Here is a 243,793-nt window from a genome sequence, read left to right on the forward strand (position 1 = left end):
CACAGCCACACCTACCTCACTCCTCTCTAGCAAATCTCTAATCCCTGGCAAGCACAAATCTGTTTCCCAATTCCATAATTTTTAGTCAATTTTAACAAAAGGCACAAGGATAAATCTATGTGAAAGAAAAAATAAGCTTCTAAAGTAGCAAACAGTATTGTACATTATTGATCTTTTGGTATATGGAATTCATATTCCTCTAGACTTTATATTTTAGTTTTTAGATCATCTATCAATATAGACAAATTGAAGCCCACCTATGATTAATTTTCTTGTGCAAGGGCAGAATCCCCAAGAAGAAATTTGATCTTACGAAAAAAGGAGTTGGCTGTCTTCATTTTAATACCACTTCAGGGATTGTAAATTTCAGAGCTTAAATGTTATGATGTGTATTACTCACATTTGTGCCTTGGAATGCCCCCTTCTTTCATGCCCCCACCCCTCCCTACATGAATTAATATCTGGGTCTAAGGGGAAAAGAAGGTTGTGAACAAAATTGTAAAGGAGCTATTCCACTGAAAGCTCTTTGAGATATTCATGCACTCATCCATTCAAAAATAGCACCTAATATATACCAGGCACTTTTCCACATGCTGGGAATATAGCAGTAAACAAAAAGAAAAAATCCCTTCCCTTTTGGAGCTAACATTCATAACATCACAAAAGCAGAGATATTTTGGTAGCAGTGTGGAGGAAGAGCAATACTAAGGAAGAAAAAAATACTATTTTTCAACTCTACAGGGACACAAAATGACTTCAATATTTTGGTAGACACTACCAAGCACAAGTCCATTGCTATCGCTATTGGACATAGTGATTTGTTGGAAATGTTATGACACTTAGGGGAAACATGGGCAATGCCAGGCAAGTGTTCTTCATGAGCTTAGCAATAAGCTAACAGAATAATTGCCTAATAAAGGGAATTTTAACCACAGGGCATAGCTGAAGTGACTCAGTGCTTCATGAAGCCAGCAGTGCCTAATAATCAGAGCGAAAGCAAAGTATGAGGATGAAGTAGAATTTTAACAAATTTGGGTACTACCAGGTAACTGCTGCATCTTGGGAACACACACAAAAGATTCTTTAAGAGCTCCCCGAACTATCTGGAAGTCCTTTGGTGTTGCCACACTATTGGTAACCACAGCACATCATCTTGGATCACAACTAACTTTAGCTCAAGCTGCCATGAATAAGTCTTGTGATTGCAGGACCCTTCCACTATAACTACAGCAGCTCTCAGCTTTCTGCTTCTGGACCTTGCAATTCCTGGAAGCCTGGTCAACCTGTCCCTAGAATTTTGAGTGTTAACATCACCAATCAATGAAGGATGTGAGTCAATGGATAAATATTCCAGCCTCTCAGCTTTCAGAGAAACCATTCTGAAGTGCACTCTAAATGCCTCCTGACAGGTTCCTCATCATAACAGAGTCCCGGTTGCCCATAGGGGTAATCAACCAATACTGTATCCTAGTCCATATTTATTCCTTGTTCCCTATCTAATTCTCCTCACTCCTTCATGTCAACTTCCTGATATAATCTTGTAATAAACGCTACTGGCTCTGGGGAACCTAAATGAGGGTTCGAATTTCACATTAAAGAGTCAATAAGATACTAGTTGCACATATATTCATGCTCTGAGTCCATTAATGTTCTAGTTTCAAACCATAACAACTTAGGAGTTGCTATTAACAACTCTGAATGAAGAAAAGAGATATAAATTATGGGCAAATAAGCAACTATAAAGCAAGATTGTTTATAACATACAGTTAATGAGATCATATATAACATTCCTTATGTTATTTATCTAACAATAATTGTTTTCTTGATCATGAGCTCACATGTTCAACTAACAAAGGTGGCAAATATTGCTTGAAATTGGAACTGAGGGTAAATCACTTGGAATTCACTGAGCATATTTTTATTAAGTATAGCCTATGTACTAAGAACTAGGAGGAAATAAGTAACATGATTCCTATATTTCATACAGTAGAGATACACATTATATATGTGAAAATATTAAGTCAAGTTAGCAGTAATATATCCTATGAAGGATGTAACTAGACATTTGGAAGTCAAAAATGGGAAAGTTCAGTTCTAATTTCAAAGAAGGTATGGTGAAGAATGAATCTTTTGTGATGAATATTTGTTGGCATGGGAAGCAGTATGAGTTAAAGTTCCAAGTTATAACAAATCCTCAGGAAATGGTGAATCAATCAGGTTAATTGGAATAATATACTTCTTTGGAAATGAATATAAAAGTGGTTTGGGAGAGAATGTGAAATCCTAAAAAAAAAAATTATGGATACATTACCTTATTTCAAAAGTAATAGAAAACAATTAAATAGATTTTGATTAATTTATCCTTAGATTTTGATCTCTGTATGGCTAGCCCTAGGGTCTAAAAGAGGAATGGTTTGAGATTGGAATGAACTTTCGGTTATGGGACTCAGTGGAGAAAGAGTACTAGGTATAAGCAGGAAATAATGACAATCTAGACTTGGATTAAAAACTAAAAATAAAGAGTAGAATTGTTGTGTGAATATAGGAGAATAGATCTGTTATGGAGCCTTGCACATTTCCATATAAGCTAGACATAGGTAAGGCTTATCTACAGTCTGATTCAAGTCTTGACATAATGTTCCAAGATCATCCTTGGAAAATGGTGGGAGCAATGTACAAGTCACCTCCCTATCTTGTAGATGTTATCTTGAGGAAGGCTGCAACAAGGATATTTCCCTTTGACTTTCCTTCCCTTTCTGTCCCATCCTGCTTTGGGGTATGAAATTGCCTGGCTGTAATCTAGACCTGACTACTCAATGATAAAGTAACCCACTACTCATGTCATCTGTAATCTGGCCCATCTGATTTGGTGTCATTCTGTGGCACTAGGGTTACAGAGAGCTGACAACATGCTGGTCTTGCTTTTCTACATATGCAGTAAACCCAATTTTTTTAAGGAAGAGGAGAAAGTCACCTTCAAATATATATAGAGTTAATGATTTAAAAGGGAGAATGGAAACAGTTGATGATGGAAATGACTCTACATTGAGGACTGTCAAACTGGAACATACTGTACAATTTTTGGAGTTATGTGAGTGGAACTGCAAGAATAGCTACTCATGTCTCCCACTTAGAAAACTGATGTGACCATCCTGCAGTGTAGATGTCTAAAAGACTGAATACTGGGGGAGGGCAATCAAATTACTAAATATTATCTTGAAGATCAATAAAAATGTATCAGAGTGACAAATAAGAAGGCTTGCAAGTAAAGGAAGCTGAGTATGAAAGCTGCAAAATAAGAAAAACTAAATGAGCTACAAGACCCTACTGAACATCTTAGTCATCTTTTTATCCTCCTGCATGCTGCAAAGTAGATGATCAACATATAATTGCAAAATCATATGTCACAGATTTTATAATTCTTTTATAAAGTTATACATAAGGTAAGAAATGCTTTCTTAAACTTTGTTTACATTTTGTCACTCTATTCCTTCTCTAATACACACAAAACAAAACTATTGCTTTTTCTGTTGTAATATGTTCTGTGTATTTTGATAGATCCATCAAAAAAACTAAGTATGGAATAAAAATTATACATAATATTAGTATCATGAAATATTCTGTTAAAATAAATGCATTTTACAGCAGTTATTTGTAATGGCTGCTATAATCAGAGACCTTTTTGCGATCTTTATTTTTCACAATGAGTAACATCTTTAATGAGGTTTAGGAAAAACTTTAAATCATGTTGTTTTAACACTCAGGTATTGTATGTTTGGGAGCACTTTCAAGCATTTGCTGATCAATACACATTGTTACTACTGTTAGCAAGAGAACATAAACTCTTCAATAAGTAAAGTTACCTTCACCACACTTTCTTGTTGGTGATAAATATGATAACATTCTAACAAGCGTGGAGAAAAGGGAAGGGAACTTTCATACACTGTTGATAGGAAAGTAAATTGATGTAACCACTGTGGAAAACGCTATGGAGGCTTCTCAAAAACCTAAAAATAGAACTACTATAGGATCCAACAATTTCACTCCTGGGTACATATCCAAAATAAAACCTAAAACACTAATTTGAAAAGATACATGCATTCCAATGCTCATAGCAACATTATTTACAATAGCAAAGACATGGAAGCAACCTAAGTATCCATCAACAGATGAATAAAGATGACATATATACACACATATACATGGATATATGCATACATATATACACACATACATATACATACTACAATGAAATGCTACTCAGCTATAAAAAAGAATGAAATTTTGCCATTTACAACAACATGGATGGACTTGGAGGGTATTATGCAAAGTGAGATAAATCATACAAAGAAAGACAAATACTGTATGATATCACTTACACATGGAATATAAAAAATAAAACAGTGAATACAACAAAAAAGAAACACTTACAGATACAGAGAACAAACTAGTGGTACCAGTGGGGAAAGGGAAGGGGGGTAGGGAAGAGCAAGATAGGGGTAGGGGATTAAGAGGTACAAACTACTGCAATGTATGAAACGAGCTACAAGTATATATTGTATAACATGGAATATAGCCAATATTTTACAACTGTAAATGGAGTACAAACTTTAAAAATTGTGAATCACTATGTTGTACACCTGAAACTTATATAACATTGTATATCAACTATACCTCAATTTTAAAAAAAATTGAGCTTCAGATTTTTGTTTTTACTAAAATATTTAATACATGTTAATTATTACCTTTAACTGCTGAATATATTACCGTGTGTCTAGGTAGTTGATGCCTATCCAAAGAACCTTTACATTCAAGTGCCAAAGTGAAAACAAGTAAGTCGGTAACAAAGCCTGCAAGGTGACAGTGCACTTTGGTGTATGAGAGGACTTCAAGGAAAAAAACATTCATTCTTTCAGTAAGGCAAAATCTGAAAGTCAGTTTTTCTTACTTGACAGTAGGTCAGTATACTCAAAGTAAAGTCCTTTTTGGAGAATTGTGAACAAAATAAAAAAGAAAGTCATGTATTTACCATGCTGTAACAGAATATTTTCTTAATAATACTCATTTTGAAGCATTGCCAAGGCTTTTGTAAGAAGTAAAGGAAATGCTGCATTACTATGAATAAGAAAAGATGATTCTCTCTGGCAATAAAATGAATGATAGCATTCTTTACTACCATTGCCAGAAAATTTATACTGACAAGTATACCCATATAATTCATGGCATGACATAGAACACTATATTGTCTTGTCAAATAAGGGAGAATTTTAATTTAAGACAAATTGCACTTTATGAGTTGGTACAGTCTTCATAGATCATTGATCAAAGGCCTAATCATTAAGATTGATTTTTTAAGTTAAAAATGAGTTCTCAAATACTCTGATTATGAAAAATAAAGTTTCAACTATAGCCATGTTTTAAAGATTATAATCTGGAGAATTTAGAAAGTGAGATTCTTTATGAAAAAATAGGTTTCTTTGGTAACATTAGTTTCTAAATATTAAGGATTTCTCATGTATTGCTTAGTTTATGGAGGAAAAATAATTTTAACATGCTCCACTTCACAAGAGCTTCACAAACTGTACATGAAAATTATGGAGTTTGTGGAGACATTTTAAGCAATTTTTTTCCTGAATCACGTAATAAATGCTATTAATAGAAGTGACTTATTCAGAGGTCTCACTCTGATTCAGTAAGTATGAATCAGCAATGCATGGATTAAAATAATAATATGCTGAAATAGATTGATTTTCATGTTTTTTCTGTAAGAACATTGCAATGAGATATTCCATGATAAACAGTATCTTACAACTAGCTACAACTACTCTGTAATAAGTTTCATTTCAACTTTAAAGTATTTTTGGGGTAACAGGTAGTAATCAGAAAGAAAAATGGATTAAAGCTCCAAAAAATCAACTTGAGAATTGTATTAATATCAGTAAATTAGTAAGGAAAATTTGATAATCTGTTAAGCTACCTAGCTCTTACATTTAAAAAAAAGGATTATTTTATTTTCTATTTAAGTTCTTATTTGATAAATGTTGACTTTTATAACCATGTACCACATTTTGCTATCAAAATTTAATGATAGACAAAAATATATTATTCAAGATATCAAATCATGAATTCATGAATTGGAAGACTCAGTATTGTTAGCTGTCATCTTAATCTATTGATTCAATATAATCCCAAACAAAACCCACTAAGCTATATTGTAGCTACGAGAAATTAATTTCAAAGTTTATATGGAAAGACAAAATATTTAGCACAGACAACACAATACTGAAAAAGAAGAAAAAACTGGTTACAGTAATTTTAAGTGTAACTAATAAAGGTACAGTAATAAAGATGGTGTGGTATGTCTAAAGAATAGACACACAGATCAATACAGCATATGCAAAAGCCCAGAAAAGATCCACAAAATGTAGTCAACTGATTTTTGACAAAGGGGCAAAGGAGAAATGATAACCTGATAATCTTTAAAACAAATGGTAGGGAAAGAATTGAATGTCCATGTGCCAAAAAGAAAAAAAATAGAGAACTTACACTTTTCCCAACAATTAAATCATTAAATCAAAATAGATTATAGACTTGTATGTAAAATGTAATATGAAAACTTCTAGAATAAAACAAGAGAAAGTCTACATGACCCTGGGTTTGGTGATGAGTTTTAGATACAATACCAAAAGCACAATCCATGGGAGAAATTACTGATAAATTGGACTTTATTAATTTTATATCCATATTTTACTTCAGGTAGTTATTCATAAAATTATCTATTTTCAATAGGTATAATGTAAATTTTACATAGTATGTATTGTATGTTTCCACTAATAATGCGTATTTTTCTATATCATAGAAACAGTCTTTATGGGCATCACTGATGTCATTTTAAAAAGTGTTTTTGTAATTTAATTACTTTAAATGAAAATGTAGAAAAATACTTAACTGCTAGATGAAAACATGATTAATATGCTATATGTAAATAAGACTCGAGAGAACTGTAATTCTAAAACTGTGGTGATTTTGATATTATAGGATATAATATCCTACTCTAGTATGTATGACATATATGAGTAGTTCAAAATTAATGACTGCAACCGTCTTGCTATGTGTTATCAAATAACGATTAGAAGCACACTTTTGTAAGACTAAAAAATGTTTCCTTAGACAGCAAAGGTAACTGTGAAATCACAGATGTAAATACAAAAGTGGTGTTAGATAATATTTTATGCTGCAGAGGGGTTTTATCCCAAGAGAAAAATGAAGAGACTCTAAACATCTGTTGGATTTTAGGAATGATTCCAAATATGTCTCAAGTGAGACACACGTTGAGATGTAGTGGCAGTGGGGCACTGTTGTAAACAGCATGGGCTGTTCATGATACTTGGGGTCACATCCAAGTTCTGTCATGTGCTAGCCGGGTGACATTCTTTCTGTGCCTCAATTTCCTCATTTTCAAAATAAGAGTTATTTATAGTACCTTTTTCAAGAGGATGATGCTTTGAACTAAAAAAAGGAATGTGTGTTGTGTAGACAATAAATATTAACTACTAGAACCATCTTTATGATCATCTGCAATATATTTACATGTTATATAAAATGCACACCCATGTGAACTTAGTCAAAATTTATTAATTCATGGTTCTCTAAAAAAAATAAGAGCAGCTCATTTCACACACACTCACCTCTCATTAAAAAGCAAAATAGCCTCAATATTATACTGATTATAAATAGACTAGCATTTTCCATTGCAATTTAACACCTACATATACTACTGATAAAGCAATGTATTTAAATTGGCAAATAACAAGAATATAGCATTCTCCAGAAGATAACTCAATCTTCTAAGATTACCATGTTAAAATAGTAAATTAGAATTTTAGTGACACACAACTAGATTATTGACCATTGACGAAAACATTCTAAGTACTTTAAATATATATGCATATTTTAAATTGTGGTCTTTGCGACTTAAAAAATTTTTATTAAGACTTTATATTTTTAGTGAAGTTTACGGTTCACAGCAAAATTGAAAGGTAGGTACAGAGGCTTCCCATCTGTTCTCTGCCCTCACATATGCACAGCATCCCCCATTATCAGCATCTCCTCCCAGAGGGTACATTTGTTATAACTGATGAACCCACACTGATACACGGCCATCAGTCAATGTCCATAGCTTACATTATGATTCTTTATTGGTTTTGTACATTCTATGAGCTTGGACAAGTGTATAATGACATGTATCCATCATTACAGTATCAAGAGAGTATTTTCACAGCCCTCAAAGTCCTCTGTATTCTACCTATTTATCCCCTTTCCCCCAGGGCAATTTCTGGCAACTCCTGATTTTTTTAACTGTCTGTACAGTTTTGGCTTTTCCAGAATATCACATAGTTGGAATCATACAGTATGTGGCCTTTTCAGATTATTTTCCTTCATTTCCATGTATCTTTATGGCTTGACAGCTTATTTCTTTTTAGTGCTGAATGATATTCCATTGTCTGGATGTACCAAAGTTTATCTATTCACATACTGAAGTACTTTTTGGTGGCTTCCAGGATTTGGCAATTATGAATAAACAAGATACAAACATCCATGTGTAGATTTCTATGTGGACATAGGTTTTAAACTCCTTTGTGTAAATACAAAGGAGTGTGATTACAAGATCATATAGTAATAGTATATGATTTGGTTTTGGTTTTGTAAGAAATGACAGAACTCTTCCAAAGTGGCTATACCAGTTTACATTCCCCACTAGCAATGAGAGTTTCTGTTGCTCCACATCAAAACAAGCCATGGGTGTTCTCAGTGTTCTGGACTTGACAGTTCTAATTGGTGCGTAGTGGCATTTCATTGTTGTTTTAATTTGTATTTCCCTGGTGGATATGATGCGAAGCATCTTTTCATATGATTTGCCATCTGTGTATCTTTTTTGGTGAGATATCTCTATTAGTCTGTTTAGGCTGCTTTTGGAAAAATATTATAGACTGGGTTGCATAAACAAGTATGTATGTTGTACAATGTTGTTCACACAACCCAGTCTACAGTATTAGGCTGGGAAGGCTAAGATCAATGTTCCAGAAGCTTCAGTGTCTGGTGAGGGTCCAATTCCTAGTTCACAGATAATTGTCTTCTCACTGTGTCCTCACGTAGGACCCCCCCATGGAGTTCTCTGGGGACTCTCGTACAAGGGCTCTAATTCCATTCAGGAGGGCTCCATACTCCATGAACTAATCACCTCCCAAAAGTCTCACATTCAAATACCATCACATTGGAGATCAGATTTCAACATATGAATCGGGAGCGGGGAGGTCACAAACATTTAGTCTATCATAGTGGCTGTTAAAGTCTTTGACCCATTTTTAAATTACATCGCTTGTTTTCTAATTGTTGAGCTTCTAGAGTTTTTTGTATATTTTAGATAATAGACCTTTATCATTTATCAGTTAACTATTTTGTAAATATTTCTCCCACTGTGTGGCTTGACTTTTCATTCTAATGACATTCTTTTTGCAGAGAAGACATTTTTAAATCTTAATAAATCCAACTTGTCAGTTCTTTCTTTCATAGATCTTATCTTTGGTCTTATTTCTAAAAAATTACCACTATATCCAAGGTCATCTAGGTTTTCTCCTATGTTATCTTATAGTAGTTTTATAGTTTTGGGTTTTTCATTCAGATCTATGATCCATTTTGGTCAACTAATCTTTGACAAAGGAGGCAAGAATATACAATGGAATAAAGACAGTCTCTTCAGCAAATGGTTTTGGGAAAACTGGACAGCAGCATATAAAGCAATGAAGCTAGAACACTCCCTTACACCATACACAAAAATAAACTCAAAATGGGTCAAAGACTTAAATATAAGACAAGATACAATAAACCTCCTAGAAGAAAATATAGGCAAAACATTACCTCACATACATCTCAAAAATATTCTCCTAGGACAGTATACCCCAGCAATAGAAATAAAAGCAAGAACAAACAAATGGGACCTGATTAAACTTACAAGCTTCTGCACAGCAAAGGAAACCATAAGTAAAACAAAAAGACAACCTACAGAATGGGAGAAAATTTTTGCCAATGAAACCGACAAATGCTTGATCTCCAGAATATATAAGCAGCTCACATGATTTAATAAGAAAAAAAACAAACAACCCAATCCAAAAATACGCAGAAGACCTAAACAAACAATTCTCCAAGGAAGAAATACAAATGATCAACAGGCACATGAAAAAATGCTCCATATCACTAATTACCAGAGAAATGTAAATCAAAACTACAATGAGGTATCAGCTCACACCAGTCAGAATGGCCATCATTCAAAAGTCCACAAATGACAAATGCTGGAGAGGCTGTGGAGAAAAGGGAACCCTCCTACGCTGTTGGTGGAATGCAGTTTGGTGCAGCCACTGTGGAAAACAGTATGGAGATTCCTCAAAAGACTATGAATAGACTTCCCATATGACCCAGAATCCTGCTCCTGGGCATATATCCAGAAGGAACCCTACTTCAAAATGACACCTGCACCTCAATGCTCATAGCAGCACTATTTACAATAGCCAAGACATGGAAACAGCCGAAGTGTCCATCAACAGATGACTGGATAAAGAAGAGGTGGTGTATTTATACAATGGAATACTATTCAGCCATTTTGAGTAAATTTTTGTGATAAGTGTAAGGTTTATGTCTAGATTCATTTTTTTCTTGCATGTGGATGTCCAGTTGTTCCAACATCATTTGCTGAAGAAACTGTCTTTGCTTTACTGCATTGCTTTTGCTTCTCCATCAAAATCAGTTGACTATATTTATGTGGGTCTAATTCTGGGCTCTCTATTCTTATCCACTGATCTATTTGCCAATTCTTTCACCCAATGCCACACTGTCAATTATTATAGCTTTATAGTAACTCTTGAAGCTGCACAGAATCAGTCTTTGAACTTTGTTCTACTTTAATATTGCATTGGTTATTCTGGGTCTTTTGCCCACAAATATTTTTAATGTATTATTTATAAAAATATTTCCAGATAGAATATGTAATTATATCACTGCAATGAGTTTTATATTTTATTATATCAAACAATACCCAGTTTCAATGTAAATGATTTGCATAGTTATTTATTCTCTTTTCTTCTGACTCTCACTTTAGTGCTTACTCTCTTTCCCTCTCAATCAATTAGGCAGGCCGAAAATGATTTATTAGGACAGATCATGTGAGGAACAGTAATTTTGGGGTCATTTAAATTTAACAACTAACACTTATGAAATACTATCAGGACTGATTAAACAAATAAATATGTTTCTCTACAGAGAAAGACTGGCTTTCTAGGTGTGTATGTGCTCAGACACACAAAAAGATGTAGTCTGAAAGAAAGGTAACTCTATACTTTCCTGATCTCAGTCCAATGCTTGTGTTATGAGGTTGAGCAATAGAAAACAGGAGATAAAGCTGTATCTTACAGTCTGCTCTCTCTCATGCTCTTTCTCTCTAAAACAGGAAGTAAATTTTCCCCTTTGTCAGAATGCTTACCTGAGTAAGACTTTATTTAATAACCAAAGTTATTAAATATTGTATTTGTATGAGTGATTAGGTAAGATCACTAGGGAGTAAGCTAATCAAATTGTGATAGTGGTGCCTCCCACCTTTGTATGACCACCTTGTTTTCCGAAATGTAACAGTCCTACAAAGTAAAGTCTGAGTTTTAAAAACACATAAGCCCCATATCAACAATCTGGTTGCAAACATTTAATTGGTGCTTTAGTGAGATTCTTTGCTCCTTTACACTTTATATATATATATATAAATATACACACACACACACACACACACACACACAGATCAGTTAAAGGCTGATGAGACGATAAAAAAACAAATAAATCACATGGTTTAAACTGCACATGAGATTTATATTTTGAATAAAGCTAGTCACATTTATGTAGATTTAAACTGGCTAGAGAAAAACTGAAATTTTTACTTGACAAACAGCTATTGCCCCAAGAAATGTGGAGATTAGTCCAAGGTTGCTCATAGAACATTCATGCATCAGATGCCATAACATTTTCCAAGGCAGAAGAAAACTTCCAAAAATAATAATAACTACATATAAAGAGGATAATCAATTAAGAGGGACTTATAGACCTTCAAAATAGTGTAAGGATATTAATTATTCAGGCAAATATAACCAGATAAATTAAGAAGGAATAGTGTGTCTTTAATGAGCAACATTTTCCTGCTATAAAATGTGGGATTGGTTTCAATAATTAACTAAAATTTCCTTCTGATAAGTAAAATTTTCATGTTTAGTTGATGTTACTGTTTAAGGGAGGTGGGGGGGAGGAGAAAAGAAAATACTGGTTTTTTTTTTTCATGATAGGGAACCACTAAATAATTTATTGAAAGAAAAAATAAAATATCAGGAACTGTATACCATTATATTTTTGTTTTGAAAGAATCTTTATACAGAGTGAAATAGAGAAAGCCCTATAAATTTAAAACCATAGTAATTGTTTCCCAATAGCAAGTTTAGGCATAAAAAATAATTTCTCAGTAACAAAACACCCTAGTTTAAAGTACAACTGCAATGGAAATTATTCTAGTGTTTTATTTATTTAATTTATATTCATACTTTTCTTTGGATGGCCAGTTGTATGAGAGATTAGACTGTTTGCTGTGAAATTTGACTTAGAAGTTATTTTTAAAACTGGGGTTTTTAAACATTATCATGAAAGATTTAAAAAGTAATTTAAACAAATTAAAATGTCCTCGCAACTGTTATCAATGCCTCTCAGAGGCCAAATGTGCTCTCCCTTCCCAGTATCTGTCCTCCAGTCATAGCTTTAGGGAATTTTCTGCAAGATAACTCAAGTTGATGAGAGCTTCTGCTTTAGAATCTCACACAGTGTTTTCTGTGTGTATGTGCGTGTGTGTATGTGTGTTTTGCTGTAAATAATTGATGGGTCTAAGTGATTCGAGATAGGCAACATGCAATGTGAGAGTCACTATCTTAATCTTCTTAGATTAAGAAGAGTATGTCCCATGGGGAATCTGGCCCCTGTAAACTAAGCATAATAATGCACATGGAAATTGCTTACTTAGTAGTCTCAGAGAGGACTTTGAAAGTTAATACCATAAAATCTTAAGAAGGTTATTATTATGACTTTGTTAGAGATATGGCTAAAGCCTCACACATTGACCAAATTTATAGTTACAAAACAAAATAGAAATTGGAAAGTGATACTTTGCTTTGCTTGTATTAATGATACACTGAAAATTAAATTTGTAGTTTTTTATTCTGATTGTGGTAAAATCACAATGCCAATGGTTTTGTTTTTGGGTTTTTTTTTTTTTGGTTTGTATGTTTGTTGTTTGTTTTATAATATGTAGACCTCTATAAGACTGTCTTAACCCTGCAAATAATGAAAGAGGATAAACTGGATATAGTGGAGGAAAAGAACTGAAACAAATCAGACTGTACTGAATATTAGCTCCTGCACCAACATTAGGTCCTGGGGAGAGAGCAACGATTCTAAGTCAGGTGTATTGGACGAAAACTATACACGCTACACTTTTCTCTGTGTGTAGAGGTAGGGGATTTGTGTAAAATATTTATTTTCAAGCCTATGGAAAGACGACTTAAAGAGAGATTATCACAGACAATGGTAACATATTAGTGTAAAGTCTAAATCTAAATTATAGTTTACTTAGAGTGAAAGATAATATATTGAGCTTACTTGAAACCATAAATCTTTAATTATGTAAAAGGGTTGGTAAGGGTCAACTGGCAGAACTGCCTCACATCATTTTATCAGCAGGGGAAAGAAGGGAATTTTTTTACTCAGAAATGCAAGAGAAATTAAATACGTAAGAATAATTCTGATGCAAATGTTAATAAAACTGAGGTAGAGATGTAATGACAGGATTTTAGCATATATTATTTTAGATTTAATATTATACTGAAATGGAATCCATAAAATATCACTCATCAAGCAATTCTTAGATTTTCCTTTACTGCTCTTTATGTCTAAACATAGCTTTGTAAAACTGATAGCTTATTTATAAACTCAGTATACTCTATTATTGTTCAACATATTTCAGAAAATACATATTGCTTGAATTGACAAATTCTATAATCTGTCCTGACGTAAAGGTCAGACATTAAAGAGTACTGCTAAAGGTATTTAAGCACCTAGTTAAGTTTTTCTTCCTAATATATCATGAAAATTTAAATATCATTGGAAATGAAAAAGTTCTTTATGAAAATTACTTTTAACAGTATGTGTCAAAAAAACTATTGTATATTCTCTATTTAAACCCTCCATAGAAGTTTTCTCTGCTAAATATGAAGGGTAATCTGTACCTCAATATTAAGTTAGATTTGTTTTGGAAAATATATGGTTGGGCAGGATTACAGAAGTAAATGTGTTGATGTAAGTTTGGCCTAGTTTCACATTTGAGTTATTTCACTTAAAATAAGCATAGTAAATTATACAGAAAACATTTTTACTGCATAATATAAGAATACTGAAAAGTCTCCAAACATTTTGTCAAATACTTTAAACATATAAGTCATTATTGCATATAATCTAGAAAATTTGTGAACTCCTCTCTCAAATAGTTTTATAGGTTTTCTGAGGTCATCAGAAAAAATTTGGTACTGATTACCCGAAGTTATCCAGGGAAGTTAAGATTTCATGAGCTTGCATGGGGAAGCTTTTCCTGTGATAACAGTAAAGTGTGGATCACAGAAAAGAGATTAATAATCTAAAGCCATGCAAATTATGATATCAGTTTTCATGCTCTGTTTTTAAAAAGGTACTGAGAGACACATGAATAAGGAAGTCATATTCTACATAGAGTGACTCTATGTGTATTCCTTGTCCTCACCCCTCCTACCCTCCAATTTATCAACATTTAGTGGAGTGCAAGTCTAGATATGTAGTAGATGAGACTGAATAAATGATTAAAACTGCATGATAGACCTGGTAATTTCACCCTAGGGGAAAAAATGGGAAATAATTTCCATCAGTGGAATAAATACAGGGATGAACTCCTTAAAGAACAAACATTTTCACATTTGTTTTAGACTTACATATAACTAAATATTCAGCATGTCTGAATAGCATCTAAATTAACTACTTTTGCTGGTGAGAAGTGATTCATTTTTATCTCTAAAAAAATTGTTTATTCCACTTTATAGATTTTCACCTATAAAGTTTTATTTCAAGAAGTACTTGATGAATAAAAAACAAGAAAATAATGATTCTGAAATGAAAGTATTAGCTCCATTTTCTTCCAAATTTGGGGTTTGAAACTAACCCACTTGCTTATTGTCAGTTTAGAAGATAAACTTTTCTCTCTCTTGTGAAAGTCTGTCATAGTAATTCAGATGCCATGGAGAAACACATTAGTCCTTTTATCACACAATGATAGTCTTCAATGCACTGCTATTATAAACATTCATAAATTTTTGCTATCTGGGATAAATGATTTGGTGGTGGGAAGGGTTAGAATAAAAACAAAAGCAATCATGAACTGTAGGTTGCAACTATAATTTAGTAAAATCTTAAAGCAAAGATCTTAAATCAAGAAGTGTCTCTTTTTGATTACTGTAATAACCAGAACTACATTTATGAACATTTTCCCTTACGAACAGCTTTCAACAATCTATTCATTTTCTTTCCTCTTACAGTTTGGTAATATTATTCCCACATTCCCAACAAGCAGTGAAAAGTAAAGAACTTTAAAGCAACCTATTGCCATTCTGAAGACAAAGTATTGGCTGGAATGGTATATATGTGGACAGACATAACTATGATATTAAAGGAGACAGGCCATGCCTGACCTGCTGTTGATATAACCATAGGCTGGCAACACATTCCTCAAGAGCTGCACAACCTTCCATCATTCAAGATTCGTGGAGAACAGATGTTTTCCATCAGAGTGATAGTATTTTTACACTGCTTTCATTAAACTGTCATCTCTTAAACTGCTTCAATTTCAGGTCCCTTTTATCGCTTCGTTAGTTTTAACGCATCTTTCTGTACCTTGGATGACAGGGAGGTAGCCCTGACTTTAATTGTGTGTGTACTTGGCAAAGACTGGGCTCCACAATCTCTCAGTAGCCCTCTCTGGAACTGTACCTAATCGCAAAGGGAAAGTGATACTGGAACAAGCAGCAGCATAAAGATCACTGGTTATTCATGGCATGGTGACAGAAGTATTATGTATGTATGAAAATGCTTTGAAGTGAAACATTTATGCAACCCACTTTGAAAGAATCAATAACTTTGATATATTAGCGCAGTTCAAAATATTGTTCATTTAACACAAAATGGATGTAAGATAGAAATAAAATGGATGTTCAAACCCCAGCAGCTATCTGGCAAACTCAGAAAACACCCCCAGCACAACTGAACTAAATGATTCTTTCTAAATGTTCTTCCTTAATGCAAAAGTTTAAAGGTGTAAGTTGTACACCATTTTTTATATTAAATAGCAATATTTACTTGAATTTCTTGAATTTTTTATTTAGATGTTTCTTATTTCATTTTACTTATTTTTTGTTTGCATGACTTGTGAGGTACAACTATCAAGACCTTGTTCAAACATAAGCTTAAAAAGGGGGAATTTATTCCTAAACTATAATTTTAATGAAATGGTGGCTGTATCACCCATAATGTACAAGAGCCAATTGATGAGAGAATCTGTAACACGTTAGCTCGTTCTAATTCTTTTTTTGTGCTGTTTTCTCCCCACACCATTGTGAGAAAATATTTTAGGAATAAAAATTCTCAGAAGGCTGTTTTAGAATGAAGTAAAAAATCCCCCACATTTGTGATCTGGTTGTACATATTTTAGAGAATCATAAAAGATCAAAATTAAGAGAAGACAATGTTTAAATGTTAAAAGTTATGCATTTAGAATTCCTGAAATTTATATAAAGATACTAAATTATACTCTAGATCACTGGAAAGAGTCATTATCCAGGAATTTGTTTCTACTGACACCCTATGTTTCCTTGCAAATCACAGTTTTGGGTTATTATCACAAAAATTAGTGTAGTTTTTAATGTGGTCTCTTATCTTTCAGTAATAAATTTATATTGCATTAAAAGGAACAGCCAGTAAATTAAAGGTCAGTTAGATATTGTCACAATATGAATAGGGCTCTTTGAAAATCACTTGTAGGTTATATTTTGGCTGTACTGAATGTTTGTTTCTGAAAAGCAAATAAAATTTTGTGATGCTTATGTGTTTGCTAAATAAGACACTAAATAATCAAGAAATCATCCCTATGAAAAAAGATGCATTGTTCTCCACGCATACTAATATACACCTCATAATATGTAATTTAATTAGCCAAACTCAGTAATTCACAAAGCAAAGAATGGTAATGGACAATCGCAGCCTAAGTATAGGGACATGATGTAGAGATATATTTCATTAATGGAATTAATTTAGAATTGTAATTAAATAGACTACTTACTAGCCCATACTATAATTTCATTAAGCTAAATGATAACGCTTCGTCACAGGGCATCGCTGAAAGAATATGCCCAATTTTGGCATACATTGTACAGTTTCACACATTCAAAATAGTCCATCAGATTTAAAAAAAAAATTGATCCTGTTTTAACTAGGCTCAGGGAGCTTTTTTGCAAGACAATAAATCAAAAACACATCATTTCACACAAAAATAATTAATAAAACCACTTAAATTTTATAAAACTATTCTAACCAGGAAGTATACAAAGATTTAAAAAATACTCTTCAGTGGACTCTCTGTTCAAACCTAACACCATTTTGTGTGTGTGCATTTGAAAATATGTAAGACTAGATAAAGGTGATTTCTGACTTGTATATTTCCTTCATTCATTGACATTTACTGAGTGTCTACTATGTGTCAAGTCTTGTGCTAGATTTAATAAGTGGTTAGAAGACAGATATAATGCCTGTCCTCATAGAACTCACTAATTAGGATTCTGCAGAAAATTTGTGAAGATCACTAAGTTTTTGTGAATTTTTATGGTCATGTAATTATTTTTCCCTTGCATTAACTTTAAGCTTTTTGTATTTTCACTCATAATTTTAGTTAAAATATTTTATTTTATGCAATTTGCATATATACTTTATGCTGTGGTAGAGAGATTATGTTATCATTTGTATTATAAGTGAATCAATTAAAACAGAATATTATACTTGCATAGTACCAAATTTTTATGTAAAAATGGAGAAATTTTAATACAACATAGATTTAAAGTGTAAGGATAGAGTCTACGTAATATTTTCTAGGTATACATTAATTTAATTGGGTATTGGTCATTAAAGTATACAGGCCATTTTATTCAGACACTGTTATTTTGAACTTTTATATTTGATTTAACTGGAGAAGGACTAAATTTTTCATGCAACCCAGGACTAAATGCCTTAGATAAATGAAAACTTTCATCACTGAGTCCTACTTCAAGTGAATTGTAAGAAATTATTTTTCTTGACAGATTACAAGAAATGAAATAAACTGATGGATAAAAGCCAATTTCTTTCACATCAAAGAATACACATGTGCTAATATTTTATCATTCTTATTCAATCTATTTAATATTTTGATATTGAGTTTTTAAAATTGTATATAGGTAATTTACCAAAATAACATTTAATTCCATTCTTACAGTTATAACATCTAGGTAAAACATTATTTTAAATAATTTTCTTTAAAAACTACCAATGAATGATTTACTTTCATTTATCTAAGCTCTAACTACCATATACTATACATCTGACATGATGCAGAATTTTTACTTATGTAAAACAATTTTTAAACTATTTACAAAGTGGACCATGACCATTCTTTTACTTTTTATACAAATGATGCTATTTGGTTCACATCCATTGTTAGTTATATTTAACCATACATTTACACTAATCACATTTAAATACAGGTCTTAATGTAGATAAAAAAAAGTAAATCACATGTATCCAACAACTTCAAATCCCTTGAAATTATTTTTAGGCATCATATTATAAAGGAAGTTCCAACATGTTTTTCACTACAAATTAAGCCTAAAAGAAGAAACGTCTCAGGGATAACTCCAATAATTTTATTCGAGAGAGAACGTGTGACCCTTTTGAAATATAAGACAAATAGGCTACCTTAAAATGTACTTGTCTTTTAGTTTTTGGAACTTGTCCTATTCCGAAAGTTTAACTCACTGTTAAAAGCTTTTTGGAAAGCACTCAAAAATAATGCACGTAAGAAAATATTATCCATCACTCATTAAATTCCCACTTATGTCTAGCATTCAAAACTAGCCAGGGGTTTGGACATTTCTTTTTCTTATCTTCATTTTCAAATGATGATATAAGTAATCCTTTCATCTTAAATACTGCAGATTAAAATGCATTTTTGTTGTCATCTCCTATCATATTCTATCTGAAGATTATGCATTTAGAGTCTGTTTATGAAATATCATAAATTAATTTTGTTGCCAACACTGTGGTTATGTGGTTGTATGTGATGAAAAATGGAAGCTTTGCTTATTACCAAAATGAAACATTTAAAAAGATTTTTAAAGTTCTGCATCTAGATCATGAATAGGCCTCATTATTTGTATTTTATGGGTATACACAGTGCACATATAGGTTATATCATATACTAGACAGAGTATTTATTAGCCAGAACATTTTCCTTCAATATCAGAAGCACCTACCTCAGGAACAAAATCTAAAGACTAAAACTAACAACATTTGGTGAAAACATAGCTATAGAATCAAGTTTTGTTTTTTTTAAATAGGACTAGATGTGATATTGCTCTCAAATACCACATGCTAGAAAACCTGATCCCAAATTCTAGGCTAACATGAAATATTCACTCCTTCTATGTTTTAAATTACATTCTTAACCCCCTGATTGCCTGACAAGTCACTTAAAAAATCTGCTAATACCTTGGATAGAACTGAAAAAAAAATTTTTATCAGACAGAACATGTACAATTTCAATAGAGTTCTAAATATGAGAGAATAAAATTTCTAAAAGTAGATTTTCAATCTATTGTAACTGCCATAAAAATCTGTTTACAGAACTGGGTTGCACTAAGTGAAAAGGAAAGAGAGTATGTTTGAAGGCAGACGCAGACATGATTCCCAACTCTGTCACCGCCTGGCTTGACAATTAGCAAGTCTCTGTTAGCCTCAGCACGGAAGTTGGAAGAGTGAAATCCACTCCACCTGATGGTCATATTTAAAATACATCTAATGAACTTATCTACAAAACAGACACAGACTCACAGACATAGTAAACAAATTTATGGTTACCAGGGGGAAAAGGGGTGGAAAGGGGTACATTAGGAGTTTGAGATTTTCAAATATTAACTACTATATATAAAACAGATAAAAAAAAACAAATTTCTTCTGTATAGCATAGTGAACTACATTCAATGTCTTGTTGTGACCGACAATGAAAAGGAATATATGCATGTACATGTCCTCATAGAATTAACTATTTAGGATTTGGTAGAAAATTTGTGAAGATCACTAAGTTTGTATGACTGAAACATTATGTTGTATATCAGAAACTGACACATTGTAACTGACTATACTTCAATAAAAGTAAATAAATAAATAAGGAAAATGCACCTGGATTTTAGACTTTCAAAAATGTTAGATCTCTTAAATTAGTTGATAAAGTTCATCAGCGTGACATCAGCATATGAATTCAGTAGATATCAAATAAAACTAAGACTTTAGCAAAGAACTTCCATAGGCTACAAGTCTGTCTCTATACACCATCTACATTTGAATTTGTTTGAACAAATACAGCAAACTATAGTGGACAAACAACAAATACCCATAGACCAAGAATTAGCAAACACTAATATTTTGTGATTTACCCTTATGCATTCTAAATAAAATAATAATAATTACAACATTAAAAATAACTTTATTCTATTTCCTAGACCTCTCCCTCCTCTTCTCAGGGATATCTACATCATTATTCTATATGTGTCATTTAATAAAGAGTTTCACATATTCACTACATATATATGTGTCAGATAACGTATAGCATTGCTTTGTTTTGTTTTACATAAATGCTACTTAATTGTATACATTTCTGTTGATATATTTTACTGCTGCATAGTATTTCATTTTGATAGAAGCCAGTATTTATAGAACATTTTCAAGTTTTCTAGGTAATCTAGGTGTACCTTCACAAAAACCCTATAGAGGGGACTTTTATTGTTTTTATATTTTATAATTCATTTTATGTTAAACATTGCATTCATATTTTATAATGATGATCCAAATGGAGCACAGAGAAGTTAAGTAACTTGCACAATGCTATGTAGACAGTATACTGTAGAGCTGGCATTTGAACCCAGACGTCTGGATCCAGAGTCTACATATTAACCACATTTCCCTGCACTCAAAATCAAAGAATAGACCATAGGTTTGCATTTATTTTCCTATTGATGAACAAATCAGTTGTTTCTACTTGCTTATCCCTGCAAACAATGTTGCAGCAAATGTCCTTGAATATGTCTCCTGGTTTCCATACAAGAGATTTTCCAGGGCAGAAGCTCAGATGGGTTATTTGGAAGTCTCAGGGTACCCACGTATCCAACAGAGACCAGGCTTGTACTTGCCTTTCTAGATCCATATATGGGGACTCAAAAAGACCAGGCTATAACTGACAATATTTCTTTCTAGTTAAAGACCTCAGTTTTTCGGTTTTCTATGCTTTGTATGTTTGGTATTCCTTGCTCATCTTGTGTTGATGCATGCTTCTACAAGTGGACAAAATCTATGCCTATTTAAGGCTTCTAATATCCTAATAAGGAATTGTTAGATAAAACATAGGATGTCCAATTAAACTACAATTTCTGATAAGCAATGACTACTTTAGTATATTGCACAGGATATACTGTACTTAAACTTATTTTTCAGCAAGTACCCTTATTTTGATTTGCTAAGTTTGGCAACCCTACAACTAAGCCATCTACTGGATGGCTAATAAACAAAAGATCACCCCTGCATGGTGGGAGGCCCACTGATGGGAAGTCACTGATCCAGCGCCACACGATCTAGCTCCACGGCAAATGGGACTGCAAACTTTGTCTCTCAGAACTCATGTTTTACTCAAGTGCAAGTAGAATGAACATGTATACAGTTTACACAACTTTTTTCCTATGAAGAGTTAGCAGAAACCTTTCCACAGTTGTTTTGTGTTAAGTGCTGCAATGCCTTCCTCAACTCAGGGTGTCTTGCCTCTTTTATCTCCTCGTATAGTAACACGCTAAAGTACATTTTTTAAAATATCATATTCTTGAAGAAATAACTAGAAGGCTCATTACCACACAGCAAAGCTTGTCTGTTTTGCCTCTCCAACCCCATGCCCGCATTCACTTCCTCTGTTCTATGCTGTAAAAATTACTCTAGTGGAATAAAACTGGGTGGCAGAACACAAAGGGTGCTGCCAGTAAGCTAAACTGACATTACATTAAATAATGAGGAATTTGCAAGTGGGAGAACCCTCTATGATCCAGCCAACACCTCATTTTATAATAAAAAAAAAAAAGGAGAGGAATTTTATCCAAATTGAATCATCGTCCCTAGAAAATGAGACTCTGAATAGGCAGGAACAAAGGACAGCCGGTGGGTCTTAGGTACTGCAGCTGCCAAAGATGAAGTTCTGCTTCAGGGCATATTCATTTCACTAGTTAAGTGCTACTTGAACTAATAGCAATTTCTTAGGTGAAAAGAATTTTGATCCTTTTCTTATTTTTCCATTACGGACTTTGGCATTTCATCAACTGGCACACCCTGCCACACTGTGCTGAAATGTTTCAGGGATTTTGCTGAGAATATGGAGGGATGCTTTTGTCTACAAAGTAAACCATCGGTTCAGACTGGAAATTTCTTCCAAAAGAAGTAAAGTAGATTACTTGGCATCAATCCTTCATCACAGATACTACCGTAGGAAAAAAAGAAGTGAAAAAAACTGAAGGACGTGAAACCCGCGGGGAAATAACGAAGTATAAGTGCTGCAGAGAGCAGCCAGAAATGGAATAATATTTCTTCTGTGAGGACCTTAGTAATAACAACCCATGAGTGATGAGACTTGTTGCAAATGGCAAGGGTGCTGTGAGAGAACAAAAAAACTACACTGTGAAGGATACCGTTTCACATGCCCTATCTCCTTCCCTTTCTTCACAGATCATTTGCGTTCTCTTTTTCATTACTACTCTTTCCAAACATCAATAAATATTCATGGAGGGCCAAACATGTGCCAAGGACTAGGAGGCACAGCTATGAAAAAGACATAATGTCTGATCTCAGAAAGATCAAAATTTAATGTAAAAATAAATAAGCCACTACAAAGCAAAAATATATACAACAATAATGCTGATATGTGAGGGATCCACAGAAAAAGGAGGAAGTAATTGTAACCGTGGACTTGGCTAGGGGAATACTCACATAGAAGTGACATTTATGTATGTTGCAATAGAGGAATAGGGTTTTGTCGGGCTAGAAGTGGGGAGAGGAAATTCCTACTAACTGGGTCAGCCAAAGCAATATGTAACAAACAATCTGACTGTTAGGAGGATTTGCTGTTCATAGTGCTAAAACTGGAAAAACATGCTGTGGCAAGATTCTGGGCAGCCTTAAAGTCCTTCCAGAGGAATATGGATGTTACATGAATATAGGGACTAGGAAGCAAACGCGGGTGTGTAAGAAAGGAACGCAACGTGATTCAGCACGTATCTTTCGTGGCAGAATAGGTAAGAGGAAAAGAAAAGTTAGAGACAATTATATAAATCAGGAAATTATTATAATTATCCAAGTGAAAGACACGACAAAAATTCAAATAAGACAGTGGCAGCACAGAGAATGGAAGGTAGACGGAATTAGGAAGTAGATTTGATGGGATTTGGTGAGAGGTTGGGTGAGACAGGCAATGGAGACTCTAAGATTTAGCTCTTGTATGAATGAGTATATCTTGATTCCTTAGAAGGAGATTTTGGCAGATGTGGGAAGAGATGAAGGCTAACTTCTGAATCTAGAAGAGAAGCTTCCAGAATCACATCAATTCATTACTCAGTATATGTGTACCACAAATTTAAATCAATATCCTTCAAAGAAAGAGAAGAATGAGCTATGATACAGGAAATCAATTAATTGGACATATCATAGATATTTTTCTTAAGTGTTCATAATTTTAGGCTTAATGTCTAGATCGCCTGAAAATTTTTAAATAGTTCCGATCATAGTTACTAGACCTATGTAGCTGACTAACAGATGTTAGTGCACCAGACTGTCAGTTCTGAACATAACTCAACAGAGTGGAACATTTAGGGCACAAGCTGGATTCTGTCCTTGAACAACTTATAAAACTTTACTAATGACTGAGAACAACATATGCCTACAAAATTTTAAGTCAATTTTAATTAACCAATTGTTGAAGAAATACAAATTTAATTATGCAAAAAAGAAACCCCAAGTATCATCTGAATACTTACCGTGCAATTTTATACCCAAGTAAGCATAATAGTAATTGAGACTTTGAAATTTGTACTATAAAAGCCCTTTTACAAACATTATTTATTTTAAAATCATTTAACTAATCTCACATGAACTTGGCAGTACTCATACAATTGCTGTTTTGTAGATAAGGAAACTGAAAATTAAAAATTTTACAGTCTCAGAAGGGTGACTCAGTTTTATCAAAAATCATACTGCTTTAAGTAATGGAGTCAGGACACAAACAAATTCTCTAACTCCAATCCACTCACTAAGTCTGTAATAGCACCCTGAGGCAATTCAGAACAACGAATATTTGTTGAATTCCTATGTTAGTTCTTCTTGTAACACCTTTCAACAAGGGAATCTGGTAAGATTTCATGTAAATAAGACGACTACGAAAGACATTCCTGGCAGAAAACAAGAGAATAAAAGCAAGAAATAATGACCATGAAAAAAGAACAGGAAATATGGTTTAGATTTATGGCACACATTTGTATTGATGAGAGACTCTAAATATAGTATGTGGTCATACTGCAGAGAACATTGTAATTATCAGGTTAAGGTGTGACTAAATTAATAAAAAGTGGCAGAGTTTTTTTAATGTTTATGAAAATAAATAATATTTTCAATCAAAATCTTACATGGAACCCTAAAATAGAAGATATACTAAGTTAGAGACACCCCAAGGGCAGCTGGAGCGAGGGGGGACAGTTTCATCTGCTTACTATGACAAATGCTGACTATATTAAAATTAAAATTGTATGCCACAAAAGTCCCTAAAAAGTGAAAATGCTCTATTAATGTAAAGAATATAAAATATTTGCTGCAAACATGGTAAACATAAGGCTACTTATTTAACAAATAAACATGATATGAATTTATAAGAGAAAAAGAGCAATTACCAAAAGCATAAATGAATAAAAGCACATAATGAGAATTTTTACACAAAACATACACTCGTGAAAAAGCATTCAAGATAATTAATGAAATTCAAAGAAGAGCCACGTTAAAATAAAATTTGCTTCATCAGATGAAGAACTACTAAAAAATGTTAAGGCACAATAAGGATGTGGATAAATAAGCACTGGTATACACTGCAGGCAAGAGAGTAAATCTCTGACTTGACAGGGTAACTGGGTAATTACTTAAATTTAAAATGCATCTGTTTTTTTAACCTAGTAATTCTTCTTAAAATATTTATCACACGTGTATGTTTTTATTGATACAAAGTTACGTGTCTCAGTTTAGTAATTATATCATTGTTTACTATTGTAAAATCCTGCAGACAGCATACTAGACAGCATTACATTTTTGTGTAATTATGTACATCAAAACCATGAAATACAGGGTTGTCTTTAAAAAACTAATCAGTGCTTTATTTTGGAAAATTCTCCGTGATACACACAACGGAAAACAAAAAAGTAACCACTGTGCATCATACTCTGTTTGCTTGTGTACTTATCATTGTATGAAGAGCTGCTTATTGCAGTTGTATTTTAATACATTAGCTATCAGCACACATCGGATTTTTATCAACTTATGTATTGTTATGAAGAAACAGTTTTAAATACATAAGTAGAAGTAGAACGAATAAGGCATAAAGAATACCAGCTGTTCCAAAGAAAGATAAACAATAATTTAAATGCACGTTAACCTAGTTTAGAGTAAAACCAAAGAGAATATAGATCTTTACCCAGGCCTTATGATACAGATCAGAATCTAAAGATTTCCTCTACTAAAAGTTTCCAGAGCTGCGGGCAGGAGAGGTGGAGAAGAGGTAGCAAAGGAGGCAAGCGAGAACCACAAGAAGAAAGTTGAACATTTTTTTGGTTTGGTTGTTTTGTTTTTTGGTCCAAAACAGTGTTGATCTAAGAAATCACTGAATGTGGAAAAAGCCAGGATTGTCATCTAGAACAGTTCATCATCTTAAATAATACATAGATTTTAGCTTTGGGCCCTTGAAGTTTTCCCAGAAAGTACAACTGTAATAGTTTCTTTGCCTGTAAATTCACATATATTATGAAGTACTCTTCAGCCTGCCTAGGATGATTATTAAGAATTCCTTGTCTTCTAATAATCATTTCCATTCAGCAAGGACTTACTAATAACATCATACTTCAGTGAATACCTGAATGTGGCCTCAGACTGTCCAAGCTAGTAAGAAGCTAGGGAAATTCTTCCTCTCTCTTTAAAACATTATCTTCCCAAAGAAAGCCCAAGAAAGGAAGAAATTCATTCACATTATCTCTTTCTCTCTCACTCCTCACCCCGACTCCCCATCTCTCAGTTCTTTTCTGAAGTGGAGGTTCCCTATTACCCGCTCCCTGCTGCTATCCCTGGCTAGGTACACCAGGATACTTTCCATCCTTGATAGGATTCATAAAACAGCTTTGTGAATCAGGAAACTAATTTAGCTCTCCAGACCTTTTTCTGTTCTGAAGGCCACATGGTAAAAGGGAAAGACACAGCAAGGCTTTCTCTTGGTAAAGATAAGGAGACCTACCCTTTGTTGCATATACCAACTGATATAAATCAGTCGCTGTATGTGAGATCACTTAATGAATATTAAAGCATTGGCCAGTGTAATATAGAACTATTTGGTTCAGTGGTAATAAGATTGGCTGCAATGCACTGAGTGAGCACAGCCTTGTCTTAATCTGTTTACTCCCTTTTGCATTATTGTGCCCATATCAGGCCTTGGCTGTATTTTCCAATGGATATGACTTTTTGTCTTCGACTTTTCCAAACATCAGCTTCCTCTCCAGAAAACGCAATCTGTTCAGCAGCTAACTTGGGGAGATTCACTATTAATAAGGGGTGGTTAGACCCTTCCAGGAGGCAATTATCACCGATAGAGCTGAATTCTCTCAATTAAGGGCTAACCATTCACATTCATTTTTACAGTTACTTTACAATAGTTTTGGTGATCTTAAGTCTTGTAATGGCTTCATGTTAATCAAAAATGAGACTAAACATTTTGAGTCTCTGACAACTAGTTTCCATTTGGCATTCTTGTAAGTCAAGGGAGAGAAAAATGGAGATGTCTGATTTCAAATAACTGAAGAAACTTAATCTAGTATATGTTCCAGAAAGAAATAGGGTTAATAACTGACACCAACTCATTGAGTAGGTGCCAAGAATATCAGATACTGTTTTTTATTTAATTGTCATTTCCCCCCACTCTGATATATTCAAAATTGATCAATATTATCAAACTTAACCACATTTAAACTTTCTTGCAAAGGTAATATCAAGGCAATTGAACTCCATTTTCCCCCAAGTACTAAAGTATAAAGGCAAAAAAACCCCCAAAAAACAAAAAACTCCACTTAGCACCATCGGGACTTAGCAAAGTAATTTTAAGATTTAAATTCATGCATCATTGTGCTGAAGAGTTCCCATGGATTACTAGCTGAGCTAATTCCCAGCATGAGAGAGCCAAGCCAGGAGAACTATCTAAGATTCTTTAGCTCAAAAAAGGGAGTGTGTTTATTTTTTAAGCCAGGAGGTTTGTCCCATAGCATGGTTTTACTCTACACTGTGTTTATTTTGGAACCAGACATGTGAATTTTCATAGAATATTCAAGAAAAATATCATATGAATCCAACTGATTCTGATAAGTTGACATTCCATCTATTAACATGATAAAATAAGGATAAATTAGAAAAAAAAAAGAAAAAAGAATGTTCAGCTAGAAAAAGAGAAGTCCCTAGATGTTAAAAAAGAAGAGAGAAAGCAAAACCAGAGTGTTCAGGGGAAGCTGGCTTTGAGGGCCAGCAAAGTTTTCAACTGAAAATTTCCTCTAAAGTTTGAGCCTAGTGTCTATCAGAGAACAAAAATTATGTTTAAAAATCTGCATATGTTAGGCACAAGCCTCCTTCATAAGCGCTTAACATTGAAACGTTTCCTAGCTTACAGAAAATCCAGGGATACAACATTAAAGATTAGGCTCTTTGGACGTTTTGGAGGAAAAAGGAGCACTCAAGACAGAGAAAAATCTCAACCTTGTGTTCAGTGTGAGTGTATGGTCCACATTTATTCTACCTGCATGGTCCAGGAACTGAACTGTGAGATGCTAAATGCATATTAAAATCTTGGTACCATTAACACAGGAAGTTGACTGCTAAAAGATACAGATGAGAACCTATTCAGTAAAAATAAGCTTTCTAGGATTTTCTTCTTTTCTCATCAAGCATCAAGCCCTAGAGCCATGGCCCAAGTATGTGTTCCCAAGTATTTCATTTGTACTTGATCCATCTCAGAGCTTCCTGTCTTTGGAAAGGGCTTGAAATCTCCTGGAATTTAAAATGAATAATTTTTGAAGTCTCTTATATCCTACCTGTATATGGTAACTGTATTCAGGTTACACATGAGAGAATTCACTCTCAGTACAATTAAGTACAAAGGAGGTAATAAGTATATAAGAAATCTTCATGAAGCTAAAGGGCAGAAATATGACTGCCCTTTAGGAAAAAAATAGGTCTATTTATTTAAGTTTATAAGAAATTCAAGAAGTATCCTCTCTGTTCACTTGGCCACTTCTCTGTATCTCAGTTTTATTTACCTTTTTTCTGTGTACATTTTTCCCCCTCAAACCAGTCCATATCACAGAAAACCTAGCTAGTACAGAGTTTATACAATTTTATATTATTTCTATTAAAAAAAAAAAACCAAGGCTGGGAGATTCTGGGTTCTTGGTAGTGTAAACATATTATAGTCCATAACTCATACTGATTAAAAGTAAAACTATGGATAAAATACAAAACCAAAAATGACTAACGAAGGACTCTGAAAAGTAAATAAGACCTGTGGCCGACAATTAAACATTGTGGGAGTGAAACACAGAAGGGCAGAGAGTCCTGTGGTATCTAAATTCTTTTCTTCCTGTGGCTTTGCCCAGAGCGTAGTCGTAGTCACAGACTGTCATGAAACAAGAAGCCAAGGCAGATGAGACTTTGACAGAAACCTCATCTGTCTGGACACAGGGGAAATGGGGACCCTGTGGGCTACAGAATATTCACAGTCACAGAGGGGAGATAATTCAACAAAACACATCCTGTAATTCAGGTTATGAACCCTCCAGCCTTAACCACACATGCCCAGGAGAGACCAAAAACAAGGGAGCAAAAGCTAAGAGTTCTGAGTTCTTGCCTGAACCACTCCCACAAATCTCAGACTAACACCTGACAAAGGCATAAAGATTCCCAAGTATAGTCAAGAGGTAGCGGAAGAAACTGAGATTTGAACCAATACCTACAGAAGGTGAGCTACAGCTTAGCTTAAAGATGTTGACTGGTTTCAGTTTAAATTCACGGTCCAAATAAAGTGTCACCAGGCCTTTCAAGGACAGACCCTACCATGTCCTCTGCCTGCCTCTTATCTGTAGAAAAACTTTAGCCTCTGAGGCCCTCCCCGAGTTTCAAAGAAAAAAATGCATTCAGAGAAATTAGAAAATGCCGCGAGAAAGGAAAATAGTCAAGCAATACAAAATAGTAACAGTTTACCCAGTAAACAAAGTCAAGGACCTTTAGTTCCTCCTCAAGGGCTATAGACAATATTCTGAGCCGCATCCTTTGAGCTGTTCTGCTAAAGTCTCACCAGGTGTTACAAGTTAATGAATGCTGCCCACAAACCCCAGGCCAGTGGGAACCAGATGAGAATGTTGACTCCCATTTACCTCACTGCCCACTAGTGAGATGAACGGCCGTGAGCCGATCCCACCCGTGCCATCTCCTGGGCACACAGCCCCTTCCTCTCCCCGCTATTATCTCCCAGCAAAGCCTGGGAATTGGCTCTTTCAGGCTTGAGTCCACTTCCTCCCTAGGATTGCTGGCTCCCTCAATAAAGTTTTCCTTTTACCCAATAGTCATCTCTCAGTATTGGATTTTTGAGCAACGAACCGCCCAGCCTGAGTTCAGTAACAAAAGCTCCTGGTGATTCAGAGTAATCATACTATAATTTTTGTAATCCACTCACAGTCCCAAACACCTACTTTTTCTTCACAGTTTAGATCTCCAACACCTCCTCCCTCATCCTCAGTCACATTATAACCTGGCTGCATAATTCGCTGAGAAAACTGATAAAACCAGGAGAGAAATTCCACAAGCTTCCAGAACAGAACTGCTTCCACAACCTACTTGTGGCACCTGGAAAGCCCATTAGCAATTCTCCGGAAATAAAAACAGATTCTAGGTAATAAAGTCTAACCTTGTTTTTCCTCCACTCTGTGCTTCCTCCGGTTTCACTTGCTCATAGGGTGTCCCCTGCAGAGGCCTCGCACCCGCCGCTTCAAGCCAGAGACCCTGGTGCGCAATGGCTGCGCTGACCCGCAGCTCCGCCGGCAGCGCGCAGACAAGCCGCACCTGCGCTTCCGTCCCCAGCGTGAACTGCGCAGCTGCGCCGAGAACTCCGCCCCCTCCCTCCCCCCTCCCTCCCCCGCAACAAGAACCCTATAAAGCAGCACGCCGGAGGCCTTGCTGGGAACGTGTGTACTCCAGAGGGTGAGAGCTTCCTCCTCTCCGTCCTTTGATCTGAGAATAAAGATTTTCTTTGCTTCCTAACCAAACCCCATCATGTTCTATTTGATCTAAAGATACCGGGCAGAAGGACCCTTATTGGGGACTGACTCCCGAGGGTAGGTTAACACTTCTATATAACGACATATGCTTTCCCCTCTTACCCATGACTGGGGAAAAACTGCTTGTCCATCTAAGCCGTTACCTCCCTCTGTGCACTAGGCTCCATCATCCTTATCAAGAAAATAATATGGCAATTCTCTCCTCTCATTCTTTCATCACACACTTTTCCCTCTCTTTTTTCTTTTCCACCAGCATACAACCAATCTTCCATTTCTTCCATCTTAAACAAACCCTTTCTGAACATTACCTTTCTCTTAACTCACTGTTCATTTCCCGTTTTTCCATTGAAAACTAAATAAACTTTTAAAACGTTTATTAAATCTGCTGTCTAAAATTTTCTCTCCTTTCTTGAACCTACTTTAATCAGACTTTTTATATCATATCTTATTTCACACTGCAAAAATTGTTCTTACCAAGGTCACTGCAGATTTTCACATTGGTTCTCACGTGGTAAATTATACCCACTGAAGGAAGCATTTGACAGAGTTGGTCACGTTCTCTTCCTCAAAGCATTTTCTTCATTTGATATCCAGGATAAAAACACTTCATCTGGTTTTACTCCTACTTAACTGGATACTTCTCAATCTCCCTTTTAGATTCTTCTCAGGTTCTCCTCAACTTCTGTCCTGGGATCCCTCCTTTTCTGTGTGTCTCTACTGGTGACCTTACCAGTCTCATGGATGTAATTTCACTGAGCATATGCTGAGGACGCCCAAATTTATTATTTCAATCTGAATCTTTCTCTGAACTTTCTCCTTGCATTTATCTCCCTAATTGGGATACAGAATTGAAAGTCTACTAAGCATCTCAAATTTAAAAACTCCAGAATGAACTCATGGTCTTCCTCCAACAAAACGTCTGTCCATGGTTGTCCTTATCTCCTTAAAATGTCAATCCATCTTTCTGGTTATACAGGAGAAGGACCTTGGAGTCTTCCCTGACTTCTTTCTCTGAAACCCAATATGCAATCTGTTGTCAAAAATTAATTTTTTTAAACACCATAACAGAGAATGTTAATAATAATTATTAATAATTCTTGCTGTACCCATAAGTACCAAGCTGGCTCATGTCACTTATGTCTCTTCTTTCAATAACTTTCTAATTTATTTTTTTCTACTCATGTGCTTATGTTAGGCAGTTAGATAGAGGTGAGCACTGGGCAGGGGGAATGGTGGGGGAGAGGAACAACCCACAACACAAGGAACTTTAGCTGTCAGTCAACCAGAGCACAGGGAAACTGAGCTGTCAATCAATCAATAAATCATGAAACCAGGATATAAAAACAGGAAAAACAAAGGAACGGTGCCATTTTTCCTCTCTTGGATTGGCCCGCTCCCAATTCTCAGGAGTGTACTAGCTTTTACTATTTTTTTTTACTTCACTAATAAAAATTTTGCTTATATCACGCTTTCTGTCATCAAAAATTCTTTTTTTTAGGGGGGGGTGACTAAGAACCGAGGTAGTTCTTATTTCCCTTTTCCCGGTAACACAGAGCTCTTTCATACAAATCATAAAACAGCTACCAAAATTAGCCTGGTACAACATAAGTTGGGTCATAATACCCCTTTGATCACAAAATTTTAATGACTTTCTATCTCACCCATGTTAAAACCCAGTCTTACCAATGGTCCACAAAGCTTTCTAAGATTTCTGACGTTATCTTCTACTGTACTCCTTTCTCATTACTCGCAATCACATTGACTTCCTTAATTGTTCTCATATATACTGGGCATATTTCTACATCATGGACTCATGGCTCACCCTCTCTGTGCATTCTTTTCTCTTCACTGTAGAATGTAAGCTTTGTAAGGGCAAGGGGTTTTGTTTGCTTCATTAATTGCTGTAATCTAGTATCTGGCATTGCCTGTTTCATAGTCAGCACTAAATAAACAGTAGCTGAATGGGTGAGTCAACATTTTCTCTGATGATTTAATCACACGCACAGAGGAACACTAAACCCAGAATCGATGAGCCTCAGTCCACTTGCAAACACAATTTAAGTCACTTATTCTTTCTTGTTCTCAGTGTTCTCATGAATAGTGTTTTTCAGTTTGGTTTTGGTTTGTGAGTGTGTGTGCAACAGTTAAGAAAGAAATTATAAAACACCAAAAATGCATACAGTATTATACACAAGTAGGTTTATCATTATTTCATCCTGTGATTCCTAATTGATGTTAAATATAAAAATAATATTGCCATCAGTACCCTATATCTAAAAGTCTACCTAAAAAATGTGCTAGATCAATTATTCCATTTACTAAAATATGGGAAATTGAATCTCACAACTGTTAAAACAACAACCCCAATGTCACAGAGTACTTACTGGAGTGCTTGAAGTAGTAGTTATCAAATGTTATCCTTGGGCCATTTGGGTCAGATTTCCATTTTTATAATGTATGCTCCCTAATGTATGAGTCCCATTCTAGACTGGTATTTGGAATCTCTGAGATTGAAGACAAGGGACACACACTTTGACCAAACACCTTGTGTCACTCATATATATTCATGTTTAAGAAAAACTGGATTGTAGAAAAACAAAAGAAAACAAAATCAGCACTTCGTGAGCAGCACGCCAGCACTTACGGATGCCAATACTGAAAGTGTTTGCATTTAAGGGAAACTAGGTATTATATTTTACCTGTAAATATTAAGTTTCCTATCTAGCCTAGAGCAGTATCTCTCTTTTTATTTTTGTTTTTATTTTTATTTATTTTTTTTTTTGGTCAGCCTGCTTAAAAAGGTAAGTTCACTTGACTTGGGTATCTATTTTTTTAAATGTGTATACCTCTAATTAGCATTCTGTTTATAAATCATTGCTCAGGGAATTTAAACACAGCCACCAAAGTTTATAAGTAGAGTAAGACACCTCTATTACAGTACTTTAGCGACTCTTACCAGACTTTGTATTATTTCCAGAAACTGCAGAAAGGCTTAAAATAATGCAAATGCCTCTTGTAGGGGCGCTTTGAGGAGTAGGCATGTGATGTCATTAAAGCAACATGTATATGGTAATTTCTCTTATTAATATTTACAATTATTCTTTGCAAAATACACAATTTTAGAATAAGTATTATTATATTATACACACTTTCCTCTTGGAAATCAAGTCAAATGTAAAATCTTATTAAATAATGTCCCCAATGTTGAGGCACAGAAAAGAAAAACCAATGTAGTTTTTAAAATTGTGTTGTATAATTACCAATAACAGAATGAACCAGAAGACAATCCTCTCGTGTCTAAAAGTAACAGCTGCATTGTAGACTTGCTAACTTAAACATAAGTTTAGAAAAGTGTTCCATGGAGCACTAAAATTGTGAATTGGAATAGAATGTTTTATACTTATTTGATCTGTCATTCTCATGCTTTCTATTAAGTATTCAGTGTTCAAATTCAATTTCCATGGCTTTTATGCCTCTCAGAAATTCTGAAGGCTCTAACTTAAGGTTCATGAGACTCAGAGATTTTGAGATCTCCACAGAATTTTCACAGTAGACACACAACTATTTTGGATAAAAACTAAAAACTTACAAGCAAATGAAAGCACACTGCCCTGTCAGATGAACAGGCGCTCCTAATACACCAGAAATGACACAGATAGTCTCTAATGCTGATCCGTGTATCATGGTAGACTACCTGCCTGTGCAACAATATTGCAAACACGGGAGCAGAGCAGAATGTTTAACTGTATTCTATCATCTATCCTAAGATACAGAGTTGATATATTCATATTCGAAGTATCTTTGTGTCATAATTATATAAAGCTAAAAATGGAAGGCCACCTAAAACAAAAAAATCAACGAAGAAGTGAATTATTCTAAGACAGTGTGAAGAGGGAATCGTGTTGGCTCACTGGAGGGTGACCTGCATGCATCTGCAGTATTTTGATCATAAGAGAACAAGCAGGTGCAGAGCCAGTGAAAAGCTTTTGGAGCTGCCTCTCACAATTCCTATGGGAGAATGAAAGTTTACAGTGTTAGGAGAAAGTCTGACTGTATGAGGAGAAGAACTTAACCTACTGCTGTTTGACAGGGAATGAAGCAGCAGCTGAACCAACAGATACCGTCCAGACGTCCAGATACAGAAAGGAACTTCCCATGTCTGATTATAATCTACATCCTGGGGAAAATGGCTAATCTTGCCCTTTCCACGGGAATGCAGAAGAAAATCCTTTCACCAACAAAACTTGAAGTTGCAGTCATGATCTAGAAGCTAGTATCAGGCTTGTTCCCTCAATATAAAGCAATACCCTCCCAACAAAAACAGGAAATAACTATTTTTAAAACTGACAAAATATATAAAGGAACTCTTTGTAGGTGTTGAGCAATAACCAATTGAGAGCCACCATCTATGAGAGAAGGTAAACACAGAAGATGAGGCCAACATTCCTACAGCTTTCTTTCTGAAAGAACTGCCCAAATCACAGCATGGGGAAAGAGAGCCCAGGAAGAGAAAGGAGATCTCAAAGGGCAGAGGGGACAGAGATCGGGAACTGAAGTTGCACCTGAGGGCACAAAGTGCCGGAGAGGAGAAGGCCTCAGAGAGAGTTCCTGGCATCTTGCATGCCTTGCAGAATACAGCCATTTGGAGGCCAGGGAAACATGCAAAGATTTTAGAAGCAAGATAAAGCTGAGAGATGAAGTTTGCAATTCAAGCCCAGTCAGAATGGAGTGATCTTGGTGAACATCCTAGACCTTTAACTGAAACTTCGGGAAGACCATGAAGTATGGGTAAAAAGCACCCAGGGAGTGGCACTTTCAACTTGGGGATAAAAGAGACCCTGAAATAAACTTGCCCTGAAAATATTAAATAAAGCCTTTAGAAGAAGGTAAGCTATGAGGAATTTTAAGTACATGACAGAAGACAATTTAACAATTTTTTGAAAAATAAAACATACCTAGGCTTCTATAATAAACAATACTTAAATCTAGAAAACAAAACCTACTAATTACGGACTTTTGGTGAGCCACGTTCTGGCATCTGGCACCGGACCTCCAGGGCCCAGCTAGCTAGTTGGGGCCTGGGGGGCGGCGGGCGCAAGCAGCAGCTGGATGAGGCATGCCTTGCAGCGTCGGGTGCCTCTGCTGCCCACCATGAGTGAGCTGTCCCTGCACGGGCGACCTCACCTGAGGCAGAACTCTAGCTGTGTTAGTGTGTTACGATGCTCTCTCCTACCAGCCTGGCTAGTGAGATGACCAGCAGTAAAGTGAAATATTTAAGGCTCTCCAGCACAGATGATGGCTACAGCGACCTTCAGTTTAAGAAAAGCCCTCCTGAGTTCCCACCTAAAGCCCCGCTGAGCTTGCTACAATGCTGTTTTTCATTGGTGCTTTGCTCATTAAGACAGGCTCCCTTTGGTTTGTGTGCCCAGCAGCAAAGGGCGCGCACACCTGCCATTCTAGTCCTGATCACTGGCATTCTGGTGTTCCTGCTGGGCTCTTTCCACTTGTGCATCCAAAGGCTACAGGGCCTGCTCCTAGGATGACACTCCACATTCCAGATTTGAGGACTAGCACCCACCTTAGCCTTGAGGAGGAATCACAGGTGGGGCTGAACCCAGTTTTAAAATACTGAGCAGAAACTGTGGTTAAACTGCTAATTCTGCAATTGGCAGATACTTAATTAAACAATGTCCAGATTTTATTGGTCCATCCTAAAGGTGTTAACCAAGCTTACAATTATCTAATTAGGACATGCTTGATTTTTCATCTCCTGACCCTGGTAAAAGCTCCTGACAAGTTTTTCCACATGAATATATATCACAGAAGAGTAGCAATGTTACGTGTATGGGAAATGGTAGGGTGGAGGGAAGGTGACGTTACTGTGTTGTGAAAAGTGGCAACCACCTTTCTCAGATTTGAGCACTTCTTTTAAATAGTCCTCATTGTCAAGTTGTTCTCTTGGCAAATGGAAAAATGCAGTATGTTGACTTTCTTTTTGCTCAGTAGTTTATTTTGAAAGCACTTGAGTATCTTATCCTCTACACTTATCTCTAACTTAGTGTTCCAGTGGAAGATCTTAGCAAAATCAATTATAAGTGTGGGTACATTTTTAACATTTTTTACTTGCTTTCTTATTAAGTGACCAGAAATTTGTTTGGACCTCAAATCAATTTTTCACAATGTAAGTACTTTCTCTGTTCATCAATCCTTGGCCAGCTCTGACCTGGTTCATCAATAGGTAAGCCAGCATATAATTTGGGCCATTCTGTCCTTTGAAAATCAAGTAGCACTATCATGCCTTTAAGGACTGGACTTTTGGCTGTTTCCTAAGGAAAAATGTAGGTAAGTGGTTATTATTTAGAGTTTAAACCCCATTGTTAGCATTGTATTATGTCATTCTGCTTAAGATCACAAGATTTGGCTTAGATCCCTAAAGAACTAAATGTCTTTATTTTGATTCTGTTACCGAGTTTGCAAAAAGTGACATATTCAAAAGACATTAAGATGTCAAAATCATAAAATAAAGTACTAGTTATGTTTATTAGTCAATAGCAGCAGAACCAGAGATGATTCATATACTGGATGCAGTAGGCAAAGATTTCCAAATAGTGTAGTTAGTACATTAAATAAAATGGAATAAAATATGGGCAAAATGGATGGAAAGAGAAATAATTTCAAAATATATTTGGAATCAATAAAAATAAGAATCTAATTTACATTTTATAAATGCAACATACAAGTACCTAAGTTAAGGACTTGATGGATGGGTTCAACAGAAGTCTATAACAAACAGAAGATAACATTAGTGATTTTAAAAAGAGATCAAGAGAAAATATACAAACTGAACCTAATAGGAAAAAAAAAGGGAAAAAAGAGGAAGAATAGAAGGTACAGGTGAAACAGCTCAAAATATTTAACATATATGTAATTGGGCTACAATAAGGAGACAAGAAGAGAATATTGAAAGAAATACTGAGGAAAAATAATTAAGAATTCACTAAATCTGATGAAAGATATAAAACCACAGTTTTAAACAGTTTAGTGAACATAAAACTGGGTAACTACAAAGAAAATCACAGAAAAATGCACTATAGTAAAACTGATAAAAAAAAAATCCAGATAGAAAACATGTTAAGAGCAGATGAAGGAATAAAAAGACAAATTACTTTAAAAGTAACAGTGAAAGCTAGCTTTTCAATATAAGCTACAAAAGGCAGAATGCAATAGAATTATACGTTTAAAGTGTTGAAAGTTATAAATGCCAATAAAATATTGTTCAAAAACAAGAGTAAAAAAAAAAGTTTTATAAAAAGAGAAAGAAAAGCTGATATAATTTGTCTCCAGCAGGTCTGAGCAATAAGAAAAACTAATGGTAGTTATTTATGCTGAAAGTAAGGCATCCCAGATAAAACCATAAAACTGCAATAAAGACCAAAAATTTCTAAATGCGTAAATAATCTGTTAAATACAATGAATATTGACATATTAAAATAACACTAAGAATTGACTGTGTAATTTATAATGTAAATGAAAGTAAAACATAAGATACCAGTAGAACAAATGGCATGTGAAAGGTAAATGGAGTCTACCTGTGGCATCATTTGGGAAGTGGCTCATGTATTGGTTTAATGCAGTTTTTAATAAATTTAGAAATGAATATTATAATCTCTAGAGTAATAATCAACAGAACAATAAAACTAGGTAAAACCAAAAGCTAAAAGATAAAATATATTAAGTGATTTGAAAATTGATTAAATGAAAGACAATAAGGACTGACAGATCTGTAGATTGGTTAAAATTAGATATATATATTTATTATAGTATAAAATATAATTACATATTATGATATATAATAACATATATACTATATAATCCAATACACACACACACCCCCTACTCTAAAAATGAGGGCACAATTAACTTAAAAGTAAATGAATGAAAAAATATCCACCATGTGAACACTGTGGAAACAAAAGTGGCTGGTGCTAATATTAATGTCAGATAACACAGACCTTAGGGCAAGAAATTCATGTGATATAAAGAAATATTTCATAAAGATAAATGGCTTAATTCAACACAAAGACATACAAATGCTATTTTGATATGCACCAGGACATACAATTTCAATAAAGGAAACAGAATTTAGAGAGAGAGAAAGAAACGAATAATCCTGCCTGATATTTTAACACATATCTCTCAGTACAAGGGATGGCACAAATGAAAAATATTGGTAAGAAATATTCGAACAATATAATTCACTAACTTATCTGACAGATGCTTGTAGAACATTATACCTAAATTTGCAGAAAAAAAACTTTTATTTTAAAGTATATATAGAACATATACCAAATTAGATCTTAACCTGAACCACAAAGAAATTCTCAGCAGTTAAAAAATGTATAACGAAAAACACACAAGCAGAGTAACTACTGTATCTTTCTGCAGTTGTTTAGAAATTAAGGAAACTGCTTCTAATGAACCAAAAAAGAAAACAGTAGAATGTATTATGAAACACATAATTCAAAAGAAAACTATAATTCAAAAAAGACACTTGCACCCCAATGTTCATAGCAGCACTATTTACAATAGCCAAGACATGGAAACAGCCTTAATGTCCATCAACAGATGACAGGATAAAGAAGTTATGGTATATTATACAACAGAATACTATTCAGTCTTATAAAAGAATAAAATAACGCCATGTGCAGCAACAAGAATGGACCTGGAGATTGTCATTCTAAATGAAGTAAGCCAGAAAGAGAAAGAAAAATACCATATAATATCACTCATATGTAGAATCTAAAAAAAAGACATGAACTTATTTAAAAAACAGAAACAGACTCACAGACAAAGAAAACAAACTTATAGTTACGGGGGTAAGGGATAGGAGGGGATAAACTGGGAGTTCTAGATTTGCAGATACTAACTACTATATATAAAATAGATAAACAAGTTTCTTCTGTATAGCACGGGGAGCTACATTCAATATGTTGTAGTAACCTATAATGAAAAAGGACATGAAAAGGAATATATGTATGTCATTGTAAACTGACTGTATTTCAATGAAAAAAAGAAATACTTAAGAGCTGAATAATAAAAATTCAACATATCAAAACCTGTATAATGTACTTAGAGCACTATTCATATGGAAATTTAGAGCTTCAAAGGCAAGTATTATAAAAGAAGAAAGGTTAAGAAATAAATTCTCTAGGCTTCCAACTCAAGGAGTTAGAAAAAGATCAGGAAATAAAAAGCAGAGTAAAAAAAGACGAAAAGAGTAATTTTTTAAAATGAGGAAATACCAAAGATCAAAAATAAACCTACAATAGACAAAGTCAGTATAGCCAAATGGTGGATCTTTGAAAAGTACAATAAAGTCAATAAACACCCAGCAGAAGAGATAAAAAATAAATGAGTATTCATAAATTACCAGTATCAAGGAGTAACATAGGGACATCACAATATTTACTATAAATACTAAAAATATAACAGGCTAATATATACAAAATTATGCTGATAATAACTTAGAATTTTTAACAGACAAATTTCTTACAAATTCAATTTACCAATACTGATAGAAAACGAATATAAAATCTGAATAATCCTATATCTGTAAGTGAAATCAAACCCATGTATAGAATCCTTGTCAAAAAGAAAAGCACAGATTCAGATGCTTCCACGGATGCATTCTTCAAACTATTTAAGGAATAAATAATATCGAATGTTCCTCCAAACCTCCTATAAAGTAGAAGAACAAGCATTACTTTCAACTTCATTCTATGCCACCAGCATCATGCTGATAATAAAACCTGACAAGGAAACTACATAAAAAAAGAGTTGCCCAGCAAAGCCCCCGGCTTCTTCAGTCACGTGCTACCCCGAGTCCACCCACCACCTGACTGCAATTGCAAGAGAGACTTGAAGTCAGACTGTGCTGCCAGGACATTCCCAAATTCCTGACCCACAGATACTGTGAGAAAGAATAAAATGATTGTTGTTGCTTTAAGCCCTTAAGCTTTGGAGTCAATTTTTACGTAGCAATAATAACTAGAATAGTACTCCACTAAAAATAAAACTCAAATAAATTTTCCATTTATTTTTATATTCAAGCCTTATTTTTGTCCACATGACAAACTAAATAAAAAAATTTAAGAAAAATAGGCATACTGTGAATCCACATGTACGCAGGTATCCATTTACATGAGTGAAGAATTTCTATGGACTCCCTGACCACAATAATTTTTGCTCTATATATGTATGTATTCTTTAATTTAAAAACTTAAATATATTAGTTGTATAATTTTAAATAAACTTACTTTTAATAAGAAAATCCGTTGGTACAAACTACAACATGAAAGTTAAACAGGAACATCTATAGCAATAGAGAAGGCTTTATAAGGAAAAGGTATAAAATAAAATTTCCATCTTAAACATATGTTTTCTTGATTGTATAATGGAAATAAAATAATGAATGAGATATTTGGCAATTTATCATTGTGATATTTTTTGCTTATAATCAGTATAAATTAACTAGTTCTCATGATTAAGCTAAACAACAATTTAGGCAATCACAAATTTTTTTCTCTAAATCTTTCACTGATTCTCAGTTGATAAGTACATGAGTTAAACATTAAAATATTAGTTTATTAGTGAATCTCTATTTTCTTCAGAAATGACCAACAATCTTCAAACTGAAGAAATATTAAAGTAGAAAATAATAATACAGTATATAGTAGATTTAGAAGTGCATACCCCCAAAATACTTCTCCATTAACATTAAATGTAATAATTTATATAATTCATTATCAGTTTCACATTTAATGCATTAATATCAAAGTGTTTTGCATTGTTTTAATAACATTTATGCTTTATGAATGAATGTTCTTTACACATAACTTTATAATGGTTCAATAAAATACCTATGTTCAGAAAGAAAACAGAGGGATATTGTTTTCACATGTTGACCAAATTCTGGACACAGTCTTCATCACCACTTTCACGTGAGGATACAGTAGAATGGCAGCGTTAGGGAGAGAAGGACTTGAGTGGAAAAGAGGAGGTAATCCACAACGGTTCCTCTGACAAACAGTGACAATTTTCGGAGGAAGAGGACCTGAGTTACCTAGAAAGAAACAATAATAAAGATGACATTTTAAATACAAAGCTTTGGAAACCTTTTGAGTATGCATCAAACATAAATGAGATCAGCTGAATAAACTGCCAACATTAGTCACGGTTTGCTACCCTCCTCTGTACAATTCCCAAACTGTACAAATCAAGACAGAAAACAATAAGCTACCATTTCAAGTAATTCATGCTCTCCTAAATATTTTAATTATTTTATGTCTAATGTGGAACATCTAAGCCCCCTACTTACAACAGATCATAGATGTTTTAGCAAAATAGCATAAAAATTACACTCTCCAGGTGCAAGTTATTATAAATTTAAACATTACACTCACTGCTTCCTCTCTCATTCTAATTCATTGGTGGAGTTGACTCTGAAATAGACTTGATTTCCATTGTACCTGGAAGGGGAAGAAAATTGCTTACTGACTGAAGAAAACTCATCACTGAATGGAAAAAAAAATCCTTTTATTATATCAAAGTTATTTAAAAGCCAATAAATGTGCAGATTATATTATTGTTTGCACATTTCCTTTTCATGCAATATATGTTTTGCTAATAAACATTTTATCAATTTGTCAATTAATATGTTTTAAAACAAAGTTTTCGAAAAAGATTCTGTCATAACAGTCAACACAGTACTAATCAGAAGCATTTTGTTACACCTTTGGCTTTACAAGGGAACCTGAAAACATCTGGAGACTGAAATAAAAGTGATCCCTCTCAAATTTTTTAAAGTGTGACTCACCTCCACCCTGCTGAGACTTTCTCCTCCCTAACTCCAGTTTTAGTCTCCATGCTTATTTTCTTATCTCTTATAAAGCATTATACGAAGTGTCAGAGCTATTAGGACCCAGGACTAGTTTTCAAGACAGCTTGGTTGTAAGAAACAGCTGTCAGAAGTGACAAGATACAATTGTTAAAATGTCTGAAATAAAGGCTAAATAAATGCCTACATATAAAGCGGTATTTTTCTGCTATGTCTAAACAAAGCACTTTTTCTCCATTCATGTTGCTGGACTCAATGTGTCACCTGTCTCATTCTTATTAAAATGAAGTACCAGTGCAATGCTGCACATTATCAATGAAATCCTGGGGAAATTACCTACACTACTTAAGACACAGCAGAATTACTTTATGACTTTAGTATTGCTAAAAAAATACAAAGCGATCATCTTACTGGCTGAACATATTAGGCTTTATTTGGGCAAATAACTATACTTTTCAGTAGGTTTTGACTCATATTCACATTCAATATTTAATTCTAGTTTAGGGGTTTAATATATAAATAATAAATTTTATTCCAGTTTGAGAACTCACAGAGGAGCATAACGCATAAATAAAATTTGAGAGAGGTGGTTGATAAATAGAAAAAATTAAAATTAAATTATTGGGACAGAACAGGGACAAACTAAAGGAATTCAATGGAAACTTCTGGCACTATCTTCAAGTAATCTTGGTAGGCAAAATGGTATGGAAAACATAAATAAATGCCAAAATAACATAAGAATAAAAAAAAGTGTTCTGTCTTAGAGCTCACGCTTTAGCAGATGAAGTCCCTGAGAAAAATCCATTATTCATGAAAATAATTACAGACAAGTAGTCATAACCAAAAGCAAATGAGAAGCAGATGGATAAACCCATCCATAGTTCTAGACTAGAGAACAGAGATCCTGTTTCTCAGGGAACACAGCTCCCACAGAATAAACATCTGTGGTTTCCAAGGAATATCTCGAGCTGGAGACAAAGCCACCTTCTACTTGCAACGATGGGAGGGGAAGTACCCCTCTGGCAGGGTCTTCTTGGGATGGAGCACTAATGGTTCCTTATGCCTAGGAAATGCAGAAGAAACTGGAGCAACTTCAAGAGTAAGAGGTCTTTGAGAGACTGGATGCAAAGTTCTCCCTACCACCGAGTCAACAACCTTGTCATTATCTCGCATCACATCTATACTTAGTGGGTACAGCTCAGGGGCAGAGCATTTGATGGCATATCTATACTCGAAGAGTGACAGCATTTGGAGGGATAATCCATACTAAGGAAACACAGCTGCATTTCAAGTCTAATTATCTTCATTTTAGTAAAACTTTTATCTGCGACCTGAATCCTGAATATTATTTTCTTTTTCCTTTTAGTATTATCTCTTCTCCATTTCTTATATATACACAACTCAATATCATCAATATCACTTTGTCCTGTTCTTCAAACTCCAAAAACAAAATTCTGTTTATGCAAGTGAATTAGCAAGCAACATATAAATTACTTAATACTTTGCAGATGACACAGAGGAAACTTTCTGGTTGTATACACAGAACAAACTAATCAAATCCAACAACCCTTCTTTAACATCACCGCCATCCGGAAGCTTTCTGCTGTCTGTCCACCCATTCCTTGCACTGTGCCCTGGCCTCCCACTCCTTTCTGTACTATCAGGTCCTTTCCTCCTTCCCCTGGGCCCCTTTCACCCACCATTCTGAGTACTGCAGTCTATTGGCATTTGTCCCATAGCAAAGCAATTTTCGTATCACTGGTAAAAACACAAACATTGTCTCTGTAATTCAGATGAAAGATTTTTGATAATTATGCTACAATAAAGTTCAAATCTTCATTCTGCATATATCAGAAATGGCTATTTTTACATCTTACAAAGATGCATAGTTATTTGGTTCTTCTAACAATAAGTTCAGATAAAAGGACTTTGGAGTACCTCAGCAGTCAAATTTGATAATGGTACGAACTGCACTGGCATTATATGAGGATACTTTTTAAAGCTGTCCCACAGTGGACTATTCAGTAAAACAAACTTTTAAGACAACTTACACTCATTTATATATATTTTTGAAAACCTGTATTTCCACGCAGAATGCTACATTAAATTGGAACATACCTATAGCTAAGTATAAAACAGGTGGGGACAATGGAAAAAGTACAGAGAAGAGGCTCCTCTTTCTGGGATCGTATCCTGGTGCTTTTGCCCCCTGCACCTTCCTACAATATTCCACCTACCATATGAATCTGTGCTTATGATGTGTGTTCTTTAAAAGCTTTCTATGAACAGCTCTTCCTTTTCGTCTTTCATGATAGGACCTTTTACAACCTTTCCAGGAACAGCTAAATAAATGAAAAGTTTTTCATTTCTTCTTTGGTCTACAAAAATAGCTTTTGTTGATGATGAAAAGTGCAACCTCCCAAATTTCTCATTTTCCATGAAGCAAAGGTTTACTTTCTGAAGGTTTCACAAGTACTATGAATCACTATATTTATCTTCCCTCTAGATGTAGAAAAATGGGTGGCAATTTAAGCCCATGCCTGGCATGTTTCTCAAAATATGGACCCATGATCATGCCCAGATTTACTTATTTTGACCAAGACTCTAATGCTATTTTATAAAAAATAAAAAAGCACTCTTAATTGTAGTTACAACTATATATTCTTCTTGTCAAAAGAAACAGTAGATGATAGAGTTTAGCAAGTCTAGTCTCCAGATATGAAAAACCTAATAGCTCCAACTAAAAGTGAGTCTATTTTTAAAAATATGCTAACTTATACCTCTGATTTATTGAAATAGTACCTTTTACGTTTAAGACAATTGATGTTCAATAATATATTCTCAACCAGTGATATAATTATATATAATAGCAAGGTTCTTCAAATAGGTATTTCCTTATAAAGTTTCAGGAAAATACTACAAAATAGGTTTGCGTCCCAATAATTTATCACAATTTCACTGATATACTCATAATCTTCTGAAATATTTTTAGAGGTACAGAGCCTTAAAGAGGGAACACGACAATATACATGTGGCTTTTCATTTTGATATCATAAAAATGAAACTTTTTAAAGTGTTTAATATTATTGTCATTCATTACTAGCTCCTATTATGTATCTTTAAAACGGTGGGCTGTTGTTTAAGCTATGAAATCATCACTTGTTTATAATAAGCCCTGTACTTATGGAAAAAAGTCTATAATTGTTATGAAGTATGCAAATATTCATAAATCCATTTATAATGGATGTTTTAACACAAGTGCTAAACTAGTATTTTAAAAGTCCGTTCTATGCACAAATATGTGTCCCCTCATAAGTAAGAATAATTAGCACATTAATTCACCACATTGTTTATACTTCAATTATAAAGGCAAATAAAAAACTGTTCATGTTCTGCTTGAATAAATTTGCAGCTCTGTGCAAGGATGGTCTGACCTTAGTTTCCTTTTAGAAATTGAGGATTTTTAAAACCAAAACATTTTGGAAGGCAATTATACATTCAATTGAGACCAAAGTGAAGAAATTATACATTAGGCAAACTATTAAAAAAGTTAGTGTAAACCAAAAGCCTGGATATTTGACCACTTATGTTTGCCAGTGGAAATGAGTCACAATACGGTAAACTGGAGTTTACACACAAACACACACATGGGTCAGTTGTATATACAAATGTATTAAGACCTGTGGTAACACAACTATTGCTCTATATTAGGCTAAATATATTGTGTTATTCGTTTTAAAAGAAGATTTTTAAATTAAAGTTATTGGATAACAAATGGGTTATTCATGAATTCATGAATTCAATAACAAGTTGCACTTTCTTTAGCATCCTACTTACAAAAGCAGTTTTGCCCTCGGGGTCTACTTGAAGAGTGAACACCCATATTTGTCTTAATTCACCATCTTAGCAAAGGTGTCAGGCTCCAGTATTTTAAGGCACATTAAAATACTTACTGATTTTAGAAAGACATCCCAATGGAACCAGGCACTGTAATTTCAGGCTTTTCAGGCCTTTGTCAAACACACACACACGCACACACACACACATCCAAATTAATTTTGTATGATTTTCAGTTCTAGTTAGAGCCTCTGTCCCCAGGGCTTGTTAATCTTGTATCCCATTCCTGCCCTGTTAGAATTTAAAGATTGTCACAAGAAGGATAAATTTCATGCCATTTTCTGTTCTCATTACAATCTTCAGATTGTTATGAGAACGGATTAATTTTGCTCAATTTTCTGCCCTTGTTACAGACTGTTATGAGAATGGATTAATTTTATGACATTTTCTTCTTTCATTATAATCTTTGTTATGGGAATGAGAATATGTAATGAGAAGGAGAGCATATCAAGCATTAAAAGGCCTGTGAGAGCTCATGACAAAGACTGTAACAAGAAGAGAAAACGGCACCCAATCCATTCTTGTGACAATTTTAAGATTGCCAAGCGAACCCAGAGTGACACCGCATTTATCCACTCTGAAGACAAAGATTGTTGAGAAAATGCGAATGAGAGCAAAATTAATCAGTTCTCCTGACAATCTTGAGATTGTACTTAAGCTCACAGTATTTTTCCTGTTATACAGTACTTACATGAAACCATGTGCATTGCCATGAAATGTTATTTATTGGAAAATGTCATTTTCATATTTTACTTTTCCTATTATTTCCTTTTTCTTTTACTTTCAATTTCCTTCTCCTTTCCACTCTCTCTCCTTCCTTCTTTCCAGTCCTCCTTCCTTCCTTCCTTCCTTCCTCTTTTTTTATCTTCAATGCATATCATGGCTTATACTTTTAAAATATTATTACATTTAAATGGAAATTAGCCATCTTATAAAATGTCAATAAAAACAAAACAATACCAAAACAAAAACAAAACAATACCCACAGTAACATAAGGGGCAGGATATCCACCAACCACTGTTTCCGAAATTTCAAATTATTTAGTTGAGTCAATTGTCTCCACATGCCCAGAAAGAAAAATTATCTTCGCTTTTGTAGAAGTTACCAATCAACATGATGAAATCATCCTAGGTCTGCACATGCATATTATTTAATAGTTTTATTTTTTATAAATACTTCAGGGCTGTCTAATATGCCCCTCCTAAACTTGAGGGAGGTATACCTATTACTGCATCTGAATATCATCAATGTTCCCATTTCATGAAGAACAATCCAGTAGTGTGAATGTACCTTTGTTTCCTCTTCATTCTATTAGAAAGTTCCCAGTTGAACCTTTCTTCTTTTTTTTTTCTCCCATGTACTCCCCTCCAGCTGGTAGCTCAGAGCTGTTGAGGGCCAGGGATCCAGCTAAACCTCTTTTTAAAAAACTGCTGTCTTTTACAGAATATCTTTATTTGAAAATATCTGCTATTTGAAAAAAAACCTGCCAATATCTTGAGTATATGTGAGTATATACACACACATGAGTATGTATGAATGTATATGAAGGTATGTGTATATATGTTTACACAAACCCCTATCTGTTCATATGTGTGTATGTGATGTTGTAACATCTTTCAGTATTGTATACCAGATGAAGGGCACTTGGGAAAAAAATTAGTCTGGTATAATCAAAGCACTACCAAAATGATGTCTGCAGTGTTACTGAATATTAATAAGATAAAATAGTCAACAATATCACATAATTCACTTTGTCACTATTTCAGGATGATATACTTAATTTTTTTATATGTGCTTTTTATCTTAACTTTTCTATTAAAGCCAGGAGGTAAAGTTTTTTTTACAGAATCCTGAGATTATTAATCCTGAAATCATTAAGCTATGTCTTTTACTGCAAAGCGTTATACAGCACAAACATCAACAGAAACTAACGTACATTGAGTGGTTGAGAAAATAAATGTTTAGCATTGATCAAAATGTATTATAATACCAATGAAAGCTTCTTGACCACGTGCTAAAATGACTTCTCTATGTGTTTTTGATGAATGAGTCTCATTTTCAGTATCAGTGCAACATTAATGATTTCCATTATCAACTCACTTCATCCTAATTCTTTTATTCTTTTTTTTTTTCTCATGACACAACTAATTCTTAGCTTCTTTCTTCTCTACTTGGGACTTCCATTGTTTACAAATTTCATGCATATTTATGTTTGTGCGCATGTGTAACATGGTCGTCAAGCAATGTTCTCCAGCATACGGAGCTAATCAGACAGACGTAGTGGGGTGATGAAACCTGGGAGGGGCTGGAGATGGTGAGTCACTAAGGGAAGATCAATTTGGCTTGAAAGAAGCAGGAGGAGAGTCAAAAGATGGAGAATGAAAGTGCTAAAAAATAAAAAAAAGGGAGCCAAGGTCCCCTGAAAACTGAGACCCAAAAAGCTGTACTGAACAGTGGGTGTGGGAGCTTTCCCCCACAACTCTGCACCCCACAAAGAGCAGACCCCAGGGCTGTGTTTATTGTATAACCGACGTGAACCCGGCCAGCTGGCTATGCACATCTCAATGTATACAATCGAAACCACAATAAATACTATTTCACACCCCTCCCGCCCGCAAAAGGGGAAAACGACGTCTCCTATTTTCTGGCTTGAAATTCCCTCATTAAATCAAAAAATACCTTGTTGACATTAGCTGGCATTTTAGCAGATGTTTCCACATCGTTAACATTCCAGTGACTGGCTCTGGTTTTCGCCTCCTTTACATAAACCTTCGTTTTATCTCCTAAATCTGATTTGTAACCAACCAGCAAAAATGAAACATTCTCATCTTCTTTCACTCTGAACATCTGCTCCCTGAGACCAGCTGTGGCTGCAAAAGATTCAATTTCTGTAATAGAGAAAACACAGAGGAAACCCTCCCACTGTGGAAGAAGTTGTCTCTAATTGCAGAGTAGTCCTCCTGCCCAGGTGAGTCAGGTTTAAATACTGTCCTATCAATGCAGTTCAAGAGTCTGACAATTTTGTTTAAGAAAAGCTCATTTTCTCGCAGTGGCATCACTGAAACCAGTTAATTATGGAGGTGGTTTGGGGTACAGTGGTAACAGCATCTGATGGGTAGGAGAAGTCATGGAATATGTCTTGTGAGAGAAGGGGACACCTCTATCATTTCCCCTCAAATAATGGTCTTGACACACTAATGTAAACTCTTTACTTGACTCAGGTTCTTCACCTAAATCATCTTCTGCTGCAAAGATTAAGGACCAGGCCTAAACCGGTCTCAGAGGCCCTTGTAAATGCATCCTTTCCATTGTTGCTAGAGTTTTCTATTTCAAATGCAAAGTTTGACTACATCTTTTTGCTGCTTGCCGGCCACCTATCATCCAGAAAACAATGTCAGAGCATCTTAACAGGACATTCAAGGTCTTCAGTGACTGGCCCTTGTGATTCTCTCCAGCTTTCATCCTTTGCATTCCCTGTCTCATGCTTTTCATTACACTATGCCATTTCCACCTCTGTGCATTTGATCATGCTAATAGCCTGTCGTGAATACTTCCAAGTCAGTGTCCCTGATGAATACATAACCCCTCATCATCTGTGATGAAGACTGTCATTGCATGTCTTAGGAAAGGCTAGGGACCCAGGTCACTTTGGGTGTCCTTCCTTGATATTGCCAGAATACTTAATGAAGCTCTCCATTGATGCTGGTGTGTGTGTGTGTGTGTGTGTGTGTGTGTGCACGCACATCACTCTTCTTTACCTCATCCCAAACTCTTTGTTCCTGATTTGTCTTAGTTTGTAATCTAAGCACCCAGCATACTGCTGGCTCATACTATGCTGGCTCATAGTACGCACCCAAGAAAACATTAATGAATAAGTCATTAATTAGTATTAAATTGGTTCCTACAGAGCTAGCTATTGAAGCCATATGTGTGTAGATCAAGAATATACATGCTTGATCATTGTATCACCCTTATTTTTAAAGCACATTACTCTTTTTGTTTTTTGAAAGGCAGTTTGCATGTAAGGAAGAATATACATCTCAATGCAACATAAATATTTTAGGAAGGGCTTACTATAAACGAGTACTTTCCCTAAGTTTTTTTTTATTATGGAAACAATAAAAAAAAGCAGCTTTTAACTTTTTGAGTTTGTGTTTCCAAAGTAATGGTGAAATTATATTGGGACAAACATCAACCTTAAGATAGATCATTTGGTGGCTGAAGTAAAATAATAATTTAAAGGGTCTTTCAGGGGAAAGTGGAGGGATTTTAAATAGTACAGATTAGTCTACTTTACTGATATAATTGATCAGATATTCACTTGGTTCCATAATTCACATTATATATATATATATTCACTATGTATGTCACTCTGCCAATTAAATTTCAGTATGTGATGACTACTGTAGAGGCACCTATATTAGGGGACAATTTCATGTGAATAAAAATATCTTGCACTCAGTAGTATGAGTGGACTCATTTAACTCCATTTTCAGATGTTTAGGGCCACTGAAGACTATCTTACGGAATTTAGGGGGTTGGTAATTATGGGAGAGAGAAATCTGCTCCAAAATGGTGATTGGAGAAAATCTTTTGTCTGTTAATTACAAACTTGCTCAATTTTTAGTCTCATTTGGAGACTACCTAGTATCAATGATGTTCTCCTTTGTTTATAGAAGTCATTGGCTTAAATGAAGTGCTTAGAATTTCTGTGACATGCCTTGAACTACTGATAACACACAAACATGTGCACACACACACAAAACACATTCTGTTACGGGGAAGGGGGGTGGTGTGCAGGCACACAAAAGCATCTCAACAAACCCTGGAAAAAAGATAAAACTTACTCTGTTTTCTCTCTGTCTGATGTCAGATGTAAAATGAATAGGTCTGTTCTGAGGTCAGAATGAGAAGAAAAAGATCAACGTGCCCTCTGGGAAATAAAGGTTATTTGACATTTTTGGGATTATCTGCTAAAGGCATTGACCACGTTTCAGAGTAAAGGCTTGACAGGCAGGGTAAGACTTCATTTTCCCTGAAGTTAAATAGAAAGCCAGAAGCTAAGCCCACACCTCCCTCAGCTCAAGCAGTTGCTGAAATCAGTAGCCTTGATCGATGATGCATTTTCAAAATCAAAACAAGCATCAGTGTCTCCAATCTAATCACATCTCCTAAAGCTGCTGCTTCCTGTGGGAATTTAATTGCTGCGACATTAGACTCCAGACAACAGGCACTTCTCAAGGCTACCCATCAGGGCAGGGACAAAAATCAGTGGGAGAGTGTCAAAGCTGTTAGACACAAAACCTGTTAAAGAACCCCATGTGTGTAATTTTCCTCCCTCAATTTCAGCAGTAAAATTTAATGGATCCTCTAAAACAAGTTTAAAAATGCCCTAGTATTGTACTAACCACAAAAAAGATTAAAAATATTTTGTCTTGTAAAAACTCAGCCTTATTTTTTCCATGCTCTGAAATGTGTTCTGATGCACAAAATATTAGGGCTTTCTGTTCTTTTATAGTGGTTTGTTTTAATTAGTATTTCTGTAGGAATACCTGGAAGTGAGAAGGTTGACCTTTTTAATTGAACTTTTCATAATTCAGTATTTCTGCATATTAGCCAAACAGAATAGTAAGAAAGAATTTTCATAACCAAAAAAAAAAATCCTCAAAACTAACTGATTTCAGACCTCATGTGCATTAAATCCCCTTAATACACAACATTCCCATTTTTACTATTCTCTCAAAAACCCTTTTGCCAAGGGAATCACTTTTTTCTTATGTTATCACAGGAGCTTGAAGCTGTGTGTTCGTTTCTGAGCTATCCTCTTTACATTACCCTCACAGAGAAAATGAACCAAAAAATAGGAAAACTAAGGCGAATTTAATGGTAAGAGCAAAGTAAACTTTGAAACTTTAAAATGGTAAAATGAAAGGGCCACAGTAAAATGTAATATGGAGGATTCTCACAAGGTCTAAAATAATACTATGGGGTCTCAGTGAACGTGAAAGGATATTTCTCCACATTGTGCAAAGGACCTTAGTGCGCCTGGCAAAGCTGGAAATAAGATTTGCTGCATTTCTTCCCTATTGGGATAGAAGTCAAATGATTTTACTAATAAACTATCATGTAAACCAACTGAAAACTTTTACCTCTATCTAAACTGCCCCTTTTTAATAAGATTCATCCCATAAACAAGCATACTGTTATATTTAAAGTTTAATAACAGGATAACTGATCTGTTCATTTATGATTGATAAAGTAACACTAACCTGTATTAATGTAGTACTCCATGTTTTAAAGATTTTTCATATGTATTACTCGACAATTCCCCAAATTTGTAAGGTATTGTAATCTCCAGTTTATTGATAAGGAGATAAGAGTACGTGATTTGCTACAAATTCCTCAGCTAGCAAATGAGGATCTGGAACTTAAAATCAGCAGAGATTGCAAGTCCAATACTCTATCACACACAATATTTAATTTTTAAACACTTCCTTCTGAGTAGTTGCTGATCTTTTGTCACTCATTGTCCCAACTATCTACTGCTGCAGAATAAACCATCCTGAAACTTGGAGAATTAAAACAATAGTCACCATTAATTACCTTTCATGATTCTGTGGATGGACCAAGCTGTTCTTTTCACTTAATGTGGTATCATCTGGGGTACAGTAATGGCTGAAGTTTCCAAAACGGCCTCATTTACAAGACTGTCAATCTAGACTAACTCACTGGGAGGTCAGCTGAGGCTGTGGCCTGGGGCCTTTGTTCTCCCCGATGTGGGCCTCCTATTATGGCTTCTTCCATGTCCTCCCAGCATGGCGACTAGGTCTAAGAAGAGTATTTCAGGTAGTGAAGACAAGTTACAGATCCCTTAAAGCCCAGTTTCAGAAGTTACAGATAATTATGCTGTATTCCACCGGTCAAAACATCATAGGCATGGCTAGGGTCACTTTGCTTGGAAGCAAAGTATTTCTTGGGACACAGAACTTTCATTGCTAAAATCTGACCATACCTGAGCAAATCTGGAAGGCTGGTAAACCTAGACAGCCCAAATTCGGGTGGATAAAATATATTCCACCTTTGATATGGGAAAAAAAGGTCACATTACAAAAAAGCAGAGACAGTGGAAAATGTTGCCTTTGGAAATGCAATCTTTGGAAATGCAATCTACTATAATCATTGAGCTTTGGGGGAATTCCATTCCTATTAGTTACAATTGGGTTAGTAAATAAATCCATAAATCTAATCAGATTGAATTATATACTGGATTATTCACTGCTTTGTTGTATAAGTATCTTTAAAGTTGGAGATTTGCCAATAAGGATATACAGTCTCACTCCTTCTAACAAACTTCTGCCAAAAACCTGTAAGCGACAGAGGGACTTGAAAGTCCTGCTATTGATGGTTAATGCAGTTCAATGACTATTAGAGTTAAACAGACTTTGTGGATTAGACTAAGACTCTAACCTACATGGATAACCTTTGCTTCTGTCTTTGTGTATTTTTTTTTTCTAACACTTCAAACACCAATGTAACTTCCCTTCACATATGTTGCTTCTTTATTGGAAAATAACCATAAAAAGTATAACCTGGATTGGTTAGGAGTGATCATATAGCTTCATACAGTAGTGCTTTCAGCATAAAATCTTTCTGTGCCAACACTGTCCTGTAGAACTTTCTAGTGTGATGGAAATGTTCTGCAGGATAGCCTCTAGCCAAATGTCACTATTGAGCACTTGAAATTCGGCTAATGTGACTTAGGAACTGAATTTTTAATTGTATCTGATTTTAATTAATTTAATTTAAAAAGTCAAATGTGGTTAAGGGTTACCATACTGGGTTGTACAATTTTGACATCATGATTCTCTTTAGTCAAAAGTAAAAGGAGAAAATGGAACATATATAATATTGTTAAATCATATGTCAGGAAGATTTAAAGCTTGAAGATAATTTGTGTTTTAGATGTGATAGCATAAAGTCAGTGCTTGGACTGCTAAATCAATTTTTGCTTTATGATTAGGACAACAAGCAGTGCTTTGAAGACAGGTGAATATACATCTACAAGCACACATACATAGATTACTTCTTGACTAATTTTATCTGTAAGTATCATGCATTGGCCTCTCCCTGACTTCATTTCTTTTGGTCTAGGCCATATAAAATTTAGAAGGCTCAGGTGGTAAGGTGAAAATGATAATAAGGAATAATTTAGTATTGAAAACTCAGATTCCCAAGGACACTGACAGAAAAATCATTCCCTACTTCCCCAAAAGACTGCATTTGTACAGTTCATTCTGTTTTGACAATGCTAAGCAGGGTTTTATTCCACATCTTCTTTGTTTCAGAATCTTCATTCTCACAGTAACTAAATCCTTGGAATTGATTTCTCTACAAAATAGTCAATTATCTACTGAGTAAGATAGACATTCACGTTCCTGAACTTTTGTTTATTTTGAGAAAAATTAAGTAAATCTCTATATATGTTCAACCACCTGAAGCTGCTGAAAGTAAACATATATCTCATAACTTCTGTCTTTCTAAAGGAGATCGGAATCGTTTATCTCAGCAAGGGATTTCTCTTGGAGAACACTGAAAGGATTGAGATGAAAATGGTATCTATTTACACTGATACTACCTATCTGTCAAAAGCAAGATTGGTTAGGAGGTGAAAGAGCCCCCATTTAATTTTGTTATAGAACAGGGATCTTTGGTTCCCTAAAATATCAATGATACTTTAAAAATTTGTGGTCCACAAAATACCTTTGTTGGTTGATTTTTTTTTTGATCAGATAATATACTGAAAAATTTTATTATCTAAATAAAAGTAAGTCTATGGTTGATCAAGCCAAGAAAGCCCTATATTTTTTTTCTTTTTAACCCAGGATTAAGATAAAAGTGGAGATATTTATAATGATAGTGCATTTGTCTTAAGAGGACAATTTCTACGTTAAAATAGTCCTCCACTTAGGCGCCAACTGTTTGGCCTAAATGTCAAGTAAGTAGAAGAAGAGATGTTGGACATTTGTCATTTCTCACCCACTTAAAGTTTTGAATAGTGTTGGCCCTGTTGATGTTGAGTCCACTTCTCAATTTTGCTGTTTGGAAAGTAAACCTGATAGCAAGGCTTATTTTGCATCCTGGTTACTTCCAAGAAATTAAGTTTTATGCACAGTGCCAGTACAGTTCTCTGCAGGTGCCAACACAAGATCATACATTTACTCTTATTTAAAAAAAAAAAAAACTCACAGCAGAACAGCAGCAATGCTTTCTCCAAATTGTTCGTTCAAATACTCCTAAATGCTATTTTGGATTCAGGAAGACATTTAATTCATTTCTCCACTTCCCCCTGCCTCCACTTCCTTTGCTATCTAGTTTAGATTCATAAGCTATCTCTTCAACCACTATTGACAAGCAGCGTAAACTTCCTAGCCTCGGGGAGAGCAAAATCCTCAGAAATGAATTCTCAACTAAAACAATTACTTCCCTACAAATCATATTCAAATCCCTAGGTAAATTCTACCCTTCTCATCTTGGAGATATGTTATCATTTTATGGAGAAGAAAACTGATGTCCCCTTCATGTGCCTTATTTCCACATGTTAACTAGAACCTCCACATGGATATCACACAGGCATCATGTGTAAAACTATTTTTCCCTAAACTGTCACTTTTATCTTAATTCTCTAAGTAGCTACGACCACCCTTGATGCCACAATCTCCCATATTTATCACATCTAATCAATAACTAACGTCTATGTTTCTAAGCTAATTCATGAATATACCCACATTTCTCACAACAGCTCTGCTATCTTACTCATCTGGAGCACCATTTGATCTCAGCTAGATAATCTTTACAGGGTTTTGAATCATCTTTTCCAGTGGATTTGGCCCCTCCAAGGTATCTTCCACTGAGCAGCCAGAGTCATTTTTCTGAAATGCTATTTGATGATATAATTATGTGAATCTTCTGTTTAGATTATTTCAGTATGTTCTAATCATCTTACAAACCCTTGAGACTCTGGTCATCATTCTCACTTAGTAATAGTGAACATTTTCCCTCTATATTCACTCACATTTAATCCTTCGTATTTTCTCGTCTCTCTGTCACCTTGAACCAAAGACACTGTGCCAGACCTCTTTGTCTGCCAAACTCTTTTATTCATCTGTCATTTATTATTTTTTGGACTTCCTACATATGTCAGACATGTAGTATACTGGGGGCCGAGAGATGCTACGTGAATAAAATAAAAATCATTTACTAAATCATAATGGTCATACTTAGTGTATTTTAGTTCTCAGCTTAAAACTTCGAATGTCTTGTCAAGTAGGTGAGTTACAGTTTTGTTTTCTGATAACACTGTGTACTTTTTTCCATCATAGCACTTACTACACTTCATATATATAATTGTTTATTCCACCTCTTTCATAAGAATTAGAAACCAACTCTGAGAGGGTAGAAATGAGAGCTGTATTGCTTATGACTGTATACACAGCATCTGGCACAATTTTCTAGCACATAGTTGACAATAGGAAATATTTTTTTAATATTAAAATGAAAAGACATATGGGGATACAGTTGAATAAATCATGCCAAGATACAGCTACAAGTGATTGGCTCATGACATTATATCTGTCATTACTAACAGTCCTAGAAACATTGAAAATATATCAGAAAAACTTTGTCAAAAACAGAATTTAATAAAATCTAAAGGAATGTATGTATGTGTGTGTGTATAACTGCTTAAAATCAGAATGTCAGCTTAAAAAATAAGCTTAAATGTTTCACATATTCATAGAATATAAAAATAGTATCAGCTTTAAAAACAAGTCATTCATATATTTAAATATACTGTGAAAACGAACAGAACAATCAAGCAGTTAACAGAAACAAATTTTGGAGATGAAATTCTATGAAAACATAAGGTGTTCATGTTTTGGTAAATGCAATTTTCACTGTGAAAATAGCACTAGAAAATAGACTTGGTTGAGAGGGAAGAAAAACTGTGTTCTAGAAAACCATTCAAAGAGGTTCTCCATGTATATATCTTTTGTTTTAAGTAAATTTACATTTTCACACTGTCTCTGATGTGTATCTGATTCTGCTGCATTATGGGTATGAGGTATGAGACCAGATTTAGTAGAATTATCTTTTTACCACATAATCTCAATAAGTTAGGTATCATACATTCTGGAAATATTTCCAAGGGAGGGATCTGCTGACACATGGTCCCTTAAATTCACCCAGGAGTTCACTTAAATCCGAGAGACTACACTCTCACAAAACAAAGTGAAAAAGTACAGAGGAAACAGAGTAGGAAGAAAAAACATAGGATCCATTTCCGGATAATAACAGAGCATCAGAGCATCAAGGCAAAGCGCCATGTTTACCATACTGCATGTAGTGTTATGAGAAAACTCAATGGGAACTCACCTAGTCTACAGCTCATCTGTGGTTTTAAGCTGAGACCTGAAGTATGCTAGAGTATAAACAGTAACAGTATGATTTAATGAATAATATGAGTGATTCAATTATCCAACTTAAAGATTGGTAAAAATAAGTACATTATGGATATTTTTGATTTAAGGAAATAACATATTGCTTTTGTACTTAAGAAAGATATTTTCCCACTCTAGATAATTTTACATTGTAAAAGTATTCTCATATAATTTTATTACTATTAATTTTTAAAATTTCCCCACTGTCTATTCACTACTTAAGAGTAATTTTGGGATAGTACCTTATTGAGGCATTTAGAGTGTCATTAATTTCCTAATACATTACAATCTATTGCTATATATTCAATTTCCTCAGCTTGGTATCAGGGAAGAACACTTGCCATAGGAAAATCAAACTTATTGTGAAAAAGGCAAAAGAAATTTAACCAGTCAATTTGCTTCTGAAAATGTTTGGATGGATTGAACTCCAGCCTTTCTATAGAGTAATTTATTCCAGAACTAATGTTTTAGCTGATTATTAAAAAAGAAGTTGGTTGGCCAGATCTTTGAAAGTGTGCTTTAATTTAAACATATTAAACTAGATTGATCTTTTCAAGAATTTCTTGAAAGCTTTTAAAACAAAAATCTTATCACTTAGGTCCTTAACCTGTACCATTTTTAGAATTCTTGGGAACTGAGTTCAAATGTGGAGAAGTTATTATTCATAATAGCCTAATTCATAAATTTCAGGTGAAGAAAAATGAAGTGGAAAAATAGTGGACCTATTATGTGAGATCAAACAGACCTTTAGAAACGTGAAGAAAACTTGTATTGATTATTTATATCCTTTTTTTTTAAAGGATGTATTTAATCATCTGTGACTATTATGCAAGTTACATCAAGAGTTGCTTTTTTGCAGATCAAAACTACAATGAGGTATCACCTCACACCAGTCAGAATGGCCATCATTAAAAAGTCTACAAACAATAAATGCTGGAGAGGGTGTGGAGAAAAGGGAACCTACCCTGTTGGTGGGAATCTAATTTGGTGCAGTCATTATGGAAAATAGTATGGAAACTCCTTAAAAAACTAAAAATAGACTCACCATATGATCCAGCAATCCCACTCCTGGGCATATACCCAGAGTGAACTCTAATTCAAGAAGATACATGCACACCAATGTTCATAAGCAGCACTCTTTACAATAGCCAAGGCATGGAAACAACCTAAATGTCCATCAACATAGGGCTGGACAAAGAAGTTGTGGTGTATATATTTACAATGGAATACTACTCAGCCATAAAAAGAATAAAATAATTTCATTTGCAGCAACATGGATGGACCTGGAGATTGTTATTCTAAGTGAAGTAAGCCAGAAAAAGAAAGAAAAATACCATATGGTATCGTGTGTATGTGGAATCTAAAAAAAAAAGGACACAAATGAACTTTTACAAAACAGAAATAGACTCAGAGACATAAAAGACAAACATGGTTACTGGGACAGGGAGGGGAAGGGAGGTGAGAAGGGGTAAATTGGGAGTTTGAGATTTGCAGATATTAACTACTATATCTATTACCAAATAGATAAACAACAGGTTTCTTCTGTATAGCACAGGGAACTATATTCAATATCTTCTAGTAGCCTATAATGAAAAAAGAATCTGAAAATGAACATATGTATGTATACGTGTGACTGAAACATTATGCTGTACACAAGAAATTGTTGCAACATTGTAAACTGACTATACTTCAATAAAAAAGAACTGCTTTTCTTTCCCACTAATAAAAATTTTTATATTGAAAACAAGGACTACTTCAAGTTGCCAAATTAATATGAAAAGTTTCTTTGTCCAGAAACTATCTTTATAAGATCTAACATGCTTCTATTGGAGAATAGAGAAACCTGATTATCAGTGTCCCAAAGAGGTAACCAAATAGAAGTTAATCGTCACTATTAACACTAACTCCAACAGTATAAGGATGTTCAGACTGTCTGAACCTATGGGCCCATCATTTCCACCCTAAGTGAAGTAACAAAGGAAGTCAGAACAACTCCCCGCATTGGAAGTCTCCACATCACCCATTTGTCCTAGTGATCCAAGACAGAGATTCAATAACTACTTAGACAGTATTCATACATCAATATTTTCTTAGCACTTAACCTTGTACCTTACTGTTTAAGATACTAAAGATACATCAGTGAATTGAACAGACAAAACTGCCTGCTTTCAAGAGTTCTGAGCAGATCATGGGACTCTGTGGGCCATTATAAGGACTCTGGCACTTAAACTGAGAAAAATGTGAGGCTCTATAAGGTCTTGAACAAAAAGGCATGATCTAACTTATGTTACAGTTCATGATCTGGTTTCTGTGTGGATATTAAACAGTGGGGGGGAAAATGAGAGTAGGGAGACTAGTTAAGAGGATATGTAATAATCCCAGTGAGAGAAAATCAGGAGAATAAGCAGTGAGGAATAGTCATCAGATGGCGTACACTTGGAAAAAACAGCCAAAAGGATTTTCTAACACACTACATGAAAGGTGTACGGGAAGGAAAGAGGGAGAGAAGGAGGGGAAGAGAAAGGAGCTGAGGAAAGCAGCGTGGCTGATATTTACATGATATTTAAACGTGGCAGACCACAGGACTAGAGAGAAAATGGACAGTCAAAATCCTCTGACTGGTCTTCTCAGGACTTCAATATTTCAACTACATTTTTTAAATGAAAATCAAAGCAAATCCTGCAGCAGAAAGAAGGCTGACTCAAAATTTTCTGTTTTAAGATAAGATCGTATCTATAATCACCACAGAGAGGACCCTTAAATCCCGACAAAGATAACTATAAGCAACTTTTAGACAGAGTAGTGCACTGGCAGCAGAATGAAACTGATTGGGTATTTTATGAGTAAGGAAGCTCTTATGCATTCTGCCTACCAAATTCCGATATAGGGGAGGTCCCCCTCCCACCACCAAGGAATTCTCAGGGCACCAACTGGGTGTCCTATAATTTAACTCAATTCTGACACTATCTACTAGGAGATTACATCAGATTCCACAGGTTAAGGGTTCAGTCCTACAGGACTGCCCCCATCCCTCATTTCACACACCAGTCTCAAGCTCAGGTTGTCACCTGTGCTTCTGACTGACTGGCTATAGATTCTGAGGTAACCACGACATCTCCTTGGATTCAATTAATTTGCTAGAGCCATCCACAGAATTCAGAAAAAAAAAATTTACTTACTACATCATCAGTTTATTATAAAAGGATATAGAAGACATGCATCTCAGAAATTCCAGAAAAATTATGCTGACACTATTTATGTAGCATGTATACTGAATAGATGTTCCCCTACTTCTGTTTAAGTATATCAGTCTCTCCATTTTCAGAATCATAAAAATGCACTGTTACTTTCTGAAACATTGCTTAGCCCTAAAAATTTATCATTATGTCTAAGTGCAGAATTAATAGTCATTATTTCAACCATATTTTTAAAATAAAATCCAGTTACGACTGTAAAACTATTTACATTGATGACTCTCCTATCATTTGGATAACTCAAAGTACTTGACACAAGAAGCCAATAAAATCCAAATATCTTAGCTATGTAGTCTACAATTAAATAATTTGAGATAAAATTTGGTTGGCTCTGGAGAATGGTGGAACTGAGAGGGGGTTTAGGGAAAATTTATAATCCTACTTCCCCATGTAATAGATGAGAAAATCAAAACCAAAAGTGGTTTTGGTATGGACTTAAGGACACTGAGTAGTTAATAATATCACAATTACTTGAACTCAGGTATCTTTCTGTTATATACTTGCTGCTTACCTGGAATAGTATTTATACACGCATATGACTGTCTAACAGAAAAGAAACGTATATGACACAAAGTTCCTGAAGACACCATGGAAAAGATATGCAGGAGGAACTAGAAAACTAGTCCTCTCTTTTCAGTTTCTGTTTCCCCTGGACTCCTCCTGCATACCTCCCCTTTCCTCAAGAAATGAAAGCACGGTTTGTATTCCTCTTGAAAGTGAACACAGACAACGTTCGATAGAGTCCATCCAGTCCCACTCTTCTGATATTCTGATTGCCTCATTCCTAATTCCTAAAGAGGTACTAAGTACCAGTCTGAATTTGAACATCTTTTCTTAGCAACTGAGTTTTGATTATGCAGGGCCATGCTACCATTACTTCTGTTCAGTTGTTGCTCCATCTCAGGTTGATGATGGTAATAAGAAAATCAGACTGTCAAACACTCAAACACACTATGATGAAACAAGTGCTAATCCCTTTTTGAGTCTTCCCACTGCTGAAAAGAAATATTAATGTGGCAGACATAAGGCACAACACCCTGGCTCGTCATCTAACTGCTGATGTGCCAGGCCTATGAGAAATGAATAAATGAAATTAAAACTGTGCCAGAATAGACAAGTCATCAGTGTCTGGAGTAAAGCACAAGCCTTGTGAGTGCTGATGCCGCACACTCTCAGCTGGTAACCCAAGGACAGAGAGAAGGGGCGGAACACTGCCCATCCCAATCACGTGATACGTAGTCACTTCTTGGGGATCCCTCCACTGCCATGTCACCCACATCAATGCTGGCCTTATTCTTTTTCATATCATGGCTACTTAACACCCACTAAGAACCAAGATCTTACTCAGCAAAACAATTTTTACTATCAAGGGAAATCGGAATCTTTACTGATTATACCCCAAAGATAACATTTAACGTGGTACCTTAGGTTCAATTTACTTTTTACGTAGAGAATGATTAGTTGGAGTAAAAGAAAAATATGATTGTTATGCAAAACCTAGATCACACAGAACCTTGGATAATATGTGGTATCAAACAAACTTGAATTCAGTGGCTAGTAATTCTGAATGTCTGCCATTAGGTCTGTAACTTGACACTAAAAATAAATTACATAATCTTGTAAAAACAGTCCCTTTTTTTGGCTCTTGGGTTTAGAAGAAGGGGACGGATAATTAGCTTTGAAGTTGCATTGGGAGAGAAAATAAAGCTATTTAACCAATATTCAAAAAGTTTTCAGTTTTTTAATTTGTTCTAATGACTTTAAAATGACTCTAGAGAACATCGCATTATACATAGCAAAATATTTTCTGTGAAATATGGGCAAATAATTATTCACATGTATTAGTATCACTATAAACCAAATCTGATTACTTTGACCCTTTGGTGATGTGATTGGGTTAAAGTGTTACTAGCTCCATTAGCCAGTTATTTCTGCAATAATGTTGTTTAATAAACAACCCTCAACTTTCAGTGGCTTTATGACAGCCCATGGCTTCTGTCCTCGCTCCTGTGCTGTCTGAGGTAGCTCAGCTTCAAGGTACAGACTAGGTTCAGGTCTTGTCTGCGCATTTCTCATTCTGAGACCAGTGACCATTTCTCAAAGTAGGCAGCAGAAGAATCACGGGGGTGATCAAAAATATATGCTCTTGAGGAGGGAGCGACTGAAGTTTCCATGATAGTAAAAAAAAAAATTCACAAAGAAATAGTATTGACAATACTTAATCTGAATCTTGAAGGATACATATAATATTACAGAAAGAGAGAAAAGTATATTCAAAACTTTGAGTATACGAACTATCTCATATCATTTGGATAGTTCTTCCTTGATTTTTCAGACATTCAGTTTAAATTCTGAATCATTCATTAATGTATTAATTAAGTCAAGGATGATTTATTGACAATTTTATGCCAGGCAGTGTACTAATGAAATGAATTAAATAAAGAAAAATAAATAGACACGGTCCTTCTTCTCTCAGACTAAGAGAGAGAAATAATCACATTAAGGAATATCCAAATACAGACTCAGATAAGGGTTCTGAAGGAAATTATTACAGCTCTATGAAAGTACTCAGTGAAGAGTCTGGTGTAGTCTAGGGGTAGCAGACACAATGTCCTCAAGGAAGTGATGCCTCAGGCCGAAATATGAAAGAGTTAACTGGAGGAGAAGCAAAGTTGAAAGCTGATAGGAAATATGTGCAGAAGCCATGGGACTGAGAAATGATTGGAAACGGCATGAGGGAATAAAGAGAAAGGAGATTTCTGTTTTATGCTATTTTGCATCTTTTCTCTGGTTTTTTTTCCCTCTCTTCTCAGTGGTAAGTACATAGTCTTTCAATTGGTCAACACAAGATGAAGAGATTAGACAAATCATCTCCTGAACAAAGGATGTGTTGCTTTTATTTCATAGCTCTTATTAACAACTGTTTCTGGAGGACAGCAGAATACAGAATCTTGATTTACTAAGGGTCTTCAAACATGCAAATACTTAACTATAGTTGTGTTTTTCCTTCTCCATAAGCATTATGATGTGGATGTAATTAATGTCTGAAAAAGGGAATATTTATTCTTTTGAACATACAGGTGATAGCACTTTTTAATTTATTTCCTGTGCCACATTCTTTATCACATTTCATTTATATATAATTTAATACATGAGTTAAGATGTACTGTAATAGACAATATTTAGACCAACAAATGAATGAATGATGGTGTACCATATCATTATAAATAATCTCTTCTACAATAAAATGAACTGTCTCAAAAATGTCCACTTTATTTAACTTAGTATTCTGGAAAAAAAAAAAAGAAAAAACAAGACATTTCCCTGGGCCATGGTTTATGAGTCTTGTCTGTGTGTCTGTTATAACAGAGCATCTCAGTCATATGTCTCTCAGCACGTACACACCTGACATTCACAGTAGTGAAAAGTATACAGCTGTATGTATTCATTATATAAGTTATTCCCATGTTCTATCTAGTAACTATTTTTCATGGCTAAACAGTATTATGCAAATATAATGTTGATTCCAAATGTTTTTTTTTCTTGTCAGTTGTTAAAGCCAGTGTTCAAATATACTTGACTGCACCATGTTCTTTTAAGCAACTGATTTTTCTAATGTCTAATCTTGACACATATGATACAGCAGAGGCATCGTCAGGCTTATCTAAAGTTAAGCAGAACTTCAGTGAAAGAAATTAATAACATTCAAAAAATTATTAAAGATTTGATAAGAACTAATTTTGATATGAGTGCAAGCCCCCTTAATAAGCCTAGACCCAGAACTTTAGACATAGGAAGTCCTATAAGCCTAGAGCCCTTCTGCTCCAATGAGCCCTGAAAGTTATTAGAATTAAAACTGTAAAGTTGCCAGAAAAGCAGAATGGCACAGCGGCTTTGGTATCAGAAAAAACCTGCATTCAAATTTCTGCTGTCCTACCTACTACTAACCTCGACCCCGAGTAAATGTCTTAACTGGTCTTAGTGTCAACTTCACAACTTCTAAGTTGAGTACTGTATTGCCCTGCACAGGAAGTCGTTGTAAAGAATACAAAATGTAATGTGTAAAGCATTTAACACAGTGTCTGTAGTTGAATGCATATTCAATAATAATAGCTAGTATTATTGAAACAACATAACAGAAATTCAAATGTGCTCCAGTGGAGGACTAGCTAATCCTCAACCTTAATTCTGAGTACTTTGATTTCTCTAGGGATCTTGTGGCTACTGACGACCCGGACATTATGCAGTTTATCTGACAGTACAATGAGATTTCAAATACAAATATTCTTATAGATTTATATAAGATATCTCTGCAGTCATGTCTTAACAGCAACTGCTTGATTCTGGCAACCACAACTGTCAGCCTGGCAACGGGCATCCTCGCCTACAGCCTCGTGGGAGTCTTCTGGCCCTCCTGCACTCCATAGTGCTTGCCTAGGCAGGGACATACTGTTGCCAGTGGACCTCTGGGCTTTCTGGCATGGCAGATGCTCAACGATTACTCCAACAGAGCCCAAGGCTGTGGCTCCCAAAGCCCTATAAATTGGTAGAGTCTTTTGCCAAGAGCCCCAGTGTTATGGCAGACAGTGAGCCCTGACTATCAAGGGACATGTTTAAGGGGCTGTGTGCTGAAACCTGGCAGCCAGCCACTTCAAAAGGTTTTTCAGTCCAGATTGTTGTATTCTCCCAGAATTAAAGAAATACCCACATACCCACAGTCTGAAAACCATTTTTTTCAGTCATGTTCCTTTTCAAAATATGCTTTGTCACATGGGTTTAATGATACAAATACCTGAGACCTAAAAATAGTTTGGTTTTTATAAAGAGAGGAAAAAAGAAAAAGGAAAAAACTAACCTAGTTCTAAATTCAGCTTTCTTTGAGAAAGAAAGAAGACTAAGAATAGAGGCAAAAATATAATTCCTAACTACAGAAATAGCAGAGAAATACTGACACATTATTGTGGACTAAATCAGAGTTTTATAGCAGATATTTGGCTTCATGTTTCTTTGAAAATAGCATTCCTGTCCATTCTTATTAAGTTTGGATTGCTCCCAAGAGTTCCTTTGTGGCTAATTTAACACCTGTGAAGTCATGGTGATATTAAGTATAAATTCATTGCCTACTGCATGGATAATTTTATTTTACTCCAAAGTTATTGCAATAATTAGTGAAATTTCATAAAAGTTCATATGGGTTTAAATCACATTATTCATTTTTTCCATCAATTAATTAAAGAATAACTTTATGGTTAAAAAAAAAAGAACCTCTTTGATTTCATGTATTACAAAGCTAGGTTAGAAACAGAACTGTTTAACCAAGTAAAAAACACTTAAAATAATGTCTTGAAAGCATTGAGTTCAAATCAAAACATTGTGTGAAGTCAAGTTAAAACCTAATGGCTTCTGCCAGTCTTCTTTTTTCACCTTTCACCTCCTTCCATCTTATCTAATGTATTTTGTGAAACATTGTTGGGATGGGTTTTGCAAAAATTACCGATTTAGTTGTATAAACCCATCAGGATACATGATTACATGGCAATATATATTGAGTTATATAGACTAGATTATTTTTCTTGTAGGTTATTTTACATGTGTAATATTTTGGACTGGGAGTGGAGATCAGCAAGATAGAACCTGGTTATAGCCTAAATAATAGAGTAAAATCAAGTTGGGAAAAGCTAAATGCAATATATGTTGAAAATGCAGTTATTCTAGTTTATGGAATTTTAAGTACATTCAAAGGATTTTAAAAATATGTTCTTATTAGAAGCAAACTAGAGTTAATAATACACCTCTAATGCATGTTTAATATGTTAAAATCTTTAACTAGGAGCAATATTCATACAAATTAGAAATTGCAGTTAAAAATAAAATGTCAAGCATTAAGCATTGTGCAGTATACCATAAGCTTTTTTTTTGGAAAATTAAACCCATTTATCTCTGTGCATCTAGAATTCAAGTAGTAGTATACGCTATCAAAGTTTTCTTTACTTTTAAGAAAAACAAATAAAATTTAAATGAATGTTATTTACAATTAATATTTCTTTTGTGCCCACTGTGTCTCAGGCCAAATATAAGTATCATCTAAACTGAAATTATTAGATTATATCAAGAATCTCAAACTCAAATACTGACAAGGGCCATAGAGGTAATAATGTAAATGAAGGAAAGAAGGACTCAACTGAAAAATTAGGGACTGGTAAGAACTTCTGAGAGTATGAGTTCATCTACAAGCATTCAGCCTCACCCAAAAAAGTATAAATACTGTGTGGATTAAAACCAATATACTTTGAAGCCAACTTTAGTTAAAAAGACAGGAAAGAGCTTCTTTTCAAAAAGGAAATTATACAGTATTGTTACTTATTAGGAAAGTAAAATACAGTTATTCATGAACAAGCATTTGGAAGCTATGCAGCCAAACTTAGAAATAAAGGAGGACAAATTGAAACACTCTATATATTTATTCAAAATACCTTTCAGTGATTTCTGTGGGCTAGACATGGAACAGAAAAGACAGATTTGGTCCTTAACACTTTAAAGGTAATAGTTAGTTGACATGGATGCAAAAGAGTGTGTGGCATCCTTAAGTAGGGAAACAGTTGCAAATGATTGTCACCATTTGCATGAGGTGGATCTGTGGATTACCCGTGTCCCTGCACCAGTAGTTTTCACCTGGGAGGTACCTCAGGCAAGCTTGGGAAATATGTTAGGGTATTTAGTTATTGCAATGGAAAGATACTTCTGACATTTAGGGTGCAGAGGCCAGGGAAGGTAGATATTCTATAATGTACTGGTAATTTACACACAATGGAGAATTCTTCACCCTAAATTCCAGTAGTGTCCTTTTGATAATTATTATCTCTAATAGTAATATCATATTCAAAATCTTTATCACAATTCTGCCCCTTCTTCCTATTTTTCTGACCACAACTTCATGTTTTTAGAGCATTTTACTGCCACTATTATATTCAATCTTTGAACGCATCAGTATGTAATGATGCCACAATTTTTTCTTTGTCCAGCACTCCCTTCATGTTCTCATTTCCTTCTTATCTTGATTACTTTTCATTTCAAAACATCCTTTACATATACACTTCATTCTCCTACACCTCTCTTCCCTGACTGCACTCTGTCAGCAAAGCCAATTCTGGTTTAACCAGATTTTTCTCTGATTCCCTGCCTACGCCATATAGGAGAACATGCAAGTAAGAGGACTATTTTCACTTTATTTTATGCTCCTCAATTTCAAATTGGTCCTCAGCACTAGCTGACAATACTAGTAGAGTTCCCCTGGAAATGTTGCATCTAAACAGAATACTTTTTAAATGTCTTTTCTTCTGTCATTAAGCTTTCAAATCCCTATCTACTTGTTTCTCTCAAATGATGACTTTGTTTCCTTAGAAAGTGAAAGTGATCGAAAGATATTATCTTCTTTTCTCGCCAAAAAGGGTACACCTATGTCCCTCTTTAAGCCGAATTTTTCTCTGGTTAAAACTGACCAACAGTCCTGTCTCCTAGTCTAAACTCTAACTTGTATTCCAGATCTGACTCCAATTAGTCTGAGCAGAAGCTTCTTTATCCTCCTAATGTTCACCTTTTAAAACTACTAACAATATTCTTACTCTGATGGATCATATGTGCTGTCCCCAGTTGCTATTTCACTTCTGTGCAGCCCTTTACAGAGGGCCTTTCTCAGTCTCGCCTCCTATTTTCTCTTAAACACATTCCAATTAGGTGTTTTTCCTCAGGACTCTTAAATTCACCCTGCAAGGTCACCAGTATTCAAAGTGCCAAATTCAATGATACCTGGTCCTCATTTTAATAAATTTTCAGCAACTCGTCATGTTTTGTCTCCTTCCTTAGTAAAACATTTCCTGTTTGTCTTATAGCATACCACAATCTCTTGGTTTTTCTCATATTTTAAATATTTGAGTGACCCAGGATTTAGTCTTGGTCTTCTGGTCTTCATCCCAGAACTCTGTGTGAATTCATTTTATCCAGCCCTGTTACTGTAAATAGTATCTATATGCTGATGACTGTTAAGTTAATAACTTCAGATCAGAATTCTCCCCTGAGCTCCAGACACACATATCCAATTTTCTACTCAAGGTCTCCTTTTCTATGACAGTTAAGTATCTCAAACTTAATGTAAAATAACTTGCAATCCCTACTTCAACTCCATTTCCCAAACTTGTTCCTCCTTATCTTATCCATTTCAGTTAATAATCTTTTCGTTTACTCAACTGCTCAATCCCAAACCCAGGACATGAGTTCTCTTTCATGTCCACATTTAATTCATTAGAGAGCTTTGCAACTCTCCTTTAATTCTTACCTTTTCCAGCCTTCATTTAGACCATTTTAAGGATCTTACATATAAATTATTGAAATCCTTGCTCAAAAGTCATCATTCAAAATGTCTATTCACTGTCCTTTCTATCCAATGTATTCCCTGCCATAAGTACTCTGTTTAATTGCCTTGTAATATTCAACACTATTTGAAATTAGCTTAATCATTTTTTTTAGTTTACTTGTTTATCTTCACCACCTCTAGCTTAAAGATCCATTAAAAAAAGCAAAGATCTTATCTTTTGTGTCAATAATATATGTCAAGTGTTAATAACAACACCAGCAATGAATGAGTAAAGAGCTGTAGACAATCATAATGGATTGATCCGTAAAACAACTGTTACACGAATCAGAGATCTTAGCTATTATCAAGCCTTATCAATACTTTCAAGGACATAAGCTATCAAGAGATTCAGCCAAGCAGAGGTCTGGAATATTGATGCTGGCTCCCCAAATTCCCCATCCCTGCATTAGATATGCATATGCACTTTTTCGCCCAGTGTAGACAAAGTCACTAAATGAGTTTACATAGGTTATTAACCCACAATATGAGGAGAGGTTAGTTTAAAAAAAGCTTCATTTTATACTCTAGCTTAGACGAACTTTTCCAGGGAGCATGAGTCCTAAAATCACACATTCTAAGTGTATTGATGACTATAAGCATATTAATGACTATAAGGACTTTGTTTAAATGAAGACTTCCTGTTAAGAACATTTCATGGATAAAAACCCTCCTCTTTATAAATATTATTTGATTATTTACCTGGAGGTCCAGTAATCATGTTGGTAAGAAGATTAGACTGACTTGTCTGTCTTATTTACTTTCCACTGGCATTGTACCCTAGGAGAAGTGGATCACAATCCAGTTGCTTTGACTTCCTTCTTAGAAGACATGGCTAGTTCATAGGGAATGAGGATTTAATTAGAGGGTCAAGAGAGGTAAATAATTACCAGATCATGAAGGGCATTGTACAGCAGGCTAAGGAGCTTAACGTTTATCCACTAAAAGGTTTTGAACAAGGAAATTATTTAATCAGATTAGGATTTTTTTTTAAAAGAAAAAAGAGAGATCACTCAGAGCCTTCATGTCTGTTTTTTAGCCTTTAATCTCATCCCTCTGTGTCATGTTACCAAGGTCTCCGGGCATGCTCAACACAACTGAGGTCTAAGTGCATTCTGGTCTCAGTCCCAGGGAGGGAAAGATCACAGAGTAGAATGCTATAAATTGGTGAGGGTACTCCATCACATTCAGAAATTTTTCTTTTATTTTTAGTTTTCTAGGAGCTTTGTTTTATCATGAATGAGTACTGAATACTATGATATAAATTTTCTTTATATAAAAAGATCACCTGACTCTCTTTACCCTAACTCTGTAAATGTGAAGAGTGAAATCAATGTTTCAAATGGTAAATTAGTATCATGTTTCAGTAATAAAATTTAACTTGATTTGAGGCATTTTCCTTTTCCTACATTGTTGAATTCAAATGACTTATTTTAAAAGACCTTTTGCATTTCTTTCCTGAAAGATATTGGCCTGTAATTTTTTGTTCTTATACACTATTTTCAAGACTTGGGATCAAGGTTATGGCGGCCTTATAAAATTAATTATTAAATGTTTCTTCTTTTCTCCCCCCTAAATTAGCATTATTTCTTCATTATTTGTGAATTCAGAGTCACCTGGATTTAGGATTATATGTTGGGAATACTGCACTGAAAAACTCATCTTTATTTATGTAGATGTCTTCTATTACGTATTTCATAGCTTTTATAAGTATATGACTATATAAATTTCTCATTTCTGTTTAAGTCTGTTTCGGGAAGTTGAGTCTATCAAAGAGTTTTCTATTTCATCTAAATTCTAGTTAATTGGTATAATTTTTTTTATAATCTATTTTCCTTCTTGATACCTATGAGTTCTGTAGTGATATCTCTTTGTCATTATAAGGGTTTATCAGTTTCATTAATTAAAAAAACCAGCTTTAGGCATTGTAGATTTTCTACATTGTGTATTTGTTTTCTGTTTTATTCATTTTCACTTATTTTTTAATTAGTTCTTATTTTTAATGTTCCCTTATATTCTGGAGAAAGGTGGTTTATTAGCTTTTTTAACTTACTAAGAAATAAATTTGGATCATTGATTTTTACCATTTCTGTTTCCAATAAAGCCACTTAACAATATATATTTCCTTGAAGTATGGTGTGAATTCATTTCACTAATTTTGATGTGTAATAATATGTGACTACGTTAAACATATATATGTATGTATCTATATACTATTCATATATTATACATGTTTAGTTCTCATAATTTCTACTTTAACTCAAGTCATTTGAGTCATTATTTAATATCTAAATATTTGTGAATTTTCTACATATGTAGATTTTCTTATGTCTCAGTTTTCAACAATTTTAAACATTTACTATAAACAGCATACTATTTTTTAGAGGGCTAGCAGTATTTGCTTTTTTACTGGCATAGTTAGTACATCTGTATTTGTTGTAATTACTGGTTTTACTGCTATTGGTTTACTATTTGCTTTTTGCTTATCCTAGCTATTCTGTGTTCTGTTTTTCTTCTATCTTGGCTTCTTTTGGTTTAAATTTTTTAATCTTTCTTATCTGTTAGATTTTAGTAATATATAGTTCATTATCCTTTCAGTGGTTAGCAAAGAGATTACAACCTATGTCCTTGACATATTAACATTTATTCTAAATTAGAACTTTCACCATTTCTAAAACATTGCAAAACCTTCGAGCATTTTACATATATCTACCACTTTTTTCAGGAAATAAATGGACTTGATTGTACATATATTTAAATTTCATGAGATGTTATTAAGACTTTTACAGTCTGCAAATATTTTTGGTTAACCTTCTTACGTGCCTTTTTTAAGGCTGTCTATCTGATTCTGTATTTTTATGCTTCTTTCTAGGAATATCTCCCTTCTTCCTGAAGTGTACTCATGGGCAACTTTTTTAGTACTAGTTGGTTGTGACAAATTCTCTCAATTAGTGCTCGTCAGACAATGTTTCTCTTTTATCTCAGTTTTGAAAGAATTTTTCACTCAACGCAGAATTCATTGCTAATGGTTATCTTCTTTCAGAACTCTGAATGGTACCTCACTTCCTTCTACTATTACTTTGTGGAAAAATTATCTAGTCACTTTTTTCTATTGCATCTTTACAGCTAATTTGTGTTCTTTCCCTTTGGCTGCTGCTATGATTTTCTCTTCATGTTCAGTTTCCAGTCACTTTATCACAAGGAACCTGGTTTTCTTCCTCCTATTTTACACTTACCAAGAGTGTAGCACACATAGGTTGCTTGCGTGTATGTGTACTTTTGTCCATGAATTCTACATCTTTTCTATTGTTTTCTCTAGTTTCTATATTTTTTTTCTACCTTGCCTTAGCCTAGATAACTTTTACTGACATATGTTCCAGTCACTAATCGTCTCTTTTCTTGTTTCTCCTGTTACAAAGCCCATGTATTGCTCACTAAATTTCACTGTTTCATTTTCCCAGTTCTTTTCTAAAACATTTAATTTTGTCATATACTTTCTGAAATATATTCAATACCTTTATTTCAGTGCCATTACTGTATAACGTGAATCTGTGTATTTACTACAGATCTGTTTTAAAATTTTTTCTTATTTTCTCCTTTTTTTTTCAGTCATGTCTTTCTGCCTCCTATTACATCTAATAATTTTGTTTGAATGTTGGACACTGTGTATAAAATATTATAGAGGCTCTGGATTATGATATCCTCTTCCAGAAATAAACTGATTTTTATTCTATCAGAAAGTTAGAAGACAGGCATTGTGATCAGTTTCTTATCTACTGTGAAGCTGTACCAACACTTTCAAGGATGCAGGCAATCAAGAGGCTCAGTGAAACAGAGAGGCCTGGGATATTGGTGGTGACTCCCCAGATTCTTCATCCCTGCATTGGCATGCACTATTTAAATTAAATTTTTAAAAAATGATTGTCCTTTTTAAGAAAGGCTTCTTTTGAGGTCTCTACTTGGAAAAGGTCTTCTCATGAATAACAATTTTTTATCATAGCACTTAATATAACTCTAATGTAATAAATATTTTTACAACCATTTGTCTCTTCTGCTAGACCTCAAGCATCTTTATGGTATGCAGGATTCATTCCTTTCCTAACGGAGAATTCTACATCTTAGATTAACTTTATATATAAAACCCCTTTCTAAAGCAATCTATTCAACTAGATTAGCATTTAGAATATAGACATTCAACTACTGGTCTGTATGTCAGCACCAATTAAAGACTTTTCCCGGGACTAGAAATTACTCTGAAGAGAGGGAAGATGGACAGACACTGGCAGTAAAAATGCTCCTGAATAGAAATTTCTCTAGTGAGCAGAAGGCCAAGGATATAAAAGAGAGTATTTAAATGCATGTTGTCTTCACAAAGCTGAAATGTGGGCAGACAGCTTATTGCTGTTTTAATGGCACCTTGCAGAGATGAAATTAACATTTGATTTACACGAGTGTCCTTGGGCAGAGGCGATTGTGACTACTCATATCCACTGATAGGAGCTGAATTAGTTTTAACCTCTCAAAGAAATAATCTAGAAGTAATAATGAAAAGCTAAATGCAGATGTCCACTTAATACACAGTGGTACTTCAAGCAGTAAGAAAGAGATTGAAGCATAATAGTATTTTATACCTATTAAATAGCTGTCCTTTAAGGAGTCAAATGAATTTATAACATTTTCAAAGGTGATAAACTAGTTACAGAATGAAACTTTATCATTTTGAAAGTAATCTATGACTTAGACAGAAATCATGAGACTACAAGTTATAAAACTGTGGGACCAGAAACTCATATGCCTTCCGGGGGATCACTAGGTTCTAAATATAAAGTAGTCAACATGACATTTTAAGAAGGGATAAGGATTGTGATGAACTGGAAAGTAAAAATCTTGCATAAAGGCAATCAAATTCATTGTTTTAAATTATTCTGCTAGTCAAATAAGATATGTATATAGATCAAACTAACCCATAGGCTACTGGTTTTTGATCTATGACTCTAGTTCAACTTCTTTATGTATGAATCACGCAGTCTTTAGATAGGCAGGAAACTTGCCCAAGGTCACACAACAACTTACTAGCAGCCATAATAATAGTTTTTATTCTAAAAATATTAAGTTACTGAATATCCTTAGTCCAAAATAGTTATACATTTCTGTATTGCATGATCTTATTAAGATATACAATGAATATGGGAATATTATCCTCCATGTTTATAAACAGAAACATTGATACTCTAAATTAAGTGAATTAATAGGTATATCCCAGGATACAGAATAACACATTTAATTAACTAAGCACCAAATTCCACATGAAAAAACTCTCTAATAGAAAGCCTGAGTGGGTTCAATGGTGTTCCCTCAAAATATATGTCTACTCAGAACCTCAGAATGTGATCTTATTTGGAAACATGACCTTGGCAAATGTAGTCAATTAGGATGAAGTCATATTGGATTAGAGCAGACCCTAAATTCAAGGACTAGCATCCATACAACAAGAGGACAGACACATGGAGACAAAAAGGAGGAAGGCCATGTTACAATGGAAGCAGAGACTGGAGTGACGTAAGTCAACAAATGTCAAAGTCTGCCAGTAACCACCACAACCTAGAAGAGTCATGGGACAGGTTTTCACTCAGAGCCTCCAGTAGGAACCAACCCTGACGACATCTTGCTTACAGACTTATGGCCTCCTGGACCATCACAGAAAAAAAAAATCCCATTATTCTAAGCTACCAGTTTGTGATACTTTGTTATGGTAGAACAGGGAAACTAACACATTGTGGAAAAACACAGTTTATTTTACTAATAGAAGTACTGAATAAAAACATTGTATCAATAGCCTTAGTTAATTCAGGAATCTCAGAAATACATGTCAGAATGAAAAAGCAATATGGATTCAAAGACCACAAATTTACTTTTTCATCATATTAAATTTTTCTCTATGTTAAAAGAGTTATATTTTACATTGATTTCAAAACCATCTTCATTAATTTTAAGTTTGTAGTTCGAACACTATTTCCGGAGAAATACCGCTTACTAAAATAAAAGAAATGTTTGCATATTAAGCATCTTAAAAATTCTCACAATCTACAATCATGGTCTCGCTCCACTAGTGTGCACACATTGGTATGCTACCAAAGCAAAATCACATTTCCCTCTATTTTCAAACACTAAGAAGTTAGTCTAGTAGGAAGATAAAAGACTTAATGTGAAGGACAGCTAATAGAGTCTCCGTCAAGTCAAGTAAGAGGAACTTTGATTTCTGAAACTGAGGAATCCAAGCTCTGGATGAGCTGGCATTCTTCCTATGTGCATTTCACCTGAAAATGGTGATATCTGCATGTAAAAACAGAAGTGATCCAGGAAAAGACAACATGTATTTAAAAAATGTGTAAAAATATTTTCAGTGAAAGAGAAAAGGAAACAGCTGAACACATATGATGGTGACTGAAATTGAATATATGAAGGGGGGCTGGAGGAAAGATCTTACTAAATCTTTCAATTAAAAGGGGAAATACTACCATTCAGTATGTGATTATAGCAATTTAAAAATATATAAAGTAAATATTAAATTATTAATTATAGTTAGTAGACAAATACACACATCAGGTTTTTTTAAATCTACAATGATACACTATTATTTGCAAAGCCCACATATAAAGTAAGTATTCTGATTACCAAATATACTATGAAATCATGTTCACTCATTTATAAATCTTCAGCCTATATATATTGATCTTTTTAAATAACTGATTTGATTAAAAACAATCTGAATTTCAAAAACTGGACTCATTTTTGTTCAGGAAAGAGGAATTTCTATTTTAAATGTAGATTATCTAGTTTTTATGAGAGAGGTCACATTTTATATACAAAATAACTGCTATTATTATTAATACTCCAAACATGGACAGACTCCACCTTGGGAACAAATTCAAAACATGATTTGTAACTCACTTAGAACTATAAAGATTATTCATAGGATCCAACTTAATTCACAATGCAGACAAAATATAGAATACATAATGGTATGAAAACTCCTAGAGTTACACTTTCTTGGGAAAAATCACTTCGTGTTTTTAGATGAAAAACTTGTCCCTTGCCCAAAGCAGTGTCCATGGTAGGTATTGCCCCTGGAAGACTTCCTTTCCCATTCTTACCCATATTAAAGTCTCCTCAAGTCTCTTGCTGTGTGCAGGGTCTGAGAAAAACTAGAATTAGGGCAGCTATCAGAATGGGGAATTGGGGGATTTGCTTAATAATAATTATTACTATAATTATAATAACAACAGTGACCTTTATTAAACAAATAACTTCCCACACAGATCCTTTTACAATAAGTTATAAACCAATGTTATCAAAACATTAACCATCAGGGACATTCATTTTTTGGCTTTGGCCTAATGCTAGTACTTTTTATAGGATAAATGTTAATTCTAACATCATACATCATTACTAGGTGATGCTTGAAATCATCATACTGGTTTGGCTACTTTCAGATTTGTCCAATAATCCCTGAATAAGCATATGTCCTATGGCTTTATCTAGAATTTCAACTGGATGTAAAAGTTCAGATACTTGGTTGGTGGAAATATTGATTAAAATAGTCAATGAGCTATCTTAGCTGAGAGGATTATTTCAGAAAAAAATAAGGCGAATGACTATTTTGTATATTAAAAAAAAAAACCCAAATAATCTTAAAGGACACTAGCCAAGTCTTGGAGGCTGTAAAATGTGATATTCCAGAAAAAAGTATAGTGCCCTCACACTTATCCACGGTTTTGCTTTACAGTTTCAGTTACCTGAGGTCAACTGGAGCCTGAAAATATTAAATGGAAAATCCTAGAAAGGAACAATTCAGACGTTTTAAATTAGGTGCCTAGTAGTGTGATGAAATCAAGATCCTTCACTTCCTAGATCCACAACCATCTACATCATCTGCTCCTGACATCCAACCATGGGAACAGTCCTCGCTCCATCATCCAGGCTCACCAAAAGCAGATGATCTTCTTTCTGATGTATTGTCAGGTTAGTAGTAGCCTAACGCAACATCAGAACGCCTGCGTCATTCATCTCAGTTCATCTCATGTCATCATAAGAAGAAGAATGGTAAGTATGTACAGCAGGATATGTTAAGAGAGATAGAGAGACCACATTCACATAACTTTTATTACAGTATACTGTTATACTTGTTCTCTTTTATTATTAGTTACTGTTGTTAATCTCTTACTATGCCTGACTTATCATAGGTATGTGTGTACAGGAAAAAACAGTATATATAGAGCTCAGTATTATCCATGGTTTCAGGCAACTACTGGGGGTCTGGGGTAAGGAGGAACTACTGTGTATCCTGTTAGGAAAATTCATATTTATATAATTTCATTATTTTAAATTTGAGATTTCCAAGTTAAAAAAATATAATCCACTTTCCTTCTTTGCATATAATCCTGAACAAACTGCTGTTATGTCAACTATCTGTTTTCTCAAAACATCTTTTTCAGCCATCTTCTGCCACAGGCATCTAATAGATGATTGTGGAATCAAATCATTATAGCAGAATGAAAAGAAAAGAAGACAAACAAAAAATTTTAGTGAAATCTCTAGTGGGGCAATTATTTTAGTGGTCATGGGAGAGAACTGTGACATCAGATGTTCTCGAATGAAACCTAGGGTAAACTAATAAGTAACTATATGACTATAAGCAAATTCATTACCTAAGATCATTTCCCCTTTTTTAAGCAGAAAAAATAATACTATCTGTAGCTTCATTTAAGAAAAACTCAGATGATCCACGTTATATTCTTAGAAGTACTCCTATTACATATTGCTAACTAGTGTATTACATGGTAAATGATTTTATTGAAGAGGAGAGTAAAAGATATTTCAATATTTCAAGTCTTAGTGCCATTAACACAGATATGGAAGTGTACGAGGATAAGTTTACTTTTTAGTGTTCTTAGTATATCTTAGAGGTGAAGCAAATGAGTAGAATCTATTGAGAGATAAAATTGGAAATTCAAAATTAAAGTTCAGCTGAAAGTACAGTAAAATATTAAACACCCATAGGGTGGAAGAATGAGCACTATGCTAGAAATGAGACAATTGCTCTGGTTGCGTTAATCATTTTTCGTTCTTGAACCACAATTTTTTTCAACCAAAAAAGAAAACTTTATAAACTAAATAATCTCTGAGATCTTTGTTAGCTTTAAAATTCCATGCTAATGTAGAGCTCTATAGCCATGTAAGAACAATATTCTATGCTTTGTAGGAATCTTCAAGCTTTTTAACTCAGTGAACTATTTTACTTGTGCTAACAGCATAAAATTAACTTTAATATAATAACAGCAAAGGTGTGATTCACTGCAATTATATCTATGAAATTATTGCTTGGGGGACCAAATCTTAAAAAATTAATGTCTTTGCCAAGAGGTTATAGAATTCAGTTCAAATTATTACTGTTGAACCAAAGTCTGTAGAGGCATCATCAAAATTAACTTAATTAAAGAAAAGAAAAAAGATGGTTGGAATAAGTTTTGAGAAATAAATTACATTTGAGTTTTGGTGTTTTAAATGGTGAGTTACAGATATATTAGATTTTAGAAAATACTTCACTCACATTATCTTTAATGGGTCCAGGGCATTATAAGAATCTAGCTGCTTTCAAAGAAACTGTAAGGACAAAGAGATGAATCCAAGTTTCACATACTTAAAAGATAAATTTATTTCTCATCTCACTATGAAGGGGAAGATTTTTTTCCTTGTTTCATATAACTTTTTCTAATTAAAAAGAAAATTTTATTACTGATAGTCTTGAAAACTCCAAAATAGAAATGGAGAACAAATCACTTGAGCCTATGACATTTAATATACTAATGATAACAGTTAGATAATTGAAACAGAATGCAAACTTACAGACATCTCATTTGATTTTAGATTTTTAAATTCATTTTGTCATTTATTCTCGAAATGATTAACTCAATTAATATCAAGGTTCACATATGTTGTGTAATATTTATACTAAATAAGGTTTGATACAGAGGTGGAGAATCATTGAAAATAAGTGCAAATACTTACAAAATTAAACAATTTCAAATGTTGTTAAAATTTTATAGAAAATGTTCTAAAATCATTTTTTAAGCAAGCTGGTCAGGTATAATTTTGCATTGTATCCTAATACTGCGACAAAGTTGTATAAGGCCTCTAATTCTTATACGTTAATTCACTGACATTTTTGTGAATAGAATTTAAAACTCCAGCAAGAAAATTATTTCCTAAAGTATAAGCCACAATATACAAAAGGCCAATAGATTTTTCAGTGTGTTACTGAAAGCCTTTCTTATGTGATTAGGATCTTATGATTTATCAAATTATCTATGTTTTTAATGGTAGTATGCTTCTTTGTTTTTGGTTTGTTTTTGTTTTTCCAGTTCACTTCGAGTACAATTGTTAGGAATAAGGAGTCACAGTATCATCACATACAGACAAAGAAGGTCAAAACCTCTTCCTTTCTAAACAACCTAAATGTCTATCAACAGATGACTGGATAAGGAAGTTGTGGTATATTTCTACAATGGAATACTATTCAGCCATATAAAAGAATAAAATAATGCTATTTGCAGCAACATGAATGGACATGAAAATCCTCATTTCTAAGTGAAGTAACCAGAAAGATAAAGAAAAATACCATACGATATCACTCATATGTGGAATCTTAAAAAAAAGAAAAAGAAAAAGAAAAAGAAAAAGAAAAAGAAAAAGAAAAAGAAAAAGAAAAAGAAAAAGAAAAAGAAAAAAGAGGACACTAATGAACTCATCTACAAAACAGACTCACAGATTATAGTAAACAATTTTATGGTTACTAGGGGGAAGGGATAAATTTGAGAGTTTGAAATTTGCAAATGTAAACCACTATATATAAAAATAGATAAAAAACAGATTTCTTCTGTATAGCACAGGGAACTATATTCAGTATCTTATAATAACCTTAAATGAAAAAGAATATGAAAATGGATCTATAGATACATATATACACACACATGACTGGGACATTATGCTGTACACCAGAAATTGACACACTGTAAGTGACTATACTTCAATTAAAAAAAAATCTTCCTTTCTGTTTATAATACAAAGAATGGTTTTCACCATTGCTAGTTTAAATCTACTTTTTATATGTTTTTATACAAAAGCAAATTGATAAACACAACAAAAGAGCCAGAGCATGATTTTCCAAAAGAATCAGTTCTAATGAATAGAAAAGGTACTAACACACACAAATTTAAATACATATACCCTTGTTATAATATAACACTAATATATTTACTTGTTCAATTCAATCTATGAATATTTAATGAGTGCTCAGGCAATGGGATTGGGATTGGGAACATGTGAAGTTGAATCAGTGATGAAACCTGCCTTGTGAAGCTAACACTTTAGTAGGGAAGAGAGACAAATGAATTAGAGATTACTGACCATTGTAATAAACTATATGATAAAATCAGACATACAATTAATTCAAAGAAGCCTCTTGGGAGTATAGTTTTAAATTGCCACAACTTATTTTGCATTTTCAATTTGGCTTAAACATTTCTACTATTTACTATTTAAGGTCATATATAAAAGCTATAAAACTTTTGTTCATTTTTCTTACTGCAGTTTCTTTTCTTTTCTTTTCTTTTTTCCTTCTCTCTCCCTCTCTCTCTCTCTCTCTCTGAATCTACTCTCAGAGAATTCCTTCCAAGATTGTCAATGGAATATACTCAACATTGCAAAGTCCCCCTCATGCTGCTGTAATTGTCACACATCTGTATGCCACCTTTTCATCTCAGGAAAGTCACAAAAATCTTTTTAATAACAACTCAATCCATTATCTGAGGATTAAAAAGAAAAAGCTGTAGAAGCGATGAAATGTACACAGAAAAATACAAGGATAGCAACATGTACATCAATTATTTGATCTTATCCATTGTCACTTTTGGATAGTCAGTGATGGGACAACATGACCTCAAAAGCTTATTGCATATTCTTGCTGAGGCAGAGTAGTAGGTTTGCTTTGTTTTTTGTTTTCTATGACAATTCCATTAGTTTAAAAAAATTAAAGATGACTTATGTGTAGCCTTAATGCTTATTTAACACACTGCCTAAAAAAAGCACGACTACCTTTTTATTACATTAGATAAGGATATTTCCCCTTTATACTTGACTGCACTGACTTAGAACTTATGGTAATTTAGGTAGAGTATGAACTGCAGTTTTATACTTTCATAATGCTTGAAGAAATAGTAGGTTTGTGCTACTTTAGTACATACTAAAGTTATTTTAAGCACAAAATATATCTTCATTTTTTTGCTTTCAAAACTTTGGTCAACATAAATTAAGAATCTTGAAGTCCACTTTATCAAATAATTTCATAATACTGGTATGATGTAACATGTCCATTTAGAAGTCCTGGCAGAAAGCCTTTACTGACAAAACTTTGCTAATATATTTGAACTATGTGATAAAACCGTCTTTTAGGTTAAAAATAGTTAAAAATACTAGCTTTTTGCCTAATATACTGGCAAAGTATCTATTATTTGTATAGGATGCTAAAAAAACAAATATCTGTTTACTGCATGTTTATTTAATAAGGATATACGATGTTTTGATCTTCTGGTATATTCTTTATGTAATTCAAAATATTTTAAAATCTAAATATTTTATTGCTATCTTAAAAAATAATTAGCGATTTAGTGTTTGCAGTTCGTGGCATTTGGTTTATTGACAATAACTCCTGGAATGTTTACTCGTGGGCTATGAAAAACATACACATCATGTATTTCTGGACCAGAGATCTACCAAAAAGTATTATGACTGCATTATGAATCACCACATCATAGCTAAACAGCTATTTTGTCAATAGTTCAAAGACCTCAAAATCTAAGATCAACCACTTAACTGCTTACCAATCTCCAAAAGCAAGGACAGCATTTCACACTTTATGTAAAAACACTTATTCAAAGGTCAGACTACAGAGAACCTGAGGAGGCTGAGGCTGAGCAAAATCTGTATCTTCTTTTCAGAAGGACAACCCTCGTGCTAACAGCCAAACTGGGGAAACTGCACCTGATGCACAGGTACTGTTCAATTCCCCTGTCTAAAGGAAAGAGCACATCATTTCTATTGATAGTGGTGACGTACAGACCTGTTAACACAAAAGAAATTTACTTAGAGGAGCAGAAGCTACATCAATTGATTCTGCATTCTGGGAAAGAAAGTGGCCTCAAACCTAAAGTAATGTTTTAGAGAATCACTGGGGGCATCACAATGAAGGTACTGAGGAGCAGCTCCCAGGTCTAAGGACAAATGCTTTAGTAGCATCCTCTTTGTATAATAAAGATACAGTAGCTTCATAGGTGCTTCATTGCCATTGCACATGCATCTGCCATCAAACTACAATGAAAAGTAATTGCTCCTCAGAAACATCTCCAGTTTGTGTCTGCTTGATGCCATCAAGTTTTGATGAAAAGAAGAAACAGCATTTACATAGGATACCTGATGTATTGTACATTCACTTCTTTAAATCAGTCTGCAACATAGGAGAGGTACCCAAGACGGGACAGGAAGAAAATGCAGGAATTTCTATTTTTTTCTATTTCATCCTACTTAATTTATACTTCTGTGCTTGATGGGATAAGGAGAAAATGTTAGAATTTCACTTTTTCTATCTCATCCTATTTAATTTATATTTCTAAGCATGATTTATAAGGTAAAAATAATTAGTAGAGTTATGCATGCATAAAATTTCTCAAGTTTAACACACTTAAAATTGAGACGAGGGCTCAACTCTAAGTATCGCATTCTTACTGAAAGAGATACAGTATAAACAATGCTTGAAATCATCTGTTCTAGTGCTATAAAATCTAACGTGGTTTAAGTTAGGCCACTAGTACTTGAGTATCTGCCCATCACATTATGCTGTTAATGGACTTTGTTTTGGGATCACATCACTTACTATTAGGAAGGACACTATACACAAGCACAGCATCCCATCTCCTAGTCTGCTACTTGTGTCTCAACTTTTTTTTTCAGAGTATTTACTCTCCTATGATGGATGGAGAATGGGTGGGCTCTGTCCTTCAAGTTTTCTTGCCCTTTCCTGGTTGAAGAGTGGGCACATGACCAATATGAACCAGATTCTCTCTCCCTTGTGACTATAAATCTTGGATAGAAAAATAACAAAGCCCAAAGACAGCTGCAGCTGACCCATCCAGAGAGCAACCTGCTGAAGAGCTTACCCAGCAGGTCTCTGATTCAAAGGATTTGCTCTATACACAGGATAAAATCACTTTATTAATAATTAATAATAAAATTATTTCTACCTGACATAAGATGTAATATCAGAACTTGAATGGATAACAGTGATTGAGAAATATATGTATCAGTTCTTCCCACTTGGAGGGTGGTGATTTCTCTAAATGAGAAAAGTGCTGAATTTCCTTAGAGGATAAACATTTCTCAGAAGTAAGTAAATCCACATATTCATCCCATAACTTCTTCATCAACTGAATAAGATAACAAACAAAAAAATCAATGGTAGCAGGTCCAGGGCTCTTTCAAATGACATAAGTGTGCATCAGCATTTGATTAATAATAAAACAAGCTGACGTTTATCATATTATCACATTCCCAAACACAATTTGAAGTTTTGTATGTAGATTAATTCAGTTGATCCTTGTAGTAAACCTATAAATTAGTTACAATAATATCCTTATTTTGCACATATTGTAATTGAGGCAACTATTTATGATATTTATAAAGGGTTGCACAGCTCGGAGGGCAGTAGACGTGCATAAACCCAGACACTGTGTATCCAGGATCTGTCCCCTTCTTCCTTCACACTGACTTTCATGTGCCACCGGAAGTTAAACCTTTTGAATTTTGTTTATTGGTACAAACAATTCAACTAACTTTAAGTATAATTTCCGTGTTTCTTCATCTCTCCCTTTCTGATCACACAAGTCAAGCAAAACAAAATTTACACGTGCACAAGAAAGGACTAAGTCAGTAAACCTGGGTTGTCAAAACCTGAGTGTTCAAAAAAAAAGGTTTGACCCTTGCCCAGCTCCTGGAAGAGACCCTTTAGCTGCTGGAATGTCCTATGTAATAAGAGTGTCCTGAGGCCTTGGGCCATGCCAGGATATTTTATGCTAATAATGTGATTTATCATGAGAACCGTGGGCTACAAAATATTAATTTGAAGTTGAGGGGTTGGAATTGAGAAACTGAAGTCAGCCAGGTGGGTGGTCAGTTGCAGCTACTGACAGAGGCCCAGTAAAAAGCCTGGACACCAAGGTTTTCAGCTGACAGGCTGAGTTTTCCTGATAGGCAAAACTGTATGCATATTGTCACACAATGTCACTGAAGAATGAAGTGCTGACTGCGGAACACTGAGAGAAGACACGTGTAAGCCTCACCTGCTCTCCCCTGGACGCTGCCCTAAGTGCCTTTCACCTCTACTGATCCTAATCTGACCCCTGCACTGAAATAAACCACACCCATGAGTTTTACAGCTTTCCCGAGCATGGTGAGTACTTATTCCAAGTTACTGAAACTGAAGCTGGTCTTGGGGACCGCCAAATACAACATGATATCTTTTTTTTTTTTTTTTTACCATTTAAACATGGAAAGAAAAACAAGTACTTCTGAAGAAGATTAGGAGGTACTGATAAAAACTTACAAGTGTGGAATTCTCTGAATCCTCCAGATGATTAAATTAAACATTGCTTATTTATCTTTCTTACTCTGATAACATAAGCCAGATAGTCATGTTCTTTTGGCAGAAAATGTAGGAAAAAACTGGGGGAAAAAAGCATGATGAAAACCAACATCACTCACAATACAGCAATCAGGGAAAAGCACTATTTTAATATGGTGTATATGCTCCTTTCTTCACTTCTCCCTTTATGTATTTAATTTTAATCTTTATTTAGTACTCATTTTCTACTGGGGGTATCACCTATTTTATCTGGTAATGTGCAATAAGGAAATGTCAAAGAATGTTAGGAGAGGAGTGGTGATGTGTTCTAGGGTTTTGAACCCCAAGGAGACAAAAATCACTCTTGCTTTTACTCTTTTAGAACAACTCTGTGGGGCAAAGACACTGGTCACAATTTCAAGGTCTTTAAATCTTCAACAAAATAGTTCCATTCGAGAAGGCAGCCTGCCTAGATTGCAATCTACCAACCCTAAGGTTTTGGAGGGGCTGAGGTGAAGAGACAGTGCTCCCACTAGTAGATCAGTCAGAGAGGTTTTACTGCAGCAGATGCCTACGCTGTGCTTATGTCCTTATGAGAAGCAGGTGATCATTACCACCAGAAACAATCAGACTTTAAAATCATTCCTGCAATCAGATTCTCTGGTCAAACTCCACCTCAGGTTTCACACACACGCCCCTTCCCTATGCACACACACATACCTGCATGCACTCACAAACACACACCAGTTCAAGCCTGTATCCAGATTGATCTGGTTTGGTTTAGTACTTCAAATCAGTGTTTTCTATTTCTGTATTTTCTCTGATGATGATCGTGAGAAAGGCAGTCAGGATTTAAAACGTACTTTGGTTCTCAACATTGTCAGGAACATATAATTTATAAATATATTTTTATATATACATATATTTACAATCAGAATTGTGGTAATGTTATATTTTGATTTTCCTCCAAATAACAATATGTAAAATTATCTCCATATCTTTAAATACTCTAAAAGAAAATTTTCTCATTGATTTCATCATAATATATGGTATGACTACAATGAACAATTCTCTATTTTTGGATTTTTTTTGTTCCCTTTTTCATAGTTACAAAAGTGACCCAATTAGCATGTTTATAATTAGTTAATGATGCAGTTGTTTGCTTAAATATTTTGAGTAAATTCCTATAATGAGAATTATGATTCAGTGAATATGAACAGTTTATTTCTTCATCAAGTATTTTAAGAAATTTTTAGTAGCTTCAAAATAGTACATTCTGTATGTTCTTTAACTTTTATAAACAAATACTTTCAGAATACCATTTTACAAAATCCTTTTGAGTGCATCTATATATAATTTAATGTAAACAAACTTAAAACTTACTAAATTCATAGTAGTTAAATGGTATAAAACCTTTTTAAGGTATTTGATCTATTTTCTCAGCTTGCCCACCAGAAATATTAAATTTGCGATCTCACCAACAAAAATTCAATTCATTCCTAAAGTCTAGTTGACATAACTTGGAGAATTTACACATTTAAGTTAATAATGGTAATAAATAATATTTAGTGTACATTTAGCACTTACTTTTTTTTAATGTCCTGTCACATTTGATCCCTATAATAATCCTAAGAGATAGTGTTACAGCAAAGTGTCACAGCTTAGTGTTACAGCAACTTGGATCTTGGCGAGAGACCAAGCAGCACTCAGAGGGTTGGAGAACTCAGGTTTATTTCGCCAGCGGGCCCAGAGGAGTTAACACTCCAAGCTCTGGACCCTGCCTGTAGGTTTACACAGGTTTTATAGACAACCAGTCAAGACTTTGCACCATTTTGCAACATCATATGCAGGGTAGGTGTAACAAATGGACCAGTCAGGAGTGAGCTAGGTTTGCACCACATGCAAATGAGGTGTGACAAATGTAACAATCAGGAGTGAGCTCTGGGAACCAACAGAATCTTAGGGTATGTTTTGCTTTCCTAGAAGCAAGCCATTTTACAGAAGCACAAAAGTGAGATAATGCCACCAGACCAGGGAACCGGATGGCGCCACCGGGAAAGTAGTGGTCCTACCTGGGGGTCCTGCCAGTCTTTTCATAGGGCTTCCCATCTTTATAGGTATGATATTATTCCCATTTTAGAGATGAGAAAACTGGTTTAGGGGTATTACTTAACTTTTCAAATTCCCACAGCTAGAAAATGAAATAAATGTAATATACATCACATTCTGCCTCTCAGGTGTGTCTGGAGTCATCTGAACTACTAACAGGACAATATTTAACAATCTAATGTTAACATTGTAGAAAAAATAAGTTCAACAGTTAAATATATTTAAAATCACATGTGAATGTCTGTGGAAAACAGTATGGAGGTTTCTCAAAAAAGTAGAAATAGAACTACCATATGACCCAGCAAATTCATTACTGGGTATGTATTAGAAAAAAACCAAAAACACTGATTTGAAAAGATACATGCACCCCAATGTTCATAGCAGCATTACTTACAGTACTGAAGATACGAAAACAACTTAAGTGTCCATTAATAGATGATTGGATTAAGAATTAAATATACACAATGAAACACTACTCAGCCATAAAAAAAGACTGAAATTTTGCCATCCTCAGTGTCATGGACTAAGTTGGAGGGCATTATGCTAAGTAAAATAAACAAGTGAATATATCAAAAAAAGAAGCAGGCTCATAGATATAGAGAACAAACTAGTAGTTACTAGTGGGGAGAGGATCAATATAGGGGTGAGGAAGTACAAACTCTTGGGTGTAAAACAGGCTGAAATATCATACAATATGAGGAATATAGCTAATATTTTGTAACAACTGTAAATGGAAAGTCACCTTTAAAAATTGTGTACAAAATAAAAATAAATGAGAAAGATAATTAAAAAAGAAAAATAAATAAAACTGTGAGTGTAGGTATCCAGCAAATCTTCCTTGGAATTCACAAAATTAATAATAAAAGGATATAAAATCTATTTTAAAAGTAACATTTATCCAGTGAGTTACTACAAATAAACAGGATTATAAAAGAATGACAAATAAATGTATCTTCTAATCTAAAAATACAGACTTGACAGTTTTATAATTCTTTATATGTATCTTAGCCTAGCAATTTTTATTAGTCCTGTATTGTTAAAAATTTATACTTTTCACACTTTCCATTTCATTTTTTTGCAAGAATCTGTTTTGATGTTAATGTAATGTCTTTTCTACCATAAATTATATTTGTCTTTTGTTTTGTAGAAGCAGACTGAGACATAAAGCAAGTACCAAATGTAAAGTGCTCCCATGTGAAGCACTGCCAGTGGATTCTAGCATGATGAAGGACATCTATACACAGATAAATGCCATTACAAAACCTACAATTAAAAAAAAGCACCAAATATCAGATAATAACATGTAATTTATTCTTGTAATGTCACACTCTCTTCCTACTCATACAAATAATCTATAATTTATATAAATTTTTTTGAAATAATACACAGTTTTACTACAGAAAGAATGGAAAACTGACCTAGAAAGCACATTCAATGCTTATTTCTGCTACTTATTACTTGTGTTATCAGGCACACAAATTAGCCTCTTTGGTTTTCTATACATGAAGCAAAGTGATGGTTACATTACACTATCTAATTCTATATGGTCTTTCTAGCTTCCAAATACCTATAAATATATTATTCAGCTAGTGATTTATTTTCATTTTCACTTGGTTTTTCTTACTGAGAGTTATGACAAGTTGTAACAAGAATCAGCCACTTTCACTATAACTTAAACACAAGAATCTGGGGGAATATAATGGCCTTTGGAATTTGTGGACTAGAAACCATTACAGAAACTGTTTTTAATCCTAGTATATGAAAGACATGTTTAAAGATTTAAACATAATTACCACAGGTTAAAGGTGGAAGAGAGGTCATATTTTGTTTCAGAATATAATCATATAAATATCTATCTCAGAAAATAGTTTTAGAGGTGATCTAGCATTATAATCCTATTCATCCTGGATGCATTAAAATAACCTTTTTCTTAGGGCTCCTCCATGTTTTGATTTTAGGCCAGATTTTTTTTATCATGATTTTAGCTATTTATTAAATACATGTATGACCTAGACACTGACTTAAATTTTCTCTATGTAATATTTCACTGCCTTTATATCAAGCCTAAAAGGTATACAATTTTTCATTTCTATTTCACAGAAAAGATAGTAGAGAATTAGAGATTAGAAAGTCAAAATGACTTGTCCAAAGTCACAAAGCTAATAAAGCTAAATATCCAGACCCAAGTCAGCTGGACCCAAAGCCCATGCTTTGAAACACATTGTATTTCCTTTAACAGAAAGAAAAGAAAACATGTATCTTAACAGGCATAAGCTGATGAATCAGTCTTCTCCAGCTTTTAGCCCATGCCATGGTGTCCAGGTTCACAGTCATGACCCCTTATAGAAAATGAAAAGTAATGTTAAGAACAAAACAACACTAAGACTGAGATTTTTCTTAACATGAGCATTAGACTTGAATTACATTCTAGTTATCCTAAATGAAATACCTGAGGCAGATGTGTCAGAATACGGATTCACTAGAATTTCAGAAATACAATAAGGCATTTATTACTATTTATTACTTAATACCTTAATGTTTCATCAGCAAAACTTATGACGCTCACATTAAGTGTGATAAACAAAAACTCTAAACAGCCTGTTTAATTCAGGTTGGGGTTTATAACAAAACAAATTATGAAAGCACTTTCCTTTAGAGCTCTATGCACTTTAGAATTTTGGATAAGAAACCATGAACCTATAGTTCTTTTTTTTTCTTTAAATTAAAAAAAAGAAGCAATATGATCTTGAATTACTAACACATTCTATTTTCATTTTACTTTTTATTTAGTTCATTTTGTATGCAACTGTGTAGGCTCTCCTCCTGACTACATGCTGTGTAACTAGGAAAAAAGAGAAGTAAAAGTCAGGAGTTTCATTGAAAAAATTATACCTTTGTTTTACTTCATATAATTTTGGGTTTGTTCAAAAATTGTGACCTAATAGTATTCTGAGTTGTGTCGGTCCCTCCACTAATTTATAGATCTTTGCCTCATTATGGATTTCCAAAGGCCTTATGCTAATTTATATTAGGATTTGTATTTTCTCATAAGGCCTCCTAAAAAAATCAAAAATGTCTTAAGAAAAGGAAATATATTCATTTTTTTAAATTTCATCATGAATGTTGAGACCCCTTTGCAAAATAAATTATTAACCATTTAAAAGTCTTTAACTTTATGATTACTTCAGATAATTTTGAAACTATGTATGCAATCATCTTTGTTTTGATGAGCTATTTTACAATGTGAGCCAAAAACCCAATTTTTTTAACTTACATTGCTCCATTATTTTGAATAGCTTAGAATAACTAAAGAGTAAAATCAAAGTTGAAGATGTAAAATTGTCTTCTCCTGAAATTACCTGAATTGCATCTCTTTTCTTTGAACTATGGCCAAAGAATCAGATCACTGTCTTTTAAATTCCCTTCTAAATATGAACATACTTTTGAAATTCAATTTTGCCATAAAATCATGGGCTACCACTAATTTACTTATGGGAAAAAAAGTTGCTTTGCTAATAGAAGGGGGATTTTATGAAAATCTCCAAGTTTTTGGTTAGTCATCAAATTCTCCCAACATAAATTATATGTACATGCTGCCAAAAGTACCAAGACAAATTCTGCTTCAAGAAGGAAACAGAACAAGAGAAAAAGGAAATATACCATTTCAGTGGGCTAAACCACATAATGGTGGTATTTTATGTCAATGGCTCATGCCAGCTCCATATTATGACATATCATACATCAACATTATAAGATGGAAGGAGAGAGTAATCGTAGCAAAGCCATCTGATGCCATTTTGAGCTATTGAATAGTTTAGGATCTCATTTTTGACATCTTATACCTAAGACATCTTTATGCTCCCTCTCCCCAGTTTCATTTATTTCAACAGATTTGCTATCCAAAATAGCCACTGGAATCTCAAAGAGGCACTAACATTTCTAAGAGCATCAAAGCCTTAAGGTGAAACCTAAGAAAAAAATTTCTTTAATATTCAAGATAGGTAATTAGAGTCTTGTTTAAGATTGGCAAAGGTGTAAAACATAGCTCTCAAACATCCATCTATTTTGTGGAACTAAAAGATGACATCATATGTTGAAGAGATACCTCATAAACAAACTTAAGGTATCTAACCAAGTGCTGACCACAATACGTGAAATATTTAAATATGCAAAAAAGAAAAAGAATGACTTAAGTGGATACAAAAATGTTTTGTGGGGTTCAGTTATTTGAAAACGATGGAAATAGTAGTAGTCACCTCAAATATTCACCATAGACAATAGAAACTACAAATGCAGCTTCTCTAGAGAAGAAACCTGTGTAGTCTGCAAGGATCAGTTTAAGTATTTTTAAATGGTTTCCTGTCAGAGCTTAGCTTAACTAATATGAAAAAATATAATTACATGTCACCTAAATGTCTTTAAAAATCTGCAGGATGGTTTTCATAATTGGTATTAAATTTCTCGTAAATAAGAAAGCAATGGTATGAAAATTACAGAAAGAGCTATCAAGTTACATGTTCATAAATAATGCTGTTCCACTTGAGAAATAAGCTTCCCAAAGCATTGATTCTATCTCAGCACAAATAACTCATCGCAAAATACTACACACTTGCCAGGCCTGTTTTCAGAGCCTTTGGAAACAGAACGCTTAATAACTAGACTCATTAATGCTAATGGTAAATCAGTGAGATTAAATATTTCTATAAATCATTTCATTAATAAAACAGAGGGCCCATTAAAGAACTATTGAACTGTTAAGCTGCAGTATTTCAGAATCAGCATTTTATAAACATTTCAATTAGCACAGGTTGCCAACAAGCATAAAAGGCACAGCATACCAATGCCACCAGATAGAAAAGTGTGCACTAGCCAAGTAAATCACGAAGAACCGAATTTTCTTTAGAATATCGTAACGTAGAACAGCTATGAACATAAATATAATGGATAAGTATTCACTTCAGATATAATGAATTTTACATACAAATGTGAGTGTCCACATATATAACCTATCAATCTAACCGTATTCTGTATTCTGTCTCATGTAGCTTTCAAGAACCCTCTGAAGGATGGTATGCTATAACATTCACTAGCACACTCTATCATTTTACTATTGTCCTTACTTAGATGGATCATGGACAAAATGAATGATATCTGAGCAGTTAAGATTACAGGAGTGAATACTTAAATACAAAAAGAATAATGATAGTTTGCTATAGCCCTCAGTAAGAATGTTCACCAAATATAAGAGCTGAAAAATGAGACTGGAGAGTATGCATTTCAAATAGAGCTACCAAGGCACAATGTGGGAATGACCACAGACTAAGTGATACGTAGGAGTAGACTCTTTAGGGTCTCTCGTACATAAAAACTCTACTTTTTCTTTAGCTTTATTTCTTTTTAAACTGACAGCCAAATACACACACACACACACACACACAGAGTTAAGCCTCCAACTGCACATTTTGGTGAACAGGAGAAACTATTCAGTTGGAAGAATTAATTTTCCCCTCAAGCCACAATCTCTGCTCCAGTCCAAAATGCTTCTAATTTGCCAGGAAGTACATATTAGTTTAGGAGAGGTGGGGAGCCAAAGTGTAAGAAAAACAGCAGAAATCCTGGCAGAGGACTGAGGAAAAAAGAGCCCAGGATTCAGAGAAGCTGGGTAAATATCTAAATTCAAATCCCTTGTTTACTATAATGTTTTCTGTACTGGGAAAACAAGTCCATGCAGTGTAGGTTCTGTGTAGCAAAGAGAGGAATTCAGGTGACTTTTTGCCAGACTAGTGTTTGTACTGGCATTTGAGGATTGAGCTTTTTGAAGCTTTCTCATTAGAAAAGTGTATAGTGGGCCATATGTTAACCAATGCAGCACTGGTTTGAAATAGAGAATGCACAATTAAAAATTAAAAAAAAAAATTTCAGAAGTGTCTTTTTTTAACAATTTATGTCTCAGATTATAAGATTGCCACAAACCCTTTGACTCTTCTCCTACAAACTGTCGGGGGGTCTATTTTTCTCCTCCCCTTAAATCTGGGCTCGATTGAGACTGCTTTGACCAATGGAATGTGGCAGATGGGACACAATACCATATCCTGTTTTAGGAATTCAGACGACTGGTAGATTTCGCCTTGGTATCTGGGGGCCTTGAGCCACACTCTATGAAATCCAAATATCCTGAAAACTCAGGCCTTGTTTAAGAAGCCTAATCTAGAGAAGGGGCCTTAGAGATTAATTTATCTTGTGGAAAATGAGAGAAAAAGACTAAAGATCATGAAGAAGCCAATCCTGCAAGGTGATTCGCTAGGACCAGTCGATTCTCTAGGACTGAGTTACAATTGTCAGAGACTAAGCACCCAGCCAAACTCATCCCAAAGTCCTCACTCATAAAGTCATTAGCAAAATGAAATGGTTGTTTTAGGTCATGTGGTTTCAGGGCAGCTTGTTACATGGCAATAGATAGACAAAACATGATGTTAGCCTGAGAATCCTTAGATTTCCACAATTCTGAACTTACTAAGAAAATCAATGCATCAAAGTTCTTTTTCCCCCTCCAGACTGACTGATATGTTTTTGCTGTTTTTAGTAAGAATCACTATTTATAGCAAGATATCCAAAGTCACCCAAATTGTGTGGCTTCCAAAAAATAAACCATGCAATATTGGCACTTATGCTAGTAAAATATTTCTGGGTGGTGAATTTTACCAGCTATGAAAATCACTTTCTAAATACCTGCTCACGCTTTAAAAAATAAGTCTAAAAAATTTGTCTATATCTCAGGAAAGACTTTAATAAAATATAGTGCTTCTCTAGCTTAGGAATTTCTCAATCTTTTATAACGAATTACATTTTTTAATGGAACCAGCTATATTTAATTGTAACACATATTCTGTGAAGGATTATGCTATATTTCAATATGGGCTTGTGTTTCTTAAAGGATGTTGTGGGCATAGGTAATCCTATTAGCTTTATTAATATGGAATATTCGTGCTCAGTGAAATATTTATTTCAAAGGATTGTGCAGTGATTAATTCTCAGTTTGCCACCACACAGACTAATTGTGCACATACTGTATTTATGAAATGCATTTCAACATTAGGGAAAAAGAAAACTGTGGAATATATCAAGAAGCATTTTTGGGTTAAGGATTTTCTATCTGAAAATATACCAAAGCTTTTTCAATTATTAAATTTAAAGAAGATAAAATGTTTCAGCTGGGTAGAGGGATAACGTTTGTAACATAGTTAATTAAGTAAAATGCAGATGCCAGATGTCATAAGAATTAAAAAAAAAATGATCTTTTTTTAATTGAAGTATAGTTGACTTAGTAGTCACTCCTGAGGGCTGCCTAAATTGCTGCAGCATTTTTCAGCTATCCTTCATTATTAAGGTTTAATTTTCTAAGTTTATGATACATTTCATTAAAAAGTAAACATATTGATCAATATAAAGGTGTCATTATTTTAATTATATTTTATTGGTTAAGATAGGATGATCTGATACCAGGCCTCCTGGGTTCAAAGATTAATTCACTGCTTCTTAGCTATAAGATTTTGAAGAAGTTACTTTCTTCACAAGTAAAATAATTTTGACAATACTTCTTCAAAGAGTAACTGTGGAGATTAAACAAATACTTTGAAAGCACTTTAAAACAGTTCCTGGACAAGAATAAGACTTCTGTAAATATTACATCATCATCATTACTATGATGATCATGTAAATCACAGCCAAGGCCACCTTACCCAGAGGCAGAGTTGCCACTTGTCTCAGAAGCCTGCTTGAAGTCGTCCCACAAACTCCTCTGTCTTAACTTACATTCCTGCCTGAAATTCCTTCAGCAGTAGTAATAAGATTCTGAAGAGATATTTTCTGGTATCTCAGAATTTTAGCTATAGCCCCTACAGCTGACAACAAGCGCCAAGGATATCCCCATATTTACAAGAGGAAGGGAAGAAAGACATTCCCTGTAGATTTAGTAAGACGTGATTCAACTCTGTAATGACATCAACAGACCTACCTCACGGTCTGAATGAACAGACACTTGGGAAACAGGAAAAACTATTAGGACATTTATAGACAGTGAGTCCTGACTAAGGGTTTTCCCTTCCTTCTTTTGAGATCCATGGAAAATACAGACTCGATGGGAAGAAGCATCTACAGGGGGTGGAGTTAAGCACCTGACGGGGGCAAAACCAGAGGGAAGGTGAAGTCCATAGGAAGCATTTGTAGAAACTGAGGCTACCTGCTGGAAGGGGAGGCTGGCATCGTTTGTCTTATTTTATTAGTTAGACACTGCTCTTATAACCGCTGTTATTTGAGCAGGGGGAAGTGAATATAAGAGAAGTAAACAAAGTGTGTAGACTGGAAGAACATTCTGTAGTGGGGCAGGCTCTTCTGCCTTTTGGCTCAGCAAGGCTGTAAGATTTCCTGTGGCCCAGTGGTTCCTGCAGATGACTGGTAAGGACGGCTTGTCAGGACCTGTCAACATGGCTACTGAGCAGGCAAGAAGACCCCAGGTGAAGAGGATTTGGGACTCCAGCAGAATGTAACCGAAGACTTCTAAACTACTGTGGCACACAATCAAGGCTACTTTTGGATGCCTGAAACTCAAATTTCCTTGAGGGAGGCACAAGAACAATTAAATAAAGGGTTGATGTTTATTATTTTTTCCTCCATTATGTTCAGACAGTGAAACAGACAGTTAAATTTTCCTTTTTATAGATTAATTGTATATGAAGCACTTTTACAAAGAGTCTCATAAAATCCTCCCAACAAGCTAGAGAATTTATACTCTATTTTGCAAGACAAAAAGGAGAGGCTCTATATTTCTTTGAATAATGAAGGTAAGCTGATGTCACAAATGCATCTCGTTTTTCTCTCAGCCAAGTTCAGCCACTGGTATGTACTAGTTAAGCTAACAGGGTGGGCCATCAGGGACTGAGCCTCAAGTCACGTTAAGTATTGACCAGAACAGCAAAACCATCACAGATATAGAGAACCATTTCATGAGGGGTAGGAAGCCAAGAGACAAAGAAGGGCAGTGGTCCCCTGAAACTTTCATGTAAAGGGGCACTAAATAAGCATATGATTGGGCAACAAAGATAAAATTAATTTTCGTCCATTTTAATTTGCCTAGGTCCTGGAGTGGTTCTTATCTGTTTCAACATAGGAGACATTTTTCAATATCAATGTCCAATTGCTGAAATTAAGAATGCTAAAAATAATAGTAGTAGTTAATGGAGAATCCAAGGAATCATCTGTGTCACAAGTAGACCTCTAGTCCGTAGTTCTTACTTAACAGTGTAGGAGTGGCTGTGAAGTGCTATTTTATGATAGTTACAAAAAATACAAGACAAAGAAATTACATGGTCTTCTTTTGAGTTCTCTTGGAAAGACAAACAACTAAATGCTCCAAGGTTTTAGTTATGATTTAGGCAACATAAATTAGCTTTGTAAAAATAATCTACTATTTTTATTTTTTCTGTTGTTCTTTTGCATATAAATCTTTAAAGAAAAAAAAAGTACTCAAAATGCAGCAAGAAAAAATACAAAGTCAAATAGCAAACTGACATTAGACTTGACACTATTTGCTGCAAAAGGCCAATCTAAAGCAGAACAAAAATCACAAGAAAACAAAGTACTTTTCTTCAACCTATGTTTAATTACATAACATTTATGGAAGAAAGCAATGAAAGAGAAAACTGCCAGAAAATACATTAAAAATTCTTAAGGATCAGAAAGGGACTAGTGAGAAGGCTTTCAAATTCAGTAGCTAGAAAAAGTTAAGTAAGAAAACTAATACAAAATCTAGGTGTTGAAATCATAGGGGTGGAACTTGCCAATATGGAGGCAAAAATATTCTTTTGAATTTTAATGTATATATTCATGTGAACAGATGAAAACAAGTATTTTCCAATAAGGCTGCTTTCTCAGGGGAATTATATGAAAGGAAGCTTTGGACTTCTGGCATCCAAATGACAAATGAAATTGAGAAGATGGCAGTTTCAACTTATAAAATGTGCCATTAAACATTCAGTATGAAACCATTAAAATGCATGATGTTATTTAAGAGGAAGAGACTAGTCAACTGCAACTGAGTTCTGCTATCACATTCCAAACGCCACATCAGCTGCCACCTGGCTTTCATTCCCTCCCAGATCTGGGTAGTTGTGTGTGAGACAGTTTTTGTCCTGCAGGTCCAGTTCTTCTGCTGACCACATTTTCTATTTTATCCTTGGGCTTACTGTCCTCAGCCTGCCTTTCTGGTGATTCAATATCCACTAAAACTGTCTTCCCAATGCCAACAATATATACTTGCCAACACAGAGAATGCAGGTGAACAACTCTGAATGGTTAAATATTCATTAACTGAAATGCTCAGGAAATGAGGTACCATGCATGAGTTACTGAATGGTATTGTTACGATGCTATGGAAAATACTTAAGTAGCACTTACCATGTATCAGACATAACTGCAAGGGCTTTACTTTTGTTAAATCATTTGACCCTACCAACTACCTTGTAAGTTGAGGACAATTATCTATGTTTGTGGATGAAGAAACTGAGACAAAAAGAGGTTAGTAATCTAACTAAAGTCATATCCAGCAGAAGGCAGAGGCAGGACGTAAACACTGACAATCTAGTTGTGGAGTCTGGGCTCCCAAATACACAAATTCTACTGCGTCTCAGTCTCACTAAACATCTTTTTCAAGTATTTGTTTATTTACTGCTGTAGTGAGTCAATGAACTGTTTAATTCTATTTAGCTACCTTGATAATCATGCAGTATTTTGGGATCGTTATGCTGACAATGAATTCTCATTATATAATTCAATAAATGCTGGAAAGAAAATATAGGATATTGAACACGCACTTATTCATGTTCTGAATAAACTCTCAGTTGTATCATCTAGGATGATAGGATATGAAATAATAGAAATGTAGTCACTGCTCCCAAAATACACAATCACTACAATACTGTGATACAAATGCTGATAGAGGATAAACAAAATATGAGAAAACCAAGAATAAAGCAACAAACTATTAGAGGGCTGATGAGGGAAGTCTCCAAAGAAAAGGCACATTTGTTCTGACTAAAATGATGGATATCTTCAAAAGTTGCTGGAACATACAGGATAATTTTAAATGAAATCCTCGTAAGTTAATCAATCAACAGATATCTGTTAAGAGTCTGCTACTGCAAAATAGGCAAAAGACACCAATAAAGAATATAAATAATTGTTCTTGCTCTGCAAAGGCAATTTCTTAAATTCCAAATCATATTGCTGAATCAAGAAAAAATCCTGAAAAGCTACGCAATACTGTAGGTGTTACACTTGTATCTTTTTCTCCTAAAATGTTGAGGGTAATTAAGCAAATATATTAGACAACTGCTACGATGGCAAAGCATTACTGGCAAATCGTAGACGAAGGAGACAAAGCCTGTTCCATAAGCGCTCATAACCTCATGAAGACAACACATACAGACACATAACCCACAATAAAAGGCAAACTCTGATAAGCCCCTTAACAGAGCTTTGGCAAAGCACTATGTGAGATTCAGTCGGGAGGAAATTAATTCTAAATGGAGATATATGTGGTTAATTAGGGTAAGATAATTCTAGGCAGAAAGCATAATAACAGCTAAGATTTATCAAGTGTTCATGTTCTAAGAACTTATTTAACACTTAGAAATGCCATGATGTCGAGCCCACTAAAGTCTCTTTTTACAGACGAGGAAACTCCAAAACACAGAAATTTCAGTACCCTACCCAAACCTCACACAGCCTGGGGAAACGCGGAAGCTTCCCTTCATTGCCTCACTCCTGACTGCTAGCTTTGCTCCATCACTAATGCAGTGAAAGCAAGATGAGAAAGTGTAAATCATGTCTGCATTCAGCAGGAACAAAATGACTACACTGTATTTGGTAGTAATGATCAGAAAAGAAATCTGTAACACAGTAATTATTATAGTAGGTTAATAAGCAATAGGTACATAAAATACATTTCTTCAGAAAGTTTGTTACTGCACAATAGCATGGGTCTGTATACTATTCACTATATTGGTAGAATAAAGTATGCCACGTCAGAGCACTCTACAACATTCCAAGCATAATGAAGAGGCTGCTGACAGTTCTCTTTCTCCTCCTCCTTCTTCTTCTTTTTTTTTTATTTTTTTGGAGGGATTTGCCCTACCTAAGTTTTTATTCTTATGATTAGAAGAATGAAGTGAGCTAAGATCTCAGCTGGAATTCAAGAGCCTCATTTTCATGTTAGTAAGAGCCACATGGAAATGAAGTAACTACTAATTGGGAATAGATGAGAGCTATATTCATTTCAGGTAACTCCACCTGAGAGGGAATTCTCAGGTAGAATTTCTGAAGGATTTAAGTGGAGGACATAAATAAAAAGCATGTGAGGAATGACTGCATAGTAAATAATTGTTCTTATCTGCTCTACCATGCAAGTTGGAAAGAAACCCTGGACAAGAAAGAAGTTAAATTTTTATGAATGTCTGAATTACAGAAAGATTGGCAATTTCTTTTCTCCCTGTTTGGCCTGATCTTTCATGCCCTCTAGGAAAACTGTCTCCACGGGAAGGAGTTAAGATGTATAGACACGGAGTCCAGAGGACAAGGCAGAGATGGTACAGAGTGAAGGAGCTGTGTTTTTCACGTCAATACTCATTCTCCCTTTCAGTAACAATCTTGACTTTTAGCGTGGTCCACGCACTTGCACTGAAGACTAAGTTTCTAAGTCTCCTTTCAGTTAGGCATGCTGTTGTGCCTGAGGCCTAGCTAAAGGAACAGAAGTAGAAACGTTGTGTGACAGCATGTTCTCCCTTCTTCCTTCCTCCTTCTGCGGTATTCTACTTAGAACATAGATACCAACCAACGGTTGAGCTTCATTTTGGATTATTAGGATGAAGGCCACACTTTAGGGATGACAAAGCACAGAGCTGGAAAGAGCTCAGGTCCCACATAAACCATTACCTGATTACTTGCCTCGAGAATTGTACATGAAAGATAAATAAAATTTAGTCTTCTTTCACTCACTGTTATTTTGGGCCTCTGCCGTTCTGAAATAAAACCTAGTCCTAATTTATACAATTTGTATACTATGGAAATGTTGAAAAGGTGAATTAATCACTGGCATGTCAGAAAGAGTTTTGATTGCTAAACTTACACTTCCAGTATTTGTGTCCTGGAGAATCATTATTACGAAGACAACTAATTGGGATTAATGGGGAGGATCAAGTAGCCAGCCAAGAGGCTATTGTAATAGACAAGGAAGAATATAGTAACCACTTAGACTATGGAAATTAGATGTTATATATAACATAACGTTATACTAAAAATCTCTCTTCTCCTTCTCCACCCTTCTCTTCGAATCTTGATTTTAGTTTATTTACCTCAATAATTTATTCTAAGTCCAAATATCTAAAAGTAATTTCTGAAAAGTACCAAGTCCATTTCTGTTTCGAAGTAGAATTTACTCCAGTTTCTTCTCAGATTGAACTTTATCTTTTTTTATTTCAAAGACAAGCCTAACTTGTCCAGCATGCTAGACTGAAGAAGAGTGGCAAAGACAGTTGCGTATTTGTGTACAGGACTGGTAAATCTTGGGCAAGCTTAAGGGCTTAATACCCTATTTAAAATTCAAGGTTGCTTTGTGTAAGAACAGTTCACAAATATAAAGAACTAAGGGTTGCTTTTTACTACAACATGTTCCCATAGATCTGTACTACTGTTAGTTTATGTTATTGAGAACTTATAAAAGAGATACCATTATTTAGGAAATCTTTTTCCTTAACTTTTTCCTTTAAATGAAATTTCCCTATAACAAGAACATAATTTTGATTTCCAGAATAGTTACTAACATACTGCAGATTTTTTGAAAAATTTAGTTGACTATATAAAATGTATTCCAAAAACTTCATGTAGAAAAAAACATTTCCCCAGTTTATAAAGCACACACATTGTGATATTTTATGTTTTAACCTAATTTTTTTACTATATTATATTTAATGTTTTATACAATTCTATGAAAAGGTACATTATTCTTTTTTATTGAAGTATAGCTGATGTATAATATTATATATGTTATAGGAATACATACATAGTGATTCACAGGTCTTAAAGGTTATACTCCATTTATAGTTGTTATAAAATAACAGCTATATTCCTTGTGTTGTACAATATATCCTTGTAGCTTATTTTATACATAATAACTTGCACCTCTTAATCCTCTACCTCCATAGTGCCCCTCCCCCTTCCTTCGCCCCAAGGGTAATCAATAGTTTGTTCTCTGTATCTGTCAGTTTCTTTTTTGTGATATTCATTAGCCTGTTTTATTTTTAGATTCTACACAAAGGTGATATCATATAGTATTTGTCTTTCTCTGCCTGACTTAATTCACCTAGCATAATACTCTCCAAATTCATCCATTTTGCAAATGGCAAATTTTCATTCTTTTTTATGGCTGAGTAGTATTCCATTGTATATATATGATATCTTCTTAATCCAACCATCTGTTGACGGGCATTTAGGTTGTTTCCATATCTTAAGAATTATAAATAACGCTCCTATGAACATTGAGATGCATGTATCTTTTTGAATTTGTGGGTTGTTTTTTTCTGGGTATATACCCAGGAGTAGAATTGCTGGGTCATATAAAAGTTGTATTTTTAATTCTTTGATTTGTATAATTATTCCTTTATAGTTTTAGGTGAGGAAATGTTAGTCTTGCACATCAAATTTAATAAATAAGGTACTTACTTGTTTCTTCAGCAAATGCTTTCTACGTGCATGGCTCTATGTTAGAATTATGAAAATGGATTACTAGGATTTGCTTCCTTCTTTCTAAGGTTTCATAATGTAGAAAGAAATAGATCACATAATGGAGGTAGGAATACCGTGCTGTGTCAAGTCTTAAGAAGGAAGAGAGAGGAATTTTAGGAAAAATTCATAGTCATCTGCTGGTGTCTAAAGTAGACTTTGTTTTGAGAGTGGGAATAGAAAATAAGGGTTAGCTTGGCAAGAGTTCTGCTCCAGAGTTTTGACTTGAGAGATAGAAAGAGAGAGACACAGAGAGAGAGAGAGAGAAATGGCTGCAGTGTGGGGAATGAACTGATAGGGGAATAGCTGAAAAACTAAAAGAAGAGTCAAGAAGCTATTTCAACTCTTCATTTGAAAAAAGGATGACCTCATGAACAAGGACAGCTGAGAGAGTCTGCACAGGGGATGAGACAGATGGGAAAGAGATGGAGGTGAAGTCAAAAGAACTTAAGCTCAGCTGAATGATCACATTGTACACCTCAGGAACTGGAGAAGTAAACAATATTATCAAGATTTCTACTTGTGATAAAAGAATAGATGTCATATCATTAATGGAAATATAAAATTAAGGAAAGGAAGCACTTTTGAAGATTAGATGGAGGATGGAAATTTAATGAGTTGTTTTGTTTTTTAAGACATGTTGAGATAGATGCAAACATCCACATGGACATATCTAGTAGGCTGGTAGGTATACATGGATCTCATATAGGGAAAAAGTCTGTCCTAGGAATATACTCATTCAGATAGCTTAAAGTTACTGTGTTTCTCCTTTCTAGTTTTCCATGAGCCCAAGCTCACTAGATTTTATTCTATAGCTCTAACTTCTCAGTTATCTAAGTTTTTTACTCCATGATATACTTCTTGAAATATTAATATGACTTAATATTCTATTCTAAGCTGGAGTAACTCTCTTATACCCAATATAATACATATATTTACCCAGTACTCTCTCTTCAAGAACTGAGCTGCATTTATTATTTAAAAATTATTATCACAGAGATAACATCAGGTTAAACTTAACAATATTTACTATTTTTCACCTACAAAAATGGCAATTACATATAGTTATTCTAATACATAATACAGCATTCAAACCAACTGTAAAATGCATAAATTAGGCATTAGAATTATTCATAATCTCACTGATTCAAGACTACAATGTCAAATGTTTGATGATATATTTCAGGTGTTTGTCTATTAATACATATATTTACCAAAGTGGTATTTCACCATACATACTATTGCTTTTTTAACCCAGTATCTTATAGCCATCTTCTCTTATTTATACCTACCATTTAATTTTTGTAAGTAATTCCAATATTTTTTCCTTCATTATTATAAAAATGCATCAAAGTTATTTTATACATTTATATTTTATGCATCTGTCCACTTATTTTTTAGGATAAATTCCATCCTATTAATGAACTTTAGGCGAATTCATCTACTTGCAGAGCTTCAACATGCTGAAAACTTGCATACAGGTACATCTGTTCTAAGTACACCTGACATCTGAACTATGCTCCAAATATTCTACTTTTATTTTACTTCTCCACTTTGGTGTCTCAAAGTTCCTCCAGTGTAATGTGCCCTAAAGAGAACTTTCTCTCTTTCCTTCTTCACTTCTATTTCCTTCTCAATTTTGCTGAACATCATCCTCTTGAAAACAATTTTTAACAAAAAAGAACAACCAAAATAAAAAAAAAAAAAAACACCTGGGAATCATCCAAGAACACTCCTTTTCCTTTAGCTGCCCCATATCCAAATTATGTCTTTCTTGACCAGTTTCTGTATATTGTACATCTTTGAATTTTCATTAAGTGATGTCCCTTATCCACAACCCTGCTGTCTTACAAGTGACTGATCAGATCCTTGCTGTCCTCTCACTCCATCCACAGATTTATCTTTCTCAATGCTGTCAAAGTGATTTTTGTATATTTAAAACATTTGTTGACACCTTATTTGTTAGGATAAAACCCAATTCTTTCAAATTCTAGGCAGGATCTCACATTCCTTCTTGGATCTGGCTTATCTTTCTGTTCTATTTCTTGCATCATGACTCTTTTCTCTTCATTCCAGTCTTATTAGACTATCTTACTGGACTATTACACATTCCCACATGCTGTCATTTTTTCTCTGTTCAATTTCATGTGAATCCCAACTCTTCTTGGCCACCAAGCTAACACATATAATTGTCCCTCAAAAATCAGCATAATTAAAAAATAATCTATGTATCCAGTCCTTTACCTTCCTGGTAGAATTACTTCCCCCTTAGTGCCCAGCACCCTTCATATACTATTTTATATCAAACAGCTATCACGTATATTTAATGGCCTTTGTATGTATATGTATGATATTTTCCCCCACTTTTCTAGGACATGGAAGGAACTACATCTAACTTATATTCTTAACACCTAACTAAGTGTAGGTTCTGAATGAATCTTGGATGAATGAATGGACAGATGGATGATAAGATGGATGGAGGAAGAAAAAATAATTCATGAGAAGTTGCCTGAGGATGAAATGTAAGTGATTATCTACATTTAAAGGTCTGTAATGGAAAAAAAAAGGAAGGGAATTAATTAAGGGGCTTTGTCAGAATACGAAAAAAACACACATGGGTGGTATGTCACAGAAAGGAAGAATAAAATTTTCAAAGAGAAAACGGTCAGCAATTTAGATTACTACACAGAGGCCAATGAGGATGGCAAAAAAGAGACTTTTCTAAGTGGTCATTAGAGACTAATGTCGTGAATTAGACATCTGTAGTAAATGAGTATTCTATCACGAGTTTTAATGAATATTTTAATCAATTGGTAAGATTAAAAGACTGTCATAGATATTGTCTCACTTTGGTCAAAGAAGGTAACAAAATTTTGATCAACATGTAAATATTTTATAAGTATTACTTTAAATGTATATTACCAGATACCCACAACATTTCTATTCTTTAGAAGTAAGGTAATTATTTAATTTCAACTATAGAGACTCTTTCTAAATCACAATATGTATTCTCCTGTATAAAAATAAAATTTTGGCTTTGGAAATTACTGCATTCTTAGGTATAGTAATTTAGTATTTTAATAAATGTAGTACTTTAAGTATATACTTAAGTATCTACATATCTATATATATCCATTGGTCAGTTTATCTACTTTTATATCATGTATCCATTCAATCCTTTATTATATTTTATCTATCTGTACTTTTAAAATATTATTTTCACTGTGCATATTACACTAGGTTTTCAGTCTTAGAGGGGATTCCTCTGAACCTCAGCACTGTGTGTTATTAAATATTCTACTGCTTCTCAATAACATTCTATGTGCTCTAGGCAAATCTGACTTTTACATAACAGGAGTTCAGGCAGACATTAATTCTCTGTTGATTCTCAACCCTATACCAGAAAAGATTACATTATTCCACAATAACATATTTAAATGATTTAATATGGAAGTTTTTCAATTTATTTAACTTTTTTGCTAAGTAGCTTATAACTGAATTGAAATAGAAACAGTACTTTATCTTATGAATGAAATTCTCCTTCAAATAATTAAAAATACAGGTAATCTTTCTCTATATCTATTTTGAGCACTAAATGAAAATTCACAGGATAATCCATAGGTTACTGTCCTCCACAATATAGAAAGCTATCTAAAAAAGCCAGTATACTACATAATTCAGAGGCTGACTGAGACATGTAAAAATTCATGTTTTGCACTTTATTTTTAACACACACACACGTGTGTGTGTGTGTTATTAAATTGGTATCCACATTTTGCACTGGAAAGATGAACAAAGGTCACAAGACAAGTGTGACCTTCTCCTTAGGTCACTGATTTTCAAATATTTAAACTTTCACATTGAACTGAATTTAGGCACAATAAAATGTCTCTTTTCCTTCAGCAAAACTTTAGTGATTAAGACAGAACACTGAAAAAAAAAAAAAGCCCAAGAGAAAAAAATAAATCAAAAATTTTTTTCATTATTTTCCTTTTTTGGTCTTTTCCCTGGCAATAGGTAAAGGTTTTCACTTTGAAATTCCTTAACAGCTTTAATTTGGTGATCATGGTCATGCTGAGGGGATAAGATAATTTTTTCTACACTGCTCTCATTTCTGTTTACCTCTTGGCTTACACATCATTGTCATTCTGATTACAACATCACAGAAAATTTACCTTTGCTGCTTTTAGTTTCCATTTTCCTGTCTCTTTCTTTCCTGACATAAACAAATCAATGTTGGAAAAAATATAAGACTAGTGGTAAAGAAAAGGATTGATGTAGGGAGGGAATAAGAGCACATTCTCATATATTTTTCCACTTCCTGAATGTGTGACCTGATATATATATACATATATATATATATGTATATATATATATATATATATATGACACACACATACACACAAGCATACATCTCTTGTGCTGCAGTGTCCAGATCTAAAAATTTAGCTGTTAAAGCACCTGGCTGTGATAGACAGACAATCAAAATTTCCTACATAACTTTTAAATTCAATCTTTAGTACTTCTTTAATAGGCTTTCTAATAATTGCAGATGCTTGGTTTTTGATACCAGGCTCAATAATCCTGACCTGGAAACCTTGCTTAAGTATATGAATAACATTTATACTTTGAAAGATACAGTGAAAATAAGTTATCAGGAAACACTTCAGTTTCATTTTTTATTCTCTCAACATCAAATGTCCTTACCTTTTTCTGCTTCTAGATTCTGACTTAAAAAAGAATGTTTCAAAATGCAAAGTTCAAAAAATTCTAGTTATTTACAAATTACTTTGTAAACAAGCTAATGTGTCAATCACATAGATTTATAACACTGCTGGATTTCTTAGACCTCTTACAAACCATGATTGACTCAGAGCCACTGCTCATTTGTAGGGGGATGATTGCTTACTGTCTACCTGCATGTAGCATTTTAATATAGTTTAAAGATCCGGTGGGGAACTTTTCTTTCTATTTTAAAACCTTCCAAGAGAGCTCTCCTTGATGATCTAGTTATCTTGGATCCAGCAATGAGCTGATTAGACACAAAAATGGTGAAGAGGAAGGGATCGAAGAAAAGAACAGAAAAAGGAAAGAAGAAGGAAAACTGATTTCCATTGTGTCCCTATTTTATATCTGGTAGTAATTATGAAGCAAGTAACAGGTAGACAGATAAAGAGATTAAAGCTCCTAAAATCTCAGAATGGCAGTCTGCCATCCCATCAAAATTCACATAACAGGAGACCAGGAACAATCAGATTTGAAGCCTGGCTGATTATGAACTAGGTCTTTCAAGTAAAAAAAAGAGAACAAAATCTTTCTTGTAAGACACTGCAGATATTTTCTATAGTAAACTTTAAAACCTGCAACCCTTCTGTTTTGCCATACAGTTTAATCATTGACTCTGATTTCTAAACTACAAAAGAGAGCAATGATTAAAATCGGCATGAAACAATAGCATTGAAGCTTCTTTTTTCTAAAGTGCATTGATCACACCTCCACTATGTCCCAGTCTCTCCTCTCACTTTTACCCTAATGATTTAAAATGAAAAAGGTCAAGTCCTCACCTTCAGCTTTTGAGCTATATGCTAAAAAGCACAATATGCTTCACAAGATTTATTCTCCTGTGAACATTTTCATTATGTTGTTCTATGGAGTAAATAAGCCTACTAGTTTCTCAAAAAGAAAGGTAAGTCATCTCCATGATAATAAAAGCTGTGGCAGCTTTTTGTTTCTTAATTTATTTTGTAAACATGACCGATTATGATAGTGTATGGGCATGTGACATCACCTGGCCCAGCCATACTGCAACAGAGAGAATTAGGCAGTCCTTCAAATACTCTTGTCCTTTTGTTTTGTAATGTGGAGAGTAAATCCTTAAACAATAGCTTTTCACAGCAGCCAAGTGAAAAATATCCTTTGCCCACTGTACTCTGGGGAAATAATAGAAACTTTCTATTGAACCTAATTAAATTCTGCACTAATATGTTACTGACATTCAGGAAGGGGCAATACATCTCCTTTAACTTGTTTGATTTTTCATTTCATTATATAAATAATTTGGGGGGAATTATTTTCTAAAGAGCCATTTAAAAAATGTGTGGCAATTTATTTTAGCTTTTAGTTTGTACACATCAGTCTAATTTGCAAACTTTAGGTACAAAGCTATGACACAGCTATTTTGTTTTTACTCCCATAATCCCATCTGTTAGAAAAAGTATAAGATATTATTCTAGCATTTTTCTCGGGATTTAGATGTCAGTAGCACTCTGACAAAAGAGGCAAGGTAAATAAGAACCAGTATAAAGAAGGGGTATATATTTCTAGGAGTTACATGAGATACTCTGCAGATATAAACATTTTTATTTATGTAGGAAATATTCTTTATGAAACTCACGAACAGAGACACAGAAACAATTTAACACTGGATTCAAAATGTATTACAGTAAATATAACATTGAACCTGTATTTTATGTTTATCATACATAAAAGAAATCATGAAAGTATCCATAGAATATTTGTAGAGCTATGAAAGATATGTCATAAAATCACTATTAAATTAATGTAACCATTAGTATGTTGATATATCTCCTTTTATTATTTACTTAAATGCCCACATATTTGTTAGCGATGTGGAAAATTTGAATTTATGTTACGTATATTAAGTTTCTATTTTCATTATGACAAATTATCCTTCAAAAATCACCATTTAAATAGCTGCATAAGATTCTGTCATATAAATGTGTCATAATGTATTTACCCATTCTCTTTCTTTTTGGCCACTTACGTTGTTTACAACGGTCATAATTATAACTCACATGAAAAGAAGCATATTTATGTAAATCTGCCTGTGTTTCCCCCTTGTTCAGTTACAGAGTGCTAATTGTGTTTTCATTGTAGAAATTAATAAATTGTTTCTAGGATCTGCAAGATTATCACATATTATTTCAGTTTTCAGTGGCACTGAAGTCTGAAAATATCTCTTACATAATTTCATGAATATTTCAATAGGAACATGAGGGAGTACAAATTAGGGGCAGCTAGCCAATATCTTCGTTGTAAATCAATCTCTGTAATATCAGACAACCTGTACTCATTGACTTTGTTCTAGTCACAATATCACCTTATTCTTGCAGCATATGCCACAAGTTCCTACACAGAGAAGAACATCCTTACATATAACTTAAAAAGCACTCTCCTGCAGTTTCTAACAGTTGGCAGTCTTTTGGTAACAGTAACTTTGACAAATGTGACACTGACAATATGAATGCATTAATGTCATCCATATCAATCATATCTAGCTTGAAGGGTCATTTTCAAAGTTAATCGCTTAAGGCAAAGTCACCAACTATTAATGTGCCTAAATAGTAACCGTTCAGAACACTGTGGACTTGTGCCACCTTTAATCATATTTTAAGCAGTTTTGGAAAATATTTAATACGATTGTTCCAAAATACTTCCCAAATGAATAAATATATTTGCATATGCACATTATTACTATTTTCTTAATTACACTTAAACCAATTCTGAATGTTAATTTGATTCTCTTTTTTAAATGTATTATTACTATGTCCACATTTCCACAAAAACCCATTTTTATATGCAACATGCTATTGTTTCTAAATAATTGTCAATTTTCAAATACTAAGTGGTAACAGAAAACAATAATTTGATGTAACATATAACCTAGCTGTGCATAAAAAGCAGTTATATGAAAGACACATTTTAAAAAGAATACAAGGCATCAAAATAAATTACTTAGTAAATTGTATCATTGCAACTTATATTCTATGGAATTAAGCTAGTTTTAAATGTTATTGATTGGGTTTTATAAACCAGTTTTTACTAAAACTTTTGGATAAGAATTTAAAAGTTGGAAACGTGAATGACGGTTTAAAAAGGAGAGCGTCAATATGTAGAAACCAAATTAAATCTACTTAGAAAAATGTTGAAATCCAAGTAATTTGGATCCCCTAAATCATCAGTGGTTCACATCCTGTTCCAAATGAGAAGTCCTCCTTTCAGCCAATCACTGCTGTAAAACTGAACGAGCTCAGTGTCAGATCAGCTCTGTGTATTCTTGCCACAACTTAAATAGGTTTAGCTTTCAAGCATAGATTGAGAGAAAAATTATATGCGCGGAAAAAAAAACCACTTATGAATAACTTCAAAGCATTACAACTTTTGTTTTATAACATAATGATAAAAACTGCCTGGGGTGAAATCCTGCACTGCTACTTACTAGCTCTGGGACCTTGTGAAAATTACTTAAATCCTCTGTGCCTCAGGTTTTTCATATGTAAAATGGTGATAACAGTGATCATTCAGGGTTGTTAAGATAATTAAATGTCATCATATACAGGAAGCCACACATATTACTATACCACAATTTTTAAATTATTTTGATAACTATATAAAATAATAATATACAGGAAGCATTTAGAACAGTTTGTGGCAGAGTAAGGGCTATATTAGTGTTACATATGATTATTATCATGTGGATGGCTTTCCACTATGCTCCTTCTTACAGTCTGCTGCTGTGTACCAACTGCATCCAACAGCACAGGAAAAGAATATGCATACGTGAAGCTTATATTAACAACATCTATAATTGATGTCAATGGGAGGTAAAACAGTTGTGAAAAACTCAAGTTCCCTAACATGGAGGAGACATTTAATATTTTTTATTCATAATCTCTATGTTACTCCTTATTTACTCCTCCTGTCACCCAATCTTTTGCACCCAGTCCCATCCATAACTGCTCACAGTGCTGCCTTCAGGAATGTATGGGCCGAGGTGCTCCGTTTTTATTTACTAACTACTTTGGTTTTCATTTGCTCTTTTTCTAGTTTCTTAAGTTAGAGGTTTACATTACTGGTTTGAGACCTTTCTCCTATTCTTATAAAAGCATTTAATGCTACAAATTTTACGCTCAGCAGTGCTTTGGCTGCCTTTCATAAATTTTGAAATGATTCCTTTTCTGATTCAGTTCAAAATAGTTTAAAATTTTTCTTGAGACTTTTTATGTGACCCATGGGATATCTGCAATTATTCTGTTTAATCTCCCAATACTGAGGAGTTTTCTAAATATAAATTCTAAATATAATTCTGTCATTGATTTCTGTTATAATTTGGGAACATAATTTGAATGATTTCTATTCTTTTAAATTTATTGAGGCTTGTTTTGTGGCCTGGAATATGATATATATATATATATATATATAAATATGTTACATATATATAAAACTTCATGTGCATTTTAAAATAACATGTATTTGGCTATTTTTGAATGGAGTGTTCTATGAACATCAATTTGGCCTACTGGGTAGATAATGTTGGCCAATTCTTCTATGGTATATTGATTTACTGTCCATTTTTTGAGAGAGTAGTATTCAAGTCTCCAACTATCGAATTAGTTTCTCAATTTTTCCTTTCAATTCTATCACATTTTTCTTCATGTATTTTGAAGCTCTGTTGTTAGGATTAGTATGTGTATTGGTGAACTGACCCCTTTTTATCGTTATGAAATGATCCTATTACTAGTCTTATTTCATAATCTGAAATCTAGCCTCTCTTATATTAATATAGACACTCTGACTATGAATTTTGCAGATGATCCAAATTCTCATTGTTAATTTTGGAGTGATATACTATTGTGACCTCTTACATCCTATGTGGAAACAGAACCTCTGACACTGTTTTTTATCAACCACAGTATCTGAAATTCCATTTTCTGGGATGTCCTCTCAGATTTGGATAATTTTTGTCTGTTAAGCTTGGTTTCTTTTGATGCCGTGAGCACTGTCTTTTTTTCTGGGTATGTGCAGATCTTTTAGTGGAAAATGAAGATCTGACTTAGGAGTTATTTCATTTTAAAACAGAAGCCTGACAATTGACCTTTAACTTAATTCTCATTAGAACTTGATTTTGATGACATATCTTCATTTCATGAAGCATATTGCCATTTTACAAAAGGAATAAATGTGAGTCACAAAAAACTGAACATATTAGAGTGACCTTTCACAATAAGTTGCACATGAGTATAGTTAAAAAAATAAAGATTATCAAATGTGTCTGGCTTTAATGCTTATAAATAAAATAATTTAAGGGTCTACTTAAATTGCAGCATAGCATAAATGTAAGAGCACAGAACTGGAAATGAGAAGACTTAAATTTGAGACCTGCTTTCAAAGTTACCAATAACCTTAAAGAAGATATTTAGCAGCAAAAAGCCACAGCTTCTCAGAGATAAGAAATGGATACAGTAAAACTACCTGATTAAACTATCAAGAGATTTATGATGAGGCACAAATTAAATACCTAAAGTGAGAGCACTTTAAAGGGTTACACAATTATTTGCTTTTATTATTAAGTTGATTTAGTTTTAGGTTGTTTGACAAAAGCTCTGAAGTAGCAACTTCATCCAGTTAGGCACTAGAGTTTTGAAACTGTAATCACATACTGAGGTATAAACTAATATCTTAAGAGTAATGAGAAGCGTTGGCAACCTCTATTTCTGAACCCATGAATTTAGAAACGTGTTACTTGTTTGTTTTCCTTATGGGGATAGTATCAAGATCAAGTGTTGATAGAGATTTTCCACAATATCTACATTTCAATATTTTGTAATCCCCTTGTCTCCCTTAGGATGTTGTAACTTATAATTTGACACTGATGAGCAGTATTCAGATCAGGAAATAGCTTGGTTAGCTTTCTGGCAGCTTCATGCTGTCAGTCTCATCAGTTAATCTCTTTTCCACATGCCAGCTTAACATTGCCCAGTCATTTGAAAGCTCTATGTAGGAGTCTCCCACCTCCTTTTCTTGTTATAAGGAAGTTCCCTGAGTTTCTCTGTCATTATACATTCTTTAACCTGTTTTAAAGTAACATGACCCACTGCATGGTGTTCCCTTTATTTATGCAAATGTTCCAGACAATATCCTTAAATGTCCAGAATTAAACATTTTCTGTCAATTTCAGAAGATGGAGCTCTGTTCAAAAAATGAGAATGCTACTACAGTCCTTGCTTTAATTGCTGCCTTATAATCTCCAGACCTGAATAGCCCTGGAGACTCTGACACATAAAATGGCCTTCAGCTACACAGGTGTGGAGTTCATTACAAGTGTGTTTTAAGCTGGGAATATATCTCGAACTCACTGAAGGAGTATCAATGCCCTTGGGGTATTTGATAACTTGAACTATTATTTAAAGTGTAACAATAATAATACATTAAGAGAGAATAAAAAAGTAAGAAAAATGTAATTATAACTATGAGGACACATACATGCACACATCTTTAAGATAAATAAATACCATCAGATCTTTACAAAGAACAGGGCAAAATGAAATTTCTCTGGAAAACAAAAATCATTATCAGTAAAATAACATTATTTTAACATGGCTGATTAATTGTAAAGAAAAAAATGAAGTTTCTATCTAGTATAATATTAGTGGCCCACGTTATTATAAACTTAAGTTTTAAATGAATTTTTTAAAAGGAAAATATAAATGTTGTCTCATAATATAATCCTATAATGTAAGTGAAACTCATTTATATATCAAACCTTAACAAGCTTTTCTCCTCAAAATACCTTTATCATGAACATAAAAATGTAAACTTGGTTTTGAGGTCTCTAGGCATTATATTTATAGCTAAATCAATGGCAAATGCACATCTTGCATCAATCAACAGATTAAAGAATAAAGTTCACACATTTCAACAATAACAATAGTACACCCTGTAGTACAGTTTTCTCATTTCATTGAATCATGCTGAAAATAATTTCTGAGGCCAATGTACAGGCAGTCTTACATTAGGTTTTTCTCACGCGTGTGTGCGCCTTTTTTTCCTTAGTCACATATTAAATATTTGTCCTCTAAATTAACTGCATGGGTCAGGATTAAAGAAAGAAGAATGAGCACAATCCATGTCACTGAGTATTATTAATTGGCCTCTGTGCATTATTTTTTCTTTGATGACTTAATTTAAAACTATTTTTGCTGAGAAATCTTTTGAAAGGGAACATGCAATTTTCAAAGAAAAGTTGTGAGACGAGCTGATCAAAGTGCCCATCAGCTCGAATAACATTTAACTGTGGGTGACCTGAAAATCCTCATAATGGAGCTTAATCACATAAGATGGAAAAACAAAATGAACAGCAAGCATGGACATGGTGAGATAACCCTACGTTGCCAATCAAGCAAACAGTGTCTTAATGCTTCAGAGAAAAGACATCCATCAGTCTGCTGAAATGATGGCCAACTTGGTACTAGTGTTGACCTCCTTATCTCCTACAGAGAAGAGGTCTGAGAACAAAGTATGGCCCCTTAAATAAAATAGCAGTAGACACAGTATTGCCAAGATCTTCCTAATGCTTACATTTATGTGGACATACAAGAATACAAAAAATAGAAATATTACATTGAGCATGATCCATTTCTAGGAAGCAGAAAAAGCACACATCACCATTTGAAATGTACAAAAATGGTTATCAAATTCATTTATTTTTACGTTACAGCATTTCATAAGTTATCATAAAATATTCACAACTGCAAGATTTTATTCCAAGTGTTTTCCCCTTAGCTTTGTGTTTCTATGTAGGAAGTTCCAAAATTGAAGTTATTCTTTAAGCCCCTAAATTCAGAAAGAGAAGGCATTCCCTAGTGTTTCCCCCTTAGTATGTTCTGTATATAGTTGGAAGACATTAACTGGCTTCTTTGAGAGAACTCTATCAGTATTTTTGTGTCTCAACTGCAGAATATTGATGGAAAAAACACAGACACAATATATCCGCTTGCCTCAATAAGCTCTACATAATGGATTATGCAGAAACTGCACAATGCTGCCCCTGTGTCCTTACTTTTTGCTCAATCAGAACACCTCAATTTTTTTCATAACTTATCTGACTATATTATTTGATTTCTATACAAACAATATTATATGGGCAAGTTGGTTTCTGTCTAAAAGTCAGAATTTTTTTTTTTTTTAATAAAGAGAAAGCTTCCCCATTTCCAAAGACTTGGTTCCATAAGAGTCAAGTGACTTGCTCAGAGTCTCCTGAGCAGTTACAGGTTTCCCGCCAGGTCACTGCTACGGGTTAATCAAGAGGAAATATTACCACACACATCCACTTGCACAGTCTCGCAGAGAATCAAAACCATCAGCGACATGGATATTTAGTAGGTCTAGATTCTGATTAAATTTTTACTGTATAACAGAACTGTAAAACAAATTTAGAAAGGAAAAATACTAATTGTAGAAGTGCCTTAGTGACTGAGAGTTTTAAATTAAATTAGACTTCAGATACTGAGTTGTTCATATAGGTAAAATAATCCTCTCAGTATTTATTAGTAAGTTTTCTTACATCAAAGAATGTTGAAGGATAGAATTTGTTTTAAATAAAATTTAAGTATTAATTTGAGATCTCCATAATCTGCAAAATGAGTTCAGTTTTTAATAAAATCCAAGAAAATATAATCAACAGAAGTAATGTTTAAATGCCCATTCATCAGAAGGACATTCTACTCCTATTCTTTAAGGAAAAAAGAACAAAATCACAGAAATAAGCATTGATTTGAGGCATCTTATGGGAGGGGGAGGACTTCTTGCATGTGGCTGCGGGATCCAAAAGGTGAAGTCTCCATGCCATGGTGACTTTTTTTAGTTGGTTTCCTTTATGAAGAGAGCCTGTTTCATATTTTATGCTCACAGACTAGAGAAAGCAGGCTTGTGGTAAAGCCATAGCAGTGGGAAGTAGTTTATGTTCTGAGCTTATGTGGGAATAACAAATCAAAACCAGACATATGTTTGGTTTAAAAAGTAAGGTTTTGTTACAGAAGATTTACTTAACGTTTGAAATACTGAAGTGCTATTAGCCTGGGGTTTGGATAGGAATAGAGAAAAGTTAACAGGTTATATTTTTGCCAAAGTATTGATTTACATTTCACTGAAAACTTCTTGCTTATTTTACATTTTTCTCATATTCATGGAAACAGGAATCTGTACTCAGTATAAATATCAAGTTATAGTACAAATGATTAATAAAGGATGTTAAAAGTCTGAATTTCTAAGAAAACTTGAATTTATTTCAGTTCTGAGACTAAGATACTTCTAAAATATGTCATATTTTAGACATTCTAGGCATAATTCAAATTAGCAATATTCAACTTAAAAGTTCACCTGTATCCTGTAGACTCAAATCAAAATGGTTTGTATTCCATCTACAGAGTTTCAAAACTGATATTACTGGATGCAAAGCAAAACTAAATCAAGAATAACATGAACTGCTTTTGTTCAAAAATAGCACAGGGATCTATATTCAATATCTCACAGTACCCTATACTGAAAAATTATATATGTATGACTGAACTATTATGCTGTACACCAGAAACTGACACAACATTGTAAACTGACTATATTTCAACAAAAAAATTTAAAAATAGCAAATAAAGTACAATCCAAAAAAACTTCCTATTCTGTCCTCCTGATGTTAACACCTGCTTTACAGGTTAGAATTAGTAAACTGTCTCCCTCTCTTGCTTGATATTTTACCTTTTTTTAAAAAAGATTTCCTAAACAAATTAAGTATAGCAACATTTTTTTAATTATTGAGAAAAATTCACTATTTTATTTCTTTTTGGTGTAAATCCTTCATTATATCCCCCATTTTTCATGTATGAAAAACATATGTGAATCACTTCTCCCTATACCAGTCACTGGATTATGCAAGGTAAAATGTGAATACAATATTTGTTTTATTTTCATTCAGTGAGAAATGCTATAATCACATTTCCCCTTGTGTGGACAATTTCCTGATATGGCACCAGCTTGGTCTCATATTGTTGAATTTAAAAATCTAATTTGGAAATGATTCCTGTTGATCTCCTTTTTACTGTGTTTTTCCAATACACTCATCCATCGGTACTGATTCTTGTGGTATAACTATTTCCCTTTATGTGGGTTTTTATGTAGAAGTCACCAGATATGTTCTTTAAATATTTCATTACCTAGACTTTGCATACTGATGTGACTCAAAGTCATCTCATTTGCAATTCATCTTTTACTATCATCAGGCAATACTAATAAATTTGACCTAAAGATAATTGAAACATAATGAATTTTCACTCAACAAATCTTTAAAAGAGGAACAGTTAAGTTATCTTAATAATTTATTGAGAAAGGAAAAGACAATTATCTAGATATGAAAATTGTATGGGAAACTGAAACTGTTAAGAATAATTGTAATATTTAAAAATATAAAGTTCTTATATATAGATAGGTATAGTGTCACACAAATAAAGGCAATCCTTACAGGCTTTTCTCATATAAAAAACATACAGATTTAGATACATTAAATGTGAGAAAAAATATTCTCGGTTTGTTGTGTCATTTCAAAAGAATGCTGCTATTTTGAATGCTTTTAAGGAAATCATTGGCTAGCAAAGTGAACCGACAATATATTGATTCAAAATTGGGTAATCTTAATTCAAATGTTTATGTTCCATCAGAATAAAATCCATTCACTAATAGAGATTTAAATTTTATCTACTAATTTAAATCCTAAAATGTCCTAAAATGATGTATTTTTGAAATATAAAGTAAATAATTTTTATAACATTTTACATTCTTTATATTTTCTTACTTTTCTATGGCAGGTTTTATAATCTGGGTGAACTATCATTGAACTGAAAAAATAAAACTACTGTTGATCTAAGGCTCCAGCAAAGGTTTGAAAATGGTGATGTAAGAATTTGATATATTGTTTATAAAAATTTTGATGTGTTGCTTGATGGAGCTGTTGATGTTAACTTTCCTAAGAATTCCTATGAAACTTCACACAAAAACATGATTTGTTTGGGTATAGTGCTGTCTTTGAACACACAATTGTAATTACAAATAAAAACAGAAGCTATGGTCTGAATGCTTGCATTTCCCACCCCCTACCATTAAATTCATATGTTGAAAACCTAATAACCAAGATGATAGGAGGTGGGGATCCTATCCAAGGTGATTAGGTGTGAGAGTGTAACCCTCATGAATGAGATTAATGCCTTTATAAAAGAGGTACAAGAAAGTCCCTTGGCCCTTCTACAATGTCAGCGTTAATTAGTAGTCTGTAACCTAAAGAGTGTGTTCACCAGAACCTACTACACTGGAATCCTGATCTTGGAATTCCAGCCTCCAGAACAATGAAAAGTGTTTCTACTAATTTTAAGCTACCCAGTCTGTGTTATTCTGTTATAGTAGCCAAAATGGACTGAGCCAATGAGCTAGACATATATCACTTCAAAAAGAAAAAATATATAGTTTCATGTAGTTGAAGACTGACAAGCTGACTCACGAAAAATATTTTTTTATTTTAACTTCATAAAATCTTTAGATATTTTATATTGTGCACATATCTCAAAGAGTTACATAGTTTTTCAAATAATGTAATGTCATTGTTGATGTCTGTCTCAAACTATTTTACTACTCATCAAATATTTAACAAAATATGTAAGTTTGAAATTCTTTTTATTTGTAGAAGGGATCTAGTCTAAGCTTTTACTTAAAGACTATCTGTTGGATACACTGGTTTTCTAGAGATCAATAGTAGTCCACCAAGAGGGTCAATTCGTCAGTCAGATCATCTAGGTTTCAGAGAAAGCATGAATTTACAGTATGCTTTCTCAGATTTCATAGGAGACTGCATACGTAATTGGAGAAGTGGAGCTACTATGTTAAAAAATATTACCTTTAGTTAATTTTTCATAGGATACTTTTTATTATCATGAATACTTGAAAAAAATCTTATTGCCTTTTACACATCTACATAGTACTACATTTCTTTGTATTTTAAAATGAGTAAATGCCAGTTTGGGGGTGTGCTTATTTATTGGTTTTACAATAAATAGTAGAAAGGCAAAGATAGTGGTAGCTTATTTTTTTGATACAAAATTAAGAAGCATACTTCTATGTAAATGCTCAGGATAGTCTGTGTATTACAGTGATTAATACTGTACACATAATCAAGTTGACCTCTGGCTACAGGGGAAACATCATTCAGATTTTAATGCTTATACTTATTTTTTCTAAAATATAAATATTAAGAAGTGCCAGGAAATATAAAATACAAATTATATAATAAACCATATTATTATGTTAATATATTTTAAGGAAAAAAAAGGCAAGGGCAAACATGTTTGAGAAATTAACAGCAAAGGAGAAAGTTTACTCAGCTCTAACCCAAGTTTTAATTAAAGCCATGATTGATGACAAATGCCATCTTGCAATGTGACCTCTAGAAAGATCTACAGCTGTTGAATCAATTGTGAAGATGGTCTCCACTCTTTTCAAAGTAAAACACAAAGAAGATAAATCACACTTAAAATTATTAATCACATAAACATGTTATTAATGATATGGAAATCCGGAGACAGGCAAAAAAGTAGTCCTAAAAAATGAAGCAAAGGGGTTTTGGGGATGCTTTATTTGGGAAGCCATAATTTCCAGATTATTAACTTATTCATTTAAAAAGAACTTTTCACTGCATTAATCCCATTTAAACTTAAAATGGAAACACTGAGCAGAGATGAAGCTCTATTAGCTGCACAATGTGAATCAAATGGGACTACAGACAGGGCTGGAGATAAAAAATAGGGCTGTAAGCAGACTTTCAAAAGACATCATTAGCCAATAAATAGCGAGTTAGGAGGGTATTTGAGCTCCAGAAAGTCCTTATCCACCAAGAGTGGTTGTATCCATACTTACACACGATTAAGTTTTTAAAAGAAAGCAAGTGATTGGATTAGAATCACAAAAAGGGGGGGAAAACAACTACAAGAAGGGCTCATAGTGTTTTGACATTGTTGATGAAGACCACAGGGCAGCTGTGGATTTTTTTTTAAAAAGAGATTTAAGCAAAGGTCTAAAAAAGTCAGCAAAACCAAGGTCAAACACCCTCTAGAACTCCCTGATCTGAGCCCATTAACACAAAAAGAAGGAAGATAACTCTAGTGCCAGAAATAAAGTAAAAGATAAATCATGTTGTTGAAGAATGTGTTTTTAACAAAAGTTAAAGGCATGTGAATTATATAGTTTGAAGAAGAGACATTTTCGAACCCATCTTTGAGTAAAGGAAATTCTGTTATTTAGACATCACTCTGTGTTCTCAGGAAGCAGAGCAAAAGGCAACATACTTAAATAGCAGAGTGGGATTTATGCCATAAAAAAAGATGAGATTTCCTGCACTAGGAGTTGTTAAATCCAGGAATAAGAGACAGAAGGAAGCTGTACTTTTCTCTTGAAGGGGTAGAGAATTAAGGTAGCTCTTCATCTGTCAGGAAAGTTTAAGGCAGGGTGAATGGATTAGGTGACCTTTCAAAATTACTTCCATCCCAGGATTTATGATGTCAATATAAACCAGCAGCCCCAAATGGAACCCTGGGCAGGAACCACAGCCTATTGCACTTGTTGTGCTGCTCCTCGGACACAGGCATAGGCAGGTTACTTGCTAGAGGAACTTATGGTCAACAGTGCAAGCCTGGAGTCAGACAGCTTGGGTTCAAAGACTGAGTTTCCACTTCTTCAGTTACAAAAGGTGGGTAACTATTGTACTTGTTTCACTGAATTGTTGAGATGACCAAATGAGATCATGCACATAAAGAAGACAGCACAGAAGAGGAATAAAATAAAAATTAGTCTCATTAAACTCTTCTGCCACTACATCAACCCTTGGTACAAAATGATGCTACTGCAGTGACAGTGCTGCCCTTCTTTCTTGTCTATTTCCCTTTATATTTTTTGTTCTTCCCCACCTCTACTCTCAATAAAAAAAGCCCTATGTGTATCACAAAAAAACTTGTAACTACTAAATTTCATCACTGGATACCGGCAACAGACTGCTGACATATGAGGGGTAGATGAAGTGAACAGCTACACAGATCACTGAAATATTCAAAACTGTTTCTCAACTAAACTAAACTATGGTTTCTTTTGAATGAAATTGTATGCAACTATTAAAATACTTGGTAAAAATATTTAATGACGAGAGAAATTGCTTTCTTGTAAGCAGATAAAGTAGTGTAAGATATAAAAATAATATAAAACACATAAATCCACACAAAGGATTTTGGAAGGTAAAGTACTCCAAAATATCACAGTATATACTTCTATATACCTCTCTGTATGCCAGCAACTTGAGTTTTCTCCTACAGTGTATTCTTCCTAGGTTGCAGGCTTCATTATTAGAAAAAAAGTAAAGTTTCTGTTTTATTTTGTAAAATCTGGCTTTTTAAACTTTCTCTTGTTTTTAAAGGTTTTCTCAAAAAGTTATCAGCTATTAGTTCTGATTCTTTTAGAAAGGAACTGGTTCTTGCATTTTTTGACATGTAATTTAGACATGACTTGTAAGTATACATAATTAATAATTGTAAATGTTTACAAATATAGCATCTATTCATACATATGTAAGTATCCTTTGCAGATGCTATGACAAGATGGTGGTGGTGAAATAACCATAAACCTGAGCTTGATTCTCTTTCATCAGGCTTTTACTATAGTTCAGTATAAATAAATCAATCTTCATTCCCTTCTATACCCTTCTTTTGGATGAAATCCTACACTTCATTCAGAATTTTGCAAAATCAGTGATATTTTATTAAATAAATGAATGAATACATGAATATAGATATAAAAGATACATAAAGTTCCAAAACTAATGTTTTAAAATAATCTACTTTTGGTCACTATTCTGAATAAACTCATTCATCTCCTGCTTACATGTACATTGCTCCCAAAGACGGTCAACATTTACTTATTTCTTTACTTACTAATTATTTATTGCTCAGTAGGTAATCTCATTAAGAATATTTTCTTCTCTGTGTCAACTATTTTAAAAGTGAATCATGTAAGTTTCTCTACACTCATCTTCCACTGATATCCAGATACCTCAGAAAAACACTATAAAAATCATACCGATACAACATGAGTGAAGATAAGAAAAGATGCAGCAAGCAATACCAAGGGTCTCTTTTTCTTTTTTTTCCACCTTGAATACAACATCACTAAAGTTTATTCGCTGCTTCCTTCATTCCAGGCACCACTAGGTTGAGAACACAAAGCCAAATATGATTTCTGAATTTCCAGAGCACATTGTATCTTTTTTTGTATTTCCAAATTTTATTATATTTTTCCCAAATAGACTATAAGCTACTGGATGACAAACGCTATATTGACTTCTTATATTTGTATTTCTATTGCCTGACAAAACATTCAGCTTTCTGAGTAACTGCGTCAATGAATGGACATTGAACAAAACGAGTCTACCTCCAAGAGAATTGTTCTCTATTTTCATAATAGACACCAAAGCCTTAGGTAAAAATATTAAATTTCCTATTCTCTATAGGAGTATCAGACCTCACTTTCTTTTAGCCATTGCCTCTACCTAAAAAAATTGAGGCAAACTTAAATGAGAGAGGCACAGCTACCTCTTGTTTAATTTTCATGTATAAGTTAATTGTATCTTTTTTATATTAAGCAACTTTGGAACAATCATCAAATCATTTAAATTGTCCTCGAATTACTTTGTCCTTTCTGGGTTTTTGTTTGTTTCTGTCTGTCTTTGTTTGTATTAAATAAACTCCAAGTAAATACTGTTGAACCATGTACCCACATCTCTATCGGATGTTAATTTGTAAAAAAACATGTGCTTTAAGGGAGATAGAGACAATTCATCAAGTAAATCTTGTAATGTCCCTCCTCTAGTTAATCAGTTCCCCAGTTAACCATATCGTTATTGCTGTTTTCACAAGGAGACTAACACAGTGGAGGAAGCCACATGAATACAACTAACTGATAATAAAAGAACTGATAAGAAAAAAACAAAACAATTCCGTCAGTCACCTTCAGAAATACCACCCCCAGGAAAATCAAATTGAGCATGTAGTGTGAACTGCATATATCTTCTTACATCCCCTGGGCCAAAAAAATACCTCTTATTTATGTCTTTCACGGCTCTGGCTTACTGATCTTCTCTGGACCTCTTGACTGTCAATATTTTTGTTTGGGGGGAATACTTTTTCTCTTTCCAAGCTGAAAGAAAAATACAAGCTTGTTTTCTCCTTGCCTCCAGGATATAAAAGAAGAAAAACAGCAGTTAAAAAGAAACTCTTTAAAAAAGCAACTGCCATAAAAACAGGAAGCAGACACATGGCATGGGAAGAATTCAAATGTTTGCTTAGTTCATGAAAAAGTTAATTCCTCAAAATGTTGACTGCCTTCACCAAACTACGCTTGCTTTTATTTATCATAAAAATGAATCTTCTCTGATTAAAAAGGTAAAGGAAACCCCACGATTTTAGTAGATGGTATTAAACAGAACCATCTCATATACGTATAATGACTTGAGTCTGATTTTCAGAAAGAGATGACAGCGACTTGGATGAGGGCTGCGCTAAGGACACCTGCTGATTGGTGTGGTACTATCTTCTCTCCTCTCCAATCCAAACCAATTAAGGCTGTGGAATTGCCAGTCTGACATCTTTAGCAATTGTAAGTGCATCACCGTATTGCGGATTCGCAAGTTTCCACATACCAATTCACTTCTAATCCGCAGAAAAATGTTATTTTAAATCTCTATCCATTCTAGATTAACATCTTGTTTGCCTACTGATTCCATTTTTATAATGTTTGACACATTCTATATAATCAAAAGAACTGAGTCCGTTTACTCTGCTGCCTAAAATTCAACTAGCCAACTCATAAAAATGTAATTTCTGATCTTGCTTCTCCTTGATTCAAATACCTGGAAGTTGAAAAATATTCCAAATAAATACACATGAATCTGCCATGCAAAATAATAGGCGCATCCATGCTTCCATTTTTTGAAACCGGCAGGCATGCTCGACTAATCAACCAGAATTCCCTGTGCTATGCATTCATATATAATATATTTTAGACACCACTAGGTTCAAAAGGTGTTTTTTTCCACTCGTCTCAAAATGTCACAAAGCTAGAGAGAAGCTCTGTGATTTGAAATACAAAACATTTTTAGTGTGCCTCTTCCCTTAATCCACCATATTGTATGAAAGTTTTTACATTTCTTACATTACCTAAAGTGTACAGCAAAAGCCAGCACATTTGAGTACATTTCCATCTTATGCACATGTGTACTACTCTGAATTAAAAACAAATTACATACTTTAAATGTGAAAACCTGCTACCCCAGGAAAGATTTTTTTAAATGCTGTGGTTTTTTTTGTTTGTTTGTTTAATCCCACAGTATACTTGCTAACAAGTCAGAGTCTAAATTCTCCTGATAGAGAACATGAATGATGAAGAAAACAAAGTACAGTAGCATTTAATTGAATACTTTGGTCTTAATGAAGCAAACACAAATATCCTACATTTAGCTCTCCACATCTATTCAAATAAAAATTGATTTAGAAATTTTATGAAAAAAGTTCAAATCGCAGAGGAACAATTATAGCTGAATAAGATGAGACATGGCTGGAGCTCTGTACCTGTTGAAATTATTGCTAGGGTTTAATGGACCAAGATGGATAGCTTTCATGGTAAAAATATTTTGGTCAGGAGTTTAATGAGCTCAATGAGATTCTTACATGCCCAAAAAAGCACATAGAACATCTGGCACTGGTTATTACAATAATTCAAGGATTGTTCTGAATGTTATGCAAAAAAGCCAGCAACCTAATCATATCCACTTAAACTGATAATTACAGAAGATGTTTGAGGTGTGGGGTGGATACTGCTCCCAATTTAGAGTCCATACTTTCATTTTCAAAAAAAAAAAAAAAGGTTATTTCCCCTAAATTCTCCAATTCAGAAGCTCTCTTACAACGACCAAAAAAAAAAAAAAGTAGGTAGACAAAGCAATCTGACATTTCTTAGCCTCTGGTAGCTTACATTTACACACAGTAGTCATTGAAAGAATCATTTGTTTTTTTTAAAAAAAACCCACCATTAAGCGTGAAATTATGAGGCACAACAATAAAAGTGAAAACATATGCCATTAATGAAATTAGTAACTATTTACTGGAAATTAGGAAACTCATTTTTAGGCCAACTGTAAAATGCACTTGGAGAAGTAGTCTATAGTTGGACTACTGAGTTGGTAAATTGGATAAGATAAGGAAAAACAATGTTTCCTCTTGCCACCAGCACTATCATTTTCACCTCTCTGAATTAGCTGCTGGGTTTACATCTCATTAACTTACACACACAGAATCATTAGCACTGGAGGGTTAATAGATGTTTCTGTGTCTCGCAATACCTATTAGAGCAGTCAACACATCTTTAATGTGGTATAACTTCCAATTAATTTTTTAAGATCAGCCTTTTCACACTGTAGTCAGCAGTGGTACTCTCAAGTCTACCAGCCTGAGTGTATGTTCGGAAGACCTCTGTTCTCAAGTTTGCAACTGGGTCATAGAGGTCATGGCTATAATTTCCCTTGCTTTTTTCAGAAGATATATTTGGAAATATTTTATTATAATAATACATTATACATAGCACTAACATAAATATATATCAATATAATGTATTTCTATCCAGTGCCTCTATTTTTAAAGCCTTGAATTTTAAATAGCAATTCCATAATACTGATTTTATATAGCAAATTATTTCTTTAATTTTTGGAAAAAACAGAAAAAAATTACTACTGTACGAGACAACCATCTTCACAGAATGTGTGGTGTTTTAGGCAACAAGGCGTACTGATGTGTCCTTCTATAAAAGTATGCATTTATAAGACGCAAAACAATGAGGCTGATATCTCATATGTATATGTTTGACTATTCAAGCTGAATAACTTAAAAGACACCCTTCTTAACTTCCAATCTTTGCAAATACAGTGTCAAAATAATTCTAATTTCTTGGAAAATAACTATTACGGAAGTATATTTAAAAATCAATCTCAAATAATATGTGATGTACAAATATAAAATAATAAAATTATTTATCCAGTAAGATGTTTTCAAAAAGTTTGTGGTTGTGATCATCTATAAAAAAAGAAGGCCAAAATATGTAATGAGTTCTGGAAAGCAGTTTATTTTATGGTGAATGTTTATTTACCTTATTTATCTGCAAAATAACTAAAATCTTCTCATTAAAACAAAGTCTTGTACTAAACGACAACATGTTTGTGATAACAAACCACAGCCAAGGCATTACCTTACATATACTTATCTATTTTTCCTGTAGCAACATTCAAATTGATAAACAAAATGGACTTTATACATGTGTTCATCACACATACACTGTACTTTTCCAGCAAAAGCTGGGATTCTTCTTGTGAGAGTGTTACTATTTTTTGCAGGGGTAGGCGGTTTCCCAGAGTGCAGAGAATGGAAAAGGGGCTCTCTTCTCTGTTGGTCCAAGTAGCCAAAACATGACATGTTTAGATCAGTCTACAAAAGAGTTTATTTTAATATGCATCATTAAAAAGATCCTGATCAAAGATCCTTGATGTGTAGTAGCAGGAGAAAATGAAGTAGGAAATGGAAATGAAATGATGTTTTATTAGGGAGGTTCAGTATCTTAATTGACACTAGTCATTGACTGAAAGTTAAATATTGAAAGATACGATATTTCATATGTGTTAAAATACAATGATGAGATTCAACTTTCTGCAAAGTTGTGAGTATTGGGCTAGTGGTTTAGAATAATCATTCCTTAAGCACAAATAGAATACCTTATATCTCATATATATGTGTGTGTGTATTCACATACACACATAAGTAATGCATATATTGTGTGTGTACAAACATAAGGATATTTAAATATGTGAAGGCAATGAGCATCTTCAAGGCAGTAAGGAATTGTGAGGCAAAGATCTATGAGAGTAAGGATGCACACGTCTGTACCCAGGATTTGGCACTTCTCTCCCTCAACGATATTTGGCTATGCATAGCAGGTAGCTGGCAGGCTAATAAGCTGAAAAATAATTGTGAACAGAACACAAAATACTAAGCTGAGGGGGAGAACTGAACAAAGCATTATTCATTCCATAAGCTTTGGCTGGGAAGCTAAAGTGCTAAATCCTAGGAGTAAGATTAAACAGGAAATAAATCGTTCTTCCCCAAAGATAAAAATCCAGCTTCAATTTACCTGTCTTTTATTAGATTGACATGATCTGGGATTTCTAGCAGTCAATCTTAGCCATGTTCAGAGGACGATAACTGAGAATCTCAAAAAACTTTTACATTTTTAACTTAAAATTCCAACACAAAGGAAATTAAATTCTGAGTGTGATGAAACAAATCAGAACACATAAAGAAATGACATGATGTAGATATTGAAGATTTCAGCCATACATTTAAAAATAACTGTACTATATATATTTCAGAAATTAAAGGATTACACTAAGTAATATAAGAATAAGAAAAAAGAAACAAATGAAAATTTGATAAGTGAAAATATAGTAACTGAAATTAAGAATAATTTAGAATTGTTTGTAGAAGATTATACACAGCTGAAAAGAGAATTAGAATTAAAAGATAAATTGGGAAAAAATAACTTTCTGAGTGAAACACAGAGAAACAACAGAATGCAAAATAAGGTAAATACCATAATGGAAACATAGGATTTTAACTATGCTAAACAGCATTCAAAGAGGTAAGAAAGAGACTGAGGCAGAAGCAATGCTTGAAGAGATAGTGGCAGGGAAAATGGACAAATTTATGGATGACATCAATCCATATACTCAAGTTCTACAACTCACAAGAAGAAAACCAGAGAAAGACAGCCACACCCAGGCACTTCACAGCAAAACAACTGAAAGCCTAAGGCAGAGAAAATATTATTCAAGTGGTCAGAGGGGGAAAAAAAAAGTCTTCTTAAAAGAGCAGTAAGACTGAAAGTTGAATCCTCAACAGAAACAACAGAAAGCAGAGGAGGAGAGAATGATATGCACCATGTGCTGAAAGAAAGTAACTTCCAACTTGAAATTCTGTATCTAATAAGTTGCCAACTTAGAATTCTATATGCAGCAAAAATACCATTCATAAAAAAAAAAGGTGAAAGAAATTTCAGAAGAATAAAAACTAAGGTAATTCATTACTAGCAAAATGGCACTATAGAACTAAACAGTTTTTCTCAAACAGAGTATGAATGATCTCAGATGGAAACTTGTAGATAAAAGAGGAAATAAAAAGCAACACAAAAAGAGTCTATGTAAAGAAATTTATACATAAATATTAATTGTCTGAAATGAAAACAATATTCGGAATTGGATTGCAAGACAATGAAAAATTATATACTGTGAATATATTAACAAAAGAAAATCTGGTGCCACTTAGATGAATATTAGGAAAAGTAAACATTATGGCCAAATGTATTCTTAAGAGAAAAAGAGGGACAAGTTAATGAAAGCAGAATTCGAAGGAAAAGAGACAAATGCGTATCAATGCAGGGGATGTTAGCACATGTCATTTAGTAATAAGACAACCAGACCAAAAAATGCACCTTCCTTTCAAGTCACACAAAATTACCATAATTACCCACATTGTAAGACATAAAGGATATCTCTCCAAATTCATAAAATATCACGGAAAAGTGAAGCTATAAATCAGCAAAATAAAAAAATTACCCAGTAAATCATTTCATGCTTGGCAATCAGGAAATCGTTGCTTAGTTATTCATGACTCAAAGTATAAAGCAAATGAAAATGGAAAATAATCATCCAAATACTAACTGTAATATGATATATCAAAACTTATAAGACGCAACTACATCTGTATTAAGGCAGAGATTGATTCTAAACATTTTTAATTAGACAAGAAGTTTCAGTTCAATTATATAACAATCTACTTATATGAGACAGAAAAATGAGAGCAAATATAACTTGAAGAAATTGGTAGACCTAACATATAGAAGCAAAAATTAATAAAGCACATTTTTAAAAACTTTCAAGAGAGGATCAACAAAAATAATTTTTTGTTTTTGTGTCTCTGTAAAGATCAATAAAATTGCTAAAACTTGGATGAGGCTAACTTAAAAGATATTGCAATGCCAAGTTAAAAAGGAAACAGTAAAAAGGAACATCATTACAAAATGCATGGCTATTAAAAAGAGACTAAGAAGATGTTACTTACTAGTTTATACCAATATATTTGAAACTATTAGATGAAATTTTTAAATATAGCATAGAAGTTTAATTTCCAAATTGCACAGGAAGGAATAGAAAATCTGAATCATAATTTAAAGAACTGAAGTTTGTAATTAAAATCTTTCTCACATTAGAAATGTCCAGCACAGATAGCTCCAGTAGTAGACTGCACCAGACGTTAAAGAGAAGACAGATCTGAGACAAAGTCTTTCAGAGAAAGGGATAAATGTAGATATATCTCTGATGGCTCACAGATTCTCCCCCAATGAGGAATATATACAGTTTTTAAATAGTTAGACCTATATTGATCTGTAGCCTGTAGATCTGTGGTCTGTAGCCACAAGTGGCATTTTAGGTTTAAATTTAAATTAAGTGAAATTAAAACAATAATTTCGTCGTCACAGTAGCCAGGTTTCAAGTGCCCAATAGCCACACAGAGCTACCAGGTACACACTAGACATAAAGAATACAGAATATTTCCATCATCATAAAAAGCTCTACTGGATAGGTTTGAATTAGAAAAATACAGCTTTAAATATTTTCCTATACTATTATAGTCATTCTAGACATTCAGTCTACTTATTTTTCTCATTTAAAATAACAAGGAAATTTCATAAGCATAACACTTTATGGGAAAAATTTAACTCGTACCTTCCTCACAGATTGCTTTGACGCAGGGATTATCACTGTCATTACTATTATTATTACACAAAAAAAGATACTGAGGATAAATCCATAGAACTAGTGACAAATCTTGGCCACCCTAGTAAGTTGCCTATATTCATTCTACTTTGCAGACTTTCACACAGAAAAGCAAAGAAATCCATCTAACAAAACTTGATGCTTACCTTCCAAAATAAAGTTCAACAACTTTGCACCAATTCTGTTGTTCATCAAACAATATTCTGATATGCCCTTTTGAAAATGACTATTCTATGGAAATATTTGGTGGCCTTATTCAGGGCAAATTTTGCTTTCACCTCCCTCCTTATTCCTCCGGTCACCACCAGCTTAAAATTTACAAATTAGTTTTCTAATACAAATTTCTCTGTAGCAAGCAGTTCCCCTAGAGTCTGAAAGTTCTAGGTAAATGGGGAAAAAAGGAGTTTGGAAACATGCAAATCCAAGGACTTCATCGTGGATGTTGGCAACTCACTTAAAATGCATCAAGCCCCTAAGGCCATTCTTGAATGAATTGATGATGTGTTCAAGGTCGGTGTGACCAATTCTGAGGTCACATTTTCATAAGGTATCCAATTAAATATTCTTTTTAAACTTCATTTGAGAGTTCTTTTTAAAATGTTTAAATATTAGAAGTATTTTTATCTTCTCCAAATTAGGGGTTCAAGCAAAAACACCTCTGTTATTTTTAGTTTTGTATTTGATTACATAAAGCCTATAAATTCACTCTGAGTATTTACTAGAATATATGTATGCACAGATCATGCAGTGTGTTTTACGTATGTAATCCCAAGGCCTATGCGAATGGTTGTTAAAAATTTGTAGCTGCATAGATACAACTATGTACATAAATGTATTAGAAATAAAATAATCTGTGGGAATTTAGTAAAATAACTCATTCTAGGGAAAGAGTATTGTTTTCAAAAATATTCCTTATCTATCAGAATATTATATTTAAGATGCTTGTGAAGACAAAAGAAGAAATTAATTTGGATGTTCAGAAAGAGAAAAGTTAATTGATCTATTTCTTCAAAGTATTTTAGAAGTAAAGATTTAAACCACTTTAATATCAAGAACATTTTTAGAAAAGTGTGTTTTTGAGTATTTTCAGACATTATTATAGGAGAAAATATCTAGTTGCTTTTGCCACTTGCTCTGAATATCTCAGCATAAATAAAATAAGAACCAAAGTAATTTTTAAATTATTATGGCCCACTGCAAATGATAAATTTCCATTGAATGTGTTAACAAACAGAAATATACAAATTCAAACAATACTTGGGGTCTACAAGGAAAAGGATGATTCTCAGGTATGTAATAAATACTTATTGAATGAATGAATAATTGAAGGAGAAGTCATTTTGATGATCAAAAATCTGTAAAAATTTAGTATTTTGATCACTTCCAAAAAGTTATTGGATTGGTTTAATACTACTTTTTAGGATATAAGTAAAGTTGGCAGAAAATCATAAAATGATTAAAAAAACAGTTTAGTTGCTTCTAGATTAGGAAATGAAGGAAAGAACTAGAGATTATACATTAGAGAAACAAATTACATGACATATTATCAGTGTTTTCATTGCAACTTAAACTAAGGAAAGTCCAATAGAGTATGATCATTTCTGAAAACAGAATTAATAAAATAATTAATGTCTACCAATTAACTTCTAGAACCAAGATGCCCTGTCTTCAGATATTTATTTATCAGTCACAGAGGGCATGCAATGTCATGAAATGAACAAGAATTCTTTCAGATTTATCCTTTAGATCTTTTCCTTTTGAAAGCTAAAACAGTAAAATGTAAGAAATTTTTCAAGAGAGTACTCAATAACTTTCAGCTATGCTATTCAAAATATATAAATGTAGGTTGAAAATATTTCCTCTCTTTTCCTTTTTCATATAGTTTTATTTAATGTGGGATTCACTATCTTCAAAATTTTTTTTCTTAAATGGAGATAACGCACATGCGAGTTGGAAATACACAAAATGATTATTAGCTATTTTGCTTTCTCTGACTTTTAAAAAACATAAAAACACATTTTCTAGTGAATTTTTTTTTACCTTTTATTAATTCTTATTGTGTTATCCATTAGAAAATTTGTAGTAAGTCCAGGTGTTAAAAATTGAATAAAGAGGTGAAAAGAACATGCCATCTTTCCACCATACAAAAATCCTCTAAATAGAATTTCAAGTCATCAACAAAATGTCAAACAAAAAAATCTAGACTTCTCCCTGAGGTTAGCATAAAGGCATTCTAGGTGTCTAGGGACAGCAGGGTCAAACAGAAAGGATGGCTCTTCCACTTCGGTATCAAAACTCTTCTCTGCCCTCTGAGGGGGAGCAGGACCAGAAGCACCCTGCCACTCTCCTGAGTTAGTCCACTGTGCTTTGGGTTTTTCATTTTTTTCCAACTTAACGGAATTGATGTTTACTTACAAACTGTTTCGTTTTTTTTTTTTCCCTAATATATCTGACTTCTGACTGACAGCAAGTTTATTCAGTATCTGAACTTGAATGGCACTGAACGCTTCAGATATTCTTTTCTTTTGCCAGGTCTCTTCTCAGAAGACAAGAATCTCTGGTGATTCTGAGAGAAGTGTTTTCTATGCACATGTGATTTTTACTCATTGAAATGCATGACAAATGTTGAATAAATAATATCTACAGATACAATGTGTGCATTTGTTCAATGTATACAACACTCTGAAACTTCTAATATCGTTATGGTTCTTGAGCATGTTTATGTACAAATGAAGCATACTCAGTCAATCTCAGAAAACTGTTATTTAACCTCAAAAGCTTGACTGCAGCCAATAAAAGCAAGATAATTCACAATAACTAGTGAATCTCCATTCTGACACTTCTATTCATTCTATGGTATTAAACTTTCCTTTTTCATTTTACTTTTTAAAGTAGAGTTGTAGAAAGGTTTGCACATTTAAAATTCCTCACAGACAATAGCTCTAAAATAGTCACAATATAATAAACAGTCAGGAAGTTTAAGCATAATTCCCTGTGGTGCAGGTAAGTCAGCAAGTAGAAGATTAACATTTAATGTGACAGATCTGCATCTGTTTACTGTGCTTTAGAGCAATGGTACTTTAAGTAAGGATTTTTTTTCCCATGTAGAAATGCAGAAATGTCTCTGAAATTCACAAATTTTAAGAAGTGAAAACAGTAACCTTGGTTAATACGAAACTTTCTGGTAGATTTATGCAGCTCTTAAAGCACAGAGCATGGTGAATATTCACAACGAGCATTTTGCACGCAGCATTCACCAAACTTATTTGAAGACAAGTCAGTGGAAACTATTGTTCATCTGAGCATAGTCTGTGAAACAGCGGACTAAAAAGTGGTGTAAAAGGATTTCACATCGCTGCTTATATTCTTTGCACGTCTTACTTCTGGATTTTACTGCTCCTTCTCTAAGTTTCAATTACTTGCCTAGCATCATGGGAACATATGGGATAAAAAGGTCTCTGACAGACATATGGGTTGAAATGTCTCTGAGATGTCATACTTATATTTCTGTATTGGCAATTTTAAGTAGTATCTCATATTTCTGAATGATTAGAAAAATATAGTGTGTAAACACTACTGCTATGGACTGAATTGTGTCCCCTCAAATCCATATGTTGAAGCCCTAATCCTCAGTGAATCTGTGTTTTGAGATGGAGCCATTAAGGGGATAATGAAGGTTAAATGAGGTTGTAAGAGTGGGCACCTATTCCAATAGGTTCTTGTATGAAGAGGAAGATATATCAGAATTGCACTTGGAGAGAAAAGGCCATGTGAGGACACAGCAAAAAAGTGACAGTCTGAAAGCCAAGAAAAGAGGCCTCAAGAGAAACCAACTCTGCCAGCACCTTGACCTTGGAACTTCCAGCACCCAGCACTGTGAGAAAATAATTTTCTATTTAAGCCATTCAGTCTGTGGTATTTTGTTATGGTAAGCATAACTGAATGATACAACTCCCAAACTGAAAATGAGGTACATATAAACACTTTTTTGCTCTGAATTTGTTATTAACATTTCCCCTATAATTGTTCAATTTCATTTACTCCATGAGACTAAATGCTAGAAAGCTGTGTCCAAACAATATAGAAATTAAGATGATATTTCAAATGGAAGACAGGGAGATAAAAATTTTGCCCCGCTATACTGTGTCCTTTAATTTGCTAGTAATGCCCATCAGAGGTAGTACAGCTTTTCTCCTGCTTATAAAACAATTCTTACTTATATAGCTATTAGGGCTTTTAAAAACATCTTGAAGATAAAAATCCTTCACTCAATAGATTTTCCTTTTCAGTAACATCTTTAACCTAAAGCTATTCTGCTAAACTTTACATAATTACTTCATTCAGTTCTTGGTAAAGATAGTGAACAATGGCTCACTAAATTGTATTAAGTTGATCAGCTCTTACAGATGAAACATTTCTACAAATGCAAAGCACTATAACTCCTCCTGTCTACTTCTGTTGCATCTGTTAATGGCCAAGGCCTTGGAGGGTGGGGAAGGGACTCCAATTCAACTTGATTCATTTCCTAAGTTGATCTAGTAGTTTTCTATTGATAAATAAGTATTGACCATATGTAACATTTACTTAATAGCATGTCAGAGTTACTATTTTCTTATGGTTTCAAGTTTAGTTATTTAAAGTTAGCATACATTTATTGAATTTCAGATGCACGTAGGACATGACTATGTATTAGTAAATAAAAATTAAATAGGTCCTGCCATGTTGGATTTTAAATATAATGAGAAAGAGAAACAGTAATTAAACAGAATATAAATATATGACTAGGATAAATCAAGGGAGCAAGTTTCAATTTCAGGATCAGAGATGGGGAAAGGGTGTGGCTTCCGTGATATTAAAGAGAAATCAACAAGTAAGAAGGAGCCAGGCACCTAAGGAGATGGTGAGGCTGAGAGAAAGCTGTGGTTTCATGCTTGAGGACCCTAACATGAGGGACAGCTGGTCCTGTTTAAGGAATCCAAAGGAGGCCAGTAGAGCCAGGCAGCAGTGGACAAACGGAACAGTGCTTAAGATAAAGCAAAAGTGATGAGAAAGTTCTCAGAATGTTGTTCAAAGACATACAAAGAGCTTGGGTATTAATGAGAAGACAAATAGAGGCAAATTTTAAGAGCCACATCATTGTTGTGGGATAGGGCATGGGGAATCTTTCTTCTCAGGATGTAACAGTGAGAATGTCAATAAAAGAAAGGCTAATAACGAATTTTTGTAATTGTTAGATATTCTAATATTTTATTAATAGTTGATAATTAGACTTATTATAATTTAGTTTCAGTTGTCCCATATGATAAAAAGTGGAGGGGTGGGGAGAGGAGGAGAAAGACGAGGAAGTAAAAGAAGGGAAAATAAATGAAGCATTATTTCGTTTCTTAAGTTAACCCATCACAGAGCATTAAAGCCAGAGATGATACCACACTTTTTTATGGATTGCATGTTATAAAACAGCTTCTTGCTCTACAGCTTCTATAGTATAAAGGATCTCTCTAAAATAAATTGCTATTTTCCTAGGAGAGAAAAAGAAGTCCTAATGCATGTGCACTGTAGCTTAACATAAAGCACACCATCTGGTGCTTGCTTTTTATTTGGCAATGATCTATAATGACATATTATAACAGATTTTATCTGTTAATTACTAAGTAGCAAAAGTGATTCCACTCTCAAACTCTACAGAGCAAAATAAAACAGTTACAGTAATGGGAAAATGTTCCTTAAGAATTGAAAAATTACTTCAGAATTCATAAGTCTGTTTTGTGCAATACTACTATTACTCACTGGTGTACAAATTTATAGCAGAGGTTTAGAACATTTCTTACTGCCTGCACTTCCATTTTCTAATCTGTAAATGTTTTCATGATAGTGAAGTCCTTACTATGCATTATGGATAACACACTAAAACATGTAAATAGCAAAAGAACTAAAAGTTGCTTTATTTTTTAAATGGGTTAAGTCCAATGGCTTAATTAGACTGCATCTCTATATTTTGAACATGGACAAAAAACAGTGCAAATTTATTTGAAAGTATTCTTCTCCCTCAGACATACCAAAAAGTGAAAGCATGTGAAGAATCAAATTAGAAATACAGGTGATATCAAGACACATGATCCAAATGGTCCCTCCTTAGAAACATCTTTAAAGAACTACTTTGATCGACTAAACCTCCCAGAGCCCTGGAGGCTTGCTGTTTTATCAGAAATAATATACAGTTGGAAATATATTTTCTTCACATGAAGCTGGATGGCCGGAGGAGCATTCATAGGAACACAGGTCAACATTTTCACTCTTTTAAAAGACATCAGTGACACTGATGGGTACCCTATCTGCTAGAAGTTGTCACTTGCAGGTTCAAGGAAAAGTAATTTTGTCCCTTAAACCTTTAAGTTAAAAGGATTGAAAGAGAAATTACAAAGTTATATAGACAAGTGGAAGGAGTTTTCAAAGATTGTATGTCCAATCAAGCTTAATTTGACACTGGATCTACATTGTATTGCAACAGTAGAGTGTAGAACACAATTTAAAAATCTGCTAAAAAATTGTGCTCTACACTGGAATTTGATACAACATTGTAAAATGGTTGTAAATCAATAAAAATGTTAAAAAAATAAAAATAAAAATCTTCTAGAACTGAAAAGAGATACGTACTTTCAATAACTGTGAATCAAATAGCAAGTGTGGTATAAGATTTTGTTGCTTATTCTGGAATTACACAGGTACACTTTTAACCTAATTTGACTGTAGGCTATCAGACAGTACTTCTTTTTAATTTATTTGGATTAGCTATTTTCTTCTTAGTCACTGAACTCCCAATGCTCAGCTTGGAACAAAAATGCTTAGAAAGTAAACAGCATTGACTATCTTCTCTGGGAGTCAGGTGTAGCCATGACATTAAGTTCTCCTATTGCAAAGTAAGCCAGTCACTTCAGTTACAGAAGAAAAACAAATCATTTTATTCACTTTCAGAATATTTCTTATGATAATAAACTAATATAACACTGTGAACAATTTTTTTCTATATTGTGAAATCGGCTGACTAAAGTCAAAATGAAGAAGAGTGACCTCTGCTGCTTTGGCATTAACTATATCAGTGCATTTTAAAAAATCTGGTAAGCTCCCCTAACCATAAACAAGAGCATCTATGTCTAGAAGTGGTGTACTGGTTCATTTTCATTCACAATAAATAATCAGTCATCACATCTTTGAATCACAGATATTCTATCCTGTGGAAGAGGTCTATCTGACACACATCCCAGTATTTATTCTCCACATATTCCTTTTAGAAATGAAACTACCCTTTCAGCTAGCTGTGACCTTAGCACTAGGCCCCAAGATGTAAGTAGAAATAACATGTCAGCTTTCCTAAAAAGCAACTGCCTTTCCCTCCATATTTGCCTTCCTCTTCCTGATGCCTGAAAAATTGTAACAACAGAAGCAGCCACCCCGGAGCTTAAATGGAAGCTACATGTTAAACCCGGAAGAGCCACTTCACCAACCCTTGACCTTCAGCCAGTGGCAGGGGGGAAAAACATTTTTTTTTTCATGCCACTACATTTGTAATACCAACTTCCCTGCAATCTTAAAAAAGAAAGAAAACAGAAAAAAATAATTTAAAAAGTCCAGTATCTTATTTTTGCAATTTTGTAATTTTGTAATTGATTTCAGAATTAATGTCCAGGACTTCTCCAAACTCCCATAGTCCAGTTTTTAATACCTATTCTCCATTGTAAAATTCTTAAGCCAACCAAATAAGTGACTTATCTGCTGATCTTTAACAGTTAAGTAATAAATATCAATCAATATTTGAACTACAGAGTAATAATTCATTACTGCTTTCTTTATCCTCCTTATAATTAACTGATATTTTTAATATTCTCAAAAGAACAAAAGCAATACTTTCATAATTCATTTCTTAGATTAAGTATTAAAATAGCTTATAGAATGATTGTAAGTGCTCTACTAATACTCCAAGGCTATAAACAACTTTGTTTAAAAGCACATGTCCATTGTCCTCACTCACGGTATAAATCAGGTTCCAGGCAACAAACATATGATGCATCAAAACTGGGTGTGTTGAGGAGTTTAAAGAGAGAACTATTTATTCATAGAAAGGGATAAAGGAGACCAGCCAAGAATAATGTGGTACTCCAGAGGATAAAAAAGAAGAGACAGTCTTCACAATACTTGGGCAAATAAGGTAGCTTCATGGTGTCAACTGCCTGACACAGCTATAGCTATCTGTTAGGAGAAGGAAACAGCAAAAACAAAACAAAGCAAAACAAAACCAAAAACAAACAAAAAAACCCAACAACAACAAAAAAAAACAAGTATCAACTACCAGGGAGAGAAACAGAAAAAGTTACCCCAATCCAGTCTTGTCCCTCTATTCCCTGTTCTCCATCTCCTGCAGGCTCCTGATTAGTCAAAACCAACAAGAAAACCAGGAAGGCAAAACAGCCCACTGATGTAGTTCATACAGTAAACATCCTGGGGGTGGGATCTGGGGGACACGGAAGAGATACACTACATCCACACAAGTTCATATTACGGAAAAGCTTACAGTGAATATCATAACATCAAACAAAGTAAAAGCTCTGATCAGGGGAAAATTTTACAATAAATTAAGCATTATGTTTTCCCATGTTGCACCAAAGCATACTGTCATCAGATTTATTTCACATCTTCATTCTTTTCTGTTTTGCACAACTTCTATCCAATATTCCTTTAATTTTACGACTGAAGACAGTAGACTTATTTGCAAGCTAATAGCGTTGGTGATAGGCAATATATGATTAGAATTGGAAAATGAAACTGCAATAATAGTATACCAAAACCAGTTCAGAATTTCCTGTTTCATTGGGAAGAAACCAACTTCCAAGGTATAAATATGTCTGAACTTTATTTTGCTAGTCATGCAGTACCAAAGAACTCTCATGCTCTCTCAACAAAGGAAAAAATAACTAACTAAACAGTAAAAAAAAAAAAGTCTAGTTTCTAACTGACTTTAAACTGAAAATGAAGATGAGAACAAGGTATTTTATGACACGTAATACCCAGATAAATTCTATGCGATCTATATCACATGATTTCCAATTATTTAGAGTAATTTGTAATCCAGCCAAGATTATGAGCAGAATAGGTAAAATTAAATTAAGGCTTCAGAAACTGGTTACAGACGAAAAGGTTGTTATGCCTACATTTGGGATATTGTTCTTTCTTAATGCATTATCAGTCCTAACATTTAATGCATTTACTACATACTATAGTTACATTCTCTTCTACTATTTTTTAAATTTATTTTATTTTATTTTAATCTCTCTAATATTTGCATATGTGAAACTGATTTGCACCAGACAAGTATGAACAATCTGTGCTCTGCTAAGTATTCCAAGTTGACAGGCAGATGTTTGACACGACAAAAATAACCCAACTGTATCTGATGAGAATGTGCCAATTCAGCATTTGATAAGTAACTGATAATGCTTTCTATGAAGCTGGAATACAGAAGATACCTAACAATGCCTATACAAAGAAGGAAAGAAAGATAGTAGGCACATAGAAAACCAGCACTGTCATGTCTCCAATCTCTACTTTATTGATAAGACAAAAAGAATTTCTCTCCATTACTGTGTTTTTGTTGATAACAGGGGCTGATCACAGAGTAAGTTTGGGGTGAGGCTAGTTGCTGCTCCTCAAATGCCGCTCTATACTACATTCCACTCAGTAAAGCATGTGTGTCTCTCCTCTATCACTAAATGAATTTTCATCTGAAGGATAAATACGAAAGTCATGGATTATAATGAAGAAGCAGAAGTGCAGGCTATTATTTGTCTAGTGAATCCATTTCAACTGCATCATGTCATGAATAATTGTTACACTATATCAAACAATTGATAAAAGAATTATCCAAGGATAAAAATCTCAGATGTTACTCCATTTAAGCAGTACTTCAAATACACAAATGTTCAAAGACTTTTTTTAATAGTATCATAAATTCTTTGTGGGGTATGTGTCTGTGTGTGTGTGTGAAGCACACTACTCATAAGGATTTATGAATACTTCAATTTTCTTTGGAGATTTTAAGATGCAAAAAAAAGCAATTTACCATTTTACCTTTTATATTTCATTGAAGATTTGTATATCTTTATTGGTTATGTAGAGATACATCTTGACATAACAAAAGTTTCTCTGAGACGTTTTTCATGTAATTTGGCTACATAATCAAAGAGTAGAATATGTATTTTACTATATAAAGACAATTTAAAAACAATATATTTTTCACACACACACACACACACACACACACAAAGACAAAGAGACTGAGCTAATTCATATTTCACCAGTAAGTGGAAAATAAATATGATTTAGCTTTTAGGCAAAAGCCAGAACCAACTACAGTGACATGATGGATTTCTATAGCATACACTGGCCCAACTTTATTTATGTTAAATAATGTAAACTTGGTCCAGGTGCAGCAGACTTGGCTTGATGGTGACGGAGGGTGTGTGTGGGAGGAACCCACACTGCTTCCTGCTGGCTACCATCAGATTTCCGACTTGCAGTTCATTTCGGTGTCCAGCACCTTAGGAGTTCTTCCGAATTTCACATATCAAGTAAAACCTTTGATAGGAGGAAGAGTTGCTCACCCCAACCAAGCTGGATGAATGAAAGCTGACAGAAAGGGTAAGAAAAGCTACAGATGCCCACTGGATAATCTATGCTAGCCTTCGCACCTACCAGTGGACATATCAGTGCCTGCTGGTGGTCTCATCCCAAGATTTGAATCTGGGAAAAGGAGGAGAAAGGGAAGATAGAACGAATGACACTTGAATGACTGTGCAACATGTTCCAACTGGTATGAAATGTGAGACATCTAAAATTCAACAAGTGTCTTCAGGGCTTGAGGTAGAGAACAGCAAGAGTGGAGGAGAAAAGGGCTCCTTCCTGACTTCTCACTAGACACCCGCCGCAGAGAGATCACTGGCCCGTGTAGGAGTTTTAGGGGGTATCCTGAAATGTCAACGTCAAACATTGTTAATTAAGAATTTAAAGAACTAATTATTGGGTTAGGAATTCTACTGGACCTGGGACATGGTCAGTTCAGAGATGCTGACAGCACTCAGGAGTCTTGGTCACTAGACTGTATCAGGGAAAGCGTCAGGAGCATGTAACAGCACCAGAAAACCCCGGAAGGACTGAAGAAAGGATAAATATATAAACAAATCCAAAGATCTTTTTCACATCAGGAAACACTGCAATAAGAGCTTGGGGACAGTCTCCAATTAATGGGCTTTGAGTAGATGAAGAGAGTAACAAAACAGGATTTAAAATCTTTGAAAGTTTGACTAAATAAAGAGAATGATAAAGGCTCATCCTTGAGGAGAAATAATTCAAGGAAAAATTAAAATTTGTATGTTTTTTTAAATTTACACTTCTTTATATGTCAGTTTAATTTTATAAACATATATTCATCAAAAAAGGTAAAAAAAAACTAGCTGCTGCTTTAAGATGAAAAAATTACATCTACACGATAATGCAACACACATACATATACATACACATACAGAAGAAAAACATCTAATAAATTAGGCTTTGAATTTATTTTGGGGACTATGTAAATAAAATGTTAAAAAGTACCACCCAACTAGTGGGATGTGTCCCACAAAAGTTTTTTGTTTCGCAAACTTAAAAGTTGGAAATATGTGAGGATTTAAATATTGACTGGGTAAACATAGGCCCCAGTATTTTATTTTGCCTTAAAATATACTCAATTCAAACACTGCATCAGCAAGTCCCTGCAGACAGTTTAGATACTGACATCTAATTAAAATATATTTAAAAATAAATTATTAAAAATTAAATGAGGAGTTAAAGGAGCAGCACAGCAACAGATAAGAAGGAACCCTTACTAATGGGATGGCTGTACTGTTCTAGGTACTTCAAAAGGAATGGTAAGATACGGGTAACTGAAAAACAAGGACCATTAGAAGTTTTCATAAATGATGAGTTTGCGTTTTCTTTTTCTGAAAATGAATTAGACAATATCGAAGAGTAGATCACGAAAACAAGAATGAATTGTGCTTACTGAAAACAAACAAGTCCACCAACAAATTCTATTATGAGAATATCACCTATCAAAAGTAAAACAAGGAGTGAAGCCAGCAATTGGGAATGACACACCTAGCCTTCCAGCAAGGTTTCCATGCCAGTTCTAGTTTAATCCAAGTAACTGCACTGGCTCAATGTCCAGGGCATGTGACAGCTATTCCAGGACTGACAAGCCAGGAGTGGGCTTCCTCACTTCAACAATTCTTTGCAGACAGGTGTTCAACTCATGAAGACCATATCCAACATGCCCTGCCAATATCACTTAGAAGTACTCTATTCCATTCTTACCAACCAAATAACAGTATGTATTTAAATTAAGTCTACCCTAATAGATTAAGAGTTTGTACAGCCTTTATAAATGAGAGAAAAAATAACCAAACTATGTCCTTGAAAAATAAAAAAATAAAACTAAGAATAACATTGTTAATCCTGTTCAGGGACTTTGGCTTATCTCTCTTTTACAGACTTTTTTCCCCCAGTACTAACTTGGATTATCTAAACATGGGTCAAACTGTGACTGTTGTTAAACATATTATCTGACTGGATGTTGCATATTAGAATTCAAGATTCTGCCAGGAATATAACTGCACTGGTATTTTATTAAGCAGCCCTAATTAAGAATAAAATCAGTGAACTAGTAGATATTGCTCAAGAAACTTCAAAAGAGATTTTCTACCGCAGAATTTCTCTGTGATGATGGCAGATTGGTGTATGATTCTGCAATGACATCAAGAAATAAGACAACTTTGCATGGCCTGTCTGAAAAAGCACTCCCTCCAAAAATGGTCCACACATCTTTGCTTATTTTCTACATTACCAGGAAGGTCATTCATTTATTTGACCTATTTTTAGGGTAAACATGGCTAGACATTTTTTTTTCCTCCTTCTCTCTTGAGAGCATAACTTCATAAAACAGGACTCTATCTGCAATTTATTGCCCTAATGTTACTTGCAGAAGAAACACTTCACACCGTATGCTCTCTAATACTGTGAATGTGAACTTGAACTTAAAAATGCAGAGGGAGGATTTGAAATTCAGTGATCTAGCCCAGCTTCTGGTAAGCACCATTATATTCAGGAAAGAATTCAGAATGTAAGTTAGGTTGAAGCTATTCTCTGCAACAGTGGCAGTGAAATACAACAGAAAGTTGCAAGCACCCTACCTTCAAGCACATGCCAGAATGTTGAATCCAACATGAGAATATGTTTGCCCTACACAGGCACTACTCAAATGATGTATTCACCTCCTTCAACTCATCACTGCCATGAGGACCTTTAAATCTTCTCCCAGGCTAGATGCCATTCCTGAAAATATACCTTCCCACCTATTTTTATCCCACATCCCCTAGATAAGCCATAATCATAGATTAATGATCTACTGGATGGATTGCCTAAAGCCTGTCCTTTAACACTGAATTTGCTGAGGTGCTACAGGTTAGATAAAATCTAGAAAGCTCAAAGGTCCAATTATTATCAGCATGTAAAAAGTTCTAGTTACAAGCTCTATTTTATTTTATTTTCCTGATTTAGACACTGCAGATGAAAATCAAAAGTATCTTTTGGAAAGAAAAACATACACACACATAAAAACACACTCACTATGAAACAAAAAAAAGAAAACCAATTTTTACCTAAACATTGTGTACTAAAAAGAGAAATCCCAAATGACCCAGGAAAGCAATAAAATGAAATTCAGTCTAGTAGTAATTGGCTTTGTCTTCTGCAGTATGTTTGCAAGGTATTCATATGAGTTATACTCCACAGTTTTGGAGATTGGTAAAGAGCTGTGAGATTTTAATTAATGGGTTTACATAAACTTGGATATTTTATGGAATATTTCAAAGAATAAAGATTTGTATATATAATACAAAATTAAATTTTAATATTTTAATAAAACTATACAATATATTTATAAGGTATGAGGATGCTTAACAAGAGAACTGTGTATTTCCCAACACTTATGTATATATTCAAATATAATTCAGACCAAAAATTAGCATCAGATGCCTATATTTTGGAACATCAGGCAAAAATAAACTCAAAAATATATTGTTCTAGAAACACAGGTGGAGATTTAGCTTTCCTATTTGTGCAGAAACTTGTCTTACATTGGTATTAGAGGAAGAAATAATAATTTTTAAAAACCTCTGCATATCTTTAGAGACATTTAACTCTAACTTATCTGAGAAGTCCTCTCCTTCATTTGTGTTTCTCTAAGAATTACACCAATTAGAAAATTCTTGCCAGATGCAGAACAACTAAATTTAACCTTATTTATTCTTTAACTCTCTGAAGGTATGGATTGCTTATGTCAATTGCTTGTCAATGATTAAGATGAATTTAAGAAGCAAACATCAGCATTTCCTTCTCTAGGACAGAAAGCTGAAAATTCTGGACCATATGTATGCTGTTTATTCAACTGCAAATATTTATTAGAAACCTATTGTGTGCCAAATACTACAAAAGTTCTCAACAAATGAAGATTAAGATGACAGTCCACCAACAAATTATCCAGATGAGTAGAAACAGAAACACAAGAAATAGTCATAATGTATTAAAATCCATAAAATAATAGAAGTATGGGAGAAATGATACTGCTTGGCCTGAAGGTTTTCTCCAAGAGGAATGCAATTGGCATTTTGGGTGGAGTGATTCTTCCTTGTATTCTTTAGACTTTGTTCCTCAGACATTGTGGAATTTAGGCTTCCAGTAGCATTCTGCAATCACTATGACATTCATCATAATAACTCAAAAGCCCCCTCTCATATTTTTAAATGCCTCCTGAGATAGCGGACAACCTTCTTTGAGAACCACTGTTACTAGACAGTGCCTATTGACGTTGTCAAACCTAAATCGGTTCCATGAAAGGAAAGAATCTAGGAATGCATTTAGGTCTAACTAGATTTTCATGCGTTCATATGTAAGGGTATACTGCTTATGGGCATTTTACTTAAAAGGCAAAGAGTACTGTTAAGGTATCTGTAATTCACTTTAAAATATTTCCGTATAGGCAGCACGATATGTGTGTGTGTGTGTGTGTGTGTGTGTGTGTGTGTATGACTTACATTTAAATTAAATCCTAAGTGCAGTCACTTGCATTAGCCAAGAATCCACACAACAAATATTTTTAGTTATCCTTCTTATCAGAAAGGCAGTTACCTTTAGATCCCATCAATACAAAAGGCTTTGCTGAGTAACAGTGGCTTAAAGAAATGGGCTGTCAGTAGAGCAACTAGTGGTGGTCGACACAGTGGATTGGCTGAAATATTTGAGACACTTTCCATTTTTTCAAAATAGGAATGATCTCTATAGCAAATTTACCTGTGCTAATCAGGTCATGTCTCATGCAAACACTGGAGAATTTTGAGGAAGCCAAAGATTTAGCTATTTCACCACAATTTCCCAACTACATTGTAATGAAAGCATGCCTCAAAGCAAATTCTGTCACACATACAAACACTTATTAAACAATCAATCACTCCTCAGCAAGCAGGCACAAACAATTTATATTGTCAGGTATACTGCTTTCTAGTCTCTATCTTTTTATGTTCTCTGATCAACTCTTTTCATGAAATTTTCTCTAGAGTCAGATATGACAACATCGCAGAGGCAGAATTCTATTACATTTTATAGAAGGCATCAGGGAGACAGAAATTCTCTGACCCAATATTGGCAAAGGCACATTTAGGAATCAAGCTTCAGGCACTGGATGCTACGGGATGCTTTACAACCTGGTCCTATGAAGTGGGGGACTGTCCAATGCACATATCTTGAATACCACTAATTCCACTTTACCATGTTAGGTAACAGTTCCACATTCATGATTGTTAACAGGCCACTATTTCCAATAATGAAAACCGATTTCTGACATTCATTCTTTTAATTTAAAATGCACAAAATGTTGACATAGATAACAGAGGCTCTGGAAATTCTCTCTCATAAAACATAACAGTAGCTGATCACTCATGGAATACGGGTTAGGAAAATTATATCTGGAGATGAAATGGAAATTAAATAGCATATACATAGATATCACATTTTTCTATGTTGAATTATTTTAAAGTAAATTATTGAGATCATAGAAACACTTTAGAATTAATCCCTAATATTCCTGCATCCAGCCACACAGGTGGGCACTTTAGTTGTCTGATCTGAATGTAAAATAACGCTGATTTTAGAATATTTTTATATATTTCGTCAATGTAACTTTCACACAAATTGTAATTCAACATCTTAAAAAAAAAAAGAAAGCTAAAAATTCACCAAAGTTACTAAACAGTTTGGATGACTTTTTTGTGTATGCTTGCTAATTAATACTTATATGTGTGGCAGAATGTGGTCTTAGTCTTAAAAACTGTAAAGTAAGATTGTAGAGAAACAGCCAGCACTTATCTACCTCTAATTGTTGGCACCAACTGTTCTCTAACTAAAAGAACCTAGATATGCATAACAAATTCCTTTACTATCAACCTCCTATTTTCTTGATGTAGAAGTCCCCAAATTTCCACATCAAGAATTATTTTTCCCTGTGTTCTTGGTCTCTACCTCCCTACCCCTTCTCCTAATCCTATAAACAAGGTCGAATCTTACTACTGAAAAAACATTCTCTAAATCCTGTCCCTATTAAACAATTTATATTATTTATTTTATGCACTTTCAAACTTTCTAACTCTAAGATGTATAGCTCAGTGGTAGAGCATTTGACTGCAAACTTTCTAACTCTCCAAGGTCTCCTAATTGTCAGATTTGGTAACCTCCTCCGGGTCTTTAAAAATCTTTCTTCATCTTCCCATAATGTTTACCACTCTAGTCTTGAAATGTTTTCCTTTTCCTGTCTTCCTTCACACAATCTTACTAATCTCTTCTACAGTTCAGGCCAGTGTTTTTCAGTTTATTTTTTTAACCTTGAAATGTGAGAACCCAGCCTTTCTCTTGCCTATTTATTTTTATTGAGGTAACATCGGTTTGCAAGACTATGTAAGTTTCAGGTGTACAATGTTGTATATCTACTTCTGCATACACTACCACCAAAAATTTACTTTCTACCTCTCACCTGTTTTTCAGTTTAAGTCCCCAACTGGTCTTCCTTTTCCCAACCCTGAAATCTTAGCACTCCCAAGTGGTTTTAACCTCATCATTATTCTCTATACTTTATCTTCTCTTATCTTACCAACAACACATCAATGAAAACGGTTTTAATGTTTAACATTATGAAGACTTTTAAAGTACTTCCTGTATCTTTTGAATTCTAGGCCTGTACTGTCCCCACTACTAAGCCTTTAAAACTCAAATAAACCAAACAGAATGTATCATATCTTAACCATGTCTATTTTAAATGTCAAGCCTGCTCAGCAGTTGACAGGAAGCCAATCTCCAGTCTATAGGGGAAGTTAAATATCACTGTAAACATAACAAGATGGATAACTGTGTTTCCAGAATTCTATATGATTGGAAGTGATAACTGTATGAAACATTTGGGGATTGACGCAAGACTGCTATTAAAAATGCATTTTCAGTAGTAAATGATGGTTGCTATGCGCCGCCTGAGGTGGATGTGCCCAGCTAACTACAAAATCCATTTTATTCACTAGGATATGGAAGTTGAGGCAGTACCAGAAGGAATCTCCCTCTTCACTCTGTCTGAAGGCAACACTCAAGATCTTCTCTAATTAAAAAGTGGGGAAAAAATTTAAAGAATATCCATTTGAGAGGCTACCAAATTAGAATTTTCAGATCTTGCTCTGCTATTTCCTCTGCCACAGGTCTTTTCTCCTTTAATTTTCTTTGTTGGAGAATGTCATCACCAGCCATCAAATCCACCAATACACAAAACTGCTGTGTCTTCAGCTTTCATTTTCATCATTCCATATATATTTGTTTGCCAATTTTGTTAACTGTTCTTTTAAAAATTCTAATTCCTCTCCATTTTAATGAGTGATTTCTTAAAGTAGCTACTCATCACTGTAATAAGCTCCTTAATTCATTGTCCTTCCTTCATACCATCCCTCTAGGGCCCACTGTCATTTTTTCATAAATTTTATCTTATTAAGAAAAACATGCGGAATGCCTCCACTTAAAATGTGCCAATGATTAAATATTATCTAAAGAATTAAGTTCAGATTTCTTAGCTGTTCTCTGTAGTTCCTAACTCTCTGTGTGCAAATAACACCCTGATGTCATGTCTCAGCTTAAAAGTGCTTCCTCCACAGACTCATGTTTTCCCTCATATTAGAAAATAATCTTTCCCTCTTCAAAACTCATAGGATTTATATTTACTTTCCTCTTCATGCTTTTCATTTTCAATCTTGTATTATGACTATTTATATGTATATTCTATGTACATAAGTCAATGTAGTGGGCACCCTCAAGGACTGCATTTTTATTTTCTTTATGTACTTAATAATTTGTTGAATATTTAATCCTACATTTGAGATATATACATATAGACTTAGAAACACTACTCTGACAACACACTGATGGGTATGCATGATAAGCAGAAAATTGTAGACACAGAGACCAGTTGGGAGGTTAGTATAACACTTCTGACAAAAGGTCATGAACAAATATATTAAAAAGTATGAATTTCATCTCTTCATATTTTATTGTTCAGCTGCTTAAAAAGAAATATCATAAATTGTCTCATAAATTTATAGAACTGATATCATTATGCTTAGAAAGTTGACTCTAGTAAATTACACAGGTCTTGGCTGTCACTCTAAGATAGGTTTAAGTTCTGAGGAAATCCCATTTTTCCTGATGTTATATATCTTACTAACCAAAAGAGGACTGTAGTGGAAAATCATCATCCCTGTCTCAGACTCTGTAACTCTCTGAAGCCTGGCTCATCTTTTTTTCATCGCACAGCAGGCGAGAAAACTGGAAGGCTGAGTTGATGACTGTTATATCACAATCATTAAGAGGAAATAAGGCAAACTGTTCATCAAAGAAATGACAACAAAAATTACTGGGTTTCAAAATATCCAAAACTGAGAGCCCCAGTAGTACAGTCATTTTTCAGTAGTCTTCTCATAAATTTTCACTTTACAATAAGTAGAAAGGCCAACCAGAATGGCCACCAGATTGGCAAGAAACCATCCTGCAAGTTTCATGAGTGCGACGTTTCTGAGTTACATATATTATATATTCACATTTTCCATATCAATGGTATGTGCATTAAATACTTCTGTTATAAGACGAATGCAGCTGGCTCTATTGAACTAGATATGCCATGCTTAAAATGTTATACTAAAGCACAGATGCAAATATAAGTGCCACGAGTACACAAGTTAAACAGTAAACTAGAATCAGAGAACTGCATGGAAATGCTTCCTACCATACACATAATGTATTACTGGTCCAGAGCCAAATTTAAAATTACTCAAGTATTCATTTTATAATTATAGGACATTATAATAGTAGCTAGTTCTAAGATACATGTCAATTACCTATACCAACTCTGCATTTGTACGATTTCACTGGAATCAGGGAAAGTGCAGAAGAACTATGACCAGAACAGAGTGATTTCCTTCTCCCTAATTCCTTCTGCAAATGAGCTCGTATCTTCTGGTTTCAAAGACAGTGCCAGGCCTCCATTAAATGCTAAAATATTGCTATGTAATTATTATATATTCTACTTCAGGATCTTTCTTTTCCCCCTTTCAATGATCTTAATGTTCATTGTCCTAATTCAGTGTCAATCACCACGCCTAAAGAGATACTCTGCTCTTTGAACCACTTTCTTACTTTTCCTATTGAAACATAGCTGCTTATGTTTTGCTTCCTTACATAGCCTGGGAATTTCTTAAATAGACTGAGAAGCCGAATAATGGCCTTTTAAAGGTATCAGGTCCCAATCCCTAGAACCTGTAAATCTTATTTTATAAAGAAAAGTATCTTTGCAGATGTGATTAAATAAAAGATCTCAACATGGGGAGATTATCCTAGTTTACATGGATGGGCCTTAAAGACCATAGTAAGTGTCCTTGCAAGAGAGAAACACGGAGATTCAACACTACACACAAATGAAGGAAGAATTTAGAGTGATTCAGCCCAAGGATGGGAACATCAGCAGCCATCAGACTAGAAGAGGCAAGGAATGGATTCTTCTATAGAGCCTCCAAAGGACGCAGCCCTGCCAACACCTTGATTTCAGACTTCTGATCTCCAGAACTGTGAAAGAATAAATTTCTGCTGTTTTACACCACCAGATGGGGGTAATTTATTACAACTGCCACAGGAAACGAACACAACAATCTAATGAAGAAATCCCTGCAAAAATGGCCTCGACATAGTATGGATTGATAACTTACCCTTGAAAGAAATGTATCAAAATGACAGAGACTCCTAGAGAAAAACCTTTAACTTAATGGAATATATTTCATTTTGTTGGAAGTTTGGCTACATTATTCATCAGTGTAGGAGTGTTTCCAAGTAGGAAGAAGCAAGTAGGTACCACTTAAACTTCTCCATAATCAAGCCTGGCAACAATCTTTTAACAGTTATCTCTACTCCTTCAAAGAGTTTGTTTTTTTCCCTATTATTTCTTCTTCCAAACTCAAAACAGCCAGAAAATTAAGTTAAAAGGTGACAATTGGAGACAAGATCCTAAAGAGTTTAGGGCACCAGATTACTCTAGCAGCATTTAAACATTCACCCACCAGCTAAATTCTACTAGGTATTAACTCAGAGTACAGGATGCTTTCTCCAAATAGAAGGGTAATTTATCTTACAGAATGAAATCAAGTTTATCAGAAGTATCTGGATGTCACAAGAGTCAAGATTTATTTTAAAAAATAGTTCTAAGGAAGAGGAAGTAAGAAGATAGAAAATATACACTGGGGGTATTTTCTTCCAGAAAGCACATTTTTTGGAAAAAAAAAAAAAGTAAGATATTTTCCATGTGCATATTCTTAAATATCAGAAAAACTTTTCTTTAACCCTGATTTCTCTCCCTGCTATTAATTCACCTAGCTATAACTTCTGTGCCTTAAACATGCAGACTTTTATTCATAATTTTGTGGACCTGGGTCCTCTCTGAGCAGCTTCATTTCTTTTACCTATTCACATCCAAAAAGACAACAGGCCAGAGGGCATCACTCATTTTATATTTGCTATTACCAGATTAATAATTTTGTAAGAAGAAAATTAGAAATGTTATAAATCATAATTTTGCCTGCTATTTTATTAACACTTCTTAAAGTGTATTGTTTACTCAGAAAAGTGGACCAAAATAAGAATATAACCCATTTATGACCACAAAGCAGAGAAGTCTGTGTAGTGTGTAGATACCAATTAAGTCAATCAACAACATTTATCAGGACCTCAGAAGATCTCTTCTGCATCCTCCCTACTTCCCTCCTTCTCTGTAAAAGTAATCACTCTCCTGACTTCTAAGACCATAGGGTAGTTTTGTCTGTTTCACACCTTACATAAATGAGACCAGCACGTCATGTACCACTTTGTGTCTGGCTCCTGTGGTTCAACCTTATGTTACTTTTATTAATTCATATCATTGTAGAAGATACAGTTGTTAAATTTTGGTGTTATATAGTAGTCCAGCAAATGAATTCACCATAATTTATATATCCATTCTATTGTTGATGGAGATTTTGTGTCATAATATTTTACAGTTTTGTGTCATAAACTTTCTTACACATGTATTTTGATACATTGCCTAAAACTGCCTTGGATGTGTGCATACCTTGATATCCTGGTATGGAATTGCTGGGTCACAGGGTGTGCATATCAGTTTTAGTAGATAATGCCAACTCCTATGCCAAAGGGGCTCTAACAATTTATACTCCCACCAGCAATGCATGTTTATATTACTGTCATATTTTGTTTTCTGAATTTTATTTACCAGGACAAGTGCCATTTCCTCATATTGTTAATTTTCATTCTGATGAAGAAGTTGAGAAATTTCTCATATGCTTATTAGCCATTTGGGTATCTTTGTTTGTGATAGTCCTGTTCAAACTGCAAGGCAATAATTCTCTTGGGTTATCTATGTTTTCTTGTAGTAGGAATTCTTTATATATTCTTGGTATAAACTCTCTTGGTGACATGTATTGCAAATAATCAATCATTGGTTAGCTATTCATTCTTTTAATAATGTCTTTTGATAAACAGAGTTCTTATATTTAATGTGGCATAATTTACTACATTTTCCCTTTATCGTGTTTTAATGTCATATTTAACAAAACTGCTTACCCAAAGATCAAGAAGACGTTCTTTCATATTGTTTTCTAGAAACACTGTTTTCACTTTTTAGACTACACTTTAAAACTGTAATCTGTATGGCATTTGTTTGGGAATTGCGTAAGGAAGGCACTGTTTCATTTTATTATTTGCTAGATGGGTATCCAGTTATCATAATGCATTTAAATTGAGTCGACTAAGTTTCACCCATTGCTCTGCAATGCCACCATGTCATAAATCACACATAAGTTATATTCTGAACTCTCAGTTGTATTCCATTCTTATATTTGTCTGTCCTGTGCCAACACAGCTCTGTCTTAATTATTGCAGCTTTATAGTACATCATGCTATATGGTAGTATATTCCACTAAATTTAATATTTCTCCTAAAGAGTAATTCTACATTCTTGATCCTTTGCATTTGCCAGTTTTCACACAGCCACACATTGGTGAGGTTTTGATTGGATTAAGTTTAATTTGTAGACCAGTTCAAAGAAAACTGACCATGTAACCTATGGATATATAAGATCCTTTCATTTACAAGATCTTCTGTACAGAGTTTTTGCACATATTTCATTAGACATATTTCTAAGTACTTTATTGAAAATTATAACATATTGAAAAATTGTATTTCCCAACTAGTATGTCTGATGATAGATATAAAACCGGTTTTTGTATAATGACTCTGAGCTGAATTGACATATTTTAATAACTTATAGATTCTCTTGACTTTTCAGTATTTACTGCGAATAAGGAGAGTTGTATTCAATTCTTTTTAATTGTTGTACTATTATTTTTATGCCTTATTATATCACCTATATCCTCTAGTAAAATGTTTAATAGAAGTAGTGGCAATAGGAATTAACCTTCTTATTTAGAATAAAAGAGATAGCTTTCAAAATTCTATAAACAATTACAATGTTTAACAGTATGTTGTTCAATTAAGGTTTTTTTATCAGATCACTTTCTACTTCTAGTTCAGTAAATGTCTATAAAGAATAGATACTGATTTTATCAAGTGCTTTTTCTGAACTAGTAATGTAATTTAATCAGAGCTTCCTTTTTCTGCTATTACTATAAAACACCTTAACTGATCTTCAAATGTTCAATTAATATTGCATTCATGAGAAAACACAAATTGTGACATTATAAATGTATACTTTTTATAAATTATTACACTTGATGAGTTAATATTTTGCTTAGGATTTTACATCTGTGTTTCCTAGTGAAATATGCTTGTGTTATCTGAACTGTAACAACCTCGTCAAGCTGTTGTCAAAGTTTTATACTGATTTCATAAAATAAGTTGGAATTTTTCCCACATTTTTTATTCTGTGGAAGAATTTTTGTAGTATTTTCTTCATTTCCCTCTTAAACGTTTTGCAGAATATACTTCTGAAGCCATCTTAGTCTCAAATTTTCCTTATTTAAATATTTAAGTCTTTGATATTATAGATTGCTCATATTGTATCTCTCTTCTTGTGTAAGTTTTGGTAGTTATAGTTTTTAGAGGAATTTGTTCACTTCATCTAAATCTTAAAATTGAACATGCTTCTCTCATAAAAAGATGAAACTGACACTTGTTTTCATCCAAAATATCTATTTTTATAGTTTCAAAAATAAATTTGTGTTCATTTTTTAGATTTCTGTTAAGTTTGAATTTATGTTTTTATCAATTACTAGGACTTATTGTGCTACTGGCCATGATTCTGTCCATTTATTCTTCCAAAACCATAATAGTTTTCCTATTCTTAAACTATTTTCAATAATCTGAGAACTCATTAATAACTTTTCAACACTCTGGTTTTGGAAAAGTATGTGATCATTCTACTTTCTAATTTCTTTTTTTTGTATTAAATTCATCCCTTATTAGGCTTTTTAAAAATTTCTTATACACATATAAAAGTTGCTTAATTATCTCCAAGGTTTAATAATTGAGATAGAAAATCAGATGCTATTTGTATTTGTGTTTCTAAACAAAAATACTCTTTTATTTTTTTAAACTTTGCTACTATTTTCTGGTTTCATTTTATTTGCTTATCTGTATGATTTTGGAGACTTGAATGGCTTACTTTTTTTTCTTACAGTTGATTTTTATATAGAAACGATAAAACTAATATTTTCTATTTTTCTCCTATTGTTTCTTGTTCCAGTTATTCTATCTCCCATGCAGTTTAATTACTGCATATTATATTCACTCAGAGACACAGAAAAAAGAATTACTAATGGTAGACTGAGAATATCATAAAAGATATGATAAAGTTCCTGGGCTCTAAGGTAATAGAAGCAAAAGGGTGTACCAGTTTAATGGTCTTGAACAATACCCGGTCTCTGGCATAGAGACAGGCATAAAAGTCAGATGAATTATCCTTTTACTATTCTCCACCCCAATAGGTTCATTCTGACTCAAGACCTGCAAATAGTGTGTAAAACCTGTGTTCCACTGTAAGTGACAGGAACTAGGGGGATTAAGAAAAAACAGAGTAAAACATACTGCCACTTTTTAGTAGTATGACCATGTAAAGTTACTTAACTTCTCCTATAAAGCGGGGTGATTAATATTCTTACTATACAGTGAATAATCAATAAACATTGGTCATTATGTTTATTACTGTTACTATTCGATTATCTTCGTTCTTATTTCTGTTATCATCAACATAAAGACTACTATTTTAAATGTAGGTCTATTGTTGAAGTTTGCAAAGACCTGATCAGCAAGGTCGTTGGTCAATCCCAGTTTTGATATGTACTATTATGAATGGTCTTCTTTTATTAATTTGGAGTATTTTAGTGCTTAGGCAAGTTGTAGTTTCTTAAAATAGAAAGTAGTTAATTTAAGTTTTTGTTTCTTCAAATTTTGATTGTTTTTAATCTCACAACAGTTATTTAAACAAATTTCAATGCCTAAATAAATATAATTTATATTTAAAAAATTATTTTTCATTAAAAAAAAGATTTTCACCCTTCCAATATCCTTGTTCTGGAGGAGCAGTGGAAAACTGAAGCTTTTTTCCCTATGGTTTACAAAGCTATTCCCCTATCAGCTGCCATCATTCACATTACCACATTTACCTAATTCCTGAACTATTGTATCATTCAGTCTGGTCTCATCACTTCCAATGTCACCTTATGTAAAGCATTTTTGGAGTGATACCCCCATATGTTTCTACAGCAATCTAGATCATGACTCTCTATATTCTGCAGAGCAAACAATAACTACTGGGTACATAACAATGTTGCTGATGCCTTACAGGCAGTTTCCAGGCTTCACGCTAACCCAAGAAGTACTACTGTAGTCCTACTGAGGAGTAAATGAAGACAAAAGTAGCTAGGCTATTCGCACAGCTAGTGAGCAACAAATCCAAGATGAAATCAAGTTCCAACTTCAAAGGCAGCACTTTTTCCCATGTTATGAAGTCACTGGTTAAAGTCCATGATTCTGAACGGTCTGCATGAGTTGGCTCCAATTGTTTTTGTTTTTCTCCCAACTTTAATTTCATCACTTCATATTTCTTATCTTTAACTTGAAATGTACGCTAATCCTTGAGATGCTTTCCAATGTCTCCCTCCATTACTCTATTGTCATTATTCAGCTTTTACTGTCCCTCTTCATGATGTCTAACTTTTAGAATCCTTCCCATGAGGGGTGTTTCAAATACTGCTTCTTCCTTGAAGAACTGACAGCCTTCCCTCTACAAAGTCTACAAAGTTATGAGCAAATAAGTAATTTTTATTGCTTCTTAATATATTGTTTTACAGTAATATATTAGGTTTATTTATGTACAAGTGTTTTTCTCTAAAACAACTTACACAGTCCTTGAGAGATAATTTAATTGCATGTGTGCCTAATTTTAGTAAATCAGAGTGACTTATCGAACGTGTGTTTAATAGGTTAAGTTTACTTAAAGTATCCAAAGTAAAATATCACATAGCTGTTCACTGGGACCACAGTTCAGGATCTCCCACACCAAAGTTCCTCCCCTTATATGTGACCTGCCTTGAAAATTTATTACTAAAATTTTATATAAGTTTAATGCAAATAATTTTAAAGGTAACTGGTAAAACTGAAAAAAGTTATAAAATAAATATAATATAAAATGTACTTTTTAGCTTCATTATTTAATACAAATACTATTCTCCTTTTTATCTACTTTCAGAGAAAGTGAATGCTTGATTATTAAAGAACTGATTACACAGCTTGTAAATTATACAAGCCATTGAGTTTCCCTCCCTTCTGCTGAATGACTTTTGCCCATTTTCCCCTTAATTAGCATAGTGAAATTCAAAGGAATGCAAAAAAAAATGCAATTCAGGCCATTTGATTTTGCTTTTTTGCAGTAGAATAAATAGTAAAGAACAAACTTAAATTATTTGTCAAAATAATGCCGAGAATTTTTAATGTTACACCTCTGTCATTAATATAGGTAATTGACAGCTGACTCTATATTTGGTATTAAAAATAAATCAGCATCTTTATTGCCCCTCCAGAGAAATATTTTTCATTTTGATGAGTGGCTATTTGTAAGACTAATAACATAGATGTGCCAAAAGTTCTATAAATTACTGTGACATTCCTAACTAAACAAAAACTGTAAATATGAAAGCTGTTTCCAGCCACAATACCCCTCCTCAGTTACAGGGTTTTTACCTTTAACAGCCGAAGAGGTCATCTTCCTAGGTACATTTTATAGTAAAACAAGTATCACTTAAAGCAATATCTCATTGTATATGCATGTTTCATTAAGTATGTGATGTAAGTTATACCCTGAATGTCCTAAAGAGTGTGAAGTGAGCACTGGTAGAAAATGAGAAAGTTAACCAGAGACAATTCAAATGCCCTTTTAGGTAAGTATTTTAATGTTCAGTCTATAATACGTTCAATAATACCTAATGCCAATCTAGTACTCTCTAAATGTAGAAAGAAAGAAGCTGAAGGATCTGATGCTTAGTGTTCAATTTCAAAGGAGCACTGTCAGTGGCACCAAGTTAACTGCATAAAAAAATTTATTTATTTTATTTATGTATCATTCATTTATGATACATATTTGCCCTTACTACCTCTAGGATCATTGTGATTTTAATAAAAGCAGTTCCCCCACAAAAAAGCAGAATTTCTAACAAATGTTAATATCAGACATAGTCAGTGATTCTACTGAAATGTATGTGCCTCATCAATATGCAAAGACCTAAGTAAGATGCGATTTCCCTAGCCAAGACATGGAAACAACCAGAGTGTCCACTGACAGATGACTGGATAAAGAAGTTGTGGTACATTTATACAATAGAATACTACTCAGCCATAAAAATACAATAAAATAATGCCATTTGCAGCAACATGGATGGCCCTGGACAATGTCATTCTAAGTGAACTAAGCCAGAAAGAAAAAGAAAAATACCATATGATATCACTCATATGTGGAATCTAAAAAAAAAAAAAAGACAAATGAACTTAATATAAAACAGAAAAGATTCACAGACATAGAATACAGACTCGTGGTTGCCAGGAGGGAGGGGGGCAGGAAGGGAAAAACTGGCAGTTTGAGATTTGCAGATACTGACTGGTATATATAAAATAGATAAACAAGTTAATACTGTATAGCACAGCAAAATACATTCAGCATCATGCAGTAACTTATGGTGAAAAAGAATAGGAAATTAATATATGTATATCCAGGTATGACTGAAGAATTGTGCTACACACCAGAAACTGATACAACACTGTAAACTGACTATACCTCAATAAAAAAAAAAGATGTGATTTCCCAAAATATAAATACATAAAAATGCACACAGAGTCTATCAGTGAACATGATTACATAAAATATAAACCATCCACAAAAAGCATAATATAAGTTGGACAGAGGAGGGCCAAAAAAAAAAAGGAGTTAGACAAATAAATTTGAGATAAGATTTAGAACATTCATACACCAGAATATGGTATCTGTATTTTTGCCTTAACTTTTGCTAACAGTCATGTTATACTTGGGACCTACTCCTCCCTCTGGCAGAATTGTTAATTAAGTCCTTTTCTGCCAGAGGGAAGTTACTTGACCCATTCTGGTCAATCAGAGTACTCAATTTGTGTGACCTAACAGAATCAATCAGAATTCTTTATCTAGAATTGAAAATGTAGACATTTTTTCCTAGGTTTATTGAGATATAACTGACATATATCTATATGTTTAAGGTATACAACATTTTGATTTAATATACATATATTGCAAAATGATTACCACTTTAGCGTTAGTTAACACCTCCCTCACATCACATAATTACCAATTCTTTTTTATGGTGAGAATATTTAAGATCTACTCTCTAAGTAACTTTCAAGTATACAATACAGTGTTATTAACCATAATCACCACACTGTAATAAGATCCCCCAAACTTATCCATCTTATAACTACAAGTTTGTACTCTGACCAACACATCCCCATTTCCTCCACCAACACCACCATCCCCCTCACTCCCAAGAAGCATCATTCTATTGTTTCTATTAGTTTAGCTTCTTCAGATCCCACATATAAGCCAAATCACACAGTATTTGCCTTTCTTTGGCTGACTTATGTGACTTAGCATAATGCCCTCAAAGTCCATTCATGTTTCCACAAATGGAAGGATTTCTTTCTTTCTCATGGCTGAACAGCATTCCATTATGCATATACACCAAATAATCTTTATCCATTCGCCTGCTGACAGACACTTAAGTTGTTTCTATATCTTACATCTTGGCTATTGTGAATGCTGCTTCAATGAACATGAAGTGCAGATATCTCTTTGAGAACCTTTTCATTTCCTTTAGAGATACATCAGTAAGTGGGGTTGTAGGATCATGTGGTAGTTTTATTTTTAATTTTTTTGAGCAAGTTTCTACCGTTTTCCATAGTGGCTGTATTAATTCACATTTCCATGGATAATGCAGAATGGTTCCCCTTTCTCCATATCCTCCCCAACATCTGTTACCTCTTTTTTCCCTTATAAGAGCCATCCTAACAGGTGCCATTTGATGTCTCATTGTGGTTTTGATTCACATTTCTCTAATGATTAGTGATGTTGCACAACTTTTCATGCACCTCTTGGCCATATGAATATCTTCTTTGGAAAAATATCTACTTAATTCCTTTGCCCAGTTTTTAATTGGATTGTTTGCTTGTTTTTTAGTATTGAGTTATATGATTTTAAATATATTTTATACATTAACCTCTTATGAAATGTATAATTAGTAAATATCGTCTACCATTCCATAGGTTGACTTTTAATTTTGTTGATTGTTTCTTTTGCTGGGCAGAAGCTTTCTAGTTTGATGTAGTCCTACTAATTTTTCCTTTTGTTGTTTTTGTTTTTGGTGTCATATCCAAAAGAATCATTGCTAAGACCAATGTCAAGGAGCTTTTCCCTATATTTTCCTTCAGGAGTTTTACAGTTTCAGGTCTTATGTTTAAGTCTTTAATCCATTACAAGTTAACTTTTGCACGTGGTGGAAGATGGAGGTCCAGATTCTTCTGCTTGTGGTTATCCAGTTTTCTTACCACCACCTACTGAGGGGAATGTCCTTTTCCCTTTGAGTTTTCTTGGTTGTCTTGTCAAATACTAGTTGACTGTATATGCAAGAATTTATTTCTGGGCTTTCTATTCCATTCCATAAGTATATTAACCTATTTTTATGCCAGTATCATTATACAGCTTGTACTACAGTTTGTAATCAGAAGTGTGATGTCTCTTGCTTTGTTCTTTCTCAGTATTGTTTTGGCTATTTGGGGTCTTCTCTGGTTCCAAGCAATTTTTAGGATTTTTTTTTCTATTTCTGTGAAAAATGCCATTGGAATTTTGATACAGATTGCACTGAATGTATAAGGTGGCTTGGTGTAATATGAATATTTCAACAATATTTTCTTTCAATCCATGAACATGGGTAACTTTCCATTTGTTTGTGTCATCTTCTACTTCTCTCATCAGTCTTGTAGTTTTTAGTGTACAGCTCTTTCAACTTGCTTAAATTTATTTCTGACTATTTTATTGTTTCTGACACAGTTGTGTCAATAGGCATAATTCTCAATGATATTAATCTAATTCTACTTTAAGGGTCACAATGCCCATATTTAAACTTAGCAATTATGTGAGTCCATATATTTTGTCACTGATTAATCTGTTTTGAGGTCAATTTTGACCTTATGCAACTAAAATACAATTGTGCACATGAATGCATGAAGATGAACGGCAAAGGTAGCTAAAGTTGGTAGAATTGTTTATACACATTAGTGGGTGAAAAGTGCACAAGTCATGAGCAGAGAAACTACATAGAAAAATCCTGAAGAATAAATAATAAGATATAGAGAAAATTATGTTTAAGTTGGTAAGTAAACTAAGTAGAAGTGTAACAGACTCATACTTCTATATACATTTTTAAAAACATAAATACATTAAAAAATAAAAACCACCTACAACTTTATTACCTAATGAAACCACTGCTGTCATTCATTAATATGTATCTATATTTACCCATTAATATAATTAACCACATTCCTATCTTGGGATATTCTTAAAGCTTTTATTTTTCCCTATTAAAAGTAGTATTGTAATAAAGGTACTTTATTTCTATTAATTTCTTTGAAGTTGATTACTAAAAGAGAAATTTTTCAATCAAATGTCAAACTTCTTTCAGATGACAACTGGAAAGATGAAAATAATACAATGTTATTATGATTTAGTTTTTCTTTCATTATTATAAAGGTTAAATTTTTAACATCATCGGACTTTTTTTCTTCAAGAGTTTTTTTTTTACTTGTGTGAAAATCTCTTAATATATTAGAGGTATTGACTTTTGGCCTATTACATTTTATATGTTACAATATTTTCAGTAAGGTTTCCTTTGCTATTTTATTTACAATTAGTTTTTATAAAGAAGAATTTTACATTTTGACTTGTCATATTGGAGTATATGAGTAAAACTCAGGGCTATAAAAACAGAAATGAAAGAAAAAACCTGAGCAACCAGAGGGAGGGGAAAAGGAAAATCCTGTAAAGCTTAGAAAAGAGAAAGAGAAAAATGACCTGAAATAATGCCAGGATAGCTTTGGGCACTAGATATTGCCATGGGCAGTAGAAAGTGATTAAAGAGGGGGAAAAATGAAGCAGTAGATGGCAGTTGTGACCATTCTGAAGTAAATATGACTTTTCAAAAAATATTGGAGAGATAATTATAATTAAGAGTGTAACTGAATTACTCTTTCAAAAGAAAACAATTTTATTTCCTGTTCCTTTTCCCTCTCCCCCCTTTTTTCTTCCCCACCTTCCTTCCTTCCCTCCTCTAGCTCTCATTTCCCAGACTTCTCCCTTGCCCACTTCTATTCCTTCACCTCTTGCTCCTCCTTCTGTACTCCTCCTCCTCATTACCCCAAAGGGCTTTGTATGGTGAATTGTGTACTGCCTTAGATCTGAGAATAGATACTGTATATTATGATTTTATGGCTGTGTTTGCTTTATGGTCTGTCATCTGTATATCTTAGATCTGAACTCTTTCTCTGACTTCTGGAACACATAAAGGGGAGAAATGAAAATCTTGAGTTTTCTTATGCAGGTAGATCTAGACCCTTGGTAATTTTTCTCTTAATTCATGTATCCCGTTAAAGACTTGGCTGTTCTTACACAAATATTCTCACCTTCATTCTATTCCAATACTCATTCTTATTTTATAATTGTCCCTAATGTAAATTTTGGCACAAGCCACTCAGTACAAACTTTAACAATTTATATATTTATAGAAGTTCATTCTTCTAAAGCCTTTTCTATAAAGAAAAACCCATTCAAAGACAATATATCTAATTTGATTCTAACACGATTTTAGATTTTGCTCACAGGAGGTAAAAGCTTTGGTATGGTTCCAAAGTAAATGCATTAAATCCCTCCTAGAAAATTTATATTCCCCTGCTTTTGCACATTTCAACTTATGTCATTTAGAATTGCTCTATATATTTAATTAGGGATGCTAATTGATCTCAACACATTATTTATAGAAAACACCTTTAGCCTACAAAGTTTCATTGTAATTACTTATTAAGATGTTACTTGCATTGTTCATAGCACCTTAGCTGGTACAAACTAAAATAGATGTCTAATTGACTTTTCTCTAAATCTTTTTTTTAGGCTCACTTAATTCTTAATTTCTACAAGAGTATTGTAACCTTCCAGGGCAAAGATAAATTCACAGTATATTATATATAAAGAGTATTCTTTTTCTGTTTTTGTAAATGTTGGATTCATAGTATTTCTGTCACTACCATTTGAAACTTTTTCAGAGTGTAATTGATTTTACTGTCAAAAATGTTTTTATGGCAATTGATACAAGTGTCTCAGGGCCAAAAGAATGATATATTCTTTCAAAAATCAGAAGGATTTGACTCTAATCATAAAGACATTTAGATGTAAGTTGTCTGATTCATGATGTGACTGCAGAACTTAGTTGGTTCTCAGTCTTCATGCCAGTAAAACTGGGAGAGGTGAGGAAAGATATTCATTAGGAGAAGCAAGCAATGTTAATCCTAAGAATCCACAGACACTGGAATTAAGTTTGCATACATTTCTTCCACTTAATGATTGTGTGACTTTAACAGATTCATTTTGTGATCTAAGATTAACCTGCATTTATTATAAAATAGTAATAGTGACTTACATGTCTTAAAAAGGATGTGTTAAATGCAAATACCCATAAAGAACTTAGCACAATATCTGGCATGTGGTAAATTTACAATAAGTGATAGCTATCATTATTATTTTCATTCTATATAAAATAAATGTTAAAAAAAACCCAAAACAACCATATCATTGACTACTTTTGTCTGTAATCCTTTAGATAGGAATTTATTAATGGATAATTGTGATATAATCCAAGCTGTTAATACATCTTCAAGAGCTATTTAAGATAACAAATTTTACATTATGTCCTGGTATCCCTCTTTTCAAGGTCACTAATCTAATAAACAAATATTTTATTTGATTATTTGCATTTTATAGGCAATAAGAACATACATATTCTCCTTTATACTGATCTTATTGTATTATCCTGACTGCGTGGTAGAGTTAAGAAGCAGGTAAAACTTGCTGGCCCATTCAAACAGGATATTCAAGAGGACATTTTAAAGGTCATTCATTTTGGTGGGACTTTAGGTTTTAACACTCTTAAAAATCAGATACTTCTCAACTAAGAATTAAATGTCTCTAAAACATGGGTTGACTGCCTGTCAATGCTCATCTTTTTAAGTCAACTAGTCACTTTCATACTAGACAATCCAACCTCTTGGGGTCTCAACTTTCGAAGTTCACAAGCTATTATGAAGTCACTATTGGAAGAAAATATCAAACCTAATTTGGGGTGATCTTAAGGTCATCTCTCTATAAAAGAAATATGATTTGTTTTGGAGGAAAGATAGAAACTGGATTCCTAAACTGGCACAACAAATATCAAGTGAGCCTGTAGTGCACATATAAAATCAACAACACACTGACTGATATCACAACACTGGTGCCACTAACTGAATGTACTTTTACAATCCTGAGCAGCCTGCTTACATGTGGCTCATAGACATGGTCACAAATATGTGAATTATTTCTTCTTCCTTTTTCACTAAGGTCTTTTCATCTGTGTGTAAGACCCTCAGAAGCAATATTCTTGAAAAACACATATCATTAAATACCTATATTTTATAAAGTGGCATTATAAATAATGAGTGAAGGAAAAGGCATAAAAGTTTTGTTTGTTTGTTTGTTTTAAGTATCTCCTATAAGCTGTTTCTCTGTTGGGCGCTGCTTTAGACTGAATGTTTGTGTCTTCCCAGAATTCATGTGTTGAAACTTAATCCCCAATGTGATGGTATCTGGAGGTGGGGCCTTTGGGGTGATTAGGTCATGAGGGTGGAACCTCGATGAATGGTATTAGTGCTCTTATAAAAGGGATCCTAGAGATCAGCTCCCTCTCCCCTTCTACCAAAAGAACAGAGTGAAAAGATGGCCATCCATGAATCAGGAAGCAAGCTCTCATTAGACAAGTTGCTGAATCTGCCCACACCTTAATCCTGGACTTCCCAGCTCCAGAACTATGAGAAATAGATTTGTCTTGTTTATAGGCCACCTAGTCCGTGGTATTTTGTTAAAGTATCTTGATTGGACTAAGACAGGCACCCTTTGCATAATCTCTCCCTTAACACAACAGCCCTCCAAGGTAAGTATTACTATATTCACGTTATCACTGAAATCACTGAGGCAGAGATTAATAACTAGCTCAGGTTGAAGTTTTTCTTATCCTCGATCCTGTGATTTTTTTAATCATATGTAATAATATGTAATCATATTTTTTAATCATATGTAATAATATTTTAAGACTCTTTCAAAAAGGCTTTTATAAATGTCATTGAGATAGACTGAAATGAGTATAAATGTAGGAAATCCATTTTTGTCAAATTTTTTATATGTCCACATATAAAAGCTTTTATAATTTTGCATTTCTCATAAATTAATTCTATATTTTACATATATTACAGGGAGATTTGTATAAAAATATAATGTGTGCCTTTAACACACACATACGTATGTGGACACTTCAAAGATAATCAAACATACTTTGATTTGGAGAAATACTGCAAATATATGTAAGGGCTGCTATATCAGATCCAATCCCTTGTAAATAACTAAGATGGAATTGTTTAGAAACCAACTTTTTTTTTTTCATTTTTAAGGAATTTTTGTTTCGTAGCACCATTATTCTCTCAGTTCTCTATCTTCTCCTGGTTGCTCACCATTCACAGTGATGTCTCCAAAGTTTGCTTAGACTCCAAGGAATGAAATATTTCCCTTGGCTATTGTTTACTTTCTCTGGAGGTGACACCTTATAGACTACACTCCCTAGGCCATTCATCTAACTTGGACTCATAATAGCAGCTGCTAATCAAACACAGTGGAATCAACTTGGAATCAAAATGTGCTCTCCTGTGTAGATTACGCCTCTTTACACCAGCTTCTAAAATAATGGAGAAAATCAAAAGGGCTTATTACCTGATAACTATTTCAAAAGCAATTATTTTCCATTTAATCAAATAATTTTGAAAACAGCTTGAATTATGTGCTTGTTGTGAATTTGAAAATTACTGCTTCTCTTCAATCCATCTGCATACAACTCTGAAGTCTGTAAGTATATAACATCACACTCTAATAAGAATCTCCTACAATATCCAGAGAAAAGATGCTTTCTAAAAGCTCCTGCATTTTGTAGCTATGGGTCTGCACAAGCAAGAGCACTGTGATTACTTCTGCAAGGAAGAAGGCTTTTTCATCGCCCAGATACACATGCTGGTAATATGTTTATAGAGGCTTTTATGTATCGCCTTTCTTATTTTGGGTACAAAAGATCTTTCTACTTCCTAAAATGGCCTGGGAAAGAATATGGGGAACAGACCCTTTTAATCTATTAGAGAAACATCTTGTTCTGAAAATTAACTAGTTAGGGGCATCGTGATATTCAGGAGAACTTGTGGCTGATCAATCCTAACATTACCTTTTCTTTGGAAGTTATTCTATTGCATGAAGGACACAAAAATGCATGACAGTACAGTTTATCATATAGATGTCCAAACTGAAAAAATTTATATAGCTTAGGAAGATGGTGCTTAAAATCTCAAAGAGTTTTTCATGACAGATTTCAGTTATACAATTTGTTATCAGGTACGAGGCAGCAGAGAAGTGTTAAAATTAAGAAGCACCACCAGGATGACTGGAAGAGAAATAAGGCAGAATGACTGCATATCAGTATTGACTCTCCTGGCTCCCCACCACCAACACTCTCACACATGTCAGATTAAATCAAATGACAGTTCCACTAAGGAGGGAGGGGATGGCATAAAAGTGCTGCATTGTTGAGGGGCTGTCCTTTTTATCTTGCCTTTATTTCGTGTGACAAATGCAGAGTTAGATGTGCCTCCAGTTGTATTGTTCTTGTTACTGTTAATTGTTCTTCTTCCTTCTAATTAGCAAATCTGTATTGAGGGCTTACTGTGAGAAAACTAAACTTGGCACTTACGAACATCATAGGATACTGAATTAAAAGTAATACTCAAATAACTGCAATTTACAATAAGCATAAAAAAAGAAGAAAAATGAGGCTAACAATAGAGAAGGGGAAAGAGATGTTACTGTCAGGTAGCGTAAGATGCCCTCGCAAAGAAGGCACATTTCAGCTAAGTCCTGATGAATAAGCAGGACCCAGTCACATCTCTACTGAGACACTTCACTGGGATCTATTCCTAGGAGCACTGTGAGCAGAAGGAAGCTCTCCAAGCCTGGATCTCTATCTGTTTTACTCAGTTCGGAGCAGTCAAGCTTAATTATTCAATTGACTTAGATTATCTTCATTGGGTTTCTTTTTCCATAGGGTATATATCATGACACTTTGCCCTAAAAGTCTAACTCCTCTTGACTTGGGACTGGGCAAATCTAGTTTCTCAAACAGTGAGAAGACTCCATAAACACATCCAATATCTCAGTCTCTAGGATACATGATGAATTACTGAATGTGCCAGAGTCCTGCTATGAGTCCTGTATTTAGTACTGCAGGTTATGTTCATTTACTTCAAGATAATATATTCTTCCCACTCCAATCTCCCCTTGCCCTCTCCTTCTTTCCTTGTATTTTATCATGTGCATAAAGGAATATAAAGCTGCCTCCATAATCTGTTTTTATTTATTCAGACTTCTTTCTGTACATGATCATGAGGATGGCAACTAATATTTATTGAATGTTGACTGTGCCCCAGGCAGAGCTAATTACTTAATAAGCATCATCTCAATATTCCTCATATAAATCCTATGAGGTTGGACTTGCTATTATACCTATTTAACAGAAGAAGACGCGTTTTGGGCATTTATCCAAAGTGTCAGAGTTATCAAGCAAACAGTCCAAGAGTAAGACCTGCCCATCCAATTCCAGAGGCTGCACCCAAAAAAGAAAACTGTGACATTTATCCAGGCAGTAATTTCTAATGCTGATTTTGAATAGGATACTGTGGAATTCATATCTTCCCTAAGATCTTTATACTACAAAGGAAAAAAAATATGGCATTGGTAAACTAATGAAAATATCACAACAAAGCTCTCTATGAAGGAAAATATATGAAATATAAACACTTAATTTTATATATACATATATACTACATGTGCACATATACACACATGCGCATATATACAGATATACATATGCATATTCCAATACCCTTGCCAAAAAAAAAAAAAAAGAAACAGAAAACCATCTAAACAATGGGGTCATCTTCTTGGAATAGAGAGAGATGGCTTGGAATTCTTAGGGAACAGACAGCTGATGAAGCAAAAAGCTCTGAAACTTCTGCCAAGCCTGGCACTAAATTCTGCTTTGATAACCCTAGAACAGAGGAGTTACAAGTTCTCTCTCATTGCAACATTTTGCCATGTTCCAACATGTTGCCAACATTTGCCAGTCCATTCTGCAAGCCTGCCAATCTTTCACAAAGCTCTCCATTCAATTTAAGGGAAGAACATAGATGATGATGCAAACAGCATTACAGCTAATACATGAAAAGATTCAGAAGAAAGAAAATATAAACTGATTCCACAACTTCCATAGTCTTAACAAGAAAGACATCACTCAATCAAATGAGCATTTACCACAGCCTTGACAGCCAGAATCTGAAATAGTCACTAAACATTTTTGCACAGCCTATTAAAATATAAGTTCTCTTTCATACAATTAAAATGTGAATGTAACTTCAGTTTTCTAGTATTAATTAATAAAGTGTTAATTATACCATAATAAATGGCCTCAGCAGACAGGTGAAGTCATCTAGAGAGTTTGTACAGAATGGTGGTTAAAGATGTGGATTCTGGAGTCAGAACTCCTGGATTTAAATCCCAGGTGGTTAAGTCTTACTCTCCTGGGACTGCTAACTGATGGGTACATTTTTAGTACAGTACATAATTTTCTCTAATAACACCGGGCTTTTGACACACAGCCCAATTGAAAGGGCTCTGTTCTATGACCAAGCTGTTCCTGTTATACCTCAGATCCTCTCAGATGAATAAATGGGATGAAGGAGATGCTGAGTGGAAAAAGTATAACTTAGATAGATAACATATGATACAGAGGATTAGAATTGGGTGCCAACTTGAAGACACAAAAATAAAGAAATAGAAGCTACTGTTAGTATAGACACTATTCTATCCTTCCCTCATGCCTTCTCTCCAGATGTTTTTTCTACATATAGATGAACTTTATGATGAAAAAAAAGTTGGACTCACTATGCATTAGCCAAATATATTCTTGTCAATAAACAACTTCCAATAATAAACTTGTTTATGTATTATAGAATTATCCCTTTTGTGTGTAACCAACCATCTGTGACCTAATAATTTTCAAAAAAATTCATGATTAAATTACTACTTAAATATTATCTTTTCTTATGTGAAGTACTAAGCATTGGCTAAGGAAAGATATTTTATCCAACATTATTTAAGTAATCCCATTTTAGCTGAACTAATTTAGAATGAGGCCTTCATTATACCAGCAGAGAAAGAATTGTGCTGAGAATCTAATGTTATTGATCTATGTGAAAATTACACTGTGAGGCTCCCCTTAATTGTATGCCAAAATGTAGCTGGCTATAGAGGATATTTATTGTCAACTTCCACTGCAAGATGTTTTACTACCAATATTAAATTCAAGCTAAACACAGAAATATATACCTGTTCAGAAAATAGGCCAACCATATATAGCAAGTATTAATTTATATTTGAATGAATGCAAATATAAAAATTATTTTGACACAGTGTTCACTTTGAGGCACTCAGAGACCATTACAATATATCATGTCTGTCACAAAATAATGCAGTTTACTATGTTAACAACAGAGTAACAATAATATATGAAAAGTGAATATCCCTTTTTATCACAACAAACATTATTGGCTGTTGTATCTAGATTCTGTAGTGCTTCCTCAAATAAATCTGAACTCACTCCTAAATTATAAATATAATTTAAATGAATTATAAATATAATTTAAATATACATTTCTTTAACAAATACTACAATTTATAGTTTAACTTAAATATAAATTTAGAAAGGTCTCTACACGAAAAGTTGCTATTTTAACTGTTATTACTCTTAATTTTTCTGTTATTTGTTACTGCCTTCAAGTAGGCAAGCTTTACATTATTGTGAAAAAACCCTGAGGTGTTAGCATCATCACCACGGCACAACAGTGAGGTTGTTTTAAGAAACAGGATTCAGATAGAGCTATATTCCTTATGCAATATTTTTCTTAAAAAATTAATTACTGAAAAAAGGTTTTGAAATTAGGCATGTATCACTGTGTATGTTTCCAAATGATTTAATTAGAAAAGGGCATCTCTAAATGGTAGGTAGGCAATAGATCATATTTCTAAAATAAGTCAGAGACAGTCTCTGCTATGGTTTCATTCCTGAGGTATATATGACTTGGAACTGTAAATGCATTGTTCAGGGATTATTTATTCTGGCTACCTATCATTAGTTGATTTAAGATTAAAAGCTAAGAAAAAAGGGGAGTCATTACTGCAGCAATCATATTTTAGAGTTTACAGGACATGAAGCAGTTTAATATGAAATATCTAGACTCAGGTTCTGATTCAGTTACTTTCCAAGCTTATTTATTTTTGTAATTTATCAGGCATCAGGTAAGTTTCTAATACATTCTTAAAACTTTAAGAAGATATTAATGATGCATCTCTGAAAGCTACTTTTTATTACAATAAATAAACCATATTATTTTATTAATTTTTTATTTTATATATAGAACATAAATCGAATTAACATTGCACCATTAGTCACATTTCAACTGAATTGGCATTACTTACTTGAGTATTGATCACAACATCCTTTCTGGTTTCCTGACACACAATATAATTGGCATTTGGGCCAAAACCCAATTGGAGACAAAAGTTAATTCTAATTGTCCTTGATTGATTTCAGCATTTAAAGCAGGCAACAGTCCAATTATTTTGTGACTTTTTTTGATCTTCAACTCCTTCTAGGATGAAGCTTTTCAGGTTATTATTATTATCACTTTTATTAATATAGACTTTTTATTTGAATATGGTAGGATTAATAAAATACACTATTTTAAAAAAATAATCATATGATGACAAAAATGTGAAAGCATATTTAACGCCTTTCAAGCCAGCAAATAAGGGATTAAAAACATTAATAACATAAAATTTAATACTGAAAGACAAGCCACAATCTTGGAAGAACTGAATAAAGTGTTAAGGCTGATGAAGTTTGATTGGAAAAAAAAAACAGCAACAAAACTACTCAGACTTAAAGTCCATGAGTCCATCCTATACTCAGTTCACAGAAGTAAACTAGATTATCTAGAAAAAAAAATTATATATATAGATAGATAGGAAGATACGTCTTCAACCCCATCTGTTCTCTGATTCAGGGACCATATAAATGAGAAGTGTGTAGCTATTCTGTCTCCATTTCAAGCTACCATCCCCAAAACATGTACGTGCAGATCCCCACATTAAATTCCAAATAATAACTTGGTGAAAATAAGAGTGGTAGAGTGATAGTCATCACATTTTTAATCTCTGGAGGTGAATTTTTCATAAAAATTCATAACAGTATAGGAAAAAGTAGAAATTCTAATTTTTCATGTAACTCTGTAATGTGAAACAAGGTATGGGAGGTAGAAGAGGTAAGAAGTCATTAAAAAAAAAAGGTCTGTTTATAAACCTAAACTTGCCTTGGAATTGAGCCCATCGATTTGCTTTCCAAATATCCACCAAGGCATCAGCAGTAAGGCCAAAGATAACCTACTCACTCTTACCTTTGTCAAATACTTAGCCTAGTATTATTACCTCATATTGAGTAATGAGTATTGGGAGAGAAAAACAACAACATGGAATGGAGAAAATATTGAAGAACAAATTAACTAAATAACATGAATACTGTAAGAGGAACAGTATATTTCAAAAAAATGATCTATTGTGAGATGCAGAAGAAAGTATTCAGATTATATTATCTTCTCAGGATTGCAATAAAATCTGGCCTTCATATATCAAGGTTTTCAATTAACAAAGCAAAAAAAGAGAAGATGAAAAGCATCTACATTAAATAAAGCAAGAGAGAGAACACTAAAAATATCTCCAATGGCTGTCAGTGAGTAGGGTGAAAATAGAGAGGGAAAAAAATTTTTAATCCTTTTGAAAAGCTGAAAGATAACCACTAGTAGAACTGAAAATGAAATATATAATTCCCAAAACATTAAATAATTTAACATCATAAAAAACAATCTAGGAAGCAAAAGACAGAAAGCAAAGACATAAAGAAGGGAAATATAAATAAGAGATCATGCATAATTGAGAAAATATTTTGAATGTTTTATTTCCCAGTACTTGTAATTCTTTTATCTTCTCTGTTTATCCCATGTAGTCAAAAGAAAGAGTCCAGAACAGAGTAAAAACAATCCAGAGTTCTCAGGTTTTGAGCATTAAAAAACACTTTTGAGTGAAACAATAAGAGAAAGGATTTTTAAATCTCAAATGTGAAAGTTAATGCCAAAATCTATATATATTTGGAAGAACAAAAATTAATTTAATAGCCAATTTTGCAGGACAGGCTTCCCTGCCTTTGAATGAGAAAATAGAATCAAAGACACGTGTAGTCCTCATGTGGGACATAGAAATGGATTCCTCCTACCACTTCCACTCTCAGGGTTGGCTTCAAAAGACAATGGTGAAATATAACTCTGCCTTGGAAAAGTCTGGCAAATCTGGAAATAAATGAAACTCTCACTGTCTCTCCAGAGTACTGGTGAAATATCCTATATTACCAAGTGTGGGAAGAGTAGAGGAGATTCTAAATTTGGAGCCAGGAGTAAAGAGAGCTGAGGTCATTCCACCTCTGTCTCTGGCTCTGAACTCCTACAAGACAGCAGCTTTAGAGAAGAGAGTGAAAAACAGGTATGTTGGCTGCAGCTGGCTGAACTGGTACCATACTACACCAGTAATACTGATCACAAAAGAGAACTGGCTAGTTTGTTTAAGTATTCATGGAAAAGAATAACTGAGTCCTGAAAAGCAGGAACTCACAGTTTTAGAGGTAGTTTCTTCTCAGCCTGAACTAGTAAAAGAGTAAACTGAGAAGTCCTAAGACAGACAAAAGGCAAAATAAAAATAAAACCCCAGGATTTCACAAAGATCAAATGAAGTCTATGTTTATCTGTCCTCTCTGTGACAAACAGGTGGTTAAGACAGAAGCAAATAATTTCTGCCTCTTGGTACTTACACCTTATATAATTCCCTTCCTTTCAGTCTGAACAGGGCCTGTCACTTGTATCTAAACAACGACAAAGGTGATGAGATGTTACCTGAAAGGTCAGATTTCATAAAATAGTAACTATCATCTGGCTTGCAGATTCTGTCTCTCTTGCAGGCTTTAGTGAAGTAAAGTGTCATGTCTGATATGCCCATAAGGCAAGGAACAGAGGGTGTCCTCCTCCCGCCAAGAGTCAGCAAGGAAATGGGACCTTTAGCCAAACAGCTTTGAGAAACCTGAATCCTTCCAATAACCATGTAAATGAGTGTAGAACTGGATTCGTCTCCCAGTCAAGTAGTCAGATGAGACTTCAAGCACTGGCTGACAATATGATTTCAGCCTTTATATAAGACCCTGACTCAAGGGACCCAAATAAACCAGATTCCCGACTCACAGAAACTGTGAGACATTAAATGTGTAATGTTTAATTCACTAAGTTTGGGAGCAATGTGTTATGCAGCTATAGATTCCTCTACAACAGCCTCTGTGAAAACATCTGAATGAATAAAGGCGTCTTGGAACACTACTAAAGTTATGCTACCAAGTAAATCATTTCAACTGACAAAATAGCTCAGGGAAAAGAGGCTAAAAACTTGCCAAGAAAAGAAGTATTAACTCGAGGTAACTGCAACTAAGTGGTAAAAGTGAAAAATGGAGGTAAGAAAGCAAGAACTAAAGTTAGATAAATGTAAGAATGCTCATTATTACTATTCTTCATTGACATGACTAAAATTAAATGGATATGAAGCATACTACAGTTTTAAGAGAGTTATACTTCTAGAGAATGAGCTTAGACTCAAAAAGTCTGTGGTTCTTTGAACATTAAAATGACCCTTAGGTCCCAAGCTTGTACAGACAGGAACCAAGCTGAGACAGCTGCCCAGCTCCCAAGGAGGGTCTATTTTCCAATGCTTACCTCACCTCAGATGTGGCCCAAAAAGATAATGAAGGGAAACTTCAAAACAAAACAAAACCCCAGAGATCATAGCCAAGGTACTGAAGACCCCTAGAAAGGAGCAAAATTCAGACCCACTTAAGAAACTTCCTCTTTCCTCAACGTAGGGGTTCTCAGCATCTCTGTCGAGTAGGATTTCATAACCGTAGGACCAGTGAGTGCTAGTGTTTTCCATTCCTTCCCTGCAAAATAAGACTGTTGACTCTGGTTTACCCGTTACAACACCAAATTTAAATAGGTTAAATATGTATGTATATATACGACTGAAACATTATGTTGTACACCAGAAATTGACACAACATTGCAAACTGACTATACTTCAATTTTAAAAAATGAAAAAAAAACTTAAATAGGTAGGGGGTAGGGAGTTTGCCTTTTGAGTTCACAGGACTCCATATCAAATAGATCTACATTAAACCTGATGTTGAGGCTATTGCATATCGTGTAAAAATACTAGATTTTGAGATGAAGTTGTGAATGAATGGGATATTTTGGTTTTGCCTCCCAAAGATGAGTGTATTTTGCCTATGTAAAGGTGAGCTGAATATTTGCTGACTAGAAGATGAAGAGAAGTAGTCATGTATGTTTATATCAAATAGTTTTTGCTCTCCTCTTTCCAGGAACTGGGTAGGACTGGACTTTCTTGCCCCTGGTGAAATTATACATGACTACAAGACTTTCTTTAGCCAAGGAAATGTAAGTGGTATGTATTATTTCCCAGCTAAAGTTCTAAGAATCAGTGAGCAGCTTACAATGTCTCTTCCCATTTCTGTGGTGATCACAGAAGACTGTATAGGAATGAAACCTCTAACGGAACCAAGCCTTCATTAGCCTTAATCACTTTACAAATACAGGTAATATAGTACCCTGAGCTCATGCATCAAGTCAGTAAGATTACTGTAATACTTATTAACACAGTGTAATCTAGTCTATCCTGAAACATGCAGGCATATTTGATTTCTGGATAATAATTTTAAAAGTATGATTCTTAGGTCTAATGGGAATGGTTTAGAAGAAAAGGTTTGGACTTTGTAACTGAACATGCCTCAGCTTTAATTCTGACTCAGTCATACACTCTAATTTCCAGAAAACTCCTAAAGCTCTTTGAACCTTTGTGTTCTTTTACAAAAGTGATATAAAAATGCAAACTGAATAAAGCTATTCTAAGGAAGAAGTGACAGAGCTCTGAAAAGGTAGGACCATGAATCATATGAGTACATAGTATGTACCTCATAACTTTCCTTCCCCCTCCTGATTCCTACTAAACCCACTATTTACTTTAAAAATTAGGACTACATTTACTTAAGGGATAAAATGCCATAAGTGTGTGTTGAGAAGAAAACTTCTTTAGAGTTTAATGCATGAGCTATACAAAGAGAAATAGAAACCTAAATTAGCTTATTTGGATTAGAGTTTATTTACCATGATTGAGCCACTTTGACAGTGTGAAAGGACCTGATTGATACTAACTTATAAGGATGACTTTCATTGATTTGTTTACAATGAACCTTTAGAGATCATAAATACTAACCTCTATGCATGCACATGCAGCTCATGAAAGTTTTTATATCTGCTAATTTTTAAATTCCTGCAAATCCATAACTTTAATTTGGGTCCTTAAATAGTGAGCCCTAAACATTAACTTGAACCCATAAAAAGGCAAACTTTAACTTATAATATTTAATATCTTGGTTGACTATTATTCTACCAATGGTCTTATTAAGAAATCATACTATTTTACTGCTATGTAAATTATGTTTAATTTAGGAACTAGTTTATTTATCAGATCAATGTCCAAATAATATATTGCAAACTGGTGAGTTCAATGACATTTAACTGTTTTACAAAAAAGAAGGAAGAAAAAAAAGAGAACTTAACAATATGTAATGTATAAAATATTATAGAAGGAAGTAAATCCAAAGTTTATGACATATTCCTACAACCATATAAAAGTTTGTCATAGAACTTTTTATTTATTTTTGATACTCTCATGGTGCAAATTGAAGTGTTATTAAATTCACAGGACTGGCTGTCATTATGTGTTTTTCCTATCAATTAATGCCTACGACTAAAGAATTTACTTTAGTAGTAGACTTGAGTCATTAAAAGGGCTCCACAATTTTGAAACGGCCAGGAACCATGGAACCACTGTGATGGACTAAAGGGCTTGGCCTTGAGAGTTGTCATCAAACCTTTTACTTGACAACCATTCTTTTGGTAACACTGCACAATTCCTGCCAAGTAGGCAACAAAAACCATTTACTGTTAATGTAGATTTCAAACAGCTATGTTGTAGTACAGACAATAAATGATTTACTTGATTTACTGGACAACTGATTTTAGAAAAATCAGAAAGAAAAAGAAAATAGAGCAAACTTGAAATAATTCTAAAACTCTCCATTTAAAGATGATTTAGATGTAACTTCTTCCTGACATCACTTTAATTTCATCCTCTCTTCTGCACACAATGTGGACAAAAATAGTGGGCAAAAATAGTACTTTAGTTTTTATCTTATTTTATTAGTTTCATCTTGCTCTTTTCTCAACTTCATATTATTTTCCCCTAAAGCTTTCTGCCAAGATGAGGTATTATAAAACTTCAGAAAAAAGACAAAAATCACCAGTGGGTTGGCTTCAAATACCAAAGTATGTTCTTAGAATAAAAATACTTTTAGCTATATTTGGAAGCAAAAATGTGCATGTACTTATCATAGAAAATTGATAGGCCTAGGTGTATTTGTGTTTTCTCAAACTTAAGGTCTGTTTGTCAGAATTTTTTGAATTATTTAATACATCATAGATAACTTTCTGCCTTCATATTTAAGCCCACTTATTTAAAGAAAGAAAATAGATGTATTACTGACTTGTTATTTCTCAATGTATATTCCTAAACAGCTAAGGGGATGTATGAATGGATATCATATAACTCCCTAGGGGAAAGGTGTATTGCTCGAATCTTATTATGAGAGTTTTAATAAACATGCTGAAAGATGTCCTGTAGGAGTAAAGATAATTCTAAGTACTAATGGAAAAATAAACCACAGTAATATAAATTTCAAGGTGCTGGAACTTCCAAGATGTAAAAATTCCCTAATTTCATAAAAATTATGATTCATGCCTCTGCTTTTTCTTAGAAGATAGATTTTATATATATATATATATATATGTCATATAATATCTTTCAGTGATATCTTATATATGACATGTCATATTGACTATGTATCATCTAAAAGATATATGCATATACATATGCACACACACATATATATGCATATACAATATTAGTGGGTTCAGAAAATATGAAAAATTAAAACTTAATACAGAGACCCTTGCTTACTATTTTTCTGTGTTTTCTTCCACTGGACAACAGGAATACTTTAAAGAAATATTTGTGGACTGACAGAACATCAGGCCTACAAAACAAAGTCCAACCCAAGAGAGGCAGAAGTGTTTCATGGAGGTCTATAAAAATACTCAAAGGGCAGCTCTAACCAAGTTTTATCTTTTTCTTTCCTGCATATAGATTACTTAGACATTTATATCAATATAAATAATATGATTTTTAAGCTTATTCATGTAAGGTTTTTGGACCAGAGTTAGATTTTGTATTATGCTTACAGAAATATCAATATCCAACTCAACACTGCAGTGTTGGTCCCCCATGCCCAGCAGCCCAACAGACAATGCAATGGGAACCAGCCGGAAAAGATGCCCTACATGAGTTAGGGGTTCAATTTGTAGACAATGGATGGAGAAGTATGGTTTCCTCCATATATACGGCAAAGAGACCATATTCTCTGCTCCCCTTCTAAGAGAGTCTTTTTGGAGATTGGATGCAAGCACACTTATTATGGTAGACTAAATAGTGGCCTCTCCAAAATATATTCTTGACCTAATCTCTCTAACCTGTGAATGTTAACTTACATGGTAAAAGCAATTTTGCAGATGTGGTTAAATTAAGAACATTTAAGCATTTAGTCAGGGGGATTCTCTGGATTATTTGGGTGGACCCTAAAAGTGATCATAAGTGCCCTGACAAGAGTGAAACAGAAGATCTGACACAGAGAAAAAGTCATGTGAAGGAAGCAAAGGGAAGCAGAGTCAGAGAGACAAAATGCTACACCACTGGATTTGAAGACAGAGAAAGAGACCACAAGCTAAAGGATGCTACCCTAGAAACTGGGAAAGACAAGGAGACACACTGTCCTCTAGACCCTCCGAAGAAAACACAGTCCTAAGAAAATCTTGGTTTTGGCTCAGTGAAACATTTTGGACTTCTGGCTTCAGGAACCAGAAGAGAGTTAACATGCATTGTCATTTGCATCAAAACATGGAGGAGGTCAAGCCTAGATGAACACTCAAAAAAACTGGAGGTTGCGTTAAAGGCAATTCAGAGGAGACATGCAGGTAAAATGGTAGGCCGTGAGTTTGTCAGAGAGAACTGGGGACTAAATCAACTAAGAGGAAACCTCCTGGGATCAAAACAAATATCTGATATGACCTCAGATATTATTCCTTCAAAAGACTCACAATTGACTGGAATAGTCTGCAGAGCAGTTTACACTCCAGAGTACTGCTGAAATCAACTGAACAACAGGCAGCAACTGCTAGTGCTAGCCATATGGGTGTGGTGAGAAAAGGAGAGGAAGAGAACGCTACCAAAACCACTGCCATCAGAGGATGACTGTGGGCACGGCCAAGGCTGAGCTTCCCTGTGGGGTGACAAGAGGCTTCACTAAAGTAATGTAGCCAGTGACCAAACAAATGAAAAAGAAAATGACAATGATAAGCAACAGATACCATGAAGAAATTGTAAAGACAACCCAGAGGTTGGAATGATATATTTGCAAATTATGAATCTGATAAAGGACTTCAACCCAGAATGCATAAAAACTCTCGCAACTCAATATTAAAAAGCCAACAAACCCAATCTTAAATGGGCAAAGGAGATGAATAGGCATTTCTTCAAAGAAATATAAATGCCAATAAGCTCAAGAAAAGATATTCAACCTCACTAGTCGTTAAGGAAATGCAAATCAAAACCATGAGATGCACAGCTTCACATTCACTAGGATGGCTAGAATCAAAAATTCAGAGAATACTGAGTGTTGGTGAGGATATGGAGAAATCCGAACACCCTCACACTACTGTTGGGAATGTAAAATGGCGCATCTACTTTGGAAAACAGTCTGTCAGTTCCTCAAATGATTAAATAAGGAGGTATCATCTGACAAAGCAATTCCACTCCTAGGTACATACCCAAGAAAAATGAAAACATGTGCCCACACAGAAATTTGTACATGAATATTTATAGAAGCATTATTCTTATTAGCCAAAAGACAGAAATAACCTAAGTGTCTATCACCTTATGAATGAAAAAACAAACTGTGTTATACACATACAATAGAATATTATTCAGCCGTAAAAGCGAGTGAAGTACTAACATCTTCAATATGGATGAAATTTTTAAACATTATCCTAAGTCAAAAAAGTCAGTCACAAAGATCACACAATCTATGATTCCATTTATTTGACATATCCAGAACAGGAAAATCTATAGAAACTAAAAGCAGATGAGTGGTTACCTAGAGCTGGGGCTAGGGTGGTGGAATGGGGAGTGACTGTTAATTAACATGGAAGTTCTTTTTGGAGTGATGAAAACATTTTAAATTTGACTGTGGTGATAGCTGAACATATCTGTGAATGTATTGAAAACTACTGAATTGTTGACCTTAAAAGGGTGAATGCATGTTATGTGAATTATAATGCAATATACTTATTAAAAACATTACAAGAAATTCAAGAAACTATATATGAGCAGGATAAGGGTGAATGATGAGGAAGACACACAGGAGGCTTCAGAGTAATTAAGAATATTGTATTTCCAGCCTCCGTGGTAGGCATGTAATTTTCTAAAAAAAGTATTTAGTTTTACTTTACTGTCATGTTTTATGTACATATATATTTTTGCAATTATCATAGATAGATAGTTACAGAGATAGATATGCAAATGCAGTGAATATCACGTAATTGAAAATTAACAAAAGAACAAATAAATTGGGTGCACTAACTTTAATTCCATTCTTACCAATATTTCCATCATGGTTTCCACTGTACCAGACTCTACTTTTAAAGTTGTATGTACCTGGTTTTGGTTTAAAATGCTAGTTGATAATTCACTAATGCAAATTTGACATTGGTTCCGGTGCAAGCAATGTTTCCTCTAACTCAAAGTGAAACTATTACTGATTTTAAATGTAGTTATATAAGAGTACATTTGGCATATTATAAATAAACCGCACAAAAACAAAAAATGTTATGTCTTTAAATGGTTCTCATAATAGTTTATATGAACTATGTAAAGTTCTAAATGCAAATACTTTTTAAAAGCAATTACTTCCCAAGGTTTATAGGCTTTTCTGCAGAACTTTTTGGAGTCTAGTCAAAATACTAAATTGTGAGTTAAACCTTCCTAGTTACATTTATCAGCTTGATGTTCATCAACACAATTATGTAATCTAATAATAGATTATATAACAGTCATTCCCTTTGCCTTAGAAATGGGATAAAGTCAGATGGAAAAAAATTACTAACAGAAAACCAAAGCACTGACTCCACAATGTGAGTCTATCTGCATATTCCAACACGGCTGGTGATTCACTCTGTACAATGATGTGAGAGGAGGGCACAGGTGCATTTGCACAACTCTTTTAGACCCATCAAGAGCACCTTTCAGAAAGCAAAACATGTCTGTTGTCACTGGGGGGGTGGGGGGAGTGAGTAACTAGATTTGGAAACTGGCACCCATGGGCAGTATAAAGGAGCATGGTTCACATTGTCTGAAATTGCTCATGCCCTGGTTCATCCAACCAGTAATGAAGCAGTCAGCATCCCATCTCTGGAGTGGAATAGGCAATTATTCTAGCTTGAAACTCTGCCCTTGCAAATTGAGTGTGGCAACAATTCACATTGGCTGTCATTATAAAGTCCCTCAAAACAAGGGAGCTATTCCTATCAGTTCAGAAGGAAAAATCAGAGATGCCTAAAAAGTTTACCTTAACTCCAAATAGATTATTGTGCATTGACGATATGGATATTTAAACTGCTTTCTGAGAGACCTTTTTGTTTAGTTTTATTCTTCAATCTTACTCCAAATCGTTTCAAATAAATCTAAAATTCTAGTCACGTAGAATATTTCTGTAGATTCTCATTAACTAACCTCCTATCTTGCAATACATTTAGAGAACGAAAACATTTCTCATTCTCCTTCTGGTTACATTTTAATGCTGTTACAAGCAATCAAGAAAAGAAAAAACTCCCCTGGGAATCTGATTCTTGGATGAACAGGTAAAACATTTTGTACCTAACAGCTCTCAAACCTAGCTCATGCCTGTATCTTCTGGGGAGCTTTCATAACAATACCTACGGCTGGGCCCCACTCCATGCCAATTAAATAAGAATTTCTAGGGGTAGGATCTACAGGTGGTTGGTTTTAAAAGCACCTATGATGATTCTAGCATGTTCAAGTTAAGCATTACTAAAAATTTAATAGGCATACAACTCAGCTAGGGAAGTATTTAAGCTGCAGATTCTAATTCAAGTGTTCTGTGATTGGGACTAAAATTCTGGCACATTTCCAGATAACGTGGATGTTGCTGGTTTATGGACTGCGTTGTTAAGTAGCCTGAATCTAGATCAGAAATTCCCTAGTTTAATATTAGAATTTCCTAGAGAGCTTTTAAGAAATCCTATGCCCTTGACATACCCCAGACGTTACATCAGAAGCTGAATGGGTGCAACTTAGTTATCAGCAGTTTTTAAAGTGTCCCAAGTGATTCAAATGTGCAGGAAATATTGAGAACCCCACCGATCTTCTCATCATCCACTCTTCCCTGACCATTTACCCCTGACTTTTCTCCTTGACTTAATAAAACCAAAAATTTTCCAATAAACAAGTCTTGAAAAATCTGATTTCTGCTTTTTCTTTATCTACGTATCAGTTGCCTATGTTTTATTCATTCAATAACTGAAATATCTGCTGACACTCATCTCTCCTTTACCAATAGTCAGCATATATTTAAGGCCTTCAAATACCCTTTGCTGACAATGGCATACATTTGTTCCCAATAATTTCTATCTAACTCAAATTATTTAAAAATCTATTGGATATATTTTACCCAATGTGCTAAATTAGTATCTTTAAATCACTACCCAAATAAGCATCTTCATGTTGACCTTTTGTCTATAAAACTTAAGCAAAATCCCTCAATATAATATTCAGTTATTCTCCATATTCAGATCTCTACTTAATTTTCACTTAAATTTTCATTCTAATCTCTCATTACGTATAAAGATCTCCTGGGGATCTTATTCATGTTTTTTCCCACCTACAACTTGTTCCTCAAAGGTAGCTTTACCTTCTTATGTAGGACTATCTCTGCTGTTTCTTTAACCCAGAAGATTGAACCACATCTTCACATCTTAAAAGCTTATTCAATCTTAAAAGCTACCTTTAAATCTCCTCATAATACACAAAACAAAATAAGAAGCCCCTTCTTGGGCCTTTCTATAATTTTAAACATGATTTACAGAAAAATTATGTGAAAATTTCTACTTCATGTTTGCCTAATTTCTTTCTCAATTTCTCAGGACCTTAAGATCCTGGAACACAGAAACAGGGTCTTGATAATATCCCAGAAAATCCTCCCCCTCAAAAATGATCCATTAATATTTACTGAATTGAAATATACAAATATCTTCCTTTTGACTATTATGTGGATATTAGTTTAAAACATTTATCCCCATAAGTCTACAATATACAGAGTTTAAATACGTAAAACCAATACCACATAAGGAAGTACAGGAAATTCTCTGAGTAATCAATACAATTCATGATAAGACTGAATATTTTGAAGCTGCAGCAACTACAACTGGTACACAATACTTGACACATAATATGCTCAAAAAACAGTCTCAGAATTCAAAGAGAGGGATCCTTTTGTCAAGAGAAATCCTGGAATCTGTAAGGTCTTTGGAAAAGATAAAAAAAAAATAGACATTTTAAGGTTCCTGTTCTCAGGTAGATTAGAATACAGGATAATGTTTTTAAAATAAACAGTCGCACAAGATAAACTGTAAGTGCCAAATCAGTGGATGAAGACTTACCCGAAAAGTTATACCAATCTAATCTTAAACTCTATTACTTCAAATTCTTCAAATCTGCTTCTCCTAGTCACCCACCTACCACATCTGCTTTCACTAATCAGTCTGTTTTCATTTTATCAATTGCATTAAATAATTTACTAATTAATTTACACCAAAATATTTTTTTAATTGTTTTTCCTCAGCCCCACAAGAGAAATTAGCCATAAATTCTCACACTGAACCCTGGAAATAGGAATTGTTTCTCAGAATTTTTATATACACGGAATTAGTTCCTGAATGACTTTTGCTATGAAAATGAAGATTGGTTTAGTCAAATCTGTGAGTACTTAGCTCAAAGATCAAAAGCAAATGTTACCAAGTAAGTTTTGGCACTTCAAAAGACATCCCGAACTATCTAGAATGAGATCAATTTAAGTTTTTAATCTCTGTTTTTGAAAAGTGTAAAACTTTTGCATGGAAATATTTAACCACAAAATACAGTATTATTGCTAAGTGTTTTGGCTTATGGTTTTGTGGGAAAGACAAGAGATGGTAGCTTTCACCACATGTCTAAGAGATGCCGTAATTGAATTCTGAAGCCTGGAATGAAGTAACAAACACTGCAGTACAAAGACGCACATCCTTCATGATAGCCTTCAGTGTTCTATGGTTTTGAGAGCTAATTAGAAGCCGTCTTAAATATATATTTATTTCTTCATCTTGGTCTTAAAAATGAGAACAGAGTCAGCTTTTTGAGCTCTAGCCAGATGCTGGTTTTATAACCTCAACTATATAGGCTAACTGCTAAAAGCTCAGGATCTGAGACTTTCAAAGTTATTTTTAGGACAAATCAGTTAATGAGCAGGTACAAACTTAGACATAAATGAGCAGCAGGGCAGAGGCAGCCAAATGTCAGGGAAAGTCTCAGATGGTAGGACAAATTGTAATTATTCAATCCAGTTAGCGGACAGTGGTGAATAAAAATGAACCACTGCCAACTGCTATCAAGTCAAAGGTTTAATTTTTTATGCATAGAAATAGAAAATGCACAGAAAATATGAACACACAATGTATGTCAAAGTAACTTATTCCTGATGTCTTTCATGCAAACAGAAAACAGTTTCCTTTCCTTTTCTGGAACTTCCCCCATACTACCATATTAGTTATAATCCTTGCATTATGGCTCTAATGAATATTACATCTTTATTTTGTACCAGCTTATTTGTAATGACAGAGCTTCATGTAATCCTTCAACATGTTGTAGACAGCTCCAAGAAATCAACGAGCCATAATTCACTTCCTCCACTACCATCACACTACAAACCTCAGGGTCTGGCCTCCACCAAGAATTAACAGTCAGTGTCAGGTAAAGGCTCAAATAAATCAGTTCATTTGCACTGAGGAAACCACATCAGGTTACCAGTGTCCAGAGAATGCCTAAATCTGCGAACAGAAAAGGCAATTTTGCCAGAGACAGGGCACTGTGGAGCCCTGAAACTTTTAGCTGCTACCCTGTTTGGCTTCAATGCAGAGTATAATAAGAAGAAGAAGAGGACCAAAACTCAAGAGGTTTGGATGAGCTAATTTTATCATTTTTCTCAAGCATGCCTTTTTGTACCTTATAGCTTATAGATCACTGACCTAGGAAAAGCAATACTGGCCCAAAACTTCTTTCCAAGATATTTTTCTTAAAACGTTGTTCTCATCATTAAGATGTCTCATCATTAAAATGTCTATTAAAATTATGTTCCTCAAATACTTCACCTTTGTATAGCAGATGCAAACTGGTAAATGTATTTTTGTTTTGTTTTACTCTTTGGTTACCGAACAACCGCTATCACTGTTCCTCAATGGTACTCTATATCTTGGGAAGGAGAGATAGTTCTCTTCCATTCTGAACAATCTGGGGGAATAGTAAAATATAGTGTTATGCTCTACCACCAAGAAAAGAAAAAAACAAAAGCAAAAAATATCTGGAGGCTTCTTCCACCAAAACTAGATCCTTTTCACTTCTGAGGGACAGTAAATGGGGGTAAGTAATCAAACTAAGCTTAGCCCATCAACCGCCTCTCTCAGAATTTGAATCATGAAGGGAGTGACAAGGGCAAGAAAAACAACTGGAATTTGTTCATCCACCCTACTAATGCAGGAATTGTCTAGCAATTAATGTCCTTGAGACTTTAAAATTACCTTTCCCTATTGTGAACGTATTTCCCCAGCCCTCCCTTAAACCCTGTGAGCTACCTTATGTCCAATCAGTATTTTCATTTTAGCTTAATTTACTTAGAGTCACCTGGTAGTGCTTGCAACCAAAGGACCCTGAGATAATATGTGGGGGAAAGTCTTTTTAAATGAATTGTTTTATGGTACTTTTAATCAAAGAGACAGGCAGAAGTTTTGCTACACAAAGACTGATTCTGGGAGAAATGTGTCCTTATTGTCCTCAGATTATTTTTTTGAGTTTCATTGAGAATTAACTGACATACATCACTGTATAGGTTTAAGGCACAGACCATGATGTTCTTTTTTTTTAATTTTTTTCTAAAGAAAAAATATTTTAATGCAAATCCTGGGAATTGAATCCAGGACCTCCCATGTGCTGTGTTAAGCACACTCTCTACCACTAGCCCACACCCCAACCCCTCCATGATAGTTTGATTTACCTGTATTGTAAAATGATTTACATAATAGGTTCAGCTAACATCCATCATCTCATACAAATATAATAAAAATAAAAGAAGCCAAGAAAAGGAAAACAGTTCTCCTTGTAACGAGAACTCTAAAAATTTACTATCTTCACAACTTTGCTATATATCATACAGCAGTGTTAACTGTAATCATTATGTTGTATATTAATTACATCCTTAGTACTTACCTCATAACCATAACTGTACGTTTTGACCCCCTTCCTTTAACCTTCTCTCCCTTCACCCTCCGCCTCTGGTAACCAAAAGTCTGATCTATTTTACTATGAGTTTAGTTTGTGTTTTTGTTTGTATTTTACAATCCACACACAAGTGAGATTATACATTATTTGCCTTTCTCTGACTTATTTCACTTAGCATAACACCTTCAAGGTCCATCTGTGTTGTCACAAACGGATAGGATTTCCTAATTTTTACAGGTGAATAATACTGCAGTGTGTGTATGTCCGTGTGTGTGTGTGTGTGTGTGTGTACATGCGTGTATCTCACAACTTCTTTATCCATTCATCCAATGATGAATACTCAGGTTCCATGTCCTGGCTATTACAAATAATGCTACTGTGAACATGGGAGTGCAGGTATCTCTCTGAGATCATTTTCATTTCCTTTGGCTATATATCCAGAAGTGGAATTGCCAGATCATATGGTGGTTCTATTCTTAATTTTTTTGAGGATCCTCCATACTGTTTTCCATAGTGGGTGTAACAATTTACAATCCTACCAACACTGCACAAGGGTTCCCTTTTCTCTACACCCACACAAGCATTTATCTCTTATTTTTTCAAATGATGGTCATTCTAACACCCATGAGGTGACACCTCGTTGTGGTTTTAATTGGCATTTTCCTAACAACTAGTGATGTTAGGCAGCTTTTCATGTACCTGTTGACTTTTTCTATACCTTCTTTGGAGAAATGTCTATTCAGGTCCTTTGCCCATTTTTCAAAATTTTGTTGTTATTGCTTTGCTATTGAGTTTTTCATGTAAGTTGAATATTAACCCCTTATCAGATATATGGTTTGAATTTTTTTTCTTCTGTAGTTTGTCTTTTCACTTTATTGGTGGTTTCCTTTGCTGTACAGAAGCACTTTTAATTTGATATAGTCCCAATATTTTTTATTTTGCTGCTTGTGTTTTAGGTATCACATCCAAAAAAATTATTACCAAAACCCATGTTAAGAAGCTTTATTCCTACATTTTCTTCTAGGAGTTTCAAGGTTTCAGGTCTTACTTTCATGCCTTTGCTCTACCTGGAGTTAGTTTTTGTGAGTGATGTAAGATAGGGGTACAGTTTCATTCTTTTATATGTGAATATCCAATATCCCAGCACGGTTTATAGAAGAGACTGTCTTTTCCCTACTGAGTATTCTTGGCTCCCATGTCAAATATTAGTTGAATGTAAACACTTGGGTTTATTTCTGGGTTCTCAATTCTGTTCCACTGGTCTTATTTGTCATTTTTATACCAGCACCATACTGTGTTAATAACTATAGCTTTATAGCATAGCCTGAAATGAGGAAGTGTAATACTTCCTGCTTTGTCCTTCTTTCTCAGAATTTCTTTATCTATTCAAGGTCTTTCATGGTTTTATATAAATTTTAGGAGTGTTTGTATCTATTTCCATAAAAAATGTCACTGGAATCTTGATAGAACTGCACTGAATCTAGAGATGGCTTTTGGTAGTATGGACATTTTAACAATGTGAATTCTTCCAATCCATGAGTATGGGATAGCTTTCCATTTATTTGTGTCCTCTTTGACTTCTTTCATTCTTGTAGCAGGGGTTTTTTGTTTTTGTCTTTACGATTTACTCATATATAAAATCATGTTACTTGCAAATACAGTCTATGAATTATTGCCTGATGACAGGTAGGAAAAATTAACTCATTATGCTTATCAGTCCAAAGCTTTCATAAACATTAAGTGCAGCTGATGATGACAGTGCAGGTGGTCATGTGATGGCAACAGATATACCGAAGAACATAACTCTAGTAATAAGAATGCAAATGTGTGTCTCCCATTAACACTTTAAAATTTATCCAAAGCCACTGAATAAGAACTTTTAAAAGATCCATTATTTTCTTCTAGTAGATAATAAATAATCTTATGTGATCTAGAGTCATAAAACACAATCACAATTGAAACTTCAGGATGATCAATATAATGCATCAATCAAAACTCTGAGCATGATTTACAGTTAAGTTTTTTTTTCCTTCCCTGGCTAAGGCCAACTTTCAGCAGGTTAGTTATTGTTTAAAAGGCTGGTATCATGAGTTCTCTTTTCCCCACGTCTGCTAATAACCTTGTTGCCTCAATCTTTAGTGCTATTTTCCAATATTTCCAGTTCCCACCTGAATGCACATGGTAGAAATACATTTCTTGTAACTAAGTGGAAGTGTATCTATAATTCTGGCCAATAAGCTGCAAGTAGGAAGTGGCTTGAATTATTTACATGAAAGATTATTTAACAGTTGATGCAAAACCCTCCAAGATGTCTCTTTTCTTTGAATACAATGAAGGACTACATTTAAGACAGTGTTGGTTTCTTCACAGCAGACACTCCTTTTCCATCCTCTCATCCCACTAATAAGAAAAATTTAATGGGACAAATAAATAAACTCTTCTTCTAAACCACTGAGATTTTGGAGTTAATTTTTGCACAAGGATAACCTAACCTCTTCTAACCAGCAATGAAATGCTGCAATAAACACACACAGACACACACACAGAGATATACACACACATCTAAAATATGTGTCACTGGTTTAGGGGCTAGGTGGCAAGCAATGGAGAAGCTGACACTTCACCTTGGAAAATCACAATTGAGTTAATGATAACTAGAAAGATATTTATTTAATGAATTTGCAGCCTGAAGGGAAGAGGTTGAAAAATAGAACATTATCAGTATGTGTTAGTTGCTGATGGCTGGTTCTGGCAAGTTACTATAAGGAGGATATTTGTCAGGAAAAAAATTAGTTGATTTTTCAAAAGAAATGGAAAGGAATTAAGAGAGTCCTCATATCCAAGAACTTCTAGAGTTGAAAGATGCTACTGCTTTCCATCACTCACTAGTAAAAAATTAAACTAAGAAAGTCTTTTGAGTAATGAATGTTGACTCAAATTTAGCCTTGTAGCAAGGATCAAATCAAGAACATGGACTACATGTGCACTGCTAAAACCTCCAGACAATTTAAATAGTCTTAGCACAAACACCCAGCTAAAACTGTGATGCCCAATTACTATGAATTGGATAACATGGCTCAGGAATACAAGACCAACGATGTGACTTTCCCAAAGATGCATACGAAAGACTCAAAGTAACTGCAATTAATTATGGAGAAAGAAAGAACCAAGGATGAGAGAAAGCATAGAAATATAGCAAATCTAAGAGGGATATTTAGAATAGAAGATGTGCCTATTGCAACATGATGATGACTTGAATCAATAGCTTAGATTTTTATCTCTAGAAGTTTCCTAAGTTATTTAGAGAATGCTACTGCCCTACGAGCCACCAGCCTGGTCTAAAAGAAATTGTGAGTGTTCAAGACTTAAAATGACCTTGTGTCCACCCCACTGCACCCACCATACATCAGGAAGAAACATGCTGAGAAATCTGCTCAACTCCAAGAACATTTTCCAAAGCCCATTTCAGATGTTGTCAAAGGTTACTGGAAAAGGACCAGAGAAAGAAGATCTGAGGGCAACAGAGAACAACAGAGGTACTTGGTAGGAGGCAGAGGGTACAAACTCAGGGTTGAATTCATTCTCCATCATCAGATAGGGAGTCTTTAAAGAATCTGCTTTTAAATTTGCCATAGACCATGTATTTTCCAAAGAAGATTATTTTTTGTGGTTATTCTATCCTTGTTTTACTTTTGTGGATAGCAAAGAACTTGTCTTTTTAGTTTACTGGCCCTCAAGTCAAGAGGAAATATATCAGATCTAATGCAGAAATTGTAAGTCATCACCTACGAAATCTTGGAGTTAAATGTCAAGCATGGATAAGACTTTGGAACTGTAGCTATTGAGAAGGAGGCAGTATATTTTGACTGAAAGAGAGAATATGCACATTTTTATTTTTAACTAGAAAGGCAAATGATGGCAAGTGTAAGTGATATTGATCAGATATTTCTCACTCTTAGACTTTGATATATGTGATAGCATTGCTCTTCCTGGCAAATTGTGATCAGGTAGGCCACCAACCTAGTTCTGGACAAGCCGTAAGTGAAAGTATCGGTATTTAATTGTTGATGTGAGATCCTCCTGAGTCTCTTTTCTGTAGAATCTGCAATGTTTGTGAAAGTATAGCTCCATCAATCTGGGTCCCCAGCTGACTACAATAAGCAGTGACTTCCTGCCAACTTGCAAAGAACATGTGACATAAATGAGAAATTAAACATTTTGTTTTAAACCAATGAGATTTAGGATTTGTTTGTTATTGCGACATAAACTTGGCTATTCTAACTGATACACAAGGTTTCTGACTCCTTGGAATTGGAGCAGAAAAAGGGAAGAGGCAAAGGAATATATGAAGTCTTCACTTGACTAGTATCAAATAGGATTCTACATCATCCAGGAATGGCTAGTATTTAAGGCTGAATTTTTCTCTTGGAAGCATTTAGTAGATTATTAAGAAATTCCCCTGACAGACTCCTCTTACCCCAACCTTTGCACTGGCTGGCTGCCTCTGCATCCCTATCACCTTCAGCGTTTCTCTAGGTCCACTCTTCAGAGTGTAGGGACCGTGCACATTCTGACAGAGGCCATTTTAAACAGGATTTCTTTAGATACATATCTACATTCCTATAGGGTGCTAAACAAGTGATCCCTGAAGATGTTGCACTTTTATCCACCACTAGCAGCTTGGGCTCTTGCTTCTTGACATAGTAGTAGCTCTCTCTGCACTGTGCCTTCAGGCTGGGTCAATTTTTAGAAATCTCCTAAGTGTGTCAGACAATTCAACCACTGTACTCCCATATTTCCTGGGGCACACACTAAGCTTTCAGAGTTGCCTTCTTGAAATGAGGGCAAACAGGACTGAAATTAGAATGGTGGACCTCAACCTAACCCTTGAGGAGGAGTGAGTGAGACTTGAAACACTTCAGCAACTATATCCAAAAACAATCTCTTCACAAATCTCCCTTCCCCTGGCCCTTTTATCTTGTCCTTATGAATTTTAGAGCTGCCTAAGGAATATCCCCTTACATCCTCTGAAAATGCACATTTCAATCTAGTATTCCCTTATGGAATTTTTATCTATTATAATTTGACATCTAAGTTGAAACTTGAAATGTAACATGCTCTCACATAATACCAGCATCTATCATTTACTGAGCACTTGGAATATGCTAATAACTGCACCAAATAGTTTAACTTTACGTCCTCCCTCTCTTTTAAGCTTTACAGGATTTTCATGTAGCTGGCTTATTATTTCAAATTTTAGATGAAAACCCTGAGGCTTGGAGAAGTTTAATATTCAGTTGCTGAGTGTCTTGTTTTATTTGGCTTTATTTAAACCACTATGCAGCATTAACTGCCATTAAGTGGTGTGCATATTAGTTACTGGAAAGAAACATAGAGAAGCAATTTGCCTCATTTATGTATGGTTTCCTATATATTTTGGCACACTTTGGATATGACTTTGGAGAGAAAAAAGATAAGCTTCACTTTAAATTGTCTAAAGTGCTATGTTTATTTTTAAAAATTTTAAACATGAATGCTCTCAGGTCATGATCAGCAGATCTGACTTCCTCTTTTCCTTGTAATGCTGCCAAATGGAAGGTATGACAGATGCATACTGAAGAATATCTATTTCAATAGTAAATGTGTCATCTCATTCACAATTTTGTGGCAATCGATCTTTTAGAAGTATATTCCACTATTTGTTATGCTTCCTCAATTACAAGAACAGCTTGAAAGTCTCACATTTCAACAGGGATTTCTCCTCAGTTTCCTCTCGGGCACCGCCACTCTTCCCTTGCCTTCTGTTCTTTTCAAGCTTGTTCTGTTCATCCTCTTGTCACAGCCATTTGCTGTTAGTCAAGAGGCTGACTTATGACATCTGTCATCCCAAATCTGCCTGAGAGCAACATAATTAGGGATTTCTCAGGATTAAAGTTCTCTCTTGAATATCTAAATATATGCACTTCAGTATTAAGTGTTTATTTTGCAGTTAGCATGACTGCAGGCCAGCCGGCTTCCTCGCTGCGCTCCTTCATCGAGTATATGCTAACTGATACTTGAAAGTGCTCTGAACTTCATAAAAGTGTGGCCTTAAGACTTTAGCTGCCACTTAGTCCTGCAGTGAGCAAACACACCTACTTCACACACATGACTTCAGCTGAACCAGGCTACAGCAGCAAGCACTGTTCTTGAAGCTAAGGGATAACCGGCAAATGTCCAGGTTAATAAATACCTTCTGTGATCCTTCTTAAAGCTGCTTTAAAATGAGTCTGGTTGGATCTGCTGCCTTTTATTTAAAAGCGCTCTATTAAGTGTTTTAAGATTTGGAGAGTTCTCTGTTCTTCCCTGTTACACTTATGATCTGTATGCTCCAAACAACTCACTGTAAAAGAACTTGGGGATATTCAAAAACTATGCCTATACTTACACTGGTGTAAGTATTTTCATTATAAAAAGCTGAGTTTGGTTAAATTATTTTTTTCCCTGAAAGATCCATGGATATGTGGCACAAAAATCACAAATCACATTTGCATTTCATTTTCAAATTAGTTGTTTCATTTTTTGAACAGACACTCAAGGTCACAGCCCTAGGAAAGCTTTTCAATATGTGATGTGCTTCTATCTGTGCCTTGGAGACCATAGAAAAGGATCTTTTCTCAGACTTCAATTTAAATAATATTCTGAGCACCCCAGCCTGTCTCCCCTAAACCAAATATACCTGCCAATAATGTTGAGGGACAAGTATTTCTCATTTAATTTTAAGTAGATTGCTTTCAAATTTAGAGATGAACTGAAAAAATTTTTAATTAAATTCTTAAAACACACACACAAGAGCAGAGGGGGTATGCAAAACACACACTTGGAATTTACGGTTTTCCAGAATAAAAGAAAGAAAGTTTTATAGGGCGTATAGAGAGAAACAATTCAGAATTGGAGGGGGCTGATGGAGGCTAGTGTCAGCAAAAGAAGAGAAACCTAAGAAGAAAAAAATCAAAATTTCCTTCTCATCCTCAGAAAAGGGTGCTGTGCATAAAACACTGTTAGGAACACTATTATGTTATCAAAGCAGGTTAGCTTATCTTCAGAACATGAGCATTCCATGACCTACTAACCTCATCATATTGTTAAAAGGAACCAACTTTTGTCCCCCCAAAAAGCTGATTTTTTTTCCTGTATGACTATCACATTATCTAGAAGATTCTCTGAATTTCACTGAAAATTCAAATCTTTGTAAATTTTATCCCATCAAAAAATTAACTTAAAAGCTATAGATGCTTCTTCCTTTGTGTTTTCTAATTCAAATCTCTTTCTGTAATAAAGAACACACACCCTTGGAAAATTGGATGTTTGTATAGACACACCAGGAGAGAATTATAAGAATCTACATTTTAAAGGCAGTGACTCTAAAAATTGACAGTGATTTGCATTAGAATAAAAAAGACAAAAGATCAATGAGAACGCTGGGAAGAAGAAGAAATAGCAAGGATTCATTATTAGCCACAAAATCAGTATATAACCTGGGCTTCAAAACCCTGACGAAGTATAGGGGTATTTCAAGCTATCGTCTCCTGTAGGTTTTAACATATTTAGCTAAGAGCTGTCCTATCAGATCTATAAAGAGAATAGCAGTAAAAACAGCATTATTCTTTCTTTATGGTTATGCATGGAGCTGACAGTGCAATTTGGCAGTACTGGATGTTTACATTTTCTTCTTCCAAAAGAAATGCGTGATTAAATGCGATGTCTGCCTCTGACCAAATTTTTCAAAATAGTTTTGAACAAAACAATATATACTGTCTGCCATCACTGCTTATATTTAAGAAACACAGTTTAGTACACTGGATAGGGTGGAGTGAAAAGAAAGACGAAAAACAAAATGGCTCTTGAAGTTAAAAGAATACACAAAATTCCTTTGAAGTTGCATTGCTTGTTATTAAGGGATATTGTGGGCTTATCAGAAAGATACCATATATGAAATTTATGCGTATATTTGGATTTTAGGGATTCTGTGTTCATTAGAACAAGTCATTAAGTATTAGCTACAACAAAGCAATCTGTCCCATTGAATTGCTTCATACCAGAAAATGTTGATGGTAGAAATATAAGTCTCTTAAAAAAAAAAACAGTTGCAGTTACTAGAGATTAATTTCGTAAGTAAGAAAAACATCAATTATAAAAATATAAAATTTAATTCATTTATTCAAGATATATGCAGTGGAGTCTAACACAAGGCACTATTTCTGAGCACTGGGAATTCGGCAGTGAACGAAGTCAGCAAACATCCTTTCCCTGAAGGGTTTACAAGCTTTTGGAGGAGGAAGACAGTAAGTAAGACAGGTAAGAAAATATATAGATTTTAAGATACTGATAAATACTAAGGGGAAGTGGAATCAGAAATGTAGTTAGAGAAAAAGGGTTTAAAGTGGTAAGCAGAGTGATCTGAGGGGAACTTACTGAGCATCTCAGAGACTATAAGAGCAAATGTTAAGTGAGGAGGCCAGATTGGCTGGGGCAGAGGGAGCAAAGGAGAAATTCTAGGAGGTGAGGTAAGAGGCAACTGCCAGCCACACACGTATGACCTTCGAGTTCGCCGTGAGGACTGTTTATCAGGTATGAGGGTTTTAAGCAGAAGACTGACACTCTGGCTTCTATGCTGAGAGCAGGTGCAGGAGGGAAAAAGAAGATGAAAGGGAGACTAGTTGAAAAGTGTCCCAGATAGCTGGCTTCTGTCCTTCCAGACGTACTCTCCCCTCTCTTCACCCTTTTCTCTGCCCTGAGCAGCTGACCTGTGGGTACTGTACCAGCAGAACTCCCAGGAACCTGGGAGGAGATCAGAGGGAGGAAGAAGAGTGAGGTTGGCTATTTCTCTGGCTTTACTTCGTGAGTTGCCTATGACTGGTTACATTATTCAATGAAAGGTCGCTGATCCTTTCAAATCTGCAAAATTTACTGGACTCTAAACTTTGGGGTTCTTCCCACTCTCCTCATTTGTATTAGTTTCCTAGAACTGCCATAACAAAGCACCACAGACTGAGTGGCTTAAATAACAAAATTTATTGTCTCACAGTTCTGAGGCCAGAAGCGTAAAACCAAGGTGCAGTGAAGGAAAATCTGTTTCGTAATTCTCTCCTCATCTCTGGTACACTCAGGTGCTCCTCAGTTTATAGGTGGTACTGCTCTTGTGTATTTACATTGTCTTCCCTCTGTACATGTCAACTCTATGTCCAAATTTTCTCATTATATGAGGATACCAGTCATACTGGAGTACAACCCACCCTAACAACCTCAACTTATTCATCTGCAAAGATCCTATTTCCAAATAAGGAATATTTCCAAAAAAGTACATGCACAAGCACTGGTGTTAGGACTTCAATATTTTGGGGGGACACAATTCAACCCACAACATTATTTTTCCAGGCTCACAAATGAAAATAACCTAGCTGGCACTAGTTCCAGTTCTGGTTTTCTTAACACTCATACTTCTGAAAAATTTCTTTGTAAGCAAACTTCTTAATGATCATATTTGAGTATGACATCTGTTTACTGCTGGGAGCCTAATTATGTAAGAGGCTGTACAATAAGAGAAACAAGGGTAGCTTGCACCAGGATGCTGGTAACAGCAGCTATGAGATGAGGCCACCAATCTGGATATAAGTTTAAGATAGGCAACAGGATTTGCTAAAGAACTTAAGATGAGATATGACAGAATAAGGCCATGACTTCTGACCTGAGTAATTGGAAGAATAGTGTTGCCATGTACTGAGATGCAGAAGGCTGTGAAAAAAAGCAGTTGAGGGGAAGTATGATACAAGAAACTCAGTTTTGAATATGTGAAGTTTGAGATTCTCATTAAAAGAGTGACTGGGATATATGTGTTTGGAATTTACATAGACTACCTTTGGGAATCATCAGCATACAGACAGCAAATTTAAAGCCATTAGGCTGATTGAAAATCAGCAAAGGATTAAGTACAGACAGAAAAGAGATACAAAGGACTAACTCTTGGAACTCTAAAGTTTACAGAGAAAAGAGCAGCAACCAATAACGCTGACTAAGAATGAAAAGCCATAAAAACAGAAGGAAAATCAGGCATCTGGGGGTCAGAAGAGAAATGGAAAGACTTTTCAGGGAAGAGAGTGCTCAACTGGATCAAACACTGCTTGTGGGTCAGGTGAGTTCTGAGACTGATGATTAGATTTAATTAAAATGTATGGAAATGAGCCAGAGGTGGAGGCAGGGAGCACAGGTGCAGTCTTGCATGGGGCCCAGTTGGCATGGCAGACAATTATGGAATTAATGTAAGAAGGGTTAAAACACCTGTGTCACATGTCATCTTATCGGGATATGTGTCTTAGTGGAGTTCATCTTACGCCATTTCAAAACTTAATTATTAACTTTAACTTAGCGGTGGTTTATCCAAAGGATTGGAATTGGCAGGAAGGGGATTTATAATTTGATTACTTTACAAAGGCCTACATCATTGAGATGTTTTAAAAGGAACGTGTGGTATTTTTATAATCAAAATGAAAAGAACACATTCCGAAACACAGGTAGCACTGAGCAGCTTCCAGTGTGACAGTATGGGAAGCTCTACTGACTGGTGGCACTAGTGAAAATTATTTATTAAAAACAAACACTTAGAGCATCTGGAAATGGAACTAAGGGCAAACAGAAAATGAAGAAACATCTAGTCAAGAATATCTATGAAAATGTAGAAAGGAAGGCAAGAATCTGACATCTGAACCAAGACATCTCCCCCCTTCCACTCTCCCAGAGAGCAGAGGCTGTAGTCCAGATGACTGCCATCGAGAACACAGGGCTTCCACTCTCCCAGCTCCCAGCCCAAGCCTGGCCAGAGAGAAGCCGAGACTTCAACTTTCCTCATCCTGCCCCCGGAAGCCTGCTATTGAGGCTACTCCTAGGCAACTGGGTGTGAAACAGCATGTTTAAACACATCTTTCTTATGAAGACAACCAATTTCACTTTAGAATTATGAAAAAATATATTTTTTCTGCTTTTTTCCCCCAAAAGATAGACTATGTTGCATTCTGATCACAGAATTCACAAGTATAAAAGGCTCAGCTAGTCAGTTGACTTGAACAAGAACATGTTATCATGTATGAATAACGTACAGTTAATGTGATTCAGAAGCACATACTTTCTATATGAAAATGTTACTATTACTACCTCAGGAATAGTGTAAATGTGCATTTATTTTTTTAAACACAAAGTACCTTCTCCTCCAGAAAATCAATCAGTAAACAGATTTAAGGCAAAAATCAAACTACATTTCTGAGCCTTTTTTCCCTATCTCCAAAATACTACCCAGGCTCTATTATAAACCCCCTATCTGTTTCTGATTATTTTTATCAACATCACAGTATATTAGAAAGCCCTTTCTCTTGGGAATTCTCTTCAGCTTTCATTCACATCTTTACCCACTTCCTATTTCTTCTTAGGCATTTGTCAACTTCACTGAAACATGTTTGCTATTTATGTTCACATCCTTCTGTAAAGACTTACAATTTATCATTCATTTTTCAATTCTTTATACACATATAGTTGGACAACCAGCTCCAACCACCCTGACTTATGTAATAAATACACATCTTAGGGTATTTCGATGTGAAATGGAGATATTGGTATATACAGACCACAAGACTCGTCATTTAAATATTTCATATTACTCAGGAATATATTATACTGTTGCCAATGAGGTAGATGGAAGAGACTAACTCACCAAATACTTATTTAGTACCTGCTGCACTAGGCTATGGGCATATATGAGTAAGACAGGTGTGGCTCCTGCTCTCTTAAACCTTAGAGTATCGAAAACATTTTTTAATCATTCACATGCATTCAAGAGGGAGGATCAGAGAGGATAAGTGCATTACTTATTCAAGGTACTCAATTACCGATGGTGGAACTCACACAGTTTAACTCCCTCCAAAATTAATTTTCAAATAATTGTTATATGTTGCCCTATTTTACAGAATAATCTCCACATGCATAAATAGATAAACCAGAAAGGTTTAAAATTAAGAACTACTGTTCTTAAGGTAAGTTAAAAATCAGTTAAAGTTAATTATTAACATGAAGAACTCAAGGGTTTAGAATAAAAAAAAAAGTTGTAGTTTGAGTATGTTTCCCCATAATGAGCTTTGTGGCTCTAAGTTATTTAACCCTCTCAACTCTGTTTCCTCATCTATGTAAAATAGAAGCAATAATATGCACTTGATAGGTTATTGTGGGCAGTGACATAATATACTGAAAGAACTTAGCAGAGTAAATATTCAAGGGATATTAGCAAATTTGTTGCACATAAAAATATTCATGGAAGGCTTCAGTCATTTTCTTTTTCTCATCATCCACTTTAATGGAACTATGGTAGAGACAGAAATGGACCCACAAAAATGTCCACATCTAGTTCCCCAAATCTGTGAACATGTTATCTTAAATGGCCCAAAGGACTCTGCATATGTAATTAATTTAAGAACCTAGAGATGGGGAGATCATCCTGGATTATCCAGGTGGGCTCAGTGTCCCACAGGTCCTTATAACAGGGAGGCAAGAAGGTCAAAGTCAGAACAAGGAGGTGAGGCAATGAAAGCTGATGACAGAAAGCCGCTGGGTCACACAACTATTGAAGAGAAATACAAAGAAAATATGAAACAAAAACAAACTTTCATTTCATTGTAATTGGGTACAATGGAATTTCACAAATTAAAGGCTTTTATTTAGAGTAAGAATTCATATGTAGTGACACTCTATTTTAGGCACAGTTCTAAGTGCAGTGACAAAATTTATCATTTATTATTCCCAATGAGACAAAGCAGTATGAAGTAGAAACTATTATTATTTGGTAATAACCGAGGGAGAATTCAGGCATGGAAGAAAACCTACTCAGTATCATGCACCTAGTAATGACACAGCACAGATTCAAGCTAGTAAATAACCAGACTAGTGAGACATCCTTCTCACATTTAACATAGCAAAACTGTAAATATCAGTCACACATTGGTGTGAATCAGTGTGTCTAATTGCTTTCTAGATAATAGCTATGGAATATTAGTACAGGAGAAACAAACACATCTGATGTATGGAGAGTAGGTTAGCTTGTGTTACTTATAAATTATATGGCTGAGTATGTTGAGTATATGTGGAAACAGACATTAAAAAATAGTTAAAAGGGAAGATCTAAAATATAGGTAGACATATGTTAAAAACAAGCTTCCATTTTCCTTTTAAAGTTTCCCAAGGTTGGCCAGGCCTCCATAACTAAGATAAAAAATTTCTCTTTTAAATAAAATCCACCTGTTTTCTGGTCTCATATCCCAAGCCTTTACCTCGTATTCTACTTTAACAACATTTGAACCATTCATAAGACCACAAAGGTAGCAAAGATGTTTGTTACACTTTAAAGTAACATGATAAATATGTTTCTACCATATTTCAGCAGTGTACAATCTGGTTTTGAACAATGTCTTAGGGCCCATACTTGACTAGCTGATGTTGCTTTTCTAGATTATTTGCATGGAACATCCAATTTTAAGTTATTATCAGACTGCTTCCATGTTTCATAGACATTTACTTTGATTCTTTTTATCTCATAATGCTGATGGAGCCCTGTTGTAAGGATTGCTAAACCAATTATATTGTCAGGAATGATGATAGTTAACAATATTCTCGATTCTATTTGTGCATGGCCCCTCCTGATGAAAAATCATTTTGACTCAAAACATAATTAAAATCTGTTACTGCATCATAAAGGAAGAAATAAAGTTACTTTTCAAGTAAGTAGGTTCTTAAGAGAACCAGATGATATTAGCGAAAATGGCAGAGTAAGAATCTCCAAAAATTCTCTTCCACAAATAAGCAATTCAAATCTATAAAAAATCTTTAGAATCAACATTTTCAGAACTTCAGAAATTAGCCAAAACTTTCAGGAGTAGACTGTTTGAAAAAGAAAAACAGCTGAATTTCAGTAATAGTGAGGTTTGTGGCATTTTAACTTCTGCTAATCACAACACCAACTCTGCATCTTGGTAGTCTTAGAAACTACCAGTGTGAAACCACAATGAAAATCATCAGCACGGCAGCCAACAGAGGGGGCCGAATAGAGCTGGAGCTCCTGCAGAGCCCCATTTCCAGAGAATCGTCAGTATCTGACCCGTCCAGTGATTCCCTAGAAGACCTCACTTGAAAAACCATCTTTATTTGACCTCACTCTGAGCTAACCCAATGTGAAAAGCATTCCCCTGGGGTATGTGTTGAAAAAATTACAGGTAAAACTATTTAACTTTCAAGCTCCTTGGTGTAGTAGACAAAAATTGGGGCAAGCAAAAGACAAACCAAAACCTTAAAAGGAAAACCTATCAAATTAGATGTCCACAGGGTCTTTGCAAAGTCCCAACATATTCCTGGGAATCTAGAAGGCCATGTGCATTCATAGCCTTGTACATACACCAAGGACTCTGCACATGCTCCAGACAGACCTGAGAGGGCCCTAACATCTCACCACCTCTGGATGACCTGAAGGCTCTGTTCAAGCAGTAAGTGAAGGCTAAGGTGGATGTTTCAACTGTGTGGAAGACGTGCCTCAATACACACAGAGCGCCACTCTCAGCAAAGACAGAGACAATGATTGGTTTCAGGTGTTTAATAAAATCTTTCCAAACATTAGTTGCCATTGAAGCTAAATGAGTAGAGACTCCAGTAGTGGCACAGGATAAAGAATGCAGACTTCACAGAATTAGTTCAGAAAAGTCACTGAAAATCAGCAACAACAATAAAACCTGGCAGCAGGAGGTAAGTGGGGATTTCATTTCCAGAGTTGCCACACTGTATTACTTAAAATGTCCAGTTTTCAACTAAAAATTGCCTTGAATAGAAACAAGAAAGATACAGACATTTTTGCAGTAAGAAAAAAGCAACCATAGAAACTGCCCCCAAGGGAGCCTAGACAGTGTACTTACTAGGTAGAGAATTTAAATCAACTATTTTAAATAAGTTCAGAAAGTAAAGGAGTCCATGTCTAAAGAAATAAAAGACAATGTGACAACAATGTTTCACCAAATAGCAGTAAAGACATAAAAATTAGAAAAAGGATTCATATAGAAATTCTGAGGTTTAAAGGTAAAATAGCCAAAATGAAATCTTCACTGGGTGGAGAGCTAAAACGAAGACTTGAGCAGGTAGAGAAAAAAATTCAACAAACTTGAATATAGGGCAATTTAGGTTATCCAGACTGATGAAGAGAAAGAAAAAAGAATTTTAAAAAATGAACTGAGTCTAAAAGACCCATCAGAGACTGTCAAGCATGTCAGTATGTGCATAATGGGAGTACCAGAGGAAAGGGGAGGGAGAAAGGAGAGGCAAGAATATCTGAAGAAGTTTTCAAAATGTAATGAAAAATATGAACATACTTCCAAGAAACCCAACACATTCCTAGTCTGAAAAACTCAGAGATCTACAACTAGGCATATCATAATCAAACTGTCAAAAGCCAATTACAAAGAGGGAATCCTGAAAGAAGTGAGAAGAGACTTATTCTGTACAATGGATCCTCAATAAGATTAACAGCTAACTTCCCATCAGAAACCTTGGAGACCAGAAGGCAGTGGGAAGATACACTGATCATGCTGAAAGAAAAACAAAATCTATCAAAACAAGAATTCTGTATCCAGCAGAACAATTATTTAAAATGAATAAAAAAGTGAAAATTTAAAAATATACAAAGGCTGAGAAAAATTTTCACTCAGCCTTGCATAATAGGAAATATTAAAGAAAGTCCTTCACACTGAAATGAAAGGACATTAGAGAGTAATTCAAATGAAAATGGACTCTTACTTCTCATTATATACAAAAACTATTCAAAATGGATCAACCATCTAAATGTAATATATAAAACTATCAAACTCCTAGAAGAAAATAGGTCCAAGTACTCATGACCTTGAATTACTTACTGGTTTCTTAGACATGCTATCTAAAACACAAGCAACCAAAGAAAAAGCAAAGAAATTGAACTTTATCAAAATATAATACATTTGCATCTCAAAGGATACTACAAAAAAAGTGAAAGGATACTCACAGAAATGGAGAAAACATTTACAGATCATGTTATCAGCAGATGTATCTAGACATGATATATCTCAGTGTTATATATAAAAATCTATCATATATCTAGTATCCAGACTATTTAAAGAAAACTTATGAATCAATAATAAAATAAAATAACCCAGTCAAAATGTGAGCAAAGGATATGAATAGACATTTCTTCAAAGAAGATACTACAAATGCCCAATACACACTTAAAAAGATGATCAACATCATTGGTCATTAGGAAAATGTAAATAAAAAATGAGTAGGATAGCTATAATCAAATAGAAAATATTAAGCATTGGCAATGATATGAACTAACTGGAACCCTGATACATTGCTGGTGGTAATGCAAAATCATAGAGCTGTTTTGGAAAACAGTTTGGCAGTTTCTCAAAAAGTTAAACATAGGGTTGCCATATGACCCAGGAATTCTATTCCAATTCTATTTCTATGTATATATTCAAGAGAACTGAAACACTAAGTTCACACAAAAAAAGTGTTCATAAATGTTAACAGCATTATTATTTAGACTAGCACCAAAGTGAAAACAACTCTAATGTCCATCAATTAATAAATAATAAAACAAATGTGTGTGGTTAATTTTGCATGTCAACTTGACTAAGCCAAGGGATGCTTAGATATGTGGTTAAAGAATATTTCTGGGTGTGTCTGTGAGCATGTTTCCAGAAGAGCTTAGCATTTGAATTGGACTGAATAAAGCAGGACGCCTTCCCCACTGTGCATGGACACCATCCAATCTTGCACAGAAATGATGAAGGAAGGTTGAATTCTCACTCTGTTCTTAGGCCTTCACACTGTAATGGAATCTATATCATCAGCTTTCTGGCTCCCAGGCCCATAAGCTACACTACCAGCTTTACTGGGTCTCCAGCAGAAAGCATGTCGTAGGACTTATCCTCTATAATCACATGAAATACTGTATAATAAATCTCTTTTATATATGTTACTTATATATTTCTATATGTTATTCATTATGTGTATTATTATATACCTATCATATATACATATATATTCATTATATGTGTGTGTACAGGAATATGTATTGGTTCTGTGGTTCTGGTTCTCTGGAGAATCATAACTAATACAATGTGGCAAATCCATACAACAGAGTATTATTTACCCCCTAAAAAAATGAAGTACTGATACACACACAAAATGAGTAAACCATGACAACATTATGTTAAGTGAAAGAAACCAGACATAAAAGGCCACATTTTCAATATGCTCAAATTTGGCTAGATGATTCAAATAATAAAATGTCCTGAATTCAAATAATAAAATGTCCATAGAGACAGAAAGCAGATTAGTGACTAGCAGGGTTTGTGGAGAGGTGGGAATGGGGAGTGACTGATAATGGCTACAGGGTTTCTTTTTGGAGTGGAAATTTATCTGGAATTAAACAGTGGTAATGGTGCACAACCCTGTGAATGTACTAAAAAGTGCTGAATTGTATATTTGAAAGGAATATATTTTATGGTATGTATATTACATAAAAGAGAAAAAAATTATAAATAAATATTAAAAACTGATTTAAAATTAAAGACAGAGAGAACCTGCTGGATGGCTTCACAGTAAACAGCGTTAAAAACTTGGTTTCAATTGATGTAAGAAGTTCTCTATAATACCTACGGATTTTAATGAGAACTAGGAATGCCATTAGCATGGTGTTTTAATCAACACAGTAGGCCTAAGTGTCTCACAAAATTTTCCTGTAAGAACTACCAAAATAGTTCCTGAGATACCAGGCTTAAGAAGAGTAAAGATCATTTTATTAAATTGGGTCACATGTACATAATGTCTATGTACAAAGAAACCAGCCCCTAAAAATGAATTAATGGTGGTCATCCACATATACAAACTGGTAGGAAATCGTGCAAATTTATGTTTCTGTTTCTAGCCCAGGAAGCAAACTTTATATACAAACACAATAAGACTGACAGCATCTAAATTCATCCAGATATATCAATTACTACATATTAATGTACAGTTTAAGAGGACTTCTTCATCTTCAAACCCAGAGGGAGAAAAACACAATTGACATAGACTTTCATTTCTTCCTGTCCAGAGTGATTTGTGGCCTGTCATTCTTAAGGCATTTTGGAAGAGAAGACTGACATCCTGACAATCTCCTTAACTCTATTTGAGAAGACACAACTGCCTGGGGTTTTCTAAACTCACATGTCATTGAGGCTGCAATATTACTGAAAAACAGGTGTTGAAAATTGCAAGTAATTATGAGCAATACAGAAATAATCTTATTAGATCAATCATTCCTTAAAAAAAAGGGATTCTCCAAAGTATACCAAATAATTCCTAGATGTTTCCATAGTTAGAACTCAACTGGAAATGATTCCTCTTTCCTCGGACTTGTATTACATTTTCTGTGTACCTCTGGAAATAAAATTCTCACACAAGAAACAAGAAGTGCATCTGTGCTTCATTCTACCTTGTGCAGAAGGTATCTTTATATATATTTCTTATTAAATTGTAATTCTTGTTCCTTCCTTGCACATAGGCAACATGTTCTTTTTAACTGTTCCTGTACATAGATCTGAAGATAGGTATAGAATAACTGTTAGTTAAAAGAACAAATGAGCAAATAGAAGTCCATTCATTAGTCATGTTGAAAGACAACCTAAGCCTTTGAGGATCCAAGAATCTCCATATTTTTCTAATCAACACATATAAACTCAGATTTTGTTAAGTCTCTCATGCAAAACTTGGTATGTTACATGTAAATTAGTCATCTTGTGGAAATGCCATTAAATATTATATTTTCTGGAACATGCATTTTAAGTTTTGTAGATAAATGTTTTCTACTACAGAATCTGATTTTATGCCAGTTGCTTGAAGAACTTAAAACCCTGTTCAAAGGTGCATGCAATTATCTAGCAGCACACCTTTACTAAGTTTAGGGAAATCCTGTAGATATGAGTTCCTGTGTCTGAGACAGGCAGGTCCCCTTCTCTTCTTCCATGGTGAACAGAGTTGTAGTGGAGCATATACATGGCTGACCAGATAGAGATGACATTTCCCAGACTCCTCTAAAGAGCCTCTCCCTGTAAAGCCTCCTATGTAAATAGGTTGTAAGGAGAGTGACTTAACTTTTGAATCATCTCCAATGCAAAACACAGCACACTTCTGTACTAGTGCCCTCCTTTCCTCTTCCTGTGAACTGAAACAACTGATGTGTTTGCAATCAAACTCTGATTATGCAGATGAGGACTGCAACCCTGCGGACAGCCAAGCCGGAGAATGGAAAGATTCAGGCCCAGAATGAGCATGCAGAGATCCTACAGCCCGGACACTGGGTTTGGTATTGTTGGAACTGCCCTCTGAGAAAAACATACTTCTCTTCTCTATAAGCAGTTGCATTTTGGGGTGTCTTTGCTATAGCAACTTATCCCTTACAATGAGTAACACACTTCCAAAACAGAAATGAAAGAACAAATTATGTGGGTTCATCAAAGGTAGAGTTTAAGCAAGGAGCATAGCTCTGCCAACTAGGCACACTTAAGTAAGACTTTGATTCAGAAACTAGTGAAGCAAAGAGCAGAAACTATGTAACTTCTATTCTGATGACAGTAATGCACATATACTAAATATTTGATAAACTGATTTAAAATGTGCATAGACAGCTATTTGTTAGATTGTGAAATCAAATTCCAAAGAAATTAAAAATTGAAACAAATACAAAGCCCTATTCCAAAAGTTATTAAAATTTCAAGTTACAAAGTAAAAATCTGCTGTCATTACATTCAAACAGACAGAGCCAATAGCAGCCACTTTATTTATTATCATAATTTGATCTAAAGTCTTTTTGGCCCCTTAATGAACTAATTTGGCAACCAGAGTAATTGTGACTTTACCTATTCTTCAGCACTTATAAAGTGAGAGATCTCTCATCAAGATAAGTTTTAGCATTGGTTTAAACATGAAGAAATTTTGTAACATAAATGTGAAACAGCTATAGTGTTCCCCTCTACAGAACTGGAGTTCATGTTCCACCCCTGTGAAATTTTGAGACCTCTCCATTTGTCTAGATCTTATTATTCTCATATCCAAGTGGCTAGGATTTGTCTACACTGTATAGTTCTGTGATTCTAATTGCACTTTTGTTGCTTTATAAGTTAAGTAAGAGTAAGACGTACAGTTGATTGAGTAATAAGACAAAAATATTTAATAACCACAAGATGAAGGTATTTAAAAATATTTTACGTTTGAGAAAATATAAAGAGTGCCAGCAACATTTATGTATTTCTGATGATATTTAAAATGTTGTAAATAAATCAGCCAACTGGCAAATTTCATGTAAATTTAAGCATTAAGATAAGAAGGGTTTCTGTTTATTTAAATGTACTTTCTGGGTAGTTATAATTTATTCATGTTGGTAGTCAAATTCACTTTATCATCATAGATTGGGAAGTGAAACACAATATCCTTAAGGTTGTAACAGATTGTAGGGTTAGTTTAATGAATAAGCAGATTTTGTTTTAATGGGGCGTGTGTATGTTTTGTTTAGGAAAAATAGATAAGTAAAACAAACCCAAAATTTAGAAAATGTCAGAAGGGATATTTAAATGTTTAAGTAAAACATGAAATGCTGAAGTATCTGATATCCAAAATCTGCCTATTGCTACTAGGAGCCTAGTTACAACCTAGGCTTGAGGGATTGGGCTGAGGGAGATGCCTGCGTTCAGGAATTCCCAACTATAAAGGCGGATTCTAGGTTTCAACTTTGAAAGCCTAATAAACTGATTACCATGTGAAGACATCTTACAAAAGACTTCTAATAGAACTGGTATCTTTTAGAAAGCAGGAGAAGTGCTTTGTTTTAACAAGCATTTTTCTCATATTGGAAGGAAATTTGCAACTTCCACAGGGAATGCAGTTCCTTCAAATGTAATCTTTGCCACCTAATACTATTTTTCATCTTTATAGTCTAATATTTGAAATTTGTGTTTCACTTTAAAAATAAGAGGAGAAAGGCATAATACTACACTGAGTATTTTAAAAGTCTTCTATGCTTCCAAAGTGTTTTGTATAAAATAAATTTATAATTAGAATTTAGAATTGCAGAGGCCCAATTATTGTTGGTTATAAGTTAAATATAGTTTTTATTTTACATATAAAAATATGAATAAAAAACATTCAAGAATATAGAAAAAACAGAAAATAGGTATGATACAATGTAACTTACTATTTTATTATTTTCTGATGAATCTATCTAAATCTATCTATATATATCTATATATTCTGAGATATTCTACATTATTGTACAAATACGATCTTTACTTCATTTCTTCAAATGGGTCTTAAATAACAATATAATTTACCATTACAGTCAGATTTTATGGATGTTACCTGAAATTTTATTCCTCTTAAAGAAAAGCTTCAATGACAGGAAATAATAAAAATGCTTAATTGCTACAGCGGTTATTGTATTTTCTAATAAAAATGGTAAACTGACTTTTAAAAAAGCAGTGAGTAAATATTCAGGATTTTTTTTCCCATTAATATCCACTAGAGGGAAAAAAAATGCTCACATCTGGACTTGAGTTTCTTTTGAGGCCATTTTGTGTCTCTTCTCAGCTCCTTTCTTTCCTTATGAGAGACAGGGGAAAAAATCTATAAGGCTGAATAATCTGGATGAACATTTTAAAATTTATTTTTTGGTTTGTGCACGTGTGTGTGATTTCATTTGTTACCTCAAAAAAGAGAGAAAAGATATTTTCTAGATGTAAATTACGTACACTGCGTTAAGTACTAAAAGTAACAGTATGATCTAACATTTATATTGCATGCTTACCATGTGTCAAGATTGTTCTAACTGGTTTACACATTTCATCTTCACAGTGACTTTATGAGTGAAATATTATTTTTCCTTTTTTACATTGGCACAATTCTCTTCTGTGCTATGAAACCAATTTTTCCTCTAGTTATTCTAAGACTTTCTCCCCAGTGACTTTGGTTTTTGCACATGAGGTGTAGAAACTGGAATCAAGCAGTTAAGCTCTCCGACTGTCTGTCTGTCTCTGTCTCCAACTCTCCCTCCTTCTCTCTGTTTCCTGTTTTGTAGAAGAAGCAATACACTCAGCAGTGAGTAAACTCTGAGTACGCCCTAGATTACTGCCCTATTCATGGCAAGGAAGCCGCTAAAGACAAATGTTGGGATTCTTCTTAATAAAAAGCAGTAACACTCAATAATAAGTAATTATTAAGAAATAAGAGAGAGGAAGCTGCATTTATACAACAAGCTACTGAAAATATTGTATTGATTATTTCAGTTACTTAAAAGTGAAGAGTCAATCGAATGAGGGGGCCAATCCTTCACATGAAAGATGAAAGTAGTTAAAACACAGTATGATTTTAAAGACACCACTGCAGATCTCATTTACAAAAATCAGCTATGCAACACCATACGCTTCAGAGATTCGGCATTAAAGAGCCATTTCTTTAGGCTAAGCAAGGTTCATTAATACATAAGTAGCATTTACTACCTGACAATACTAATGTTAAAGTAATCATTGTGCTACTGTTTTCAGGCTAACAGAGACCGTCAATTCATTTAACCTGAAGTAACAAATAACATGAAAAGCTCAAGAACCATGGCCGAGCTAGGAGTATGGGACAGGGGAAGTGGTGATGGGCTTTCAGCACTCAAAATACACAATCTACGTTCTGTACCTATGCTCTTTAGTTATACAGCAGGCACGGCTTTTTGAATGTTAAACTACAAAAAAACCCATAATTTTGTTCTAATCTTTGCTTGTTAGTCCTCACATATTCTAGCTTATGGCCTGTAGGTAATATTCCAATTTCCTAATATCTTGTCAATTTCCAACCTCTTTTTTCTATTTTTACTTGCAATTTTTATTAAGGTGGTCAAGATCATTCCATCTGTGTTTACATACATATCCTGACCATTATTTGAAATTTTTTTTGCTCACCCATTCATGTGATCACATAAAGGCAAACTCAATTCTCTGCTCTGCTGTCATTATCTCTTTGTCATTTGTCCCCTCTTTCCCATTAAAATTCTTACATAACAATATCTAATTATTGCCCCTGATTTTCCACTTATCGCTTCAAATTGCCATCAACCACTCCAATGAAATTGCTGTAACGTTGACAAAAATCTCATCACAAAGTTCACTAATTTGTTTCAGTTCTTGTCTTGCTTTTAGCCACCCAACAGGCATCACCGTCCTTGACCTTTGCACTAGAGTTGTTTATGACTTTCTCTTCCTGAATGTTGTCTTCTATCTGTAAAGACATACTATTCCTGTATTTCTCCTTTCTTTTCTCATTTCTCCTAGATGTTTTCAGTCTCTTTTACCACATTTCCTTTAAATGTGTTCATCTCCTGTTAATTTAGATTAAAGACCTCTAGCGTTGTTGGCTTACACTGGCTTTGCAGAAATATCCATTTCTTTATTCTAATGAGTTATAAAGTTAAGACACAGCCTCCAACATAAACTCTACCTCTTTCTTTCTTCAAAGTGACTACTTCAGGAACATTCGTTTCAAGTCCTTCTAACCTCCTCAACCCACAAGGTCCTTCTCTAAATCCTTTTGCATCTATAGTCTGTCTCATATGCGGCAACACTTAGTTCAATACTATTCTTTACTCTTGCCATCTCCCTTGTTTTGTTGTACCTTGTCCGGTTTTACTGTGATTTTTTTTCCTGTGAGCATCAATTTATCTATTTAGATATCCTTTATAATTACCTAAGAAAACTTAAATTTTATTTCAATTAAAGCCTCATTAAAATAATACGGTATTTTTAGTCTGTTCTATGTTAATAACTCATGAAGAGCCTACAGTAATCTAACAATTCTATCTGCTTAAGAAACCAAAACAGTACAAAAATTTCAGATTCAAGAAAATAAATTATTAATTTTTTTTTCAGATCCAATTGACTTTTTTTTAATTTTTGGATTCTTATCCCATTTTCCCTTAAGAAAAAGAAAAATCTTGAGCAAAGCCAAATTTCATTCCAAAACAGGAAAGAGAAAATAATTTATTTCAATTCTTTGTGTGAAAGTAATAGTCTTTGTGCCCTGAGAAGGCTACCATTTTTCCAGTTAAGTAAAGATGCCCTATACTATGAAGTGCTGCCATTTAAAGAACTACCAGGAAGCAACTCAATGAGGAGGAATTGTTAAGGGTAGGTTTCTTGCTGAATTCCAATCATGTTCTTTTCAAAACCTGGCTTTATGGATTTTAAAGAAATCCTGAGGGGGCACTCTTTTCCTTTTGTCCCACTGAAATATCATCATTAAACTCTTTTAAAAATGGTTTCTGATATGATTCTGCTTTCCAGCTGAGGCAACATTTTCTGTAAGTAATAACAAAACAGCTGAACTGAGTAAAAGCAAACTGGGCAGATAGGAATATCAATCCTGATGGGACCAAAGGGAGCCCTGTGTTAACTTCTGAAGTACCTGAACTTTTCTGAACCAGCTGGTTTTGACTGAAATTGGAAATGCTCTTTTACTTTCGAATCCCTGCCAGAGGGGGCTGCTATGGTAGACTTCTCTAGCTATTTTTCTTCTTTTTCAGAGGAATTCAAGACGGGAGATGTCAATGTGTGTGCTTAAGCGTAAAAGTGATCATTTTTTAACCACTGGTGGGAAAGTAGTTTGCCAGTGGGAGCTAAGTGTTGAAATCTGGCATTAATCCAGCAGAGTTGGACCAATAGATCATAGATAACTACACAGTATATGATGGTGACTTCTCTTGTTTAAAATGAAAAAAAAAATGGAGAGTATTGAGAAGTGAGACAGGAGATTTTTCAAAAGGTGCACCACACTACTCTATTGACTTAAGCCAGCCACAAGGAAATTTTAAAATAATTTAGAGAATGGAGTGCAACTACCTCTATGAAGATCACTCTTCATAACACAGGTGGATAGGGAATAGTCCAGTATGAAATATTGCGTGGCACATGTGCTTACCCTAAAGCTTCAGCAGATACTAAACTGCAGTCTAGAAGTTTGGTGAATTTAAGCTGAACAGGCTGGTTATGTCACACAGAAGCAACAACAATGATACCCCCTAAAAGTGGAAATGGAAGTAAATAGCCAAGTGTCTGTCTCTTGAAGAGAAGTTAATAAAAACAGAAATCCAAGCCTTCCACCAGGATTATGGTGAGCTGGGTTTCTGTGTAAATGAGCCTAAAAGTTCCAACACTTATGCTTTTCCTGTCAGGTCACAAATAAAAGCTCTTGTTATTTCAAAAGGATCATCAAAATTTTTTATTTGAAAAATCATTTTGAAATAAGAAATCTGAAAGGGATTCTAAAATGAACTTTTCCTCCTTTTTTCAAAAACGTAACTGAATTACCTTGCCTGGACATAGAATTTAAAACCCTACCCATTTCAGTTTAGAATAAACTTTCCCCAAAAATATATTTAATTAACTTAACCTTAAATTAAAATAGGTAAGAAATCAAAAAGTAACACCAAAACTTTTAACACCAAACAAAGGTATGTTTCCTACAGGTCTCTTCAAATCAAAGGAGTCAGAATTACAATTTTTAAAGTCTTACATGGCAGGGGCCAAATGTCTTCTCCATCCTGTTTTCTTTAAGATGAAGTCAGAGTGTATTTATCTATAAACATTGTGTAAGTTTTTATCATATTGTATTTTGAATCAAGCCTTCCTTCTCAAGTATTCAGCATTTGGTGACCATTGTATTTAATACTGAACTTGGTCCTGAGGCAAAAAAAACAGTAACTAGATTAATGGTTGTAGTATGACTTACAGAAACCGTGACCATGCAACTACAGGAAATGCAAGTACTGTTGGCTGCAGCTGTGGATGTTTTCCAGTCACCTACAAAGAACTTGAGCTGAGAACTTAAAACCTGGAGCTTGTAATTTTTTTTCTCCAATTTTCCAGTGCATTTAGAAGTAACCAACCACCTCCATTACATCCCTTACTTCTATGGCATTTATTCCTTGGTTACCTAAAACTTTGCTTCCATAGGCATTTAATTACTGTAGGTGACTACATGTGATAAACTAAATTACTGCTCTGCCACAGGACGCCGTAAGCTAGCAGTGCTACCCTGGCTCATGGATGCCTACAATCTAATTAGATAAGAGAGCTACTTAACAGTTAATTCCCATGTTTGAGGCTGTTTCCATGGAACCATTTCTAGTGTCAATTTCTGTTCTGATTATCCTTACAAAAGCTACCCCAAAACATAATAGTTTAAAACAACTGCTTGACCACGTCTTACAGTTTGGCGGGTTGAGTGGGTTCATCTAAATAACTGTGCTGTTCTCACTTCAGGACTCCCCTGTGGTTTCAGTCAGATGGCAGCTGAGACTGGAATCATCTGCATGTTCAATTGAAATGCTAGCACAGCTGGGACCTCCTCTTGTCAGTAAAGTTTCAGGGCTTCTCTCATTGGCATGGTCTCTCCATGCAGTCTCTGCAGGAGGGGAGTCAGCTTCCATGGCAGCTTATGAAAATAAGCCTTCCAAGGTAAAGAAATGGATGTTGCCCATCCTTTTAAAGGGAGCTGGCAGACCATAATTTCTTCTATATTCTATTAGCTAATACAAATTAGAGGAGACCCCAGATTCAGAAGGGGAGGATAATACAGGAGAGCATACTGGGAGATATAGTTCATTACGAACCATTTTTGGAGACAAGGTACCAGAGACAGTTTGGAATTTCTGTCTGTAGTTGTCTGGTTAAAGAATTTTTATTCTCTGGGTCTATAATACACAAACCCCTCTTTTAATGATGAATATTTGAGTTGCATCTGAATCATAGGTTCAGTTACTATGGAAATCTTGGTAGTTTTGCCTATTATGTATATCTTGCCATTTATTCTGAAAATGGGAATTGAGTGAAAATTAGAGGGATAACTGAATATGATGTTTTTGGTAGGAATAGGTTGGAGATTGAAGCCCGATGAAGACTGTTTTTATATTGTAGGGAATAAGATAATACCTGGTACAGAAAAAATAAAGCCTGCAAATGTAATAAGTTTATTTGTTACCACAGGGTCTAAATTTATTTTCAATAAGAATGACTGTCATAAAAAGTTTTTGTGTATAACTCCACAATATCAGAATATGTAAGAAATGCTATGGAAATATTGTTTTCTAAATAGACTTTCTGCCTAAACTTTGATAGTCAAGAACAAGATAAGAATTCAAAATTATATATTCTTTTTTATGACCTTATAAATACTCTGTATAACTATATTGGTATCTTTAACTGCCTCAGTTCTAAAGATCTCATATTTTGAGATTCCTAACTAAAGAGATTGGATTTAAAGTTCAGAATTACTATGACCTTCCAATCCCATGTTTTTGGACAATAGCTCTATTTTTTGACTCGCCAAGATTTCTTTTTCTGAAATATAAAGTACACATGTGACTATGTTCAAAATTCTCCCATTAATATTTCCCTTCTACTGTTCCTAACACATTCCTATCATCAGGTAAGTCTTTCATGGAAGGTAAAATTAAACATAAATATTTTAATTACTTTCTTTACCCCCTAAAAGAAAAATGTACTAAACCAAGTAGGCAAAGTAAAGTTTCATCAAATAAAATTTCAGCCTTTAGAAAAATGCCAGTTGTATCTGGTGATCACATAGTTTAATGCCTTCTTCCCTCCCTCCCTTCTTCTCATTCTTTCAACTTTTCCCCTATTTTTTTTTTCTGTTTTAAATAATGAAAGCAGAGAAACTGCAAGCAAATCCACTCTTAACTCATTCTTACTCTCATTCAAAATGATCCTTACTTATCTATGTCTCTACCACAGTTAAGGTTAACCAGCTATGTTAGGTATCTAAAGTAAATTATTTACAAATGAACTAAATGGCACCCAGAAAGAATTAATTTACTTTACATACATGAGGCATTAAATCCAGGGTTTACTTACTCTTATTGCAGTTTTAACTTTTTTGAATGTCCTTCTTAGTAGCAAAATACTTTTTATAATTCTTTTTACTAGTTTTTCTTTACTACAAAACTCTCCAGTAAAAAGTGGATTTTCCTTTTCTGTGTAGACTTTCTTTTATTTTATCTCAGTGAATTCCATTTCTAACTTCATCTCACTAATGAGTTTCCAATATTAAAGATCCATAAAAGAGTTCTGGTTTTGTTTGACTCTGGGAGAAGGACAAGTGGCAGGATGGGAAAAACATTTTTCCATAAAATAGAAATAATTTTATTGTTGGAAAAGGAAATAAAGTGGATACTCAAAACGCATATGATGGCCACAAAAACCAAGGACTCATAATTCCAACAGCCAAGACAAGGAGAATGGATGAGGAAAATAAGCTGAGCAAGTTTTGAAGTGTATAATTTAGAGGACTGATGATATAAAATAGCTACAATCATTTTCAAAACATGCATGGATAAACACTGTAGCCAGGGATTGAAGTCAGGACTGCATTCTTCCAGAACCACAGGGAGGTATATTACAAGGGTGATAATGAATTCTTGTATTAAAAAAATCTATTCCCTGCTGTTTCTTTACAGGAAGAGGGCAAGAGAAACAAAGGCTAGCTTTAAAAGAAAAAAGAAAAAGTAAAATATTTTCAATTCAGTAAAGCAATTTTTTTCCCCTTTTGGTAACCAACTGAAAATTATTTTTCAAAGTGTGCTCACCAAATTCAACTTGTTTAAGCATTACTTTTTCCTTCCTAAAGGGTGAACTGATATTCCCAACATAGGAGAAGAAAATAAAAGATTAAGAAAATAAAGTTTTTCCAAGAGGACAGAATATTTATAATAAAAGCTATTTATCAGCTAAACTGTTTGCAAAAGAACCATTACCTTCCTTTATGTGGGATCCCAAAATAACCAAAGTATATTATTTTATTTAGAACATGTTTTGTAGATCAGTTAATTTGTTGCTTGATTGATTAGTACTAACTATATGTCCAGCCTAAATGCTCCCCTAAATTTGAGCCCTTTCATGTTCCCCCACTGGTATACTACAGGCACTTCCACTTTAACATGTCACAAATTATCCTTATGATAAATCCATGTTTGTTCATCCTTCTACAGAACCATCAAACTTACTGTAATGCTCTCTATGGATCTCAGAAAACCTGGTCAGCCACTGTTTCTAGTACTGCCTGCAACTCATCACTGTCTCCTAGCAACTCTCCTCTGTAATTATCTCTTATATGTTCCCATCTTTCTATTTCTTGCATTCCTTCTACTGCCGTATCTTAGATGTTATTACAGCTTCCATGGAATTTAGATAATCCAAATCACCTCAAATTTCATTACCTATAGATAAACAAGCTTAATATATTGCTGTATATTTTTAAATAATATGTGCACGTAAAAAATCTACAATATAGAATAATTCTGGAGGCTTGATCAGATTTAGGCTTTGTTTGCTTGCTTCTTTGACAAGAATGTTTCATAGGTGGTACTCAGTATCACCTTGAATTTTGAAAGAAGACAATTCATTGTTCTGCCCTCCAAACCTCCAGAATCCCAATATTCTGTACTATAAACAAAGAGCAAGTCAATATACCTCACTACCAAAAAGGCAGATGGCACAACTAGGGTTTTTAATACCAACTAAATATTGGTACCAACTAAATACGTGACTGGATCAATAATGCCCATCCCTTTTCAAATATGTTTATGTGGGAATAAAAATGATTTTTTTATCATATTATCATAATAAAAGCAAGTTATATGCTTCTAAGCTTTATCTCATTTAATTCTTAAGTCAACCTTATAAGATGGGTACCAAGGTTATTATCCATTTTATGGATGAGAAGCCTGAGCCCTAGAGATGGTAAAATCACTTTCCCAAGATGAATCAGCTAGTGATATTATACTCAGAACTTAAAGTTTTGTTTTACTCTACAGCCCATAGCTTTGTCATTGATGGCACTGCCTCCTCAAAATCAATAATCTGATTCTGGTTTAATGCTTATAAAGACTTCACATTATATTTCGATTTTAACAGATTTATAAAGTTGGACCCTCTTACAATATTCATCTACTCTTGAAAAATGAAGACAAAATTCTGAATTGCCCTTACTGGGTTAATCAGAAAATAAAACAACACTTAAAGCTCACTGGAAAAAAAAAGTGAAATTATAGTTGTTTTATTCCCAGGATTAATTGTTTCTCTTCTACCGTGAGGAATGTATCTGCTCTTTGATGAACTGTTGACATGTTTGCCACACTTTCGGAAAGCACATATGCTATACTGTGATGTTGTAAAATGAAAATGTGAGATGGAATTCTGTTGCCTACAGCTGTTAACTTTTTAAATAGCATTAGGAAATTCTGTCAAATTAATTCTATATATATTCTCTATATATTAGAATAAATAGCATAAAGAACAATTTCCTTTGCTTCCGTTAAAAATAAGTATATAATGAAGGAAAGAACAATAGGGCACAAGCCCTCCATTCTTAAACAGATTCACATTAGACTTTCATAGAGTACTTCACTTTCAAGTGACTGAACAGAATGCAACAGTAAATAAACCTTTAATAAATAGTTAGGTTGGTAAAATCAGAATTGTCTCTAATTCCTGCTGTAAGAAGAGAAATGAACACTCACTGGATAATTTTTGTTTGTTGGGCAATGGTCCAGAAAATCCAGAAATCCATCTTATTTAATGTGTCCTCTCCTAAAATGCACTAAACATCACTATTCCCACTTTATAAATGAAAAACTAAAACTCAGACTTTATGATCTTCGGAAAATCTAGGGCTTTTCAGTGTTAGATCAGCGATTTCAAGTCTGGCTTTATGACTCCAAAATCTGTTTTTTCTATCTTACTACACTGTTACAAGGTATAAAATAAACCAAATAGATAAATTTTTTTTAAATTAAGATAAAAATCAAAACAAAAAAGATAAAAATTTTAAAAAGATGTTTGAGTCATTATCATTGTTGCTCTTTATTAAGTACTAAAAGCTTAATTTGAAAAAAAAAAAGAAAACAGATCTAAAAAAATGTATCTAGAATTTCTGGGCAACTGAGAAGAGGAAGTAACTAATATTCAACACTCAAGAATTTTCAAGACAACTGAGTGGCTTTGAAGGCAGAGAATGAGAGACACCTTGAAAGCCATTCTGTGCCTTACTTAAAGCTGATATATCTGAAAAGAGAACAGATGGGATACAATCCTGTGGGCAATTACTATTCAGCTGCCACCTGTACCACACCCACCATTTGCACCCTCTAACCAACTGTCCTGACCAATATTCTTTCATGTCAGCAAACTGCTCTCGCTCAGACACTGCAACGTAGCACGCAGGAACTGTGCTGTTAAACCAGAAGTCTTCTTTTGTTTTTTTAAATTTTTGTCAGAATTCCTCTCTTCTGATATAATCACAATCTCCCAGGTCCAAAGCATCTGATCTTTCCTTTTCTTTCCACTCATCACCTAAAAAAACCCACTGACATACACTGAAAGAAAAGCTCAAGGTAGGAGTTTTCACATGAACTCACTGCTTTGGTATTTCCAAAACAAGGTTCGTAAGTCAAACATCAGTTGACCCTTTGACCCAAATCTTCAAAAATTCTTTGTATCTGTGAAATTTCTTTCATTCAGTGATGGCAGTCTGTCTTTGGCTGTTTTGTGAAGCCTTTTGGGGAGACACATGGATAGGCAAATGCAGCAGCTCCCAGTGCTTCATTCAAAACTATCAAAAATCGTCTAGAAGCATCTTAACTTTCATGAGGGATGAACACTGCTCCCTACCTAAAGAGAAATGTAAATGTAATTCTAAATTAATCATCTTCAATGATAAGAACAAAGCAGTATCTACAGGGCTAATGATCTGAGATAATATAGCAAATGTGTATTGGCCCAGAACTTACAAAGTTTGTGACTTCTAAAACCACAATAATTCAGATTTTAGTAAACGTTATTATTCCTCTGGTCTGCCAAACAACTCTAATTTATTATATATGTACTACCTTGATGGTGTAAGTCTTTCTCATATAACAGCTATAGGGACAACTGAATTAAATCCAATGATTAGAATATGCTCTCCAGCTTTGAAATTAAATGCTTTGGCTTCCCTTCAAAGTTCGTATTCTGTAACACCAGTAATGCTTTGGCACTGAGCTTCTTTGAAGGACCATTCCATCCACAGGGCTTACTTCCACTGCTGGAGCTCATACTTTGCCAAATAGACTGTAGATTGATTAATCATGCTGACAAAAGTCTTTATAACATCAACATCTGATTTGAAATGTTTAAAAAACTCTTCAAAGTATGACCAGGATGTTTTGAGGATTGACTGAGATCACAGGCTGTTAAAATGAAGAAAGAAAGAAAGAAAAAAACAGAATACTGGTTTCTGAGAATATGCATAAGTGAAAAATCACTTTAGCTATCTAAATTTATTAAAAGTAATTACTTTATTAAAAGTAATAACTAAGTATGCCCACTTCTGGACCATTCAGAATTTTTGGCACTTATCGTATGAGAAATACTTACTGTCTGGGAGATATTCTGCATTAAAGTCTATTAGTTACAAAACTGAAAATATCTAATTGTGTTTGTTCCTGTATATTATTTTTCATTTATTTATCATTTTAACCTGGTAGGGTGGGAAGGAAGGGTATTATAGGCCATTTCACAGGTTAACGAGTTAAGGCACTACAAATCTAAGTGACTTTTCCAAAGTCATACAGCTTATAGAAATAGGAGGTGTTGGGGGCAAACTCATGGCACAGCCTTCTCATTTCAATTCTTCCATTAAATAAAATGCCAGAGGCCTGGGTTCCTTCTCGCACACCTGTTAAAGCCTTCTGGAAAGGCCAAATGAATTACCTAATTTTCATGGCTTCCGCTTCTCAACCGGAAAAAAATTTAAGTAATTTTATTTATGTAGTGACAAAGTCACAGTGAAGAAAGGATGGGGGAAAGAAAAGGAAATGTTTATGTTGAGACTGTTAATGGTTTTATGTTTGGCACAACCTTTGTAGACTTTTGTTTAGTTTGCTTTGATTTCAGTTGTAATTGTTCTTCACTCAAAAGTCCCCAAGAGTTGAACAAGCAATCTTATTTAGATAAATATGTAAGCTCCTCTTGACTTTAAGCAAGTCCGCATTAGAAACTCTATTTTCTTTGTTGGGTACCTCAGAGTCCTACACACTAACTACAACAGAGTAAGTGTTCATTAAATATCTGTTGGACTGAAATGAACATTTTCTTCCTCTTCTGAACAAAGAATCAAAATGGTAAAAGTATTCTCAGAAGTCTGACTCAGTCTGGCAATTCTGTCATTTTCATAAAGAGGACAAAGTCAGGTCAATTTACTAACACAAAACTTCACACAAACTGTACATAATTTGTAAAATTATCAATATGCAGAGGTACTCTGCTAATTTTCTGCCCTTTATCATGTAGAATCCATGGTATGTACGTAGGTAATTAAAATGGATTAATATTTGTTCATTTCTCATAACGGAATTTTATGGCAAAATATATTATTTCATTCATTTCTGGCATTTTCCCTTAGCTCTGAGACATATATATAAGCTTCCACATTTTCAGGGCAGGTCAGCACAAATGACAGTTGGAGATATCACAATAAGTGGTAAACAACTACCCCAAAAGCCACATTTTAAAAATAAGGGTAAATCTGATGCTGAACATTTACCTCTAAGCGATCTGCATTCTGACAGGGTGAGTTTCTCATATTTTCAAACCCTAAGGGATTGTCTAGGTTAAAAATATAAGCTTGAGAGCCTATACGCTGGAATCAGCACCACAGAAAAGCACTGCAGTTGATCTATGACATTACAGAAACCCTATGGAAATATTAATTTTTTCAGTGTCTGGAGCTTTCAAATTCAGGTTTTTTTCCTTTTCCTCTCACATTACGATTATTAGTTTTATTAAGGGTAATGAAGTCCTCTGAAACTGGGAAATGAAATTAAGCTTGGGAGTATTTTCACCTATTACCTATTAGGAGTAGTTACATAATTCTTAAAATATTTGGCTTTGCTTGTCAAACATGAAAAACTGAGAACTGTAGTTAATGAAATCTGTTTCACAGGTATCATACTCTTACGGGAGAAGTAGTTTATGCTTCTGGATATTGTTCTCAGAGTGCCTCTCAATTCTAAATTAAAAGTACTATGGACCTTTAGAGGAATACGAAGGCAATTTATTCTCTTTTACGTGCAGCCTAGGTAGGTGTTTAAAATTGAGGCTGCCAACATAGCAATTGTGTGGTGTTTCTTTAATGAGGGTGTTGCTGGACCAGAAACACAGCTGAGACATTTACATTTATTTTACGGCAGTCCTGAGAAATGATCTATTCCTAATCAGAATAATTTGCCCATAAATGACTTCTGACAGAGCTCCACAAAAAAAGCATCTCTAAAAATCCTAATCTCTCCAAAGCTGTGAATCTCAGGAAGAGATACATTACTTTTGTTCAGTACGTTTGTAAACAGATACAACTGTTAAATTGGTTTAAAGACAATACAGTATATTAAATCTTCTCCATAAAATGATAAATAAAACTGTAATTGGCTTTCAATTTTGATCTCCTAGTATAAGGGATCTTAATTTTAATCAATGTCCAGATGTCCAAAAGATGAACATTATTCACTCACTCCAATTAAATTTAAATTATGTTTTCTCAGTGCAAAACCCAGGTTCCAAAACTGTCCTTGTGCTATCAAATTTTAAAATAATAGCAAAGTTAACAAAAATAAATTTATTTACTCTGAAAAATCCTGCTGGTCTCTTTCTGCTCTTCAAGCATTCCTTTCATCAAATTAAAATTAAGGTACTACCTTGTACATCACAAGAATTCTAGTGTCACACCATTTTTGCATTACCGATCAGAAAAGTAGGATGGGCAGAGGGGTCTGCTGATTCCAAAATATGCAAGGAAAAAGAGAAAACTCTTTCCTCATAGGTATGAATCGAGTGGAAAGTGACAATCAATGAATTGTATTCAGTAATTTTTTAATAGCAAATGTTATGATAATAATTCTTTATTAGAGTGTTCTATTTAAGTATGAAATTACTATTTATGACAGTCTTGTGCCATTTAATAAATTCACAGGGAGTATTCCTTTAAAAACTATTCTTTTCATATATTCTGTACATAGCATTTTCTAAATTTGAAAACAAAATGTTAATTTTAAGTGATCTTTTCTCTGATTTTTTTTTTTTAGTAATAGAGGACTAATCAACAATTTTAGCACATGACTGGACAATGCAATTTTCTAAAGACATAATGAACAATGCTACTTATTTTTAAAGCAAGAGTTTTTCCAAGGCAGCACTTCACAATGAACTGACATTTGGCAGTGAAGAACCTTTCTAAAGTTCAGGAACTGCATTAAAAAGAGAATTATAAAGGGCATCATTAAAATTTAGGTAGAAAACTGTTACTGAGCATTTCAATTACAGAGTTACATGACTGTCAGTAAGAAATAATAGGCACAAATTAGTACTATTGACTGTTTCTTAACATCTATTCAGTTAGCCTGAGGTGTGACTGCCTTGGATGCTGTCATAAATTCTGTAATGTTCAAGTATCTTACTTGTCTGATTATTATTGCTTTCTCACCATGACCCTTCGAAAGAACTTCTGTTGGTGAAAAAATTATAGATCCACAACATTCACCTTATTACCGTGACTGCAATTTTATGTAGCATTTTTCCCCACCTTTCTGCTATAGATGTACATCCTTTATTTAAATTTTACACAGTAGTTAGAGGCCAAAAAAATAAGGAATGCTCATTCCATAAAATTTGATACGTCTAATTAGTCTGCTGAGACTTGTGGAATATGCATAAAGCTGTAGGTGTGGTATTAAATCACATTTTTATTACCCAGAAATTAATATTTACCATGTGTATGTAAAAGGATTAAGGACCTGAAGTATGAACTTCAAAGATAACAATAGTTATTTGTTTCTACAAAATAGTTCACATGTATATTTTTAAAATATTTTACTTTTCCTACATTATCATGATTTTTTAAATTTAACTTTACTATTTGCTAGACGGTTCAAATAAATATATACTCTGCTGGTACCTGAAATAAACTCTGTTTCAGTAAAGTCTTTCCAATTTTCTTCAGAGAGTTTAAATGAGCAGGAAACAAAATAAACTCTAAAAAACAAAGAGGGCATCACTGAGGCCAATACTGTGTTCAGCTTACTAACAGAAATATAACTTCATAGATTTAAACAGTATTTGGCTGTCACATTTACTCAAAAGAACTGACAAATGTGTAATGGCTGAAAGACAGGAAATGATTTATGAGTTTGTGAGAATGGAAGAAAACCAGTGGAAATGCCCTTTTTAAAAATCTGCCATTTTTTACTTGGACCAGATTGCCATAATAAATGTGAGACTAGGCTTGATTTCATTCAGAATTAATATAGACTGAAGCTGAAATAAGCCTCACTTCCTGCCTCCAGGAGGTGTGCTGACGTTTCTAGGATTGTTTCAGAGTCCACACGATACAGGACACATGTACATATATATGTACCTATGTATATAATTTATCCCCCAAAGGACAATAATAAGTCAACATTTTGTTCAAAGCAAAGAATATTAACCGCGGAGGTAAAAAACATAAAAATTATAAAAATGGCGATTGGTTGATTCTGAATAAGTTTAGAATATCAATAGCTATTAGCTCTATTTTAGCTGATGAAGTTGGTTAATAAGAAATACTTAATAACGAAAGCATCTTAAGAGTTCTCTCTCTTGCTTCCTCCTCCAACTCTGTTTCTCTTAACACTGAACTTGCCGCTACATCAGAAACTGCCAATATCTCATTCATGTTGCAGAGAAAATCAACTCCATTCCATAAAAGGGATCATACAATTTAACAGAATCAAGTCTAGTGTTACCAGCAATATTATAGTGAGGTTCAAACAGCGCTAACCTCACAGAAAGAAGTCAAATCAAAGGAAGATGTGAAGTTTAGCTTGAAATGATAACCCTCTTCAGGTAGGTTTCCTTTGGAAAACAAATGTCACCATGTAATTTTGAGAATCATATCTTTCCTAAAGTGAAGCTCCCAAGCATACATTTTAGAAAGTCTAAATCAATCTGAAATGTGGTACTTAAAACAGCTAAAATCGGCTATTATATATAATGTAGCAGCTGAAGTTCTATACTACTCTCTTTTCCCTCCCAAACAGTGCCCATGAGGCTTTTATAAAGGTCGTCTGGTTTGAATTCAGTCAAATTTAAACTGATAGTCCATTCCACTGATGGATGTTTCAGCAGAAAAAAAATCTGGTCGCCAATTCATGTGGTGACAGATTTAATGGCTGAATTCTGGGCAATAAACTCTTCTTATTCTGAGTACTAAGTTTATGTATGAGATGAATATGGACTATATCTCTGTAATACCTAGAAAGGTACATTTTTATTACATGAGAGTCCTTTTATTAGCACTGACTACTGCAAATACAAGAGAAACATGGATTATATATGTTCTAAAGAATGCCCTCAAATTCTGAGGCACTAAAGATAAAACCAAATGTCAACACAATTTACTTCAATAAATAAAGGTATACAATGAAATTGTTTAAGGTAAAATCCAAGTAAGCATAAAAATATTTTCAAAAACTAAGTATTCTTAAGTGAAAACAACTCTGGTCTCAAAGTGAATTCCAAGGACAACGACATGAAACCAAAACAATAAATAAATAAAAATAAACCAGGGGGAAAAAAGGCATTCTGGATAAATGATGGTGACCTATAAGAGAATTCAAGATAAAGCACGTTATTCAGACAAAATAATAATCAGAAGCAACGATTATTTTTTGTAAGACAAATTAAGGGAATCTCTTGAAGTGAGGTAATTTATGCAATTAATTTGGAACTATATGAAAGAAAGTAAATGATACTTAATTTAGTAGGACAGGTGTCAATTCCCATCAATTATTTGGCCCCACTACTCAAAACAATTTAAATTTAGCAAGTAATCTACTTTTTTAAAATACTTATTTTGCCATGTAGTTTAGAAGAAAACTGATTTGGGACCCTTACTACTTGGGGAAAAACCATTCACAAGCAGTAGATGAGTGTTTGACTGAATTAGGAGGAGAGTGTATATTAAGAGCCAGAAATCTAGGGACCATCTTAAAATTCTGCCCAACACAATCTTCCCTCTGGCCCTCCAAGATTCATGTCCCTCCCATATACAAAATACATTCACCCCTTTCTAAGCTTCTCAAGAAACTCATCTCATTAAAACCAATTGGCTCAAGCCAAAAAATTCATCATCTAGATCTCTAAATCTAAATCTCAGATTTAGAGCTGATCAGATTCCTAGTTATAATTTATCCTGTGCCACAATTACTTTCCATTCGTGAATGTTTAATATAAACTTATGAGCTCATAACCTGTAATGGTGGAACTGGCGTAGGATAAAAATTATATTCAATTTCAAAAAGGAAGAAAACTCAAGGTAAAAAGAGTCACTGGACCAAAGCCATTTTGAAATCCAGTCATGCAAAATCCATCCAGAGTTGCGTGATTAGGCTTAAAGGCCTGGGAACAATCTTTCATGGTTCTCAGCTTGATCCTCTGGGCTCTTGGTTTCACCTTCTGAGTCATCCCTCCAGCTAAGAAGTTTTATCAGCTTGCTTCCAACAGCAGAATTTGTACATGACAGCCTCTTTTCATTTTATTTTATCTCTGTCCTCTATAATCCAATCTGGAAATCTTTATGTTGATATAGTTTTCTCAAGAAACATATTGATCTTCTGTATATTACACCTGGTTTCACTCCAGTAGACGGTGATTCTCAAACTGAATCACACAATCAGAATTATCTTGAAGGCTTATCAGAACACAGATTTCTCAGCCCCACCTACCAGTTTGTAGCTTACAGTTGCCCTTTGAACAACATGGGTTTGAATGGTGTGGGTCCACTCATATGTGAATATTTTCCAATAAACATATTGGAAAGTATTTCAGAGATTCGTGGCAATTTGAAAACAAAACCTGCAGACAAACTGCATAGCCTAGAAATACTGAAAAAATTAGGTATGTCATGAATGTATAAAGTATATGTAGATATTAGATTATTTTATCATTTACTACCATAGAATATATACAAATCTATTATAAAAAGTTAAAATGTATCAAAATCTGTGCACACACTTACAGATCACGCATGGCACCATTTGCAATTGAGAGAAATGTAAAAAAAAAGGTAAAGATGCAGCATTAAATCATAACTAAATAAAATTAACTGTAGTACATGCAATACTATTGTAATAATTTTATAATCACCTCCTGTTACTATTGCAGTGAGCCCAAGTGTTGTATCAGCTCAAAACGCCATGTGACACTAATTATCGCCATATGTGCATTTTGTTTCCAGTAAACTGTGTATCTCAGTAAAAAGTGATCTTTTGTGGTTCTTGTGTATTTTTTATTGTGTTTAGTGCAATACCATAAACTGTATAACACTACAGGACCCATACAAAGTGTCACTAGTGATTCTGGAAGTGCTCCAAAGAAGCAAAGTCAGCATTGTCAGCATTTTCTTGTAAAGTCAAAGACATTACAAGAAAAAGGTGTACTGCCCCACATGTACCACAGATGGGCAACCACTGTGGTTGCCCATCATTTCAGGATAAATAAATGCAGTGTAAAGACCACTGTAAAAAAAGGAAAGGAAATTTGTGATGCTGTCACCACAGCTGGGCTAGCAGGTGCGATAGTCTTGCGCTTTTTGGAAAAAATTTATTATCTTGTATTGAAAATGCAGCTCTTATGTGAGTGCAGGATTGCTATAAGAAAGGCATACCTACAGACTCGAATGTGATTTGAGAAAAAGCAAAGCTATCGTATTACAACTTAAAGCAAAAGGAAGAAGAAGGAACTAAAGCTGGAGCAATCTTATCACCAGCAAAGGCTAGTTTGATAATTTTAAAAAGAAGTTTGGCTTAAAACACATCAACAGGAGAAACAGCTTCTGCTGACCAAGAGGCAGCAGCTGAGTTCCCATGTGCTATTAAAAAAAATCACCGAGGAGAAAAGATATGTGCCTGAACATGTTTTTAATACAGGTGAAAGCATCCTATTCTGGAAACAAAAGTGCCACAAGACATTTATTAGTAAGGAAGAGAACTGAGCACCAGGATTTAAGCAGAAAGGGATATACTAACTCTACTGTTTTGCGCAAATGCAGTCAGGTTTATGATAGGACTGCCCTTATCTGTAAGCTGCTAACCCAATGGATTGAAGGGAAACGATAAATACCAGGTCCCAGTCTTTAGGCTGTACAAAAAGAAGGCCTAGATAATGAGAACACTTTTTCTGGATTAGCTCCATTGATGCTTTGTCCCCGAAGTCGGGAAGTACCCTGCTGGTAAGGGATTGCCTTTTATAGTTCTTTTGATTTGGGGCAATGCCCCGGCCATCTAGAACCCCATGAGTTCAATCCTGAAGGTGTCAAAGTGGTCTACTTGGCTGCAAGCACAATGCCTTTAATTCAGCCTCTAGATCAAGGAGTCATAAGGACTTTTAAGGCTCATTACACACGGTGTTCAATGGAGAGTATCACTGATGCTATGGAAGAGAACCCTGACAGAACATCACGAGAGTACAGACGGATTACACCACTGAAGACTCCATTGTTGTTGAAGAAAAAGCCATGAAAGCTGTCAAGCTTAAGAATAAATTTCCACTGGAAGAGAACTGTCCAGATGTTGTGCATCACTTCATAGGTTGGGTACAGAGTCAATCAAGGAAATTAAAAAAAGACCGTGGATATGACAAAAAAAAAAAAAGAGGTGAGTGGTGAAGGGTTTCAAGACATGAATCTTAGAGAAACTCAAGAGACAAAAGACACAACATTAGCGGAATTAACAAAAGATGACTTGATAAAGATGAGTGATTCCAAACCAGTGCCAGATGATAAGGAAGAAGACACAGAAGAAGCAGTGCCAGAAAACAAACTGACATTAGACAAGCTGACAAAAGTTCGAATTTCTCAAGACTGCTTCTGACTTCTTTTATGACATGGACTCTTCTACGACAGGGACACTGAAACTAAAGCAAATAGCGTAAGGATTGGTATTGTACAGAAACATTTTTGGAGAAGTCAAAAACAAAAAAGTCAGACAGAAATTATGATGTGTTCCTGTAAAGTTACACTGAGTCTGCCTGCCTCTCCCGCCTCCCCTCTCACCTCCTCCACCTCCACCACCTCTGCCACCCCTGGGACAGTAAGACCAACCCCTCCCCTTCCTCCTCATCAGCCTATTCAATGTGAAGACAACCAGGGTAAAGCCTTTACGATGATGCATTTCTACTCAGTGAATAGTAAATAATCATGCCATATAGTTAGTGTGCTTATCTGTTGTATAGGTGTGTGTCTTTATGTGAAATATCTAATAACTGTATGGCAAGAATAGTTTGGGATGTTTTTGTATCATCATCATCACGTAAGTATTTATTGCATAGACCATCAAGTGCAAGACTTGAATTCAGGTGGATAGCCCATCCTTACATAGGCAGAAGGTGAGTTATGTATAATATAAAAGAATGTATTAGTTATCTTACTGTATTATAACAGGAAGATAAGTGTAATTATTACAAAGAATTACACTGCTGTACAGTATGCCTCTCTCTCATAATCGGAAAAACTGCATTTTAGTCTGTCATCACAAGTAAGTTTTTTTAAATGTAACAATGTTTCCAATACTGTATTATGACTATGACCGTAATACCGTATGCCACAAAATTCGATAATAATTCATTGGTGTATAGGCCAGGCTACTGTGAAGCAATCTTATTACACTAGACTCCCATAAAGCAGTAACACTGCTGCACCTTTGTTATCAATGCATGAATGCCTGTAAATAAATGTGAATTTATTTTTCATATTGTATCTTAATTTTGGATGTCTAGGGTTAGTAACATGAGTAACATCCACAGTGTTTTGCATCATATAATACAACACTGACGCAGGTACTGACAGAGGATTCATCTTGCAAACAGATGATATAAACTGATGACATACTGATAAAAGTAGCACAGCGCTATAAACGTATTTTCTCTTCCTTATGATTTTCTTAATAACATTTTGTGTTCTCTAGTTTACTTCATTGTAAGGGTATAGTATATAATACATATACCATACAAAATACGTGTTAATCAACTGTTTATGTTACAGGAAAGGCTTCTAATCAATAGCAGGCTATTAGTAATTAAGTTCTGTGGGAGTAAAACGTTATCCGTGAATTTCTGACTGCATGGGGGGTAAGTGCCCCTAACCTTCACATTATTCAAAGGTCAACTGTAACAGGTTTGAGATGCAACCTGAGAATCTGCATTTGTAACAAGCTCCCAAGTGCTGCTGATACTGCTGTTCCAAGGAATAAACTTTGAGAACCTCTGTATTACAGCACTTAAATTATTTGCCTTTAAATACGCACATTGGTATGTATATATTCTTTTCCCTGACCACACTGGATTATAAATTTCTAGAGCGTAGGACTGACTCTTATCCCTCACCTTAAATCTACAACTAGAAAAGAGATTTCCATGTAGCAGATGCCCAAACTGTGTTAAGCAAAACTGAACGATGATCACCATTTTATTTTATATGGCTCAATTCCAGGGATACAATTCTGCTTTGGCATAAAAGAGTTATTTTCGTACATTTTTAAATGAGTCTGTTTTTGCAAACTGACTCATGATTTTTTCTTATTTTATGAACTGGTTGACTTTCATAAAATGTATTTAGTAACACGTATTACTTATTTCTAAAATCTCCATATGAGGGGTATTTGTATAGCTAAAAACTTTTTCAGTAAACTCAGTAAAAAATGTGAAATAATGGGTAAGAGGCAAATAATAACAAAATAAACTTTACCATGATCATATCAACCAACATCCAAAGAAAGTCTTACAAAACCCAGGTACAGTATAAATGCTTTGGCATCTATATCAAAGGGCAGTGGTGCCTCCGACAAAAGCATCCGCATAATGATGTCTTAGGTGCTGTGCGAGGCTCTGAGGACTGCCAGGAGAAGTTACAATTTTGATTCACAGGCAGGAGTGATTTATTCTATGTTGATTTTATTTGATAGCAGGTGTCTGGACTGTATTTTAGCCATTACACATTTTCTTCCTTGCCTCTAAACAAAGCTCAGTAGCTAGAATCTGGTCATAACACCTGCTAAGTAATGAAATCAAGGGAATAAAGATCCCAAATTAAGGATGGCAATATTATAAAAGGAAAAAACCCATTCTGAATAAAGCCAAAATGTATGATGTTAGTTTTTACAGATCTAAAGAATGAGACATGTAGACTACTGTAAAGGTTAATAGCTAATTAAGGACAAGTGACTAATTGAGGGGAAAAACTAAATTAATAAACTACATGGATAATTCCTACACTAAAACAAGAACGAGTTTTCCAGAATCATGATAAAGTTTTTAACTCTTTACTCAATCTATGACCTAAATATCTTTCTTACATTTCTTTTTTTAAATGCATATACATGAAAATGTTCTTTTCTGAAAGATTTTCACAAACCACATTCTCCTATTTAGAGCTTTAGACTCTAACAGGATCATTCAAGAACCATTCAATTTGATACTTTAAAATTAAACCTCATACTGATTGAATGTTATCTTTTTAGCCCACCTGTAGTCAAACTCATGTTTTCTTTTCTAGTTTGTACACTTTTCTATTGGAAGCAAGCCTCCAAGGACTTTCTATAATTTGAAAGACAGCCTCTAGGTTCAAACTCAGATTTTTCCCCCATTCTAAACCCCACCCGAGACCATTATAACGTGATAGGACAGTTTTGGTTCTAACGCTCATAGTCACGGAGAAGTGAACCCACACACTGCACTCTTGTCCTGCTGCTCTTTCTGACACTCTGGCTCTATGGAAGCTGTAACCCTTTATGGCCCACAGTCCTTTCCTCTATGCCTTGACCAGTCAAGGCTTAACAACTGCAAGTGTTTCTACTTTCACCAGAGATACTGAAAACAGATGTGGTCTCTATTGTTTTAATTGTATCTTTCATTCTTTTATATTGCAGCTTCTAATACCTGATAACATCCCGTAAGTTAACACTGCCTTGCTATTAGCCTTCTGAAAGAAAATCCCAACTTACTTTATTCCATCCCAAACCTTGATGTTGAACTGACTGGGGTTTTTTGGGTTTTTTTTTTTACTCTTCATTAAACTGATATGTCGATTCCTGATATTCCCAGAAGTTTAGGTCTAATAGAGGTGTCAAATTCATGTCTCACTCCGTGAAGGCTTCAAAAAAAATTGAGAGTTGTAAATTGATTTTGGATAAAGTCCAATCTCCCCAAACTATTTTTTTAACCACGGAAATAGCTAAAGCTTAAATCTAGGATGAGTATGATGGTTTGTGATTTCCTGTTATATCACTTCTAGCCACATGATGTACATTCGTCTTCTCTCTGCCAGTCTCCCCTCACACTCTCCTGCCACTGAACTTAACGTACTTCAGAGTTTATAGGTGGCTGCCAAATAAATGCTGCCCAGTCAAGCAATGAACAATACAAGAAAGCAAAATGAATAAGAGGTCCCAAGTTGCGAATACTGTTTCAACATGCACCCCTAGGCAAGATAACTGCCCTTTTGAAAAGAAGACGTATCTTTCAGAATCACATAAAACCTAATTCCTATTACAATACAAGAGAGACATTTTTAACATTCAATCCAAAAGTAAACACGCCTGTTGCTCAACTGATTTGATTTTTTCCCATCTGATTTTGCATACCAAAAATTAGTAAGTGTTTTTTAAAAGCCTTTAAAAAGCATGTGGCTCAAAACAAAGAGACATCAAACTGTATCTAACTTCATTGTACTTAAAATCCTCTGAAAACCTCACTCACACTGCAAAGTGTGGATATGCCTAAGATTAAATTAATCTCCGTTTACACATATCACATAATTCTATCTCTTCCATCCCAAGGGACGACACAGAGAATTTCTGAGGCATGAGTAAGCATGCTAATTTTAGCTAAAATGAAGTGTAAGGAACAAGGAATGTTCTGTTATGATAACAGTAAAATACAGAGAAAACTGAAATACCACTCACCAGTTACCTCCTGTTCTCAATCAGACATGCAATTCCATTGAGAAACTTGGTTTCAGATGTACAGTCTGAGGTAATTTCAACAAAAACATTTTCACCACATGACTTCACAATTATAAGAAAAAGTTCTCAAATTATTATCAGGATTCATAGCACCTTTTTAAGGAAATAATTTCACTGATGTATGGTAAGTGATAAAATAATACCTTCTTAATGTAAAGACTGCATATAAATACAAGAAACTGTTTCCTCTAAATTTAAAATAAGAATTAATAAATTATTTGGGAACAAACTAGGCTGGGTCCTCTGTGAGAGGACTAGAAAGCAAAGGAAGAAAGGTTAACGCTCTAGACAATGTATTACATTCTTAACACAGTACGATGATGTTAGTATGCTACCTTTCTTACACAGATTATAAAGTGTATTCATAAAGGTAGATAAATTTCATACCTCAAAGAGCTAGAAAGTAACAGTGCCACGATTTGAAACCAAGTTCTGTGAATCCAACAGCTGGGTTTTCTTCTGTTATATTTTCCTTGCTGTACTAGCTATTCTTGGGAAAATGACAGTGATTGTAAAGACCTTATATATTCTACAGTTTAATGTTTCTAAATTGTTAAATAACTGTAATACAAGTGTAGCTTTTCTTGTCATTAAATTAATTGTGAGTGTGAAATAAATAGCAAATTGAGAAACCATTATGTTGAACACATTTATCTAAGTATAGGTGGATCTAGCTGTAGAGTATTTTTGTTTGAGGAAACTATCACTGTATTGTCTCAAAGGATTAAAAGAAAGAAGAAAAGGTCCTGAGTTACCACTTGAAAACACAACAAACGACACTGATAGGAATGGACTCACAGTTTCCTTATGAATGCACGGGAGAGTCGTTCTGGGAGGACTGTTAATGGGCTCATCTGCCCTTTACATCTCTTCTTACTGGATATTTACGGCATACCTAGACGTTTCGAAAGGTGGGAGATGTTTGGCCCCAGACTCTCTGTCCATCATATCACATAACATTAAGAGTCTAATCCTTACGCTATTTCTATGCACCTCTAGACATTTGTATAAGCTGTGAGCATTCAGGTAAACTGTCCAGCCACAGCTGTTATTCGGGCGAAAGGAAGAGCTGGGCATATGGGTATTGGATAAGATAAAATATTTGGGAAAGGAGCTTAAGAGCATAGCAAACACACCTTTCCTCCCTCCTACCATGTACACAAATCAATATGAGGAACAAAGAAAGAGTACAGATCACTCAGACTTCCTAACATGGATGACTTCTGTATGCTCAGCAAATGTAGAAATGGAAAGGTGCACATTTCAGGGCAAGTCAGGTCAATGCTACTCTACTGACCAGGTATTTTCTACCGTGCAGAGTAGTCTGAAAAGAGTCTGAGGGGAATCAAGACTGTATTCAAAACTACACAGAAGCAAAATTCGGAATTTAATGGAGTAAAATTGTACAACTCTAGCTCCAGTCTCGAGACCATAACCATTAAAGCAAGAGTAAAATTATTTATTAACTAAAATTTAACATATAATTTGACTCTCTTTAGGCTGTCATTCATATATACACTCATATATACAATGTATATAATGCATGTGTGTGTGTGTATGTATATATATATATATATTCAGTAGCCTCTGCCCTCCTTAAATGGAAAAGTTACACTGAAGAATTAGAGAAGACAGAAATCACTTGAAAGACTATAATCATGATTATTTCTGATAGATAAATAGATAAAACAATTTAGCTCTATAAACCTTTCCCCCTTTACTATTTTACTTAGTCTTCCCTGAAACATGTGTATCATTTTCAAAGTCATTTTGAAGAAAAACCTTTAGTGTATATTCATAAAATTCTTTTAGAAATAAAAAAAAAAGATCCAGCATATAGGTGATTTATCCAAGGCCTTAAGAGTATGAAGGGACTAGTCCAAGACCTAGGACCTCTAATTTCTAGTGCAATAAACACCCCATACCATAATACTGCTTTTTAATCCAAGCTCTATTTTGCATTTATTACAATGTTTATCCAGTTACACTTAGTAATTCAGATTTACACACACTACATTCAGCCTATTACTGTATATAATGTGATGCAGTGCCTATTGTCTTCTTGGCCACCTGATATGTCTTCCCTCATCCTTCTATTTCTGATTATAAACCTATCCCCCAATTCCCTAGTTTCAGGGTACAAATACTGAGACAAGGTTGATCAACATGAATCAGCCCATTTCTTCTGAACACAGGAAATGGTATGGAAGCCGGGAGCACTGATAAGAATCGAGGACTGACGTGAAGAGACTGGGGAAGAGACAGAGGCTTTTCTGAGAAAATTACTAAACTGGCAATGTCTAATGATGGTCATCTTCCCAACCATATGGAGGGAAACTGCCTGCAAAACAAAGCTGAGAATAGACAAACAGAAACAGACGGATGGGGAGGAAAGTCCTGGCAAGCTTGAGGTCCCAGTGCTACTCCTGATGCTATGGTTCCTACAGAGTTTTCATAGAACTTGACTGGTTTCATAGTGTTCCTGACGATTTGCTAAAGATAATCAAAAATAAAATAACATTATGACAGTGTTTTCCAGGTTGTTTCCCATATTATTTCTGATGATAAATGAAATATAATTGGCCTTTCTGAGTAAGAGTACATTAGACAGTTTCTGAAAAACAATCTGAAAGAAAAACTCATTCATTTCTTGTCTTATTAGAAAATCAAATCCCCTTTCTAGGGAAAATTAATTGCTTAAAATAATTTACATATACTATTCATATATACATATAATTTTCACAAATATTAATGTAATTTTCCTGACTACTTAAAAATTTATGACATCCTTATACAAATGATTTCAGCAATTTTCCTTTAAGTTTCTGTTTATTTCAAACTTAAAGATTTCAACATATAAAGCCTGTTGCATGAGGCCTTTCCCAAACATGCACAGCTGCAAAACTCTGACCAATATCACTGATTTAATTCACTGCTGAAACCTGCCTAGAAGCCTGGATATCAATCTATCTATCAATCTATCTACTTACCTATCTATCTATATGTGTTTGTATATATGTATTAAATAGATAGATAGATTATAGCAGATAGATCTCTGTAGTGTAGATGTATCTGTGTATAAGTCAGGACTCTCCAAAGAAAAAGAACCAATAGGATATATAATATATATCATATGTATTATAAAGAATGTAACGTTTTAAATATCCTATATATTTATTATAAGGAACTGACTCACACAACTACAGAAGCAGAGAAGTCCCATCAGCGCCATCTGCAAGCTGGAGACCCAGGAAAGCAGGTCGTGTAATTTAGGCTCACGAGTCATTCAGTCTGAGTCCAAAGGACTGAGAACCAGGGGAGCCAATGGTGTAAATCTCAATTCAAAAGCCAAAGATGACCCATGTCCCAGCTCATCCAATCAGGCAGAAAGGAACATATCTTCCCTTCCTCCCACTACTGTTCTATTCCGGCCCTCAAAGGACTACCTATATCGGGGAGGGCAAGCCACCTCCCTGATTCAACTGCCAGTCTCTTGGAGAAACACCTTCACGCCCACACCCAGAAATAATGTTTAGTCAAATATATGGGCACCCCATCATCCAGTCATGCTGACATGTAAAAAAAAAAATCACCATATTATTCACCAGACAAGAAGTATCTGTATCTATAGGGATACCTATACATAGCTATATCCCCTACAGTGAATAGGATCAGGCCAAAAAGAGTAAGTCTGAAAGAGAGCAAACGTCTACTTTCATGTTAAGGATAACTGCAACTAACCTCAGCACAGCCTGGGGCACACCAGGCAAAGTAATCACTTACATGGAAAGACTTGTGAGGTTCAAAACATACAGGAGTTTGGCAAGACAGCAATAAGAAAGGAAGAGAATGAATTAATTTTACTTGGATTCGAAGTACATGAGTAGAATTGGTAGTATTTTCTGTCCACATCTGATGTTCTTCAATTCTGTAAAAACCAAGGGAGAACACCCGAGGCAATATAGAGAGCTGGCCAGTCAAGATGCAGAACAAACATGACATCAAATTAAGAGCAAGTATCATTTATGTTTTAATCTTGCAGAAAGTGTACGATCATTCTTTAAACACAGAGAATTTCACACTCATTGTGGAATACTACAATTGAGTAACTTTGTAGACATTATGAATACTAACTTCAAACATTACATGAAGGAAGGTATAGTTTTCACAGTATTTCATTATTTTCATTAATATTCTATTTAATGCTTATGAATTCACAACATCACATTATTGGTTCCATTCTTTTCTTTTTGTAATAGATGCAACTATCAAGAAAAATTCCTGAAGTCACCTATTTTTTACTCTACCGTCCTTGATAGCGAGATAAATATACAATCTAAAGTATCTCTCCGTACCACACCCCTAATGATAGTGCTTTTTCATGAAGTGCTTAAAACCTACAAATACTCTTCAATGAATTTTTCAGATAAGATAAAGACAAATTTCTTAACTACTTCATTTGCTTGAATCCAGTTCTATTACTCTTATGGTGCCAGTTAAAAGCACTTTATTGATCAAAACTGTATTTTTAAAATGAGTTGAAGATAGTCTTAACGATTTTTTATGAACTAGTAACATTAACTGAAAGATACTTTCCATAATTTAAGAAATGATACTTAATGATATGCCACTAAAATGATAGCTATTAAATTTGTGGTACATTAAAATTGCATAAAATACGTTTTCATTGATGTTTATAAATTGATTCTGCCATGTGTACCTGCAAAGTAATTAAAGTTTTAAATTACATACATGCTTTTATTAATGTCCTCTACTGGAAGGTTGGAAAAAACAAAGGCAAGCCTATAATAAATGAAAAATGACTAGAAGCAAAATTAAGAGTTACTGTTAAGGAAAATTTTGAATAATTGGATTGTTAAAACATGGACTAGGTAACCCTGAAATATACCGAGTTTTCTCCCCCTAAAAGTGCTCAGAGTGAATGCCCTTTGTCAGACTACTCAGCATGAGATTCATGAATGAGTTGAGTTAGGAAGATCAGATAAACTTGAATTTCTCTTTTATTGTCTCAACATTAATATTTGATGACCTCCGTAAGCAAAAAAAAAGATTATGCATAAAAAAGGATGGATGCTGAAACAGCAGCAGCTTTGAAAAACAGCAGGGTTTTGAGCAACATTGACTTCACACCTTATTGAAGCCATAAACAGAGTCACCTGGGCTTCTGTAAGACTCTGTGTTGTGAAGCCCAGAAGGCTTAGCCCCTCCACCCTTTCATGGCATGAATCACATGGCACTGTGTCTGTGAGATTCTTCAAGTCAGGGCATATATTTACCTCATTTACTTTTAAATATCCAGCGTAGCCACCAGGTTTTGAAATACATATTCAATAATATTTATTAATGCATAAAAATATAAAGCCAATCTCCACTGTAAAGTCATTCTCTTCCCCCTTTCCATGCCAACATCTTTGGAAGAAGATCACCACGGGCAGCCTACACCTCTGGAGAGGGGAGTTATGCTCCACCTCTTTGAAAGCATTAGAGACTGAAATCTAGCTCCTTGCCCCTCTCATCTCAATTCACAGTAGCCTCAGATTAGAAGAATTGATAATACAGTAGAGTTTCTCTGAGGTTATAAAGGGATCTCTGAGGAATCCCTTTAAATATCTCCCAAAGGGATTACATATCAAAAGGGACGTGCTCTCTGTAAAGACTCTTGAATAAAGTGAACTACTGCACAGGACGGCTGTAGGACAGAGACCACAACGACTGGTACGGACGTCAAGAAGTCACAAGAATACTGGGTGAGATTCATTTCACACGTGTCTTCAAATTTCCTACTCTTATTGGTATTTATATAATAAAATTGTCTCTAGTCCATAAGTGCATATTTCTAGTGTATTTTCATGCTTGTGGTGTGTCTACATCTGAATCTGCTGTTCAAATGTGAAGCCTTTCTTTCCTTTTCTGTATATTTTCTCTCCTTCTTTTGACTAGTTGACATATGGAAACAAAGTGTGTTTGTGTGTGCAGATATAAATGTCTAGATTTAATTACTAGTGATTCAGAATACTGATCTACAAACTTGTCTAAGCAATAATTTATTTGTATCTGAATACGTGGGTATACATGTGTAATATATGTAACTATATGTAATATTTAATATTTTCCAGAAAATGGACTTTGGTTTTCTTTTACTTGCCTAATAATACCATTTGCTTTTAATCAATAAATTTTAATAAAACATGAGATTCACAATTTCTGATTCACTTAAAATGTTAACTCATTCACTTAAAATTTGCAGATACCAACTACAATATTTATAATATAGGTTTACTACAAGTTTCTTCTATACAGCACAGGGAACTATATTCAACGTCTTGTAGCAACCTATAATGAAAAAGAATATGAAAACAAATATATGTATGTATATGTATGACTGGGACATTGTGCTACACACCAGAAATTGACACAACATTGTAAACGGACTATACAACTATACAACAATTAACAATCATCAGAAAAATGCAAATCAAAACCATAATGAGATATCACCTCACAACTGTTAAAACGGCAATGATCAAAAAATCTACAAGTATCAAATGTCAGCGAGGATATGGAGAGAAGGGAACCCAAGTACACTCTCAGTGAGAATGTAAATTGGTGCAGCCAGTATGGAGAACAGTACGGAGGTGTTTTAAAAACTAAAAGCAGAACTACCATATGATAGAGCAATTCCACTCCTGAATATACATCCACAAAAAACCAAAACACTATTTTGAAAAGATACATGCATCCCAATGTTCATAGCGGAACTATTTACTATCGTCAAGATATGGAAGCAACCTAAGTGTCTATCAACAGATGACTAGATAAAGAAGATGTGATATGAATGAAACATTACTCAGACATTAAAAAAATTGATATTCTGCCATTTACAACATGGATGAATTTAGATGGTATCATGCTTAGTGAAATAAATCTAACAGAGAAGGATAAATTATGTTATCATTTTATATGCAGAACCTAAAAACTAAAACAAATGAATGTGTATAACAAAACAGAAACAGACCCGCAGACATAGAGAACAAACTAGTGGTTACCAGTGGAGGGAGGGATGGCGGAAGGGACAAGAGGAAGCCGAGAATTAAGAGATACAAAGTACTATGCTTCAAATAAATAAGCAATAGGCATATATTACACAGTACGTGGAAATATAGCCATTATTTTGTAATAACATTAAATGGAGTATAATTTATAAAAATCTTGAATCATGTTGTACATCTGAAACTAATAGAATACTGCAATTAACTATACTTCAATTAAACAAAGGAAAAACAAGAAGGGTCACAGGAAACATTCTGGTCTGGAGAAAATATAATCATTTGAAGTAAGCACAGATACACATACGTAAAATTCATTGAGTTGTGCATGTAAGATTACTGCACTTTTATGTGTGTATATATATCTCAATAAAAATTTCAATTACAATAATTAAATCAATAATAAGTTAAAATAAAGCTCCCAGATAAATACTGTGGTTGTTCACAAAATTGAGAACCATAATTTTAAATATACGGCTCTCAAGCACAACTACATATTGGAATTGCCATGGGAAGGTTTTATAAACATCTGAATTTCACACAAATTAGTTAAATTAGAATCTCAGGGTATAGAGCCAGGCATTGGTATTTTATAAAGGTTCCCATATGATTCTGAGTGAGACCAGGGTGAAAAACCATAAAAACCATTCCCCAAATAGATTATACCCCCAGTGCCAAAATTACTCCTAGGATAACTTTTTGTTTAAAAAAAATGAATTAATTAATAAGTCAATAATTAACTGGCTTTGGTTACTTTGATTACGTAATCAATAATCAATCTTTTTTTGTACAATCATTGTTTTGGCAGAAATCAGTATAACCTTTACTTAAATTTCAGAGGTCAAAGTAAGCTTCATAGGCTTAGCAAGATTTAATACTGAATTCGGATTCATTCTAAGCGAATTCAGAACAAAACTGAACAGAAGGAGAATCTACATGAAACAAATTGCAGGAAGAGTACTACTAGATTTGAATACTGATATATACTAATAGACAACTTCAGTAGAATATAAAGCTTCTCTAGCCACGTTATCAGCCTTTCCGTACATTTCTGTCTACATGCCCCGAGTAAGCAAACATAAAAATAGCGTGCACCATATATTGAACACCTACATGCCAGACACAGGGATAAACATTTCTAGACATTATCTCATTTAACCTTTACATACACTCAAAAAAAAAATAAACTGTAAGTGAAACTGATACTGAGTTTACAGAAATGAGAAAATGGAAGCTTCACAGTGTTAGTGGTACTTAATCAAGGTCACCCACCTAGAAGGTGTCCAGATTGGGACGATCCAGGTCAACCTAACTCTGAAGCCCTGCTATTTCTACTTCAACCAAGTCCCTGTACTCCTATAATACTATTGTTACGATGCATTTGTCTCTTCTAAAAAGCATCTTTATAAGCATTCTCATAGCCTTCAATTTCTCCAAGAAACAGATGAACTTGATGTGACACTCACAGCAATTTTATCAACTGCTAATTTGGAAATGTTTTTACATGTGAAAATATATCATTGTCATTCCTTACAGCTCACTCTTGTTAACACACCACCACCACTTCCTTGTGTAACTTCATGCTCTTTATTTTGCAAAAACCCATTTCAATTAAAAATAGTGGGTAGTTGCCAGATTCAAACAGCAGTAATTGCTTGTCTTGTAAATTGAATACGCCTATCAAGAATGATTTGAAAAGATATACAGCCTCCTTAATCTTTATTTTATAAAAATAACTTAGCCCCCTAAACAAATTCCATGGCTATCACAGTAAAAACAAATGCCTTCGAAATTAATTGAATCATATGTTGCGTTATTTAATAACCAAATCTAATCTAAAAACTTTTCTTCATTTCATGCTTGTTCTTCCTATTTAATGCAAAAGTTCTAGATAAATATAGAAATATTATAGTACTTTGTATAATTTTTAAATTATGTACTTTCAGTACCATTTCTTAGATAAAATGAGTGAATATATTCAACCATAGCTAAACTTACTCAGTAGAATATTTGCAAATTGGTAGGGAAGCACAGGGATCAGGGAAGACAGCTAGGGTTTGTTAAGATCATCAAAAAACAGAAGATACTTGAGGCTGATGACTGAAGGTCTGCTCTATCAGATCAGGCTTATCTGTGCATCTTCGCACAAATCTGAGAACATCAGAGTGCTCAGAAATTGAAATCTTACTTACTTATAACTAATTAATTAATGGACAGACAAATGTATGGAGTTACCCGGGGTCAGATCCTCGGCTATACAAGTTGAGAACATCAACAAGATATTTTGTTTGCTGTTTCTTTGTTTTCATTTTGTTCCTTTTTTTTTGTTTTTCAATTCCTGAATGATACTAATTTTCTCAGGAAATGGAACACAGAAGAAATCTTTAAAAAGACTTATTTAAGCTAAACTGATAATGTACTAATAGCTCTCATTCATTTGTGTACAACACTTCCTCCTGCTGTGCAGATTCATTAAAAAAACCAAATTATATAAGAAAAGCTGCCCATTCATCACAGAATAAGAAGAAGAAGAAATTTTGCTACTGAATGAAACACAGTTGCATCAGGCTAGCATTTTATCTTTTATATATTCGGAGACATATATACCTAGAATATAATCAGTATTGGTCATTTGAAGCCTTGAGACATCTTCCTCCAGCACTGCAGGAAAGACACTGATAACATTCTTGGTACCAAGTGCTTAAGTGCTTTTTTTTCAATAGTCCTAAATAGGCAATAGGATTTTTCTCATGATAATATTCTTTTAACAATTAACAATCCTCCTTCAGGATGAAGTACTCCAATCTGTCAGTCATTAATCCAAGAAATATTTCACAGTGGACACAGTGATTTCTTCCACTGTAGCAATCCCTGCTTCCTATGAGTCCTCAGTTTCCATGCTAGGAGCCATATGGTTCCATAAAACCTTACCACAGTGGGGAAGTTTGCCAGCTAGACTGAGCCAATCCGCCACCCCATCACCTAGGCCTATGACCACATAACCCACACCAGGCTTACCGGTGAGAATCTTTTTTTGCTATAAAGTGTGCATTGTGGATAAAAGACCTGGAACTCCTGAAGTCACTTTGCTTTTATAGAGGAAGCTACTCAAAAGATGAAACCAATACATAAAGGAAGGTAAGTGAAAAGCCAGAGAAAGTTGCAGAAAGGGAGAATGAGACCCTGACATTATAAACCCCTGGATCAAACAGCACCTAAACCTGAACCACTTCAGGATTGCAGCTGCTTCATGGTCATGCAGCTGAGCAGTCGCACGGGACCGATTCTCCAAAGGGACCCCTTACACGTGGTTTAATGCTCTGGTGTCTCCTTCCTGAAATTCTTAATAATTTCATCTTAGGATCTGTGTTTCTAAAAGAGGTGTTACGGAATAATGGAGCATGTCTATGACCAAAGAAGATATGCCTGGCAACAACCAGCACATGTGGGGCAGTCCAGGGCTCCTGGGACTCTTAGAGCAAAACCCAGCCAGGACCTGGGCACAGATCTGCAGAAGCAGCAGCCAGGGCAGCAGTGGCTGCGGCCGGGAAGAGAGGAGGAGCATCTGGTGGGGCAGTGCATGGGGGAGGGCTCTCCTGTCTTTGCACCCATCCCACTGGCATGGGCACCAACGTTAACTCCAGGGACTGTCAAAACCGTTAGCTGTAAATCACAAGTAAATAAAAGAATATACTTGGACATTGCAATAAAATACATAATGGAACTATTCAAACCCTTCAAAGAGTGTGGAAGCCCTGCTTTTGAAACTGCTGTAACCTGCAACACTGCAAAGCAAATACCCAAAGGCTTAGAGAAATAGAAATTAAAGATAACCGTGCACAGTACCATTGTGTCAGCAGATAAGCTTCCACAAGGTCCTTGAGACCAAGGCTTTCTTCCATCTCGTGCTCCACCATTTCTCCAAGTCTAAGGTTTACAGACGGTCTAAAACTATATGAGAAAACAGAAAAGAACATGGAAGATTCCATGAGAGATTTTAGAAGCCACATCTGGCAGTGCTGCCCAAATTTTGCTGATCAGAACTCAGTCACAGACCTCAAGGTAATGGAAAACGCAGGGCTGCCCTGTTGCAATGAAGAAGGGAATTCAGGTACTGGTGAGCACCACTGCTTCCGGCCCCTGATACTTACGCAAAATTAAAGTTCGCCCCTTTGGGGGAGGGTGTCGATGCTGGCTCATCACCATTCCCACATTTTGATACAGAGACTGTCTCGGATTCCCATTTCTTTACGCTCAATTCTCTACTCATCCCACTGTAATCTGACTTCTGTCTGTACTATTCTAAGGAATACATTTTATTAAAGTCACAATGTCTGTAAACACACACACACCCAATTTCCCACCTAAAGCCTCCGGACTCCGTCTCTTCCCAGCCACTGGCCGGCGTCCCTCCAGACAAAGGCCTCCTCCTCTCTCGACGACCCGCCACCTCTCATCCGCTACGAAGTCCCCTCGGCCCAAGGCCACCGTCCTCCAAAAGCTCCCCAGCAGCCGCCGCGAGGGGCTCGCCCCTGTCTCCTCAGCAACCTGCCCGCATTTCCCTCCGACGACTCCTCTGACTCGGCTTTGGCCCCTAGATTTTGTCCCTCAGACCGCTCCTCAAAAGTGCGCCCCACGCAGCCTTCGCCCGGCTCCCCAAACCTCCCCGGCGTCGGGCACCACGTCCGCGCACCTGCAGAAGCGTCGCGCAGCCGCCGTAGTTGGGCCTCGACGGGGGCGGATATCCGGGCGGAAAACGAGCGCCGCCTGGTGGCCAAAGCAGCCGGGGTCGCGCCGGGGTCGCGCTGGTGTCGCAAGGCAGCCACGAGGTGGCGCTGCTGCTCTGTCACAAATGACATTAACACTCATCAAGGAGCAACTTCAGCCTTTAACTGAAACAACAGTATACATTTTAGCTGACTCTCCCAGTCAGATTCAGTTTCGCGTCCATCTGTGGTACTTTTATCTTTTAGTCATCACCGTTATGGAACGTAATACATTGTATTTTAAATATCTTGTATATGTCTTGCGTAGTCTCCTTAAGGTCAAAGACCATTTCTCTTCGATTGTATGATTTTGATCCTTATTGCAGTGTCTGGAACATCTCAGTGCCTCAGGAAATACTGGTTCACAAACAGGTGAGTCATTCAATAGCCATGTTTTCCATTAAGTATATACACGATGTCCAGCTAAGGATGTCTAACAGGTCGTTGGCTGTATAAAAAAGGACTTTACACGCCTTCTCTAGTTGGTAATCTACAAATATGAAGAAATT

The 243,793-nt window shown here is 34.4% G+C and overlaps 3 long non-coding RNA genes across 5 annotated transcripts; 2 read left to right on the forward strand and 1 right to left on the reverse strand.

The window, feature by feature from the left end:
* Positions 1 to 40,631: 40,631 nt before the first annotated feature.
* Positions 40,632 to 243,252, reverse strand: LOC140695606 (uncharacterized). 2 transcript variants are annotated; one of them, XR_012071280.1, is made up of 6 exons: positions 243,212 to 243,252; positions 242,365 to 242,469; positions 42,560 to 42,625; positions 42,017 to 42,219; positions 41,414 to 41,469; positions 40,632 to 40,835 (listed from the first exon to the last, which is right to left on the reverse strand). It is a non-coding gene; the product is annotated as an uncharacterized lncRNA (long non-coding RNA). The 2 variants fall into 2 exon arrangements; XR_012071281.1 differs by lacking the exon at positions 42,560 to 42,625.
* Positions 164,773 to 204,726, forward strand: LOC140695605 (uncharacterized). Of its 2 annotated transcripts, none has more exons than XR_012071278.1 (5): positions 164,773 to 165,046; positions 174,779 to 174,861; positions 194,395 to 194,526; positions 196,206 to 196,360; positions 204,377 to 204,726. It is a non-coding gene; the product is annotated as an uncharacterized lncRNA (long non-coding RNA). The 2 variants fall into 2 exon arrangements; XR_012071279.1 differs by having other exon boundaries at positions 174,779 to 174,854.
* Positions 176,724 to 177,649, forward strand: LOC140695607 (uncharacterized). Its single transcript, XR_012071282.1, has 2 exons — positions 176,724 to 176,804; positions 177,529 to 177,649. It is a non-coding gene; the product is annotated as an uncharacterized lncRNA (long non-coding RNA).
* Positions 243,253 to 243,793: the final 541 nt, after the last annotated feature.

This window comes from Vicugna pacos, chromosome 3 (assembly GCF_048564905.1).
Source record: "Vicugna pacos chromosome 3, VicPac4, whole genome shotgun sequence".
NCBI lineage: Eukaryota > Metazoa > Chordata > Mammalia > Artiodactyla > Camelidae > Vicugna > Vicugna pacos.